The 239099-nt window shown below is 37.5% G+C and overlaps 1 protein-coding gene across 1 annotated transcript; it reads left to right on the forward strand.

The window, feature by feature from the left end:
* The first annotated feature begins 14540 nt into the window (after positions 1–14540).
* Positions 14541–208126, forward strand: CSRNP3 (cysteine and serine rich nuclear protein 3). The gene is made up of 8 exons (XM_027590864.2): positions 14541–14658; positions 31803–31973; positions 62646–62734; positions 136100–136270; positions 186336–186595; positions 200697–200993; positions 203063–203380; positions 203417–208126. The coding sequence occupies exons 3-8, from the start codon at positions 62722–62724 to the stop codon at positions 204134–204136; spliced, it is 1779 nt and encodes a 592-aa protein (XP_027446665.1). The 5' UTR covers positions 14541–14658; positions 31803–31973; positions 62646–62721; the 3' UTR covers positions 204137–208126.
* Positions 208127–239099: the final 30973 nt, after the last annotated feature.

Raw genomic sequence — 239099 nt, forward strand, 5'->3', positions numbered from 1 at the left:
CTTGGGAATTTTGCAAACCTGCTACGCAAATATAAACACGAAGACATATTCGAGATTTCCTCAATTTTTGGCAAGAACATTTCGTTATGTCTTGAGTTTTCTGAGGTCTTCATTTGAAGTTATTTATTACTTTAAAATTTTAATTACTTTTAGCTTATCTTCATTAACTACTTAGTTGGTTATAGAATTTTTGGCTAGCCCCATCCACCTGGAATGTGTATAAATCAATAATATTTTTGGTTTATAATTTTTTTAAAGATTTTATTTCTTTATTTGTGTGTGTGAGAGAGAGAGAGAGGGAGAGCCAACACACAAGCAGGGGAAGTAGCAGGCAGAGGGAGAAGGCTCCATGCTGAGCAGGGAGCCCGATGTGGGGCTCAATCCCAGGACCCTGGGATCATGACCTGAGCCGAAGGCAGATGCTTCACCGACTGAGCCACCCAGGCGCCCCAGGGTTATAATTTTGAAATATTACCTCAAGGCTAAGGAATGTTATAATGTAAATATTGTCTTAGTCCATTTGGACAGCTTATAAAAGAATACTATAGATTGGATGGCTTATAAACAAAATACAATTTTTTTTAACAAAAGAAATTTCTCTCTCACAGAAGACTGAGAACTCTCAGGTAAAGGCACAAGGAGATTCAGAGTCTGGTGAGCATCTGCTTCCTGGTTGATAGAAGACCATCTTCTTACTATGTCCTTACATGATAGACTGCACAGGGGAGCTCCCTGGGGTCTCTATTATAAGGGAAGTAATCCCATTCCTGAGATCTCCAGTCACCTCCCCAAAGCCCCATTTCCCAGTCCCACCACATTGGAAATTAGAAGTTCGACATACAAATTTGGGGGGGGGGCACAAACTTTCAGTCCATAACAAATATGATGATGTCTATCCATATTTCTATAGAAAATGTATGCAAAATTTCACCCTCAAAATTTTATAATAAGGAGGCACTATATTATTATCATTAGGTATTTTTTTCCCCTGCTTTGGAATATGGGCATAAGTAGAGTATGTTTTACCAAAAGTCTTTATTTTCAGTGGGCCAAGTTCAAAACCTATTTGAGCCGTATGTGCCCACATTGCATGAGTCAGTCATGAAACAAACCGTTACCACATAATAATGCTATTTCTGTAGTGGAGAGGGGGACGACAGACAGCCGGGGCAGAGGGCAGCGAGACACCACCACCACCACCACTCCTGCTACCACCCCCGGAAGACTTCCTGAAAGAAATAGGAAGGGCTTCAGACCAAGCAGTGTCTGGTCTGAGGCTCTATGCCTCAGTGGCATTTGCTAGTTTTTTTTAACAGAGGAGAGCAGAGGAAATAAAAATGTATGAGTGCATGGAAATGAGAAAGTATTGCATAATTGCAAAATTATGATGAACTTAGAAGTCCAGGAAGTGAACAAGGCCATGGCAGGTGATAAGGCAGGACAGGTATGCAGTTTGTGAAACATCCAGGGGGAAGTATCGAGTTTGTTGACTTTTGAAAACAAATCTACTTTTCACTGAGGTAGATCTTATGACCCTAAAACAACAGGAGACCTATGACCAATAGAGGAGCGAGAGTCTGCGTTAAACCACGAGACAGTCTCTTGAGAATGGTAAATTATTTGACTTTCATGTGAGAAATCACATAAAAATATTGTGATAGATATTGTTCAAAGGGAATGCACGTTGCTGAGACTCCTTAAGCCTCCTATTTTTTATGGAAATCAGTAGTCAGGAAAAACACAAAAAGGAGATGATCAATATGTATGTACAGAGATTTGGCTCCTGATAAACACCCATATGATAACATCGGGTCTACTCAGCACATTAATGAAATTTGGCAAGATTTATGAATTGTCTTAGCAACCTCCCCAGGAAATGGAATTTGGCTGATGTAATGCCATCTTAAGAAAGGCCAGATCTGCATATCATTAACATTTGTGTTGGTGGGTTCCCAAAAATGGGTGTAGTCTGACCCAAAATGAATGTTATAATAAAAGCCCCCGCTTGCTACAGGAGTGTGAAACCATATGAGGGAAGCAAAAAATTAGACATTTCTTCAAGCACAAGTGGCTGGTGTCAAAACTAGTTGCAACAGTGCTATGTTCAGCAGCTGCACCTGTGTGGTAACTAGGGAGCTATCTGGCTATGAATGTTTGTTTTACACATCAGAATTTAAAGTACAGGATGGAGTACACTGGGCAACATCTCATGAAAATGGAATGGGGTTTTCTTCCTCCCTCCATAATTTGAGCCTCAAGCCTTAAAACAGGAGTGCACCATGACATAATGGTGTTTTCATCTGTGGAAAAATACATATTTTTCTATGCTAGTAATGGCATTTAAAAGGGAAACATGCCTATTTGGTCACTGACCACTCCCATATCATAACTATCTTGGAATTTCCTTTTTAAGCCATCTTTCCTAGAGACCCAGTATTGGCCTGAGACCAATTTACTCTTTGCCAAAAAAAGTTATTTCTCAGGCCCAATTATCTAGAAAGCTCATGAAATGTGTGCCTTGGCAGGCTGAGGAAAAAAGATTTTGTAATCAGGTTTTCCAGAGGAACTCTCAGAATTTCCAATCCAAGATCCTGTTTTGGTTGGAAGAGGGTGCACAGATAGAAACATTAAGAGAGAGAAACGAGAAGTGTTGTCTCTTATATAACTCTAGGCAGATTTGCTGTATCCAGTCCCTCCTAGTGGAAGTGAAGGGAATGGTAAAAGGAAGGGATCTAGAACTAAGAATCTCCTAAAATGCGCATACTCAACATGACCATTTGGGTAACCTTAAAGAAAGGCCTAAACATTAGAAGCAGGATAAAGGTTTCTTTTGCTGCGATTTCAGCCAGGTGAGTATGTCCAAAGCAAAGAGGGTCAAGAGGTTGGTCTGAGATCTATATCAGATAGAGGTCCAAGAGATTGATAACCACCTAGAACTTGGTTTATTTATATCCAGTTGCAACACCAGCCATGTGGCTAAGTCCAAACAGGAGCCACACCTTCAGCTGTTCAGAAACTCCCTTGAATCCCTTTACTTCTGTTCCCTTATTTCTATAGCCTAGTAAAAATTATCTTCCACCCCCAAACCCAAGATCTACTCCCTTCCATTTTTTCTTTCTAAGGAGAAGGATACTCCTTTAAGGAAAAAAGAAAAAAACAAAACAAACCAAGACCGTTTACTTAAAAGGAAATGGATCTTGATATCTAGAGTTTGCTAAGCCTATTTCTTGTCATTTCTTACAATTAGCTTCTTCTAATTTCTGCCTTTGAACAAATCTCCCAAACTCTACCGCAGAAACAAAAGCATCCTTCACCCCGTTCTACTTAAAATCCAGCACGCATCTCACTTTGTTCAGGAAAATACCCAGAATATACTAAATCTAATCATGTACTGTAAATTCTGTATTCAAAAACCTACATTTCATTTATCGCTAATCTGATTGGCAGAAATTCAAAAGCTTTACAAAATACTCTGCTGGCGAGGCTGTGGCAAAACAAACAGTAGCCCTTGGCATGACTCTGACGGTTATACAGAGTGGCAGAACCTCCTTTAAAAAAGGAATCTGTTAAATTCTAGCAAAATTACACATATGTATAATCTTTAACCTATTATATTTCATTATTTTGAAAGATGATAAATGAAGGGGGAAAATAGATTCACTTTGCCCCGTGTATATGAACTCTTAAGGCAGAATAAAAATTGAAGTAAGTTATTCAATGTACAAGGAATGATAGCTTTAGATTGTCACTAATTTTCAGCTTCCAATCAAACAATGGATCTAACTTATAATTATGAATACTTAATATCAAAAACAAACAAAACAAATCCAAGTCATACTTATACTAATAGAAGTACATATACATCCTAGGAAGTAAAAGCCTGAAGGCGATCAAAACTCTAGACGCAAATACAAGAAGGGCATAAAAACACTATGGGGATGCAATCAGCAAAACTGGAAACTAATTGAGTAGTCTCGTTTTCATGACAATATAATTATTTGCAAAAGTTCAGCAAGAATCTGTTTTCCTTACAACAAGACACAATTGGAAAAGTTAGTTATGTTACCAAGATTTTGACAAGAATCCTATTTGAGCGTGATGTGCATAGAATCAGATATGATAGGTTTTAAGAAACCAAGGTCAAGACAATAAAGCCCCCTTTTAAAAAACCTCCTGGTCTCTTGCTGTCAGGGTTTCTGGCACCTTTGACGTGAGTGAGGAAGGTCACTTCCTGGCAGGTTCAGGAACCTCAGGATATTTGGGGACTTTGAGAAGAGAGGAATTCACCCAAATCTATAGGTATTATACGTAAAGTTTTAATGGCAAGTCCTTGGCTTGGCTCTCTCGCTGTGAGAGATTTTTAAAAGTCCAATCTGAGATTTCTTATGAAGAGTGGCAGCAAAGCAGACTTCAGAAGGGCATATTATGGTCGTCACTATTCTTGCTGCACTTGTGTAAACAATCAGACCAAGTTTAATGAGACTGGATTTATTTTGCAAACAAATTAGTCTTACTGTGATTATCTTTGATAGAAACGGGGGTGACTGTAGATAGAAAAATTATGTTCCAATGGAAAACTATCACACACCCTTGAGGATTTCAGATTCTAGTTCTGTGCATTGTCTTTGAAAAGGTTTTGTTATCCCATCTCTAAGCTGGACTGGATCCCGAACTCTTTTAGTTTCCTCAAATATCTGGCTACAACTCTCCGAACCAACATTTCCAATTGTCTCCCACTCTTCTGACCCAGAATAACTAAGAACAAACATCATCCTTTTCCCAAAGCTCTGCGGGCTGAAGTTGGACAACTCACTACAGACGTAGGAGAAATCACCACAACGGTTCATGTATGGACAAGTTTCCTGCCTGTTGCTGTGTGGGCCACTCAGAAAGTTTACCAGAATACCTGATGACATCACCAGAGACATAAAAACTGCACAAGATGCTTCAAGCTTGACATGCAGACATCTCAAAAGACTGCCCTCCAGACCCAAAGTAGGTTTCTGGTCAACTCCAATCCTTGACTTTTGTTTTTCTTTTGCTTCCATGTAAATGCCTCCTATGAAATACCTGATTGCTCCCAACACATAAGCCCAACTTTGGGAGCCCACCCAGCATCACCATTTCCTGAAATGAAACACAACTGTTTAACTGACCTGATCTCTTCTCAGATCTAAGAGACTGGTTTAGTGAAATGTCTACTAACTCAGCTTCTAGACTGTGAAACTTCCTCAAGAAGTTTGAAATGTAGAGAATGAAGGGAAGCAGATGATGCCACCCCAAAATATGACTCTTTGGCACAAGGTTTATCTTGGGGTGGTTATTTTGAGAACCAGAAGACACAGAAGAAACTCTGAAAACAGTAGAGGTTATTCTCTTATAAGGAAATTTAAAGAGGAAATCTCCATGTGTAAAGGTATCTCTCTTTTTATACCAGGAAGAGAGGATGACTAAACCACAAGAAACTCTTGCCTTTGGAGAAGGCATCTACTTAAATGTGTGTAAGAAACTGTACCCTTGTTTACTGTGCTTTTCCTGGGGACCTCCCTATAACTGGCCTTCCCACACCTTTCTTTCATCTTTAGCTGAAGATGGTCTTTAGGCCACCCTGGGTGCTATTCATTTTAACCTAGGTATCTCCCATGTATATATGAGGTGTACATGTTAATAAACTTCTGCTTGTTTTTCTTTCATTAATCTGTCTGTTGTTACAGGGGTCTCAGCCAAGAACGCAGAGGGTAGATGAAAAATTATTTTTCCTCCTCTACAATACAGTATTGTGAAAGGACTGAAATCTAAAATGGAACCAGAGGATGTGAAATGGAGAACCTCATGCATGTGCCCTCAGAAGAAACAAATTTAAAAACTGACAGCCTGATTTCCCACAAACACCTGATTCACAAAAGACCAAGACTGATCTTCTGTCCAATGAACATCCACCAAGAACCCCTCCCAATCTTCAAGCCAATGAACTTCCTGCTTGGATTCCGGCTGGACAGTCCCCCTCTTTGCCCTCCTTGCCCATAAATACAGCCCAGCCCAAACCCTCAACAGCCCTGCTGCCTACAGCTTGCTACTGTAGGTGTTTCCTGCAGAAGTGGATAGGTACATGACCGACACAGTACCAGTCATGAGTTGATTATTGGTGAAGCTGGGTGATGGATACATTGGAGTTATTTCATCTATTCTCCTTAATTTTGTATCTTTTTGAAATTATCTTTAATAAGACTAAAGAAATAAGCTAAAGAATAATGTATATTACCTTGTGAAAATATAGATTTCTTCAGCCAAGGACTCCATGATTTTGATTCTGCAAATCTGAGATGAGAAACAGGGGATTTGTTTTCTAGTTCAGGTCCCAAATGTGTATCATGTAGGTTATCAAAAATATATACTTTTGTGTGTCTGCAGCCCTTGAATTATAAAATAGTACTTGGCATTTGTATCTGCCATGATTTTCAGGTGTGTTTTTATCTTCACAACTAGACAACGGTTAATCTTTATTCCTGTTTTTCCTGCTATTTCTCTAATACAGTTCCTTTATATAATACATATATAATATAATACCTTCAAATATATTAACTTCTTATTCCTCTTGAAGAAAGTGTATATGCCTTAGTCCAGAAGAAATTCTCCTGAAACTCACAAAGCAAAGGTAGGTTGCTGAGACATTTTATTGTATATGCTTCTCATCAGTCAACTGCTATTTACTTCAAACACTTAGGTGAGAAAAAGATCACAAAACATACCCTATTCATTTTTATCCTTTTGTAAGCTTAAGAGTTTATTCTTAATCCCTTGCTTTAAAGAAGTCCATGACCGCAAAGTGATATTAATCAATAATCATCATCATCATCATCATCATCACTTCATAGCATCTGCTTTGGGGCGATCAGAACTTAAAATCTTGATGTCATTTTTTGTTCTTGCAAATGGAGATAGGAAGAAAAACTGGGAGGATGAAACGACTTCAGAATTGTGTGTGTGTGAGAGAGAGGCAAGGGAATGCAGTGATTTACACTGGATTGGTTTAAACTGGATCAAAAAATTTAAACGGGATGCAAAAATTGGCCCTGGCCAATTACCCTCTATGGATTGCTTTAAGAAGTCTGTTTAGGGTCTGCTGGGTGTCAGAGTGGATCAGCTGCTGCTTTCTTTTACTTTGGGAGAGAGGAAAACCAAAAGTTATTCTCTGAAATTTACAGAAACTGAGACCTACCTATGAACACTTTAAAAATTTGTATTAGGATTCTCAGTTTTGAAGGACATTTTGAGAAAAAGGAAATTCACCTGAAAAACTTTTACTGCCCATGTCTAACGGGATACCTGCTGCCATTCCAAAATTTTGAATTCCACAGGAAACTTTGGCCAAACCTCACCTTATAGCCATGGCAAGATGGACTTTGTTCCTTTTGCTGTCTTGCAAATAAAACTCTCTGTTTGCAGTGTGCGGCAGAGGATACCATTTATTTTCTTCCTGTATAAGCAGGACAAAACAAATGGACTTAAATATTTCATTTATCAAACATTATTATGTTGCTACTTGTTTTCTTTTACTTACTGAAAATTCATATTTAAATATTTTTTAGAAATTCCAGGAAGTAATGCGTTTGCCCTCATTTTTATCTTTAACATAAACAGCCCTGAATTGCTACGATGTCTTGCTGTGATCATCTCAGATTTGTAATAAATATCTATTTGCTGATAAGAAAAGAGTGCCTCTGCACAACACTAAGGGAGAAATGCCTCCCTAGGGGTTATGGCTGAGATCAACTTGGAGGTAATAAAATGACAAAGCATCTTTCATTTCTATCATTCCCTCCGAGATGACTACAGAATAGGATGTATAGTCCTGAAGTACCCATCGTAAAGATTTACACAAATTGTTCCTTTCTTTCAGATTGCTGTTACTTTCCTCAGTGTTACATACTGTCATTAAATTCTCCACCCTCACTATTACAGCTTCCATTACCACCCACATGGCACTACGGCTTTATCCATGGGTGGCAGATGTTATCACCATATGTCATCCGATCAATTTTCCATTCAAGGGTAATGTAATGTTTGGGGGAAAGCCAACTCACACTTTAGTAAAGGCTTTCTCTGTAGTCTTCACCAGCCGTAAATGCAAGCTTCCTTTCAACTTCTTGGCTCCGATACCTAACCAAAAATCAGCAGGCATCCTAGAGATGCTTTGCATGTTTCCGTGTTAGTTGGGCTCTCTCTCACTGTCACCTGCCAAATTGTTTCCCATTAAGGAGTTTGGCACTATTTTGCTTCCCTCTCCTTTTATTCATCTCAGAATATTCTGGACAGAGAATCATTAGCTAGATGAATACCCAAGGAGAGTAGCAGTTTCAGTCTGGTTCACAAGGCTGTTACTTCTTGTTTATTTCTAGGATCTATATCTCACCTCCTTGTTCCAGAAGTTGGCATTGCTCAGAGAGTTTGAAATTCTTTTTCTATATAATTCTAAAGGGTAGCCAAAGTTAAGACAAGATCAGTTTATCCATACGGTTCTGATTTGTGCTTGCACGTGCTCTCTCCCTCTCTCTTTCATTCCTTTTTCTTTCTTTCTTTTTTTTTTTTTTCTCTCTACATTTTCTCCCAACTCCACTCTCACTCTTGCTGTGGATTTTTATCTTTCCACACCTATTGAACACTTATTATTTGCCACTCCTTGGGCTATGTGCTGCATATTTAAATATTAAATACAATTCTTCCAAGCTTTAAAAATCTTAAAGATTTACCTTAAGTTGTTTTGAAAGCAGTCCAGTCTAAATCGCTGCATTTCCCATCCATGTTGAGTAATTCAGATGTGGGGTATTTGGGAGTATAGGAAGTGGAAACAATTACTTGTTTTTACTGATCATGAGATGATCTCCCTTCAAAGTGTTCCCACTGCCTATAATTTGGTGAAGAAATTTCTGTGTACATTATCCACACTCATCAATAATTTAAAGACTTGGATTATGTCTTTTTTCCATTTTTGTACCAGTTTCGAGTTATCCAAATCTCATGGCCAAACTCATTTGAAACCCCTTAATTCCAATGATCCCTTGATTTGCCTTTCTCCAGATATTTTCATTATTCTATGTCTTTCTTAAAATGTGATCACTGGTAATTACTATGGTGTTTCAAGTTTAGACGGCAAGAAATAATGTCTTTAGGCACCAAAGTGGTAATCTTTTCCTGAGTTACAAATGATGTTCAAACATCATCATATTTTGAAGTTTAAATTACTTGTCCTTAAGTTATAACTTTACATCTACCTACTACTTTATTGTTCATTCATGCTAACCTGTAAAGTTCTCTATAGCTTATTCTCATTTATTTCTTATGGCACTCTCCAAGAAATACATGTAGAATCGGAACACTTTGTTATTTTGCTGTTCCTCAAGAACATTTTATTAATATTACTTAATTGTTGCAAGATTAACAACACTATTTGCAGCTGTTTTTAATATGAATCCCTGTGGAAACTAGGTTACCAATTTTGTTTTTATCCAGAGCATCTCATCACTAAAAATTCTTTATTTTTGATACAGTTTTCCACAATCCTCTTCTAACTGAAGTGTCATACTTTATGATGGTATTGGAAGCAATTTTTTTAAAAATTACCCTTACCCACATAAAAATTTATACTCTTAAACCTCTTCAACCAAGGGATCATAAGGCACATTTTTTTTCCTTACAAAAATACATTGTAACCTTTGTTCCTATAGCTATTGCAGTTATTGCTGTAGTCCAAAATCCTTTTTGTTATACATTCTGCTGGGATGCATCTTGAGGCTAGGAAACGCATCTGCTGTTTAGTTTGGGCCCGTACACATTGCTTAATTCAGCACTCCACTTCCATAGTATGGATCATATATGTATATGTAAGATATAATTTGTCTCCTTTAGAATGGAAACTCCATAAAATCAGAGGCTTGCTTTTGTTTACTGAAGTATTTTAATACCAAGTACAGTACTTTTCACATAAAATGCTTAATACATATTGTGAATTTATACTTTTGGAAGTACATTGTTAATTTCCTACAAGTCACTAATGAATAGATTCTTATTAAGCTGCATTTAACCCTAAGTGATTTTATTAAATATCATCAAGCAGCTCTTACTGTCTGATGGTTATCATGGTCTTCTCACATGGGTAGAAGCCACACTAATTGATGGTCTACTAGTCTCCTGGCACCCAGGCAACTTAACAGCGACATGCAAAATAGTTTGGCCTGTTGCACCAAATTTTATCCTTGAATCCTTACAAACATTTGGGTGGTTGCCAACAAGTCGTGCTGATCTGTTTACTAAAGAGTCTTAGTACTTTTAGTTTTTTGGGGTTTTTTTGAGCCCTAGTATTCTTTAACACCTTTCGATTTGATAGTTCCGAATCCCCAACTTCAAAAGGCAATTTAAGAATTCTTTAATGACTTCCTCAGTAAAGTTGGAGTAAAACAATAATTCTCTATATGATTTTTAACCCTCAATATGCTTATGAGACCAGAAACATGAAATAGCTCATTGATCCTTCAGCTTGAATTAATATATTTGAAGGTCTTTTAACTTTGACAATTTGGTTCCTTGCAAAGGTCTTCTTGCTTCTGAACTGCATAATTTTGGATGCATCTGGACTACCACTCCTCAAGATGGTCCCAATTCCATTCACTTGGCAAGTCCTTGACTTTCAAAAATATTAGGTTTTATTAAGATAATCTTTTTAGCCAGTTAAGTATGAATAATTTTTATTTAATCATTTGGAGTGCCAAGCCTCATTTGTTTCCTTAGGGGTCATTTGTATTATCCTGAAACCTTACTCTACAGCTCAACTGGAGGAAGCGTCACCCAGTTAATGCATAAAATATTGGCGTCTCTTCCTATGAAAACCAGTTCTAATTCTGAGACTTCCCTAAACCCTGGTAATTGGGTTATCTTTATTTTCCAGTTTTTTAAGAATTCTTAAGTTATGTAATAATGGTATTTAACCTTTAGAGATTTTTCTAATATTGCCTTGTCATGAAGGATTTTTAAAGTCGCTCAGACTACTCTCAGAAGGTTTGTTACCTTTGCTCTTGGCAATATGTGGCTGAGCTCCTGTGGTGATCAAGAGTCCAACTGTCATTATTCCTTAGGAAAGAGTCTCCTCTCTCACTATCAGCCTCTGTTACTCTTATCACTTCTGTGAGAGAAGGGGACAACGCAGAGACCTGCATCAGCAAACTAGGCCACTTTACGCCACTGTTCATATTCAGCTCCTTTGAACTGAGACAGCCTGGTGATCGGTGTGCTAGAAGATCCTTGTTCTGGGTGTATATAAACACTGAACTTGTCTTCATTTCTTTATTTCCCATTCGATCTTACAACCACTTCAATCTGCCTCTTGCTGCAACCACTCCAAAACTGCTTACTTTCAGTTCACCAAGAATTCAATGGGTGGCAACAGTGTTTCTAAAACTCAAGTCAGAGAAAGACAAGTACTGTATGATATCACTTATAGGTAGAAATTTTTTAAAAAGCCAAACTTGTAAAAACAGAGAAAATGTTGGTTACCAGGGGATGCGGGTTGGGGGACAGAACAGATGTCGTTTAAGGGTACAAACTTACAGCAAGTAGTAAATAAGCCCCATATATATATATATGTGTGTGTGTATATATATACATATAGACAACAATATATATTATAATCGTCAAACTTGCTAAGAGACTAGAACTTAATTATTCCAACTACTAAAAAGAAAGGATAATTATGTATCATGATAGAGGTACCAATTATCACAACAATGACAATCATATTACAGTATATAAATATGTCAAATTAACATGTTGTACACCTTAAATTTATTCCATATTATATGTCAAATATATTTCAATGAAAAAAATAAATGAATAAAGAATAAAACTAAATTGTGCATCAAACTCACCTGAAGATCTTATTTAAATGCAGATTGTGACTCAGTTTACTGGGATGGGGCCTGTGATTCTGTATTAAAACGAACTTCAGGGGAGGCCTAAACTGACTTCAGTGAATTGCACTTTGTGTAGAGCAAGGCACTAGACCCTGACAGAGCCTTTGATAGGGCATCTTTCCAAAATCCTCTACTCCTTTGGATTTTGCTAGACCACTCTCTTGGTTCTCCTCCTCCCGGCTAATTGTTCCTCCCACAATCTTTTCTTCCTTCCACTTCTGTTTGTTCTGAAATGTAAATACACCCCAGAGTTTCATTCTCAGTCTGCTTCTCTTTCCAGAGTGATGGTTCTCAAACTTTAGTGTACAAAGAGAGTTGGCTGGGAAATTTAATGGAAATGGAGCATCCTGAACTTCACTCCAGAGATTCTGATTCAGGAGCTTTGGGGTGGAGTCCATTAGTCTGCATTTTTTAAATTCTGTTAAAGGAGTTTCTTGGGCCACACTTTTGAGGAGCACTGACCTAAGAGCACTCATCTACTCTCAGTGCTTTAACCATGCTCTAGATGATTTCCAAATCACACCTACACTCTGGACCTATCCTTCATATCAGCTGACTACTTAATATTTCAATCTGGATATCAAAAAATGAAAACTGTCTAAGCTAAATTTGTTAACCTCCTTCCTCACCAAACCTCTTTTTCTTCCTCTGAAATAATGATGAAATCTGGTTAGAGTTTGTGTCCAAGAAATACTTGTCTACTGGGGATTGCTACCTACAGCACAGTTGGCATAAAAATCACCCCAAGAGAATTTGCTGAAAATGCTGAGTCGCAAACTCCTCAAACGCCGATTCCTTAAATCTGGAGTGAGGCCCACAGATCCTACTTTTAACAAGGCTTCCAGCAATGATTCTGATTTAGATAGCCCCCAGCCCCCGCTTTGAAAAATGCTCTCCTAGGGATTCCTCCAGCAAGTCCTAGCAATAGGACCGTAGAGACTTTGAAAGCATTTTCCACAGTAGGGGGGTTGGGTGGGAATAAAGGATAGTTTAACCTTCCCCTTATCTCTAGTAGAGTCTCCCAAAGCTATTCCAAATAACTGCATACACTAAGTGAAATCAGTGCACTTCTATCTAAAGTCAGTCTCAGGTCAAGTTACTGGCCATTCCCTGCTAACAAGATTGATACCCCTAAACTCTTTCCATATAGTTATTTCTGGACCACCAATGATTTCCTCCATGTTACTCTTGGAGATAAGGAATACTTTCTTGCCACTTCTTTTCTCTCCCTGTGGTCTTATTTCCATGAAGATACATTACTGATTTAAGAAACTGAATACCAAAACCTATAATATCTCAAGTAGACATACCACTAAACGGGAGAAAATATCTATCGTTTAATTTATAACTCCCCAAGGAAACTTTTTCAGACCACCTCCACTAGCAGAAGCTCAATTAATAATACTTTTTATCTTATTTTTTTTAAAGATTTTATTTATTTATTTGACAGAGAGAGACACAGCGAGAGAGGGAACACAAGCAGGGGGAGTGGGAGAGGGAAAAGCAGGCTTCCCCAGCAGAGCAGGGAGCCAGATGTGGGGGCTGGATCCCAGGACCCTGGGATCATGACCTGAGTTGAAGGCAGACACTTAACGACTGAGCCACCCAGGCACCCCAACACTTTTTATCTTAAAGAGCCATGGTTTGTATTGTATTTTTAAAATTAAGAGTGCAATCTGTGTATAGTTTAAATTCTTTGTTAGTCCTAACCTAACCTCCTTAAAGCTGTGGACGAATTTGCTTTGTTGCCTTTAAAGAATTTTAACTGGATGCTTTCCTCAGTTGTCCTTTTATACATGTTACACCCTGAGTTCAAAAGTGAAATGATTTTGCCCAAGGTTATTAGAATAAAATTGGAGTTCAATTAGTCACTTTGAGACATGGCAACTAAGTGGCTGATCCCTTTTTAATCTTTAACAAGCTCCATTATTCACAAAGGCAAATTGATGCCGGCTTTTAAGGAATCTGAAGTAACACAAACCACATAGCTTTGAAATATTTAAATATTCTAATTCTCAGGAAGAAATCTTTTTCGTACTGATTAGACTCTGAAACTGGTTTTAAATGGAAACAGTGCCAAACAGAGGTTGAAATGCAAATACATTACATTTACATCAACGGGAAGGGTCTTGATTCATTTTATCTCTTTGCAAACTGCATATGCATAATGTTATCTTGTTGTTCAGTCTCAACCTCCTCTATCTACGTATCAAAATGTACAACGGAGAGATCTTTTTTGTTTCTTTTCCCCTTAATAAAAATCAGTGGGAGCTGAAAAGACAGGCAATTTACCTCGGTTTTATCATGAGTGTTTGGCTTTAATTTCAGGTGCTTGGACACTGATTAACCCTATTTTCCTAAATCCAAAGCAAGGCATTTTACTTCAGCTGAGTTCACCTGCAGGTATTTCTTTTTTATAGTTTGGAGCTATTCTTTGAAATATCTTTCATCTCTTTATTCCTTTCCTCTTCGTATTCCTGTTCTCCACTCGCTCTCTCCCAGCTGCCAGGATTTGCCCTCTGAGAGAGTGGGGGTGGGAGGAAACAAGGGATGGCCGCAGAGCGGGGAGCGTGAGCCCGAGAACGCCAGGATCTGGCTTTGTTATTGGTTGGCTGCTGCCTGATGGATAGACGAGGGAGGAGTGAACTCTTCAGTCTGTTCTGACGGCGCTGAAGTACAGAAACCATATTTACAGGTAAGAGCAAAAAAGAAAAAAAAAATCTTTTTCTTCAAAACAGAATGCTTCTCAATGCATATGGAGACAATTTCATGATACGAAAATTATTCTGAAGACGTTTCTCGGAAGTGTGTCCCATTCATTGCTGAAGGAAGCTTTGCAATGAGCGGTTTTTTCTCCCTGCCAAACCATTAGCTGATAAAAACACCAGAGGCATGTCTTACCCTGTTTGACTTTCTAGGAAAGTGTTCTTGAAGCAAAATTAATAGATACAATGCGTCACCATGTGTCTTTTTTGTTTCTCTTCAAGTTTGTGTGATTGGGGATGAAAGGAAAGATGAGGAAAGCCCGGTAAATTCCACAGGTTCGGAGAAAATGGAGCTTTCTCTGAATATACAACATAAAATTTCATGTGGTGTCTTTTAATATTTAAAATACAGTAAATGGTCTAGGAAAATAATTTTTGTAGGTTGTAGACTCTAAGTGCTGAATTAGAATGACTGATTCGCGTTTAAGCTCTTTTATTTAACTTACTCTTCTTGATAAATCTCATGCTATTGCATAGTTGTATCATTTTATTTAGTAAATTGTAAGCTTATGCGATCATAAAATAGCAACATGCATAGGGCTTTTTCATTTTAAAAGCTCAGAAACCTGTTTGTGAAGGATTAAACATTGCTGTAAAAAAATAGCATCTTAATAGGCAAATTTCATCGGCAGTTTCATTTATCAATCAAATCTATTTAGATAGAGGATTCTTCGCAGCATTTAAATTGTTGGTAATATCCCTAGGGCAATAATTTTTTTTTTTTTTTAACAGCTCAGAAGTTACGTTTTTACTTCACCAGTTGCTTGTATCTCTTAATACTGTCTTTGATTTTCTCTTAGGAAAAATAGGTGAGAGTTCTAAATATATAGACTAAATGACACACAGTAAAAAGAAGAAAAATAATTTTACTACAAGTCATTTAATTTTCTAGTTATTTTAATTCATAAACATGGGGCAGTTAAGGGAGGGGTGATCTCATTAAAATCAAGCTTCTTTTAAGAAATATTGCTACTGACCTGGCACACTGGCAATCAAGACTTGTTGATTATAATAAAATAAAAGTCTTTTACTGATGTAAATGATGTGTTCAAGTATTTTTAAAATACTTCCTTTGAATGAATCACAAACTAACAGGAATGAATATGTATCATATCTAAGAATTTTTTTTGATCTTGTCTTTGCTTTTTGTTTTTGTTTGAGAAATGGATTTTGTTTTTGAAAGACCAACAAAAGCAAAACAGTTCTTGAGAGATTAAAAAAAAAGAGCAGGGGAGAAAAACTACTGAATATTGGGAAAGGATCATCTAAATGAATGGAGAACTATCTTAAATTTCCTAAACATAGTAAATATAGCTAATAATATGTTTACACGCTTATGTCCTATTGACCCAAGCAAATACACCTGCATGGTTTATTTTGAACTATTTCTGTATTTCAAAAATCATTATACAATACTGCAATGTTGCTATGTTTCTAATTATTGATGGAATCTTCTGAGCTTGTTTTTTAAAACAAAATGATGGTAGAAATTAATCTACCCCTAGATTGGAATTTAAGGTGATATATAAGACCAGATAGTTGTCACCTCCTAAAATGTGTTAGAAAAAAATAAATCAAGGCAATTATGTTTTTTGGAAATTATAAATTCCAAGTAAAGCTACCTCTAGGAATGAAGGGGAATTGATGAAAATTAGAGAGCAGAGTTCCACATGGTTTTAAATTATTCTGTTTCCTTGGAAACCAGCTGCTGCAGATGCATTTTGCTTTCTTTGGCTAAAAATATCATCCTTTTAATAATCGCTAAGGGAAAGGTTCTGAATAAAACCAGAGTACATTGTTGCTGCTTTTTACAATTTCCTTAATGGTTCACATATTTTGGATGAAAAGTAGATAAACCCTTTCTCAATCAGCATTTCCTATCCTCCACTGGCAGACGTCTGCATGAGGCGTCTGCATGAGACATCTCCATGAGATAACTATGGTAGGTTTTACTGCAGAGACTACAGGAAAAAGAGTGTGTGTTGGGGGTGGGAGTGGGTGTGTGTTGAGGGGGGTGAGGTGTGTGTGCGCGCGCGCTGGAGTGGAGGCAAGAGAGGGAAAAAAAAAGCATGAAAGAAAACAGTTAAGAGCTTCCTGTCCAAGTGAAGGATGAAACAAGGCAAATGAAAACCATGTAAGGCTGTTCTGTGAGCGATGGCAAACGCAATACCATTTGTTTTTTTTTCCTTTAGAGCATTTTTAAGATTCAAATATAGGTTTTTATATGTTATGTGTTTATATGTTATGTATGTTCCTTTCGCATAATCCTTTCCTTTTTCTATTTATGTTTGTAGTGGTTAGTATACTGAATGAGACAATAAAATTATGAAACATTTTAATGCATCAGTCATTTAATCATAGAAAGAAAAGCTTGAGATCTATGTTCAGGCTATGGATAGTGAAGAAGATTAAATTCATATTTCAACAGATGAAGACTTATTTAAACTTAATGTCCATACTGTTTCTATAATGGAGTCATTTCTTTACATTTGTAATCTAATATATAAAAAATTACACATCACAACAACCTAAAAACTGTTTTAATATTATTAACATAATGTATTTGAAATTTAAAAGGAATTATTATAAATACACATATATTCTTTTCATTTTATTTGAAGCCTTTTGCTTTACTTGGAAATAAAATTTCATTCTACGTGGCTTTTTTTAAGAAGAAGTAAAAATCACAATTATCATCATATTTTACCCTAGGCAATTTCCTAAATTAAAACATTTTCATTATAAACATTTTTTCTCTCGGCTAATTGTTGAGAAGGAAAGTCATCACAAAGCTGGTATATCTTTCCTATTATTTTATTATAATTCAGGTAAGTTCCTATTTTCTTTTTTACCTCTCACTTCAATGTTTTTGACATATAATACTTTATTTTCATAATAATAGCCTTAGTCTATTAGATTTATTATTGGCAATGCAGCAAATAAAATACCACATGCTTAAACTATATTTTAATATATTTAATATCTAGCCAATACATTACTTAAATTAATTTGGTACATCAGAACATTATTTTTCACAAGGAGTGAGGGTGATGGGAGGTGTTTAGTTTTCATCAATTAACATGAACAAAGCCCTTCAGGGGCAACACGTTCAACATAAAGACAGATGACATTAAAGAGCACACTGACAACAAAGCAGATGGACGAGGAGATGGGTCGTACAACCTGTGCAGATAACCCTTATTGCAGGCACGATCAAAGTTATAAAGTGCATTTCACGTTCCTGAAAATAACGCATTGCATAGGCTCACCTACAGATGATTTTAAAATACAGTTTGTTAATAACGTCTCTTTGCTGCTCCGTAGTTCTTTATTTGCTGCAAGTACCTTGCCAGATTCGTAGGTATGTTTACATGGGTCTCTTAAGTCTCACAAAATGTATTCAGGAAAATGAAATATTAATAGCTGCCCCTATAATGTAGGTAGACAACTTTATATCTGTCATGGAAATATGCTAGTTTGGCAAATAACTCCATGTTGCCGGGAATGGACGGTGGGATTTAAAAGAAATGAAAATTATACCCGGGTAAGAAAGCTTGGGTCTGGTTTCCCAATGTTCAAATCATGCTAGGTACTCAGGTAATTCAAGCAGATGAAAATTTGCCTTAACATTTGTACTATGGTAGGCCACAATTCAAAAATATTATTGATTGGAAGTTAGTTTTGACTTAGTATATATTTAATACCTGATAATTATAAAGATAGGGCTTATCTAGGTATAGAAAGGGGGTTGGTCCAAAGCAGCATCATTACACTTTAATTACCACTTTGTACATCAAAAAGTAAGAACTGGATTTGATTATCAAGCTAATGATCACATTTGGATGTTTCACATACTCTCTGAATCAGTTGGGCAGATCATTTGATTTGTCAGTCAATTATTCAGATCTTAGTTGTTATAATAGACTGAATAGTTTGACCCGAAAATTGCTGAATGTGCATACTCTGAGAATACCGACTCAACATAACTTTTCAAGCATTTAATTCAAGATTATGATGACCTTGATAAATGTCAATGCTAATTCTAAGAATAACACTCTAGCAAGTAAAACCACGTGACAGGAGCTCAACTTTGCCATTCCTTTTAATCTTATGGCTAAGAGGTGAATAGAACCTATGTAATAGGTTCTATCTATGTAATGGAACCTTATTTCCAAAGACTTTCTACTTTAGTTAGATCAAGAGCTTAACACAGGGGCTCCTGGGTGGCTCAGTCAGTTAAGCATCTGCCTTCAGCTCAGTTCATGATCCTGGATCCTGGGATCGAGCCCCACTTAGGGGCCTTGAGGGGAGCCTGCTTCTTCTTCTTTCTCTGCAGCTCCCCATGCTTGTGCCCTCTCTCTCTCTCAAGTAAATAAAATGAAATCTTAAAAAAGAGCTTAACACACTAACTTCCAATAGAACGACAAAAGGTGGTACACACATTTCAATATTTCTCCTGACTTATATTGCACATTTGTACAAAAACCACCAGCCACCAGGCAAAAGTAGTTCTTATGTGAATTTTTGTATCTTTAAAGAATATTGATTATAAAATCCCTCGGCAAGTACTCATTTTATTTTCACGTATTCCCTTTGAATATTTTAGTCTTCTGTTACCCTAGAAACATGGGACTGGCCTGTAGAGATAGTTTCTTCCTAGATTGCTCATTTTACCTATGAAGAAAGAAAGACACAGAGAGGGATTCCCAAGAGATTTTTTAGTAAGAAACTGAGCATTTGCTTATGCAAAATAACAACAGCCAAACACTATGTGTTTGTATTAAATATTGGATATAATGCATTAAATACTGGATGCAAGAAAAGCATCAGTTTAGGAGGACTTTGGAAGAAGGCGAAAAAGCATGGTGTGGCCAGATGGTCCGCAAAGCATAACAGCACAGGAATTTTAAAGTTGCACGGAACTCTCCACTTTAGACCTGCCCCTGGTATCCTTTTACTGATCTCTTTGACTTACTGTCACAATCTCCTTGACTTTTTGTGAGCTTGCTGTCACCGTAAAAAATGCATTTTAGTTTCGTTTTCTAGTAAGTGTTGATAGAGTTAGCTGCTGTCATGTTGTGGATATATCACAATATATTTAATAAATGAAACAAATAGTTTCCCAAACAGGACTCCTGAATGCATTTACAAAGATTTCCTTTTCTCTCCCAGGTTGGGCTAGCCACAGAAAATCAATATCTGTCATCAGTCATTACCCAGGTAATACTGGTTGTGATGCTGTCAGCATATTAAGCCAGAAAGACTCTAGAAAAAGGTTTTCGAACATTATTTTAAAAAGTCTTGTTTTACCTTCTCAAAATTCCTTGCTGGTAGCTCATAAAACTCATCCTTAAAGTTTGAGATTCTTTGCCTACTGTTATACCTAAATCTGTAAGGGTCCCAAGTGGACTCTCCCATGCTACACAATGAAGTCCCCAAGGCTCAGTGTCAGATGAGAAGCTGAGCCTGGGGACTCCCCTTTTCAGCTTTTATATTCAGAGATCTCCACACAACTTCCGTGCAGAGTCAATGAAAACAACCCAGAACCACCTCGGGCTTGTCTTGCGCTTCCTGCTATGGCTTCTTGATGTGGTCATGACGGCCACTTTTTTGACCTCTCCATAAATTTTTATTCAACTATCTTAACTATAATTCTTGGTGGCAGGGGTGTCCTTTGTCTCTGTCAACAACATCTAATATAATGCCTGATACATACTACGTGCCCCCAAATTGTTTTGCTGGCTGACTAAGGGAATAATCATGGCAGGTAGTATCTTACCCTTGTCTTGTACCCTCCCAACGACAGACACCCATTCCGTTCTGAGATAGTACCCTCCTTCCATGGGCTTCTCTGTTAAGGCCTTTCAATGTAACAATGTCCATGTCATGTAAATGTTGTTAAGCCATGCAAAATTACGTATTGCAGACATTTTATTGTGCAACCTCCATTTGAGCTCACCTACTCTAACAGGGGATTTCATCTGCATATGTTCTGCATCTCATGACTCCCTGTTCTGTGCTGTTTCATTACCTATTACTTTGTTTTTGACACACACATCATCATCATCACCATGTATTAAGTGAATAGATTAATTGTATATTAACAGAATTAATTATAATTTTTGTAATAAACATTAAATCATGTTTGCATAAGAAAATGTAGTAATATCTATTTTACCAATCTCTGTTCTCAATCATATACTCTTATTCAATTATTCTTCACTCTCTTGAGTTAAGTTGTTCAGCAACATTTGATTAAAATTAGAATTATTCAGCAGTACTTTTCTTCTGCTCTGGGCCCTTTTTCTGCCATTTATATTGTGTTCTGGTGAACAAGTCTAAGCCATAATGTTTGGCAAGTGACAATGCTGAATTACCTACAAAGAAATCAAGGTTGCATGCTGAGAGTTTATATATCCATTTTACTGGGGTTTAATATGTCTTGAGGTAAAGGCAGGCAGATAATATAAGACCAGTGGAAGTCCCAAAGTCTACCACAGCCAGGTAGAATTGACCAAAAAGAAAAAAAAGGAATGTTATGCCCTGATGTGATGTCTGGGAGTTTAAAGAGAAAGAGTGATTCCTAATATACCATTACTGTGGTCATTTATGTGGGAACTATACTGTGGTATACATATATACCCCTTAAATAAATGATTTAGTCAGCCAGGCAGCATGCCTGCTTCTAGAAAGGCATACTTTGAGCTAACAGGGTATTTTAACTTTGGCTGGCCTGTTAATTTTTTAGGTAGTATAGCGTAATAATTGTTGGGATGCATAACGGACTTTGTCGTCAGGCCGACTGTCCTTCAGCTCTTAGACATGCCGTCTTACTCCCTCTGTAAATTTGAGCAGGTGACTTAAGCTATCTGAGCCTCTTTTTCCCTTTCTGTAAAATCTGGTTATCAACTTGGGTTATACTGTAAAGACTGATAGATATATGTTGAACACTTTTCACCACATAATTTGGAACATAATATGGAATTGTGTGTAATTTTCATTGTTATTCCTAGTCATCCTTTTCTGTTTATAAGCTAAGAATTAGAAACTAGGAATGGAAGAATGGAATCAAACAATACCCAGGGTTTTTTATGGCCTCCTAAGTATTATTCTTCATTAAGGTATTAAAAAGCCCATAAAATTCCTCTTGATTGGCAAGTTTTTCTACTCTTCCACATTAACTGCAGTTAGATCATTGGACATCAGTTAGTTAAGCTAGTATTGTATGAGATGATATTTTTCCATGTTTTCATAATGCTGAAAACAAATCACAGAATCATTAATGGATAACAATGGTAGGACTTTCAAAATATCAAACTGGTAAAGCATTTTTCAAAGTTCTGAGAAATGTTATTGAACATTCCATGAAAAAATATCCTATGCTTAAATAAATTTGCAAGAATCTGGACAAAATTTAAACAATACCAATTTCTGTATAGCTTTATTATGCTAATGCACAGTGAGATGCTCCAAAAGGGATATATAGTATTAAGAATTTTCAAGACTTATTTGAGGGCACCCCGGTGGCTTAGTCGATCAAGCATCTGCCTTCGGCTCAGGTCAGATCCCGGGGTCCTGGGATCAAGTCCTGTATCAGGCACCCCGCTCAGCAGGGTGTCTGCTTCTCCCTCTACCCCTCCCCCCTGCTCATGATCTCTCTCTCTCACTCTCTCTCTCTCAAAAACGAAAGACTTATTTGATCACAGACTCTCTTTCCAACACAAAACTTCATCCATTAAAATTTTGTGGATCAAGTTTGGTATATGCTACATTAGTCATTTTTAAGACAGATGTGTATCTATAATCTCCTGAGGATCTCTAATTCAGAGGTTAAAACATGGTATATGCTTTAATAATTTTTCAATATGAAAATAGTTCTGATGTTTCCAATATAAAAACATTTCCAAAATTACTCCATGAATTGCATAGTCCTCATAAGAGTAATATATTCAAATTTTATATTCTCTTTTTCCCCCTATGGTTTGTTTTTAAATTTCTACAAAGTAGCATGTGCGCTTATGTTTCAAAATATTTGCTGTCACAAAAGAGCCTTATGTCTAAAATACATAAGTAACGTACATTCTAAGCTTCATCTTGCTCAGTGATAACAAGGAAACAATAATACTCATTTCAGAGTCATTATAAGTGCAAATGAGACAGCACATTCACAGAATTTAGTTTCTGACACCAAGTAAGGACTCGGCAACATTATTATGATCTATTTATTTAAAAGAAAATCAACTTATTAGTTAAGAAAAAAATAGAACATAATGGACAGTATGAAGAAATCCCAAGGGATTCTGATTTAAATTCTAAGAACCCACTTCAATGTAAAAAGTGTTGATGACCTATTTCTTCTGTAAAGGTAATGTAAAAATACCCAAAATCACAAACTGGAGTGTGTTCCCTCTAGCTATAATAAAATGTCTCTAAACACAAACTTGATGTATACTTTACTGGGAAAAAGGATGTTAGGTAACTTAGACAAATACATACAACACGAACACACAGAAACCCATTAAGAATGGAAAGAAAACTCATGGGAAAAAATAGTTCTAACTCACAGATATTCAGAGAAAACCAATTTCAAGCAGTAAGATACCATCAAAAGTCAAGAAACAGTATGGTGATTAAAAGTATGATTCCAAGTGCCAAAATGCTTGGGTTCAAATGCTGCCTCTAAGACTAATTAACTCTATGATCTTCGCCTAGTCAGCTCCTTTCTCTATGCTTTGGTTTTTCTTTGGAAAATATTATTAATAATAATGTCTACTTCATATATGTGTAATGAAGATTAAATTAGATGATGTTATACTAGTTTTTTTTATTACTGTGTAACAAATGACCACAAATTTCGCAACCTAAAATAATGCCTGTTTATTACCATATAGGTCAGAAGTCCTGCACTGTGTGGCTAAGTTCTTTGCTCAGGATCTCACAAGGTGGAAACCAGGGTGTCAGTTTGGCTGAGTTCTTGTCTGGTAATTCTGTGGGGTGGAACTCTACCTCCCAGTTCATCCTTTTTGGCAGAATTCAGCTCCTTGTCGGTATAGGACTGGGGTCCGTGTTTGCTGCTTGCTGGGGCTGGAGCTGCTCTTGGAGCTCTTAGAGGCTGTACACGTCCCATGTCACAGGACCCCTTCCATCTTCAAAGTCAGCTACAAAGAATCTCTTACTTTGAATCCTTCTCACCCTTAATTTCTCATCTCTAGATTTAAAGGGTTCATGTGATTAGGTCAGGCCCACCTAGATAATCTCTTATCAGGTCACTGATATGGGACCTTAAGTGCTCAAAATCCCTTTGCCCTGTAATGTGAACATAGTCACAGGAGTGGTATCTCACCATATTTGCAATCCTGGGGGTGTACAAGGCATGCACACTAGGGAATAGGGATGCCACTTTAGAATCCAGTCTAATATATATGTGAGATGCTAGAACAGTGCCTGGCATATAGTAAATACTATATGTGTATAGCTCTTCTTCTTAAGGAGTATCTGAAAAACTCACAGATATTTTATTTTATTTTATTTTATTTTTATTTTTTATTTTCCTGAACATTTATTTATTTATTAGAGAGAGAGAGAGAGGGAGAGTGTGAGCAGGGGAAGGGGCAGAGGGAGAGAATATTCAAGCAGACTCTCACACTGTGCGGAGCCCCACCCGGGGCTGGAGCCTGACGCGGAGCCGAATCCCACGACTCATGAGATCAGGACCTGAGATGAAACCAAGAGTCAGACGCTTAACTGACTGAGCCGCCCAGGTGCCCCAAAACTCATAGATATTTTTAAAAATAGTAATGCCATATTCATGGTAAGGGTGTGGTAAAATGATATCCCAACGCACCATTAAAGAAACAAATCGGTAGAACCTTTCTGCCAGGTAATTTGACGATGTATATCGAAAGCTCAGTATTTCCACTTCTAGGGCTTTATCGTAAAGATATAATCAGAGATATACACAAAGGTATGCAAAGAAAAGTTAATTATACTTGATTTATAATAATAAACACTTAAAGAGAAACGAAACATCTCCCTTTAGAGTTTTAGTTAAATATTATGGCATAGCCATTCAGTGAAATGCTATGTAGCCTTAAGCACAAAAGTAAAATTCAAATAAAATAGTAACACACAGTTTTTGAAAAATATTGAATGAGAAGGATCCTTATGATAGAAGTGGAGAAATTATAGGTTACAAAATTGCATATGCAGTGTTAATCAACTCACACTTTTTCCTAGAATGCTAGGTGGCCTTTTAGCAAAACATGCTCACTTGACAAGGGAGGGAACAGACCCTGACAAGCATCCTCAGATTGCTGCAGGTATGACTAGGTTTCTAGAGACTTCTTCGGGAGCCTCAGCATCCTTCCTAAAGTTTGAGGTAGGTTTTTGGCTAGACAGGGTCACTTGACAAGGAAGGAAACATACTCACATGTCTGTCCATGTCCATCAATCAGAACAACATGGACATCCTCAGAAGAAGACTTTGCATCATCTCGCCTCACTTTTTTTTTTTTTTTTTTTTTTTTTTGGTGCTGTTAATATTCATTCAATGCCTCGAAATGCAAATAGTGTGGTCTGGTCACTCATTCCTAATGTATAGCCCTGCTTTATATTAAAGTGGCTAAATTACGGCCTCAGTCAAGATTTTAGAGAATGGTTTTTGTTTTGTTTCAGCTATAATGCAAGATTCTGCAACACATAATAATACATACCAATGGAGGAGGTAGAAGTGAACAATTCTGAGGAAAGCACTGTAGTGCACATTCTACCACTACACCACAGCTGTTAGCCCCGCTTCACAGGTGAGAAAATGTTGGCTCAAAGAAATTAAGTAACTTGCTGAAAAACTCCTATTTAGAAAATGGTGAAACCAAATTTTTAAGCAACAGGCTTCCCTCTTTTCATCATGACATGATTCCTAGTGGTTCCTGAGACTCTATATTTTTAAAGCTATCCTCTGGAAATGTTAATGATTAACCTAGTTTAAATCCTCTGCAGTATGTATGTTCCTTGTACCTGAAGGCAAATTAGTGGTGACAGTAACAACACAGATTGTTTTTTTCAACACAGATTGGAGCTTTTTCCAGCTCCAGCCTCTCAGATCTTAAATTTCAAAGTAACAGATGTGTTTTTAATTGGGGATCAAGATTATCACCACAAATTCAGATTAAAGAAATTCTTCCCAGTTCCCTCTCAACCAAATGGTTCCAAAATCTTTGGAACTCGCATTTCTCCAGACTCTACAGCCCAGGGTAGTTTCTACTACCTCTTGCTCTCTGCAATTAAATCCTTGATAAAAATCAATGCCCTGATCTCTCAAGTCACTTAATTGTCCATTTGTCCTTTGGGGATTTCCCTCTATCCTTCTCAGACTCTTCTCCTTTGCCCTACTTTCCCTCTGTATTCCCAGGACCATTCATTCATTTTTATTCACCTTTATTCTGCCTCCATCTCTAGCTCCAGCAATCTGTCCCACTCTTGTTCTGGTTTTTGCCAATTAACCTCAGTAATCAATCCAAGGCTACAGTTGTGTTCTAGCTCTAGAGGAAGTGTCCCCTATTGCAGAGGAAATAAAAAGAACATAAAAATACATTTATGTGGTTGTGGATCTTTACTATTTAGATATTTGGGCTCTCTGGTATTAGCGTTATCTAATCAAAAAATCAACCATTGGGTATTTTGTTCTGTAAAACTTGCCTAATAACAACAAATATTTAAGTTCATAGGGGAGATACATATAAGTTCTAAACTGTTATTAAAAAAAAAATTCCATTTGTAGAAAGGTCAATGTACCCAACATTCATAGTAGTTCTGACCTCAAAAATGGCAAATTATATTTTTACCTTTACATTCTTTTAGCAGTCTGTCTCTTGACTCAGTTACTTCTCAGTACATCACAATTGAACATAAAAATTAAGAACTTACAATTTTCTTCTCTTAAATACTAATAATCTCTTGCCTTTTGAGGGTGTCTGGGTTTGTGTTAAAGTATTAAACTATTGTTTCAAATATTTTAATTCAAAATCTGACTGTTCTATTTGACAGATATACAAATTGTAACTATTTTCATATTAGAGAAGTACTAAGAAAATTTTTAAATATATATAAATATTAATTAATTTAATTAAATATAAAATTATATTTTATATTCTTCTCAAAAGGAATTACTAGATATAGAATCAGTAATTATATAGTATTCCCATTAGGTAGAGCAAGAAAACCGAGACAGAGAGAAAGAGAGAGAAAGAAAGAAAAAGCAAGCAAGCAAGCCAAAGAAAACTTTACTTTTTTGGACCTAGGAAATGCAAGACCTTTTTGGGGACTCTGAAGTAGAATTATAAAACTTTTGACTTCTAACAAATAAACAAAAAATAGCACAATCTTTTTGGTGCTTGCAAATTTAAATTAAATTGTACTTCCCTGTTTGCTAACATTTTCTTCCAGCCACATGCTTTCAAAACAGTATTCTGTGTCCTAGGGTGACTTAATATTGTTTAGTAGGACTGTTTCCACTTGACTATGTGGATGGGGAAAACTCATCCAAGGACATTCATAACTTTTCTTTGGTCTTCCTTCCCACTTCTTACTGCAGAAATCTGAATGGGGGAGCATCTTAATCTCACAATTTAGCTTCTCCTGCATGATCTCATGTCTGTTGCCATGGAAATGATTGTAGTATTGCAATTTTAGTCCTACAACCAGAGCACACTCCAGTGGGATCAGATTGGCAGACACAATCTGTAGGATGAAATCTCTGTTTTTCAACAAGTGTCTGCTATACTTTAGGACATTTTTTCCCCCTTACCTTTCTTTTCTTTGTGTTTCCTCTGTGTTGAATTCTACAGTCCCATCTCTCTTCGATGACTTTGTCTAAGGTTCTTCAGGGCCACCACAGCCTAAAAGCATAAGTATGAGAAAATCCACATAAATTACTTATATTGATTTCATATCAGCTAAGGAAAATTTTTCAAATAGTTTCCTATAACTAATAAACTTAAGTTTTACCAACATTTTAAAAAATCTATCAACAGTTTTCAGTCTTTAGGATCTTTTCTATAATTCTTCTAAAATCTCTGTAAGTCTCCTGAAGATTGGAAAGTCACTTCAACCAAATAATGAACGGTTATATTAGGTTACTGCATGACTTTTTAAGCTGGAGACTGTCTAACTTTTAAACAGATCCAGAGTCCTATAATCCCTGCAGTAGCAGGTGGTTGTTGTATATTTGACTTTTTAAAAATCTTGAATAGGGGCACCTGGGTGGCTTAGTCATTAAGCATCTGCCTTCGGCTCAGGTCATGGTCCCAAGGTCTTGGGATCGAGCCCCACATCAGGCTCCCTGCTCAGCGGGAAGCCTGCTTCTCCCTCTCCCACTCCCCCTGCTTGTGTTCCTTCCCTCTCTGTGTCTCTCTCTGTCAAATAAATAAATAAAATCTTTAAAAAAAGTAAAAATAATAAAAATCTTAAGTAACTTTAGAAAGGATGGTGAATAAAATAGTTATTAACTCCTTGCCTCTATTTTCCCATGGATAATGGCCATCATCCATTTATTTTCTTTTCTGCCAAACTAAAAGAAATTATTCCTTTAGAGTGACAAAGGAAAGCTTACTTTTTTACTATTAATTTTATTCGCCAAAGCAACATCACAAAGTGGTATCAATGTATCTGAATTGGTCCTATTTGAAACCTAGCTGGTAAGATGGCCTTCACTGTCATAAAATAATTGTTGAATCTAAAGACAGAGGTGCTTCCAGGTAAAATTAAGTAATCCTATTGCTTTGGGAAGCACTTTGGTTCCCTTCCCCTTCTAAACTCTTTCTAAATTCTTCCTCCCTAAAATAAACTGTGACCTCTCCAGTCCTCTGACTAGTCAGGTTTTCTGATTCTAACTGCTCATCTGAGGCACTAAGTTCTCTCTAGGTATGTTCCTTAATTCCAGACCTTTCCCCTTCCCCATGAAATCTGTCGTCCCTTTACCATTGGCCCTGTGTTTTCTTGTGAAATAAGAGGCTAATAGGTACACCTTTAAAAAATATAAGTCAGATCTTGTCACTCCATGACTTAAGGCCTGTGGTGGCTTCCATCTCATGTAATGGCCAAAGTCTTCCCAGGTGCTACACAATCTAGCCCCCATTCCCGTCTGCCCTAATTGCACACTCTGCCCAGCCCAAGACCTTGGCACACATCATTTTTTTGTCCTGGAATTCTTTTCCCCCAGATATCAAAATTGCTGGCCCCATTACCTTTTCCATATCTTCATGATATCCTTCCTCACTGTGACATTAGCTCTCCAATCAACTAAAAATGGAATAGTCTCTATCAGCCAAACTTGTAGTCACTCTACCACTTAACTGCTTATTTTTCTCCATAACACCGATCTCCATATGACATATTATATATTTAATTTATTTATCTGTTTATTACTTATCTATTTGACTTTTTATTATTGTTTACTTATTTGACTTATCTGTAGCTAGTAAATAAGCACCATTGGAGAAAGGAATTTTTTTCCTGTGCTCTAGTTGATCAATTAATGATAAGATAGTCACTAGTTCCTGATAGAAGCATCTATTGAAATGTTTACTAAATAAATAATAAAGAACCTCTAAACTAAGGGCAAAAAACAAACAAATCTCATTTCTATAGAATGGCATAAATGAGGACCCTCAGATTCACTTTCTCAATAATTTGAACTGAGGTGTACGGAAAGAATGAGTCGACTAGCCATTCAGAATTGAAACTTGCAAGATACAATGAAGTAGAGGCAGATCTGTCCAAAGCCAAAGCCGTGCACCCACTGGGGGTATAAGGAATCAGAAAACAAGGAAACAGAGGGAGTCAGTCAGCAGAAAGACTTAGAACAAGTATATCCCAAGGGAGTATAACTACCGCAACAGGAGACTGTGAGGTCAATGAGAGGCCAAGGAGGGCAGCCAGTCCCAAGGTTGCTACGTTTTTACAAAAGTCACTCTAGTTAGACTTGTTCTGTTACCAAAAGGCATAGACAGGCCTGCCATGCTGAGATATAATGGCTTCAGATGTTCCCTTTCCTTGGTAGCATATATAGTGCAATGGCTTTTGTAAAACCAGTTTGTTCCCCCAGCTGATATTTTCTAGCAAAGGCATTTCGGGTGTTGTGCTGGGTAACTGGAGAAGAGAATGTTTTGATTTCTTAGTCTGTGAGCCCTTCTGCGTCACCTATCTGAACCATTCTTTGTCGTTCTTCTAGAGCCAGTCCAAGTTGGGCTTTAAATTGCAATGTAATCTAAAAATTGCTCCTCTAATTTTATAAATAAGATTAATAAGGGAAAAGAGGATGGGGAATGTAAAACGTAACAGTGCAAAGGACTGCTTCTGAATGTGAAAGGGACACCGGCCAAGTGTTAGAGCAGCTTCAGCGGGGAAAGCATGGGACTGGAACGACCTGGACCTTAGTAGCAGCTCCCCCTTTGGCCTGGCTGTGCATCCCTACTTCACCACAGTTCATGCTACTTACTACCAGCTATCTCCTTGGTTGTAAGACCATTTATTATTGTGCTTATGCTGTCAGAGTGATGCGGGCTGGCGGGGTTTGAGGATCCAGAGGGGTCCCGCAGGACCAGCCAAGAGGGTCTTTGGCTTTGCACAGGACAGAGATCAAACATGCACCGAGAGGAAGAGAGAGCAGAGTTTACAGAGAGAGAGAGTGCACATACAGGCAGAGCTTCCAGGAGACTTGGAAGGGAAAAAAGAGTGAGTCTCATCTTTGCTTGGGGACTGGGGTTTTTATTGAGGTGCACATGTTTTCTCAGGCATCCAGGAACAAAAACAAGTGTTTAGGTGTCCTCCATGAGTCACTTATGCTCTTGGAGGCAGAGGTCCTGGTGAGTCAGTGGTCCTGGAGAACCCTGCCCAGTCACTCCTTAGATGTTATCTACTGTGCTGGAAGACTCCAAAGAAGTCATTAACTCTGATCTTTACAAGGAGTATGTACATTATCTGTTCCATAAGGCATGTGTAATGTGGAGACGTAGGTCCTAATAAGAATAGAAGCAGGAAAAGGAGCAAAAAAAAAAAAAAAAAGCAGTTTTTCATGGTTTCCCTTTAATTTTCCTGTCTCAGTAGGGTAGAGGAGTATTTCCTGATACCTTGTTACAAATAACAGTAGACAAAAAAGAAGACTAAGGTGACTTCATGATTTTGTTACATCTGACCCTCTTTACTCATTGAAGCTACCTGTCACTGGAGGAACCCCTGATCATCTTAACAGTTACTCTGTAGCTGTGAAGAAATTATTATTCTCAGAGGTTTAATGACTCATCTAAATTGACATTAACAAATTTTTTAAATACATCAGGCTGCCTCTGACTGGCTTTCACTGACCATGTTGATGCAGAGAGTGAGGAGTCTCAAATTAATATTTTATCCAGTAAAAGATTTAGGGATTGTGGTTTACCCTGCATAAAATCTATTCAGCCAACCTCCTGGGCATAGGACTCAAGTATTCCCTGCAGCTCTGCTGAATTGACTAGAAACATGATAAGGCATCTAAATTCTGCAGGTATAGCCAGCCATTCCTAGCAACCAATTTGATTTCTGACGGACAAAGAGCCCCAGGAAAGTAGATGCCTTTGTACCCGAGAAAAAAGAAATCCCAAGCAAGACAGACATGCCCTAATCAGTATGCTTTGGATATGACAGCATGCAAGTGAGTGATCTATTTTGTTCTGAACTCCAGCTCTGTCAATGACAGTACACGATTTACTAGAACAAATCAAATAAGTGTAATGGACTCCTGTTTTGACATTTCAACACAGTGAACTGTATTTCCTTATGCAGTGCTCTGATTCCACCTTCTTAATTTGGGCTTTTTCTTATAAAATGCCATTGTCAGAAATGAGAATGCAAATAACAATGAATCAGGGTAGAATTGTTTCCAATGCTCTCAAACATTACGGGGAGAATAATTTCTGCACAGAGATGATAACGTGGTAGATGTGGTTCAAAAAATTACAGCCTCAGAAAACGATTAGGAGACTTGGACTATGCCGTGGTCAAACGTTTCAGGGCTCTGTTGTTCCTGTTCCTGTTACAGGTACATGTGACAGCGCTGCAGCTATGAGTGGAATTTTAAAGGGGAAGTTTGAAGAAATTGACGGCTCCTCACCCTGCTCCTCCGTGAGGGAATCAGATGATGAAGTTTTTAGCTGTGACGGTGCTGGGAGTGTTGATAGTGTCAATCCGTCCACTTGTAATGTTTTCACTGGTGAGTATCTGAAGCTGTATTTCAAGCTGTACTCTAAATTGTGTTGGATGGTCGATTCCCGGAGTTTCTCTCTTTATCCACTGCCTTATATCTGCTCCAAGCTTTTCGTCATATCAGACTTATTTGTAAAATGTGCTATCATTTTGGTTCATTAAATCTAAGTAGCATTCTTCTGTTCATCTCTATGGGGTGAGCCTGAGAGGCAGAAATGAGTCCAGTTGAAGGTAAGCCATTGAAAAGGATTTCCTCTGGGCCTTTAGCCTTCTAAAATCCATCTTTTTGAAATCTGATCAGTTGAGCTTTTTTGAACTTCTAATAATACTGGTCAATGAGCTATGGAATTTGCAGCATTGGCCCAGCACATTTATTTCCTAGGTGAGAAAATGGTGTTTGTTTTTAGAAGGCTGCTGCTCTGAACTCAAAGCCTTGAAGGCCCTCAGCTTCTATCGTTGTTTGAACACTGGCAAACCTCAGACCTGAGGCCAGGTTCATGCCCTATAGAAAGTGCCACTTTCTGCACGTATATATCTTTCCTAAGCAGTTAATATGAACAACATCATTTGCCTTTGTGTGGTATGTTCTAACTTACAATTCTAGCCACTCCAAACTGCCTTCCTTGTAACTGATGTACATGTAACTGATTTTGGAATAGGTGAATCTTTTCCAACATCTCTGTGTTCATTCTATCCCAGTCATTAGGGAAAGAGGGATCTCTAAAATAGCTTTAGAAGTTAATCCTCCAAAACAGAACTAAACAAGGTCACATGAAGTCCCAGAGGATGATGGATATCAACTTCCTTTTAAAGCTCCTTTCCAGAAGTAAAGGTATCAATTTATCCAACACAAAAGAGAGGTTTTGTGGGTTTTTCTTTCCATAATAGTTTTTTCTATATTACTTTTCTGAGGCATTTGTGTTTGGGGATTTTTACCAAACTTACCAAAACAACCTTTTCAAATTCACACTGATGTTCATGCAATGTGGCTCTACAACCCCTGAAATTCCATTTTTAATACTCTTTCCTCCACTCCCAAGAATCTGAAAGTTTGTTTGATATTCATGAATTCTCCCTCATCTCTGTGAGAAGTATTTAGAATAAAAATAGGTATAATTTTATAAGACCATTTAGACTTTGTATCACTTATCTCTTGACTAAAGTTGAACTTACCTTTATGAACTTGTGGGAACTATAAAAAGTAGGGAGGAGATAAAGGAAAACTTACAAGAAGGGAGAAAGCAGCAGCTGTTTTGAGAATGGGATTCTCTAGTTACCTAGGAAGGTTATTGTCAGTCAGTAGTTTTGGGGGGTAGGTTTGTTTAGGATTTATCTGTACCCTTTCACGTCGTCTTCTAAGCGACTGTCGCCCTGTGGAGGGCACACACCTTGCTTTCACCCACAGTGCTGGAGAGTACTGAGCAATGAATAATGCTTAGACTTCTTTATTGAGTGGATTCAATTTAGATAATTCTTTTCTTCTTTTTTATAATAATTATCTTCTTTGACAATAAACATTGTACATATTTAAGATGTACAATATGATGTTGTGATACATGTATGCATTGTGAAATGATCAGCACAATCAAGCTAATTAATATTCCATCACCTGACGTAGTTAGTTTTCATTGTTGATGGTGGTGAGAACACTTGAGATCTACTGTCTTAGCAAATTTCAAGTAGGCAATACATTATTCTTATAATTTCAGACAGTTTTTAAAAGCCAGAGAGAATGAATCTACTGGCTGTCTTTATCCTTAGTGTATATTTAAATACAAGACCCTCAAGGATGCTATCGAATACCTTGCCTGTGTATCTTGGAGAGTTCTCCTTCTCCAAGCCCTAGAATACTGCAGGAGCTGCCTAGAATTTTTTGACTTTTTCCCCTTAGCCACTCCTGAAAAATATCATCAATCTAGACTCTATTTCTTTGAGATACCACCTCACCAGGGCAGCAATTTCCACATGCCTGTGTTTTTTTTTAAAACCTTCAGCATGCTTAAAAAAAAAAAAAAAAAAAAAAAAAAACCTTCAGCATGCTTTCAACCTCCAGTGTCTATGTCTCTCCTAAACTTACAAATTGACTCTCTCCTGGAAAAATCAATTGTAGGACTCTCTATGCAAGATATCTATTGATTTCTATAGATTGTGAGTTCACAAAGTACCTATAATGTTCATTTAAACACCATCGGGTCCTAAATGGTGGCTCAAGATGCTTTCCAGATGAAGATGATGTTTTGGTGACTTCGAGGAGTTTGAAAAATTATAGGTCAGGCACTTGTTACAAGCACCTGAGCACCCTGGAAAGGTAAAAGTTTGAGTGGAGAGTGGTTTTATTTGGATAAAAATAAACAATTGATAACTATTTGGACATCTGTTCACAAGTTTTCTGTTTCATCCCCATCATGAGGGTCTGGAGGAGGAGGCTCCAGGGTACAGAGAGGAGAGTCAGGCTGATAAAGAAAGTTGCTTCAAAGTTTAAGTATCTGTCTTCCAGCACTGTTGCTTATGTACTTTTCTTAATGAATTTCCAAGGGTTTTGAGGGAAACATTTGCTGATGTGACTCTAAGGAAATGGTATGCATAATCGAACAACTCGTGATTGAATGTGTGATCAGAACCATGATTTGAGATAAATAGTGGGGAGGAGGGTAGGAAAGAATGGATGGAAAATGTGACCTATGGATGGTTTCCTGTTATTGTGAGATATTCTTAGCTTAATCACCAATATAAACCTTACTGATTATTTCATAAAGTTGGGCAAATGGAGGAAGAAAACCCATTTTAATTTCTTTTGAGAGCATCCAACACTGTGTAACAGAATAAGACAAAAACACTAGTGAAGAGTTAACCTCATTTTGAATTCAAAGAATGTTAGGACTAGTAGGGCCTTTGAGAACATCTAGACTGTTTCCTATTTTTACAGATGTGGAGACCGAGGCCCCAGCGAGAGTAACTAGAGAAGAATCCAAACGTCAGCTATTGGCAGAGGACTTTGTTGTAGATCCTTAAAGTCTACCTTTCTACTAGACTGCAACTGCTGCCCTCTGATGGGACTGTTATATCACTGACCACTAAGTAGGACCCAAATCATCAAGAGAGAGATATTGACTGTATCTTAAGTGCCAGCTCCTCTTAGAAATGGAATGAGTTTATCTTTTGGTGAAAGGGCAATTGGCATTTCATCTCTTGTCTTTTTTTTTTTTTCAGTTGGTTTCTAGTGAAAGTGCTAGTATCTCTTGGATGTAATATAGTGCCAGTGATGAGTTTATGAATAAATTCAATGAGCTAAAGAAATAGTGGACAGAGAATTCAATTTGAGTGTGAATGAACACTTTCCCTTCCCCTTTCTGTACGTAAGTGACAAGGCAGACTGTTGAGACTTCCCTTGTATGTCACTGACATTGATGGAAATATCTTACAGCAAACATGTTGTTTTACATTTCCGTGAAGGAAATTGGTTTGTCTTGGTGACATAATGCTACTTGTGATAATGTGAAAATGCTACAGTGAAAAGAAGATGAGATGAAGTATGCAGTGTGCATCTTTAACAGCAGCTAACAAATCGGGGGTTATTTCATTTACTTTAAGAGTAAAACCTTTGTACATTCCACTTTTGCCAGAGGGGTGAATGGACATCCTGGACTCTCTAGGAAAAAAAATATATAATGATATCTTTCAATCCCTTGAACTCCAGGACCCTATATTACTTGTTCAATAATTCAAGACTTCAGAAACCCACTTACCTTGCATTTCGATTAGACTCACTTAGTCACAGCTTCTGGCTGAATGCAGTAATTATATTCCATTTTGCTGCCTAGGTACAGAATTGGCTTTTATATTTGCTTGTTTGTTTTAAGCCCTGAAAAACTTAAATTTGGCTTTAAACTTAAAAGCACAATTGGTCTGAATTTAAAATACATTTATATATATATCACTGTCATAGTGAATCTAGAAAAACAACACTTACTGCTTGTGGTTTTAACTCTCAGTTAGCAGTCATAAAAAACTGAATATAAAGGTGTTTCTAAGTGAAGTTAATGGTACTATTTCTCATAGTATGCAAGTGATAAAGCCCTAGTAGGATGGGATCCAAAATATATCATAGCAATTCTTCTGATTTCCCACATCTATTATTTACTCAGGATGTCTATAGGTGGAATTGATAGGGTAGCTGTATTTCATAAGAGCACAAGAATTAGAGTTGCTATTAAATATTAAAGACACCATCTTCACATTAGTGATCAGAATATTTTCATCTGACAATGTAATTTCTTTACAAGTATTTCATAGAGTATTTGCATGTTTTATAAACGTCTTGATAAGAATCACATCCTTATTTTGGGGTCACCTAGGAATAGTTACAGAAATAAATAGATGATTGCCCAACTGCAAAATATGGTGACTTAAAAAATGGATCCAAATGAAATTGAAGTGATTAAAATTCTACTAACCATTTTCAAAGCCCCATGATCTTTTGCCTTTGGTTTGAATACCAAAGGTTGACTGGCTTTATACTTGTTTATGATGGTGACGATGAAATCATAGTGCCTGAAGCAAATGTCCTTGTGTTTCTCAAAAGATTTTAAAATTCATCATGCAGATTAGGCACTCTGATGCTTTCTGACAGCTCGAGGGAAGTATATTTGTGTGCATGTGAATGCAGAAAAGAATTAAATCTGGTCTTGCTTAAAAAAAAAAAGAGAGCCAGTTGGTGCTATTTCTGAATTGGCTGCGATATTTAACCATTTCACTCTGGAGAGTACATGTTTGTACTCTGAAAATGTTCCTTTTTTTTTTTGTCTGAGGAATTTGGGAGTAAACTGGGAATGTTTTAGGGCCACAGAATTGTTGTAGCATATGTCTTATATGTTCAGCTACAGTGATCTGGCATGAACTGGAATTGTTAAATATCTCAAGTTTACTGAATTCATTTGACAGTGGGATTAAGATTAAAAGTATCGTTTTCACATGTAATGAAGAATGAACAATCATAGTAAGTATAATTAAGACAAATATTTGATTTTCAATCAAAGGTCAGCTCATAAAAATTAGACACTTTTAAAAATGATATTTAATGTTCAAGTAGGAAAGTGTAGTGGATTAAAATTGAATGGATGCTCAGTTTGTTGTATTTGGTTTTATCTTATCTCACAAATATAATAATAGAATAATAATAAAGATTGATTTATGTAATTTAGAATTCTAGGACTTTGAATGAATGTTATGAAACTTGATTTACATAATGAACTATTAAATCACTTTAAGATCCTTAATGGATAGCTGCTGTGGTCTTAATTAGCATGACCAAAAAAGCAAACTCTATTAAAACAATTTACAAAGCAACATGAAAGCTAGGGAAGATTGCTAGACAGAGTACTAAAAGCACTAGATATTTCTGGCTGAAATGCAATAGTGAGTCCCATTAGTTGTGATATGGTAAAGACCTGAAATGCATGTAAAACTACATATTTTTATGCCATGATTGGATGATCATGGTAATGGATATATTGTAAGATGTAAAATGTACATATTTAGTATTAAATCATCTTAATAAAATTACTTTTAAATATTCACAATCAAAGAATATTTAGTATATTTCATCCTAAAATTGCTCTGATGCTTACAGCTTACATATTTTTTAAAATGTATATGCTTTAAATCTTAACAATGTCAGGTTTGTGGTATTTAATTCCATCCCTGAGAAACTTGGTTTGGAAGAAATAATGACTATTAATTTTAAACGTGGTTAAGTTTTCTAATATAGCTGTCCTATTTCACAATTTCTTCAAAGATGCTGTCCACTATTTTCTTGTTATGTCAGATCTGACTTTCTGCTGTTTGCGGTTTCTATGACAACCATCATTTTAGCGTGAGAGAGTAGTACCTATTTTAAATATATATACGTTTTCAGATACACACACACACACACACACACACACATTTTAAGAATTTTTTACTTACCAAAATAATTGATCATTAGGCTGGCAATTATGGTCATTAATCAATACTAAAATTAAATGTTATGCTAAGATCATGGCTACATTGGGACATATATATCTTACATTTGTCCTAGATTTTTTTAAAAAAATATGCATAAAGCTAGAGAGGCTGCTAAAGAAAATCTAAGAATTAAACTTGACTTAAGTAATTTATGGGTACTAATAAAGAAACATATATACCTCAATTATGAGGTAAATAAAAGTTTTGATGAAAAATTTATAAATGAGTGGAATCCAAAAAGGATAAATACAGCCTAAATAAATATTGTTATATTTCAAATAACTTTTTGAAGCATCATTAGCTTCGTAGCCAGAATATGGAAAATGGTTGAAATTTATCATTATAATTATTTTAAGCTCCTTGATAGTAAGAGCTGTAACCTATACTCGCCCCACATTGCTTAATGGTAATAATCACAACAAGCTTTATTGAACATTTATAATTTGCCAGGCATTGTACTAGATGCTTTAAACAAATTATTTCATTTCATTCTGATGTTAGGTCTTAAATAAATTTATTTCTGACTGCCATGTTCATGTCTTTTTTGAAAAAGGAAATGTTTAATTGATTAAATAATTTGTTGTTTTAAACATGACATGAGTCAACTGAAATAGGCTAACTAATTGTATAGAAATTAAGATTTTTGGATACAATTGGGGTGACCTTGAACAGGTGAAGACTCATAGGAAAAATGTCTTTATATCAAATTTTCATGAAATTTCCAATTTATGCACACAATATTGCCAGTATAAGTGAAATCCCTCTCCAACCCCTCTACATAGCTTTACCAACCTTTAAGTTTATTCATTAAGTCAGAATATTCTAAGATTAGAACATTGAAATATTTTGAATCAATATGTTTAACATTTACTTATTACTTTCAAAAGCTGAATGTATAAAAATTTTAGCTTTAAGGATGATTTTTGCAATATTTTTTCTTATGGTGAAAAATAGTATAGAACCTATATACCACACAATTAGTTAAATAATCTATGGAAAACCCATACTGTCAATTACTATGTGGTCAATAAAAACAGTTGAACAAATGTATCTATTGACATAAAAATATATTCACATTAATAAAGAAGTTTGCAAAATTACATTATACTTTCATCCCATTTGTAAAATCATATATATATGAGGTAGGTATAAAATAAGATCTAGAAGTAAAAAGAGAAACATGTTTTCTGTAGAAATATAGAAAACCTTAAGAGACATTTTCTCTGGATAATAAAATTATGGATAAGTTTTGTTATTTATATATTTCTCAATTTTTACAATATCTATATATTTTCTCAAATTATTTTCTTATATTTTTAACCTAATAACACTTGTGTTCATTCATTGTCATAGCTTTCTAGATTTTTCACTAATATAATTACTGCTGTTATGACATGCTCATAGATAAATCTTAGAATAAATCCTTAAAAATGCAAATCATAGTTAAAAGGGTATCATTTTAATTGTCCTCCAGAAAGCTTTACCAATTATATGCCTACTTTAAGTAACTGAGTGCCTATTGCCCCACATCTTGACCACATACATCCCTTGGCCAATTTGGTTGGTAAAAACTGATTCCACTGGTGTTTTAACTTGAATTTCTCAGAATACTACAAAGCCAACTACTTATATATTTATTTATTTGCTTTTTTTCCTGTGTATATAAATGGTCTATTTTGGTTCTTTTCTTATTATGCTGATGATTTCTCTTTCATTGCTTTATAATATTAAGGATTATTTGATTAACACATATGCAATAATGTCTTTCCTATTTTGCCACTTGTCTTTTAACTTTGTTTATGTTTGCCATAGAGATATGTTTATGTGGTCAAATATATCATGGATTTGGCTTTTAGGAAATGCTTAGGCAGAACTTCTTTGCTCCCAAGATTAATTGTGCAAAAATAATTTCTTCTAGAACTTTCATAACTTTCTGTTATATATTTAAATCTTTAGACCAGTTTAAAATTACGTTGGCATATTGTGTGAAATAGATAATTTTCCAGTTTTCCAAAAATCATATAGTGAATAATATATTTTCTATTAATATGAAATTGTATTATTTTCTTGAACCAAATTCTTATATACAATAGGGCGAGTGTGGTCTCCTTTCTGTTTCATGATCTGGGTGGTCATTCCAAAACCAACAATAGTGTTATGTTATGACTCTATAGTAAGTTTTACTATCTCACATAAGAGTTCCCAATTTTCCCTAACCAGAACAGAAACACCACACACTACCATACTCTTTAAAGGCTCTATAAGCTATTTCACATGATCATTATTTGAATTTTAAAAGAATACCATCAAGTTGCCAAACAAACCATTGCTATGACATTGGAATTACATTAAATTTGTAGGTTAATTTGATTCACAAGGAAGGTTAGCATCTTTGCCATATTGCTTTTCCGTTTTAGGAATGCCAGATATCCTTTCATATTTAACTGTTATTTTGCCCACAGTAGAGTTTTGTGCTTTTCTTCTTGCCATGCATTTTCCTTGCTGAGTCCCTAAATTTTTAAAATATTTTTGTCCCTATTATGAATGAGACTTTTTTATATATGTTGTAACAGATTATTTTTGGTACTAAAGAGACATTGTTTTTCTTTTTTTAATGGAAATCTCCCCAGGGTTGCATCTTTATTTGGCCATAGGATATTCTTTACCCTACATGAAGGAGGTATCTTTCCATTAAGAGTTTTTAATTAATAATCACTATAAAGTTACATCAAAATCCTCACTAGTACATATCAAAACAATCCCATTTTTTATGACCTGTTAATATTATGAACTGAAAAATATTTTTCCAAATATAAAACTATTATTGCCTTTGACTCTATGACATCATAACGTAATTTAATCTCACATGAGGAAGGGCGCCTGGGTGGCTCAGTCAGTTAAGTGTTTGTCTTCGACTCAGGTCATGATCCCAGGGTTCTGGGATCCAGTCCTGCATTGGGCTCCCTGCTCAGTGGGGAGTCTGCTTCTCCCTCTGGCCCTCTCCCCCGCTCGTGTGCACTCTCTCTCTCACAAAAATAAAAATAAATAAAATCTTTAATCTCACATGAGGATCAAATTTAGTCTGGCAATGTGTGTGCATTAAAGGGCCCTTAGAAATGTTCGAGGTTAATTTAAAATCTATTTTAAAATGTGTTTCATTAAGAAAGAACAAAACTGAAGGCAACACTCTTCCTGATTTCAAACTATAATATAAAACTATAGTAATTAAAGCAATATGGTACTGACATAAAAACAGATACATGGATCAATGAAACAGAATAGAGATCCCCCAAAATAAACTCATGCATATATCGCCAACTAGTGATTCACAAAGGAGCCAAAATGCATTGGAGAAAGGTTAGTCTCTTCAGTAAATGGTGTTTTAAAAACTGGATATTCACATACAAAAGAACAAAACTGGATTCCTATCATACACCATTCACAAAAATTTCATTTTAATTTTGAATGCCTTTGAATCGTTATCTCATTTAATCCTCACAAGACAACCTATGAGATGAGTGAAGGTGGTGATCTTGGTGGGATTATTCCCATGTTACAGATGAGGAAACTGAGAAGAAAATAGCATAAACACGCCTAAATTCCCGCAGTTTGTACATGCTGGTGCTGGAATTAAAACCAGCTCAAATGCCAGAGCCAGCATTATTAACTACTACACTCTGACATTCTTTCCTGCTTTGTCGAAGATTAGTTAACTATAGAGTTGAGGGTCCATTTCTGGGCTCTCTATTCTATTCCATTGATCTATGTGTCTCTTCTTGTGCCAGTACCATACTGTCTTCATGATTACAGCTTTGTAATAGAGCTTGAAGTCCAGAATTGTGATGCCACCAGCTTTGGTTTTCTTTTTCAACATTCCTCTGGCTATTCAGGGTCTTTTCTGGTTCCATATAAATTTTAGTATTATTTGTTCCATTTCTTTGAAAAAAGTTGGTGGTATTTTGATAGGGATTGCATTAAATGTGTAGATTGCTCTAGGTAGCATTGACATCTTCACAGTATTTGTTCTTCCAATCCATGAGCATGGAACGTTTTTCCATTTTTTTGTGTCTTCCTCAATTTCTTTCATGAGTATTTTATAGTTTTCTGAGTACAGATCCTTTGCCTCTTTGGTTAGATTTATTCCTAGATATCTTATGGTTTTGGGTGCAGTTGTAAATGGGATCAACTCCTTAATTTCTCTTTCTTCTGTCTTGTTGGTGTATGTAAATGCAACTGATTTCTGTGCATTGATTCTATATCCTGCCACTTTACTGAATTCCTGTATGAGTTCTAGCAGTTTTGGGGTGGAGTCTTTTGGGTTTTCCACATAAAGTATCATATCATCTGCAAACAGTGAGAATTTGACTTCTTCTTTGCTGATTCGGATGTCTTTTATTTCTTTTTGTTGTCTGATTGCTGTGGCTAGGACTTCTAGTACTATGTTGAATAGCAGGGGTGATAGTGGACATCCCTGCCATGTTCCTGACCTTAGGGGTAAAGCTGCCAGTTTTTCCCCACTGAGAATGATATTCGCTGTGGGTTTTTCATAGGTGGCTTTTATGGTATTGAGGTATGTACCCTCTATCCCTACACTCTGAAGAGTTTTAATCAAGAAAGGATGCTGTATTTTGTCAAATGCTTTTTCTGCATCTATTGAGAGGATCATATATGGTTCTTGTTCTTTCTTTTATTAATGTATCACATTGATTGATTTGCGGATGTTGAACCAAACTTGCAGCCCAGGAATAAATCCCACTTGGTCATGGTGAATAATCCTTTTAATGTACTGTTGGATCCTATTGGCTAGTATTTTGGTGAGAATTTTTGCATCCATGTTCATCACGGATATTGGTCTGTAACTCTCCTTTTTGATGGGGTCTTTGTCTGATTTTGGGATCAAGGTAATGCTGGCCTCATAAAATGAGTTTGGAAGTTTTCCTTCCATTTCTATTTTTTGGAACAGTTTCAGAAGAATAGGTATTAATTCTTCTTCAAATGTTTGGTAGAATTCCCCCTGGGAAGCCATCTGGCCCCGGGCTCTTGTTTGTTGGGAGATTTTTGATGACTGCTTCAATTTCCTTAGTGGTTATAGGTCTGTTCGGGTTTTCTATTTCTTCCTGGTTCAGTTTTGGTAGTTGATACATCTCTAGGAATGCATCCATTTCTTCCAGATTATCTAATTTTCTGGCATATAGTTGCTTGTAATATGTTCTTATAATTGTTTGTATTTCTTTGGTGTTGGTTGTGATCTCTCCTCTTTCATTCATGATTTTTTTTATTTGGGTCTTTTCTCTTTTCTTTTTGATAAGTCTGGCCAGGGGTTTATCAATCTTGTTAATTCTTTCAAAGAACCAGCTCCTAGTTCCGTTGATCTGTTCAAATGTTCTTTTGGTTTCTATTTCATTGATTTCTGCTCTGATCTTTATGATTTCTCTTCTCCTGCTGGGTTTAGGCTTTATTTGCTGTTCTTTCTCCAGCTCCTTTAGGTGTAGGGTTAGGTTGTGTATTTGAGACCTTTCTTGTTTCTTGAGAAAGGCTTGTGTTGCTATATACTTTCCTCTTAGGACCACCTTTGCTGCATCCCAAAGATTTTGAACAGTTGTGTTTTCATCTTCATTTGTTTCCATGAATTTTTTTTAATTCTTCTTTAATTTCCTGGTTGACCCATTCATTCTTTAGTAGGCTGCTCTTTAGTCTCCATGTATTTGAGTTCTTTCTGACTTTCCTCTTGTGATTGAGTTCTAGTTTCAAAGCACTGTGGTCTGAAAATATGCAGGGAATGATCCCAATCTTTTGGCACCAGTTGAGACCTGATTTATGAACTAGGATGTGATCAATTCTGGAGAATGTTCCATGGGCACTAGAGAAGAATGTGTATTCTGTTGCTTTGGTATGGAATGTTCTGAATATATCTGTGAAGTCCATTTGGTCCAGTGTGTCATTTAAAGTCTTTATTTCCTTGTTGATCTTTTGCTTAGATGATCTGCCCATTTCAGTCAGGGGGTGTTAAAGTCCTCTACTATTATTGTATTGTTGTTGACATGTTTCTTTGATTTTGTTATTAATTGGCTTATATAACTGGCTGCTCCCATGTTAGGGGCATAGATACTTACAGTTGTTAAATTCTTGTTGGATAGACCCTTTAAGCATGATATAGTGTCCTTCCTCATCTGTTATTATAGTCTTTGGTTTAAAATATAATTTGTCTGATATAAGGATTGTCACCCCAGCTTTCTTTTGGTGTCCATTAGCATGGTAAATGGCTTTCCACCCCCTCACTTTCAATCTGGAGGTGTCTTTGGGTCTAAAATGAGTCTCTTGCAGACAGCATATCTATGGGTCTTGTTTTTTTATCCAATCTGATAGCCTGTGTCTTTTGACTGGGGCATTTAGCCCATTTACATTCAGGGTAACTATTGAAAGATATGAATTTAGTGCCATTGTATTGCCTGTAAGGTGACTGTGACTGTATATTGTCTGTGTTCCTTTCTGATCTATGCTGCTTTTAGGCTCTCTCTTTGCTTAGAGGACCCCTTTCAATATTTCTTGTAGGCTGGTTTCATGCTTGCAAATTCTTTTAGTTTTTGTTTGTCCTGGAAGCTTTTTATCTCTCCTTCTATTTTCAATGGCAGCCTAGCTGGATATAGTATTTTTTTATTATTATTATGTTATGTTAATCACCATACATTACATCATTAGTTTTTTATGTAGTGTTCCATGATTCATTGTTTGCATATAACACCCAGTGCTCCATGCAGTACGTGTCCTCTTTAATACCCATCACCAGCCTAACCCATCTCCCCACCCCCTTCCCCCTAGAACCCTCAGTTTGTTTCATTCTTGGCTGCATATTTTTCTCGTTTAGTGCTCTAAATATATCATGCCAGTCTTTTCTGGCCTGCCAGGTCTCTGTGGATAGGTCTGTTGCCAATCTAATGTTCCTACCATTGTAGGTTACAGACCTCTTGTCCCAAGCTGCTTTCAGGATTTTCTATTTGTCTCTGAGGCTTGTAAGTTTTGCTATTTGATGTCGGGGCGTTGACCTATTTTTATTGATTTGGTGGGGGGTTCTTTGGCCTCCTGGATTTTGATGCCTGTTTCCTTCCCCAAAATAGGGAAGTTCTCTGCTATAATTTGCTCCAATATACCTTCAGCCCCTCTCTCTCTTTCTTCTTATTCTGGGATCCCAATTATTCTCATATTGTTTCGCCTTATGGTATCACTTATCTCTCGAATTCTGCCCTCATGATCCAGTATTTATTTCTCTTTTTCTCAGCTTCTTTATTCTCCATCATTTGGTCTTCTATATCACTAATTCTCTCTTCTGCCTAATTTATCCTAGCAGTTAGAGCCTCCATTTTTGTTTGCACCTCATTAATAGCCTTTTTGATTTTGACTTGGTTAGATTTTAGTTCTTTTATTTCTCCAGAAAAGGTTTCTCTAGTATCTTCTATGCTTTTCACAAGCCCAGCTAGTATCTTTAAAATCGTCATTCTGAACTCTAGTTCCAACATCTTACTAATGTCCGTATTGATTAGGTCCCTGGCAGTTGGTACTGCCCCTTGTTCTTTTTTTTTGAGGTGAGTTTTTCGTCTTGTCATTTTGTCCAGAGGAGAACAGATGAATGAGAGAACAAAATGCTAACAGGGTAACAACGACCCCAGAAAAATATACACTAAACAAATCAGAAGAGGTCTGAAACCGGGAGAAAAGAAAGGGAAAGAAAGAAAAAAGAAAAAGAAAACAAAAAGAATTTGATCAAATATGATCAGGCTGGTGAATACATCAGTGCCACACACTAGATTTTGGGTGTATTTTCATTTGTTAGAAGAAAATGCCTCCCAAAATTTTAAAGAAAGAACTTATATATGTACAAAACTAAGGGTAAATATGATGAAGGGATAGACTATGACTGTAAAGATGAAAATTATAAAAGATTTTATAAAAGGAATTAATAAGAAGTTAGTTGAACAAAGAAAGAAGAGAAATTAAAAAAAAAAAAAAAGGAGAGAATGTGATCAGGCAGGAAACTAGAACAAAGTCAGGGTATATTTTGGTCTGTTAGAAGAAACTGTATCCCAAAATTTTAAAGAAAGAACAACTTATATATATACCAAAAATAAGGTTAAGTAGAATGAAGGGATAGAATATGACTCTAAAAATGAAAAATAAAAAAGATTTTTAAAAACGGGATTGATAAAATGTTGGTTGAAAAAGGGAAAAAGAAAAATTCAAAAAAAATAGAAAAAGAAAAGAAAATTTAAAAAACTAACTCTGAAAGACTAAATCATCAGGGGGAAAAAAGCCATGAATTCTATGTGCTGTATTTCCCTAGCGCTGGAGTTCTGCCATTCTCATTGCTCGGTAAACTTTGTCTTGGCTGGCTGTTCTTGCTGATCTTCTGTGGGAGGGGCCTGTTGCCGTGGTTCCCAAATGTCTTTGCCGGAGGCGGGATTGCCCCGCCCTTGCCGGTCCGTGCTAAGTAATCTGCTCGGGTTTGCTCTCTGGAGCTTTTGTTCCCTGCAAGATTTCTGTACAGCTTTGAAGGGCGAGAGTGAAAATGGCGGCCTCCCAATCTCCACCTCAGAGGAGCCGAGAACTCGGGGCCCCACTCCTCAGTGAGCCCCCAGAGAAGAGCAGTCAATCACTCCCATCTCCCCAGTCTCCGGTCACACTCCGTGCTCACCCGGCCTGTGACCGAGCGTTTCCATCTCTGGCACACCACCCCATGTGGAGTCTCCAAACCCAGCAGATCCCTGCAGTGTGCTCCCACTCTGCTCCTCCTGGGGAAGGAAGGTGAGTCTCCCCGGATCTGCCGCTTATTGGGTCCCTGCTGGAGGAGCAGTGGCCCAACTGTGCCGTGGATCATGGTTTATGGCAACGCCGAGCTGAGAGCCCGCTCCTCGGCTCCGTCTCTGCAGCCGGCTTCCCCGCTCCGATACCTGGGAGCTCTGCCGCACTCAGGCAGCCCCGGTGTTTCTGTCACCCCGAGGGTCCTGAGACCACACTGTCCCGTGAGGGTTCCAACCCCCGCTTAGCCACTGGAGCAACGTCCCTCAGCGGAGCAGACTTCTAAAAGTTCTGATTTTGTGCTCTGCTGCTCTATCACTTGCCAGTAGTGGCCGACGGAGGCCCCCTCCCCTGCCATCTATCCTCCCAAATATCGCCTCAGATTCACTTCTCCACACATCCTACCTTCCAGAAAGTGGTTGCTTTTCTGTTCAGAAAGTTGCTGCTATTCTTTTCTTCGAACTCCTGTTGAGATCATAGGTGTTCAGAATGGTTTGACCCCTATCTAGCTGAATTCCTGGGACAGACGAAATTTAGATCTCCTACTCCTCTGCCCTCTTGCTCCTCCCCTCAAAATCCTTAATTTTTAAGAACTTTCTACATTAAAGATAAGTGGTTCTTCAGTCCTCCTTTACATGAATACTAGTGAGAATAAAATGAAATGCCACTGGAAGTGATAGAGATTGAGATGCTGGTCAAGTTTAACCCATCTATGCTGATTGCCACTAAAATTAGTTTCATTAAGTGCCAAACCTCTGGTGTTCTTGCCCCTAGTACCTCCATGACTGAAGGGGTATAAATTCTTCCCATATATCAAGAGTCTATTAAGATTCTATCCCTAAGAGAATTAATGGAGAACACTGTGTGTAGGAGACTGTACTGGCGATGTATTACAGAGTACAGGCAGAGTAAAAGCAGGCTCCTGTCCCAGGGAATATTCTCACTAGACGAGTAGTCCAGACTAATAGACATGAAACCATACCAAGAAATATCATTTTTATCTGGCAAATTATGTAGAATGGAGAAAAATCATCTCTGATCTCCAAAGGAAACTTTGACCTAGAAGAAGGTGCATCATTGAATGGAAACAGCCTTGGCGGGTGGGGTGAGGTTTGTAAATTCATTTTTCAAACAAAAATACTTATTGGCAAGTGAGATCTTACTCTTAGTTCTACGTAGTCAAAGCAAACAAACTGCTAACCACCTTTAGGATTCCAAGGATTTCTGTTCTATAAAGCAAAACCTATTAATTTCTATTTTCCACTTAATTGAGGAGTAGTAAAAAGATAAAGTACAGATACTGATTGATATGCAAGATGGAAAAGCTAGAAACAATAGTGTTCAGCACAAGTAAACAGATACGGTAGTTGACTGGGCCTCTTTTACCTTTTCTGCAAATGGGTTAAGGATAAATCATTCACTTACATTATTAAAAAAATTCTCTCTTGAATTGTTGAAGTAGGATAAAAGAGGATGAAACTGCTCTGTTTAGCATCCCACATATTATAGCTGCAGATTAACTTTAAATACATTTTTGTTTCTTTGTGGCCAATTTTTGTTTTGATAGCCTCCATCTGGCATTGATCTGCATTCCTTTTGTAGTCTGATTACCAGGCATGAATCAAAGAAATCAACCCACTCCTCTGTCTTAAGAGGCTGGGGGAAATTACCTTTTTAGATTCCTTTTTTTTTTTTTTTGTATTTAAATTCCTTATTTAAGATAAAAGAGAAAGAGAATTCATTCAATATTATGTCAACCAAGACCTGTCAATATAACCACATTCATTTAATTTCTTTTACTGGTAACACATAATTATATCCATTCTTTAATTTTTTTTTTTTTTTTTTTTACTGGTGATATTTGGCATTTGTCCTCCATCCTCTTTAAAATATTCAGTTAATGGTCATGGTTGTGTTAGTCAAGACTTTTTATTGCAAGGGGAAAAAGCCCTAAATAATCTAGTTTAAACTAAAAAGAGACCTCTTAGTTCATGTAATCAAGAAAGACAGGGGTGAGGTCATATCAGGCAAAATGGTTCTGGGGCTCAAGTGGCAACCTCAGCACTCTCCTTGCCCCCTCTGACTTGGTTCTCTTCTCATTATGAGAAGGCCTCATTTTCTCTGACTGCATATGGGATTATGGGTTTCCCTAATCTGCAGAGGATATCTGCCTGCACGTAGGCATAGACGTCTTCCTAGCACTGTGTTCTTGAAGGCAAGGAACAATCTCTTCTACTCCTGGCTCCAGCAACTTAGATGATGAAATATCTTGTCTTTGTGAGAATTATCTTAGTGTGTCAACTGTGTGCCCATTTGTGTTCAGATCTAGTCTGCCCTTCCTCTGAAAATTGTACCTTGCCCTCTGGTTTCCAGGTGGATTCAACAAATGAGAGGCACTGGTGGGACAATATAGGGCAGGATGAAGGGATAAACCAGAGTATTCCCACACACTCATCCACGCTTCTGCTGATACTTCCAGTGGCCACCGCATCTCCACCATAGTTAAGCCTTTGCTGTAAAGACCCTACTTTTGTGGTCACAGACTCCATGGAGCAGCCTTTCCTCATATCTAGCTCCCATGAGGTAGCACCAGGTTTTGAGTTCTGGTGACATCCATCCTTCCGTTTTGCCTCCAGCTGTAGGAGTGTTAGCTTCTTCTTACTATTACTGTTCTCTGAGTTCCTTCATTTTCTGTTTTGTTTGGCCTCTCAGCTCTTAGAAAATCCTTATAACCAGTTCACCATATGAAATTCCTTCCATTTGGACCATCTAGCATTGCCTCTGTTTTCTGATTTGGACCCTGCCTCATAACTCTAGCCTGGGTCACATGCCCTTCACTGAACCAATCACTGTGGCCAAGGAATGAGGTTCTTTGATTGACTAGATCGTGGTCATTTACCCACTCTTGTGGTAATAAGAAAGGAGATGTGGAGTATGTTACCAGAAAAAAAAAAATAGGAGAAAGAAAAATATGTTGGGCCACCAATAATAATGGCTATCATATTAGTAATTCATTTTGATACCATAGTTAATAGACATGAAAATCTAAATCGATTTTTCAAAAATAGCACTACAGAAATAGATCATGAATAGTGGAAATATCTCATGTCAATTGCTTTTTAAATTTATAAATACTCTTTCAAAATTCTGCCTTTTTGCTTATAAAATAAAGAGAAAATTAGGGGAAAGGAAAGCAAGGTAAAAACAAGATTAAGTCAGGAGTGATGTTAGGTTACCTTTCTTCTGATTAAGAAAGAGAACTAATATATTAAAGATCTGCTATGAGTCACATGTTGTTTTAAGTGCCTTGTTTATCTTTCCTGAAAAATACAAAAATAAGAGTTTATATGCCCATTTAACAGATGAAGAAACGGTGTTTCTTAACCTGATGTTAATTGCCCAAAATCACAAGGTAGGATGAAACCATCAGTAAGATGTTAACGTCTGTGTTTTTGATAATCCAGAGCCTAAGCCCTTTATATTATGTTATTGTGCCACTAATATTTCTCCCTTGAACTGTATTGAATCAACATTTCCCTACTTGTATTTAAAAAAAAAAAATCTTCACTCAGGGTTCATTCATATTCACCTTCTGGCAAAATCACTTTATTATAGAGTCATCTCTCATGAAGTCTATTAACAGACTTCTGTAACAAAATTCCCTCATATAATATGCAGAATGAATCCCTCTTTCCTTTATTCACACTTCATACTCAGCATTGGCACAATGTGTAACAATATGGTGTTACAAGCAGACCGATTTGTGACCAAGTCAATTACATGATTGTATACACCCCACTTCTGCCTGCCACAACATGCAATGTTTCTGAAATATGAAGAAAGTACATAAACATTTATGAAATAGTAGGTGCTGGGCACTTCCTACAGGAGCATATCTGTGAGGCTCCTTACATCTTATTGTGGCAGAGAAGATAAGAACATGTTCTATAAAACGATGTCTCTGATTGGTTCCTCATTATTCTTTAAGGGAATGCAAGTTGTCAGGGCAACCCCAGCAACCATTCAAGACTTTATCTGGGTGTCCCTACCCTGTGGGACAGTAACAGTGTGGTTTCCATGGGGGCAAATGCCCACCATAACAATTAAGGTAGATACCACAGGCTGCTTCGACAACTAAAAGTTGAGTGAACAAATTCTGAAAGTTCTTCCTCTTGTATTCCTGTCCGTGGATATTGCTTTTTCTTTTTTTAGGTTTGATTTCTATTTTCTGCAGTATACTGCAAGTACACCGACTAACATAGGCTGCAATTTAGCTGTGTTCCTAGGACCATCTGTAGGAATTTATGCATTTCCTGGGAATCTGATCAATTCTAGCAGTAATCCTCTATTTTCTCTCTGAGATTAAGGAGGCTGCAATCAATTTTATATTTAAAAGTTGATTTCTGCTTGAAAAAATTGGGGGCCCAATGTCCAGAAACCATTCTGTGCTTCAAAACTGATTTCCTGAATAATTCTCTTTCATGCAGACACACATGCATTTTTATGTGAAATCATAAATATTGTTTCACAAAATCTATTTAAGTTCTTTCTTCCCTCCCTTCCTTCTTTCCTTCCTTCCTTCTTCCTCTCTTTCTCTTTCTTTCTTCATAGTATTCCACAGCACAAGTTTACCCCAATATAGTCATCCATTCTCCTGCCAGTTGTTTTTTAAGTTGTTGTCACTTTCTTGATATTAAAACCTATGCTGCTCTAAATATTCATGTACATAGTGTATGTTCAATTTTATACATTGTTCTATCAATTACTGTTAAATTATTTTGATGATATTTTCTGGTTTCAAGATAATCCACACATAATTTAATTAAAATATAATCTTATTTTGAGCTCCCTCCCTCTCTCTCTTTTTCTTTTTCTTATCCCTACTTCCTTCCCTCCCTCCCTCTTTTTTTTCCTTTCTTTTCATTTTGCTTGGTTTTTCCCTTTTCTTCCCCTGTGTTCATCATCTACATCTCTTGCTCCTGTAGGTAACTCTTATTGTCCTAGTTTATATCCTTTCATGTTTTTTCAATATCAAATAATTATAAATAAACTTATTGTCACAAAAGATTTTTTTGTCAAAAGTGGATCATCATATATACATTTTTCTTCATCTTGATTTTTTCGTTGAACAATACCTTATGAAAATTCCCCAATGTATTTTTCATACCTCTATTTTATTCTTTTTCATGATTGCAAAATATTGGGTATATCCTGTTTTTATCAATCTTTCCCCTATGAGTGTTCATTTGTTTCAGCTTAGTTTTTATGAGCAAGGCTGTAATGCATGTTCTTTTGAAAGTCTTTATAACTGGTGCTTGATTTTTTTCCCTCTTTTTTTAGAGGAGGGAAAGAGAGAGGGAGGGATGGGAGAGAGAATCCCAAGCAGGCTCCACACCCAGTGTGAAGCCATCACAGGGTTCCGTCTCACAACCCTGAAATCATGACCTGAGCTGAAGACAAGAGTCAGAGCCCCAACCAACTGCACCACCCAGGTGCCGCCATTGCTTTACTTTTTTGAGGCTAGATTCTTAATAGTAGGAGCACTGACTTAATAGATATTGGCATGTTGCTTTTTCAAAAGACAGCAAAACACATATTTCTACCAACTTTGCATATGATTATACTTTTCTCCATAAATCCCAAGCAGAAGGTGTTTATTTATTTATTCAAAAAGATGAAGTCCTTCATCTCATGATGTTTATTTACGTTAGTAGTCAAGAAAACTAATAAGTGAATAATATGATGATGACACAAATATACTGTGAAGAAAAATAAAGCTAAGTTTGGCGTGTAGAAATAGGGATGGCTATTTTAAATAAGTTGGTCATAAAAAGCTTCTGCAAGGAGTTGCTATTTTGATATAGGTTTAATGGAATGAGGGAGTGGGCCATGTAATATCTGGAGTAGTAGGAGCCTTCTAGAGGGAATGAAGAACAAATGCAAGACGTCGGCAAAGAACTTGATACCTGTGTGGATGGGCAATGGGGACTCAATGGAGAAGGCACAGACCAGGTGGGAGGCTATTGTCGAGTGATAGAAGTGAAAGATGTGGGACTTGGGGAGAAGTGCTCAGATTTACGATAAATCTTAAAGGTAGAGCTGACGGGAGATGCTGATGTTTAGATGGGAGGTTTAAGAAAAAGAGATAAACATGAATAATTCTTAGGCTTTTTAACTAAACTTTAAATTTTGGAATAATTTTAGATTCACAGAGAAGTTGCAAAAATAGCACAGAATTAGCTAAAACCTTTGCTCAGCTTCCCCCAGTGTTAACATCTTTACATAACCATGATACAGTTGTCCAGACTAAGATATTAACATTGTATCATTTATTATTATATTAACTAAACTACAGACTCTTTTCAGATTTATTCACGGATACCCTTTTTCTATTCTAATAACATCTATTCAAGGATACCATGTCGAATTTAGTCATCACGTCTCCTTATTTTCCTCTGTTTTCTCAGTCTTCCCTTGTTTTTTATGGCCATTACTTTTTGAAGAGCACAGTTAGAATGTTGCTCAATTTTAGTTTTCTCTGGTGTTTTCTCATGATTACATGGGGTGTGGAAGAAGAAAGCCACAGGAAATGAAGTGCTCCTCTTGCCCAAATATATGAAGGACTAGATGATACCAGCATGCTGGTGATATTAATATTAGTCGTTTGGTTAAGATGGTATCTGCCAGGTTTCCCCATTTTATCATTACTTTTTTTCCTTTTCTCGTATTCTATTCTTTGGAAGCAACTTATTTAAATACAGCTCACACTTAAGGTGGAAGGTGGGGATCGAGTTCTACTTCCTGAAGGGGAGAAGTATCTACATTTATTTTTTGGAATACTTGTAAGAAAGATTTGTTCCTTCTCCCCTATTTATTGATTCAGTCATTTATTTACATGAGTATAGACTCCCTGATATTCATTTTATTCTTTGTGTTATAGTCTAATACTGCCATTATTATTATTATTATTATTATTGGCTTAATTATTCCAACTTTGATCACTGAGAGTTCCTTAAGGTTTGCTCTTGTATCCTTTTGACATGCCTGTGCCTGTCTTTTTTTCTTTCTCTTCCTTTCTATTACCATAAGATACTTCAAGTTCATTTTGTGTTTTTCCTGCCCCAATCCTGGAATCAGCCATTTCTTGAGGAGTTACATTTTCATTATGAGTCACTGGGTCAACACTGATGTCATTTACTGAACTGGGAAAGACTGAAGGAGGAGGAGGAAGCCTGGAGTATATTATTTTCTTTCTTTCTTTCCCTCCCTTCCTCCCTTCTTCCTTCCTTCCTTCCTCCTTCCCTTCCTTCCTTCCTCCTCCCTTCCTTCCTTCTTTCCTTCCTTCCTTTGTTTCTTCCTTCTTTCCTTTCTTTCATATTATGATTATTATTATTATTGTATTAACATGTTAACTTTCAAAAGCATATTAGCCATTCAAGCAGAGATCTGGAATAGGCTGTGGATATAAGAATCTACAGCCCAGAGAAGAGGTTCAAGCTAAAGAGCGAAATTGGGAACTCATAAATAAATGGTGGTATTTAAAGACATAGGACTGGATCTGCTTTTGTAAGAAAGAATCAGATAGGGAAGAAATATCAAACCTCAATCTACTAAAGGATTTTGACATCAGGAAGATTAGAAGAAATTAAGCAAAGAGGTTAAGAAAGGGCAGCAGATGAGGTAGGAGATAAGCTTACTTCATGCATGGTATCCTAGAAGCCAAGTTAAAAAAAAAAAAAAAGGAAAGTGATTATCTGATTCAAACTCTCTTGAGAGAAAATTTACCATTTGGTTTGTCAATATCTGAGTTCACTGCTGACCTTGGGAAGTGCTACTTCAGTGGAGTTGTAAAAATGAAGCCTAATTTGGAGGAGTTCAATATAGAATTGCATCTGAGGAATGGAGAATGCCCTCTCTGGGGAACTTGCTATAAAATGGAGTTGAGAAATAAAGTGATGAGATGGGGAACTGATGTAAAGGGATTTTTTAATTACGTTTTTAATTTTAATTCCAGAATAGGTAACATACAGTGTAATATTAGTTTCAGATGTACAATATAGTGATTCAACATATACATTACTCAGTGCTCATCAAGATAAGTGTACTCTTAATCTCCTCCACCTATTTCACTCATCTCCCCCCACCTCCCCTCTGGTAACCATCTGTTCTCTACAGTCAAGAGTCTGTTTCTTAGTTTTCTCTCTCTCTTTTCCTTTGCTCTTTTGTTTTGTTTCTTAAATTCCACATATGAGTGAAACATATGGTATTTGTCTTTCTCTGACTGACTTATTTCACTTAGCATAATACTCTCTAACTCCATCCATGTTGTAAATGGCAAGATTTCATTCCTTTTTATGGTTGAATTATATTCTACTGTGTATATACACCACATCTTCTTTATCCATTCATTTACTGGTGGACACTTGGGCTGCTTCTATAATTTGGTCATTGTAAATAATGCTGCACATATTAGGGTGCATGTATCCCTTCAAATTAGTGTTTTTGTATTTTTTTAGGTAATGCAATTACTGGATTGTAGGATAGTTCTATTTTTAACTTTCTTTTTTTTAAAGCTTTTTTTATTTATTTGCGAGAGAGAGAATGAGAGACAGAGAGCATGAGAGGGAGGAGGGTCAGAGGGAGAAGCAGACTCCCTGCTGAGCAGGGAGCCCGATGCAGGACTCGATCCCGGGACTCCAGGATCATGACCTGAGCCAAAGGCAGTCGCTTAACCAACTGAGCCACCCAGGTGCCTTATTTTTAACTTTCTGAGAAACCTCCATACTGTTTTGCACAGTGGCTATACTACTTTGTGTTCCCACCAACAGTGCATGAGGGTTCCTTTCTCCCTCATCCTCGCCAACACTTGTTTTTTCTTGTGTTTTTGACTTTAGTCATTCTGACAGGTGTGAGGTCATATTTCACTGTGGTTTTCATTTGCATTTCCCTGTTGAATGACATTGAACATCTTTTCATGTGTCTGTTAGCCATCTGTATGTCTTCTTTGGAGAAATGTCTGCTCATGCTTTCTGCCCATTTTTAAATTAGATTGTTCATTTTTTGGGTGTTGATTTTATCAGTTTTTTATTTTATTTTTTTAAAAAGATTTTATTTATTTATTTGACAGAGAAAGAGACAGAGAGAGAGGGAACACAAGCAGGGGGAATGGGAGAGGGAGAAGCAGGCTTCCTGCTGAGCAGGGAGCTCGACGCGGGGCTTGATCACAGGACCCCGTAATCATGACCCAAGCTGAAGGCAGACACTTAATGACTGAGCCACCCAGGCGCCCCCAATTTTTTTAATATATTTTGGATACTAATCCTTTTTTGGATATGTCATTTGCAAATATCTCCTCCCATTTGGTAGGGTGCCTTTTCATTTTATTGTTTCCTTTGCTATACTTCTAGAAGTTTTTATTTTGATATAGTCCCAAAAGTTTATTTTTGCTCTTTATATTCTTTGCCTTGTATCTAGAAAAACAGTGCTACAGCTGATGTCAGAGAAATTACTGCCTGTGCCCTCTTCTAGGATTTTTATGGTTTCAGGTCTCACATTTAGGTGTTTAATCTATTTTGAGTTTATTTTTGTGTATAGTGTAAAAAAGTAGTACTGTTTCCCTCTTTTGTATGTGGCTGTCCAGTTTTCCAAACACATTTGTTGGAGAGACTGTCTTTTTTCCATTGTATATTCCTTTCCTCTTTTGTTGAAAATTAATTGACCATATAACTGTGGGTTTATTTCTGGATTTTCTATTCTATTCCATTGACCTTGTCTGTTTTTGTGCCAGTACTATACTGTTTTGATCACTATAGCTTTGTAACATAATTTAAAGTCTAGAATTGTGATATCTCCAGTTCTGTTTTTCTATTTCAAGATTGCTTTGCCCATTTGGGGTCTTTTGTGGTTCTCTACACATTTAGGATTGTTCCACTTTTGTGAAAAATGCTGTTGGTATTTTGATAGGGATTGCATAAAATGTGTAGATTGCTTTAACAGTATTTGCTCTTCCAACCATGAGCATGGACTGTCTTTCCATTTCTTTGTGTCATCTTCAATTTCTTTCATCAGTGTTTTATAGTTTTCACCTCTTTGGTTAAGTTTATTCCTAGGTATTTTCTTAATATTGGTACAACTGTAAATGGGATTGTTTTCTTAATTTATTTTTCTGCTGCTTCATTCTTAGTGTATAGAAATGGAACAGAATTCTGGAACAGATTTCCTACAACTTTATAGAATTCATTTATCAGTTCTGATAGTTTTTGGTAGAGTCTTTTGGGTTTTCTATACACAGTATCATGTCATCTGCAAATAGTGAAAGTTTTACTTCTTCCTTGCCAATTTGGATACCTTTTATTTCTTTTTGTTGTCTGATTGCTGCAGCTAGGACTTCCAGTACTTTGTTGAATAAAAAGGATTTTTTTAAAGTTGGGACATATTACAACATATTTGCAAACAGATGGGAATAATACAGTAAAATGGGGTTGGGGAATGATGATGCAGGAGCAGGAGGGAATAATTGAAGTAGCAAAGACCTAAAATTGGTGAGAAGAAATAGAATCCAAGAGAAGGAATTGATCTTAGGTGGGAGAGAGAAGTTTCTCCATTATAACAGGATAGAAGGCTGACTATACGGGTATAAATATCAAGAGTATACAGGATATAGATAAGAAGAGGAAATTGAATCGTTCTTCCAGTTTTCTTAGAAGCTGTATAATAAACTGAGAGAGAGAGATGGGCAGAAATGTTGGAGAGTTGCAAAGAAGTAAAGGTGCTTCTGTTAGTAGTGTCATAGGGTTGAAACCTATGACCATATGTCAGTAGTTATGCCCGTAATGCAGTATCCTACATTTTATCTAGTCATAATCATCTGTTTGGCAACTACGGGTAGTTTCATAGTAGAAAGAGATCTGAATTTAACCAAGTGATTTTTTTTCCTCTTTTTTTTTAAATTTTATTATGTTATGTTAATCACCATACATTACATCATTAGTTTTTGGTGTAGTGTTCCATGATTCATTGTTTGCGTATAACACCCAGTGCTCCATTCAATACGGGCCCTCCTTAATACCCATCACCAGGCTAACCCATCCCCCCACCCCCTCCCCTCTAGAACCCTCAGTTTGTTTCTCAGAGTCCATAGTCTTTTTTAATCCTGCTGATCTGAAGAGGAAAGAGAAAACTCCTGGAGGTGAGTCTATATGCAAAGATAGTCTGCCATGTTGAATAACAGACCCTAAATTGGGAAGTGTGAACACCAGTGGGGGGAGTGAAAAATGTGTAAAGGTTGAGAAACATTTTTGGTGGTCAAGTGTATGCTCTAAACAATTGCAACAATTTGTTATAAAGGTTCACTAAGGCTTCCCTGTAACCTGCTTGTGCCCTGTGACCACAGAGCCTGTAACACCTTTTTAATCTCTTTTAATCTGTTTTATCAAGTTTGTACCTCTTCTTGGGTATTTCACTAGTTGGAAATTTCCTAGAAAATTATATAATTCTTTAGGTTTTAAAATTTTTACCTAAATTTTCACCTAGATATTCTTATAATTCTTGCAAATTTCCCATAATTATCGTTATGTTTTCTCCCATGTGTTAAATAGAGATCCATCTGAACAATTCTAGAGAAATGTGTATAAACTTTTGAGCACAGCTGATTGAGTGGAAGAATCCCATGGTGACTACCTGATACATAAATAGCCTAATTAGGACTGATTTAATTTGTCTCAATAACTCTTGTCCACTCTACTGAAATGGAATGACTAAGTGCTATCATTTTAGAAAACTTTTTTGTTCATGTGATACTACTTTATTATAGTTCAACACATGTTAGGAAGACACAGAAATTCATTTTTTGTTGTTTGGTAAATGAGTAGATGCTGTGTGTATTTTGATAACTGCACTTTGACATGTGTGTGAAGTTACAAAATTAGAGTGATCTTGTTACTTAAGAAAGAATTCTAAATAGAATCAATGTGACTGTCAGTGGGGTTTTATTCTTTTAGAAAGATAGCATCAAACTTTACATGGCAGATTGGTCTTTCCTGCTAGATTCTTTTGCCCTAGGCCCTTTGTTTCTGTCAGGAAGCTGTCCTTCAGAGAGAAGGATGCTTTTGCTGGTTGCAGGCATATTAATTATGCAATACTATATTTTAAGATGCAGTTGCAAATGCAATTAAACTACTGTACTGAACTTATAAGTCTTGTTATCACCTTAGAAATAGTGAACAGCAAATTCACATTTCTTCACTTCTGTTCACAAAGTGACATTTCCTTTTGACATACTGAAACTGATACGAAGCAGGCTTCCAGACATGCAGAAATGGTCAGCTTGGGGATCTCAAATGCTGTGATCCTGAGAGGAACAAGTTTATTCTCAAAATCTTGGCATTTGCAAGAGTTTTTTTTTTTTTTAAAGACAGCAACAAGAATGTCTTAAGCAAGTTATATTTCCTTATAGTTAATCAATGAATCATCCATTAAAAATAATACAAGCTGATTTGATAGCTCAGTCAAGGCTACCGCTGAGATGTGCCTTCAGTAACCTCAGTGAAGTCTAGCATGACTATTGATTAAAACCTGCCAACAAGAGCTTTGTGCCTCACTGACCTACTAAAGGTGCCCTTTAGAGAAAACGTTGACAAACACGGGAGAGTGCCTTTACCCTTGCCACTACAAACAGCTGCTGGGATTTGTAGGATGGTTTGCAGTAATGTCCCTGGGCAACTAGGAAGTCAGTCAGTAATGTTCTGACACAAGGAGAGGTGGTATTCACCATTCCCTCTAGCTCTGCAAGACTGCAGAAATTTCTAAAAGTGAAAAACTGGGTCTCAGGGAATTTCTTAATCGAATCCCAGATATTAGAAAAGACCAGATAGGAGCCATGAATGTTAGGTGCACATTCCTAAATGATAACATAGGTTTATGCCAATATTACTTTTCATAGAATTTATAATCCTAAACCAGGATTCTTTACATGAGTACCACAAAAATTTATGAAGACAAATGATGTTACATTTACATTAGTGTGTACATGTATACATTACATACATTCGTGTACATGTTCCTAGTCTTCCATAAATTTCGCTCTCCTTGAATATTTTACTTAGTGCCTAGGATGGTTGTATTTATCCACAAATCAGTCCCGATGTCACTTGTCACTGCTAAGGCCGTCCATAGGACTGAGATCCCACTCAAGTACAACTTTAACAGGCTATGCTAGGGGTATGCACCTTAGGTCGTGATTACTTCATAGACATAGGATTCCAGGAAAATGGCAGTCCCCACCAATCTTGTGTACATCACCACTGTTGTGCCTAGAGGTTTGCAGAGGAAGAATAACAGCCCCTAGATCTTTCTGAGATACATTACCTAGAGATTATTCCTTTACAAAGTTGCCTGGGTCTCAGAGTGAGTTTTACTGATCCATAGATCTTAGCACAACTCTTCAAATTCTCTCTCTCTCAATAAGTGTACACACACTTGCTCACAGTCTCATACAGCCCATGTCCCCAAGTCACATCCAGAGAACCAAGCTGCTGGATTAGAATGGTTTTCAGCAATAACTACTGCACATTGCCCCAGAACTAGCATGATCCTCAGATGCCCAATCCTGGGAATTTGCATTGAAAATTACTTGTTCTTCCAGAATTATTTTTCCTTTGTGATGGACTCCTCCCAGGGGCTCGACTGGCCTCAGTTTGGGTCAACCCTGTCCATCAAATATATGTTTATGTATTTGACTTTCAAACAGGTCAGAGTTTGTGTTCCTTTTTTCCATTACCAAGGGTCCTTTGGCCTCTAAATTACAGGATAATTGCAGGTATGTAAATAGACTACCCTCAATGTCTATAAAAAGTCTTTTATTTATTTGGTTGTAAAATACAATTATGTTTTCAATTCCAATTTTAACAATCAGGAGTCAAAAAATATTTCATCTCTTACTTCAGATTTAGCTACATGTCAAATATATGGCAGTTTTCATATTTATAAAATAGGGAGACTGAACTAGATAGTAGTTTCCCCATTTTTAAAAATAACAGTAAAAACTTTTTATTTTTAGGATAACATCTTAAACAATACCTCACTAGGTAAAAGTGACATTTAAATAATATGGAATTCATTAACAAGAAAATTTGAGTTGAGATTATGAATGACATTTATAGACATATTCAACTCAGCATCTAACTTATTTTTGGTATTTTGTTTTAATTGCAAATAATTTGTAAAATCTTTATTCAGTGGATATATTAAGCAGGTAGAGAGATCTGTTAATATACTTGCTTATTGGTTTTTAATTGCTTGACCTGCAATCTTCGGATATGTATATGTCATTAACAGAGAAGACAGAAAAAGTTATATTCTGAAATATTCCTCAAAATGAGTGCAACAGGTGATACAAGAGATTGTTTCAGTGGTCTTTAGTATGTCATCATTTGAGGGTATAATGTTCTCAACAGAGTTTAAGATATTTAAAATTATATTTAAAACTGAATTTTGGGGCACCTGGGTGGCTCAGGTGGTTGGGCGTCTGCCTTCGGCTCGGGTCGTGATCCCAGGGTCCTGGGATCGAGTCCCGCGTGGGGCTCCCTGCTCGGAGGGGAGTCTGCTTCTGCCTCTCCCTCTGCCTCTCCCCCTGCTTGTTCTCTCTCTGTCTCTCTCACAAATGAATAAATAAAATCTAAAAAAAAAAAAAAACCTGAATTTTGGATCAATCTCTCCAAAATTTCTCAAATTCTTCTGCTGAATCTGGACTTCCTCAGGACCAAACTGGACTCAATAACCTCTAGTTAGCTCTATAATTGCAACTATAATTTGATAACTCTTGTGAGTGAGTACCACAGATATTCTAGTCTGTTCTAAATCCATGTATAATGTAGATGTACATAAAGTTAAAGGAAGAAAGAGGCTCCCAGAGACAGAGTGTTCCCGAGAACTTTTATATTTCCTTAAAGATTTTGGTGTTTTAAGCTTGTCTGAACAACATCAGCCCACATTGTTTGCTCAGGCTATTTCTTCATTCAAGTAACTCATGTATAGTATTTCTACACTACCTATTGTCATTGGCCATGGTCTATGATGGTTCATTTCTGGCTATTGTGAAAATAATAAATGAACCACCCTTCACAAACTTCTCTATCCCATCTTTAAGGAAAACTTTTACATTTGTATATGACGTAATGATTTACTTCAATATTTTAGAAGGGAAAGTTCATTAATTCTTTAGAGAAAGTGATTATATACATTTTAGTTTGATAAAAATATTAGTGTATAATAATTGTGAGGATTTCATCACCTTTTAAAATTATTGCACTAATCATTTTGAATTATGGTGCTGTATAATTTTAAAAATAAGATTTTTCTTAAAGCATGTTTATTTTAAAGAATGATTTGTCTAAATTATTTTCTTAAAGCTAAGGTATCTTAAAACCAGGACATATAAATGTTTGAGTTAATTTTATTATTAAATAGTTTCCTTTAAGCAAATCAAAAAACATAATAAATATTCATTGTGATTGCTACCAACTATATAGCTATGGCATTTTGGATGATTTTCCTGGATTTTTGTGTGTCGTGAAGATAATGAATCCCCTGGAAACCAGAAAGCTATTGAAATCTAGTGTAATGCTGATTAATAAGATGGAATGTCTTGAACATCTTGTGCATAGTAATATTTGTTTATTGATTAGGAATTTGCTGTATTCTTCTAGGATGGATATTCTTTCTGCTAAATTATATACAGTGTAATTATTTAGTTCTATATTTAATGCTTTGTTTATATTCTAGGATTTCTAATTTTCCTGTGTCACATTATATTTATACCATGTAGTTAGCTTTACTTTTTGAAAATATAACCTTATGTGACATATTGAGACATGTTTTCTTTTTTAAGGAAAAAATAAGGAGATATCAACAGACTGAAAAGATGTTTTCAGAAGCATAGAGTCTTCAGAAAGATACTGGAGTTCATGAGATCTCAAGGTTAGCAATTCACACAATATTATTTTCATGCTTTTACAGATCTGAGATATAAACTGCTCCAAGTTGTTCCTGCTAATGTGTAATGGGATGCTAAGGACACATGTTTACCTAAAATACATATTTTAACAAGATCTCTTCAAAATTTTTTTAAAAATTCATTTTTACCAGAAATATAATGTTTAGTTCACTTGGGAATGGTTAAAAGAAAATATTGTTTCAGTAGAAAACCATTGGTTACTAAAATTTGCTTTGCTTTTTATAAAGGGCAGCACTGTTAAAATAAAAATAAATAAATATTAGGCATCTTTATAAAATTTTATTTTTGATTTGTTAGGAAATATACACCTACTTTGCAAATTTTTCATTTATTTTGCATCTTTGGCTGCAACATATAGCATGTACACAAATAGTTTAGAAGGATAGTTGATCATCAATCCTTCTATAATCCTTTGAATCTTACTCCCTGACTTTCCTTAAGTACAATCAAATAAATTATACTTTTGTTGGAAAATGTGGTCTCAATAAAATGACAATTCATATGAATGAGCAGAAGAATATGTAAGGACCTTTTCTGTGTTGTTTAGAGTCCTAAGTCTGGAAAAGCAAAGCAAAATAAAACAGCTTATTAAACAACTTATTATAATAATAACCTACCACAAAATACTCATTTGGAAGTTTGAATTACATTGTAGGTTGAAATAGTTTATTTTCATGGGATAGCTTGAGAAAGTGGATGATTTCTACCTTTCTTTACTTTGTAGGACCCAATATCAAATATTCATAATTTAAAATGAAAAAGTATTGATGATTTTTTATTTTGATTGCCTTGGTCAGGCTTGTCTTCTACATCTTCTACATCTTTTCCTCATTCATCCAAGGGTATATTCATTCAAAATTTATTTAGTACTTACCATATGCACAGCAATGGGTTAAATGCTTTGGTTGTTTCAAAATGAATAAGATATGGTTCCTGTTCTCAAGAATTGCCCAACCAATATGTTACTCAGAAATTAATTTTATTATTAACACAAGCAACAGATAATTAAAAAGACAAGCCAGATTTAAAAGGGCATGTAATGAATTCTAAAATGCAATGAGAATTATATGGGGATTATTTATATTTTCACATTATGGCTTTTATTAACCTAGCATAGTGAAGGTTTATACCAATGGGAGTGTTGTTACTCTATTACAACCCACACTGGATTGACATTTTATGAAGTAGCTCTTCAAGTACAACACAAGTAATATGGAATTTTTAAAAAGAAGCTTCTTTTTTGCCACAACTACAAATTTAATATTGTAGGAAGTCGTTAATGCAAACACCTATGAAAAGAACAAAAGTGAGCATTGCCTACTTGGTGTTCTTTATTTTTATTCCAATACATTTAACTTCTTTATTAAGCTCACCAGAGAATTAAATCATTTCCCCAACGACCTAGAAAGGCATGTATGTAGGTTTGAAAAGGATTGAACGCTATAAACCTCTAAGGGATCCACATGCAAATAGTAGCTGGATGAGTAAAGAATTTGCAGTGGTGTGGGAGTCCAGACTGCTTGAAATGGCACCGCACAGCACTGTGCTTCTCATGAAAAGCTTTTAAGAAGGGGATAACTGAAGAAGTTAAAACAAATCAAGTCATTAAAAATAGTAAAATTGTTTTTTGAAAAGTCAGTGAAGACATCTCTTGCTTAATTGTGCCATTAGACAAGTGGTTAGATTAATTTACATAACAACTACAATTATTCAACAAATATTTATTTATCAAGTGCCTACTATGTGCATGGGAGCAGCAGTGAATAAAATACACCAATATCCTTGCCTCTGTGGAAATTACATTCTAGAGGGTGAAAATATATAAGCAATAAACAAATTAATTATTTATTATTTTAGGTGGTTAGAGTGCTATAAGGGAAAGGGAATAGAGAATGTAGAGGGATGAAATTTTAAAATAAGCCTAATGACTTAGTACTGCATAATTTACACAAAAGAGATAGATACTACCTTTGCCCAAATAGTGCCAACTTTTCTGAAAATGAATGTGATGAAATACAACGCCTACTGGTAAGTTTTCTAAATCATCATTTTTAAAGTAAATGTTATTAATGTATATAAAATAACTAGTGCTTGTCTTCCTTAATTTCAGCAGAAGGAAAAGATGTATTTTTAAAATGATAATACACTTACTACATGTACATAAAATGTGGTCAAAGAAAGGTACAATTGAACATGGAGTAGTCCAATCACTTACTAAAGGGGTAGAGGCTGTAACTATTCATCTGTGTAGGGGAGAAAATTAATCCAGTTTTTTGAACTGAATAAATATTATGAACCTAAAGTAGTTACAGATGTCTATGTCAATACATATAGATGACACATTGTGTTAAAAAGCTCTGTATAATTGTCTTTCTGTTGTTTCATCATCAGTCTTATTATCATTTTAGGAGAGCTCTAAGTACTGGGACTACAGACAGAAGGGAATTATTTAAATACCATCTCATTCCCATAGTACTAATTTTTTAAAGGGCACATGCCTTCCTTTGTACATTTAGTAGAAGATATATGGAGATTTGGATATTAAAATAAATTCATCTATTTGTGATCATCAGCAAATGAGTCATCAACTTTCTTTTGATGGTAATCTGGTTGGAATTTTTCTATGAAATGTTAAGAAACATAAAGTACAGAGCACAGGAATCTGGAGGTGTGTATGGCCCAGATGACCTGTGCATTTTTTGCAACCCATCTAAACTATAGATGAATGTATCACATAAATTGATATTATCCTAAAAGCTATTCAGTATTGACTTTACTGGATAGAATTAAAAGGTTTAGCCAACTTGCTATGCAGAAAAAGAGGTTAAATCAATTCTTTTTCAGTGTTAATAAGAAGTTAATAAGTGAAAAGAATATCTAATCATCCAAATAAACAAAAATTGGATTAGGAGGTCTCAAAACCTAATAAATATTGCAACTCCTTCAGTATTCCAAAAGGCAGGTGTTTTAAACAGCTTATCATGTAAAGTAAATAAATGTCCAGTATTGGAGTATTACAAGAATGATGCAGTGAAGGTCACAATTGTTTGTTTAGAGAGTCTATTTTAATTAAATAAGAGAATACTTATTACATGTAGTGTGAACAGAACAGACAGTCAGCTCTATGAGTTTGACCAAAAGAGGCAACTGGTACTATTTGCTTTGGGAAAACCAAAAGAAAAGAAAACATGAGAGATGCAGAGGACTGGTAGAAGGCTATGGAGAAAATAAGGACATCTTCTTTTTCTTTGTCTAAAATATTTTTTAAAAATTTTTAGTTTTTTGGGCGCCTGGGTGGCTCAGTTGGTTAAGCAACTGCCTTCGGCTCAGGTCATGATCCCGGAGTCCCAGGATCGAGTCCCGCATCGGGCTCCCTGCTCAGCGAGGAGCCTGCTTCTCCCTCTGGCCCTCCCCCCTCTCATGTACTCTCTCTCATTCTCGCTCTCTCAAAATAAATAAATAAATATTTAAAAAAAATAAAAAATTTTTAGTTTTTTTAAATTTTTTATTTAAATTCAACTTAGTTAACATATAGTGTATTGTTAGTTTCAGGGGTAGAATTTAGTGCTTTATCAGTTGCATATAACAAGGACTTACATAATGTCACAGTGTCAGAGATAAATTCTTTCCAAACCAGTATTAATCTTTGTTGCATTCATCTGGAAACTTCAAAGGAAAGAGCTAGAAGCTCTTTTGTTTAAGGGTAACTGAAATGTGACTTTTCAAAAGCAAGTGGGAAATTTAAATTCCCTTACTTTCATCCTCCCTATATTTGCTTTATAATAGTTAAACCCAGGAATCATTTACAAATTTGTACCACAAATCCAGTTCCTCGTGGACTGACTCTTCCATCCTTTCACAAATCACCACCCAAAAATACACATCTGTGAATCCCACATTACCTGGCATGCCTATGCCCTGAGTCAGTCCTTCTCCTCCCCCTTTCTTCAGTGGTTCTCCAGATGATTTCCTACCATTCTCAATATTCTGTCAGTCTTATAAATAGTTTAACTAATCCAGGTTTCTCAACCTCATCAATATTGACATTTTGATCAGATAATTCTTTGTTGTGGGTGCAATTTTGTGCGCTGTGGGATGATCAGTAGCATCCCTGCTGCTCCAGCCCCCATTGGGGGATACCAGGAATACTCCAACCCCCATTGGGAAAACCAAAAAATGTCTCTAGACATTACCTAGTGTTCCCTTGGGACAAAATTACCCCAAGATGAGAACTACTGAACAAACCCTAACCTCCACAACCTCAATAAACATCCACTCCCTATCAACCAGAAAGCCTCCTAAAACACCTTCAGCATCTTGTTTTCAATTAAACCTCAACTGAGACACTTGACAGCTTCTCTTGTCAAAATGAAACTCACCTCTGTCTGACCATCTGTGTGCTTTTAGTTTCCTTTTATTTGCTTTTGCCTGGCCTTGTACCTAAAATGCGTCTTACAAAATAGTGAGTGGATATAAAGCAAGTGAGGAAAATTAGGGAAAGGGAAAAATAAGGTAAAAACAAGATTAAGTCAGAAGTGATGCTAGGTTCAAATGACATAAACCCTTTTCTTGTCACTTCTTTTTCTTTGAATTCAGGGAGACTTGGATCTTTCCATGTTCTCCGAGTCTTGCTTGAATTTTAGCTTGGACACCAGCAGCTTACTGTCTACATTTCTACAGCCTGCCCTTTCTCACACAGTACCTGCAACCTTCAATCCAAAGTAGAGTGGACCTTCTCTTCTCTTACACCCAGGCACAAGAGTCCTCCGGGAGCAAATAATCCACTCTGCAGATTTATGGTTTTCTAATCCGAGTTAGCTCCTCAATAGCATCCACTAATCCTTCACTCTGACCACAGTCAGCCACTATTTCAAAAGTTTATCACCCCACTCCAGCTATACAATCTCCCCCCTTCATTCTCGGTGCACCTGTTATTTTAACAAGAAAATTGAGGTCATTGTGTGGAAACTACTTTTGCCTCCTTGCAATTCCCTCCAGCATCAAACAGCTACATCTATCAACATTCTTACTTTCTTTCCTCCAATCTTAAATGATCAGGAATCCTTTCTATTCAAGGCAAAGCCTGTGTTTGATTGTATTCCCTCTCACTGATGCTGAGGCTTTGGCCATTAGTTATTTCCTTTTTGTCCTTTATCTTCAACTTTTTCTCCCTTGCTCACTCTTTTCCTTCAACCTGTATACATTCTTCAGACTTCTATACAAAAAAGTAAGTCAGCATACAAAAACAAACTGACCTCTCTCTTCACTAGATTTCACAGGCACTACTATCCAATTTCTCTCCTCCCCAACCCATTCAAACTCTCCATACAGCAGTCTACATTCATTATCTCTGGTTTCTAAGATCCAGTCACTCCTCAGCACAGTGCCATCTGATTTCTAACCCCATTTAGCAGAGCACGCCCTCTCTAAAGGCACAGATGACCTGGCAGCCCGTATCTTGACTGGCTCTCTCAGGGGTATTTGACACTGTTTAACTTCATTTTTCTTCTTCCACATCCTGGACTGTTGTGACACCCCACCTCTTGGTTTGCTTTACACCTTGTAGATCCTTTTGTAAAGGCCCCTTTGACAGGTTCTGCATTCTCTCTTCTCTCCCAAAGTCTCGAATCACAAACTCAAATACTGAGAAGTGACCATAGGTAATATAAATGAGTGAAGTCAGCTAATTTAAAACAATAAACAATGTAGAGGCCAAATAACAGGCCCAAAAAAGTTCTTGAAATTTGACTCTTGTTCAAATCACAGTGCTTCCCAGAGATCCACCCTCAACTTATTGTTCATCTATCCTCCCCATTGTCCCTGATCAAGCCAAACCACTCTTACAATTTTGTTAATTACATAGATGATAAAGACTCCAACCTTTTTCTTCGATTAGGTGACAGAATTACATATTACCCACACATGTCTATAGGATATCAATGCCTAACAAGGATACACACACACACACACACACACACAAACAAATCATCAGAGCAATGAAATGGAATAGAAAGTCCAAAAATAGACACTATATACATGCAATAATAAAATGCAACAAAGAAATAATCATAAGTCAATGGAGAGGCCCCTCAATGAATGGCTATTAACACTCCAACTACACGTAATTAATTAGCGTCTGCTAAAGAGGGCGTTTCAAATGGGGGAGGGGGAATGAAGCAGAGAAGGAAAACAGCTTACTGAATAGAAGGTACTAGAACAATTTAACTACTTGGAGAAAAATAAAGTGTGATCTACACATCATATAATATTAAAGTAAAATGTAGGGGCACCTCTGTGGCTCAGTTGGTTAAGTGTCTGCCTTCGGTTCAGGTCATGATCCCAGGGTCCTGGGATCAAGCCCCGTATTGGGCTCCCTGCTCAGGGGGGAACCTGTTTCTCCCACACCCTCTGCCTGCAGCTCCCCCTGCTTGTGCTCTCTCTCCCTCTGTTAAATAAATAAATAAAACCTTTAAACAAAATAAAGTAAAATGTAGATAAAGATTTAAGATATTATTTTAAAATACTTTAAATTTTATATTTTTCAACATTTAAAATATTATTAAACATTAAATAAATTCAATAGCTTTCAGGTCTTTATGTACCTTTGGTTTAGGAAAGCATTTAAATACTGCAAAAAAGCAAAGAAAAATGGAAAGTCATTTATTCAGCTTTATATTTATAAGCAATAAATTTCACTCTTCTTGGTTATAGTTTCATGAGATTTAATAATTGCACAGAGTCTTGTAATCTTTACCACAGTCAAGATACAGAACAGTTCTATCACCCCCAAAATAACCTTGAGTTGCCCCTTGTCAACTCCACCCTCGCCCTGAAATCCCTGGCAACTGATCTGCTCTGTGTCACTATAGTTTTGTCTTTTCCAGAATATCATATCAATAGAAACATACAGGATGTAATCTTTCACATCTGGCCTTTTTCAGTTAGCATAATGCATTTGAGATTCAGTCATGTTGTTATGGGTATCAATAGTTTGTTATCCATTATTGCTAAGTAGTATTCCATTGTCTGTATGTACCGCAGTTTGTTTATCCATTCACCCATTGAAGGACACCTGGGTTGTTTAGCTCTTAATGTTTGGAATAGAGCTGCAATAAGCATCCACGTAGAAATTTTTGTGAGAAACTATGTTTTCACTTATCACGGGTAAATAACCTGGTGAGATTGTGTATCACATGTTAAGTATATGTTTAACTTTCTAAGACACCATAAAACTGTTTTCCAGAATGGCTTCTACCACCTTGCATTTCTGCCAACAATGTATGAACATTCACTTTGCTCCATGCCTTCACCAGCATTTGTTGTTATCAGTTTTTATTTTATTTCAGTCATTCTAACTGTCATGGTGGTTTTTAATTTTCAGGTCCTTAAGGAATAATAATATCGAGCAATTTTCTTTGTGTTTATTCACCACCTGTACCTTTATGAAGTGTGTGTTCAAGTATTTTGAAATATTTTGTCCAACTTTTCAAAAAGACTATTTTTTTAAGATTTTATTTATTTATTTGAGAGAGAGAGAGAATGAGAGATAGAGAGCATGAGAGGGAAGAGGGTCAGAAGGAGAAGCAGACTCCCCGCTGAGCAGGGAGCCCGATGCGGGACTCGATCCCAGGACTCCGGGATCATGACCCGAGCCGAAGGCAGTCGCTTAACCATCTGAGCCACCCAGGCACCTCAAGACTATTTTTTTAGGACAGTTTTATTTAGATTCACAGCAAAATTGAGGAGAAAGTCTAGAAATTTCACATATATTCCCTGCCCCCACATGTGCACAGTCTCCCCCATTATTAACAACCCCTACCAGAGTGAGACATTAGTCATAATTGATGACCCTCCTTTGACACATTATAATCACTCAAAGTTCACAGTTTACATTAGGTTTCATTCTTGGTATTGTATATTCAGTGGGTTTGGACAAGTGTATAATGCCATCATTGTAGTGTCTATAGATTATTTTTACTATCCTAAAAATGTTCCATCTATTTACTTTCCTCCCCACCCCCACAATCCCCTGGCAAACACTAATTTTTTTACTGTCTCCATAGTTTTGCCCTTTTCAGAATGTTATATAGTTGGAATCATATAGTATGTAGACTTCTCAGATTGGCTTTTTTCACTTAGTAATATGCATTTAAGTTTTCTCCATGTCTTTTTTGTGGCTGGGTAATCCATTCCTTTTAAGCACTAAAAAATAATTCCATGGTCTGGGTGTATCAGACTTTTAAATAAAGTAAATAAATCCATTCACCTACCTGAGGACATCTTGGTTGCCTGTAAGTTTTGGCAATTATGAATGAAGCTTCTAGAAACATTCATGTGCAGAACTTTTGCTTGACATAAGTTTTCAGCTCCTTTGGGTAAATACCAAGGAGCACAATTGCTAAGTCATATGATAAGAGTAGGTTTAGTTTTATAAGAACCCACCAAATGAGGGTCCCTGGGTGGCTCAATCAGTTAGCCTTTGACTCTTGATTTTGGCTCAGGTCATGATTTCAGGGTCGTAGGTTTGAGTCCCAAGTGGGGCTCTGTGCTTAGCGGGGAGTCTGCTTGAGGTTATCTTTCCCTCTCCCTCTGCTCCTCTCCCACCCACTCTCTCTAACCAAACAAAACAAAAAAAAGAAGGGAAAGAAAAAGAAAAAGGAACCCATGAAAATGTCATTTGAAGTGTCTATACCATTTTGCATTCCCAACAATGAATGAGAATTCTTCTTGCTCCTCATCCTCTCCAGCATTTGGTATTGTCAGTGTTTTGGTTTTTGTCCATCCAATAGGTGTAAATAGTACCTTGTTTTAATTTGTATTTCCCTGATGACATATGATATGGAACATCTTTTCATATGCTCATTTGTCATCTGTAGATATTTTTTGGTGAGGTATTTGTGCAGGTCTTTGGCCATTTTTTAAATGCTTTGCTTCTTTTTGTTAAGTTTTAAGAATTCTTTGTATATTTTTTAAAAAATATTTATTTATTTTTAAATCAGAGAGAGAGTGAGCACAAGCAGGGGGAGTGGCAGGCAGAAGGAGAAGCAGGCTCCCTGCTGAGCAAGGAGCCCAGTGTGGGACTGGATCCCAGGACCCCGGGATCATGACCTGAGCCAAAGGCAGCCGCTTAACTAGCTGAGCCACCCAGGCAGCCCAAGAATTTTTTGTATATTTTATTTTGCTCTATTTTTTATCGAGTTGCTTTCTATTGTTGAGTTTTGAGAGATCTTTATAAATATTTTGGATAAAAATCTTTTGGGAAATGTGAAATTTGTAAACTTTTCCCTTTCTGTGGCTTGTTTTTTATATTCCTTACTGTTTTTCATAGAGTAGCGGTTTTTGACTTTTATGAAGTCTTATTTATCAAAGTTTTTATTTTATGGGTTATGGTTTTGGTTTTGTATCAGTAAATTCTTTGCCTAACCTAAGGTCACAAGGATTTGCACCTAGTCTAAATATTTTATAATTTCATGTTTTACTTTTACGTATATGATTAATTTTGAGTAAATTTTTGTATATGGTTCAATATTTTGCATCTAGACATCCAACTGTTCTATCACCATTTTTTAAAAAGGCTGTTTTTCCCTATTAAATTGCCTCTGTACCTTTGTCAAAAATCAGTCATATTTGTTCAGGTCTATTTCTGGTCTCTCTATTCTTTCCCACTGATGTATGTATTTATATGTCTTCCCATTATCACATTGTCTTGGTTACTGTAGCTTTGTAGTAAATCTTCAGATCAGATAGTGTGCATCCTCTTCTCTTTCAAAATTGCTTTGGTATTTTAACTCCTTTACCTTGACCTATAAATTTTAGAATCAGCTTGTTGATATCTGCAAAAAATCCTGCTGGGATTTTGATTGGAAAATTCATAGATGTATATTAGAAAATGCTCCAAATACAAGTTACATAAGAAAAGACACTGAAACAATATTCACAGCATATGTAAGTACAAATGGCCAATATTATTAAAATATAGAGTTGTTAGATATCACTGAGAAAATATAAACTTCATTAGGATAATTGGCAAGGCCTTGAGGGAACTTTTTACAAAAGAAATTCTGGTGACCTCTAAACTTGAAAAAGAAAATGTTCAACCTAACTAGTAATCAAAGACACTTGATAAATAACGCTCATATAAACATATAAAGCTTTGGGAAATAGCGTAGCCCACTGACAGAGAGCATCATTTTTAAGGTCAGACAGAACTTTGACTTCATTTTCCACTTCTCTGTGAGGTTTTAGGCAAACTATTTTTTTAAAGATTTTATTTATTTATTTGAGAAAGAGAGAGAGAGAGTGCATGCACAAGCAGAATGAGAGGCAGAGGAAGAGAAGAGAGAAAATCCAAAGCAGACTCCATGCTGAGTGTGGAGCCTGACATAGAGCTCGATCCCACAAGCCTCAGATCATGACCTGAGCTGAAATCAAGAGTCAGAAGCTTAACTGACTGAGCCACCCAGGTGCTCCAGGAGTTAGGCAAACTTTAAACTTTCTGATGTTCAGACACTTTACCAGTAAAGTAGAGATAGAACCTGGCACATGGTAAACACACAAATGTGTACTGTTATCATAAATATATCTAATATTGGTGAAGATGTGGAAGAATGAACCATGTCATACTATAGGAATGGACAGGTAAATTGGTTCAACTTTTCTAAAAAACAATTTGTTATTATGTATAAATGACCTTACTCTCTGTATACTCTTTGACCTAGGGATTCCAAATTTTTAAAAGCCTTAATGAAAAAGTCAATTATGAACACAGAGCTATGTATACAAAGATCTTTACTGAGATAATATTTAAATTAATGAAAATGAGAAACCTCTGCGTGTCTGGAAATAATGAATTAAATAAATTATTAAATATCCACACGAAGCAATATTCTGAGGTGGTTAAAATAAGTTTTTCCACAACATATTTTATTATTGGAGACCTAAATGAAAAAGGAGGCTATAGAACAGCACTCACAGTAAGATGCCATTATGCTTTCAAATGATGTGTAATGCATGGAAAAAAAGATGATTATGTAAAGACATAGGTATATGTGTGTATGCACATGCACACACACATGTAATAAAACTGGTTATATCTGGGTGGTTAAGTGTAGATTTAATTTTTTGTCTTCCTGGTATTTTTCAGTAGTCTCCAAATTTCCTCAAAATACATCTTATTATTATAAGAAAAGATAACTTAAAATATGAAGTATGAAAGGATAGAAAATCATAAACTATTATAAACTATAAAAAGATAAGTAGCCAACTACTTAAAACATTTCATAGGTGACAGTGAAGGGTGATTACCCTTATTATTTAAGGAAATCCACAAATTAATAAGAACATCAATAAGACTCCATAAAAAATGGGGTAAAAGAAATGAAGGAACAACTTGCATTAAAAAAGAAATATAAATAGCTAATTAACATATAGAAAAGTTCATCTTCAAAAGTACTCAAAGAAATGGAAATAAAATGTAATTTTATACCTATCAAATGAGCAAGATTTTTTTATTGCATATCTGTTTCACTGTCTTATCCTCTTAATAGAAATATGTTAGTGGCAAAATATGTCAAGAAACTTTCATATGCTTATGCTTTCTTAACTTAAACAAGCAGTAGATTTCCAGACAAGAGGAAATCTATCATAGCATTATATATAATTGTTTGAAATATTGAAAATAACATACATGTTCTATATTAGGAGAATTGTTTTAAAAACTGTGGTACATCCAGAAGATATCACATTACACAGCTACTAAAATTTCATTTACAGGAAATTTCAATGACGTGAAATGTCACTAAATATGACATTTATTAGAATTTGTTAGATGAGAAAAATACACATAAAGAAGTGGAGATAATATAAATTGTATATACACAAAGGACCATTAAAGTAAATAAAGGATGGGGAGGATAAATGAAATGATTTACCAATATAATAATGTAAATATTATGAATAATGTCTGAAATGCAAAAATTCCCTTTCGGAAGTAGAATGACAAGTGATTTTTCTTTTTTTATTCATTTCTAAATGTTTACAATTTTTATGTAAATCTTAATTTAAAAAAGAATCTGCTTTTCTCCTCCCTGGCCCAAATCTTTTGCTGCTACGATGTTCACCATCTCAGTTATAAGTAGCCAGTCATCTTAACAGGTGGGTGGCTCGGTCGGTTGGTTAAGTGACTGACTTTTGGTTTTGGCTCAGGTCATGATCTCAGGGTCCTGAGATCAAGCCCCATGTCGGGCTCTGTGCTCAGTGCAGAGTCCGCTTCAGATTCTCTTTCCCGCTCCCTCCAGCTTGCATGCTCTCTCTCTTTCTCTTGCTTTCTCTCTCTCAAATAAAAAAGTAAAATCTCAAAAAAGAAAAAGTAGCCAGTCATCTAAGTCAGGAAGTTACAAAGTAACTAAGATTATTACTTCTTACTCACCAGCCACTTCCAGAAAATCATGACTGAATTCTATGGAGTTTCTTCCTCATGCTACTTTTCTTCTCCTCCTGAGAACTGCATTGTCACTGCTTTAATTCTGTTGCTCTTCATCTCTCACCCAGATAATGTGATAGTCTACCGATGAGTATCACAGATTCCATTTGTGTCTCTTCACATTCATTCTCGATACAGCTGCCCAGAAGCTCAATCTGAAACAAATATCTCACCATGACCTTCAGTTACCCTCTTAAATTTCTTTAAAGATTTCTTATACATTGATAGGATCCAAGCTCTACCACTGAGCCAGCCAGGTGCCCCATCACAATCTCCTCTTTACACAGAAAGGCTTAGATCTAGTGACTCTTCCAGGAAGTCTTTCTGTGTTCTAGCACCTTGTGTTTAAGTCTATCAGGTAATTGACCACTTTATTTAAATTACCTATTTACATGTTATCTTCCCCTCAAGACCAGTGAGTTCCGAAGTCTAATGCATATAACCTCCCATGGGGTAAGCAAGTAAGAAGCAAAGTAAAAATATTAGTATCTTTCTAGAATTTAAATAAAAATTTGAAAAAAATTAGTTGCATTTAACCTTGTTATTCCTATTATTTTTATTTTTCACATGAATATTATAATAAAAAATTGTTGAAAACTAATCAACCAAATTGAAAAAATATTAGTATCTATATTTATGATTTTTTATCATTTCTAACTTCCATGTCTAAATATTCATATAATTTAGATAATATAATACATTATATTGCATATAAGTACATATACATACATATACATATATATATATACATTTACTACATATATGCATATATTTTATGTGTGTGTGTGTGTGTGTGTGTGTGTGTGTGTGTGTGTGTGTATGGGTGAAGTACATGCAGAAACTTTCTTTTTTACTGGTGGGGATATGTGATTTAAAATGCATGAAGATAGGGTGCTGGGTGGCTCAGTCAGTTAAGCAACTGCCTTCAGCTTGGGTCAAGATCCCGGAGTCCTGGGATCGAGTCCTGCATCGGGCTCCACTCAGCGGGAAGTCTGCTTCTCCCTCTGCCCCTTACCCAGCTCATGCTCTTTCTCTGTCAAATAAGTAAATAAAGTCTTTAAAAAAATAAATAAAATGCATGAAGACCTTTGCTCTGAACCTTTTCAAGAGCAAAGAACACATTTTATTTATCCTGAGTATATAGCAAAGTTTTGGGCACATACAGACTCTCTGTGAACTTCACTGAAATTTAAATTTTAGTAAACTCTTATCCACATTTATGCAGTTAGTAGTGAAGTTATTAAAAATTTGGATTAAGGTGGAAAATTCTCTCTTTTACTAACCTGATGTGTATGAGAGTTAGAGAGAACTTAAAAGAGAAAAATAGAAAGCAACAGAGGACATGTCCATACTAAAGTAACTTTCATGATTAAAAATGTTTTAAAATTGTGAGGACTATAAAGTTTTAACAGATAAACGTGCCTATAGTATTTCAAAGGAAGCTAAAATTCAACAGTGTTATAGACTAGAAGATCTATGGGGATTTATAAAAGGGAGTATACATTTTTGAAGCAAATGAAATTTTGAAGATAGAGTATGTTTGTTGACCTCAACTCTATAAGCTCAGAACTCGCGAGTCCTTTAAATTTCTTTTCAAGGAGCTGTCCAATTCATACAGTATGTACATATGCATGGAGATATCTGCCAATCAATTCCAAAACTAATCTGATAGAAGAACCAGAAGTCTAAACCACAGAGAATTCCATTCAGATAAGTTTGATTACCTTACCGTGAATGACTCTCTTAATTTTAATAAAATTATGGTTGCAGTTATGTATAATTCCAGGCAACAAGTGTAGGAAAAATGTAAAGAAAAGTCAACTTTTGGTTTGATTAAGAGCAAATGGATACAAATGAATGAATAAAATACTTACAAGCTGTGTTTCAGTGTTGTTTTCAGGGTAAAGTTGAAAGTATATATCTAAGTATAACATCAGATGTTGGAAAGGAATTTTTCTCTCTGATTAGTTTTTAAGAAACATTTTATGAACATGATGAATTTGGAGGCCCTCTTAGATTTTTTCCCTATACAATATTGTAGCTCTATGTTTTCCTGTCCCCCTCCTTTATTTTAAGCAGAGCTGATTCTAATTTAATTGTTTTTAGGTTTTTAACATCAAGCCCAAAATAAGCTTCTAAAACTTTGTGTTACTCTTTGAAAATTCTCTTTTATTCTAAGCATACATTTTCTGAAACAATGCTATTTTTATCCCACTCAAGATTACCTTTAAGAATCAGAAGAAATGAATCCATGGTATGAGATAGTTCTCATATGGTCTCATATATTAGAAAAAAATAAAAGTAACAGATGGAACCTATTTCAGAACACCTAAAAAAATCCCTTAGTATTAAAGTTCTTTTATTTTCCAAAATGACTTTTCAAAACAGGATAATATTTTATATTTTGAGCACAATCAGTTAAGGAATTGTTCTCAACACAGGTTTGATTTCCAGTTGTCAATATCATCTAACTATTTCTTTTACACCCAGCAGAGGTGGTAGCTTTATACCTCTTTCTTAAAGATAAATTGAAAGTGTTGAAAAATGGCTGTAATTTTATGCTTTATTTTATCTCTAGGTATTTTATTTTTCAGGTCTAAAGAAAGAAATATGGCGTAAATAACAGCCCAAAATACAAAAGTACAATTAGAATTACATACTGACTCATTCCCAATCTCTCCTTAATCATCATCACCCTCATCTCGGACTGACTGAGGAACTATTCTGCTTTGAAATCCATTTTTTGATGCAACCTGTAGCAATGGGAATCCTTTACTTGAATCTCTGTGCTTGACAATCTTATAAGGGTCAAGGGCATAACAAAGTGCTAAAAGAGGCCAAGCTGCCTCATGCTCACATTGTGTGCTCTGTGTTGAAACTTCGAGAGGTTTATTGATGCAGTGGGACTAGAAAAATGAGAACAGAACCAATTTTCTCCATGGCCTTCACCCTTTCTCACAGACCACAAGATAACCACTGTTATCAAAAGGAAACTGAAATTTTCCTCTTCTGTTTTTTTGTCAAGCTAAAATAATGGGATTTCTTTTTTCTTCTCAAGGATGTTTTACTAGGTTAAATATCAATCTTAGCAGGATATTACTTATATTCGGGACAAGTAGTGTATTTCCATTTCTTTTTCTCTATTACTGATATGTGAATAATACGAGTATTAAAATGATCTTATATTTAAGTTTAAAGATTTTATACCAACTTGACAAAAGTTAGAAAATTTTGTTTATGCACAAACAAAATATAAGATAATATTTTTATGGTTTTCAACGTATCATAAAAGGTTTGTGTTGATAAAACCAATACAACATATAGTAAATCCTAAGTCTAGGAGAGAATGAATTCTTCTCATATTTGTAAAATTTGAGAAAAAATATAAAGAAAAAATTAGGTTAAAATAAGGTGTATATAATGAAATTAATTTTCTCATCAAAGATTATGCTACTGCCTCTAGTGAAGGAATATCTTGCTTTAAAATTAAAGAATCAAAGTGAGGTGTATTTCACTAAGACAAGGGCTGAAAAAACTGGCAGCCTGAGAACTAAAGATGTATTTTGTTTGGCCATCATAGTCCCCAACCCCCGCCAGTCAAATTTCCACTACTTCCCCTTTTCTTACTCCGTGTTATTTCACATATTTTGTTATCTGTCCAGTCCTGAAGTCATCCGAATTTATAACCTCAGCTTTAAAAAGTTATTGCATGATTTCCAAAACATTGACAAGTGTGTAGAACAGATTCTCTTATATATTATTGGTAGACATGTAAATTCTTTACAACACCTTTGAAGGTATTTGGCAATATTTACCAAAACTTTGATTCCTTCGACTCTTCTCTCTCTCTGAAGTTATTCTACAGAAACACTTATACAGGTGCATAAAGCTTGTTCACTGATACACTGATGAAATTAAAAATCAGAAACCTTCCAAATATCTGTCAATAAGGTATTAATTAGTGTAATAAATTCTAGTAAATCCATATAATCAAATATTATATAGCTCTTTAGTAAAAGAATGAGGTATTTCTAATATACTTTGATGTGAAAAGATATGAAGTAAATATTAAGTAAAAAAAGAAAGTGGCAAAATATTTTCATGTTTCTATGAAAAATTAGGCCATTAAAACAGTAATACATTAGTATATTGCTAATATGTATCAAACTGGTTATAGTGGCTATCTTTGATGGGGTGGGTGGGTTATGACAGATTTCTTATATTCTAAACCCATATCCCTATAATATTTAAATTAGTAGGACAAACATCTGTAACACATAATAAAAATCTAAACTATAGAATCCAAAACACTGAAACTTTCTATAAAAATTTATCAGATAAAAAATCAGTTTCTTATATTTAAACCTGTGTCAGAGCTTGGCTATTGATACAGTAAGAATAATGGTATATAATATAGTTCAAATTGTAAACAATCCTTGGGTTATGTTTACTAGCCTTTTGCTACTTTTTGTCTTCTTATTTAAAAGAATAAAATGCATTTTTAGAGGTATAAGAAAATTGTTAAATTTTAACCCATTCTTAGGAATAAGAAAACACTTAAATATTTAGGGACATATTTTTCATAGACATAAGAAAGAGAAACATGTTTGGAGCTTCGTGAAAAGTGTTATGCTGGGGACCAGGTCTATACCAAATGCTTTAGATATCTCTTTCCTGACTCACATTTTAAAATTCTGTAATAACCTGTTTGGAAATGAAAGAAAAAGTGTAATCCTCCTACTGTTGAGAAGAAAAATTTGTCATCTCTGACTTAATCATGAACTAGGCAGTAAGTTACAAAATAAACTGGGCAAAATTTAGATGCCCTGTCCTTGTAAACCATTTGGTCTACAAATGGACAGATGATATACAATATGACCTTCCTGTCATCAAGGATAGGATCAAGAGTGAGTCAAGCTTGCATGCAGGAGAAGGAATTTGTGTGCTAGCCTTGGAAAATTTTATGTCTGACCTGATCTCAGTGACAGGTTTATGGCCATGATGAGAAAGAATTAAAACCTTGCTGGCCTCAAGAGGAACTTGAAAATAAAGAGGGGATCACAGTCTGGAAAATGAGATCATGGCTTGGACTATTGTCATCATTATCAATAGCAAACATATACCAAGAACCCACCAGATGAAAGGTATTGAATTAAGTGTGGTGAGCCTGATGTGATAAAACCCACATGAGAAGCTGACAGAATGATATATATTCGCATAGTTGACTTAATAGTGTATTTAGTTATTCGAGACATCGTCAGAAGTGGTAACATTTGAACATTTCTGTCTCCCGTGACACCATGTCTCCTCTCTCAGAAAAATGCACACAGAAGTTTGCAGGTGAAATCGGAGGTTCATTCCTCCATAGATCCCTGGTTTTACTTTAAAATGAGTTTCTTATGTTAACACTTGAGACGGAAAAGACAATCTGGATTTGAGCGCCAGGGTATATGTACATTTGTGTGCCAATAATAAGCTTCTAAAATTTATTTTAATTAAATATTAACCAAATATGTCAACACAAACTTTCTGAGCATTTGTCAGTTTAAACAGAAAATGTCATATATTCTAGTCGCTTGTCAAATGGTAGTGTTGTTGTTGTTGCTTTAATGTTGTTAGTTCAGGACAGGCGGCCTCAAAGTTTTAAAATGCAGATTCATTTGGCCTCAAATGACTCTTATCTATTTATTATTAATTATGCTGAAACAGGTTGCTTCAGAGTGCATCTGGGTATGCCTTTTACTCCTTTCCTAAGAGTCGATGACTAAAGTTTCTACGGTGTTGCCATAAATTAAAGCTGAATATACTTTTCACATGGTTCTACCCATCAATGAACATCTCATATCCAATGGCCACTTTTTCATTGAAAGTATTGGTTCTTTCAGGTGACAAATAGATAATAACTGTCTTTAAGACTTGGATATTTTTCTAGGTGTTTATTGACCTCACCTTTATGAAATTACTCTTAGAATTTCTAGAGTATCTTATGTGAAACATGTGTCAAGCCCTTCAAAGCAGTATCATGAACAGAAATGTATACAAGGTTGTTTGAGCTCTGTCTCTGCCACAAAGATGCTGATACAAACACAGATTCTGGAATCTGCTCATCTTTCCCAAAGGGATATTTAATCATGATCCATTATATGTAATTCCTTCACATTTGTTAGCTATTGGACACATTCAATGTTATATCTTAGGAGAACAAGATCTTAAAGTATGTTTTCAACTAAACAGATGAATAAATAATATGCTTTCATATTAGTTAATACGTATTAATTAAGATCTGCTCTAAGACTATATGTCTTTGCACCGGGTACAGTGATTGTTTCCATATTGTATCAGATGTATGGCAGTCCTCAAAGGGATACTGAAAACAGGGTACTTAAAGTGAACAGTTAACCGGAAACTCTGCCTTCCCTTTCCTCTCTGGCTCAGTGGACCCTCCAGAAGAACTCTCCACTGCAGTTCATACATCTATTTTTCACATCACTCTATTGTCTCTGCTGCCCAGGACCAAAGATAAATCAACTTCTTCAAATGTCAGGAAAGAAGGACAGCGGATAACAAACTTGACTGCTACTGACACATTCAACTCCATGCTGCTTTTTCGTATTTGTGGCAAAGGGACAAAGCAAGGGGGAAAGTAACCACTTACTGAGCGCCAGTGGTTTATAGTTTCTGACCTGGTGAATACTGAGCTTTAGGGATCTGTTGTCCACACAGTAGATATATTCAGACACCAAACAACAGGGGACCCAAAGGCCCTTAATGCCAGAAACTTCACCTTGAATTTTCCAAAAGAGAATATTCCTGGATCCTAGGTATAGAACGAATCATATTTATCTGCTCTGTTACATCAGTGTTGTATTATGAGTAGCTGAAAGAAATAGTTTTTACCATTACCAGTTAATATTTTCTGTCAGTATTGTAAGTGTAAATGGGGAAGAGTTATTACTAACTTTAGACTCATTTCTTATGAATTATTAGCAATTATACAGAATGTAACACCTCCTTTCAATGAGCTCGTATTTTTTTTTTTTACATCTCATTCATGGTACCTCAAAGGAGCATCATTATGCTCCCTTTTCTGTGCCCTCTTGGTGTTTCCTCATTTCTTTCTCTTGCTTTCCCTTTCACCACCTTCCCCTTTCCATTTTCTTCTCTTCTTATTGATCTTCAAGTTTCCTTCCCTCTACCTTAATTACATGTATGACCTAGAACTGCGGCTTGCCTTCCCTTTTTCTTTTTGATTTGTTCAATCCAGAAAACATTTATTATCTACCATGTGTACATACCATGCTCAGTGCTTACTGAGCATCATAAGTGAAGAAGAAATAATTTCTGCCTTGAGGAAACTAGGGAGCTTTTTTTTTCCCTTGGGCTCCTAAGGAGGAAGAAAAGCAAAGCTAGAATGCTTGAGGATAAAGGAAGGGGACAGGGTCAGCCTCCATCGTTAGCATTCTTAGCAAGGACCACTACTCCAGCAGTAACCTCAGTAGTTCCGCTGTGGCCACAGTTCCTTAAAGGGACAGAAGCTTCCATTTGATGCTATAGCAGTGCCTATAAATACAAATACCCCTGAGAGAAATCTAGTTAATTAAGCTCTCCTTATTTGGGATTCCCATGGTGCATTGTTTAATTTATTTTATTATTATTATCATTATATACCATTCTGCCTATAATTGTGCCATCTCCCCCAAACCAGTAGGAGAAAAGTGGGGCAGGCCATTTTGAGACTCTGGGATTCTAATTTCCAGTGATGCCTTCATCCCTCTCATTAGTATTCTCACTTCTTTGAAGATCATATTAGCTGCCTCTACTTTCCCATATTCTTCATAAAGTAATTATCCTTGTGTTCTCTATGACTTACCCACTGCCTGCACTTCCATTCTATCTGTTCCTCTATAACTCTTAGGAAGGAGGAGCATGTCCAGTCTTTGATTATTTCCATGTCGCTTTAAGAACCATTTTCTGGAATTGCTTTTGAAATGGATCATTGCCATTTTCAATGGCATTCCTCCTTAGTATCTTGCCTTGACATTTCTATCATGTTTTTCACAATAGTCTCCAGGAATAGAAATGGATATTCTATTCCTTTGCTTCAGTTGAAGTGTCCCCTTCCCCTTAATTAAAGAATAATGAAACGGCTTCTCTTTACGCTGAGTCTTGACATATTTTCTGGAATGTGACAATACATTTGTGAATACTATTTTAGGGACATTCTCCTCATTTATGAAGGATCTAGCATCTGTCACCATTGCTAAGTACCTGCCTTAGCAAATTCTCAAATAGCAAAAACTGCTATGTATAACATTTCGGCCACTTCTTACTTTAAAATCACCCCAAATATATTTGGGGTTTTCCCCACATTTGTTAAAAGAACTTTTCCTAATGATGGACTAGCAAACATGAGCTATCATGGGGTAGAGGTTGAGAAAGTAAAATGTTATTTAAGCAACCATGTCAAGCTTAAGTTTTCTTTGAGTCTTGTCCTTTTTCTTTAAAATTCATGCAACTCTTTGCATTCAACTCCATGGCATATTTACATTGATTATAAAACAATAGGATGTTTTGATTACTTAAAACATTTTCTCCAAAGTGTTTTCAGTAAAACCATCAGATCAATATGCACTGTTTTCACTCTGTGGTTTCATGTTAAGTCCAACTTGCCTCCCCTGATAGGTGGGAAAAGACAAGAATTTGCTTTTTCTTTTACCCTGTTCAACTAAGAATTTTCATAGCTAACCTACTTGATTTTCTTCCTAGTCATGTACATCTCCACTTTTCCCCTCACTCTTAAATAAGCTGACATTTTACCTGACATTATATAAAAGCCTCACCTGTTTGTCCAATATTTAATTATTTTTCCCAATGCTTATATATTTTGAGCATTTTTTACATAGCTCCTCCTAGATATCTTTGATTAAGAACTCCAAGAGGACAAATCCTTTGTTGTTTTCTATAATTTACAGTGTGACTTGCATAGCTAATGTATAACCAGATGTTTAATAAATGCATTTTGATGACGATTTTTATTTTCCAGCTTCCTTTATATAACCTTCTTGCTTGAACTACTGTGGGTTTCTATTGCACTTCAAGTGGTTCCCTGCCAGAGACATGGTTAACAATAAGAGAAAAGTAGGCAATAACAGCAGTAATTGTTGATATCAAAATGGCATAAATTTTATAAATTAATATGTAAGAGAATTTAATTTTGATCTGAGACTAGTTCTTGGCTGAGGATGTCTGTTAGTGACCATGTTGGGAAAAGTTGTAAAAATCCTTCTTGACTTAAAACCAAAGGTGCTAGAAATCAAGATAAATCTGCAGGTAAAGCCTAATCCTTGAACTTGAGAGATATCCAGAGCTGCTGATAATATGCCAATAAACCCAAAGGATGGAATACCAGAAGTAATTGACCTGTAGCCCATCCCTAATAAAACAACATGAAATTACAAGTCTCTCCAGCCCAAACCTCTAACCTATTGCTGTTCCTGGAGAGAAGGGTGCATTGTTTCACCGAGGCAAGGTGTCGGCAGGCAACCGGTGCCCCTCTCTTTTTTGCTCAAAAATGGCATTGAATAGGCTGTTGAACTTGTTTATATTATTTGCTTCAGTGCCTTGCCTTGGCAAATTACTCCCTGTCTTTATTGTTAAATTCAGTGCACTGGTAGTGTTTTAATTTTAGTTTGTAGCCTAGTGTTTAACGTTTCCACCAGTGTAAACAATATTGGATAAGTTGATATTCTCTCTGAGACAGAAGCTTATACATTTTATCTGGTCCTCTATTTGGAAGTCTTTTACTTGCTCCCTAGAAATCTTTATTTTTTGCATTTAAAGGTATCCTAATTTTATGGGAACCATAATTAATACCTATAATCTTGTCCTCTGCTCTGCTGCTAGGCAAGGCATTCTCGTCCTTATCTCCTTTAAATGCTTAATGGCGAAGTCAGTTTCTCCCTACCATTCTTAGCTCACTAAGCTCTGGAGATACACAGACTTGCCCCTCTATTTCACAAGACACCTCATTGATCTTTCCAGTTTTATCACACCAGTTCTTTGTTTTCCACAGGAATCCCTGCTGGCTTGTCCCTACAGGATTCTTGCTGTATTCTGAATTACCTAATTAGTCTAAATCTCTAAACCTGAACTCTGGATTCTGTAACTCAGAGGGAGAACTTAGCTGCCTGGTCTTGCCTGGAAGAGACAATCCATTTTCTGTCCTTGGGTAGTTTGATAGTCCTTCTGTATTTATCTTTAACATAGTTTCTAGATATTAGTGTGATTTGTGCATCTAGAAATAGCATCCCAGGAACATTTTGCATATATTTTAAAAAGCCAAATAATTTTATGTGTCAGGGTTTTCTCTGGAAAGTGTGCCTTTCCAAAGAAAATGTCAAATAATAACATACATACATTGCCTTGACTGCTTGAATTTGGAGTAGTTCATATTCCATCAATCAATCAACCTCTTTTGCTTGAATAGCCATCTGCAGGGTCAGTTGCTGTTCAGAGTTCAAATTCTAGCTCAGTCCCTATCTGGCCTCTCTCTACCTCATTGCCTGGTAGGTAATCACATGCTTTCTACCACATGGAGTTTTTTAGACAGTGAGGAAGGACTGTCAGGTTCTTTTACTTATTGCGTAATTCACATATTGGAGATTATAGTTTATAAAGGAAAAGTCCCTTTGCCTTATTCTCTACCTGATAGCTTTCCACATAGCTTCTAGAATTTGGGCTTTCGGTGACTCATGAGCATTATAGAGATTGTCCTAAGGCCTCTCTCCTTTGTTTTTAGCTACTTCAGGATGACCTTAAAATTGGTGGTCTGCCTATCACATAATGGGTGGTACCTCCCACCAAAGTTTTCTGCCCATTTTATAGCACAGATTCTTCTCACACATCTGGAGCACTGTGGGGCATCCAGGCCAACTAACACACACCGTGAGATACAAAGATGAATTAGGTCGTCTATGCCTACAGAAACCATGGATATTGACATAATAGCTGCTGAGCTCACATGTGGCCATGACAGATGTCACGTCCCTCAGCAGCTCTTTCTACTCTAAGTACATGGGTCATAACCTAAGCCGTTGTTTCCATCCCTGCATTGTGCACTCCATGAAGGCACAAGTCTCCACAAACCCCAGACCTAGGGTAAATGCTCACATTTGCCAAGTTAGTGGGGCAGACAGTCAATTATTGCTTTGCACAGATTTTATTTTTTTTTCAAGATGTTTATACAGTATCAGAAAATGAAGGTCCCATGGGTAGAGGGCAAAACTGCCTTCTTACCACTGAGGAAACTGAGACTTTATGTGGTCAAGTGATTTGTCCACAGTCTTAGCCAGTTCTAGAACTTGGAAATCTACTACTGTCATGTCCTTGCAGGCAGTTTTTGAAATACAGCTATCACAGCCTTGGAGCAGTGATTAAAATTGTCAAAGACTATTTTTTCAAATTGCTCATTCCCTTCCAGAACTTTTGATACTTCACCCTAACACTTCTGACATTCTACTCCCTCTTCTGGAAAAATTAGTTTGCCTATTTCAGAGTATCCCTGATGGGATTGTTCTGTGTGAGTGAATGGCATGAAAAAACTAGAAGTGTTGAAAACCAGGCCTTTGAGAATTAGATGAGCTTTCTGTAAAAAAAGAAAAACAAAACACACATACACACACACAAAAACCCATACCCACAAATTTTTGTGTATAATTTCCTAAGACTCATGAATCTCTTAAAGCTCATGATTACCACTTGGTGTTGATCTTGTTAGCATTAGTGAAAAAAATATATATATGATACATGTTGTGAAATATATATAGTGATGTACAATAGATATGTGTATGTATATAAGATATATGTATATAAACATCTAATACTTAAACCAAAAGACTCAATTCATAATGTTAACATTAGCTGCGTTTTTCGGTTGTCAGTATATTATGAACCTCTTTTCGTATAATCAAATATCCAATGACCTCATAATTTTAATGGCTGAGTAATATCACACTCAGTATGGATATATCATATTATGCTATCTAAAACATATTATACTATGTTCTAAACAGTGAGGTTGTTTATATTTTCCCACTATTCATAATCATCCTTAGAGTTAAATTTTTAAATACATATATGATTGTTCCCTGTGCATAAATCCTAGAAATGAATTTTGAGACATTTGATAAGAAACGCCGAACCAATGGACATTTATCTTACATAATTCTAATTGCAAATGATTGTGGTATTCTCTCTCAGTAAGAGATTGTTATATTGGAATAGACATGATTATTTAGAATAGTCATACCTTTTAAGATCTCTGGTGACAAGTCTTTATGGAGTATTCAGGAGTAAATCTGAATGATAGTTTTCTGGAATTTATCAGGAATCTGTGCTTTAATACATAGCAGTGGATTCTCAAACTCCTCTGAATCAGATCGAACAACCAGTTGGCTCTTATTAGCCATTTAGATATGTTGTATGGCTGTGTCTTCTCCTGAATAGGCTGAGGGTGACTGTTATCTGGCTTCCTGGAATGGCTGAAAACATCAGCTGACTCACATTTAATTTGACGCCTTGGGATTTTCTTCCACTTGAGCTAGACCAGGCTGTCTCGTCCATCTTCCCTAACTATGCCAGACATCTACCTGGACTGCAGAGCTCCAGCTGCTTTTATCCCTAAGGTCTTCTTAGATTCTTATATTTGTTAACCTTTCATTAATGAAATTTTTATCTAATTGGTTAGCTTTTTTAAATTAATAGAATAAAATGCTTGTCGCAAAAGGCATACAACTTAAATTATACTTAGCTAGTAAATAAATAAAAATTAGTTGAAATGATTTACCTAAGATCTTGTGAACATTTAAATTATATTTTAATCAGGATTTGAAACTGAATGTGCAGTTATTTTTTTTTAAGTAAACTACGCTTGAACTCATGACCCTGAGATCAAGAGTCACATGATCTACCAACTGAGCCAGCCAGGCGTCCTTACATGTGCAGTTATTACCACATTTTCAATATCATTTAGTTATAGCTTAAAAAGTTCAAATATATTATTTTCTGTTAAAAAAAAAAAGCTGATTTACCTGGAGGAGGGACAAAGACTTCTCAGTCATTGAATTCAATTATTTTCATTCTAATCAGGATTGTGTTGATTCTTCTAACGATTCTTCTAATGAAGGTAGAAGTTGATCTAAATAGTAGGATTTAGCCTGTTTTAAACTTACCATAACATCAGTAATTTTAAATCATTCATTGAATAAATATTAATGAAGCTTCTACTTACTATGTGCAAGGTACTATTTTGGGCCTTAAACACATCAATGAATAAAAGAGATCCAAATACCGCCTTCCAGGAGCTTATTTTCTAGGAAAGGAGACACACAATTAGTGACTAATGTATTCTATAAAAACATAAAATATATGAGGAAGTGATATGGACAAAAGGAAAATAGAACTGGGGAAATGAGATCTGAAATACAGAGTAGGGAGGAGATTGTAGTATTAAATAAAGTAGATAATTTAGGCTTTAATGAAAGGAAGAAAATGGAAAGAAGTGGAGAAGGTAACCCAGGGTTACCTGGGGCATTAATGTTCCAGGCAGAGGAGCCAGCCAGAATGGAGGCTCTCGGTGGGAGGAAGCTCCCATGACCACAGTACAGCAGGGAGGCTATGCGTGGCTGAGGTGATGAAGAATGACTAAAGGAAGAGTTGTAGGTGGTAGAGTCAGAGCGGTGGAGGGACTTTGTTTATATAGGCCCTTTTGGCTAATGAAAGACTTTATTACTCTGAGTAAATGGAGGAGCCCATGAAGGGTTTTGAGAAGAGGGTGGTGTCATCTGACTTAGAGATTTAAAAGGATCCTCCAGGCTGCTATATTAAAAATTTCCTGTACAAGAGAAGGAAGACAGAACATGGAGAACTTTTAGGTGTTTTAGACTGAGTGATAGCCGTGGAGGTGAAAAAAGGGGTCTAATTTTGGATATGTTTTGAAGGCATTCCAGTGGGACTTATTGACAGTTTGCATGTGCTAGGAAAAGAGAAGAGACCAAGATAATGGAGCAACTGGGAGTAAAATATGATCAGTAGACATAGAGAAGGTCACAGATAGCAAAATTGAGCAGAAAATCAGAAGTTCAGGTGAGGACATAGTAATTTTAAAATATCTGTGAGGGGCGCCTGGGTGGTTCAGTCGGTTAAATGTCAGAATCTTGATTTTGGCTTAGGTCATAATCTCAGGGTCGTGAGATGGAGCTCTGTTCGGATAATCTCAGGGTCGTGAGATGGAGCTCTGTTCGGGCTCTGCGCTGGCTGTGGAGTCTGCTTGGGATTCTCTCTCTCTCCCTCTCTCTCTGCTGCTCCCACTCCTCTCTCTCTCTCTCTCTCTCTCTCTCTTTAAGTAAGTAAGTAAATAAATAACTCTGTTATATATTCAAGTGGAGATATTGAGAGGGGCAGCTAGATATCAGGGCATTGACTTCAGAACAGTCTGGACAGAATATAGGGGTTTGGGAATCTTCAGACTACAGAAGATGTGTAAAACCATGAGGAAGCATGAGATCACAAAGGCAGTAAATAGAAATTAAAACAAGAGCCAAAGTTTGAGATCTGACCCTCTCCAATTTAATTAAGATGTAAGAGAGAAGAGCAGTACCACAAAGAGGAAACTGAGAAAGACCAATCAGTGAAGTAGGATTGAAACCCAAAAGATGTAGCTCCATGTGTCACAAGTGAAGAATGTGCATCAATGAGAAGGAAGTGATTGGTTTTGTTAATTGCTTCTGACAGGTCAAGTAAAAGGCAGATTAAGAATTGGCCATTGCTTTTAACATCATGGAGACCACTAATGGCCTTGATGAGAGCCGTTTTAGTGTGCTGGTGGGATTAAAGCCCAGTTTAGGAGGGTTTAAGAGAGAATAGGTAGAGAAGATATAGTGTGTGCATAGATAATTATTTCAAGGTGTTGAGCCACAAAAGGGAGCAAAGACAGTGACAGTAACTGGAGGGGAGATGGTGTCAGGAGAAAGTTGTTATTTTTTTAAACAAAGAGATAACAGAATATTTACCTGAAAATGATCCAATGGAGAGTGAGAAATTAATGACATTGGAGAAGGAAAGAATTACTGGTTCAACTTCCTTGAGCAAGCAAGATGGGATAAGATCTAGTGCATAGAAAAAAGGAAGATGTTGAAGAGATTTTAATATACTTTGACATCGTGTAATATCAGGGGGTCATTCTAAATAGTTCAAGGAGTCCAAGATTCAGAGTGGAGGTTGGGGGCACGTGGATAGGTATCTGGGGTTGTTATCACTTTTTTTCTAGGTTATTAATTTTTATTTTTTTTTTTTAGCTCTTAAACAGTGGCCATGAGGATAGTGACCAAATCTATTTGATCTGCTGTGTGTGTTTGGTGCCTACCATGGGTCCTGGCACATTAAATAGGTACTTAATAAATATTTCCCAATTGATTAGATGAGGGAGATATTTTCTTTTCTTCTCTTTTACCTGTATTTCTTAAAATTAACCTAACATTTATTACTTTTTTTTTTTTTGAAACTTCAAGCTCTTTTAATGCAAGGCTCTCTGGGCATTTATTACTTTTTAAATGAAAAAATGAGCATCATTAATCTTAAAGAGCTCAATGGATCCAGGAATCTATGATTGATGATTTCAAGCAAGTATAACATTTGAAAAATAGTCTACCTTGGGTGATTTGCTAAATACTGTATAACTGTGAACTAAAATTAAATAATAATAATTTTATATATAATATTTTATATATAACTTTTATTATGTATAATAAATTTATATATAAATTTTATATGAATTTTTATATAATATTTGATATATAATAAAATAATAAATAATTGGCGTGGATGCCAATAATGTGGTAGGGGGTTACATTTATGTAGTAAAATATTATAATCAGCTCCATTTCATAGGTGAGGGAACTGAGACTCACAGATGTTAAGTAACTTGCCTGACATCACAATGTGAATTTAAAACCTGGACTCATTCTGGGTCTGCCTGACTCCCTGCTCCTTTCACTCAATCCCCTACTTCTCAAATCTGTCTATTGCAGTTCTGGTTCCCTGCATAAAAATATTACCCAAATGCCTAATGCGATGTTTTCTTCAAATCAGACTCATTCTAAGCAATTTCTTCACCACAAAAATTCAGAACTGTCTGTTTTATCCTGGCTTAAGGAATATTTTAAATTATTAGTCTTTTAAGAGATGCAGAAGCACATTTGAATGAGTTCAGAGCATTGTCCTCAAATAACATAATGTATAGCCAGATTGTGTTTTATGGTAGGTACCTATCTTTATTACCCAAGGGGAGGTGGGGGAAGAGAAGCAACTTATAGTATTGAAACCCCTCCATAATTTGGGACCCTGGAAAACTACAAAGCAGAAAGTGAATTACTTGTGCTTTTTTCAAAAGTGGAATTCCAATTGACCTAGAGAAAAGTACGGAACTTAAGTCAATTTTAGCTATGTTCTGATTTTTTAAAAATTTGATGTACATTCGTAAGCGTTGTAAAAATTCTTTCAAATAACATTAAATATCTTAAACAAAGAGTGAACGCTTCCTCCGTATCTCCCTCTGATTAGCTCCCCTCGTGATTGGTAAACCCAGTCCATGCTGGTCATGCGTCCTCTTAAAACTTTTACTGTGTATAGTAAAAAAAACCCCACTATCTTAGTGTTCTCTTCTTTGGAACATACTGATGAACCACATTCAAGTTAACGCCTGCAGAGTATATCATATGTGAATGTGTCATTATTCATTTAACTCTTTCTATATAAAAGGACATGTGAGAGTCTTTTCAAAATATCACTATTATGAATAGTGCTACAACAAGCACCTATGTATTTCCAAAGAATATGTTCCTAGTAAAATTACTAGTTGAAAGTTTTGGGCATTTGAAAATTTTGACAAATAATGCCAAATTACTGAACAAAAAAAACCGTGTCCTCAACAATACAATGTAGGCAGAAGCCTGCTTTCATAGCCCTTTGCCAGTACTGGATATTATTAGTCTTAAAATCAGCCAATCTGGGGTGTGTGTGTGTGTGTGTGTGTGTGTGTGTGTGTGTGTGTGTGTGTGTGTGTGTGATTGGTGTCTGAGGTTTGTTGTTTTGGGTGTCTGGGGTTAAATTGCATTTTTCTGATTATTGGAGATATGTGTGTTGGCAGTTGGTATTTCCTTTCTCTATGAAGTACCTGAATAGAATTCAAAATATGCCCAGCTTCTCAATGATCTTTTAGTTTTTACTGAAATATTCCAGAAGGTACCTGAATTTCACCCAGAAAATAATAGTATATATGTCCAGGTCATTATTTTCAAAATAGAAAGTATTTCTTTTTGTGGAATCTTTTCTTGACTACAAAAGTAAATTACAATAATGGTAGAAAAAGAAGATCCAGGTGTGCAGAAAATTTAAAAAATTATTAAGAATGCCATTAAGAAAAATGTTAAAACCACTTACAATAACAACAGGGATAGCCACTAGTAACATTTGGGTTAACATCTATATATGCTTAACATGGTTTTATAGTACACCATTTTACAAAAGTGACAAAAGATTCCACATATAGTTTTGAAACCTGAAAGATTTTAATTTATTTTGTTTTTATTGTGAAAATAATGCACACTCATGGTAAAGCATGCAAATACATAGAAATGATGTGGAACTCAAAAAAGTTTCTGCTGTACCCTGCCCTTGGTGATTTTTTGGTTTGCTAAATTACTTCCTTAAAACCTGCCTTACTATTCTGGCATTCGGACTCATATAGAAAGCCTACTTAAACAAGAGTGAGGTAGAAATTCCCTCAAAATATGCACTGACAATAACTAATCCAGAATTTTGCTTTTCCTGAAGTTTCATGGATGAAACATATCCTTGGGATTTGAAGACATGATTGTAGTCCCATTTCTGCTATTTACAGCATTAAAAACGGTTTCATTCCTCCTCGGTTGCAAAATGAGATTAGTAACACATACCTCTCCAACATACTCTGTGAATTAAATGACAATACTGTGTGACACATGGGGAAGTGCCTAATAAATTTGATTTGACTTTGAATTATCCAAACTACTCTAACTATATTTATCTTATAACTAGACTTATACAGGAAATGATGTTATTATGTTCACCTCATTTATTCATAACCCAAAGTCTGTCTTATCACAAAGATGGCAAAGAAGACTTTTTCTAAGTATTGTATCATAAAACTTAAGAGCTTCACCAGGTCATAACATTTATTATTTTCAAGCAAAGGGAGTCTAAACTGTTTTGAAATCATTTATGTCCTCAAAATTAAGAGATGCATAAATATGAACAAGCACATAAAACCTACAAGTAGCCTCTGGTTTGGTTGTTGTTCTCGTTTTTATTGACATGCAAGTGACATATTTAATTATGATATCTTAATATTTCTGTGAAGCATCTATTGTGGACAGGATAGTCTCTAAATAAAAGGTTTAGCCAGAATGATGTCAACAATTAATATAATCCATTTAAAAAAAACAATATAATCCACATTCATGGCATTTTTCAGAACTACTCCTTTAGGAATTTCTGTTCCAGTCTAAATAAAAGGGGAATTAGCTCTTAAAAATATTTTCCCACTGCTTACTTTCCTATCCTTTTAACTTTTCAAAAGTTGTTTTACTGAGGTAATGTCTATGATTTTTTTTTTTTTTTTAAGTAGTAAAGTAGTAAAGATTTTTATGGCTTACTTAAAGGAAACTACTTTTGCATTCTTGATGTTTTGAATCTGGCTACTTAATCTACCCTTAGTAGATAAAAGGCCTTGAAGGAAGAATTTTGAGCTGGTGTTTCCTATTGTGAAGATGTTTCTATTTATAATCTGTGCTAATAGAGACTGCATTGTTATGAAGTCTCCATCTTGAAACTCTATTAGATCTGGTAAGGACCGGATGATTGTCATTTTTTTCAGTGTGAAAATATGATAGTGTTTCCAAGACTCAAAACTAAAATCTATTCATTTAATTGGGAGGATTGAAAGGCAGGGTAATAAATGTAAATTTAAACTTATGTGACCAATTTGAAAGTTTGCATCTGTAGTCCACTGGTCCACGGTAATAGCTATTGTCTGCTTATGAAACTAGGCTAATAGAAAATTTGGCCTCTCTAACACAGTTAGTGCTGGAGTTCAGTCAATTCTTTTCTTTACTTGAGAAATATATCCTAGTTATTTACTCAACCTTAATTTAAGCTTAAATGTGGTAGCTGTCAGTCACATATAATATTATTGTTCTTAAAGCGCTGTTACATTTTTCTTCTATGTTATTCCATTTAAATCTTTGCAAAATTGCTGAAAGACCCATCTCTTCACTAGCACTCAAATTGGGAAGAATCGAAGGGGTGGGGAATATGACACAATCTAGCATGGGAAAGAGCGAGAGACCATATTTTTCTCTACCCATTAAAACCCCCTACAAGGCCACGCAGGCCCTAGAGTACAATGAAGATTCATTGTTATGGCCGCCTGAAGGAGCTTTCAGTTTTTCTGTAGTCCATAGGGTACAGATGATGTGTCTTTTCACATTTGTATTGACGTCTAGAGACCATCATCAAAATGACCTTGGAAATGTGCAGAGGAAAAAAAAAAAAAAAAAAAAAGAACAGCCCAGCCCATGGTTTTCCTGTAGTCTATGGCTCCTCACTAAAGTATCCTAATATTTTAGAGTGGGAAACATATCAAATCTTTAGCAATAAAATTGTTATTACATGTGTAGAACCATGAGTATTCTAAGATCTGGCTGAATAACCTTAGCCTTAGCAAGGAATTCAACATGTAGTAAAGTGATCAACATTCTTCCCGGACTATGCTGATCATTGTTAATGACTTGAGGGCAAAAAAAAAGGACATTTGAGAGAAAAAAATAATTAAAAAAAAAAACCCACCAAATTTTCAAATGCATGAACAAAAACAGAAAAGAGAAAGAAAGAAATGCAAGCCAACTGAAAGAAGGCAAAATGTTACTCTGATATTGTAGAATGTTATTGAAAATAAGACCTTATTTTAGAGAGCAGTTTAATATGTCTGTGAGCCTATGGCTGAATTCTGATGCGGTCCTGTGGGAGAAAGAAGATCAAGGGGAACAGAGTGGACAATTTATTTTGAGTAGAGTGGGGGTGATATTAACAGCTCAGTTAAGTGCCAACAGTTTAGAATTAGCTAAGAGTCATTGTCTTCCTGGGACAGATAAATTCTAGCCGTTGTAACTTTTTTTATGTTTCACATAAATGTGAACTAAAATGTGCTTACATTGTTCCTGTTGACAACAGAACAAACCAAAAAAGGCTACATTTGCTGAGGAGAAATGAAGATCCATCCATCTTTGTTTTCTAGATCATTGTCGAGGCACAAATTCTTTTACGTTTCTATATTTAGATTAATGTAGCTACATTTCCACTGGAGAAATCTGGCCCAATCTGTTCTGAATCTTCCCCATTCCTACATGTCCTACTTTCTCCCTCTGTCTCCCGCACTTGTCACTGGCTGGCTGTCTTGGGAGGTCACCATCACTCTGTAGGTAAATAATGTTTTTTCATCCGTTCTGTACTGTGTTCAGGACTCTGACAAGAACAGTTGTTTGATAAAACAGCAGAGGTCAGCTTTTCCTCAAACACAGTTTTCCTGCACTTTCCCTTTTATCATGTAATCTTGCTTTTTCCACCTCACCTCCTGAGGACTTGTTTCTCTTTACCTCTAAAGTCACTCCTTCAGATCTACCTTCTCTTACCATTTTCTATCATTTGTTTTCGGAGCTAGACAGCTTTTACGCTTCCATCCTCTGCTACCACTCTCTGTGTCCAGATCTGCCTGGGCTTTAAACATAAGCCCAAGGTCATTCCCGCACGGAGTGGTAAAGCTCTTGTTTCACACTTGCTAGACCAATCCAATACCCCTAGTCAGTTCATCTCCCCTCAGAGCCCGAGGATAGATATACTATTACGTGTTGTTCCCACCCAATACAAACTCCATAAAAGAATATTTAAACAGACATTTTGAAAGATCCTACCAAGAGAAAATGAAGTATCCTTCACACCTTATTTCCATAGTGCCTTGTCTATTTCCCCCCAAATCTTTTAGTCTCCTCCAATACCCAAGAGAGTAGTGCGAGCTCTTGCTGTCTGGCTGTCTGCCCCTCATCTTTCTCTTTCTCTGTTGTCCCTAAGTGCTAAATCACAAGAGGAGATGGAAATTACACATTAAAAACTCTCTTGTGTATCCAGCAATGGCAGAAGTCCGTTTCAAAAGCTCCTGCAGATCTTGATAATAACTATTTCTTTCTAATTCTAGCTGTTCATTGTTCAAATAGAAAGCTGGGAGCAGAACAAAGTTGTTATTTCCAGAGGAATCTAACTGGTAGCACTTCGTAAAAAGTAAAAATTATGCTTACCAAAGTGCTGATTTATAAACTATGACTATGTCATAAAATACTGGGTTACCACTCTGGATCTGGTAGCAAAACAGGAATGTGTGGATAATTCCAAAAAGAATAGCTCAGAACCCCCTACAAGTGTAAGCTATAACATCAACTTGTCTGTAAATGAGCCAGATACATAGAGGGAAATCTTTAAGAGTATTGGAACAGCCACAGAAATTAAATAAATATGAAAAGTGTGAAAAAGCAATCATGTTTATTTCCAATGAAGAGTCTAGCCTATTAATTCTCATGACATGTTGATAAATCAGTAAGAGAGCCTATATCCTTGGTTTCTGAAGACTTTATAAAGAATACTGTCCTTCAAAGTATGGAAAATTCACTTTACTGGGAAAGTCAGTATCTCATATAAAATCTCTGATCACTCCCCTTGCCCCACATCTTTCATTTATAAGCATGTTGGGCAGGGTTGCTCAAGGAAAATTTAATTAAGAGAGGAAAAAGCTATTAGTTTGTCTGTAAATAGGTAAGTCATAATTATGTGGAATTCCTTGTTAATATGAGATTATATACTCAAATATTCTTATCAGAGGATTTGCACCTCTTGGTGCTCTGAAGCCCACCCCTACCACAGACCCCTGCAGCCATCCTGATCAGTAATCTGGGTAGAAAACCAAAGGTCAGTTGCAACACAGAGCTCATCCTGTCAGTCAGTATTAAGGTGAGTCATGCTTTGGTGTTGGCAACATAGTTGTCAGCTATGGACAAGGTAGGATAATAAAAGCTGGTATTTATTGAGTTCACCATGTACTGATTACTCTGTTAATCACTTTATGTTCATATTTCCTTTCATATGCAGCAACCTGAAAGGTACAAATTATCATTATCTTCCTACAGAGTTATTCACCGGCCCCATATCACTCCTTCCTTCCCTGAAGACTGTAGCACTTATCTCACTGTTACTCTCTCTAACATCATGCCTTCATAATTCTTGGATTATATGAAAATCCATGTAGATGATATCCAGTAGTAGCTTTACGACTACCTTCTCCAATAGTGCAATCTTTTACTTTCCTTCTGTGTACAAACCAAACAACTTTTTATAACCAATAACTGCGATCCTTCTATGATCTCAATCTCAAAAAGCCCATTCTTCAACCACTAATTCCTATCTTTCTAGCTCCTTCCCTCTAGTAATCTGATTCTTATAATTCTTCAGCCCCATTAGGACCTACCATGCATTGATCTCACCACTTTTCTTTCTTTTTTTTTTTTTTTTTAAAGATTTATTTATTTGACAGAGAGAGACACAGTGAGAGAGGGAACACAAGCAGGGGGAGTGGGAGAGGGAGAGGCAGGCTTCCCGCGGAGCAGGGAGCCCGATGTGGGACTCGATCCCAGGACCCTGGGATCATGACCTGAGCCGAAGGCAGACGCTTAAACGACTGAGCCACCCAGGCGCCCAATCTCACCACTTTTCAATTCATGCCTTCCTTTCTTCCTGAAATAAACCAGATTCCATGGCCCATCACTGTAATTACTTTCTTAAATTTACCCTCAACTCCCTTTGCCTACCTCTCTTGCTGGCATGACCCCAGCTCAGGTTCACACTCTACCTATTTCATACCTATTTCTAGGCAAACATGGCTGGAAAAAAAAATGTGCAACTATTTATTAAAATATTTAAATTAATAACTACTAATTTCAACTGAGCCTTGTATGTAGTCGCTAATCCTATCTTATTTTCCAGCTCCACCCAGTTCCTTCCTATCTAGATTCTCTCTTCTTACAACAAAACTTTAACACCTTCCCCACCATCTTCAGGATCACCTTATGGTCTTGTTTCCTCTTTTACTGAAAAGATAGAAGCAGAAGAGAACTTTCATAGGTTCTCTCCCCACCTACCCATATCTCTACCTTCTATTTGTCATTATGGATGTTTATGTTTCTATTCAAGACTAGATATCAACTCGTGTACTAGCTCTCATTCCTTGTTGCTTACTCAAAGATATTTCCCCAGTAGATAACCCTCTCTGCTATATATATTACCAATATCTCCCTCTACTATATCATCTCTATCAGCATCTGAGTATACTTTTTCCTTTAAAAGTGAAAAGTATCTTTTCTCCCACATTACCTTCTACTTACTGCCCCATTTCTATCCACTCACTCAGCAAAACTCCTTGAAGGAGCTGTTTACACTCTCTGGTCGGGCACTGCCCCTACCACTTTATCAAAACCTCTTGTCAAGGTCACGTTGCCCTCCATATTTCTAAATCTAATTGCAAATTCTCAGTCTTCCACTTACTTGATCCACCAGTAGCTTTTGAGAGAAGTGATCACTCCTTCCGGCACATTGTCCCCCCCGCCCCAGCTTTTTTTTAGACCTTCTCTACTTTGTTGGCAGGAAACCACACTTTCCTGGTTTCTTCTTACCAGTTTTGCTGCCTCTTCTCAGTTTCCTTTACTGGTTCTTCCTCATTTCCCCGGTCACTACATATTGGAGTGCACAGGCCTCCGTCCTCAGACTGCCTCTCTTCTCTGTTTACAGTCTAGAGGCTTTAAATATTTGTTCAATGGAAAATTTGTATCTTTAGCTTAAAATCCTTCCGTGAACTTCAGCTCAGCTAGCTAGCTAGATAGATATAGATAGAGCTACCTATTTGACTTCTCCACCTCAACGGATAATAGACATCTCAAAGCTAATTTGGCTGAACCTGAACTCCTCTTCTTACCCATCCTTTGGAAAACTTCTGCAGGCTTTCCCAGCGCGAAGTGCTAACACCCTCCTCGAAACTGCACAAACGAGGATCCTTGGAGTCAAGTTGTCTCCTCTCTTTTTTTTTTTGCTCAACATCCAGCAAATCCTTTTGACTCGACTCTAAAATATATTCAGAATAAATCATCTTCACCTGATCCAAGCCACCATCATCCTTCATCCAGATTGCAGTAACAGCCTCCTAACTTGTCCTTCTGTCAACCCTTGCCCTGCTACAGTGTATTTTCAACACTGCAGCCAGAATCATCTTTAACCTTAACCAGATCATTCATTCCTTTGCTCAAGACCTTCCAGTGACTATTTATTTCACATGGAATAAAAATCAAAGTCCTTTGAATGGGCTACAAATGATAGCACTGTCTCTTGCTCTTCTTACTCCCTAACCACCTTGCCCAAATCCCTGATCTTGTCTCCTCTTCCTCCCTCCCTTGCTTACTGTTCTCCAACATTTTGCTCCCATGTTATTCCTGAAACATGCCAGAGTCTTTGCTGTTACTATTTCTTTCTGGAATTTTCTTCACTTTAGCTATTCTCATGGCTCATTTCCTTGTTTCCTTCAGGTCTTTGTTCAAATATCACTGAGTGAGGCCCTCTGTAATCACTGTATTTAAAATTTGCCAACCGCTTCCTATGTTTCACCTTACTCCCCATCCCTTATGTACTTACCACTATCTAACATACAGTGTAATTTATTTAGTTGTTTTCTTTTTACCTACTTATTTTGTCTCTTTTGTCACCTACTTCCACTAGAATGAATGGTTTCTAGAAGGTGAAAAAAAATTTGTGTCTAGAAGAATGCCTGGAACATAGTATATGTTTAGTATTTTTTCAAGAATAAACTTAGTTTCCAGTTTAAAGATGAGGCTTAGACAGTATAAGCTCAAAACCAGAGAGCAAGTATGCTTGGTTTGCCAAGTTCTTCACTTCGGCCTGATTACTAGGTACTGGAGGAGGAGCTGGAGAGGCAATGATGAACCTACCTTGTTTACTCAATAATGATGAAGCTGGGACAGTTACAGAAGAGAGAAGTTGTATCTTCAATACAATTTGGTAAATCAAATGGAAACAATGAAGAAAGGCTCTTACAAATTCAGAGGCGGAATCTTAATAGATAAGTAGGCATTAGCTAGATGAAGAAAAGAAATATTCTAGGTGATAGGAATAGCATGTACAAAGACACGAGGTATATAGTTGCATTTTATGTTCCGTTCTCTATTCCTGGGGGATAATAATAATTCACACACGCTCCCACACACACACACACACACACACACACACACACACACACACACAGAAGATTGGATAGAAGATAAGACAGAGGCAGAAAGCAGAGTCCAAGTGGTGAAGAGACTTGGTGCCATGCTAAGTATCGTGACAGTGAGTCACTCAGGAGTTCATTAGGGGAGTTTCTTGATTACATTTGTTTTAGATTGCCCACCTGGTGGTAGTGTGAAGGGGGGAGACCAGAAACTAGACTAGTGCAATAGTCCAGTTCAGCAAAGAAGTGCTGGCTTAGGACAGCAGCAGTAGGGATGCTGCTGAAGAGGCAGAAGAAAGAAACATTTGGAAGGCAAGCCAGTTATTCTTAGTACCTAATTAAGTAGAACTAGGAGTGACAGCAGGAAAGCACTGAGGATGATTCCAAGTTTCTTGACTTCAGCAGCAGGGGTGGTGTCACTGGACTAAGACCACAGGATGTAAGAGAGAGATGTCTGGTGGTAATAGTACAGGTTCATTGTTGGACACACTGACTTTGAGATGCCTCAGGGAAATCCAAGTGGTGAAATGAGTTTGACTATCTAGTGAGATGTCAAGATCGGAGACATAGACATGAAGGTCACCTGCATAAAAGTGAAAAATCAAACCCTGAGAATAGATTAGGCTGGCAAGGCAAGAACAGGGTAGAGGAAACAGTGGGCTGGGAATGCTGGGGAATACTACTTGGGAAGGGATGCAGGAAAGAGGGGTGGATGGCAGGGAGCTGCCATGGCAGTCAAGAATCAAAAGTCAGAAAGGTGGACGATAACTAGGGGAATTTAATGCAAGTGACAGAATATTTTCAAAAGGGGAAAATATAACGGAAAAGTTGCTTCTGGAAAGGTGAGTTTTAAAGGAATGGTGGGAGCACATACCTTATTAAAGAATGGATTGAGAGATTTTAAATTAGAATAATTTTCAAAAATACTGGCTATAAAGAGGAGAGAAGGGGGACAATATCAAGATGGCAGTGGAAGAAGAGTTTCATTTTGTTCTCTGAATGAGATAAGAAACCTATGATCTGGGCTGATGTTTATACCAAGATTACCCACTAATTTTTTTTCCTTAAAGATTTATTTATTTGAGAGAGAGAGAGAGAGAGAGCACATGGGGAGCAGGGAGGGACAGAGGGAGAGGGAGAGAGAATTCAAGCAGACTCTGCACTGAGCATGGAGCCGGATGTGGGGCTCGATCTCACGAGGCTGAGATCACGACCTGAGCCAAAACCAAGAGTTGGACACTTAACCCACCGCACCACCCAGGCACCTCTACCCACTAGTTTTTATGGCTGGTACCAAATCTGGTTGGCTGGTTTATCTATTCTGAATGGTCAGAACCCAGAGTCGTTAGTCAATGCTCAGAGTCCCTGCTAAATATTTTTAATATTCCCTCAATTATATGCTAAGAGGAAGAAAATAGAAAAGAGGAATGGCAAACTTTTATAGCAGAGGTCAGCAAACTAAGGCTGAGGGTCAAATTCGGCCACTACCTCTTCTTATATGGCCCTCAAAGAAGGGCTCTTAAGTGGTTGAAAAAACAAAAATAAGAACATTTCACAGCACATAACAATTTTATGAAATTCAAGTTTTGGTGTCCATATATAAAGTTTTATTGGAACATGGACACATCCGTGTGTTTACATATTGTCTACAGCTGCTTTCGTATTACAGCAACAGAGTTGAGTAGTTGTGACAGCTGCCATATGTCTTGCAAAAGCCTAGAATATTTACTCTCTGGTCTATTACAGAGAAGACTTGTTGACTACTGATTTATAGTACAATTTCCAAGACAAGAAAGGAAGATGGGATCAAGGCACACAGACTGGTATTGGCCTCAAACAGGAAAAGGGTACCTGATCCTATGAAGTGGGGAAGGGTGAGAGGACTGTGCAAATACAAACAGGTTTGTAGCTAGAGGAGGAAGAGGAGGGAGCCCCGCACAACATCCACTCCACACTCTTAAGTTAAATGTGTTGGCTGCCATCGACCATGACATTTTGGAGGACAAAAACTGTGTCGTGTTCATCTGTCTCTCCCACAACGTTCAGCACAGCACTTTCCTTTCAGCCACTCTCACTAAATATTTAATTGAATCCCAGGTGAAACTCTATTATAAGCGCATTCCTAGAAACCTCCACCCTTAGGGCCTTGCATTTAATTCTCTTACTATCTGGGCCCACATTTATTAAAGTTTGATGTTATGTTTAGAGGTGTGACGAGCATGGAAGCTGGCTTCTTTAGTTAATTTCCAGTTAGCTAAATGGAGGCAATATAGTCAGAGAGTTAATATTCTTATTCAAATTGGCCTGTTTTCCCCTTTTTTTTTTCAGCCTGAATATTTCCATATATCACTAAGGGATTTTGAGACTAAAACTAGTATTTACGGAGCTACTAACAATGTAAAAAAAAAAAAAAAAAAGGAACCATAGGAGACTTGAAAAAGTTAAGGGGGAAAAATTATTACAGAGTACAATATATGGCAACCCTTAGTAATTTTATTTAGCCAGCATGCTGAGTTTTAAGTTTGAATTATAACACCCTTAGCTATACACTACTCATTCACAATTCACAGTCTCACCCCTGCTCATACAAATATATTGTCAGCCTACCTGAGAAGTACTTAAATTTGCTAATGAAGAGTTATCCGAAAACACAAGAACAGTCCAGATGGCCAGCTTGAGTTTAGTTTTATTATGACCTAAATATACGCACACACACACAACATATATGTTCACATGAATATACATATATTCACCCCAATTACCCAAATCACCAGATCGCTCTTGTTTACTTAAAAAGTAACAGCATGACAGTGGTAATCATATTGCAAAAGATAAATGTATCAAACCAACACCATTGTACACCTTAAACTTATACAATGTTACATGTCAATTACAACTTAATAAATTAATAAACATTAAATTAAAAAAATAACAGCATGTATGTGAAAGTCTCAGTGATTTTTCCTATTCATCCATTGAGAATGGAAAGATTAATTTTTCAAGCACTCAGTTACCTAATGTTCTTTAGTCCCTTCAATAAATCTTTGCATCTCCAAAGGGAGTTATACATGTGATGACCTATAATGCTATTCATCTTGCTATGATCATCCTTATCATTAATCTTCTAGTAAGGCATAGATTGCTGAAAGGAATACTCCAAAATGACTGATGATAGCACCGTAGCGCTCAAAGACAGAGAATGTATCTATGCATACAACCCAGTAGTAAAAAGCACATTTTCATACTCCCATACCACAATCTCTGATCTACAGACTAACTTATCTATAGTATAGCAACAACTTACAGGAAAGCAATGTGTCAGAAGCTGTTAAGAGAGAGAATGAAAAAAAAAATGTGTAAAGAAAAAGAAAGCAAAATACATCCCTCATTAATTCATATGGGAATTGGAATATAAGGAGTGTTAGTTTCTTCTTTCCAATTGCATTATTTTCAACATTAGCAAATTTTGTTTCTTTGGCACTTTCTTCAATAAATTACTCTGGTACCAGAGAAAAGCAGTGTTTGGTCTGTGAAGGTGAGAGAAAACAGCAATAAAAATATAGTCTGTCAACTGTTGATTTCTACTGATAGAGGTGTACCACTAAAATAACTTGTTCTAAATGGTATTAAACTCCTCATAAATAAGGGCTAGGAAAAACAGGATACAGTCATCAGTTGTGCATGCTTTTTACTAAATATCTTATTTTAGACTTTCTAACTGAAGAACATTTGAATGCATTAGATCAAGATAAATGTTGGAAAGCTGACTTATAAAAAAAAATGAACTAAACATAATTTATTAGCAGACTATTCTTTGGAAGGTGTCCCAGAGTCATCCATGAGTAAAGAAAAGGGATATAAAATAGAACTAATAGTTGTACTAATGAGAAAAATCAGGTTCTATTGCCACCATTTAGCTTTGACATATTAGAATTTAAGGGAATATAACTAAATTAAGAGATCTGTAAGAACTAATAGGAAAAATATTAAATTTGTGTTTTTAAGTCATCTTTATACTCTCCTATTTGTCCTGTATTATGGAATTACTCTGTATGTCATACTTTTAAAAAAATGAATGGACCATTTTTTATTTATCCTTAATCCAAGGACTAAACGTTATAGTTGGGAAGCTCACAAATCCTTTTATTATTTTAACTGGGAAATATCCCCCTTGTTAAATGGTGGAGGGAATGGAATTTTTTCCTAAAAATATTTTTTGGGAATATCAGATTTAAATAGTTTAGATGTACTCCTTCCAGAGGCAGACGACATTGTTCAGTGACTTCTGTAAAGCCATTTTGAAAATGACCCATGGTCCTGAACTGTGTAGTAGAGTACCAGATAGTTACAACTCTTTGTTAGCACTCCCCTCCGCCACACTTTTCATAATCATCTGCAAACAATGCTTATCTATCTATTTTCCTGTATCCTCTTCTGTCATGTTACTCTAGAGCCAACCCAAGGTGTATGCTATCTTTTCCCTCGGAGTTCTTGAATGATTCTGACTGCTCCACAGCTTTCCCATCTCCTCTGAGCATCCACCAAACCACCAGAAGTCTGACTGCCATATTATAGCATTTGCTACCAAACTGAGCTTGAGTTACTCAAATCATTCTGTTTTTCACAGTAAGAAAAGCAATACAGTAATCAGGTGACAAAGTACTATCTAAAAGCAAAGCTCAAAATATTTATGGATAATTTGGTGAACTACTCGATCAGTTACGAAATGCAGGTCCTAGGGTGAACTGGATTTTGTCCCTTTATGGACTTGGCTTGTAGATCTAGTTTTTGAGTGATCTGTCTTTAATCTCTAAACTATTTGTTTCACTAGTGTTCATGAGGTGGTTTGGTTCACTGAAGCTTAAACATTCAAGAGACCAAAAAATGCTATTATTTTATATTTAGCTGTCCACTTTGGCACAGTGTGTTTAAGTCCAAGAATCATCTCTTTAAACACTATCCATTCATCTAACATGTAAAGGAAATACTTTAATTCTTTATATTAGTTACTGAGGACTACCACTTGTCAAATACATTCCTGCAGTTAAATAATAAAAAGCCAGAGTACTTGAGTGAAAAAAGCATTTCTCTAAGCTAAGAAAATGGCCACTTGAAATATTTATGCCTTACTTTTTCTGTCGGTAAAGCGGATAAAGTTACAAGTGATCTTTCTACTTGCACATGGTGACTTAATGATGACAAAAAACGTTTAAAACATCTCAGGAGAAAATTCAAGTCCTTACAAAGGTTGAACAAATTCAAGTTAGGCAGCACAAACCCCCTAAAAGGCCATATGAAATTGGACTTATAAAGAAAGAATGGTTGAGATCTTTTTTTTTCCTCTCCAAGAATAATTTCTTACTTTTCCAATTCAGTAATAAGTCTTCTGTTTGTTCTGTGTTCTTGATATTCCACAAAAAGTCATTTCAATTTTGGCAATATAGTCACTGAATCCAAAAATGGACTGTTCATTTGGATTTTATTTTCTCTGCAAATATTATAAAATTACATTTACTCTCTCTTCTACACATTTAATGCCAATGTTTATAAAATTGGTGCAGTATAGGCCACATTAAAATCTCTTTTGTCTCTGTGAAATTCTCCATAACTAAATTGAAATCTTACTATTTTCCACAGCACAGTATGTCCTTTGCCTGAAGAGGAAAGAATAGACAGTTGTGATAGACAAAAACTTAGGAAGGAATTTCTACTTCGTAAACCCTTTTTCTTTCTGGTCCATCTGTTGTAGGTTTGATGAGGGAGGGGGCTTCTCATTATCAATCAATGTCTGAACAAGTATTTCTTATGTTAATGACTATTGAGGTCCAGTGAAATTAATGCTGAATGAATACAAATGAAAAGTTCTTCTATATGTAATATTACACATGGACATTTTAGTCTACCTTATATAGCTTTATATAACACATGTCATGAATTGACAGAAGCCTCTGTGGACAGAAATAGTATTCTTAAAATGTCTTACATATTGGCAGAGGTGTTGATCCAAAATATGAAAGTGTTTGCAAAGGCTCATTAGCAAAGCCTTAATACCTCTTGCTGTGCATGCATCTGTATTCTAAAAGAAATCTACCTATGACTTCAAAGAGACTGTGTTGGGTAAATAAGTGTATGCAAAGTAAGTGTGAAGCTCATCTTTTTTTGTATATGAAGGAAAAGAAAGGAAGGGAGAAAAATTATTGGCAAGAGGAATAGTAAGGATGATTGATATTTGAGAAAAAGGCTCAAGAAGTTTTATCAGTAGGAGAAATTTTTAACAAAGCTGAAAATGTGTTACCAGCTATGGAACGGCTATAAGAGGAGTTAAATTGCAAGATATCCTGTCTGATCCAATTTTCCTAACTGTTGTGGGGGGATGGGGGAGGAAGGTTGTGCAAGATCTCCAGCTTCTCTTCGTTTGTTTTTTGTTTGTTTGTTTGTTTGTTTTTAATTTAGACAAGCTCCAAAAACACAAACTGGAAACGAGTGTTAAACAGTAATTCTGTCCTCTGAGTAACAGCCTGCATATTACAAACATTATCAGACATTCTAAAGACAGCTTTCTAAAGGCTTGTATACACTTTATATTCTAAAAACACATTCACAAGAACTTGTTCAACAGCACTGAGCGTCTCTAATGTGAAAGGCTCTAAGGATATAAATATGAATATGACAGAGCCTTGAGATCCCAGTTTATTGGTGTCTTTCTAGAATGCAAACACATTAATACAGTATGATGTTATAAAAATTATAGTAGACTAATAAACATGGAAGAGAGAGAAAGGAATGGCCTCTTTCTCCCCCATGTGCAAAGGATATGGAGATAGGCTTTAGGATGGCACTTTTAAGCTGAGTCTTTAAGAGGGACTCAGAGTTCACCTGATGAAGGGAGGAAGAGAGTGTAAGAAATCAGAGTCCATCTTAAAATGAATACTGTGCTGTGGACTGCGAATGGGCTTCTATTCCACACTCTCTCATTTATAGCCAAAGATTCATTGGTTAATACAGATTAAAAGTTGCCCCTCACATTGTTGCCTGGAAAACACTCTCAGACTCTATTATGGTTGGTTCTTGCCAATACACAATTAATAACTGTACCCAGGGGTGCCTGGGTGGCTCAGTCGTTAAGCGTCTGCCTTTGGTTCAGGTCATGATTCCCAGGGTCCTGGGATAGAGCCCCGCATTGGGCTCCCTGCTCTGTGGGAAGCCTGCTTTTCCCCCTCCCACTCCCCCCGCACTCCCCCTGCTCATGTTCCCTCTCTTGCTGTCTCTCTCCCTGTCAAATAAATAAATAAAATCTTTAAAAAATAATAATAATAGGGGTGCCTGGGTAGCTCAGTCGTTGAGCATCTGCCTTTGGCTCGGGTCATGATCCCAGGGTCCTGGGATCGAGCCCCACATCGGGCTCACTGCTCAGTAGGAAGCCTGCTTCTCCCTCTCCCACTCCCCCTGCTTGTGTTCCCTCTCTCATTGTCTCTCTGTCAAATAAATAAATAAAAATCTTTAAAAAAAAGAATAAGAACCGTACCCAGATTCACTGACAGTGTGTTTAGTTTTAGGTGTCTCAGCATCACGTCTTTCTGGGAGAGCAAGAAAGCAAGAGTTCAGTTGCTGGACTTTTGCATTGCAGGCACTCTCCAAGCCTAAGGAAGACTTAGTAGGAAGACACTAATATTTTCCCAATTCAGCATTTCACTCCAGGCCTTCCACTTTTTCTGTTGTTAAATTTCTACTGGAACAACATAATGCCCAGCTACAGATTTTTTTTTTTTTTAATTCTCAAGCTCTTTCTCCATTTTAAATATGTATCAGGTTCTTCTAGTGCCCTTACTAGTTTTGTCATAATATAATCTCTTTCCTACAGGTAAGTAAAATAATTCACCACAATGTAGAGCTCAGCAGCTGGGTCAGAAGTAAGGTTACCCACTGACACCTCATTGTGCCACCTGCAATCACACCTTTGGGTCCATTGCCACTTAGACAGAGGGTGGGAGTAGATTTGTGAACCTCTTTGCAGTGCCTCACAGTGAATTTAGAAAAAACAACACAGTGTGTGGTTGCTCGAAGAAAGTGTTGGAAAGATATCTGTTCATCAATCAAAAGCAATCATGTCTTAAGGGAGCCTCATAGACAGGATGGCATCAAGCGCCAAATCCGGCCCGAGGGTAAAATATGGAGACAGAGTTCAATTTCCCTGATATCTAAAAGCTTAAACGTACAGCAGCTGAAATCATTTGAACAATATTCTTATTTTGAAATGCTTTTCTTACTATTAAACTAATTCTAGCATAATTACATTCAATATAACAATTCTATTATTAAATTTTACATCGCATTATTAGTAACAGAAAAAAGAACACTCGTGAAATATTTAAAAAGCCAAAATTAAAAATCAAAATCACCTATTACCTAACATCCAAGAGATAACTAGTTTTATGATTTTGATTCTATTTTTCCAATTATTTTATAATTACATATATTTAAAATTGAGATCAAAGTGTATATATTGCTTTATAGTCACACACACTCCCTTAAGACCTTTAGTTCTTCTCCAGTCTTTTTCCATACATCTTAATCATAACAGTATTTGTTAGTATTTCTGGTAAATTTTTTCACTAATTTTGTACACATTTTTATTGTTTTTATATAGGCACAATGATTCTGATTTTAATGGCTGTCTCAAATTCCACCACATTAATAAACCTATATTAAGTATATTTAGATGATATCAAGGTTTAATTATTCTAAGTGTGCTATCTTGAAATGTCTTTGTCTTTAAAAGCCTTATTCTTTCTGTAGTCCATTAAATCATAAATCTATTGCAGCTACCTGGCTCCACAGTGGCCACAGAACATAGTAAATTTGAGTAAGTTGCAAGTGGAATAATGTCCTCATCAGCTTCCCAGGTCAGAGAAACACTATATAAATACAATGTAGCAAACCTATACAGACAAGGTTAAAGTCACCTCACCATGAGTGCCTGGAAAACAGTAGCAATATGATGCTCAATTTTTTTTTTCAGCCATCATAATTGCATGTTCCATAGATAACTATCAGTAATTAAAGAGGCAAAGATCCCAGTCATGCTATGGCCTCCGAAGAGTAGCAGTTGCTGCAGTATCCATGGCTGTCAACTAAAGTTATCACGGATCATAATATTCAAATAAAATATGTCTACACTTCTCTTTATTCTTAATCCTACATGGTTTGCTATTGACCTAAGAAATTCTTAGAATATCTAGAGTTTCTTGAGACTATGATCAAAACTTGTTTTTACTAGTTTGTTTACAGGACAGATGGCTTTTTTTTTTCAATGGCATGTTGATATTCTAAACTAAAACAGGTGTGAAAAGAGTATCTGTCCTTTAGCCTGACCACCCAAATTAAGTAGCACCGTCTTCTAATATGAAGGGACACGTATATACTATGATCACATACATACATAACAATCATATTCCACTATAGTAAGGGTGTATAATTTTCTTCCCTCCACAGATAAAAATTAGAGCCAAACATGCTTGGATCATGGTTTCATGTAATCGTGCTCTTTGATAAAAATAGACATGAATAATGAATACTAAATAGGAAGCTGACTATATGAACAAGAAAGAAAATGCATGCCTCATTTCAAAGAAGCCAGTCACTAGCATTAATAGCAAGCCACAGGATTAAGCTCATTAAAACATTTGCCTAAAGGAGAAATCTAATTTATTTCTTGTATTTCTTCATGTTGTATGATTAATAGAAAGCATGGAGGTGGATTTTGTGATCTGGATCATGATTTTAAACTGCGCAGAGAACGCTTTTATATAGTTATATAGTTTATATATATATATATATATAAAACACCACCAAAATTAAGTTCAATTGATGGTATTCCAGACTTGAAATTTTATTGTGGAAAAGTCACTCTTTGCTCTTTTTTAACCTTTCATCAGGTCACTGAGAGAAATTCTATACTCTCACAGGTTATCTGTGACAGAGAGAACTGTGTATTTGGGTAATAGGTTTTGTCTGTGAGCTCCTCTAGCAGGCATTGAGCAAGCAGGGGCCAAAATGGCATCTTTGTATCCTTAAAACTTTATACTCTTGCCTGGTGCAATGGTAGGACTTCTACTACTGAATGGCTTCACATCTAAGCTTCTTTTGCTATTTCTAACCAAGGCTAGTGGTGTCCTTATCTGTGCTGTCTCCCAGATTAAAATTCCTGGATTCAGGGTTCTCCCTCACTTCCAGCCTAAATATCTGTTGATTTGCTTTCTCAACATGTTTCCTCTCAGTTCCCGGGGGGAGACACTGTCTTCACTCAGAGCTTTGTAACTTTTCTGGGATATTTCAACAGTTCTCATTTGGTCTCCATTCTTCTAGGCCCTCTCTCCAATTCATTCTCCAGAGTTACCTAATAAATCACAAGCAAGCCACTTAAACACCCCCTGTGAGTACAAACTGATGCCAAGGTGAGTTCCAAACATCCCACCATCCCAAATGCACAGTCCCATGAAGATCAAATAACCTTATCATTCTCACAGTGAAATTTTTAGTTTTCTTCATACATATATCAGTCATGCTTCAGAATCTATATATTCCAGCCCTTCTGCATAGAATATACTTCTCCTTTTCCACAAAAGAACTTCTACTCATCCCTTCAGATTTATTTCCCATGTCACCCCTTCTGTGAAGACCACCACGATTGCCTTAGGTTACATGCTGCCAGTAGAGCCGTACTGTACTAAGCCATTCTGCCTGGGTCTGGATACTGATTGTCGCATTGGCAAGTCACTTAACCAGTCTGGGCCCCAATTGTCTCATCCAAGAAGTAGAGATGGTAAAGGTAGTTATTTCATAGGCTTTTGCAATGGTCATATGAGTTAATTAATACATATACAGTAAAGCACTTTGGTCTTAGTAATTGCTTGATAACTTTTAACTATTTTTATATAGTATTATTCACTCGTCTTGATGTTCTTACATATTCTTCAACTATAGAACTTATCCCATTATGCTATAACTTTTTATATCTGTCTCTACCTCTAGATGGAGAGCCACTTAGTTTGTAGACTGACTTATTCATCTCTTTAAACTATCAGAGCACTGAACCAGGTTCTGAGCATATAGTACTCAGTGAATGTGAAATGAAAAAAATGTATGAATGAATGAATGAACAAATGAATGAATGAACTCAGGTAAATAATATGCCAAAGCTGTTTCTGTATGACTCTATTATACAAATCAAAGTAGATTCAGTCTATCAGCCAATTCTATGGATGAAATAAAATATAGGAAACTTTTTTTGTGTGCCTTACCTCAAAAGCAGCCCTTTTAGTTATGGTGCAACCTTCCCATTGACAAGGAAAAGCTGTCGGTCCTATTAAATTATTCTTTTTTCTTTTGTTACCTGTTCAGTTCACATTTGATTTTTGCATATGCTGTTTGACTCCATATTTTTTGTCGCAGGTTAGACATCTAATTCAGCATAAGAAGAAATCGTTGTAATTAACTTTGATGGTTACTAAGAAATAATGTATTCTTTGTGTTCTCAGGGAGGAGGTTTGCTTCATTTACTCTTTTCTCTTGATAAATGCTGTTTTTAATGCCTTTGAGGTGATAAAGAGACTGAAGGATGGGGGGATATCTGGATACTTTCTTCTCTGGGTCACTTTGCATAAAGACTTCTTTACAGCCATGTTCCCTTGATTTATGTACATATTGTATGTGCTGTAGCAGCAATTATAGAGCTATTCCTGCCATTTAACCTGCATCATTCTGAGTGGCCATTCACTGGCCACTTAACATCTATTACTTTGGTAGCCTAATATCCAGATAGAATGAAGATTCAAAAGGATAAAACTCCCAACAGGCTTGTTTACTTTGGTAGGTAATGGTGTGTGTGTGCTGTCTTAACTTGCATTATCCAAAATTACCTGTTTTTTTATCTTAACAGAACTAGGGCATATTTGTCTTTTCCCTACAGTGTTTTCCTAACTTAGGAATCAGACAACAGGAAGAAACAAAAGTGCTGTCCTCTACGTGCTTTTTTTAGGGAAGGTCTCATTGTTTCAGTCTTTTGTAGCCTTCCAAACACAACATTAACCATATTTGATAGGAACAATTTTTCATAATTTCTGAAGGTTGACAAACTGAGGCCAATACAAATGAAAATACCTGTGAAATTACTAAATCTGTCTAACAAAACCAGTTTAATATTCTCCACTTGTCATATGTAATTGATAACTGATTCATAGAACCGTTGACTTTTAAGCTATAAAAGATCAGAGACTGGCTCATCCAACCAATTTTAAGTTCCTTCTTTCTTCATTAGGAGTTCCTTTCTTCTCATTCCTCACTCAGTACCTTTAGTTCAGATGCTCATCATTTCTTCCCATCTCTTCTTCATCAGCCTCCCTGCTGCTGCCTCAGCACCCCATGGTCTAGCCACTCCTCACCTGTCAGAGTTGCTTTCTTTGACACTTTGACCACACCACTTTTCTTATGCCTTGGTGACTTCTCAGCATCAATGTTGCAAAAATCTCCTCATCTCAAGCCTCAGAGCACTCCCAGAAAGATCATTAGACTTCCCTTTTCTCTTTCAACCTCCCATCACTTGCCTGTCATCCAAATTTCCTCAAAGTCCCTCTCATAGTTAGTTAGTTTCTGGGCTTTTCCCCAAGTACCATTTTGCAGATAGGAATTCCTTTTCTCTAGGCTAGTTATGCAGTTTCTTCCCTATTTGTTCAGAAAGCCAGTTACTGCAGTACAATCTTCTCAGATAATCTATCTCGGTCCTTCTTTGCTTTGAACACTCCTTGAACATTTTTGCTTCTCTTTTTTCACCCTCCCAAGTTGTATTTCCTTTTAATACACCCATTTATTTTATTGAATGAAATTCCTTGCTTTCATTGAATATGTGTATCAGATTGTAGTTTCATGTACTTTAGGTTTATTGTATTGTCTCCATCATACATGTCAATATGTTCTAGTTAGTAATTGCCAAGTAACTGCCACAATACTTAGTGGCTTAAAACAGCAACCATTTGATTATATCTTATGAATTCCACATGACAAAAATTTGAGAAAAGCTCAGCTAAGTGATTCTTCTCCACATAGTGACAACTAGGATAATTTTTTTGGTGTCCATTTGGTGGGTGGGTAGGTTTCAAGGGTCCAAGATAGCACTTTATACATGTGTCAGGCATCAGGAATGGCTAAAATGTTGGGCTCAGTTGGAACTGTTGACCAGAAAGCCTATATGCGACTTCACCCTGGCAGTCTTATGGTAGTTAATCCTCTTATGTGGCAGTCAAGGCTTTTGGAGAGAGTGTTCCAAGAGCTTCAAGTAGAAATGGCAACATTTCTTAGCACCTAGCCTTAGAATTTCCAAAACATCCATTCTGCAGCCTCTCTTGGTTAAGCAAATCATTAAGACTAGCTTAGAATAAAGGTGAGTAAAATTAGATTCAACCTCTTGATGGGAAGTATAGCATAGAATTTGTAGTCATCAGATGTGGGGGTGTGTCTGTATTTGATAAATGATTTTTAATTACAATAATGATTTTCTGATTTTAGGAAACAATAATGAAAATGTACAAATTGTATTAATTGTACATAAAATGCATGCTAAGTCTATAAAGTATTCAAACTTTAAAAAAAACATGTCCATACTTTACTACCCTTCCGTAACAGGCTCAGCAATTTATTTCTTCTTATTTATTTATTTATTTGTTTATTTATTAGCTAGAGAGACTACAGTCTTCTTAGGAACAGTGTATATTTCATTTTTTATATCCCTAGCAACTGTTTCAGAGCTTGGTACATGGTAACATCTCAGTAAAGTTTTGTTGAATTGAATTGAATTAGTCTTGGATTTTGAGGCTGACATGGGCAATTATTGACTTCTCTGAATGTGTTGTAAAGGAGGATGAAACGTAGCAAGAAAATCCTGCCTGATCAAGGGTAAATCCAGCAGGAGATGCTGGTATATATGCCAATTAATACAGCTCCAGGAACACAGGTGATGGAATAAGGAACTCTCCTCCATCTTCCTTCATGCAGTAGAATGCTCAAAGGATCATCCATTTAACATGTCTCTGCCCAAATTACTGGATAAGCTGGAGAGCACACATTTTGGGTTACTTCTGATAAGCTTTGGTTATTTTGGTGGGGGGGCAGATGAAATGATTTTATGATGTATCTTTCTCATTGGAGAAAAAACAAGCTAATAAGAGTCAGTAGTAAGAAACAAATATCTTCTTTCAATTCACAGTTTTTAGTGTAACAAAATAAATTAAAACATCGTTTTAATCTTGGATAGAATTTGCTCCTTTAAGTTGTGATCTTGTGTTTCTCCATTAATTTCAAATTTTAAGAATTTTTGGCTGATGAAACTGTTATATAAGCAGAGGCACCATTGTTCATTGTGTAATGTGAGAATCAGATGCTCTGCTGCAATTCTCTTGTCATGTCACTGACAGAGAGTTCCAGAATTTTGATTGGAAAGATGGGTATATTTTGTAATTTGTCTTAATCCTGAGACAATTTTATGAGTGTTGTTTCAAATTAGTTACTAAGTTTATTTCTATTTTTTTCTGCATGTATTAGAAAAAAAAATCACCTCTTGCTTCCAAAAGTCCTGTTTGTCTCTGCTATTAGGATAACATGTTTAAAAATTCTTTTAAACAATCATTAGGATTTTACATCATCTTTTCTAATTTTATTAATATTAGTTGACAATGCTTGGTTAAAGCCAATTTAGACAACTGAACTATAAAAATATGCTATATATTTCCATGACATGCTTTCCAAAGACTTAGCTGTTCCTGTTTTGCAGACTTAAAAACTAAAGCATGAGATGCTAGAGTAATTCACCAAATGACCAAGGTCATTTAAGACAATAGCAGACCTGGAAAGATTATTACTATTTCATGATCATTCTGTCCTTTTCTAGATCTTTCGAGCTCTATTGTCCTTCTTTAAATACCTTTTTTTTTAAATATTCATGGACTTAATAGGCTTTTACATTTACTATATTAAGTTTATATAGTCTTTCCATGGGAGATTCTTTATTTTACTAGTATTTGTTTTAATTGCCAGCTATTTCTATATTCCTTGTATTTATTTATTTATTTTCCTTATTAAAAATTATTTCTTTACGTGCATTCATTCAAACTTCACGTACATGTAGTGTTTATTTCCAATTTCACACCCCTTCCCTCCCTCTCCCAAGAATTTGGAAGTAATTTGATTTTCTGCTGATTCTTTCCTTCCATTTGGCAACCATTTTATTTCACTGTTTTTGAAGTGATGCAGTAAAAGAAAAATGGCTGCCTTTTGTTTATTTCCTTGTACATTAACATGATGACATCATCAAAGATATTAGCTAGAATGTACATATCTTTAAAAACCTAGAGGCACACTATAATACATGAGCACTCTGTTTCCCTTTTTCTTTTAATGCCCCAAGGTTTTGTAGCTTTAGCGTAGCTCTTGTGTGCAGAGGAAAAAAATGAACATGAGCATTTTGGAACAAATGCATTAAAATGGTGGCATTTAAAAGATATCTGAATAGTTTTCAATGTTAAGAAAAGCCCACCAAAAGGCATCTATTTAAGTCATAAAACATTCTAAATCAATGTTAACCCAACAAAAAAATATTGTAAAGAACGATGTTAGGTCATTGTATTTAGGGGACTGGGCTATTTAGCTACACTTGCCTCGTCTGGCTTAAAATTATTTCTAAAAAATTTCAATTGACACCAAAAATTTTAAGTTGTAATTGTTTCCAGAAAATAATTTCTTATTAATGGAAGGCTTAAGCAGGTATATGTTTACTATTTTTAAGATTACTGAATTATTTACAAATACTATTAAAATGTACTGTATGTCTATACAGAAAATTTATTTTCTGGTAGTCATTTATGATGCTTCAGTCTTTTCCTTCTGTGCTCTTTGTTGCACTTTGCATGTATTTGTCATAAAATTTCAACTGAGATTAACAAACAACAAGCTTTCAATTACCAATTCAACGTAGACAGATTATTAAAGAGATAAGAAATCGATTGTTTTTTCATCAAGTTCCGATAACCAAAGAGCTTTTTCATTTGGAAATCCACAATCCATTTTCGAATGTGAAGAAATAATTTTAGGCAATTATTTAATTATTAAAAAACATTTTTAGAATGATAATCTGACAATACATATATGTGCATATGTAGACATGTATGTACATACACACACATGTGTGTGTAGATATTAATTTAATATCTATAGAGCAGAAAATTCTTAAGTCAGCTCTGAAACTACTTGTTAACACTGAAATCAGATAAGGTAAACCATATGCTTTATTGAGGTTAGTTGTCTAGAATAAGTTACTGCAATTTTAAGAATTAATATGAACCACATGTCCTTTAGATCTTTAAATTGAAATCTTCATTGTTCTAAGTCAGCTGTTCTAGGAATGTGTCATCTTTTGAGAAGATAAATTAATCACCTACCTCATTCATATACATCAATAAGAGACTCACCCTCTTATCTACTTTATCAAAAGTAATTAGAATAACTATTTTTATTCATATATAGTATCTACTAGTGATTGAGATTTTTCATTGAGGAGATTTTGAGGGAAACAGCCACTTATCCTTTTAGAAAATAACCTCCTCCAAGAAAAAGAAACCCCAGCAATCTAAAGGTTAAAACATACTGTCAAATCATTCAGTTGAGCAAGGCTCTTTAATAACATTTATACAAAAGTACTTTCAGAAAGCAGAAGGTAGAAAACCGCTTTTTGCTAGTTCCCTTTCCTTAAATTATTATTCAGCCTCTTATTAAAATAAAATCTAGTTAACTTCTTTTGAATGCCTGCTCAAACGTTTTCCATAATAATAATAATAAAAAAAATCTTGTGAAAGGATTTCCATAAGTCGGGCTGCATTAATGACTTAGAGCAGCTTCATAATCTGTTATTCCTTCCTCCTAGCAGACCTCAGCTGATAAAAATATCCATAGACACAGTGAAGTCAGTGGCATGCCTGGCTTTCTCAGACAAAACTCCCATGTGATCACATATAGGCAGCCTCAGTGAGGCTGATGCCGTGCAGCAAGCAGTAGGTAATGAGTCTTTGTGCAGAGTGAAGCTCTTGTCGCTGAACAATAAAGCATACGGTACCAGCAATAAAACACAGGGCTGGCAAATTTAAGAAGATTCCGCTGAACCAGGAAGAACAGTGCCTTCGGTGATGCTGACACATATTATAAAATGATAATCTATTTATTTCGGATTCTAATTGATAAAGAGTACAAGGACTAAGACTACAGCTATTTGAACAGGTCAGTGATTTTATAAATTACTCCAACACTTCCTTGTGTTTGATTGGATTTAAATTAGGATGGGCTAATGTGTGTTTTCCCTTAAACAAAAACTTTGCAAGATATTTGCAGTGTGTAATATGAAGGATGCACTTGAATTGACCCAGTGTGATTAAATTGTTGCTGTAGTCAGATGTGATAGAGAAATGTTTATATGATTATAGTGAACTGAAAAGTTATTTATCCTATTTAAAAATTTATGGGTAAGAAAAAAATGCATCCAATGATTTCTAATCTTTTATATATGCAGAAATAATATAAATCAGCATACTACTAATAAATAACTCAAATAAAAAGCTCCAAATTTATTTTTCCAGGGCTAAAAAATCCTGTATTGCAATAGTTTACATGTCTTATAAATTGATGATATATCATTCAGATTTTATTGATGTCTCTCTGTACACTGCAAGAGTAAGGTTTGGCATATTTAATTATTTAAATGAAAAAAATTTAAATAAGAAAATTTTGAAACGTTAATAATGATAATATTAGAACAATGCATTTTGTATTTAACTATAATAATATATATCTATACTAGTTGGTTGTGTCCCTTTTATTTTTCATTTTATGTATCTTTTGATAGGTGGAAAATACTTCATAAAGCCTTTTATTTTATAGATATTCACTCACTAATGGAGAAAAACAAATTAGCTTAATTTTCAAAGGAAGAATGGTTAATTTTGTGATGATCCATATATCCATTGATTTACCATTTAGAAAAGAATGTGTGCCTTCATGTATATTTATAAAAATATGTACACATATGACCTTCTGTATCTAGAAAATAACCGCTTCTTTGGTTTATGAGCAATAGAGAAGTTTATGTTTTAAATAGAGAGATTGCTGTGTGTAGGAAGACAAGGGAAGAAATAACTAGCAAATAATAGCACAACACTGAACATCTTTGCCAAAGACAGACAAGCATTACTGCTACATGAATCTTTAAATTTCAACACATAGTTTAACTTTGCTCTACATTTTTACTGCTGTATTGTTTGAAAGGCATCTTGGGAGCTAAATTCTTAACAATTAATTTCTTGGACACCATTTAGGATGATCGTCTTTAAGACACTAGGGCACATTTAACATTTTATAGAATTACCATAGTGACTTCATGTATTTGTACAGTAACTAAAAGATACTTATGCTTGTAAAATGCTGTTTAAACCACCACCACCACCACAACACAAAATACCCCATGTCCCTGATTATGCAGGCAATATCTATGCCAATGGGAGAGAAAATAGCTATGTTTCAAAAACAAGAGAAGTTAATGAAATTTTTAAATTGGTTTTCCACATGTATTTAAATGAAGTATTTGACTATTTGGGTTTCCTTGGTTACCATAGTTGCTGCTGACAGCTTCTTTTGGTGGGGAGGGGTGGAAAGCAGGAATCTGTTTAAAACAAAGAGTTAAAAACACTTATCCATTAATAGACACGGGGTCTGTGATGCAGGCAGCCCAGAGAAGTCCATGCCCACTCCCCAACGCCCGTTCCATCCCTCCGGTGATTCAGGTATTCGGGAACAACTGCAGTTCCACACTTCCTTACCCAGCATTCCGTTTCAGCTGCTGGAGGGCTGCCTGAGCCTTATGCAAATGAGACCAGCTCTGAGGCTTTGACTGCAGAAGCGAGGGCGGTGGGGGGGGAGTGGGGGGGGCAGAAAGGAGTTCAAAGGTCACAGGGCCGGTGGAAGGCTGGATCAGTTGCCTGAAAGAAATGCACTGGGCTTCCCTGCAGCAGTGTTTTGCAGCAGTTAAATGAAGTGTGCTTTATTTCTCAGAGTGAAGATTTTACAGCGTGTGTGCCGTAGTCGTTTAAAATGCACGCAGGTACGGTGACAGATTTCATGATGCGCCTAATTTTATTTCTATAAAAGACACTGATGAGGACTGGCTATTTTAATTCATTGTGGAAATTGGCAGGGTGTTCTCAGTTTTCAGCTTCCCTTAACTAGTTTATTAAATCTTCTTAATGTTTTTTTCAATTTGAGAAACATGGGTGTTTTGTTCCAATGGAATAATTTCATGTGAGGAAAACATTGAATTTGGGCTTCTAAATAATTCTATTTTTTTGGAAAGTTTTTGAAGGCAGAGAGATGTCTGGGTTGAGACATCTAGATAAATAAATATCAAGACATAACTTTTACGGGATTTTCACATTTTTAAAAAATGTATTTTTAATTAGACTTGGGTTCATAGCCTAAGATTCTTGTGAGGTATCTGGAATTAAATAATGGAATTCTTTTGTTCATATCCCACAAGACATCATAAAGACAGTTTTAATAAGTTGTATTTTCATTTCATTTTAAGAGAGGGTTTCAATTTTGATGGTGTTCATTCTATATTTTATTGCTAAGCGCTGCATCAAAGAAAGAATTTCTTATTGGGAGTTATATTTTTTAAATGCTTCTTTAATTTTTCTAGTTGTTACTGATTTTCTTTGGGACTTTTTAGACAATGACATTTTGAACTCAACATGTTCAACTTCCTATGACTTTTCCTTTCAGTTAAGTCTGGATTGTAAAGTGATCCTCATAAATGTCACAGGCAGGACAAAAGTCTTCTTTTTCCATGCACTAAATATCACACTTTGGTAAAATGTGTGATGACATCATAGTAAAGTCTGACCTGTACAAACAAATGTGTACTCACGTTTATTGTTCATACTGCTTTTTTATTTCCAAAACGTATTTTTAAATAAACTTAATTAAAGCAGCATGATCAGACTACGTTTATCCATATCATTAAAAATTTTAAATCTATCAATTCAGCAGTAAAAATGTTGATGGGGAAAAAATGTTACCTAATTTGCATCAAGTGTGCATCTGTCTATATTACAGGTTGTATGTGTATGAAAATTTATGTTGGAAAGATGAAGAGACAAAATAATGTTTAGTCATGAAATTACTGCTTTATGCTTTTTTATTTGCATAAGATTTTAAAATGAATTCTACGAAGCTTACATACAAAGAGCTAATACATATTTAGATAAACTTAATTACTTTCTCTGCACTGAAAAGAGTGTTAATTTTATTATAACGATTAAGGCTTAGTAGTTTGGCAACAATATCTTTTCTTTAAAAATGGGGGTGGGGTGGATAGAGGGTGGACCAAAACAGGAGGATAGCTGTTTAAAACAGTGAAGGACAGTTATTTCAAATATTTATGAAATCCCCTTGTGGTAGTTATTTAGGGCCAGATTCTTACCATTTATCACTTTCTGGGGACATTATGACATTTATCCTGGATCCTGAGATTAATTTAGGAAAAGAAATTCATGTTTTGTGTAAGTTTTTTAAAAATGCAAAAACTGCCATTTTTTTCTAAACTCTTTTCTCTTTTGAAACTTTCAGTAATGACTGCAGCTAAAGGGTTATATTTTAAATAATTTTCCTTCTTATGTGGAATGGAATATGCTGTCCTCTGGCCCAAACAACGTATTTGTAGACTTTTGTTTTACATATATATTAATTGTATGTGTGTGTGTGTGTGTGTGTGTGTATAATTATATATCATGAAATAAATATGTATAAGTAATTTTCATATATGTTATATATTATAATATATATTATATATATTATATATATACACAGCCAAATAAAATCTTTCTTACGGTCAACCATATTTAATTGAACAATTTTGAAACACAAAAATTTTTATTTTACTTTTACCTCAGGTCATGCCCATAGTTTGGGTCTTCTAACCTCTGTGTGTGTTCTAGGCAGAGCATAGTGAGGAGGAAAGAGCCCAGCTTAAAATTCATTTAGGCAGTGCAATACTGTTAACTTTTAAATGCACCTAGGACCAGGTAGCACATTCTGAATATTGAAATAAAAACAGTATGGGCCAAAGAGGAAAGCCTGTGATGGTTCTTGGAGAAAACCTGGTAATAGGCAAATATGAAATAAAGAGAATTGTGCTTCCGTAAGCCACAAGAGAGCTATATATGTCCTGCAGCAAATTTATGGCTTTGAATATCCTGGATAATTTATGTCTCTATGCAAATTCAGTCAAAACTTTGAAGTCTTTTTTGCATTAGCTTGAGCACACTACTTCCATACAAATCTCAGCAGCGTGGACATTGTAGGTTCATGGACTGGATATTTAAGTGTATATAGAAAAATGTGCTTGTGTCAATGCAGGTCAAATCAAAATTGTAAAATAGAAGAGTAAATAGAGTAATATAAAAACAAATCATTGAAGGATATGCAGTTAGTGTACTTGAAGAAACGGTGTTATATCAGATTTCAAAGGAATCTTTAATGATTTTTCAAAAATTAATTTCCTGCTTTCTGATTACCAGTCTGTCTTTGTCATCACTCAGAACTAGAGACCATATTGTAAGCTTGGAAAAGATTTTAGGGCAAATATGTTTTACTCAGTCTAGCAGTATGGAACATAGTCTAAAATCTACAAATAACTGTTGTCATCATAAAATCACTTGTGTAAGTTTTAGGTTGTATTATCACTGTATATGTACTTCTCCTGAACTTCTGGTTCCTATAAATAAGAGCAAAATGATGTATAATATATAAAAGGCAAATGCTCAAAATAATTGAGTATTCAAAGCAATCACATTTCTTTCTTTCTTTTAACCTGGCATTTCTTAGGAAACAAGCAAAATAAATGATTGCATTTTTAGTCACCTATTCTCGAATTTAAATAGAATTATATTCATTTTATCAAAAAGTATAATAAGATTGTAAAGTGATTTTAAAGACTTATTCCATATTATTAGACACATGGCAATGCTATAGTAATACTTTGTCTAGAACAGTTGGAAAATAATCTGTACTAAATAAACCAATTTTCCAAATAGGTGAAGTTTATAACCTTAATGGCCAGTTTTTTTAAATATTAATTGCTTTCAGGGAAGCAAAATATAGAACATATCATTCTGCTTTGTTGAGCAAGTAGAAATCAGTTTAGGCTTTTCTTCATGGCATAAGAATCATTATTCCCACCATTACATTGGACTTACTGGAAAAGGTAAAACTGCTCCTCAACTGTTCCCCAACACCAAACAGTGTTGCTATTATATGTGTTTGGTATACAATTGTATATGCTTTTTATATATTTTATATGCTTTTTATAATTTTACTCTTTTCTCATGTTACTACTTGTTATTTTTTAATACAGTTAGTCATTGCTCTTTATCTGAGAATAATTTAAAAATCAAGTTAATGCACTCTGTTTTACATTAAATTCTAAATCTTTTAGGCTTTGGCAGGCAAAGGGAGGGAGATAAACATCCCTCCATACTTTAACTATATACTGAACTTCTGGTACATGCACATACACAGTATTGTAAGCACAGGGACATAAAAAATAAAATTTATCTTAGTTTTTCTTACATTCAGGCTACTGAAAACCATATTTGAAGTCCAGTTTTTGTTATACAATGAGAATCTGGCATATTACGCCATCAATAGGAACTTGAAACTGCTTTGTTTAATAGGGAAATGAGGAATCTCTAACAGGTATACCAAAGAAAACACACAGACCAATTTGTGTGTGTGTGTGTGTGTGTGTGTGTGTGTGTGTGTGGCATTTGACTAAACATTGGTGCCATGTACTTATTCTTACCAACTTTGGAGGTTGTGGTCTATTTCATTCTCAAATCCTGGGGCTCTGAGATTCACTACCTCCTACTACCATGCTAGTTAGGAAGAGCTGTTGCTTGAATAATCTTTTATCTTCATGCAAGTTTATGAATCCACATATTGATGCAGAAATGTATTTAGTCATCTGCGTGTGTGTGGGGGGGTGCATTTTCCCTAATCACATACAAAAAATGTAAGACAGCTGAGCCATCAATCTTCATTTCTTTGAAAATTCACTAATACAAGGTATGTGTTAAGATATACAAGGTAGCTAATGCCATGCTAGCAGGCCCGGGTTCTTAGTTCACAAGTTTATTATAAAAAACACTGCAGCATTCTTATGCAGTAATATCATCCTACAGGAGGGGGAAAACTTCTATTCAAAACAACTCACCAGGTTCTGACAATAACAAAGAACAACATGAGGTTGAGATTTGAGAAGGGAAATAAACTGAGTGCAGAAAAACATCATACGATTAAATTAAATGGTATCCCTGAAAATAAACAATGATTTCAAAATCACAAGTAGAGGGGAGGCCTCGGTACTTATTTTTTTTAATGTTCATTAAGCTCCAGTAATTGTTTACTGCCATCTTTATCTATAGCTAAATGGAAGTTAAAGTGAGTTCATGAGGTGTTAGTGTTTACATCTCATTATCTGCGGGTTCTCAGAGAAAGCAAAGGTAACCACAAATAGCGCTCTGCCAGAAACTGGTTTCTTGACCAACAGTGTCGCTTTAGCACGAAATGCGTTGGTTCATTCTAAAGTGGTCACAGCTGTTGACGACAAGAGGCTTTGTATTTTACATGGTACATCTTTTGGTGCATGTGGGCAAGTTTTTTTTGAATGTTAATTGTTCTCAGACACTTTGGAGTTACTGTCATCCTTCCCATTTCCAGTAGGTCAATAGGTGGTCTCATACACTGTGAAGGGCTTTGAAGATGTGAAGGAATGTTGGTTCCATGAACTTAGTGTCAAAAGATATTCTGTAAGAATGAAAGCTAGTCCAAAGTATTGGAGGCAGGGGGAGCTTCCTATTCTGGTCTTCTTTTGCTTGTTAGCATCTTAAAGAGCCTGAGAACTAGACATCAACAAACCTGGGTAATTTTGTTTAATACAATAGTGCCTTATAAATTTAGGGCAATTCATGAACAACCAAACAACCAGGAAAATATTATGTTGTTTTCTTGATAGGTAAATGCCTTCACTATGTAGTTCCTTGGGTATGTGAGTTCAAAGTATGAAGAAGAGTGTGAAGAAGCTGAATAGGTTAGGAGCTAAGGTTTAAATTCCAACCCTGTGTCACTTCCAAGACATGGTCTGCTGCTTAGAATCCATGTGGGCTTGGACATGATACTTGGATCTGTAAGCCTCATCTTCATCTGCACAGTGGGGTACATCATCTCTATGGTTTTTATGAACATGAAATGGCATATTGCATGCCTGGCACATAATAAGAACCTTAGAAAGGATAGCTAATATTTTTCATAGGAGTTGATTCCTTGGTGCTGATAAGGCAAGTTCAGCTTAAGCCTGTAGTTACAGAGACTTTTGATGAAACATCTTAGATTTCAGCAGATGAGGAAGAGACCTGTTTTCCAAAAATAGAAACTCATGAGCAGTTTATTGGAGGTCATACCTCCCTAGTACCATCTTCTATTCAGATGCGTCAAGTAGAGAAGGCAGTACCACAGTCATCAAAGTTCAAGCTATATGTGGCTTCATAGGTACCTTGAATCTTGCCAAGTGGAAGCACAATCTCCTTAAAAATCCTCACATACATTGTGGCAATATGTACTTTCATGAGCTCTCACTTTATATGTTTTATTGCTTTAAAAATCCTCATCAATGTGCCTTTGCTCTACTTTTTTTCCAGTTCCATGTTGACTACAACTAAGGTGTTAGTCATTCATCTCTCCTCCATCCAGAGTTCCTGTCTCATCCACAGACTATGAACTTCTCAATTATAGAGAGCTCCTGGCACATAGTAGATGCCCAAGAAGTAGTTGCTCATCCAAGCTGTAATGCAGCATAAAGAGTCTGATTCTAACAAATGAGTTAAAAGGGCTAATTTCTCTGAATCATGAAACAATCTTTGTGTCACGGGTTTACTGTTTTAAAGTTCCTCTAGATCAGAAGGATGTTTAGAAATATTGTATCAATTGATGTTATCATAAAGTTTTTCAAAAGAAACTTAGTAGCATTCCTAGAAGGGCTTTTTGATATATGTACATGAATAACAAATGTTGGGTAAATTGGTGGGGAGGAGGATCATGACTCTGCTTTTGTAAAACTTGTTTGAATGGTGGAACTTCTCTAAATAGTGAGTTTCCACCTTCTGAAAAAATTGTATGAGTTTGATGTGACTTCTGTTGTGAACCAGTTTTAATCTGTGCCAGTCAAACCTTCACTGAGACTTCAAAACCCAGGTATTTAATCTTATACTCTATATTATTTTTACTAATTACTCCTTAATGCAATTTTAGCTGCAGGTTGAAAACTTGTTCTGTGCCTTAGGTAGTAAAAATTTAGATCTTGCCTAAGGTGGTGATTCTTTTTTTTTTTTTTTTGTTAGTTCATTTTTCTTTTTTTTTTAATGTTATGTTAATCACCATACATTACATCATTTGTTTTTGATATAGTGTTTTCCATGATTCATTGTTTGAGTATAACACCCAGTGCTCCATGCAGTACGTGCCCTCCTTAATACCCATCACCAGGCTGACCCATCCCCCCACCCCCTCCCCTTTAGAACCCTCAGTTTGTTTCTCAGAGTCCATAGTCTCTCGTGGTTCATCTCCCCCTCCGATTTCCCTCCCTTCATTTTTCCCTTCCTGCTATCTTCTTCTTCTTCTTCTTCTTTTTTTTTTTAACATATAATGTATTATTTGTTTCAGAGGTACAGGTCTGTGATTCAACAGTCTTACACAATTCACAGCGCTCACCATAGCACATACCCTACCCAATGTCTGTCACCCAGCCACCCCATCCCTCCCACCCCCCGGTGGTGATTCATTTTAAAGAATGCCCAAAGTACTTTTTTCTACTTATTCCAATTTTTTAAATCTCCTTTATTTTTTGCACAGTGTCTTTGGCAGGATCACAGTGCTTGGATGGGTATGGTCTTAAAGCGTGGCCGTATATTACCCTGATGTCCACTTTAGAGTACTTTATGAGGAAAATGTTTTCAAGGTTTCTTTCCCTTTGGACTATTCTGATGATTCTTCTGAAGTAAAAGGATATCATATCCCTTAAATACCCTTTGATCTACACTGGCTAGTCTACTTTATTATTTAATCAGAAGCTTTCTAAAAGACTGAAGAGAAACTTCTTAAGTGCTAGGGAGAAAAAAAAATGTTGTCTTTCAGTGTTACTGTAATAATTCTAAATTCTTCTACGTATGTGAGGTCTTTTTTCCCCCCTTAATGCAGTAAGTCTTGCTATTCATCCAAGGAATTAGGCTAAGTACTGTTCTTTAGTCTTAATAGCAAGCACATAAAATAAATTTTTCATTGGCATTTTTCTTAGAGTAGGAAAAATAGGCTTACAATGGACACTTGATCAATTTTCAATAGTTTTAAAAGCCTAATCATGTTCTTGGTTAGTTTTCTCTGCTCTTGCTATGTAAAAGAGTTAACGTGGAAGTTAACTTTAGGGAAGGACTTGGGCTTCTAGTTCACATGTATTCTAGGATGCCATCTTGCCAAATACCAACTAGTGATCAATGTTTAGGGTTAAGAGGCGTTTAAAAAACAAGTTCTGTCTTTCTTATATTGGTACTAATCTTAATGGCAGGTAATGTGGAAAGCTTCTTGGGGTCCCCCCAACCAGAGAGGGTCATAAAGAACACTTTTTCCATTAGTAATGGTGGAGGAGCCTTTCATCAGCAAGGTCTTTATCAGCAAAGTGTAAGTCAATTTAGCCCTTGGCATTTGCATACAGTAAGGGAAGTGGGTATGGACAATTAAGAGGCACCCACCTTTGATAGAGGCCATGGCTATTATCATTTACTGCCAGGTAGTGGGAAATGCATTGCATCAGAGCCTATTTTTACCAGTTATGTCTGCCCCTTATTTTAACAGAAGTGGAAATTGAGACCCAAGGAGGTAATCCTCTTACTTAAAATTAGGCCACTTGTTAGTAGCTGATCCAGGATTAGACTCCAAATTGATGACCATTCATTTACTGAGCAAGCAGTGAAGTACATATTCAGTCCCTGAGGAACCTTACGGTCAAGTGTGAGAAAATGGCAGGTAAGCTAGCAATTACGATACAGTTTGATAAGTACCACGTGCTGTGAATGCAGAGAAGTCACTTAACCTACAGTGTAGTGCTGGTCATGGAATACTTTTCAGAGAAAGTTTGGATCAGATCTCTTGGGAAGGTGATCTAGATTTCTGAAATCTCGGTTTCCTTTGTTAAAATTACCTTGCAGGATTGGGAGAACAATCGAATAGAGAGAATAGGTACAAAGGGGCTAGCCATAGTAGGTGCTCACTAAAAGCTAACTGGTATTATAAATGGAACAAGGCAGTCTACCTTTTAGGAAAGACAGATGATGTTTGGGGGAAATTGTAATGCAACCTAGAACCATTCACCAAGCTGCAAAGTTCCAGAGGAAGTCAGTTTGGAGTAGTTTTAGAGTAGTAGGTGGTAGCCAAGAGAACAGTGAAGAAAAGAACCCCGAAAATTGGTATGGAATGTCCCCTTCAGATTCAGCAGGCCCCTTAGCACAGATGGCAGGAGGAACTGAGAGACCTGGAAGGACCCCTGCCCTCGGAAGTGGATGACCCTGGTGGTAAAAGCGATAGGAGGCAACAGATTCTCAAACTTCTTTGATACCTTGAACTAATGTGTTCACAATGAATCATTTCTCCAGGTTCTGCATAACCACCGAAGCTGGAGAAATGTTATAAATCACCAGAGGAGAGGTCCTTAACCACGGAGTCCATGGGTAGATGGCATGCATTTGTGCTTATGTGCACTTTTTTTCTGGGGAAAGCATTCATTTCTTTCATCAAATTCACAAGCTACAAATCAGCAAGCTGCAAACATTTTGAGATCCAAAGCACATAAAATAACTCAGACCTTTAACTCAAGGTCACAGGCAACTCTGGCACGAGAAATTCATACATAATTGGGGAACCCTGCAATCATTTCTCCAACAAAAATATTCATTAGACAGGAGTGCCCCCAGGGTTCTTGGCTTAAGCCGGCACCTGGGCAAGAGAGGTGTATTTGGCCAACTTGCGCTTCCCAGATTGGCAAGCCACCAGCAGCATTTTTCACATTGGTGGTGCCCCATGGAAACACCTTGCAGGATTTTACCTTGTGAAGTCATTGCCAAATCCCTATCCTCTTGGCGGCAGATATGTTCATTTCTTGCCAAACGGGTTAAAGCAGAAATGGTCCTAGTATTGTGGAAGAAGATATCCCCTCTTTTTTTTTTTTTAATAAGAGAAATGCATAGTTCTGAGAATGTGTGGAGTGATGTGTTCAAGGCATAACATCTGATGCCAACTTTTTAAAATAAGAATTTTCTTATTCAGCAGAAACTTTAGTCCATAATCAGTGTTTGATTAACAGAATAGTGTCAGGGCAGTAGTAATGTCAGTGTTTAGGGCGAACATCACAGATTACAGATTACTTAAACTCATGGCTTAAAAAAATCGGGGATGAGGGACGCCTGGGTGGCTCAGTCGGTTAAGCGTCTGCCTTCGGCTCAAGTCATAATCTCGTCCTGGGATCGAGTCCCACATCGGGCTCCCTGCTCAGCGGGGAGCCTGCTTCTCCCTCTGTCTGCTGCTCCCCCTGCTTGTGCTCTCTCTCTCTCTCTCTCTGACAAATAAATAAATAAAAACCTTTTAAAAAATAAATAAATAAAAATAAAAAAATCAGGGATGAAAAGGATTTGATACAAACTAACTTGATTAAAATCATATCCTGATAGTTAGGAACACATCTAGATAACTAAAGATATCCCACCAAAGAATTCAAAATAACAGAGTATGATTTTTCTTAGCTAATCTCTGCTTTCTTAAATATTGGAATAAAACCTATACACCATTAATTGAGCAACTGTCCTCTTCATCTTCTATCTGGCCCAGCAACAATCTGGCTGATGAAGTGTGACATTGTGAATAATCTTGCTTTTGCCAGCTAGGCTTTTCCCACCTGCTATCACAGATGAGCCACACACCAGTATTTTTGTCAACCTGTTTGCAATGCTGCTCAGCTCATCATTAATTTGGTGAAGCAACTAGAAGAAACATCAAAACTGCTTTCCATTCTGAAAGAAAATAAAAAAAAGTAAGCTTCTTTTTCTATGCAACTTAATCCTCACACTGGTGTTTCCTGGGCCCCAGGCCCATCATTGATTGAAGCCAGCAGCCTCACCTTATCAAAGTCATTGGAGTAGAATTTTATCATAGTTTCTTAGCTTTTTGTGCTTATTGGAAGAATTTGATGAGATCATAAAATAAATGATTTTGTTCTTTGATAAATCATGAAGAAATGTCCTCCCTGTCATGTTGTAATGCAAGGTAACATGCCCCTTGATGTCTGCCACATCACCAAGACAGCAAGTGTCCTTGTGAATGACCCTTGCAGTTAAAGATGAGCCTCACTTGAGGTAACTACAAAACTAGCAAGGAAGCAATGCAGAGGATAAACCCAGGCCCCCAGGAAAAAGTGAACAGAGGGGTTCCAGGTGCATCCTTTTTTCCCTAAGAGAGTACCCTGTAAGGCTTCTGGTCTCAGCAGCCTCCATGGAATAAGGACCTACCAGGTCAGATGAACTGGGAACTCACAGCTCACCACTCTTTTCTTTTTCTTTTTTTTTCACCAGGCCAGGGAAGAGACAGCATCTCACTAAAAAGACCTCCTCATTCTCATAGGAAGAAATTCTTGCCATGCCAAAATTACTTCCTTTTCAATTCATTTCTTCCTGCACCAGTGATAGGCCAGACCTGCTCTTAACCTATTAACCACTACCCACCTCCTCACCTTTTTTTTTCAGTTGCTTGATAAACTCATTATTCACCCTAATGACCTTTCAAGTTTTACTTACTGAGTTTCATCTGATTAGTAAAGGGCAGAAATATTCATGTATGGTAGTTCCAGTTGGTGGGTGGCATTTCTTATTTAGATGTTTTTGTTCATTTCATAGTCATTCTTCTTTCTCCTCAAGAGCTAGGAGCACCCCTTAGGGTTGTCAGCAGAAATGCAGGATGCCCGGTTACATTTGAATTCCAGATAGACAACAAATAATAAGTACAGATATATCTTGAAGGTGATTTATTTTTTTAACTAAAATTCGAATGTAACTAATTGTCCTATATTTTTATTTGCTAAACCTGGCAACCCTGAAGTGGTTCTGCAAATCAGATCACTCACTCCTCAGAATTTGGGGACCAGTGATATTCTTAAGGCATATTTTCTGTGGTCATTTCCTTATGATACATAGCAAAGCATTATGAAATCAGGACAGAATGAAAGGAGAAAACAGGATTAAACAGTAGGTGAATATAAGTGGGATAGTAAGAACTCAATGAGCTACCTATGAAAGCTATGAAATTTTTACGCTGTCAGAAGAGAGTGATATGAACAAGATTCCAACAAATATCCAAAGTTAGCTTCCGTCATTCTTCCAAATGCATTAAAATGTACATTTCTATCCAGCTTCTTGATTTGGCATGCTTAACGAAGCTCTCCCACTTACTTCAGTCTGCATCCTTCTGGCTTCTGATATTTTTTTCCAGAAATACATTAAACAAAAGAATTGCACTTATAACCATAGAACATCTAGTGTAGTTCATCGACATTTTTTTTTTTTTTTGTGGAGAGATTTGAAAACATTTATACTTCTTTACTACTTTTTCATTAAATGTGCCCAGAGGCTTCTGAGCAATGGTTACATCTAATAAAAATTTGAGAGCAGTAGTGTATGTTAGTCAAGAATAGTGGATATCCAAGACCACAAGATGCTTATTAGAGTTTTATAACAAAGTGGTTATTAATTAAACGTGGCAAAAGGAAGCGTATGAGGGTTCAGGGAGAGGGGAAGCTGTCGAAGTGGTGAATTTATAGACTATATTAAAAAATGAAAAAACAAGATAAATCAGTGTTAAACAAGGAGAAAACACTGGCTTTGAAATGCAGTTGAACTTATTGAGGCCTCTGAGTGAGATTCTCTGGAGTAGTACCTAAGAGTGTGGCTCTTTGCCTTCTGGCCATGCAGCTGAGTGATCAAAGGGCTGACCTCTGACCCAAGATGGGCTAAACTGTTACTTACTCCTTGGAACATTAAACTTGAACTGTGAGACATGGAGAGAAGTTCCTGGGCTTAAACCCGGTAACAGTGGTGCTCTAGACGAAAGATCAAGGAATTTCTACAGTCGTAATCCTAGAAGATGTCCTTATTCCTGCATTCCTTTAATTTTGGATTTCAGCTTGATCTTAGATTGCATGAACTAGTTCAGTATTTTTCCAACAGATGTCTGTGTGCTTAAGTTAGCTAGAATTTGCTTTTGGGTTGCTTGCAAGCAAAAAAAAAAAAAAAAAAAAAATTGTATGACGTTTTGAGGTCAATTTCATCTTTCATTTTGATTCTCATTCAATCAAAAATGCCAGATATTTTGTTAGTCAGGAGGGATAGAGTGGTGAATGAGATGAACATGATTGTTTCATGGAGCTTTCAGACTAGCAGAGAAAGCAGACACTGATAAAGTAGATGAAGTATAGAAATGGAAGGGTTTTTTTATTCATTCATCAACAGACATTTATTAAGCACCTATAATCTGTAAGGCGCTATTCTAGACTGTCGGTACATCAGTAAAGAAGACAAAGATCCCTGCCGTTGTATCTCTTAGCAGGGGATGAACACGGTAAGCCATAAACATCGAAGTATATAAATAAATAACATGGACTTAGAAGATGGTAAGTGCTATGGGAAAACAAATTAGAAAGGAGATCGGAAGGAATGGTATATCAAAAGGCCGGGAGGCCAGAGAGAAACGGCCGGTTGGAGAAACTGAAAGATTATTAGAGTTAAAATAGTGACAACAAGGCAGTGGCTCAAAATGAAAATGAAGAGGTTAGCCAAAGTAGATTGTTAAGGACTTTATAAGCCATTGGGAGGATTTTGGACTCATCCTAAGACAATCCAAAGCCACTTAAGAGTTTTAAGCTATAGACTGACATGATCAGATTTGCATTTTAGATTTATCATTCTGCCTGCAACCTGGAAAACACACTGAAAGCAAACAGTAGTGGATGGGAGAGAATAATTGGGAAGCTCTTGTCCTAGTCCAAATGAGAAATGGTGATGCTCTTGACTAGCATATGTTTCATGAATTGGAAAACAGTAGCTGTGTTAAAATGGCTGTTATTGAGGCTTAGACTTTCAGCTTCTCATATTTAGAACAAATTAATGCCTGTCTAGATTTATCTTCTGTTCTTTGGGCTTTGATGCTATATAAAGCCAATCTGAAACGCTGACCACTTTTTCACTGGCTTCATATCCATGAAGTTGAATTATGCCTCATCTTTAGGAACAAAAATATGGCAAGTGGGTATTTAAGGGGCCGTGGCAGCCGTAAGACAGGCATTCATTCTACTCGCTTGCATCTGTACCTAACTAGCCATGTACCGTCATCCTCAGATTCTGAGAGAACCAGGGCAGGGTACAAGCAAACCAGGAATACACAACTCCTTCATCAACAGGGCCTTCCCCTAAATTCTCATATCCTTTTCCTCCCTGGTGAGATAGTGTAGATGACGTAGGAGAAAACCACATGCTCTTTTTACCACCCCACCATTGGGTTTAGACGAGGGGTTACATTCCCGTAAGCAGTGGGTCGTTTCACCCTCCTAATTTGTTGTGACTTCTTGTTACACGCATGTAGTATTTTTTAAAGGCAATGCAACTAAACAAGTGTTACACTTGCTTCCTGCACTTAAAATACTGGTTAAGTTCGGCACTTAACCAGCGTCATGGGTGGCATATGTTAAGGTTATGCCCCTCTGTAATTATTTGAAATTTTAATTTCCGGCTTACATACTAATCCCAAACTAAGCGGTCAGACGTTTCTTCTTGCCTTCGAGCTGTGTCTAGCTCAGGCTCTTTCAGTCTCAAAGATGTAGACAGAAATTGTATCTAACCTTTAACTCCTTTGCTTGCCAGTCCCAAATATAACAGCAAAAAGAAAGAGAGACTTTTCAATGTCCTTATCATCCCTCCAAAACTTTCCCCTCTCATTTCTGAAGAGACGAGTACCTAGTACCACTTTTTACCATATTGGAACATGGTTCCCTGCGGTCCAATTGAGTGTCCTTGGTTCTTGAGACATCTGCCTTTCCTAAGGAAGCTGGGACGAGGAAATGGAGCTTAGGGATATGGTTTTTAACTGTTCCCATTGCAATACCTTATTATAAAAATGTACTTTTTAAACATGGGTTCCCATCTTGTATTACTTTTTGTCTTGGAGTCTCTCCCTCATGCATTACTTTGCATCTTGTTTGAAGTGAACCATTTTAAAATTTATATCCTCTCCTACTTTTATTGCAAGAACTTTATTTAAAATATCTTTTTTTTTCCTCTTGCCCTGCTCAGATATGCATGAACATTTTATGCATTTCACACTCTTTAAGATAGAGAAAATAATATGCTAATTTGAATAGCGGTAAAATCAGAGTCAGAAGAGAGATTTTATTCTCAGAGAGTGGACAGTGCAGCATCTTCTTAGGGCTATCAGTTATCTCCATTGTTAATATAAATCACGCAAAAGACATGGATTGGTAAAACAAGGCAGTAGGAGTACTCTCAGTTGGATGGAGCCAGCACAGTGGATGTGTGCTCCTCGAGGACAGGTAACCTGTTCTACTCCCTTTCCTATCACCTGCTCCACCCAAGGAGTCACGCGTATATACATACCAGTTACTGAACATGTAGTTAGATGAGTAAATTGAAATAATGATAAATACTTATGAGACATCTAATACTATACTTAATTTTACACAAGGGATAGTGAAAGAAGAGATTTTGACTAGGTTTTAAGACTGGGTTATGTCACTCTAGGGCAGGTATGGGGACACCCCCAAGGAAAGAAGTACCTAGGAAGGGAGCTGCTGGAGAGAAGACTAGAAATCAGACAAGTGGTCCTCCAATTTGAATATGCAGAGTGCTAGGCCCTGCCTCCTGGGAGTTTCCGATCCAGTAGACCTGAAGTGGGGCTCGAGAATTTGCGTTTCTCACAATTTCCCTCCCAGGTGATGCTGATGCTGCTAATCCAAGTAGCCCACTTACAAACCAGAGAATTAGACCTTGGAGAGCTGGCTCCGCTGAAGGGACCTGGACAGGCTGCTTGCTGTGTGATCTGCACAGAGAAGGGGTGATTTCAGACATGTCTGAGGGCAGTATCGAGAATAGTTTTAAGTCTTGCCTCCTCTCGATCAACAGGACTGATGGCTACACTCGGGCAAGAAAAGGAGAGGATGGTTTTACAAACTCAAATGAGAGTTAAAATCAGCTGACATAAATAAGATGGAAGATGGGATACATGGAGTCAACTTAGTAATACTTTCAGCGAAGTTAACCTAATTTAGCAATGTAAGACCATGTACGTATATATCTAAGCTAATTTATATATAGATTATTCCCCGAAATATCCTTACACTGCAAGGAAAGTTGATGCTCTTTAGCTGACTGTGCAGACGTCAAGGTAAACGGGAAAGGTGGAGAAGGACAGCCCAAGGAGAGAGAAAAGCCCATTCATCCTAGAGAAAGCATTTAGGAGAAACCACTCCCACCCTTCCCCCTTCCCACTCAGCGCTGTCTCTCAGGTAAATAACCTTAGAAGTTTCTGAAACCGTGGCAAGGGCTTCAATAGCCAGGGGTCCTGGGAACACATCTCATCTTATTGCAGTATTGAAATGGAAACTACCTAAAATTTAGAACTGATTTCATAGGCTTTGTTGTGTTCAGCTAATTAGGTTCTTGCATTTTAAAACTCGACTCTGAGGTTTTTGCATACTTATCTGTGTTTCTTCCACATGAATTTTGTATAAGGCAGGAATCATTTAGGACTCTGGGTGACGTTGGCATCTTTTTCATTATAGAACTTCATGACTCAGGTGGATTTTCTCAATTTACCAACAAAAAAGGAATAGAGATATTACATTAAAATGAACTGTGTCTTTAACAAAATGATACATTTTGGTAACCAAATGGCCAGTTGCTCGTATTTAATTTAATTTTTGTTAATTTGAAAATATTACAAAAAGTAAACGTGCTTAGTGATCCTTCCAAGGAAAGGCTCAGCTCATGTTTAATAAAACCACATAAAATGACTCTGGAGACCTTGGCTACACATCTAGCGGTCAAATATTTCAATGCTTCGTTGCTCTCGTTCCTTTTACAGGTACATGTGACAGCGCTGCAGCTATGAGCGGAATTTTAAAGAGGAAGTTTGAAGAAGTTGACGGCTCCTCACCCTGCTCTTCTGTTCGGGAATCAGATGATGAAGTTTCCAGCAGTGAAAGTGCTGACAGTGGGGACAGTGTCAATCCATCCACCTCGAATCATTTTCCCCGTGAGTACGGAAACCATACCTGAAGCTGCTTGTCCGGTTCTGCAGTGAAAATAATTGTGTTATCTTGGTCATTTTTTAAAACCTTTATTACTAGTTTTGTTTTGTTTTTGTAATTGACTACAAACAAGGCATGATTAAGTAAAAATGAAATCTCTTTGAGGTAGGGGTAGATTCTTCTATTTGGATTGCTTTTGGCAGTGGATTATTTGACAGTGTTAATCAACTGACTCAGTGAAAACAATGATATTTTATTATTATTAATTTTAAGGAAACACCCTACTGAGAGTAGATAGGGAAAGACAAGTCCAGGCACAAAAATGTATCCTCCCATAGCTGAAATGATATTCGGGGGTGGGGGGCGCGGAGAAAATGGATGCATTTGGGAGTGGAAGGTCTAGGTTATGATGAGAAAGAGCTTGCCAGAATGAAGAGATGAGAAAGCTGCAAAACTCTCCCAAGTGGTCAAGTGCATGCAGTTTATACTTCTTTCCGCCCATTCTTTTATCCTTCATCCTCAAGAATAATATGTAAAGCCCACAAAGAAAAAAAGAGTGTATGCCTTCTCAATGATTCCTTTTTCTGCCACACTGTAACGTGAGCCCTTCCTGTCATGAAAAGTATTGTGAAGATTGCAGGACTGATGAGAAAAATTCTTAAAGTAATACAATCTACAGGTTAAAAGAAACTGACTAGTAATAGCTAAAAGATCTTCTTATATTTATGTTTCCAACAGGAAGATTTTACTATATCATGATACCACGGTAGATAACTAGTCTTAGTTTTTCCAGTTTTCAATTAAGTGGCTATATTTTATTAATAGATGATCTATAAAATAGAATTTACTTTGGAAATGGGACAACCCAGAAAACCAAAAGAACTAACAATAGTTTTAAGTGGGTAATAAGAATCTCAATAAAACTGTTGAGTATGAAACAAACACACTAAAATCAAAAGCATTGCCTTAAACAGGCAAAACTAATAGAAAATATAATGAAAGGGCAATTACAATGATCATAGCAGATAAAAAAACCATAAAATATTCAGGGACAAGGTTGTTGTGTAATGTAGGGGATCTGCAAATACACTTACATATGTCATGATGATATGAGGTGAGGTTTTGTTTTTGATTTAAAAGAAGATGCATTGTACCTATTTGGTCTTAATATTAATAGTGATAATAGCAACAACATGATCATCTGATGGAATTTCATGAAGATCAACAGAACAAGTGAGATAAGATACATGAAAGAACTTGGTAAAATGTTAACTACTAAGCACATGTTATATTGGAAATTATGATCATAGCTAACATTTCTTGGGTACATAAATGCTCCAATAGCTTTATATACATTATCCCTACTCTTTGCATCAATTCTGTAAGTACCACTACCTTCAATTTAAGAGGAAATACCTGAGGCTCAGAGGCTAAGCATCTTGCCCAATATCACACACGATTTGAGCCTAGGTACATATGTGTATGTGCGTGTCTCATTCCATAGTCTTCACTTTTTTCATTACCTCATGCTTCCCCTTAATTGTATAATATTGGACATATCTTTAAAATGTTGTTTATTGTGAATTATAAAAGAATTAGGTGAATTAGTAAAGAGATGAGTTATGTTTTTGGATATAAAGATAAAGTTATCAAAGCTTTCCACGTTAATTTATACATATGAGTATAATATCAATAAAATCCTCAAGGGCATTTTCTTAGAAGGTGATAGAATGATAAAAATCTGTTTGGGAAAATAAGCTAATGAGAATAGAGGTATATTTTTAAAAAGAAACTATAAATGTTGAAAAGCCATTCCAGATCTCAAATCATAATAGAAAATTATATAACTTATCTTTTTTGAAACTCTGCTAGATGTAGGAAAGTATAGAAAAATCTCAACATGTTATATGTAAGAGTTTAATGTAAAAGCAAAGAGCATTACAGAGCAATGGCAAAGGGAAGAAGTATTTAATAAAGGGTTGTGGTGTTAGAGTTTGAAAAAGAAGTAATTTAGATACATATCTCACAACATAAGCCAAAATACATTCCATATGGATTAAATAGATAATTTTAAAAAATCAAATTATGGGGATATTGCTTATTTATCAGACATTTGGTAGGATCATTACCTGAGCTTTGAAGTAACAACAACAGAAAAAACTCACATTGCAAAATACTTATAATAAATACATTATTTATTATATTTAACTTAATAAAAAACACATGTAAATTTTTTAGAAAACCCCCAAAGGCATTCCACACAATAGGAAGTATGATTAGCGAACATTTGAAAACATTTAACAATAATAATAACAATTCAGACTAAAACAATCCTAATGATATTCCATTAGTATGAAATCACAGAAATTTCATCTCCATGAAATTAGCACTCCTCTCTCCAATAAAAACTACTGATACCTAAGTGCTGGTGAAAGTCACAGTATAAATCATAGGTACATACTTTGTGACTGATGGCAGGGAAATTTAGAAAGCACTGGGTTAATATAAGAGCCATAATAATATTCACATCTATAAGTCTGTACTTCAGATAATTTACCTGAAGGGGGAAACATCAAAAACAAGGGGAGAACTACATAAGTGAAAATGTTGGTGGTTAGTACCAAAAACGGGGGTTAAAAAAAATGGGGGTTGGAGGTGGAGAAGGGAAAGATAACATGTCTCCGAGAAGGAAAATGCTTTAAGTTATGGTGACTTATACAATTTATTTTCATGATAGTTATGAAGACCTTATGACAATTGTTTAAAATGCTCATGAGGTAATGTTAAGAAAAATCAAACACAAAATCTTAACTTATACTGTCAGGGAAAATCTAGTATGCATAAAGGCAAGGAATGGTATGGCACCCTAAACACTGAAAATGATTTGATTTTTTGAGGTATTAAAAAGATGGATGGCTTTTCATATTTATTAATTTAAAACAAACAAGTTTTAAATTTAAACTAAAATGATAACTGTAGTTCAAATTGTGTTTGTATATGTGGACAGCAGATTGAAATGGCGTGATCAGCTAAATCATTCAATACTGCAGCTAAGTAGTAAAAGCTTTTATGAGTTAAGTCTGACAGAAATGATTTCTCCTATTAAAGAAAATAGACCTATTTTATGATGTCCAACAAGTCATCAAAATGGGGGCACCTGGGGCTGGCTCAGTCGAGCATGCAACGCTTGATCTCGGGGTTGTGAGTTTGAGCCCCACATCGGGTGTAGAGATTACTTAAAAATAAAATCTTAAAAAAATTAAAATACATATTTAAAAAGAGAAGTTATCAAAATATTTCAGCTCGTCATTTATTATCAGTGGTGGTTGGCAATATGTTAGTTTACTAAATTGCTGATTTAACTGTATTAAATGAAATCTGACAGAGATTAATTTTTAAAGATAATTAAATGATTAATTAAAAAGTGCCCTTTTCATTAAATAGTCTGCTCAGGTCACCATATTCATATTATGGAGAGGGGAGGAAAAAGTGGCAGGAAAAAGCACAGAATCAAGAGATAAAAATTCTACCTAGGATATTTATTTTGTGAAAGACCTGAGGATGTTAACTAATGTGAGAAGGGTAGTTGAAAGGCCTTCTTCTTTCTAGAAATGTATTTCAGATCATTCACTTGCCCAAAAATTTATATACAAGTTTTTAGAAAAATTTTTTTTCATCTCGATTAAAGTATGTACTTAGCGGCAGTGGTCTTATCTGCATGTAAATCTATGGATATAAACTTTTAGGAATGTTATCATTGGTGAATCCTGTTATTTAATATATATTCCACTTTCCAAAAAAACCTTAGAGTAAAGAAGGATTTTTGATGACTATCAAATTTGTGTAGCATTAGGAAACCAAATTTAGTTTCACATTGAGAGTTTTTTAAATGTGGTTATTTAAATCTCACCCATCATGAGCTCATCTTTCGAATTAAAAATATCCCATGTACTCAGTGCTTTACAGGCATTTACATATTGTGTAACATAACATTTTGTTGTCATTACAGATAGAGGCATTGATAAGATTGTTTGGTACGTGTCAGCAGCTATAGTAGTAAAAAATTCCATGCTATTCTAAGCTTTCTGTAAAGATACTCAATTTGCAGCACATCACATTATGATAACAAAAGCTTCAAAATATAAATCGATAAGGGAATTATGCCTTTTTCCATGGACTTCTGAGTTTTGCTGGCTACTCGCATGCTCACCTGTGATCAACCAAGGGCATATCTTATACTTCCCTTGAGATAGAAGCATCTGGATTCTGTATTGCTGTTGAACGCTTTGTTTCATCAAATCCCTGTGGCTCTAGAGCCAATCAGCCTGTACTTGAGCGCTGTCAAAAGGAAAGCTGCAAGAAGCTAGAGAGGAAGGATTTTTTTCCTGCCCTCTAAGGTTCTTGGCACTTCACACGAGTAATGAGAAGCTGTGTGATGAAGCATCCTCCCAAAAGGAACACATTATTTTTCCTGAAACAGAGTGTTTCTGCAAATAAATGTACAGTATTTAGGAAGTGAAAATATCAAGAGGTAAAAGGATAGATCTAAACTGCGCATGAAAGTGGGTAGTCGAAGTCTCACATAGGGATACTATTTTCTAATTGATAAAACACTTTCACATGCTTGAGTTCATTTGATATCCCAAAATTGTCGTGTAACCATTTTATAAAAGTAGAAATTACCATTCAGAGATGTATTCCTAATTTACCTAAGGGCTAAGATTATAATGTTTCCCTCCCTCCCTCTTTCTTTTCTTTCTTATTTCCCTCCCTTTTCTCTCTGAACCTGCCCAGGGCATAAGTATGCTACCATGCTCACCCAAAAGGGCTCTTCGTCCAATGTCATTTCCCTCTCATTGACTGCACATTTCTTAATGGGATTAGAGATAAAGAATTCACAGAAAACAGATTTTGCCATGAAACTTTATACTGGAAGTATGACTAAAACATACCTATTCTCTTACCCAAGCAGTTAAAATGCACTGAAGATTTAGATTCAGTTCCAACAAATAGAGTGTATCTTATGTTGCAAGCTCTGAGGTAGGTGCTTTCAGACATGACAAAATGATAGACTACAAGTAGTAAATACAACTTAAAAATACAGGGAGAGACCATGTCTACCCAGCACTGTGGTTTACTTTGAGAACTTACTATGCCAAAGATAAATGTAGCAGTCTGCCTCTGAGCCTTTGATTTTTCAAACAATGAAGGAGTGTTCAGGCAGAAACCCAACACAGGAGTTTTAAGGGAAGTCTTTGATTAAGCAGGAGGCAGGATCCCATGACCCTCAAAATCTCCTTTCCACTCCGCGATGATATGATTCTAAGAACAAGGATCAATATAGCATCTTAAGTTAGAGCTGAGACCAAGTAAGAAAAGGTAAGCAGCATAAGTCAAGAAAAGCTACTATTAAACTAAGAGATCTCCAGACCCTCTGCATCCCTGTATGTTGAAGAAGGTCAATTAGCATAGCCCTTGTCAGATCAGGCCTGGAACCAGTTGCAGATACACTTATACTAGGTCAGTGTCCCTATCTGAACACCAAACATGGACCAGTTGAATAATTAGGTATTTAGTTGGTTGGGAATATGGGGATATGGGATATAATTTGGAGTGGAGGAAGATATGAGTTAGTGGTCCGTTTAGAAAATATTCATTTGAACCTACTGTACAGTCCCAATTCTAATGCAATGGAGTTGTTTTCAGATCATCTCATCTGAGAGATCTGAGAGATCCAGTATGATGAGTTGGAGATGGTGCCTCCATCATGCCTCCTCTGGCCTTACTGAGACCGTCCTTCAGGCTAAAATGTCTTCTCTGCCTCCCAGTCTCTATGAAGTTCAATACCTGCTTTAAGGGTCACATCAGATATTTCTTTCTCCATGAAAGCTTTACCAAGTCTCTCATTTTACTCCGCTCTTTACCTGAATCTTCTGGTATTTTGCCAACATTCAAAAATGTTGACAGTGGTTTTGTGTCTTTTCCATCCCAGGATCTCCCCCTAAACCATGATGTCAGTAGCCCTGTGAGGGCTCATTGAACCATTGGTCTCATATTTCCTTGACAACCTCTGTTCTGAAGTCTTTATTTCTATCCCATTTCTGTCGTTTACCTCCACTCCATTCAGCTGCTTATGTCCACAGCCTCACCCGGAATATTGTTACAAACTAGAACAGCCCTACCCCCCAAAAATCAAATTTCAGTGTTCCAAACTCAGACCACAACCCTTTTCCTCCCATGTCCTTCCTTCCCAACCACTTTTTTTTACCTCATCCTCTTGTTTTCCCCAGTATAACACCCACCTCTTGTTTTTACGTATCTTTCTGCCCTTTACCATTTGCTCCATTATTTCTGTTTTTTGTTTTTTTGTTTTTTGATTTGGAGGCCAGGACTCTTCACCATCTTCCTCCTGTATTCTTCACTCCGTATTCCCTTTTTATTCAAATATCTGAAAACTTGAAGTTTTTGAAGAAAATAGCAAAAACTGTGTTTTCAGACTCAGTGCTCATGGTTGCTGTGCTGCCATCCTGCTGGGCACCCCCGGTCGGCTTTCTCTCCCATCTCACAGCGCGGAGTGTGTCAGACTGGCATCACTCCCCCCTCCCACCTCGTACACAGCAGACCTTTCCTTCTCATCATGGTGGACCCCGCCTTTAATATTTGTCCTTCTCCCTTTAAGCAGGGCACTCAAAATGAGTTTTGAAGGAATGACTGTAAGCTCATTAAAGGCAGGAACTAGGTCTTTGTATGCCCAGCTTCTAGTAAGCCTTTAATGAATATTTGCATAAATGGATGAAGGAATGGCCGCTTATTAAGCACATGCTGTTTGCTATTCACTGCCCAATTAGTAGGAGCTAGAACTATGAAAGTACATGAGACATGATTCAGCTTCTGTAGAAACTCACAGTCTAAAAGCACTGAAGCACATCTCCCAACACCACCCGAATTCTGTTTCCCATTGTAGTTATTGGTGCACCCACCATATCTTTTCTGGAGATTTACAGAGCTCAAGCTTGTGTTCTTCTCAGTGCTTAGACTGGTGCAAGTTCAATTACTGTTAAATTCTTGATAAATAACGCTTAGCTTTGTAAAGAGTGGTCTTTTTTTAGTACAACTAAACCATACAAAGAAAAAAAAAGAATGCATTTATTGTAGGACTTTATAAGGGCATGGACATCAGTGGGAATAAATAACAATTTACAAGCTAACTCTGTAATTTATGATTTTGATGGGTGTCATTGTGATATATCAGGATCCTGATTTAAATTTATTATATCCTAATACATGTAATGGTGAACTGTGTTTTAAATAGGCCCCCGCTGTAATTATGTATTCCTAACATGTACCTTTCTGGTTTCATTTGCTTATATATAGCTTTCCCAGGCAGAAACATCACTGTTTAATTGGATGCTGTGCAGTTCTTTATGCAGTCACTGTATAACACACTTGAGGGAATTGAAGTTGCTTTCACCTTCACCATCCTTTGAATCAGCTCAGGAAAAAAAAAAGGCATTACCAAGTCAGATCACTAACATTATATAAATACAGTTCGTTTAGTTGTTGTTCGATTTGGTTTAAATTTAGCAGCAGGACCTCAGATTTAGCCTTAATAAATGGTAACATTAGATTTAGCTCTTCATTCCAGCTGATCAAAAATTCTGTTATTGTTTTATTTGCTTTTCCTCCCCCAGTCGTGTGTTATATAAATATGTCTCAAATCTGTCCACTTCCCTCCATTCATGTTGCCACCCAAGCACATCTGACTTTCCTCTCTCCTGGACTCCTGCAGGAGCCTTCCTGATGTTTTCTGCTTCCTCTCGTGTGGGAGCCTCAGTCTTATCTCTGTGCGGGAGTCCATAGGCTCTCATCACTTTTCTACTTAAATCCTTAAGGTGCTTTCAGATGTACTCATTGCCTCCAAAACCCTGTACAGCCCCATGACTGAGCCTTTGCTCTCCCCCCACAACCTCCCACCCTCCTTTTCTCTCCATCTCCAAAATTCGGTCACACTGATCTTGACTCAGGCTTTTTTTTTTTTTTATGTTTTTATTTAAATTCCATTTAGCTAACATACAGTGTAATATTACCTTCAAGTGTAACTAACAAACCTTTCCTGCCCTAAGATCCTGCCTGGAACAGTCTTCACATGACTGACTTTATATTTCAGGTTCAGCTTAAATATCAGCTCTTTCCCGGAGCTGTCTCCGATCATTCATCTAAAGTAGGCAGGTCCAAAGTCCTCCTCTCTTAGAGATGTATATGGAAGTTTTACAGGAAAAATGATAGATATCTTGGAGTTACTTTCAAATAACCTGGGGTGGGGGGAGGGAAAGAGCGAGAAAGAGAAAATGAGATTGAAAAAATATATATATTACTCTGTATTTTTATATAATTAACACTTTACATAATTCATTTTAAAAATATGTAGATCCAATTTATCCTAAAATTACTGTGAAAGAGTGAAGGGTTAAAAAATGACCAACTAAAATTTTGAAAAAGAATAAGGAAAAGGGAAAGCATACTGACCCTTACAGATTTCAATATTTCAAATGCTAGAATAGTTAAAACACATAAAATTAGCTCAGACTGCACATGGAATAAATAAAGAGCTTAGAAACAGACCCACATTTAAATGGCAACTTGGTATGTGACAGAGGACACTGCAGATGAGTTGGGAAAGGAGGGACTGCTCTAATAACTGACCTTTTAACAACTGGCCAGTCACATTAAAAAAGATAAAATTAGTGGGGCGCCTGGGTGGCTCAGTGCATCAAGCACCAACTCTTGATTTTGACTCAGGTCATGATCTCAGAGACATGAGATCCGGCCCCTCTTCAGGCTCCGTGCTCAGCCTACTTAAGATTCTCTCTCTCCCTCTCCCTCTCCCTCCGTCCCTTCCCCCCAGCTAGCGTGCACACATGTTCTCTCTCTAAAAAAAAAACAAGATAAAATTAGATCCCTACCTCTTACCATACATGAAAATTAATTCCCAATGGACTAAATACCTAAATGTAAAAAAAAACAAATGAAAACTATAAAACTTGTAGAAAAAAATAGGAAAATATCTTTATGTCAGATATGATGCAAAAAAGACAAAGCATAAGAAAATATGTTTGAATACATTAAACTTGTTTATATGATCAATTATGCCATCAAGAAAGTGAAAAGATGAGCTACAGACTGGAAAATATATTTACAATTCATTAACTGACAAGAAATTAGTATTTGAATATAAAAGGAACCCCTACAAAAATAAAGAGCAAATGCAATAAAAAATAGTTATAGAATATGAACAGATAATACACAGAAAAAAGCTAATACAATCATGAACAAATGTTCAATTCTGTTAATAATTAGGGAAATTAAAATTGAAAGAAGACACCATATCACATGTATTGTAATATCAGATTGGCAAAATTTTAAAGTTTAACAATATCATGTATTGACAAGTGTGTGCTGAAGCATGAACTCTCATAGTGCTAGTGTGAGTGTCAGATGGTTCAATCACCTAGAAAACCCCGTAGTGAAAGTTAAAAGAAAGATTAACTGTGCATCAGTATAGGATTGGATAACTGTAGTTTGTTCATATAATGGATAAATTGGATAACTCTGAACCAAATAGTCAAGTTTACATGTGTGTATTGTTGAGTGACATACACAAGCTGCAAAACTCTATATGATACACTTACATAATGAAAACACACAGCAACACTATATTTTATGGAAGTAAAAATATGCATAGGAAAGAATGATACACAGCAATGTGAGGAATGGTACACGTAAAGATGAAAAGTATAAAAATAGGTGGTAGGTGCTTACCTGTACTTTCTCACTTTTGTCTATATTTTAAAAGTAGCCATCTTGGGGTGCCTGGGTGGCTCAGTCGTTAAGCGTCTGCCTTTGGCTCAGGTCATGATCCCAGGGTGCTGGGATTGAGCCCTATATCGGGCTCCTTGTTCAGTGGGAAGCCTGCTTCTCCCTCTCCCACTCCCCCTGCTTGTGTTCCCTCTCTCGCTGTGTCTCTCTCTGTCAAATAAATAAATCTTTAAAAAAAATAAAATAAATAAAAGTAGCAATCTGAAGTAAATATGGTAAAATATTAACATCCATTAAATATGGTCAGTACATATTATTTCTGGAAGTTTGGAATATTTTATAATTTTTAATAAGTTCTACATACATTTCACTTGAGATTAAAGACTATGGATTACCCCACCATTCTCTTATTCTCTTTTCCATCATTTTCTTTCTCAGCACCCTTTTTTTTTTCATTCACAATTTGCAACTATTTTATAGTATATTTGTTTTGGGTTTTTTTTTGGCCGGGGGGTGCGGAGAGAGAGCATGGGCACACAAGCGTGAGTGGGGGGAAGGGCAGAGGAAGAGAAACAATCCCAAGCAGGCTCCATGCCCAGCATGAAGCTCAATCTTGTGACCCTGAGATCATGACCTGAGCTGAAATCAAGAGTCAAATGCTTAACCAACTGAGAGCCACCCAGGTGGCCCAGTATATTTGTTTATACCTGTGTATTTTTATATTTGTTTATATTTGTGTACCTGTTTTGTTTAGCATTGTATTCCTATTAGGAAAAGGCAGAAGAGCCCTGTAGCACATTAGAAACTTCCAGGCCAAATTAGGCCATTAAGTAGAACTAAATTTAATATATTCATTGAGAGTCTTCATCTAGTGATAGCCAAGTGATATTGCCAAATGTTTCCTTGAAATCCATTTACACAATTCATTGCCTAAGGGAGCCATATCTTCCCCAGGTGTTAGGCTCTAGGAGGCCCAGTGACATTTAGAAAAATTCCCATTGGAAATTGCTTCTTGTGCTTATAAAATACACTATCCACTGTTGCACTGTATATACAGCAAGTCCCACATGACCTTTTCCCCCCTGTGGTGTTAAGGTAGAATATTGTTTCTTTAGTTGATCATCAGTGAAGTAGTTGCTTGTGTTTGGGAGCCACTGTGAGAGAAAAATATTTAGGTTTGCTGTGATTTTTCTTTCCCTAGTGCATCAGTTAAATTTGTGAAAATGGGACTCTTGGAAATTGCTTCGGTTTGTTATAATTGGAAAATCCACAACCAAGGAGCCACGAGATCCTCAATCTAGTTTTAGTTCTGTTGAAAGTAGCTCTGACTGTAGTTAAATCATTTAACCTGTTTCTTCATTTGGAAAATGTGAGAATAGATTGATTTTCAAAGTATGGGAATTTGCATAAGTTTCAGGTAATCCTCCTTCCCTCCGAATATAACATGCTACTGATAATAATTTATGCTTCAGTTATTTATATCATATTTGAGGATATCTTTGTGTTTTCAATGTTTATCCTGTGTACCATTGGAATACCTATATACAAGTCCAATAGAATATTCCATTTGGTGATTTAACTTGTAGTTTCCACATAAAGAAGTGAAAATCATGTGAATTATTTTAATTGATTTGTTTTGGGATGTCTTGACTAAGTAGATAATATACTCAAAGTATAGTGTATTAGATCTATAAAAGACAGTTTAATAATATAGGACTGAGTAAAAAGAAATGATATTTAGAGTAAGGAGTTTTATATGTTGGTCTGCTGGCAGAAAAATATTAGAGAAATAAATAGAATATTCATGTGCTTAATGATTTTTAAAAATTATTTTCAAAGCTGTCCTCAGCTGAAATGTATAAGTGAACACTCTGGAACATCTCATTACCACAAAGGAATATTCTAACTGAAAATTTCTAAAGAAAGTCACAAAAGGATGAAAGATTAGCAGAAATAATTTATCTGGAACATTTTTAAAATGCATAGTCATTTGATATCCTGAGATGTTATTTATAACTGAATATCCACATTTGTCTCATTTATGTGCTAATTGTGTTTTAATATTTGTGAGGTCAACTCTGCTTGTGAACAGATTGTGTAGGCATTTAGACAGTATATTTTAAGAGGCATTTCTGTCCTAAAATATCTTCTACCACATGACTGAAAATTTCATCATGAATGTAATCCCTTTGGGATGACTATATTAAAATCTACATATATGTGGCCTATCTAGTAGTTTAAAATGTGATGTCTGGACTGAAATTTCCTGGATTCTCATCAAAGATTCTCTACTCAGAGGCAAGTAATGTAATTTCTCTGATATTTGGCTTCCTCATCTATAAATACCGATAGAAAACAGTACTACCGGGGCACCTGGGTGGCTCAGTCGTTAAGCATCTGCCTTCAGCTCAGGTCGTGATCCCAGCGTCCTGGGATCGAGCCCTGCATCGGGCTCCCTGCTCGGCAGGAAGCCTGCTTCTCCCTCTCCCACTCCCCTTGCTTGTGTTCCCTCTCTTGCTTTGTCTCTCTCTGTGAAATAAATACATAAAATCTTAAAAAAAAAAAAGAAGAAAACAATACTACCTACATTGTAAGTTTGTTGGTGTCTTAAATGGGTGACTATTGCTTTATACTGTACTTGATATTTAGTAAATACCCAAACAGTATTAGCTATGCTAATGATGATTCCAATGAGGGACAACACAAATTTTATTTTATTTTTTAAAGATTTATTTATTTATTTGAGAGAGAGAGGGAGAGCACAAGCAGGGGGAGTGGGTGAGGGAGAAGCAGGCTCCCCGCAGAGCAGAGAGCCAGATGTGGGGCTCGATCCCAGAACCCTGGGATCATGACCTGAGCCGAGGGCAGACGCTTAACCGACTGAGCCACCCAGGTGCCCCAACACAAATTTTATAAATAGTTATTCTGGAAAACTACATATATAGACAGTAGGTCCCCAGAGAAAAAAATACATATTTCAGTTATGTTTTTGATAGAGTGGGAGAAACATCTGGAAAGATCTAGATTCCAGATGTAAATCCTAGATCTTCAGATCCGGGCAAGTCATGTAAGTGTGAGAAAGCAGCCAGGTAAATGACAAGAGGGCATGGTGGACCTAGAGTATATCTTCCTAAAAGGCTTTATATTTAATAATAATAATAATAATAAACCTGTCTAATCCAGTGAAATTCTTCTTCAAGCTATTTTCAGTTTACCATCTACCTGTTTGCTAATCCTGGTCTAGGTAGTGGGACGTTATTCAGGGGACATCATGAAATTCAATCACAAGCTGCTGCAGAAGGAAGAATTTCCAGCATACACTCACCATTCTTGGCAGCATTAGTCCTAAAAAAAATTGTAAGGATTCGGAATAGTAATCCTAGCAGTAATAACTGGCATTTATTGAACTTTCATTAAACGTTCAGTGCTAGGAACTGCACTCACATCTTATGTGTGTTCTCTTACTTAATTAGCACAACCTATAAAGCATCTGATGCTGATTTTAAGTAGGTGCCCAGAATCACCGAGCTAATAAGTTTGTGATCTTTGCATCATTCTGACTCGGAATCCTGTACTTTATACATTGTTTCCTGTAATTAATGTTGAAAACAGCATTGTCAATCTTTCTCATGCTAGCATCGCTTCTCAGACTTCTGAAAACGTCTCCTGACAGTTGGCATTCAATTCCAGAAAATCTAGTAAAGTCTACTGCTAATGACTCAAATAGCATAAAGATTCCATTTTAAATTAGAGAAGCTCAATAAATAGTGCATGGGTTGAGTTCAAAGAGAATAACCTTGATTTGCTTACTAAGTCTTGCATGCATACTGCTTTTTGCACTGGCATCATAAGCCTTTGTATTCAAATGCCACGGTCGATAGAACTTTGCCCGCTTAGAGTTCTCTGCAGCTGAATCACCTAGTCTCTTTCGGAGTGGTGTTTTCTTTTCCAAGTAAAAGGAGCAGAGAGGAAGGGAAGAGATGCTGACATTGTTATGACTGAGGGGGTAAGACGGCATTGTGGCACCTCTCAGCCAGGCTCACCTCCCTGCAGGAAGTGTCTCAGAGCTGCGGGGAAGGGGGCATCTTGGCAGCTGCCTCCTCTTTGATTGACCACATCAGGCTTTAAAAGCATCTATGGGTTCATTAGCATCAGCCATTTGCAGGGCTCTTCTGTAGACCATCTTAATGGGAACGTGTGAGAGCTTTTATGAGTGTACTCCAAGATAGGATTTGTGGGAAATAGTCACAGCAAGTGTTTGATGTCTTTTGGACTTATTCTCCTAAACTCTAGGCACCATCAGAACATCAATAAAGCATGACTTTTGTGTAAATATCAGGACAGAGAAGTAAGTGTTGGCACAAGTATTTCTGGGAATGTTTCTGTAACAGTTATCAAGGACAATTTACTAGAAGAAATGGAGAGTAACGTGGGACTTAAAAGTCAAGCAGAGGGAAGAAAGGAGGGAGAGAGAAGATAATGCAGTCGATTGGACTGAAGATGTATACTTGTATACTCAGAATATGGGATTAGGGAAAGGAAGAGGTAGTGAACAGGAAAACCATTGCAGAATGGAGGGCTGTACTTGCTCAAGCACATGGCACAGATAGCAAGCACGTAGCTGGTAAATAAACATAAGCAGTATGATACCAGTCGTTACTGTTCCAGTTAGCGTCTCTCAAAGTTTCCAGATAAGAGACAAAAATCTATTGCTACCTCCTAAGAAGGGTGGGCTTCTTTTGAAATGGTAAAAGAAATGTGAGGTTTTAAAAAATATTTACTACTACACTTTACATGCATTAACGCATGCCAGGGTTACAGCAATCCTAGGAAATGAGTATTACTTTTAATCCTAATTATACAGATAATAAAACGGGAGTTCAGAGGTTAGTGACTTTTCCAGAGTCCTAAGGGGGTAAAACCAGATTCCAACCCTGGCCAGCCTCACGCAGGTGTTTGACCCCTTAACCATATGCCTTCTTATGGAAACCTCAAAGGACCAGCTCAGTGAAAACTTCATTTCTTAATCCAGGCTTAATCTAAGCTTTGTAGAAATCTATGGGGATGTGATTTAATTTTCTAAGTAGAAAATAAAATCATTGTCAAATGATTTCATTTTAAAAGTCTGTTGTACAAAGCTTTGATTTGTATTGCCTAAAAAGTAAAAACATCTATAATTTAACATATTTGCTCTTGCCTTTAACTCCTCTTTATAACGATCACGTTCATGTTGTCTAGGAAATATTTATAAAACAAGATTTTTTTCCGAAAAGATTGTTTTTTTTCCAAAAGATTGTTTTCCAAAGTGTTAAATGCTATTTGCACTCCTTAAAAACATTATTTTTGTTGTTTTTCTTGGTAATCAGCTTGTTCTCCAACTTTCAAAAGTGGTATTTTGTATAGAGTAGCAAAATTAATTACCTTAGAATTGCTGAATAATAGAACTATACCTATGTAAAGGAAAGTGAGAGTACTATATGACTTGCATTCATTTTTTTCAAAGGTTTAATGATATATGGGTGAAAACATCCGTTGTAACCATCAAAACAGTGAAATTCCAAAAAGGTTGTCTTACATATATCAAACAACTCTTTTTCTTTTGTTTTCATGCTTATTTTGTACTTTTAATCATTCCCATAAAAATTATATTAACATGAAAATTTATATTAACTTAATTTTTCAGCCATGGTGTGGGTATTTGCACCAGGGAAACTGGCAAACACCATACATCAAAATGACCAAGTTATTGTTTTATAGATTGTGTAGACTTAAGAAAGCAATGAGATAAAATGTGAATACAAATTAAAATTATGTCATTTTTGTAGCTTTTGCATGGTACATAGCATAAAAAGATGAAAAAAAATATTCTTCTAATAGTCCAAAATTATCTTACCTAGCAAAGAAGTCATTCGTGTCATGGATGAATGAGCTGTCTCAATATGCCTTCAATGCTTCATTTTCCTTTTACTCCTTTACTTAAATGAAAATGTCAACCAATATTTATATCTAAACCACACTTATCTGTCAATTGCAACCAGAGGTTGGTGATGGATACATAATTAAGCAAAAATCAATTGACAGTTGATTCGTGAGAACCAATTAATTAAATGGAATTACAATAAAGAGTATATTTTATTATTATTTGCAAATCATGGGCTATGCATTTTTTATATAAGTAAAATTTATAATAAATATATGCATTTTTGTGGGGAGCCAGTTGTTAAATATACTCCAGAACACCACTGGGTTTGCTCTGTGATTATATTTAAACTCACCAGTTTTTTGTGTTTTTAAATTTTTCTGCACCTTTCTTTTATTCCTTTGAATGCCCTGGGTATAAAATTTTAATGTTTTTTAACTGACAAAATATTTTGTCAACTTTTGTAAATATGAACTCATTACAAATTCTTAAAACTATAAGAATTTGGGGGGAAAAAGAATTACATGCATTCATTACAATGAAATGAAAAAATAATTCGAGTGATAACTCGTAGATACTTGCATTTAAGTATTTAATTAAAAAATCTAGCTTTGCTTTTATGTTTCTCAACTGTTTACAGTCCTCTTTTGCAGCAAGGTTTTGTCTGATTTGTGGTCAGTTAACTCAGTTAGAATTTGAATGTTATTATCAAGCTCAATTCCAGACTGACTGCTAGACAGCTTTATTCTCATCCACTGTTACGGGTTAACCCTAATTCTGATTAGATAGCTACAGTATCTGTTCTTCAATACTAAAGAAACTAGAAGATAGGGGCGCCTGGGTGGCTCAGTCGTTAAGCGTCTGCCTTCGGCTCAGGTCATGATCCCAGGGTCCTGGGATCGAGCCCTGCATCGGGCTCGCTCCCTGCTCGGCGGTAAGCCTGCTTCTCCCTCTCCCACTCCCCCTGCTTGTGTTCCCTCTCTCTCGCTGTGTCTTTCTCTGTCAAATAAATTTTAAAAAAAACTTAAAAAAAAAAGAAACTAGAAGATAAATAAGTAAATGAAAACCTATCACAGTAACAGAAAAACACAATTCAAAATGTGTGTGCTGGATAATTTCTGTATACAGACCATAGTCACAAAGGATCAACAAAAATATTCCATCTGTGACTTTTCAACACAGTTGTGGCAGGTCTTTTTGCTGTGCTGTCTTCAAGCAGTTGCTTGAAAAGCTATGAGTGTCTTTTTTTCCCTCTCTCTTGGAAATTGAAGTGTATTATCTTATTAACATAGCTGTCATTGTCATCAACATTAGCTAACATTAACACCCAAATGGTACTGTCATTTAATTGAACTCTATGAAATTCACAAAGTTAGGCACCCTTGCTACTTAGGAGAAATTGTAGCAGGAAGACAGTATGAACAAGAACTAAACAAATTGCCATTTACACATATTATACCATTTATATAATTGTGTAGCTGGCATGAGGAAATCTTTGCTATTCATTCACCTCTTCCCCCTGTCCACAGCACATACAGTGCAAATTATATATGTGGAAGGATTAGAGAGTGCTAGAATAACAGCCATCACAGGGCCGGGAAATCCTCTGGGTGTGTTTTTTTTTTATAAAGGGTTTATTAGGAGAACCAAATTTTGAGTTGGATTTAAAAAATGATGTGGTAATGTATTAGAAATTAGAAAAAGAAGTGTATAGTGAGATTAAGCTAGATTATCCTTATGAAAGTTATTATTTATATGGTGTGAGTTTGGAAAGCTATTCAAAAATGCTATAACATGTTAGGAACACGTTCCTTTTTATTTAGATGGACTTTTTTCATTCTCTCTTTTGGGGTGGTTAATATTAGCACTTTACAGTCACAAAACTATCAGGCACACCCAAGGTAGTATGAGTGACTTTGTTTCTAATAAAATGTGTATGGGGTCCCAGTAGTGTTCTGTGTATCTGAATAACAGAAGAACTACAATAAAATCAAGAAAAGGAACAAGAAAAGAGAACTAAAGCCAAATCTCTTCTAATTTATAATTTTACCTGAAATTGTTCCTAGGAGAATACAGAGTAGATGAGAGATTTATTATAGGAAAATTCCCTCTTCTATATCCTAATTTTCTATTTGTTGAGTTGTGAAATTAAAAATCACACGGTATTTTTTTTCTTCCTGTCTAAACTTTTTTTGACTCAAACTGTAATCTGCAGATTACAAGTATGGAATCACATTGACTCCTTTTGCTAACATAATAATTTCATTACATTAGTACTGAGCCTAGGGAGCAAACAGTGCTTTGTGGTGAGTTGGGTTGTTGGCAGCCATGTGCGATTGCCCCACCCATACACCCATATTGTATGTCATAGCTGCTGGCAAAGTCAAGAAAGTGACAGAAATATCAAGAGAGAACATGTCAGAGAGAGAGAGAGAGAGAACGTGTCTTTTTAAATCAATTATAAATTTCTGCACACACAATGTGTAAAGCATTATCAAAAAGAAAAAGAGTTGGAGGCTCAGAAATGCTTGCCTTGTATCCTAGAATTTATTTGCTGGCAGATCCTACTATAGGTCATTTTGACCTAGGGTATTTCCCTACTAGCTCAGTCTGATAAAGATACTGAATTGCTATATAACCACCGAAGTCAAGAGTTAGAAAGTCTTGAAGTCAAGTTAGAAATTCCAAGGATAAGGAGTTTAAAGAGTTCTTTAAAACTTAATAGGGAAGTCATTCATTTAATTATTAAGCTAAACTTACTACTCTGGTTGGAAGAATAGCCTCTTCCTAAGGATTGGAAATCAAAGAAAAATTCTCAAATGAAGGACATATATATGAAGTGGGCACCCAAAGGAAATGCACCCTTTTTTTTTCTCTTATTTCTTGGGATTATACAGTGGACCCTCTGTCAGCTGAAACTCTGTATATAACTGTTGACTCCCCCAAAACTTAATTACTAATAGCCTACTGTTGTCCAGAAGGTTTACTGATAACATACAGTTGATTAGCACATATTTTTTATGTCATATGTATTATATACTGTATTATTACGAGAAAATAAACGAGAGAAAAGAAGTTATTAAAATCATAAGGAAGAGGAAATACATTTGTAGAACTGTACTGTATTTATAAGAAAAACCCATGTATAAGTAGATGTGTGCAGTTCAAAACTGTGTTGTTTAAAGGTCAACTGTAAATCACATAAGCAAAAATATTTTATTGCAAAAATTTTAAAAAGTTGAATTAAAAGCAGGTTTGGAGTTAATAATTTTTTTAAAGATTTTTTTTAAATTTTATTTATTTGAGGGGGGGGAGGGCAAGAGGGGGTAGGGTCAGAGGGAGAAGCAGACTTCCTGATGATGGCTCCCAGGGAGCCAGATGCGGGACTTGATCCCGGGACTCCGGGATCATGACCTGAGCCGAAGGCAGTCGCTTAACCAACTGAGCCACCCAGGCGCCCCTGGAGTTAATAATTACTGGTAATATGGTTTTCTATAAATGTTACAGGATAAACCATCTAAACAATTTAAAGGTTTACAGTTTTTCTTTTTGATCAATTTGATCCAGCCAGAGTTTATGCCTGTATAAACCTTCCAAAAATTATCTAAGGTATCTGATCATCTACTGTTCAAAAAAAAAAATGAAACATTATCTACAAAGTGAATACATATTTTTAATGTTCTAATTTTTTTTGGAAATCTATACAGATGCTGTTATATATAGTTAAATAAAACATATTCAGTTAAAATAATTAACAAGTCCAAAGTGGCTTTTCTTTTCATGTATTTCTCAATTAAAAGATAACGTGGGGGACACCTGGGTGGCTCAGTCGGTTAAGCATCTGCCTTCAGCTCAGGTCATGATCCCAGGGTCCTGGGATCAAGTCCTGCCTCAGGCTCTCTGCCCACTGGGGAACACGCTTCTCCCTCTGCCTGCCACACCGCTGCTTGTGTTCTCTCTCTCTCTGACAAATAAATGAAATCTTTAAAAAAAATAAAAATAAAAGATAAGGTGGGGGAATGGTAATTTTGATAGTATAAGGGAGCCTCAGTCTTGAAAACATTGAAAAACCATTGCTCTAGATATTAAAATATGATTTAATCAGAAATAAGGATATGTCCGATGGTGCTCATAAGGTAGGCCATTCAGCACTTACTAGTTTCTCATAGATGTCTCTGTCACTTCCTAGAAGATTACTTTGGACAAATTAACACTACATAAATGTCTATTTTAAGAATTGTGTAGGTTAATAAAGCAGAAAGCTTTTTAAATATTACCATAGAATTTGTGAAATATTGTAAGCATGCCCTTGATAATTTGTGACTGTTTTCCTATTATCTTCTGTAATGTTAGCCCATAGTGGGTACTGTTACTATTGGTATCCCATAATTGCAGTGGCTGAAATCTTACATTTGGTTTTTACAAGGTACCTCCTCAGTCAATGGATGCTCACATATATTCATAGAAGGAACTTATCTGAAGGATATTACATTATAATTCCTTTCTACAACTGAAATATCAATGTTGCCTATGGATTAAATGGCCTCAAATTTTGTTTACCATCCCCCAATTTCATCCTTTCATGTGTGTGTATGTGAGATATGATTACATGTAATAATAAATGCATATTATTTATTATGATAAATATGCATCATATAATAAACATCTTATTATATATATGTGTATATGTATATAATGATCAGTTCTTTAACTGACCTCTTTCTACTCCGTTTTTCTTCATATTTACACTTTCTAAGAGAAATGACCACCACATAGTAACCTCACTTTCTTACCTTATTTTAATTTCTTTCCTCTTTGTAAAAGAGCGTAAAGGTACAGTCGCAGTATGATACACTTGATGCTGGAAACCAGAAGGCAAACTAAAGAAATAGCAGTTCTTGGTAAGCAGTCTTGGATCATTGTAGTCCTGGGTGTTAGGTGGAGTCTTGTCGGACCACATCTGTTCTTGGCAGCTTTGACTGCCGGCACCCTACCAAAATATTATTATTTGTGTTCTGCTCGCCTCCTTCGGTCTTTTTTTTGAAATACCATTGACACCAACTCCAGCTTTCTTTTCTGGCTTTTCATCTCACTTTTCTTCCAGCAGGCACAATTTTCCTCAAGTATTCTTCCATTTGATATGCTAAGAATGGAAGACACAAAGAAAAGAAACATGGCCAGGCCCTTACGGAACTCCCAGTTTCGCTGATGGGAGAAGAAGATGCAGTTTTCAGCAGAGCAGAAAATGAGTCGGTAAAAACAAGGGAAAATCTGTGAAACAGCACAGAAACAGAGTGTGTTATACTGTTTAAGAGGGATACAGACCGAGAAAGTCTTACAGATGAGGGGATGTTGGAACTCTGGTGTTCTTTCATGGCAAATCACATCGTTTCTGTGTTAAAGTGAATTTAGAGTGAAGGTCTCATCATTGCCCCTCTCTGTCTTTTCTTGGTCTTAATACAGTTTATATCCCTGAAAAAAAATCTTATCTGTTTTAAACAGTCTCTCCACATTTTGCCTTCTTGCCTGTGTGTGCGTAACCTCACGCGCACTCTGTCTTGCGTCCCCTATTCTGGCCCCATTTGTTCCTTGCCTTCCCACTTGATATTTCTACCTATGTGTGATATTGAATGTTTCTACAGATGAGAATGCTTAGTTTGTCCTTCAGAGCCTTTGGCTTTCTTACTTAGAGAATTTTCTTCGGCTCATTTAACATGTCCCCCTACTCTTACAACTCTCAAAGGCAGGCAGGACTTCCCTTCTTGTGCTGGTCTTTTGATTCTACTTTGAAATGTCTCCTTTCTAATTCAACTCTTGCTATATTTCTGCTATATTTTTCACAGTAAAAAATGGTTTCTGAAGTTATGGTGGCAGTCAGAAACGAGAAGTTCTCGAATTGAATTTAAAAAATTCTTCCTTGCAAATAAATATTTTAAATTCTAGCAGCCCATTTCCTTTCTTTCATATGGTATTTTTCCACCAAGTAACTATCCAGCAAATCCTCCCTAATTCTCATTTGGCTTTATAGATCTCTTGTTGGATTAGTTCTGGGTCTGTAGTTTTCTGTAAGAGTCAAAATATGTACTTTGAAAAAATAATGTATTAAAGAGAGGCATATATTTAAATCACTTTTTCTTTGGTATCTACGTATTAGTTTGGCTGCTGTAACAAAATAATAGTAGTTTTAGCTACGTTGTAGAATATAGCTGATGCTCAAGCTTATTATGTAGCTTAAACAAAATGGAGGTTTTACTTCTCCCTCAACATAAGGGTCTACTCATAAACAGCCCACTGCCATATGGCGGCTCCCTGATTTTAGGAACTCAGGTTACTTCTATCCTCTTGATCTATCATGCTTAGTGAAGTTTCCATGTTATGTTTAAGATTGCTATTTGGTCCCCCACCGCTGTTGTTCGCATTCCGGCCAGTGAGGAGAGAGTAAGAAAAAAATGGGGGGAAAGACACTTCCTTTAAAAACAGGATCGAGAAGTCGCACACACTATTTTTTACTCATACATATTGGTCAAGTCTAGTCACTTCATGACCCCACTTAAGTGCCAGCGAAGCCAGGTGACTAGTTTAAAATGGTATGACTAGAGAAGAAGTCAGGATGTTGGGGAAGGAACTACCAGTCTCTATGCCAATGTACACACGTACATTCTACTTTCCTGTCCAACTCAAACCTCTGGTCTTTAAATCTATCGGTACTCCGCCTTTCTGAAGAGTCTCTGCGCCTTTTGATACAATAGGCTCTTGTGCTACATTTATTGTTTCTTTGATGTCCCTATGCAGCAGAGTCTTCAGCCCTCCAATATTTTGAGGATGTGCAGTCACAAATGGGCTCTTTCCCTTCCTCCTGGATTCCCACTCCTGAGACTCGGATTCTACTTCTCGGTGGCTGTTGTCTAAGCTTTTTGTCCCCTGTCTTTACTTTTTCTAATGCTCTTCTCTTCCCTTTTCGAGCAGCCGTCGAGTGGGATGACTCCTGCATGTCTCCTTCTCCCCCCAAAGGCAGCTGTCTCCTTGTCTGGCTTCTTCTGGCTCCTCTGGTCCCAGCAGCACGGGAGGTCTGTCACTTTCATTTTTCCATTCTTCTCTGGATTTTCCTCTTGCCACCCCCAATCCCTACGTACAGTAACAAGAGTCCCAGATACCCTGTTCTGCCAGTCCTGCTCAGTTACCTTGTTGTCTTCTTTCATCCTGGGCCATAAAGAAGATTCAGGAAAACTCTCCTGGAATTTTGGGGGGGAGGGAGGAAATTAGCCCTTAATTTACATAATTTTGATTTTTCAATACAGGAATTTTATTATTTGTATTTGTTTTAAGCTTTTCCATATATATTTGGAAGCTAAAGGGTAAAATAATCTTTATCAAAACACAGGCCCAGGTTTGGATTCTGAATATGTGCCTCCTACCCTGGTTCCATGGGGCCTCCTGGGGGAAGGAACAAAGGTTCCGGTGCCTGCTCTATAGAATTGCCACAGAGAGCTTCCATCAGGCTGGCCCTTTTTTCTTCCTAAAACCTTCTCCAAAGTCAGTCTTTTTTTTTTTTCCTTTGATGTAAGCTTACAATTTCCTCACTTTCGGGGATTTAAATTACTGCAAATGTTCTGTGGTTTCAACCATTTTTTTCTCCTTGATTTTTTTTTCCTTTGAGGTTAAATTCACATAAAATCAACATTTTGAAACTGTACAATTCTCTCTCTCTCTCTATATATATATATATATATATTCCAAAAAATATATTTTTTAAAATTAACCTTGATTTTCTTAATTTACCATGAAGGATCAAGATACCTGTTTCATTATTATTTTTAACAAAAATGTATGCATTTAAGGTATATAATGATTACTACAGTCAAGCTAATTCACACCTATCTCCACATCGTTATCGTGTGTGTGTGTGTGTGTGTGTGTGTGTGTGTGTGTGTGTGTTGTGTGGGGGGGGTGAGAGCACCTGAAATCTACTCTCTTAGTAAATTTCCAGTTTACGGTACAGTATTATTAGTAGTATTACAGTGTTATTAGAGTCATCATGCTGTACATTAGCTCCCTGGACTTATTCATCCTACATAACTACAACTTTTAAGGGTTCATCCCTTTTGATGAACCTGCAGAGTTCCTTGCTGGCCAGCCGCTCTCATCCATTGTTAAACTGGCACCTCATAAATTTCCCCTTAGAGCTCCTTTCTCTTCACAAAAGCTGCCTGGCTTTTCTTCCCTTAACTAAGAAGGCTTCTGTTCGTCCCACAGCCCTTGAGGAAAGCCAAATATACTTGGGAAGGCCAAAGTTCTCACCTTTCCTTCCCCTGCCTCTCCATATTTCCTCCTTTTTCCTAACACCTCATTCCTTTATTTATTTGTACACTCCAGTGGTGTCAGCTACCATTCACTAGGATTCTCTTAGGTGCCAGATGTTATACTTGTTAATCTCCACAACCCGGTGGGGGAGATATTCTCATTTTACAAAGAGGAAACAGGCATAGAGAGGTTACGAAGTCTCAAGCAGGTGGGAAACTAAATAGTGGCTGAGCCAGGACGGAAATCCCATTGTGACCCTGGAGCCAACACTATGTCACGCTGCCCTTTGAGCACATCTGTCACGTCATGTTTTCAGAGAGGTCATGCAGAATAATTGAAACAGTGCGACCGTCCAAAAGATCCAATTTCAAATCCTGATTCCATCATTTTGGTTGTCTCCTAGGCAAATCACTACACTTCTGAGTTCATTTCCTCACCTGCAAAATGGAGCCAGGGATCCATTCTTTCATTCAAACAATATTTACCGAGCACTTCTTTTGTGCCAGCCACTGTTCTGGGCATTTAGAGGATGGCAGTGAATAAGACTGACGCTACTCTGTTCTCAAAGAACCAAGGTGTTAGTGGGAACACATAGAGTAAGCATACATATCGCCTAGTTGTAAGGGCTCTAAAGAAAAACAAGACAAGGAAAGAAGGGGTAAGGAAAGGCTTTTCCAAGAAGGTGAAACTTAGGCAAAGTAAGTAAGTGGGGAGCCACATGGACATCGGGGATAAGAATATTCTAGGCAAAAGGAAAAGTGCAAAAACCTAAAGGCTGAATTTAATGGTAACTAACTCAAAAGCTTGTAATGATTAAGTTGATCTTTACAGTATATATAAATTGGTATATTTCAGGCGCCTTAATGTCTTCTTTCTCCCTTCAAAGTTTCCATGTATTGCTAATGCTTAATATTTCCTTGTCCAAAGCATATTTGAGCGCTGAACACATTTAAAAACCTACTGTTTCGCCTCATTGCTCTGACACGCAGGGACGGTGACCAGCCTCCAAACAGGTCAGCCCAGAGGGCCTGCAGCTACTGCTCGCGTTCTGCCACCTTCCATCCTGCTGCTCTGTCCTCTTTGTACCGAGTGACCAAGTGGCTTCACCACAGTGTGAACCAATCTCTTCCCGCAGGTGGAAGCGCTTCCTCCTTCCATGCTTTTTAACATAGAGTTACTTATATTGTCTCATGCCAGAGAAAATGTCCACTCCATGCCCTCAATTACATCCCATTTCCCCACGAACACAATGAACAGATTCTTTTTCCCCTTCTCTAGCCACTCTGCCTTCACCATCATGCAGGCCTGTCGCCGGCTTCCTTCTTCCCCATGTGATACATGGGTGTTTTTGTGGCTTCATGCTTGCGTGCACTTTAGAGAAGGTTATTTCTTCAGGGCTTCCTTTGAACCCCTTCGCCTCCTATCTCACTATTCTCTTTCAGCCCCTGCTGGTTACCCCGGCTCTTCTATTAATGGGTCTTCTTCCCACCCAGTATTTGACCACCCTGAGATCTTGTGGAAACCATTGAACTTGGGCTTGATGTTCCCCCTCGATATTCTCCTTCCACTCCAGGGCTGAGACCTTTACCTCTGATGCAAGCCCACCAATCGCCTCTGTAATAATTTTCCTTTCATTTTCTTGATTTCCCCATTGTCTACTGAACTAGTTTGTTTGGCTTCCCACCACCTGGAATCCTTTGCCATTTCCCCTGCAAGCCCTTTTGCACTAGCTGCCTTTTCCATTTTAGCCACAAGTAGCTCTCCTGAGTTCTGTTCTTTTTCACTCTGGACCCTTGAAGTAGGCATAGCTTTACTGAGAAGTGATTTGTGCTGGTCTGTTTGAAATAGCTTTCTCTATCTCTTTTAAAAAAGAATGCACTCATAGTCTCTCGCCTTTGAAACCCCACTTTTCCCTTCACATTGCAATGATTACTTGAGCCACCCACAAACTATGTTTTTGGTGCCCTCCTTTATTAGTTAGAAGCACTATCTACCTAAAAGAAAACGTTCCAGTAACACTTTCTTCCTCTTGTCATACGACCTTACTTAGTTTTTACAAATATTGCCCCACCCATGAGTAAATACAATTGAATAAATACCTTTATTTTATCCTCACCACCCAGGGACTAGGTCAGTGTATGACACTTATTCTTCCATGGATGAAAAACTAAGATCTGAGAGGTTGTGCAATTCCACAGCCCCTCCCCTCCAAGCACACAGTCAATAAACAGCTGGCCAGTTGGACCCTGTCTTCTGTAGACCCTCCCTCTCCAGTGCCCTCTTATGCATGCCCCAGCAAGTGGCACTGGGGTTGTCGATGCCTTACAATGCTTGCTGAAACCAACTAAGGAACTAACAGATTCTCTTGGAGTCGTTGTTGACTACCTAAAGAGCATGAGTAGTTCTTAGCCTCAGCCTATTCCATGGAATTGCCTCAAAATGTTCCCCGCTACTCGACTCTGGTATCATTTTATTAGTAAGCCTTACCCTTAGATTTCCAGGGCGGGGGCGGGGGGGTGGGTTACTCCTAGTCTGGTTTAGTAGACTCATATTACCATTCAGCCCTGGGGCATGTGGTCCAGATATGTCCCTACCCCCAACCACAAACATACTCTTCTTTCTGGTCTGCTTTATTCTTGCGACACCATTTTATGCCCTTTACCCCCTATTCTACCTCTCTTGTCCTCTTGGTTTACCAATGTGCCACCACTTATCAATTACTTTCTGTACTTACTAGCTCCTGGTTCATGCACCTCATTCACACAAGTAACGAAAGCTCCCAGAACTTTTCTTCAAAATGCTATGAATTCCGGAGGGCACGTATGCTCTCCCTATCTCTGTGAAGCTGCTGGAGCCCCGTAGATAGGTGACTTGTCCAAGGTCATTCAGTTACTCGTCAAGTCAGGAGAGGGGGCAGAATCCAAGGCAGAGCGTCATCTTGTCCCTTCAGCATCGCTCATGAAATATTCAACCAAGGGACAAATGAAGATATCTCTAGACATATTCATCTCCCATTAGTAAACATTAAGCTCCAGGACCATCAAATTACTGTTTGAGAAAATCTGAAGCAGTGGCCAAGCATTAATCCTATTCGATCACCCTTTTCTTCCCTTTAAAAGTTTTCATCTTTATGTATCTTCATTTTGCATTCTATCTTTCATTGATTTCTTCTTTTATCCCAGGATGCCCTGCCTGCAGCATTCAGGAGACCATTCCTTCTCTCAGATCTAGAGCACCGCAAGCTGATTTCCTGTGGTTCAGTTCTCAACCACTTTAAAGAAAGGTTGCAGCTTTTCCTTTTGTAGTCAGGTGAATTTGATTGTTTAAAACAAGCTTGCTTTCAAAGAACCTCAACAGACCCTACAAAAGCTTAATCATCGTTTCTGTATGTAAACTAAAATAAGACCTAGGGCACACCACCCAAGGGTGCCTGTTCTTTGATTCTTGAAGAAATAAAAAAGCCCCTTTTTGTCTCCGCTTGTGCCTGAAAAATTAAATTCTAGTATTCTTAGTAAACAATGTATTAATCCTAAAAGCATGGATATGTATTTTGAGTCGGTCTTTTCATTTTTCTAAGACAGCATTTATAATTGCAACTCTTATTTCTTCTACACCTAAATCTGACTCCCTTCCTCCAACTGTTTATTCACCCTGCTTTACTGACTTTCCTGCCTTCTCCTTAATCACTTTGAAGTCCACCATATTTTCTCCTGTCTGTTCCCCGCCCCTCTGTCCTCCGCAGGGCATGAACTCCAGTGAGGGTGGTGACGTTTTGGGTACCCATGGCTGCCTGTCCTGGAGCTTTGCCCCTTTAGCTGGACACCAACAGCTCTCCGGCCTGGGGCTCCAGGGTCTCTCATTGCATCTCCTTCTCTCCCAGATATAAAATAGACACTTTATGTTTACTCTGTACATGATATATATCTCTCACCGTCATAAACTTTAACACCACTTGAGGAAATACTGACCTTGTATAGCTCTCCTCGTGGGAATTTTATCAGAAATTCTTTTATTTCTCATATCATAAAATTGCTTATATTTCACATGTTCCAAATCAGCCCTTCAGTTCTTCAGAGCTGGTGGAGCCAAGGCCCATTGCCCTCATTCACTCAACAAACACTTATTATAACCCTACCCAGGGACATACCAGGACATGTGAATGCCCCAGGGAGGCTAATTATTTGTTCAACGTTTTCTTATTAGGGCCAGGGTTTTCAATTATTTGTGTACCTTTTTCATTATGTTCAAAATGAGAGATTTATTACCTGCCCTAAACATTATGTAACATTATAACTTAATTGTAATTGCCGTGCTATTGCAGTTTGCTGAACCAGATAACTTCTGAGGAGGCATAGAAGAGGGTTTTAAATTTAAATGATAAAATAAATCACACGTTCCCCGTAAACAGCAGTTACAGCATGCGTCGTGCACCGTGAGAATTTCAGCTCTCAGTGACTGCGACTTGAGGCAGAGGACTCGGGCCAGGGACAGCATCTATGCGGGAATGCAGTGGTTCTGCCTGTCGCTGCAAGGAGCGGCGTGCTGTGCCCGCCATGTATATCTGCAACAGAGATGAGTGATGCCAGTGAAGTCTTTTTATATTCTCACTCCTGGGAGCTGTTAACTTCGGTGGGAACAAGACCAATGTATATGTTGCCAGTTTTCTGGGGAAATCCAGGTTTACTGGCACATATCTTTTATTTATTCCAGTGATATTTCTGTAACCCATGATGGATGCCCCTATAGAATAGAATATAGAGTAGAGGCATCCATCATGGGTTACAGAAATATCACTGGAATAAAAGCAAGATGCACTCCATGCCCCAAAAGACCTCAGGCTAGCAGATGAGGAAACAGATAAATTACACAAATCAGTAATTAGACAACCAGAATATGTCACGGTGTTTAGATTCTATTTTTATAGCAATCATCTATTTTATAGCTTTCAGCAAAACGACAACCCTCTCAGGCCAAACCCATCCTGTCATCCTGTTTTGTAAGTTAAGTTTTATTAGGAGGCAACTACTCTCATTCGTTTGCATATTGCACATATGGTCCGTGGCGGCTCTTTCACTAGAATGGCAGAGCCGAATAGTTGCAAGAGACCGAATGGCCCACAAAACCAAAATGCTTACCATCTGGCCCTTTATAGACAAAGTTTGTTGACCCCTGCAATAAAATATGTATGAACCTGTTTCAAAGGGCTGGGTTCAAATACTATTGGCATTTAAAGCATCACCTCAAGACTTGCTTGTAGTACTTTAACAGTTTCTGTGCTGCATGGCCAGGCCTAGAGACAAAATGAAATATGACCCTCATACACTAATGATAATAGAAAACCATTAAACATCTCATGAGTGCTTAGAATACAACCTAGGTATTAATTCCGAATTTACTGAGGAAATGTTCTTTTTTATTTTCTTATCAATGTCACAAAGCTGTCATCCTTTTAAGGAAAAGAAAGTGAAATAAACCAAATGTTGTTGTCTCTCTCTTCATTAATAGTCTTATCCCTACAATGGGAACTTAGAGCCTTACATCTACACTTTTTAAATCTATATCTAAAGATCAATACATCTAATTCTTTTATATTTTAATAAGTTCTTCATCAGAATATCTCATTTTGATGCATGAAGAAAAACCTTGGATTAAAGGAATATTCTTTCATGGGATACTTCCAACAAGTATAATTATGACCTACCCCATGGTTCAGCCACATCTTTATTTTGCTCCTGTTTTTATCAGAACTTTGCACTCTCAAGATTGGTTGAACAACAACTAAACTAAGCAACTTACCAGCTGTCAATTTCCACTTTCTGCAAAATAGAAATCCTTTATCTCATTTGTAGGGCTGTGCCAAGAATTAATGAAACAAAACTTGAAAAATGCTTTGCACCGTGGTAGACATGTGAAACATGTTAGTTTCCTTCCCTTTTTTGATATATTCTGTAATATTTGAACAATTTTATGTCATATTTAACGCAAATGTTCCTGTCCCCTTATACTTAGGAAAAGGACCCCCTGAGTGAGCCAGACATTGATTACGGGGGTTAAGCTTGTTTAATGTCTCCTAAGGCATTCATCCCAGTCGTTACCAGATTATACCAGCAAGTGATTTAAACTTAGGGATGCCCTACTCCAGAGGACTGATAATGCAATAATATTGTGTAAAGGGAGGCAGTCAGAACTGTCCTTTATTGTTTCTTCCTATCATTTAAATCACCCATAACTGTTGAAATAGGAGCATTAACCTCCTACAGCCAGCAGGTTTTTGAGTCTCTATCTTTAAGAAAGAACATACCGGCCTCTCACGAAGCCTCAAACTCTGCCATTAATACATTTTGATCTTGTCATTTTTCCAGGATTTCCTATGAACCTGCATGGGAAATGTTCAGATATTGTTTTCGTTAAAAAAAGAAAACAATCCCTTTGGAGATTTGCAGCTTCCTCTGGTCTTGCTTTATTCAACATTCTAATGCCTTTCTTTGTTTTCCACGCAATAGCTCCAATCCCCCAGCTCACTATCTTCCCAAGACTCCCCACTGAGTACAGAATAAAATCCAGTCTCCTAAAAAAAAAAAAAAAAAAATCCAGTCTCCTGATTGCAAGATTTAAACTTAAAGCCGAGGGCACTTGGATGGCTCAGTTGGTTAAGCGACTGCCTTCGGCTCAGGTCATGATCCTGGAGTCCCAGGATCAAGTCCCGCATCGGGCTCCCTGCTCAGCAGGGAGTCTGCTTCTCCCTCTGACCCTCCCCCCTCTCATGTACTCTCTCTCAAATAAATAAATAAATAAATCTTTAAACTTAAAGCCAAACTAGTCTGTCCACCTATTTCCTGTTGGATACCAGGTCTTTTGTCTTAGGTCTTTGTTCATTTCCTCAGTGCTGAGAATAGTGCCTGACACATAGTAGGGGCTCAGTAAATATGTTAATTGAACTAGTAAGTGAAGTATAAACAGACCCTCCTCTGCAAGCACCCACCAAAGATACAGTGGTGAGTAAGATTGACAAGGGCCCCGTTCTTACAAAGCATATATATTGATGGTCAAGATGGATAATAGACTGACACATAATATCAGGCAGCGCTATGGACTCTGACAAAAAAATAGAAGAGGGCAAAGAATGGGTGGGTGGAAAGAATGGAGGAAAGGATGGGCAGGTGGCTTTCCCCCCCCCCGCCCCCACAGGGAGGTTAGCGACTGCCTCTGTGAGTAAAAACATTTATTTCACCAGGAAGTAACTGGGTCTTGTGCTAGGTGCCAAGAATATAGAGACCAGTGAAGCATGTTCCTTGCTCATAACATCGTCAAGAGACCTACCTGCCAACCTGTGGAGGAAAGCCATTCTAACACTGTTATGGTAGCCTTGCTGTTTTATGTGCTTCTATGTGCTTTACTGTAATCTCGTCCAGAGCTATGTGCTGCTGCTCATCTTGGTATGCCCCAGAGCCTTGGTATGCCCTGGAATGCTTACAGTCCCCAGGTGTGCTAGGCCCAGCAGGCTTTTGGATTCAGCTCCTGCATCCTGAGGAGAGCTGGCCCAGCGCTTAAGCAAGAGCTGGGGGAGGAGCCACCTGGACCTCCTGTCTTGGTGTTCTCAGCAGAGGGAGCTGAATACTCTCCCCCTGTGACTTACTGTGCACACTGAGAAGCCCGGTGGCAGTGGGGAGAGCTGCCAAAACAGTGCAGCCGGGCGGAGCCCCTGGGGTGCCCGTGAGGTCATCCTCTAAAGCTTGAAAAGCTTACTGTGATCATAGCAGAGATGAGTGGGCAGAACCTGGAGAAACTCATTCTTTTCTCTCCATATATATAAAAAATGTACCCCAACACCACACAGGACATTTTAATTCATCTTGGTTGACAAAAGCCTGCCTCTATTTTCCTCCCAGGAAAAGAGGGAATTTTAAGTGGAAATTTTAAATTCCAAAGTCTTCAGAAACTCATTCTCAAAGGCACATTTGAGACTTGACTCTTGGGGATAATCAGCCACTTTAATAAGAGAGCTGGTATTTGGTGAGGCAGAAAGAAAAAGAGCAAGTGAGAAAAGGCAAGTGAGTAATTTGTGCTCAGGTAAGAATATGGCATCATAGCATGTTCGTACTCACAGGACAAATGCCTATTTTAAATCCCTAATCTTATTCATGTATTATTTACGTATGAGACAATACTGTCTTGTTTACACACAGTCTCTTACCTAATGGTATGACTAGTCTAGGCTGGTCTAGATTTTGTATAGATGATATTAGTCATCTAGAGGTTGTGGTCATGGCCCAGTGCAGCTCACCAGGATTGCGAACCAGAATTACGTGATTCTGTAGAGTTGAAAATTGATTTCAGAGTCATGGGTAATCATTGCATGATAAAACATGCAACCTTCCTCCATCTCCGTGACTCTGCTTTTCCTCGCTCCATAGCCATTCTCTTTTCCCTTCCGAATTGCTGCCCTGAGAGCTGCAAGTCACTTCCTTCCATTATGCAAAGCCCTTTTGCTCCCTCCAGCTTCTGCTCCCAAACTTACATATCCAAACAACATGGGAAGAAGCAGACTTGGGGTAAAAAAAAAAACAAACAAACCTGGTTTTCGTTGTAACTCTGTTTCCTGAATCGATGTAAATACATGACATTGTTTTAATAGAATTCCTATTAACATTAAGAGCAACAATGTCTTCTGTTGGGTCAAATGAACTTACTTGTTCTTATCAGCTATGGCCAGTGACAGACTTATATGTAAGCAGATTGACAATTTATGCAGAAGCCACTTAGAAACTGCTTGGGTTATAGGTGCTTAATAGATATTTATTCAGTGAATGAATACACATGAATGCATGCATTCATAATCGGATGCATAAATTAGGAGTGTGTAGGTGAAGAGCTCTTTGAAAGAGTGAATAACATAGGAAGATAATCTGTGTGTTTTTAGAGATCTGTGTATGAGGACAATTTTTCTAATTCCATCGATAAGATGTGTCTTGTGATGTTTTCCCAGTAACACTGATGTTTTTGTGTTATTCAAATACCTTCTCCCATGTTAAGTTCTCATAACTAAGAGCATCGATGTGCAAGACAGGCAGGTGATCACTATCACCATGTATAACCTTGGCTTCACAAGAACCAAATTAGCAAATCAACCAGATATACTTATCATAAATGGGTTATGACTGTAAAACATAAATACGTGATATCTGTATATATAAGTCACATGCATATTTAAATTTTAGAAAACTTACAGTTTATGGATATTTTCCCGCCCATTCCAAAATTCCATCATGCTAATACTGTTAAATTTTATTTTTAGTTTTTTAAAGATTATAGTTTTAAGCATTAGCTACTCATTAGCCTAAAATGCTTTGGGGTTTTTATCCATGCTGGAACAGAGCACACAGAGATTTGGGTGGATTGGGACTGAGGGCAGTCACTGGGCAGTAGGGTTTACCCCCATGGAAGACAACCAGCAGTCCTATTCACAATGCTGCAGGCATTATGGTATACTCAGTTCTGATCTAAGCCAATTTTCTAAGTTTTTAAATTTTTTTTTTATTTTTAGGTAAAATGTCTGATATGGTGGAGCGAAGTATGGCAGGAAGTATGGCAGAAAATATGGCTAAATGAAAGAAATAGGTTACAAAGCTGTGATTTTAGGATGACTTGACAGATCTATAGCAGGAACTCATAAAATAGCTTGGAATTAAAGGAACAAGACCAAGTCCTGAGTAGGACGAAAGGGGTAAAAGAGACTAACGCTCTTACCCTCTTTGAACTGTCTGGGTCTTTATATACAGATTTAGCAAAAATGCTGCTATCCAGTGGATGTGAGTACGCCCTGAGAAAAAGAACGGGCTAATTGTGTACCTGGCATGGTAATGGAGATGGAGCTATTAATATATCTCCAGGCTCATTCTCATTGACTCAGAATTAGTACTTACAGTTGGTCATGATAGGACAGGCAAGGAACGATACATTCACAGCCATTATGGAGTTGGTTTAGGCTCTTGAACATACTTCTATATATCAGTGCTTGTACCCATGTTTAATGGAACTTTGAAAATGGGAAACGTGGTCATAAGTGCTAGGGTATAAGATGACTCATTTATAGTAATGCCACTTCATGAATGTATTAAACAATTTTATTGTCTTATGTTCAGAAAGCTATAGAAGTGTTTCTTAAAATATAAAATGGAGGAGCTTAAAGTCGGAAAAGTTTTGACTCTTTGTGATGTTAATTGTGTAAAAGTTGGAAAATTCAAAACAGTGTAAAGAAGCAGATTTAAAAATACTTATATAATCCTATCACTCTGAAACAACCAATATTCGCTTTTTAGTGTACTGTCCTATTATTTACTTGGTTATTAGGTAGTTGCTACATATTGTTCGGCAATTTTTTTCTAATCTGCTATTTTTTTTCCACTGGACACTATAGCAAGCATTATCTAGTATTGTTAAAAAAAACTGCAAAATCTTATTAATTTTATTGGCTCTAAAAATATCTCTTCATATAGATAGAACTTCATCTTACTCAACCATTTCTACAGTCTCGAGCATTTAAGTGGTTTTCGATTTGTCATTATTATGCATAGCTTAACGATGGACATGCTTGGATACAAATAATTTTCTAAAGCTCTGATTATATCCTTAAGGCTTATTCCTAGATTCAGAATTGTTTTTATTCAAAAAAGGTGAAGATTTTCTAAGGTTCTTGGCATATATTGGAGAAATTGCTTTCTGAAAATGTTGTATAATGGTATAGAAAAGTACTCATTTCTTTGCACTATTGCCACAATTTAAGATTATTATAATTCTGTATTATTTACTAAGTAGATGAGAGAAGTTTGAATTTAATTATTGTCTTGATTTTTATTTATTAGTGAAGTTGAACACTTTATATGTTTTAAACCTTTAAATATCATTTTATGTCACTTTTCTACTTATTAACTTCACTTGTCAATCAATTGTTAGAAGAATGGCCCACAAAGAGGAAGAGTACATATAGCTGGTTATCATTATCATGGTGGTTATGTTCTATAAGGTTACAGTGAACATTAAATTAGCAAATACTGAACCACTGCTATCCTAGGGGAAATACAGTTAGGTTTCTGGGAGCTTCTGGTCATAATGTTTTCATCCACTAATCAATACATACCTTGTTGAGTGCATTCCTGTCTTGAAGACACCTTATTTAATATATATTATTGATTGATTAACATTATACTCGTGGCCAACAGCGCTGTGACTCGCGCTTGAACGAAGCTTATCTAACACATCCATTTTCTCAAGAAGACACATCACCGCCTTCTCACGCTCGGGAACACAAGGCAGCACTTCAACGCTACGCTGTGGGGCCATTTTAAACAGCAAAATGACCAATAAAAAGCCCAAAAGTGCAAATAATGTGGCACTAAACATACTACCTGCAGGATGCTTTTTACACGAGGAGAGCTAAAACAAGGAGTGCCGTCACCTTGTTCTGCCTCAGCTGGGATTGTGAGGCTAGTTCAGTTTTTCACCGCTCTGGGCCTGTCCATGAATGACCATGAAAGCGCTGCGAATATTGATTTGGGGGTTACAAATAAGTTTTAGCGAGTAGGCAAATTTACAAACACAGAATCTGGGAATAATGAGGATTGACTCTATCTTCCTATCTTAGCAATCTGGCCACAGGTGAATGGTGAGAACTATGGGTGAGTAAAGAAATGAATGAATGGACAGATGCATGCAAATCAATTCATTTTAAAGGGAATGAGTAAAAATAGGTGTCCTTTAAGTCCTATAATTTTGAAACATAGGCAGGAATTGCCATACCCACAGCAAGGAAAGTGCAAAACTGAGGCTGGCAAAGTCAATATGCTGACACCTGGGGAGAAACAGCCCATGGGGCAATGCAAAGGGATCCCACGTGAAGGCAGACAGAGACGAATGTGAACCTCATTTCCCAGCTTGTGACCTTGGTGAGAGCCACTCAGAGCCTCCATTTTCTTCTCCACAAAATCAATATTAACATATCCTCCTTAGATTAAAAGTCTCTTAAGGGTACATTTTATCCCTTTTTCACAGTTACAACGCTAGGATTTTGCAAAATTCCATATATATATATATATATATATATATATATATATGCAGTATATGTATTGCAGTATATATTTGCAGTACACACACATCTCAATTATCTGTCAGACCTATCTGTCAGATACTCGATGCCAAAATGTACCAAAATGAATGCAAAAGCCTCCCTAAAAAAGTTTTTAAAGCACAGAATGTTGCACATTTAAAATACAGAATAAAACATTTTAACTGTAAAGCCCTAGGCATGTGGGACCAGTCCCTGCCAATAAATAGTTTACACATATTGATCATTCTATTCCGGACACTCTACTGCTTTCTATAAATGATTTATGTGAATCCAAAATACATGAATGATTTATTGATTTCTTTATTTTCATTTAACAAACACTTATATAGCACTATGCACTAAGCATTATTTAACACTTTATAAGTATTAATTTATAATCCTTGTACCAACACTATGCAGTAGGTATTATCATTAAAACTGTTTTATAACAGGAGGCGGAGAAAGAATAGGTAACTTGCCCAAGGTCACACAGCAAGTAAATGGCAGACCCAGGATTTGAGCTAAGTGCTTTGGCTGCAGAGTTCATGTTTATAACCTCTACTTTTTCACGATAGCCCTAGGAGATTCCAGACGAGGAAACAGGGGTTAAGCAACTGACCCAAGGTGGCAATGAACCTACTGGTGTGTCTGATTCCAAAGCCTGTGTGTTTAGGATTGATGTCTCCAGGCCACTAGCGGTCTGGTAATAAAACAACAGAGGTTTGCGGCAGTTTACTACTAATCTGCTTCTAACTGCTTCTAAGGGCCAGGCAACTTGCTCTCTTGCTTTCTGTTCTCTTAATAACGCAGTTAGATTATCATTGCCATAATTCTGGATTTTGTGGGTCCTGGGAGCAGGTGTTCAAGGAATATAAGAAAGAGTATTAGTCCATTCTAGAACTAAGAAAGGGAGGTATTGTCAAGATGAACAGCTTGAGCTATGGACTGACAGTGTTTGCATTCAAATCAGCCTGCTCTGCTACCAGCTGTGAAGTTTTGGTCAATTGCTTCACCTCTCTGGACCTCACCTTCATTTATGAAATTGGTACAGTTCTACCCATTCAAACCATGATTGCATTGATTTGGGGATTCAATGAATTAATACCTATAAAGCAACGAGAAAGATCTTTGGCACATGGTAAACATACAAATAAAATTTCACGGATAGGGGTGCCTGGGTGGCTCAGTCGTTAAGCGTCTGCCTTCGGCTCAGGTCATGATCCCAGGGTCCCGGGATCGAGCCCCACATCTGGCTCCCTGCTCAGCGGAGAGCCCGCTTCTCCCTCTCCCTCTGCCTGCCACTTTGCCTACTTGTGCTCTCTCTCTATCTCTCTGTCAAATAAATAAATAAAATCTTTAAAAAAAAAATTTCACGGGTAGATGCAATACCTTCAAAGTATCCAAGTTTGTCTTTTAGACAATTTAGTGTCTTGTGTACTAGTAGTTTTCCAAATTTTTGTGGTCACACACCTCTGTCAGCGCACTTGGTACGTATACCAATATCCTTATTTTATGTATAAATTATGGAAATTATATTGCTGTAGTAATGGATTTCATGCAATTTTAAACTAGACCACAGGTTCACCAAGTCCTCTTTTATCTTTCCCCAGTACGCCCAAGCTGCCCTGGGGCACCCCTGGATTGTTGCCCCTCCTTCCCCCAAGAATTCTTTGTTCAAAGCTACCTCTGGCCTCCTCCAGTCTTTCTCAATTCCAAGACTTGCTAAAGAAAAAGGGGTAGCTGTTAAAGGAAAGTAATTATATCCATTACCATCTGGGAATAATAGTAGTCCCTCAACTCTCCCAAGATTATTCACACACTCAAAAAACATCCCCTGTTATCTTTACTGAATCCTTCACCAAAGGCCAGAAGTCTTGGGGGCCAAGGCAGGGTCGGCCTTAAATTGATTCTGCTTCTCACTTTTTCCTTCTCTAACTCAAAACTCCAAGAGCCCCTTTGGTGAGTGCCATGGTCTCTGGCAAGGTCAATGATGAATATTTTGCTGGTGTAAGTCACTTAAAAATTGGACTCAGAGACACTGAAGACCTTATGTATGTGAGAACAAAGTCAGAGGAACTGGTCAGTGGAGAATGCTGAGAACCAGATTTTGGAATTTGAATTTGCTCCAGGTGACAAAACAGAAGTTCTTGAGAAGTGATGCTCTTTAAAAGTAGAAGAGGTCGAATCCTGCTTTTATAAAATACAGTATACTTATTACTCTGCTCAGTTTTTATTTCCATCCCAAGAAATAGAAACTCTTAAAAGGTAGAAGGAAAAGAAACCTCTTTATTCTTTCCCTCCTTCCTTATACAGTCCAGACCTGAAATTACATTTGGCTTTGGAAAAACAAAATATATTTACTGTAACAAATAACCCACATGTCATAAGAGTAGCATAGAAAAGGGCAAACATCAAACATGGAACCTTTGTGATTGCTATGCATGCAGGAGATACCAGAGATACCTAAGAATGAATATATATATATATCCTGTGTGTGTATATATATGTATATGTATATGTATATCCCTACAGGCCACATAGATGTGATAGTAATGCTGTAGCTGATACCACTCCTGGGAGCTGCCAAAATTGTTCTAAAGATCTTTGGACTGATTCTTTCCTTTGGCAAGCTATGAAGAGACCTAGGGAAAAAATGCTCTACTTCATGGGAATAAAATACCTCACTAAGCATTCTTCAAAAAACTCTTTAGTTCATAGACACTTTGCAGGAAAGATTGTTTCTCCGTGTGTTATGAATATTGCTTTTGCATAATAAGTGGTAGTTACAGTATACATGCCTGTGAAATGATCATTTCACAAGAATTACAGTGTTTAATAAGAGTAGAAGCCTACCAATAAATCCCACTCGTTCATTAAACAGCTATGTACTGAATATCTACTGTATGCCAGACCCTGTTCCAAGTGCTTGGGATATATGAATGAACAAATAAAATTAAACAAATTAAACAAATAAAAATTCTGTTGGGAAACACTCCTCCATAGGGTTTTGTGTTCCTATGTGTCTTTCTGAGGATGTCAAGAATGCACTGCCCTTACCCCCCTTCCCCAGGGCCATTTCTCAGCGTTGGGTTTGTCGGAAGCAACCTTGAGGGATGAGGTTATGTCTCCTCCTGGGACAAAGAATAGGATTGCTAATTGCAGCTAAAAACCAGTGGGTTCTCAAGCTTGTTAGGCCTTTGGTACAGTGCAGACCTACTATGTGTAGCATTTCTCTGGTCCCTCCATATTGCCTCTGTGGACAATTTGGGGGATAAGGAATACCAAGAGAAACATGATGCTCGTGCTGTTTGCTGTGCTACGAATGGGAAAGTTTCTTTTGGACCCAGAAGTCTCGTGTCTTTTGCCCCCATCCATGAAACATCAACAAGATAACTTTTTAGCTTTAAGGTAAAATCAGTCCCACACATGACAGATTTCTGCCCTCATTCTGCTTCTATTCTAGCCCATATTGTTTCGGTTCTGTCTTGCTTTTACATTTTAATAAAAGTTTAGAATTCTCCTTGCTTATTTCTGCTCCTTGTCTCAAGAAGTCATCTGGGCCTTTTACTTATGTCTCGCCACTCCCACCAAAAAGAGAAAAATTATCTGTCTTACAACCTGACTATATATTATAAAACTTCATAGGAAATTAATAAATCTTGAGCAATATGATTTTATTTTTACAGGACGGTCACTGCTCTGAGGCAAAGATGATAATTTAAATACTAAGAGAGAATCATTTTGTAGATCTATCACTAAGGAACTGCTAAAGGCAGGACGTTCAGTCATGTTTTTGCTGGAGGTCAATAGTAATTAGTGATATTTTATCAGCAGGATTTCTCTTTTAAAATCATTTTATAATACTCAGGTAACTCTTTCCCCTACCAACCACTTGCTTTTTAGAGTTGGATTTACAAGCTCATTATTGATGGATTGTTTAGAGGTTTATTATGATGCCAGAGTTGGTTTGTTATGTTAGATCTTCTGATATGTAAAATATAGTGTATTTCAAATGGCTTCTAATACAAAAGTTATGTGTACCCTCAAGCCATGAGGGCAAAGTATCCTCTCTCCAAAACACATTTTTGTACTGAAAAGTACCCCGGGAAAATAAAGTGACTAGAAGGAAGGAAGGAAGGAAAACATGTTGACCCTGGAGCTCCAGGGGAAAGCTGTTAAATGTCACTTTACCATTTAAAATTAAGGAAAACATATTTAGGAAATGTAAATATGTCCTTAACCCAGAGTTCAGTTATTCATTCATCTAATTTAGTTAAACAAACACTAATCAAGGAAGTCCTAGGTGCCCAGTGGTGTGTTGGCGTGTTGTATGCTGAGAGTTCCCCAGGGAGTGAGATACGGCCTTCTACCCTACATCCAAAGCTGGTAGTAGAATAGAAACACACACTCATATTATCAGTACCAAAGCAGGGATGATCTGGAAATGTGTAGAAAGAGCACTCACCTCATTCTTAGGGGGGGGGGTCTGTGAAAGGCTTTCTGGAGTTGACATTGGAGATGAGTCTTAATTGTGTTTTTCTAGTAGATATTGGGTGATAATTCTATGCCAGAAATTGTGCCGAAGCAATTCATAGTTTTAAAAAATATTAAAACAGACAACAAGGGCAATATTAAAAACCTGAAGTATATGCTCAATCAAAAAATATGTACATTTGTAGAAGAAAATCGTAGTTAAAATTTCTCTTTTGTTTTTGATGTTTACAATCCTCCCAAATCACTCATTGACAACCAGGAAACAGACAGCACCTCGGTAACCCCAGCTGCCCGCCCCCCGCCTGCATTCCCAACCTCATCTTTCATCCCAATTTCGCAACCCTGCGTCTCTTTTTTAAACTTAGATTTCTGACATAGGGAGCCAGTAATATAGCATTGATGAATTTCTTCCTTTTATGTTTCTCAATGATTTGGATTTCTATTTGGGATAAATATAGTAAAGACTTTTTTATCTAACATATTAAAAAAAAAGATGCTTCCAGATTTCATCCTTCCTGGCAAAGGTTGAAGTTCAGTGTATAATCTTTGACTCAGTGTTGCTCTCCTGAATGACTGGATCTTAGAAAAGTTTTGTTGCTCTTGTTTTTGGAGGTTTGATTTTGTTTTGTTTTCGTTATTGTTAGGTAATGTGCTGACCTGGATTACCATGATATATTAGGCTTGATGGGGCTGTATTGTTAGACCAGATGAGATACCGTGTGGGAAAGTCATTGAGCAGGTGGAAAGTGCTGTTTAATTCTTCTAACAGGAGAGGCTCATGGTGGTATTGAGAAAATGTAAAATGCAGCAAACAGGTTACTAGAGCCGAAGAACAGCAAATGTCTCCTCTGTCATTGTGTGCAAATTTTAATCAAATGGCCTGCGTCATGCAGCTTTATTTTGCATTGTGATATTCCATGTCCCCCAAATATTTCTCCGATGGTGGTAATGAATTGCATTGCCCTCTCGGTTGTAAGAGTACGGGTATTCTGCTGCGGAGCCATATGGTTCCCATTTATTTTAATGTGTCTTTGACATCAGGAGAATTGCTGAGACAGCAGAGGAAAGTGCTTACATCTTGGACTGCAGCCAGAGCTACGATTATTTATGTGTAGTAACGACTACCTTTTTCCCCAATAAGAAAGAATATGGTCTTAAGATGGTATCCATGTTGAGATTTTAATAAAATGAAAGTATAAGTTTATATATTTTGGGAATGGCTGTCACTTTAGTAGTAGTGAAATGTGTTTCTTAAGCATGAAGTTTTAGGGTTTAATTGCACATATTAGAAATTAAGGAAACAAGCTGGGAAGTAGGGTGGTCCTTATTTGCTCACTGATAATAAAGGAATGCTCTTTTTATTTGGTTTAACGGCATCACCAAGATAGTACTTCGCATATGTAATGTTTTCCGTCTGTGATTCTTAAGGCTTTTTACAAAGGTAATTATTCCTGGTAATATTCCTCGGAGGTAGATAAACATAATTCTGAAGATATTAATGGAGGAACTGAGAAATGCAGATGCTCGTGGATGTAATCTGTACAATGGATCTTAGCAATTATTAGAATTCAGATTTTTTTTAATTGATTACATTACTTAACAATTCATTATTTTCCACATCCCAGGACAGGATGATGTTTTCTCTAATTCATTAGTAATATGACATGCTTACAATCAAGAAATATCCTTTAAAAATGTGAAGACAAATAAATACCTGCACAACAATGTATGTTCCATATGTTTGACGTGTAAATGCTAACACTGACTCTGTAGAGATCTTCAAGTTTCCTCGAAAAATGTTAATATTATCTAAAGAAATGTATATAGTGTGAAAAGAGAAAAGAATTCATCTGGTCAAAATTCTATAAAAACAGCTCTTACCGGTAACAATGTCAGATGGCTAGATGAGTATGTGGACCAGGGGAGAAAACGTCCCCTTTTCCAGTCTGCTCTGGGCAAAAGGGAGCCGAACACAGGGCCTAGATTTAGCAAAACTGTATCCTATTACATTGTGTTTCAAATATTTTACACAAAGAATTGAACATATAAATTTTTATTTAAGTGATGTCTTACATAAAGACAAAATGGAACCAGAAGGAAGACTGCACATCAAACAACAAAATTCATGATACTAGTCACTGTACATTTATGGGTGAATTGATAAAAAAGGAAAATTAGAATGAAAATCAGTAGATCATTCAGTTAGTGGTATTATTTCATCTGTCGTTTGATCTAAATTTGTTTTAGTTTGGCAATTCACCATCCCCAATATCAGTCACATTTTCTGGTGATGGCTAGAGCACTCTGTGGTCATAGCACATTTGCAGTAGAACGTCAAATTAATGCAAAGGGGACAAGGGTCAATGTTAAGTCAATTATATATTAAGATTTTCTACATAAAAGAGAGCGTGATTTCTTTTTAAAATTTTTGACCTTTCAATTTTCAATTTCAATTTTATAACTTTAAAATTCAGTATTTATTCCTTCTATCCCAGTACATATGAGAACAAATGATTCCTTCCCCCCCCCTTTTTTTTATTCCCAAAAATTGTGGGAAAGTACAGGGGACATCTTTAATAAAATAGAAATGGGTGCACGAAAAATAGCTAGTTATGAAAAATGATCATTCTTTGTGAGTTAATCATTTTAATTATTTATGACATCAAAGCTGGGGGGTCAAAATTTATACTTAGACTTAATTTTTGTATGCAGCTTTCTGAATTCACATCAAGATCTTGGGTGATTTTGAAAAACCAAAAAAAAATTTTGAAAAAATAAGAAAAAAATCTTATTTTTTTTCCTAATTTGAGAATTGCAAATAGATGGTTATGCTATTAAAGCACCCCTAAATGTCGAATCCAGCTTACGGCGTCTGAGGAGCTTGGGCTGGAACTGTCTGGAGAGGCTCAGGAGAGAGCTCATCCCCTCTGTGCATTTCTCTCGCTTGCTTGTGTGGATATAGCCGACAGACTGAATGGATGGCGACGTGATGTGCATGTTCATGATCCAAAACAAAGCTTTAGTCATCCAGCCTCAAGGGTCATCTTTTTATATTATTTCTATTTTTGCTGATTTTTTTTTTTGTTTAATTGCATGTGCAGTATTTGGATGTATCTTGATAGAATACTTACTGCACACAGTCTTAGATGAGGTTTTTGTTTTGTTTTGTTTTGTTTTGCAAACTGATGACTTAAACAAAAGAGTGTCATCTTGAATTTTTTCACTTAGAAGCTGCAATTCACAAAAGACATGATGAATCTTGAGGGCAATCCTTTGTGAATATTTTCAGCTTAATATTAGAATGGAAAATATATGTAGCTAAATGATTAAACAACCTAATCTTGCCTAAGAATTATAAAACTATTCCTCCTCTACAGAAGGACTGAAATCGGAATGATGACTGGTTCTTATATATGTTCATCATATTTTATATGGTGCAAGTCTGTTTGCCCCTTTACCAGCACACGAGTTATTTGGTTGGTTTGAGATGGAGAAGAGTGACATTTAGAGCCTCGGGAGAGAGATGTGCTACAATTTTAAAAGCATTTGGAGCTATCATTCACACTGTAGGGAGCCAAATACAAACTTGGATTTGACATCACGAGCATCCTTGTAAGTGGGAGCTATTTTTCCTTGATTTTTGTTTTTGAATGCTATTTCAGAGTAAAAGGGCAATAAAACAAGGGGGGGGGAACCCTGATTTGCCGTCCATTTGGAGGATTCTGACATTTTCTTACATTTGTCAATTCGTCTCAGTTCTGATTACTTTTTTGGAAATGCAAAGCACTTCGATTGTAAAATATTGGGTAGACCCAAGTATTGCCTGTCCAGTTGTTTGGGAGATTCTCTTTCTTTTGTTTGTGACTGTGTGTATGCATTTTATACCCTTCATAACTGAGTATAAAATAACATACTGAGTACACAATAATGTAACATTGATTTAGCCATAGATAATAAATCGCTTTACATTCCATACTTAAGGTAATTTGGATTTTATTTGTGGTTGGTAAGAAAATATCCCCAATTAGTCTTTACTTTTGTCTTGCCTCTCATTCACTCATGCCCCAAGATATTACCTTATTATCATATCAATCTTGTGGAGTTTCTCCCGCTTGGATGATTTACGACTGCCCTAAATACCTTACTTGAGCAAAATAATGAAAGACGCAACTGGGGCAAGTATGTTCAGGAAACTTGAGGATGTAACTTAAAAGAATAAAAGGGGAGAATTAGAACAAGGAAGGATTGCTTTTAATAGCAAACTAGGCTTCATTTTCAAAGAAACTACTCCTGCATTTCTTGGTTGCTGAATCCATTTTCACTCTTGTGGTTAGGATTTGAGACCATGTGGTTGACACCTAATCAAGAGGGGTCAACCTGGACACTCATGTCAAGCTGGAGAGAATATGAGAATATGATCACAGGCCGTTTGCAGAAGTCACTTGTAAAGATTAGGGACATATTTTGTTTTAATCTTAATAATTTTAACCATTGGAAATTGATGTAATATCTGAGTTATGAGGCTAATTTTTATACAAAATATTTTCTGGTGAAACTGGATTTTCTGTTTGTAAGCTAAGCTTCATGACTTCATAACTGATTTGATCTTGATTTGTTCTTCAAAAGGTAAGAAGCAGCATACACACTTGCAGAACCCCTGATTAATTTGGTGTGTATGTTTTAAAAATCAAGAGTTTTTATTGCCCAGGATTTACCAGATAAACAAGTTAATTTCAGTAATCTCATTTTGCTTAGACTAAATTTCCCCCAAATAAATGAAAAATAAACTCAAAATATAGACTTACCAGTCATCTGGCATTTTCCTTTTAAGCATAGTGCATAGGAGAGAGAAATATATTATTGACTTTAGACCCACATGGTAGAATTAATATTTTCCATAATTTGCCCCTTGTTCAACATCAGACTGGACCACTAACTCTCAACCTCTGTGTACCAAATTTAGTGCCAAAACACATAGCTCAGTTTATTGCTTTCTGCCTTTCAGGCTATGCCAGTGCTTTGCTGATGGTTGTTGGCACTAAAAAGAACAAGTGCTTTGAGAGGGTCACTGGCTTGCTGCTCAAGCATTATTAGCTCCAGAGTGCTGCACTACAGTGGGATCAATGGTCTAAGATGTGGTCTTCAATCATACAGGCCCAGACACAGGATGGTCTCTTGAATGCAGAGAAGGCAATCTCAGATGGAACGACACATACTACCCACATTCAGAAATGACTGACTTGCACATCTGAAACAAATTTGATTATTTTCAGCAAGAGATAAAATTAATGAGTCAACTGGGTAGTCTTGTTGATCTGAAGATGTGTTCCAATTTGTACGAACAGGTTGGTTTATGAGTGTGGAAGTGGAGCAAAGTCAGATGAATTTTCTTAGAGCTTAATTTGATTCAACAATGATACCTTGATCTATTCATCTCCTCTATGGGGTCAGAATATTCAGAATATTTGTCTCATCAAAGCATTGACTTCCCTGGATGGTCTTGCAAACACGTGTCCAACTTGTAGTTTTGGCTTCCATTTCAAATCCATTCTGTTCACAAACTCTTTATATAATTTATGGCACAGATTATTTTATTTTGTCACTTACATTCTTGTCCTGGCATTGTGAATTAGGCAATTGCTCAATTCTCTTCTCCATTCACTTCTAAAGCAGTATTTTAGGAAGGCTATATTCTTCAGATAACTAACATCAGTAACTCTGTGCTCTTTATTCCTTTAGTTGACCAAGATCAATATTATCTCCATAATATGTGATCATTTTATAGTAACACCAGTATGCCCTGATGGGAACCATAATGGTGTTCTCAGGAGCTGTGTCCTGGGCAGTATACATAGTACTGTTGCGTTTAGACACTTCCATTTCAGGGTGGTGACTGTGAATGGGATAAAAGAAATTGGGATGAAAGACACAACAAACTTAGTATCATGTATGAAAACAGACTAATTATTTTTCAAAGAAGTAGTGAAAGACACCTTCACCCTTTTTCTACTTGCTCTTGACGTCACAGTGGTAAAGTGAATTTTGAACTCTGTAGAGACACAAAGTAGAGTTCAATCCCTCTGCAAATGGCACAAATTACTAGGTAGGCATATGAGGGAGGTTTCAGATTCCCTAAGGCAGATGTGCTGAGTGAATTTGGCCTGTTTTTCCCAGGCTTGAAGAACACAGACTCTTTTTTATGACTTCATTTTGTGATGTTAGTCAAATTGGGGCCTGGAGGCAGGAGATAGCCCATAAAGGCCCATTCTAGTGCTCCAATTCAATCATCAGAAGAGAGACGTGGGTGGCTCCTATATTCAGGAAAGCCACATTTAAAGTATCTCCCACAAGGCTGATCTTATAGTATTTCAAAGCTTTCCTTTTAAATATATTCCATAGGCATTTCGGTCATTGTTTTTACAGTGCTATTTATAATATGCAAATTCTAGGACAAGGATCAGCACACGTTTGAATTATAAACCCTCGTGGATAGGAACTGACACCAATCCAATCCTAACACGCTTTGACCATATTAGCAATGCCAAGAGCCCAGGGGAAGGGACTCGACAGTCTGCCACTATCGTTATCCTCAAAGCTTTGGAAAATTGTCTCTAAACTCTGTCTTTTTGGGAAAAGGTAATCTGGCTTTTTAGGAAGTGGTAGATTCATATCACAATAGATTCATCCAGAAGATTGAAGAATTCTTATAATCTAAAATTACCGGTACAAATCTAAATAGATATTAAGAAGAAAAATTTGTCTAGACTACCATGAATTGTCTAAAAAATAAGTAATAAAATCATGAGAGATGTTTATACTGATTATTTTAAATGAGTTCATTAAAATCTTTTTTTTTTTAATCTGGTAAGTCATGGCCTTGAAAGGTAATGTCTTAAGGGCATAATTCTATGATATCAAGAGTGCAAAAAGTTGAAGGTTATCACCCCCAAACCCAGAGGCTCTCGCCTGCTGTAAGGTGGTGACGATGAGGCTGTCAGATAGGGTGGCAGATTACTAGGCAGGTTGTTGCATTTTTCTTTTGACGGTAATCTTTTACATTTTGACAAATTCTTCCCTGTTTTGAGATGATTTAAATATACCATTATGAAGCAGATCAGAGTTTTTAAATCAAAGTTGAAAATTGTCTCTGCTGCCAGGAGTACAAGTATGTGCAGTGAACATATACATAAATAAAATGGGGAAATTGTGTACATGTTTGAAAGCCTTTGCTTTCTGGCAATCTCCTCTGGAGAAGTAAAACAGTAGAGAAGAGAAGAAGTTGGGAAAATGAAATTCTTGCCCAAATGTCATATTTCTCTTAACTCTCTAAACTTCTGAGTCTGTTCATTCTGTCTGAGTTTCTCATCCCTGGAAATGAAAGCTCCATGTGGGCAGGACTCACCATCTGGCTTTTTCACCAATATATCCAATCATCTGGAACGTGCCTGGCACATAGTGGGCCCTTAGTTTATAGTTATTAAATAAACCAGTTCATGAAATGAGATGAATCATAACAGCCTCCCCGTATTTCGTTGGAATACTTTGTGAGGTGGGGGGGGGGCGGATATGAGACGAAGGAATTGAACCCCTTTGGAAGAAAGTGATACTGTAGTCCATTTTCTCTCATTGCTTATACAGCCTTCTAAATCAAAATCCTCTTTGAAGACAGCGGCAGCTGACATCTACCAGAAGTAGTATGACACCAAGTCTCAGCCTTGTTCACCTCCCTTAGGGTGGCTTCAGCTCTCTCTGTGATAGGGTGGTTAAGAGCCTGGACCCTGGAATAATGAATCCCAGCTTCACTACTGGTTACATGACTTTGACAATGTTATTTAACCTTTAGTGACTTGGTTTCCTCAAATGGAGACATGGGTAATACCAACCCAAGGAGATGTAAGGATAAAATGAGATCATTCATGTAAAATTCTTTGCACAGTATAGCACTTGGGAAGCCCTCCATAAATGTCAGCTTGTATTACTTGTTGCTATCCAAGGATTTTTGCTCGATTTATTGTTTCTGTCTATTTTTCTACTTGAACATGCATATCAGTTTAGAAACAAAGTACCACTAACTCAGTGGCTTAGCACGACAGATATTTCTGTCCCACAGTTCTGGAGACTAGATTGAAATCAAGGTGTTAGCAGAACACCTTTCCAGAACAAGGAAAGCTGTAGCTTTCCTTGCATTTCCAGCTTCTGGTAGTCCTAGGCATCACTTAGCTTTCTGCAGCACACTCTCAACCTCTGTATCCATCTTCACATGGACTTCTCCCTTTGTCTCTTTACATCATCCCCCTGTGTGTGTGTGTGTTTAAATTTTCCCTTTTTATATGGACACCAGTTGTACTGGATTAGCACCCACCCCAGTGACCTCATCTCAACCGGTCATCTGTATAAAGACCTCGTTCCCTAATAAGGTTACAACCTGGGGTCTTTAGGGTTAGAACTTCAACATACTGGTGGCGCTGGTGGGGAAATGACCCATAAGAGCATGATTCTGTATTTTTCTTCTCAATTCAGTGTACTTTTCCTTCTCCAATGGAGAAGCGTCATATAATATGGCACGGGATTGGAGGCACTTAAGTTTTAAGTTTAGCTTTGCCACTACCTGCACTGAAAAAACTCACTCAAATTCTGCAAGTCTGGGCTACTTTATAAAATAGAAGGACTGGGTTAGATGATGTCTAGCACGTCTTCCAACTCCAGAAAGGTCATGTTTATAATGTGTGGTTCTCTTTTCCTCAACTACAGTGTGTATCTCAAACTTACATGATGTTCAATGCATCTTGGTGTCCCTGTAACTAATAAAGGTTCTGATGTATTTCATGACCATCTTCAACTGTCTCAGTGTATACTTGTATTAAAATCCCACTGTCTGTAATGCTATTTAAGTGTGGTTCTTATCAAATGAAAGCTTTGTTAGATTTAGGTTGTAAAAATGTCTAAATAGTGCCACTGAGCCTTTTTTGTGACTTTTTATTGCTTTTTCAAATTTTCTAAAATTCGTAAATAGACATTTTTCTATGCCAAGTGCCCTCAATATCAAAATAAGATCCAGAATATAAGAGTTTGTAGTGTGTCTTTTCTGATTAGAGTATGATGCAACTCATGTGAAAACCATAAAACCAAAACTTAAGATGTTAGGGGAAATAAAATTAAATTCTGCCACTGACTCAGAGACTACTGGCAACTTTCCTGAAAGTATGCTTAGACTGCCATTATAGAGGACTTAAAAGTCTACTCCACTACAGCTAGAAGAAAACTTAAGAAAGGAAATAGAAATCTGCGCCTGCTCTCAGATATAATATTTTTAGTGTTTCCTAGCCAAAAAGAGGTGACTGTAGATTTGATATCATCAAATAACACTTTCTAATTCTTCACCTCATCTGAAAACCACTGCCCTGGGTGTTCACTGAATTGTTCCTTTCTCTTTCAGCTTCCTCCATCCTCAAAAGAGAGAAACGACTAAGGACAAAGAATGTGCATTTTAGTTGTGTCACCGTGTACTACTTCACCAGGAGGCAAGGCTTCACGAGCGTGCCCAGTCAAGGGGGCAGCACCTTGGGCATGTCCAGCCGCCATAACAGCGTGCGCCAGTACACTCTTGGTGAATTTGCAAGAGAACAAGAGAGGCTCCACCGGGAGATGTTGAGAGAACACCTCAGGGAGGAAAAGCTGAACTCTTTAAAACTAAAGGTAAAAAAGCATTAGGAACTCACTTTTTGCAAAACCTCATATCCTTACCTTGATTTGGTTGAATTAACCATTTTCATATTTGTATTCATAGACCATACTGGACATTTTACACAACAGATGGCCTGGCTAAGTCTTTTTTTTTTTTCTTTTAAGCAAAAACAGTAAAGTGTCTTCCCTGAAAGCAATGTGGAAAGCTTAGCTGACATCATTTATTTATTCATTCAATAAATATTTGTTATGGAGTACCACCAGGTCATAGACCCTATGCTTGGACTGCGCCAACTGGTATCAAAAACAGATGTGGTCCCTTCTCTCCTGGAACTTAATTAGTAATAGGAAAGAAAAATATCAATCATGTAGACAAAATCAAATCATAGGTTCATTAAGTGCTATAAAAGGAGAGTTGCAAGGGGCTATGAAAGTATGAAACAGGGAATTGGTATAGTCCATCAAGGCAGGTTTCCTTAAGGAAGTGACGACTGAACTGAAATCTGAACAGATAACTAGGCCAAAGGGTTGGCAAGAGTGAGTTCAGGCAGCAGGAAGAGCCATAACTGCCTTGTGCTGGAGGAAGCACAGTGAGCACACAAGGGCTAGTGTAGCTGGAGCAGAGACAAAAAGAATAGGTTACTCATGAAGTAGATTATACATGAAGGAGGAAGGACGGGGCTTTGTAAATCATGTTAAGGCATTTTTTCTTTTCTCTTCTTCCTAAGTCAAAAGTCATCCAAGAATTTTGAGCATGGGGTCGGGGTGGTAGAATAATATGATCGGGTTCGTGCTATGATGCGAGAATAGTTTTGGGGTAAGGGCTGCCATGCTGGTGGGGGAGCATGCAAGGTTAGACCAGTTAAGAAGCTATCACAGTAGTCCAGGAGAGAGATGATGGGAAGTTAGATAGACCGATGGTAGGGGAGATGAGGAGAAATAGACAGAGGGAGGAGGTTAGGAAGTAAAATTAACAGTTCCTGATGACGAGCTGGATTTGAAAGGAAAGGAGGGGTATGGTCAAGAATGACTCCTAAACTTCTGGCTTACAAAACTGAACAGTTTGTGGGTAATAGTACTTTTCTCTATGAGGAGGATACGGCAAGGGATCCAGGAAGAGGAGCAGGTTAGAGCTAGGATTGGAAGGGAAGGGATAGATAATGAGATTATTTTTGGACATAACTGATGTTGGGGAGGTTTTGACTTACTAAAGAGATGTCAAGGAGGTGTCCAGGCCACATTAGAGATTAAGTGGAGGGAAACATAGCTCAGAAAATGTCTTTCATCAACCAGAGACAATCTTTAAATATGTACTGATCCATCAGCCTCTCAATATATAGGAAACGCTTTCCCACTCTCCCGTCATTATCTAATGAAAAAGGAAATGTTTTTTAGGTAATCCAGGATACTTAACATAAAGAGCCTCTTATTAAATAGCTGAAACACCAACAAATACATCTGTGTTACCTGTTACTTCAGTTCCCAGCATAAAGTCAAGCAGCAGAGGTGTGCCGTGTGTTTTAAAATACCTTGTTTTTATGTATCTTGCAATTTATGTATCTGCCTTGTTCCCAACTGTATAAGAAGGCAGTTGCTTAAATTAAGCTAGGCACGACCTAGCCTAGAGCAGGTCTCATATTTCCTTTGTTGGCATTTTTGACAAATTTCACCAGAAGTCTTCTAAGATTTTTTTGGTAGCTATCCACTATTATTGTTGTTTTTCATGATTGCTTTGCATATAGCTTAGCTTAATAATAATTCTTAGATTTGCTTCTGAAATCCACCCTCTGCCTTTCCAACCCACTGTAAACCAACTCTATGCCCTATTCTAAGAACAAAGTCATTCTCCAAACTCAAATATTGGCAGAACAATAGTAATGGCTGCCATTCATTAAGGGATTTTTATTTGCTAGGCATTCTGTAAACTTTATTCAATTTAATCTTAACAAAGACCCAGTGGGATAGGTAAATTATGAGACCATGTGTGCTGAAGAAAAAGAAGCACAATGATGTTAAACACTGACTCACTCAGTAGAAAACTGGTTATATTATCCTGTTACTTCCTATTCTAAAATTAATTGATTATCCCCCCTAGGCATTGGGAAAGACAATCTCTGTACCTATAGGGAGTCATACCTTTCTGGGGTTTGGTACTGTGTGCAGTGGTCTTTAACAGCTGGGAGACTATAATTCTATCTGAGAACCAAAAGATTTATTGTGGCGAACTCTGAGGTACATTATACGTGTGATGAATGTTAGGAAGAGTCACACACCTACAGGAACCTTCCATATCAGGCAGTCATATATTCTGATACTATAATTTGTATTCAGCTACTTTTATGCTTTTTCTTTAATAAGCTGAAGAAGAAAAGAAGAGGCAAAAAAAAATTCTATTGATTCATCTTTTTTTTTTTTTTATTGTGCTTAGTGTTGGAAGTTGGAGAGGCAGTCATTCGAGTGGGTGTCATGGCTTGGTTTGTCATTGATAAGTGAAAACATGCAACTTTCCCTTTTGGTGAAGATATAAACAGAAGATATTTGGATATCATTCCTCCTTTCAAATGAATACCAAGCAAAAAGATAATGGGATTCTAAGGTGATCTGATCTTAGCGTTGCTGTACTAAAAATATTTAGAAACTCAGAAACATACTACACGAACCTAATTAAAGATCATAGCAATGTGGACCAGTTTGCTAAAAAAAATCTGAGAAGACCGAATGAAGAAACAGTTGTATGTTTTAATTATAATTCCTCTAGTATATTAGCTTTTATGATTTTTAAAATATCATTGACTATACTCGTCTAAGGTTTAGCTATCCAAAATCTAAAATCAGCTATCCAAAAACATTAGCTATCCAAAAATAATCACTCGGATACGTGAAATTTCACTTTTCATGTAACATTTGTCTTGAAATATTAATATCTCCAGAGTAAGGAATAAAATAAATGTAGCTAAATTGATTCCATTATTTTGACTGGGGCAGCAGTAGGGTCGCTGGCACAGAGGGGGTCAAAAGAGGAAAGCAAGGAGTGTTATAAACTTCTGCACTTTGTCTTTGACTGGAGGTGGTCCTCTGTGAGTGGCTGTGAACTATCTATTGAGTAAGGAGAGAGAAGGTAGCGTCTGGCAAGACACTTTCTAAAGCCCTCCCCATGGAGACCAGATACAACACCACAGGAAACTCACTGGACGTGGAACTGAGTAGTTTCCCTTTTCCTTATTTGAGAACCAACAGCCTAGAAGTTTCTCTTTCCACTGTGCCTCCAAGTCTTCCCAGGCTGTTTCTCTAGGTTCCAAATAGAGAACCCACTTATGCAATGTCACTCCTTCTGATGGGGCCTTCCTAGTGAAAGATGAGTAAACAGAAACATACACTACCCTCTTCTTGATGTTCCCTTACAATAAATAGTTTGGAAACAAAATAAGAATAGAAATTTAGTTTCTCACTATAACATTGCTTCTTATTGAGTAATCCATCTCTTAATCAAATGATGAGTTAGATACATTGGGCAATAATCTATACAATTAGATGTGTAGAACAAGTCCAATTCCACTTGGGGGTTCAAGTGTCTTTTTTGTTAGTGGTGTTGGTGTTTGAAACATTGTCAAAAAACAATCAATAGAGAAAGCTAAATGAATAAAATGCTTGTTCCTAGAAGAAATAGCTGGCTTTAGATTTCTGAATTATAGAGAATAGTCCATTTTCCCTGTCAAGCCCATTCAAACATGTCATACTCTTCACAGTAATCAAGGCAGTCATCTTAATACTATACTCTTTTCCAAATTAAGTGCTTAGATTTCATCATCTGCACCACATTGTTGAACAATTACATTAGCCTTTATTCCCATTTCACATGTATCTGTAAAATACATTAGGCAGCCATTCATGTTCCAAAGAGCGTTGGCATTCCAATTGCCTCTGGGTTGTATCTTACTGGATTCTACTGCCTTGTTCTAGGAAATTTAATTTAGCTTTCACAGCCTTGACTGGCTCTCCTTCTCAATGTTTTTTCAACTTTGATTGTTCTCTTTCTCCTTTCTGAGATCAAGGGTCTGGCTCCACTCTGGTACCATTTCCAACTACTTCCCAGAGTTATATAGTTTTCCCAATTTTTCAGTCATGCATGTGTTCCTTGAGTGATGCTTCGTTGTTTGCTCTCTTTCTTTATAAAACAAGAGTTGCCAGGTGGTAACTCTTCCTTTAATGATCAACCTTTTAAAAATTTCTATCTAAATTTTCTTCGCTTGAAATCTTACATTTATGGTCGTGCTTTATTCACTTAGTGACTCACCCATGCGACAGAATTCTCCACCTTCACCTCCAGCCCTGTTCGTTATATCCCTTCAACAGTCTTGTGATTTACCAACCTCTAGGCGAATACCCCAAATGCTCTAGAAGATATAAAGGATTGGGGGTTTGTGGGAGATGGTTGACACAGGCTGTTATCTCAAATCTAGTTTCCAAATTTTTGTATGTGTCTTTAACTATTTCATCATACTATAGTTCTTTATTAGATGGGTCAAAGTCCGGTCATGGTATTTTTTTTAACTGCATTTATCCCTACAGAACTTCTCTCTTAGCCTCTGGAGAGATTGCTCAAGAGCATAGTTAGTGCCAGTGTTTCCAGAATGTGTTCCTAAACGGAGGCCTGCTCCAACACCAAATGAAAAACTTTGATATTTGCCAAATACCTGTCTTGTCATCTGTACAACCTATTTTGACAAGTACGGAAAAAATACACCTAACCATAGTGATGGAGACTGAGAGACCAGGCTTCAGCCCTGGGCAAATGCAATATATTTAAGAATATGTTCTTTCAAAATATTGCTGGTATTTTAGTTTTAATGGAACAATCAAACATATGTCATCAAATCTTTACATTCTTCCTATGCAATACATGTTGATCCTCTGGTTCAGGAGAAGTCAACTGAACTGATTCTCCTGATTAAACTATGGAATGCATCCAGTGCTGTGCTAGAGCCAGCTCACGAAAGTAGCCCACTAAAGTGTATTGTGCATATATCTTCCCAGTGGTAGCTGGAAATCAGCTATAATGAGGACTGTTTACACCATGGAACTTGACAAACACAACATATTAGAACTTCTTTTTTTTTTTTTTTCCCCCGAGACACCATTGTTAAATATTTACCTGCACAATGTTGGCTTCATTTGGCTTAGTAGCTACCACTAAAAGAAGCAATGTTGGTCTAAACCAGAAGGAGGATAACGGAACATATGAAAGTTTACATGTCTTCTATGTTGATGTTATCGTCCTTTCTGGTGACTTTGGTGGTGGTATGTAAGCCACAGACACATTGTAAATTCAGGTTGCTGAAATTCTTACAGGCTGGCAAAACAAGCCAGTCTTCCTGGCTCTTTGAGGGTATAATTAAATTGGTTCCAATTTGCCACCAGCAGTTAACAACTAATGAACAGAAGAGTTATACAATAAGATTTGACTGAATATCAAAAGAATATGAGTATTTTTCCTTAGTTTGCCAGAGAATTAGTGACTAGATTGTCTATCCAACTCATAGCACAAAACTATGTCCAGTACAAAGCCACTGACTGCACGTCTTTGATGACCCGGAGCACATTGCTTTTTGTGAGAGCTGATTCTACTTATCCAGTTGGAATTGTTAGAAAGTTCTTCTTTACCTTGACCAGAATGCCGCCATCTAATTCTATCTTTTGACCCTAATTCTGCCCTCTAGGCACACGGAATAAATCCTGCCCCTGTTCTCCAAACTCCAAGTGTTTGAAAGCAATGGTGATGGATATGCCAATATTTGACAAGTGGGTTATGTGGGCTCCATGTGTTTCTTTCTATAGGTTTAGACATCCTTAGTTCTTCCCATTAATCCTCCTAAGACACTTTTCACTCTGGTTACATTCCCCTGGATATAATGCTGTTTGTCAATGTCTACCACAAAATATGGTATTTGATCTGGACCTGGTACTGCAGAGAAGATCTATCCGGTATAAAGGAATGTGTTATATTATCCCCTCCCAAGTTGTGAATGCTCTATCCCTGAGTATACACTAAAGGTACAGTAGCTTTTCGGACCTTGATCATTTTGTTTGTTCATATTAAATGTAAATGTAAGTAAAAGAGCAACAACAAAAAGCAAGCAAACAAACAAAGCCCAGGTAAATCAGGTCAGCATCATCATATAAATTAAAACTTTATACATCCCCAGGCAAGAATCCTCTTTAGTGCTGGACGTGACATACGTGAGCGCGATCAATAAAGTTTGTTCTTTAATTTGAATAAGCCTGATGTTGTCATCCTCAAATGTGATAAGCCCACCCCTTAGCCTTCATCCAACATATGATTTGAAAATTATATTTAACAAGACAGGGTCAAGTTCATGATATCCTCTCAGAGTAGTGATCCTCAAGGGGAAAGGGGAACTTTCCCTTTCACCATCCCACCATGACCTCCACTGAGACTTATTGGTGTATGTGGCACACCTCTCTTCCCAGCCTCACCGATCATGTGAGAGTACTGAGTGTCCCTGTTATTAGAGACATTTTCAACTATACAAATAACTAAAAATTCATGTATCCAACCATACTCTTATTAATGAGTTCGCATTTTGCCCTTCTATGTAAAGAACATGAAAAATTTTGTCCGAGAATCACAGGACTAGATCCGTGGTTTTCTAGTTATGTTCCATGAGGTCAGGGCTCTATACCTTACTCCTGCTTTTATCTATTTTATATAGCTTGAGGTTCTGCACGGAGTCTAATTTGACAAATGGACATTCTCGCTTTAGTGACCTCAGTGATAACTCCAGTAGTCACTGCTCTCTTTCTTCAAATATTCAGAGACCATCTGTTTAAATAATCCTTTCTAGAGTATTACCTAGAATTCGTTTTTCTTCTAAACAATTCACTCCCATTTTGATTATCTTTTGATATCTTTCCCCATAGCGCCTCACACATATTAGACTGAGCAACCATAGCTTCAAGCTTTTTTATTGCTCGAGAGCGTGAACGGCCTGGACCTGGGGTTTCTTACATAAAACAGCTGAGTACTATCTCACTGTCTCCCCACCTCTTTGTTTATATGTTAAATCCTTACTAACACATCTGTTCTGGTTTGAAGGTTTTCTCCTTGATAGAGACTGTGGGATCAGAATAGGAGCTAAATAATTCTTTGTGTCTTTGTCTCTACCCTTCCATTTCACTTGTCTATCATTTCCTCCTCCCCGTGGCTTCTATAACTCGCACTATATTTTGTTGCCCTTACTGCACTATATCACATTTATTGCATGGTCATCTCTCCACCAGGTTGGAAGCTCTTTAGATGGCAGAACTGTCATACATCTGTAAATCCTGTCACTTGTACAATGGCTGGCAGGATAGTGATTAAGCATGCATTCATTCATTCACTCATTCATTTATTCAAAAATATTTATTAATCAATTACTGTTGGACTGCAATTAACAAAGTTCTGGGGATACAGTGGTGAAAAAGACAGACTTGGTCTCTGTTCTCAATGGGTGCACATTATGTTGGAAGAAATATACATGAAGCTACTCACCAAAAATAATATATTATTACAAAATTAGGCAGCATACTATGCTAATTAAATCCAGGCCAGGGTAAATGAGTTGAAAGTCGGCTGGGAAAGTTCAACAGTGAACTTAGACCAGTTTCCTCTGCTGACATCTCCATTAGAAAGTCTGCCACCACATGCTCACAGAATAGGTGCCCAGAGAAATGTCATTTGTCTTCAGCTTGCTTCCAGTTCTCTTCTGTTCTGAACTCTTGTTCTCTGTGTCTGAATCATATTTTTCATTTCTGAATGAGCTAAGTCTAAGGAAGCTTGTACTGCTCTTTTGTCTGCTACCCCATAGCACTGGGATCAGCTCTTGGAATGTGGCTGCAACCATACCCTGTTTTCCCCTTCTGTGTAGGGTTCTGCTATTGCCCTAAGAATTCTTACTCTAACCTGCTCTTAAGAGCCTGGCTTTAGCTTTGAGGTCAAATAGACCTGAGTTTGATTCTCAGTGCAATCGCTAGCTGGACTTTGGCAAATTATCTTCTCAAGGCTCCAATTTTCTCAACTATTAAAAAAATATTTCATAAGATTGTTGTACAAATTAGATGAGATAATTTATATAAAGTTAGAGCCCAGTGACTGGTTTTCAGTATATGGTGGCTTGGGTCATTCTCAACATCATTATCATCACTATAATAAGCAGTAATCAGTGTTTGTGGAATTGAATTATTTTCATATTCTGATTTCTTTCCACTGTCATTTTTACATGTGCCAATAACTCTGTAATAACCAGGAGACTTTATTACTAAGAATACCTTTTAACTGCTGAAAGGGGGTGTTTTTATTTTTGTTGGTTTTGGTCTTGTTTTTAACATTTTAGTAAATCCACATTTATGGTGGAATTCATCCCCACATGACATGGCAAAAAAAAAAAAAAAAGGCAGGGGGTTGAATGCTGACTTTCATTTGAGCCCCCGTTGCCCTGTGCTTGACCTAACACAGTCTGAGACTCATTCCACTGATTCTGACAGTAATGTATCCCATCCTTCAAGTGTATTTAGATGGGCAAAGGTTTTACTCTATTGGGCTCATGAACTATTTGTTCATACTTATCAGTACAAATCAGACAGATTTGCAAAATTAAGATGTTTACATTCTATTTATAGAAAGTTATAGTCCTTTCAATTGTAGAATGAGTCTGGACAAGTTTACACAGTGACTCAAGAACTAAGTCTCATCTTAATTATCATTCCTGGAACAAAGCAAGCAATGGTACGTACACACACACACACACACGAGTCTTTGACCTTGATGTTCTTCCAATATAATATAAATAAATACACACACATAGGATAAATCTAAAGATAAAGATCATTTAATCAAATCCTGATTTAGGTCATTACTTATCACCTCTAAGGTGACTAAGGCAGGGGAACAGAGGAGCTACTCTCTAGAGGCCTACAATTTATTTACTTTTTGTTCTTTGCTTATGGACCAAGACAGGAAGTGATCCTGCACAAGTCCAGTGTTCTGAATAATTTGTAGGCCAATAAAACACCATGCTCTGTTCCATCTTAGACCTTTGAAACTATATTGTTGCTGAGTGTGGAACGCCTTCTGCCCCCACTTGATCATCTCACTGCTACTCCATCTTCAGAGTTTAGCTTAGATGTGGTAGTCTTCCTTCCTCACCCCACCACCAGCACCCCCAGGTGCCCTGTGTTCACTCTCAGCTAGAAAATCCCTATGAACTGGATAAAAATTACTAGATTCCTCATCTCTTTACTCCAATCCGTTGAGATCAACACCTGTATCTTGTGCTCTGACATACCTAATGCTTAAATGCAAAGTAAGCACAAAGACTATTCAATATACTTTAATATATAAAAGCAGTGTATATACGTAATATCATGGTAATTAAGAGCACAAGCCATGGAGTCAAATATCTAAGATTGTGACTTGGTGCCCACCGTTACTGCTTGTGATCTTGGACAAGTTATTTAGCACCCTGTGCCTCAGTTTCCTGTTAAATGAGTATAATGATAGTATCTACCTAATGAGATTTTTGTGACGCTAAATGAGTTCATGCAGGTAAAGTGCTTAGAGCAGCGCCAGGCACGCAGAGTAAAAACTGCTCTTATTAATATTGTTATAGTTTTTTTTAAGTTTTTATTTATTTATTTGACAGAGAGAGACACAGCGAGAGAGGGAACACAAGCAGAGGGAGGGGGAGAGGGAGAAGGAGGCTTCCCACGGAGCAGGGAGCCTGATGCGGGGCTCGATCCCAGAACCCTGGGATCATGACCTGAGCCGAAGGCGGAAGCTTAATGACTGAGCCACCCAGGCGCCCCTCTTATTAATATTGTTAATCTCATCTCATATCTCCCCCACCTCCCTTTCATCCTCACCTCCAAGCTCTCTCTCTTTTTACACACAGGTACACAGAAACAAAAGCATGTTTGAGGGCCAGCATTATTTGGTAGTTAACCACAGTGTAATTAAACCACATTTTGGCAAGTTTTTTTTTAGCTCTTGGGAAGTCAATGTTACTTTGGGGAAAGAGCACTGAACTAGAAATGGTCCACGTCCCAGACCGTCTTCTAAGGTATCTATCTCAAAAAGGAACATTCCTTTGAATGTGCTCATTACTCTGTATGCCTTTTTTTTAATAGAACAGATTTTTAGATACATTGTGTTTAATTCCATGTAAGAGTTCCAGCACTGCATTGTCTACCATCAGAAACTTGGAACCTTAAGGTACAGGGAAAAGCATATTAAATAGGGGTCAGGGAATTAGGTACCCTAAGCGTGCATTGGAGAGGTCACAATTAATCTGGGCCTCATTACTGCATCTGATGAACTAAAGCCTGAAAATTCAATGAATCTATTTTGAGATAGAGAAAAGACATTTAAAGGTAACACTCATGTTGACAGAGAGAAATGTTATATATATGCAACGGAGTCTTATCCAGCCATGAGAAATCCTGCCATTTGCGACAAATGGATGGACCTTGAGGGCATTATGCTAAGTGGAGTAACTCAAAGAAAGACAAATGTGGTATAAGTTCTATAAGATAGAACACGGAGAGTAAGTAGGAAAGAAATACTAAAATGAATCATGTGGAACCTAAAAAAGCAGAACTCATATAAATAGAGAGTAGAATAGTGGTTGCCAGGAGCTGGAAAGTAAGGGAAATGGGGAGATGTTGGTCAAAGGCTATAAACTTCTAGTTATAAGATGAATACGTTCTGGAGATCTCATGTCCAGCATGGTGATTGTGGCTCACAATACTGTGTTACATACTTGAAAGTTGCCAAGAGAGTACATCTGAAATGGTCCCATCACAAAAAAGAAGTGGTAATTATGTAATACGATGGCAATATCAGCTAATGCTACAGTGGTATTCATTATTCAATATACAAGTGTATTAAATTGACACACACACCTTCAGCTTACACAATGTTCCAGGTCAATTATGTTTCAATAAAGTAGGGCAGGGGGTGAGAAAGAAATGTACAGAATGACTATTCTTGTGAAAATGGGTGGTAAACAAGTCAGGAAATGTAGGTGAGGCAATCTTGAAGACTCTGGTTTCTTTGCTCCAGATCTTGAGAGCATGGTGGACATGAGTTGTGCCCCGAAATAGGGAGCTCACTGACTTTTTTCCCTATTGCTCTAATATGAGAAGATGCTTTTGAAAATAATCTATATAATGCGCCAATTTTAAAGAGCATTTAAACTTGGTAGGTTTGGCCTGGGTTTTAAAGGAGCAAATGGGCACAGACCACAGGAGCAGCTAGGGAGGTAGAGAGTATCTCTCAATGGCTACCACACCAGAAACTATGAGGAAGGGGAGAAAAGGCAACTGACTAGGATGAACTCAAATATTTCCAATCTTCATTAGAAATGGCAGAGATGAGGGGTGCCTCGCTGGCTCAGTCAGTTAAGCATCTGACTCTTGATTTCGGCTCAGGTCATGATCTCAGCGTCGTGCGATCTAGCCCCCCATGGTGCTCTGTGCTCAGCAGGGAGTATGCTTGGGATTCTCTCTCTCCCTTTGCCCCTCCCCCTGCTTTCACACTCTCTCTCTCTCTCTCTCAAATAAAATAAATAAATAAAACTTAAAAAAAAAAGAAGAAATGACAAAGGTGATAGTGGGGAGGTGAGGAGAAAACCTTGCCAGATCACCCCAATGTTAACACGAGATTTTGAAATCTAGATTAGGGCCCCTGTGGGTTCCTAAATGAGATCGAAAACAGTATGTAGCTCTGTGTGAAGAGTTTTTAGATTCTTAATTGGATTTTTATCTTGAAATGAAATTGTTTATTGTAATTTAAATACGTGGGAATAAGAGGCACAGATTGTATTTCTAAGAGCACTTATATTTGGAATAACCATCATCTCTATTCGAGATAGCTTTTTTTTAATTTTTAGATGCCAATTGCTAATTCATATCCCCCTAACAATTTTCACTGATATATTAGCAACCGTTTATTTTTTAAAAAATCAGGACCTGTTGATATAAAATGGAGGGTTTTTCATTGTTTTGTGATGTTACCGGTTGCACGAGGGAGCATAAAGATAGAACACGGAGAGTAAGTAGGAAAGAAATACTAAAATGAATCATGCTCACCAGGTCCTGGGTGTTCTACGTGAGCTATGGAGTCAGACCTTGACACGGCTCACATAGACAGGCCAAGAATTAATGAAAACAAATCTAAATGCCACAAAGTGACAAGATGGGAAAGGTAATGCTTCCTATTTGTTAATGCAGCATTACCTATCACAGAGGGTTGAATATGTGCTAGCTAATTGCACACTTGAATTTCCTAGGAAATCAGATCTTCATAGATAGAAAGATGCTTATACTTCTATTAGCAAATAAGAATTAACAAAAATGATAACAGCTATCAATCAAAGTAACATCCTAGTAGTGGACATCACAGAAACGTGGAAACAGCGTAGCCAATATGGCATAAAGAAATGCCAACAAAGGAAATGCATTTGCAGATCCCACTGAGAAGCAAAACCCCATAAAGGGGAAGGCCCATTGTTGCAAGAACACAGACTTAGGCTCTTAATTATTCAAAAAATATAATTTAGTGGCATTTGAAAATGCAGTTCAGAGGCCCTCTGTAATATATATTAATATACACTTGCTACTGTATTATTTCCTCTTCTTGAGGGTAAAGACCAGTCTTCTACTTGTTTTCCAATGTATTCAGAGTTTTCCAGTTTGTGGTTTTTGGTCAATAATAAATATTTTTATCTGAATGTTGGATTTTCTCCTATGAAGATCAAAGGATGATGTCTGATGTCTGAGTATTTTAACTGTGGAATAACTGAACTGTTGTTAAGATTAAAAAAAAAAATAGCATGGGGGCGCCTGGGTGGCTCAGTCAGTTAAGTGTCTGCCTTCGACTCAGGTCATGATCTCGGGGTCCTGGGACCAAGCCCCACGTGGGGCTCCCGGCTCAGTGGGGAGTCTGCTTCTAGCTCTGCCTCTGCCTCTGTCCACCCCCATCAAATAAATAAATTTTTAAAAGTGGCATGGTAATAATTACAAGTAATGAAGTTTATGAAGTAAAAAATTTAAAAATTAAAGAATCAAAATAGCTTCTATATTTAGAGTAAGCCCTTATGGCGTTTCTACATTTATTCCTGTGCCACTTCTCAGGATATGTTTCTCGCTCATATTCAGAGAAAATGTCTCTTTCTAAGTGCTTTTTTATGAAGGAAACATAATATGTGCTGGCCTAACAGTAAGAAGTGAAACACTGATTCAGGGTTTCCTGATGGATGAAATTAATTTAGAAAAGAAATATAAATAGAAGCAGACAGAATAGTTATGAGTAGATGAGCCAGAGCTGTCCACATGAGCTATGACGCAGAAGCTATTGCTTTGGGCACAGGTTCCCGGGAAGTCCTTTGAGGGCTGAGTTTATTGTTTCGGGTGCCCGTTGGTGAGAGCCTGCCGGCACTGCTCTTTGCTCCGTGTCTTTCTGATAGCACACTGACCTGACTGATTACTTCATATCCAGCCCTCATTCTTGGGATGTCCTGTAGGGTAACCGTGTTTGTAATCCCAATAGCACAGTGCAGCACGATGTTATTTCCTCGTTCACGGTTTTGCTGGCGCCCCAAAAGACAGAGTGGTTATTTCAAGGACATGTTTGCTGATTTAGGTGGCAGTGGCTTCCACTGAGATGCTATCACCTCTGAACAAGGACACATTTATTCCACCAGCAGGGCTGCCCATCGCGAACTGAGTCTAAAGATAGCTTTCCCTAATGGTCATCTGTAACCTTTGGCCTTTTTCACATCGCACTGGCTAAAAACTCTAACTCCTTACATTAGGAGGTTCAGAGTTCCAATTAAGTCTTCTGTTACCAGTGCATTTAAAAGCCTATCATTTTGACGCCTTCCTTTTTCTTTCCTGTGACTTCTCCAAAGAGAAAAATAAAAGGAAATAAGATGACCCACAAACACTCTGGATTATGGGGACATGATGTTTTATAATAGTTTTATTCTACCACGGGTAAAAGTAGGGATCTGAGACCCTGCCGATGCTAAGTGTATTTGCTGCTTCGTGTTTCCAGATGACCAAGAATGGCACAGTGGAATCTGAAGAAGCTAGCACTCTTACCGTGGATGACATTTCTGATGATGATATTGATTTAGACAACACAGAGGTAGACGAGTACTTCTTTCTACAACCCCTGCCGACGAAAAAAAGGAGAGCACTGCTGCGGGCCTCGGGGGTGAAAAAGATTGATGTGGAAGAAAAGCACGAACTGCGTGCCATCCGCCTGTCGAGAGAGGACTGTGGCTGCGACTGCCGAGTATTCTGTGATCCAGAAACTTGTACCTGCAGCCTGGCAGGCATTAAGTGTCAGGTAAGGATCTAGATTTCACGGACTCCCAAGAGGAGACCTCATACCCCCACCCCCCACCCCCCCCCCACGTGACAGAGAAAGAAGTTGCTCCCGTATAGGAAGAAATTTTGCAGCAAGGCATGACCTACGGCTCAAGAAGAGAGAAATACCAAGTCAGGGACATTTCTGGGTGTACATAATACGCTGATACAAATAAGATACGATGTGAGAGGCAACCCAAGCTGTAGCTTAGTCCATCAGAATTATTTCCTCTTGGATTCATTTATTGTAACAGCGTATTGTGGGTTTTTACAAGCACTCAGAGAGATCGCGACATCTCTGACATAGGAGTTTGTGTTCCCGGATCCATCGACCGGGTACGAAGCGACGATAGGTGAGTGATGGCACACACTGGTGGGAAAATGACAAGACTGGGACTTAAGAAAATGGAGTTCTACTCCTGGCTCTGCTTTCCACCAGCTGTGTGAAATTGGCAAGTCAGGTAAGCTTTCTGGGCTCAGTTTCCTTATCTCAAAAATGAGAGGGCTGTCCTGAACGGGCAGTTGGCAAACTGTGGTTCACGGGACAAATCTGGCTGCCACCCGTTTCTGTAAATAACATCTGAGCGAAGCCCAGCCATTTTGCGTCTCTTTGTTTGTCTGTTTTGGTGTCGTCTGTGACCACTGTCAGTGCTTTTACAGCGGCAGTGGGTAGTTGCCAGGGACACTGTAGGGCCCACAAAACCTAAAATATTTCTTCTCTGGCCCTTTACCAAAAAAAAAAAAAAAAAAAAAAGGAAGAGTTTACCAACCCAGGGACCAGACGATCCTCAAGTCCCCGTACGTCTGTATGATTTATGCTCCATGATTGGCTAGGTGTCATTATTTTATGAGGAAACTTGCCTTTTTTGATAAGGACAGCCACTCAGGCAGGCAAAAAAAAAGAGGCTAGTTCTCATCCGCTAAACAGTTGCTTAAAGTGGATTAACAGAAAAGGGATTCATGAGTAAGAAAACAGTTATAGACTCTGGCTCTGCCCCCTGCCATTACTTTTTACTGAAACCAGGATGACTGTGCTGAGTGTGCCTTCTCCTCTGTGACAGAGGACATTCCCTGCGCCTGGATAAGGTGGCAGGCGGGGCTGGTTCTTTCTGGGGGCCCGTGCTCTGGTCTGCATACAGCTTAATTTGTAGCAATTTAGCAAAGGTCTTGGGAGGGCCCTTGGATTGCCGAGAATTCCACCTATGATCACCTGAGCAACGAGTTCAGTCCCGCCACGCTAGGTGAACCCAAACACCAAACACTCTGCCAACAGAGCCCAGTCGCTCTAATTCTGGGATGTCAGTGACATGAGCCTCCCTTTCCCTCAAGAAGCTTATAGCCTCCTGGAGTGGGGAGGGGCAGCCGAGAGCCAGGACCTAAATGCATGGGTCCACCAGCCAGAGTCATAAGTGGGCACAGCGGTCCCAGCCCTGCAGGACACCGTGGACCAGGGATCCAAACAAATGGAAGGAAAACCAAGGAGAACGAACTATCAGGCTACATGAGACTAAGTGGTGTCAATCTGGCCATGTTGGGCAGAAAAGTTCATTTTATAATAAGCCAAGAAGAGGGGGATGGCTAGTATGGAAAATGTCCTCTAGATTAAAAATAGCAGGTAGGGATGGGGGCAGTAAATTTGTGTCGTTTAACATTGGGCATGTGAGGCCGCGTGCTGCGGAAGTGAAGGGAGCCTGGGGAAAGGAGAGACTTTGAAAATACAGGAGCAAAAGTAATAGGCTGGGGAGAAAGGGGGGGGAGGGGAGAACGGGGAGAGAAGAAAGCACGGGGGGGGGAGGGTCCGTGAACTAAAACGCCACACTTACAGCCATGACTCATTTTTATTTTGAATACAGGTTTTAAGCCCAGGCTGACGCTTAAGACATTTGCAGTCTTCACTTGCCCTCTTCGTTTCTTTGCAGTGTGATTATCACTGGTTCTGGCGCGAGTGGGATTAAGTGATGCCAGATTCAAAGGGGTTGCGGAGAGGTGCTGGAGTTGTCTTGGGTCTGTAAGAGTTCCGCGGCGCTAATCTGTGTTCTTCCTTCCAAGGTGGATCGAATGTCTTTCCCATGCGGCTGCACTAAAGAAGGATGTAGTAACACAGCAGGTAGAATTGAATTTAATCCGATCCGTGTCCGGACTCACTTTTTGCACACGATCATGAAACTTGAACTGGAGAAAACCCGGGAGCAGCAGATCCCCACGCTGAACGGCTGCCACGGCGACATAAGCGCTCACAGTAGCTCCATGGGCCCCGTGGCGCACTCGGTGGAATATTCCATCGCGGACAACTTCGAGATTGAGACGGAGCCCCAGGCCGCCGTGCTGCACCTGCAGTCGGCCGAGGAGTTAGACTGCCAAGGGGAGGCGGAGGAGGAGGAGGAGGAGGAGGAGGAAGAGGAGGAGGAGGAGGAGGAGGAGGACGGCAGCAGCTTCTGCAGCGGGGTCACCGATTCCAGCACGCAGAGCCTGGCGCCTAGTGAGTCGGAGGAGGAGGAGGAGGAGGAGGACGACGACGACGACGACGAGAAGGGGGACAGCTTCGTGGAAGGTTTGGGCACCCATGCGGAAGTCGTCCCGCTCCCTTCCGTCCTCTGTTACTCCGATGGCTCGGCCGTCCACGAAGGGCACGCGAAAAATGCTTCTTTTTATGCCAACTCTTCAACTCTGTATTACCAAATCGATAGCCACCTTCCAGGAACGCCTCACCAGATCTCCGAGAGCTATTCGGAAAGAGACCCTGTGAAAACCGGTACCCTGTCGCTGGTGCCTTACACCATGACCCCGGAGCAGTTTGTGGACTATGCCCGGCACGCCGAAGAGGCCTACGGCGCCCCCCACTACCCGGCCGCCAACCCCTCTGTCATCGTTTGCTGCTCCTCCGCAGAAAGTGACAGCGGTGTGCCCTGCAATAGCTTATATTCCGAACCCAGGTCCAGTCATCCTCAAGTGGAATTTCACTCATACTTGAAAGGCCCCTCCCAGGAAGGGTTTGTCTCCGCGTTGAATGGCGACAGTCACATTTCAGAGCACCCTGCGGAGAATTCTTTGAGCCTGGCAGAAAAGAGCAGATTGCACGAAGAGTGCATCAAATCACCCGTGGTTGAGACCGTCCCCGTTTAGTAGCTCAGATCCTCCTAGGACCACCCCTTCTCTTACCGAAAGCCCTGTATTTCATTCGATTTCCTGGGCCCGTGGTTTTTTTAAACTGAGGACCAAGAACACCCGGACTTCGGCGAATTTTCCAGACTGCATTTCGTTTTCTCCTTTCTAGCTACGTGAACTGTGGCGTTGCACAAATACGGTCTCTATGAGGATTTTAAAAGATTTCAGACTGTTTTGATAGAAAAATGCTAATTTTAAAAAAGCATAGCTCACAGTTGCCTACCTGTCAAACTGTGTGAAACCTGCCAAGCTGTGTAGATCAGAGCTCCAAGTTTTGGATTATCGGGCCTGTGCAAGATTGTTAACTGAGACTGGGAAGTAATAAGATTTAGAGTCCTAATTTTCGATAAATCTGAAGATGATGGTGACTTTTTAATGTAAAAGTAATTATTGTAAGAAAAAGATTTAATCGTTCCATGTGTATTTTATTCATGGTAGTTAGAAGTCACGTTTTGATGAAAATGAACAGCCGCATGTTCTTTTAAGCTGAAGACGCATAGTTAGTACCACCGCGCATGCCCACATGGATTGCGTCTGGAATCCATTCACGTTTTTATGATCATGACTGATCAGATTTGCAAATACTTTCTTAAGGGTGAAATAGGCCTATTTTTGCTATTTTGGACAAATAAATGAGTCTATATGTGCAGGTCCTTACACAGTTTTCTCTAAAGTTAAGAGTTAGGACAATCCTCTGGTGAGGGTCTAGTCATTGCCCTCCCTCAGCTGACTCCAGAGTTGGAGGTAGAAGGAATTGCCTTTCTTTTTTAAACAGCATCATCTTGGTTCTTAGCTTGGACAGCACCTTTAAACTCTACTCCCCTACATCCAAATGCACTTTAGTGCCCCTTCATGGTACCTTGTGAGGGGTGGGGACTGAGAACTCTTTGAGATGAAAAATTAAAAAAGAAATTTTTTTAATTTGTAACTATTATAAAGTTCATATAATTAATATAGAGGAATCATCCAATGATACTTTATGAAGGAAAAATGACCTATTTTCCTTCGCCACTCTGAAGACCTAACTCGGTAAAAGCAGAGGAGGCAGAAGAAACCTGGAAGAGACACATCCTCAGCAACCAGCCTTTTCTACTGCGTGATCAATCCATCTCTACAAAATGAGTATATAAGGAGATTTCCTTTTAGTGACTAGCTGATTGAAGGGGGCCTCTACCCAAATACTCAACTAGGCCTTACTTTTCTGAAGCGTTTTGATTTCTCTTGCCTGGGACAATTAGCAAAACAGTCCAGAATGCGTTGAATACTTTCTAATTACCTCATGTTCTCTTATTAAAGGGGACAGATAGAAATTAAAACATGCACTCCCCACCTTTAGATTATCTGCACTTGGTTCGTCGGAGGACTTCTAAGATCCCGTTTTCCTGTACATTAATTTAGGTACCTAACTAGTGTGTTCTACCTTCCCCTCCCAATGCAATATGACTATGCTAAGTCTGTTTCATATTTTCAACCTTCTGTTGTTACAGCATTTCACATTTTATGCCTCTTTGAAATGTGGACATGCCTTGCTCTTCAGTGACTGCATCGCTAATTTTTATGTCTTCTAGACTTAGGTGTTTAGAAATATGGATATAAATATATGGTAGCTCTCAATTCTTTAAAAAATACTATTTTATTTCATTGAACTTAAAAATGTTTGATCTCAAGAAAGTCCTCCAGTGGAAAAGTTTCTGCTAAAACTTGGTTTGGGGAAAACATGTCTCCCGGGGCAGCTCCTTCCTCTTTGCGGTCGGTCCCGCCCTCTCTCCCCTCTCCAGGGGGCCAGATTTATAACCATTAATGTTAACATTAAAGGAGCTTTGGGTGTGTCCTTATGGAAGTAGCAGTGAGGAGGGCAGGCATGTGACTCTTGAATGATAAGCCCTTTGGGTTAATCAGATTGGGGTTTTTGTTCAAATCTCAATAGTATGTCTCACGTTGTCTACAAAGTTACACTTTTTAGTGCTTGGTTTACAAAACTGTTTCCCTTACCAATACAATCTAAAGAGCACAGGCCCAAAGAAAAATGACAAGAGGCTACTGTTCCTTCATTTAGGCATGTGAAAAAACCACATGGGCCCTATTTGCTGGACCATTACAAGCCCTTGAAATACTTACTTGTGAAGCAGTCAGCATATTCTTAGAACACAGACGGTGGCGAGGGGAGAAGAGACTGGCTGGGGCCAAGTTGAAGGGTAGAATGTCAGTCCAGTTTCTGCAAGGATAGATACTTAATTTGGTTCAGCTTTGTATTTGCAAGAAGGTTGACGCCTACTTGTTTGTTTGGCTAGGTCTCTGTTTTGTAGCTTCATTTCCAAAAGGATGCTTAACCTAGAAACATGTAAACAAAAAAAAAAAAATCAGAGGTTTTTCCCCTGTCCAATTGGAGTTGAAAGTCACTGGGCACAGAAGGATTAACTTTCCAAGCATGAATTCCATTACAAATTTTCATACACATAACCTAACCCCTAAACATCTCCCACAAACTACATACACAGATTACCTATTAAAACACACACACACACACACACACACACACACACACACACACACACGCAAGCACGCACGCACATGATGTATACTACACACGGGAGAATGACAGATTTTAGGCTATGGCCAATAATAAACACTGTATTTTTTCCCTGCCTTAGGACTGGATGCCGTTTTATGATCAAAAAAGGTCTAGAAAAGAGGATAATTTGTAAAGCTATAGTTTGAAAATGTCGGGTCAAAGTTGCCAATAATATTAATGATGGATTCATTTCATTGTTACTTCCTTTCCCAGAAATGCTGAGAGAGCACTGTGTTCCATCTGACTTTTTTTTTCCGTTAATAGCCCTTCTATTCAACAAAAACTGCCCACATGCCAGGAGAGCGCTACAGTTTTTCTAAGCTTTTTAAAATGGGGATCAAGCTAGATGCAGCCAGTTGGGATACTTAAGATCTTTACACTGAGACACAATGACACCTGACCTGCAGCTGTTGTATTGCCCCCATAGTATATCTCACCAAATTTCTGTCTTTTTCTGACATGCGGCTTTTTAGTCATTGACTGCCAATGGCAAAGCTTCGTGCTTTGGTCCCTGTTGTTTTAGCACCAGCCCTGTGCTTTTTATTGGGACTTAATTCCCAGTTATAATCCAGACCAGATTGATTTGCAAATCAAGTGGCTGGAGCAGCTTGCATTTCCTTTGTCATTCTAGGTTTCCTTTGGGAGAAAGAAGTCAACGAAAGAGATTTACTTAAGTTCCCCACCGCCCATCGTTTAATCATTGATTATTAAGACATAAGTAAAACGTGTTCGACTCATGTCTTTTGTTAGCTGAATAATATAGTTACTTTTTTAAAAGTCATTCTTTTCTTTGTGATAAAACTATATTTTTCCCAGTGTACCAGCCACATATAAAATGTGAAGTGAATATTATTCGAGTCATAAAATCTTCACAATCATTTATGGCCCAGCAATAACCCCCCGCAAAAAAAAAAAAAAAAAACCTCTATGAATTACAGAAACACTCGCCACAAAATAATCAAGAAGCTAAGAGATTATAAGTGATTATGTTCTTTATACTTTTTACATTCTAACAGATGATATCCCAGCAAAATTCTGCTTTGGTTATCATTAAACAGGGAAATAGATCATGATTTATTTCCTATACATTGATATATCATTGGTTCTCTAATTAAACTTCGATATTGTACAAGTTTATAATTCTTTGGTCTTGATATTTAGAATTTACTAAGTATCAACTCTATCAACAAATACTTATAGAACACCTACTCTGCTAGAGGAAGTGTTCTAAGTGGGTAAAAAGAGGAGTGGCATGAAATAATCAAGCCTCACTGTAATTCTTTTTGTTGTTGTTCTTTTTTTTTATTATGTTATGTTAGTCACCACAAAGTACCTCATTAGTACTTGATGTAGTGCTCCATGATTCATTGTTTGCGTATAACACCCAGTGCTCCATGCAGAACGTGCCCTCCCCAATACCCACCACCAGGCTAACCCATCCCCCCACCCCCCTCCCCTCCAGAACCCTCAGTTTGTTTGTCAGAGTCCATCGTCTCTCATGGTTCGTCTCCCCCTCCGATTTCCCCCCCTTCATTCTTCCCCTCCTGCTATCCTCTTCTTTTTTTTTTTTTTTTTAACATATAATGTATTATTTGTTTCAGAAGTACAGGTCTGTGATTCAACAGCCTTGCACAATTCACAGCGCTCACCATAGCGCATACCCTCCCCAATGTCTATCAGCCAGCCACCCCATCCCTCCCACCTCCCACCACTCCAGCAACCCTCAGTTTGTTTCCTGAGATTAAGAATTCCTCACTGTAATTCTTTTAACTGGTGATTTTATATCACGAATTAGAAAAAGTGACATCAATTCTTGTCTAATTATATTCAAATTGTAACTAAAAGGATACTTCTTTTCCCTAAATTAATGAAATTCACTGGATGCTCTTCTTTTCCTCTCCCCCTGTCCAAAATTTCTGAATTAAATCTAGACTCAGCTAGAGCAACTGAATCGAATGAAAAAGAGATTTTCAGCTAATTGCTTCTTCAGTGTTAGGTCTATATAAGCGATGCTAAATTTATACTAGCAAACTCCTACCGGATAGTTTCCAAAGCTGGTTGACTCATATATAAACCAGGAAACATTCCGGGAAAACTTTGAAACAATGATGTGGAAAATAATCACCTTTACTTCTATTTATAAACAAACAACCTAAAAAATTAGCAAAACCATAGTTCCAAGTTCCAAAGGCATTGCCTTGTAGCCTGTAGAAAACTGAGGTCATTCGGGCCACCTCAGTTTTCGCTGGGGTTACGAAACCATCAAATGAGCAGGTGGAAAATGGACATTCTCAGAAGTCAGATAGAGACTGCTTTTTTAAAAGGTGCCACGAAGCCTTCCATTTCTCCAAATATGACTTCACCTTCCTGTTTAAAAATGGCATCTGTCCTTATTCTCTCACAGAAAGTTTAGAGTGTTATTACTGTAGCCAGTGTATAAAAGACCAGCCTTGAGTGGGAAGTACCTTCTTATTTTCAAAGGCAAGACTCAAGTGTAATTTGAAACCAGAACTCTCTGTGTATCCTTTACCACAACCAACATGGAAAGTTTAAAGCCTTAATCGCTCTCCATTCTAACACAAATTTGCAACTTCTGATTATATTATTCTGAGATCTGCTAACTTGTGCTCAAGCAACTTAAATACCTAAGCCACATGCCACAGCTTCGCACAAATAGCACAGTTCAACAGATGTTTACTGGCGCATTAAAGAATTCAATTGACTTAATTTAACTGAGTATCAGCAATCGAAAAGCCCATTAAAATTATGGCGGTGTCAGGGTGGGGTGAGGACGGAATCTAAGCAAAATAAGTGGTGGTGTCTCCCGGGAACCGTAATGTTTCCGCAGAGCTGAACTAGAATTTTCACCAGAAAAACTAGATTCACAAATGGCAGCCTGAAACCTAGAAGGGGCAGTGACAATCTCGAAACTCAGAGCCCAGTTGGTGTTAAACATCTGCTGCCCACCATCCACATCGGTTACGTCTTACTCTCTAAAGATCATTTGATGCTTGCTTTAAAAAATAAAAAAGTCGAGCTCCAACATGCTAAAGAAACTATTTTTAAGATTTAGACACATTTTATATTAAAGTGACTGACAGACTATTGTCAAAAGTGATGAATATGGAAATAAAAGAGCTCTTTAATATTTTACCTGTCAAATCTGCATATTTAATGTGACTTTTTAAAATAGTCACTTCTAAGTTTTACTTCAACTCCTCTCAGCTTTCAAATTAAACCATGAGACCCCCCCTTCCAACCAACCAATGAAGGTGGGGTTTTTTGTTTATTTTCTTTCTTATCAGAAATTCAAACTCAAAAGCTTGACATGACCTGGGTTTTACCTGGCGAGTGGTCCCATGGTTAGTCTTAACTTTGGGCTGTCGGGAGAGTAAATGGACTGCCTTGGGTTTTGATCTCTGACAGTAGTAATTCAGACAGAATAATTGGAAGCAGGAAGGTGATTACAACCAGATTCAAAGCCTAAACCAGTTCATTCTTTATATGCAATTATTGTAATCTAATTAACATATAACCTAGAATTTTAGTAAATACAGGTACATGTTACATTCATGGAAAATGAAGTAATTTCAAAGATTTAAGTCATGTTGTTGACTACTTTCACTTGTGGTAAATATATCACTATACAGGGTAATTGTTTCTTAGTTGCTACTTTACACTTGCTTGTAATTCAAGAAAAGTCAGCGCTAGTGTGTCATTTTATTTCATCTCATAAATTGCTGGCAGAACTCAAGTTTCAAGAGATTATGATAGAAATTATTTTGGACAATATTTGCATTTAATGTGCTAATGATGACATTCCTTTCTTCGCATTACTCATTACCACGGTGATAATCAAATCAGTTCAGTAACTCTCATTTTTGTGACATGTATGAGGCCATTTCAATATTTTAAGATGATGTATATTGACTCGAAGTATTTAGGAAAAGACAAATTGATGGTAGAAGTTAGCCTTGCCTTTGTCTACGTGAATTTATGTGGCCTGGTTGTATGGTTTTAGTGGCAATTTTGGAATAACTGTTTTGTTAGGTATGCCTTTCCTCCTACTTTGGCTTTCTCCTAATATTTTTATCTGGCTTGGGGGTGTCTTAAAAGTTTTTTATTGATGAGTATTTGGAAGGACATTGATTTAGAAAACATCTCTTTAAAAATTATCGAGGCGCTTCTAGCACCAGAGAACTTTATCAAGTCTTACTGCCCACTATGTAAGACCAGAAACCCCTCTGTCAGGGATGTGTCCTCCGAATATGGTTTTGCTGTTGTCTCTACATAGGAAGCCTATTCAAAATTAGATAAGAATTTTAAACTTTGTAACATAATATATCCAATTTTGTTTTGCTTCTCCTTTTATGTTGGTCAGCAAGCTTTTCCCCTTAGCCGTAAAGAAAGCTACCCATCTTTAAAACAAATTCAAAGGAATTTGAAATTTTACTTATTTATTTTTGGAGATTTTATTTAAATATAAAAGAAAGGAAGGAAGGAAATAAAATCGAAATCTGAATTCTCCTAAAGAGGAAAAACGTAAATATCTAAGCCTAAGAAATAAGTTGCCTGAGGTTATTCTTTTTTTAATTAAGTGTTGTTCCTTGGATGCTTTAATGATACCCAAATGATATCTGAACTTGATAGACTTTAAATTTTAGTCATTGGCACAGTCATTTCCTTTGTACCATAATTAAATAGGATCCCCTGCCAAAGGTTACGCTCTGAATCTTGATTCATTAGGCGCTAGTCATGCCAAACGGGTGTCTTAGACTAGTTTAATTTTTTCATGGATACTCACAATGGCCAACTGTGTGTGAAAAATGAAAAGTTTGAGATTCTTGTGTATTCTTCAAATTTTATAGTCCTGAGTCTAGAAGAGATCTCCAAAGGTCATCTGCCTCATCCATCTATCTCTGGGGAGGACTGTCATTCAAGCATGCCCAACAGGATAGATACCCATCTATTCTTAACATTGCTAGGGAAAGCGGTTTCCTTGGCAACACAATCCAGTTCTCCTAGGTTTTTCTCACAATAAGAAAATATCTTGGCCAGTCTTTGTGGGCTAGGCACCTGGCAACGGTTGTGGTGATTTGGGCCATTGTCCTGGCAGACTCAAAGGACATTGGGTTTCCCCTTACTTAGATGATTATTGTAGTTGATGACTCCGCAAGTCCCCTAAGAAATCAGATTCTTAAAAAACAAAGATGTGAGTATTGAGACCATGTTCAATACCATAACCTGCTTTCAACAAATATGACGGTAGTTTTTTTTTTTAATTATTTTTATTTTTTCATTTGTGTTCACCACTGCTGTAATGTCAGGAGGTAATGTTAAGAAAGGTGACTGTTTCAGATCCCCAGTGACAGACATCAGAGTTAGGATCAAGTGACTTGACTCGCTCAATTTTCTGAGAAGTTACAATGACATCAAGTGAGCATTTTCTACCTTCTTGCTTCTAAATAAGTACCTTCTCATTAATCTTTCTTTACCCTAAAATGACAAATGAGAATCTCAAGCTTTTCCACTCCTTCTGGGGAAGATGTGACTAGTTTTGGAGAGTCTGCTATAGAATAAAATGACCCTGAAGAATTACTCAGCCACCATTTGATCCCAGCCTTTGTCCCCATGTTATTTTAAACAATGGCTGCCTGCCTTCTCAGGGATCAGCAGAATGATTTAAAAATTTGTCATCTTGACAAGGCCTGAAATCGAAGGGAGGAGTCTGGGAAGATGGTGATTTTTTTTTTTTTTCTGATTACATCACTTGACCCAAGCACCCCCTGCAGCTTTCAGAGCATTTTCTGTTTGCTCGGAGTCATTTCCAACTCAGAGTCAGAGCTAACTGGAAGATGAGGAGCACTCCGGAAATCAATGTTTCCTTTCTCCATGGGATTTTTTTTCAATCTAGATACAGCTGCTTCTCTCCCCAACTCGGATGCTCTTGGTGAAATGACAGCCACATCGGTGTGGTTGTTCCCCACAAATAACACTAGGGGAAATAACCCTTTTGCTTTAAAAAAACAAACAAACAACAACAACAAAAAAAACTATAGAATATTTATGTAAAGAATGTTGAATAATTTGGCCCATGTTTTAATTGACTCTAGACACCTCTATGGAAGTAAGTCTGAGGCGTAGTTTGTGAAACATGTTTCAAAAGTGTTTGATGTAAAATAAATGCTAGACATTTACAGTACAGACATAGTTAAAAAATTTTAAAAACCTGTAGATTACAACTCTGTTCCTAAGAACCTCAGCCTTTATTGTGTCTTAGTAAAGTTGATCTGCTTTCATTTTAGTTTATTGCATTTCTGGTGTAATAGCCTCTTAAGATAGAACTATTAATACATATGTACTGGTTAATGCCTGTTAATGCAGAAAATGGCACTTTGTTATTTCAATGTGTTTCCCTCAGTGTCACAGGGTATATCAATTTGATAGGAAAAGGTCATTTGACATTGGTCAAAATGCATTTTCCCCATTTAAAATATATATGTATAATTGGTTGCATAGACAAATGGCACCTTTTGCAGTATCTTTATCTTGATCATAGTCTTAGATGTCAACTGTGTCTCCACTTTCCAGATGCCATAGCAATTTGGAACATTTGCAAATTCTGGTGAAATTGAGTGAGCTGAATGTAATGGTAGATCAAAGAATCCAAAGGACTTGAGTGTTATCCTTCAGTCTATGTTGAACCATTCAGACATTGGAAATGGTCTTTACACAAGGGAAGTCTTTTGAGAGTGCTTTTTTGTTTTGTTTTGGTTTGGGTTTTTTTGTTTGTTTTTTGCTGACAAAAACAGTAATTTAAAAACTCAGTGAGATAAACTCACTGTAACATTTTGTTGACATTGTGATTGGTTTCATCTTCGTTGATTTCTGTTATCGCTTTTACTCAATTTCAACAGTATTTCAATAGACATTTTCTTACTGTTATGTTCAATTTAATCACTCAGAAAAGTTGAAAGGGAAGAAAATCAAACAACAATTCATACATACAATCGCTTTACACTAAAACGTCATATTGTGTGTCACACAGTTTCTAGATTGATTTCTCTTGTGTATAAGTTATAACATCAAAGATGCCAAAGGGTATATAAAATAAGCTACAATAATATTCAACAGAACTTAACCTGGATCTTATGTTGTAATAATTTATTCATATTAGATGTAGTCTTCTGTATTTATATTTTCAGTATTTATTATGAATGACATGGAAATTCGTGTATTTATTGTGGCTTTTTATTGCAGTGTGTATATATATAAATCACAAATAAGCATTTTTAAGTCTTATCCTTAAGTTTCTTTTATTAGTGGCACTTGTATTATGCTGTACTTTTTATTATATATTGTACAATATCTTGTCCCTTTGTTTGCAGCAGAGTAAAACCGGTTTCTAAGTTGTATCTACTGTTGCATTCTTTCGTATTTTGTGTAAATCCTTTGTTCTTACATACTGAGCTGTCACAAAACACGCAGGAATACCTCCCTCCCTCTGGGTAACAGAGTCTTTAAACGGTGTGTGAAACCAGCTCCTGTGAATGGCTTATTACATTATCATCTCAAAGAAGTGTTAACTTTATTATGATTGATCCTGCTAACATTTTTCTTCCTCAACTATTCAACTCCTTCATCAAGTAATGATGTGTGAACAAATACGAGGGCCAGAGAGGAACTCCCTATTCAAATGAAATTTGGAAGGATATTTTGACAAAGATCCAATTTCTTGTAAATAGTATCCTGTAATACACCTGATTAGTAGTATTTTTGTTTTGCTTTGCTTAAAGCAGACTCTGTGTGATTTGGTGTTTAAAATATTTGTGTACACAGAGCGCATATAAATACCTGTTTCATAATTCTGAATTAAGGTAACCTTTTATTGACAATAGAACAAAGAGAAAATGGATCCTTCTTCATCTCCTATTCTATACAAGTCACTGTCCTCAAACAACTTGTTTTCTTACTCTTGGACACTAGATTTATATTTTTGAAAGTGCAGTCATAATACACGATTGTAAGAACATCCTACAACTCAAATTTGATCATGTTGCTCGCTTACTTAAAATATCTCCTCTGATAGTCCTTCCTCACTGCCAACAAGATAAAATCCAAACTCTTTGGGATGCCCCACGAGATCACCCAAGATCTGGGCACAACAAACACTTCCAACATTTTTGCTCATCGAGCTCTGTCTTCACTTCGCATGTCCTCCTTTGCCCACCAGACAGACTGCTTAGACCGTGTGCACTACTCTATTTTTCACTGCCTTTGTTCAGCATGCCCCTTTTGTCCAGAACACACACCCCACAACCCTGTCCTAATAGCACAATTCCAATGACCGTCTGCTTGTTCTTCTGCTTGTTTTTCAAGGGAAAACTCAAATGTCTCTTCCTTTATGTTGCCTTTCTGATTCTCCTGAAACTGGATTACCTGCTATTTTATACCCAGTGCAGACATTTCCCTTCACGGTCCACTGCACTCACTTATTTATGTACCTACTCCCTCTACAGGACTCCCTGAGAACAGAAAATGTGTCTCTACTCTCCATGTCCTTGGCATCCAGCTTAGTGCCTGGAACATAGTAGACACATAAAATGTTTGCTGATACATTTGTGGTACAGTAATGAAGGGTGCATTTGCAGAATTTCAGATGAGGGAAAGACGACTGGCTGCAAGGGAGGCGAAGAAGTCAGATTCAAGGGGAGGGAGAATTTCAGCTGGTAGGGGACATTCCATATTCCACTTTATGATCAGCTCGAGGAGAGTCTGAGTCAGGACCAAGTCACACCCTTCCGTGCAGAGCAGAGGGACTTTGCTAAGAGCAGATGATTTACCTTTGGAACAAATGAACAATCAGATGAGAATCAATTCAGATCAATTCGGTTACTGAAAAGCTCTGAGAACCAGACCAAAGAATCTGACTTACCTCCTTAGGGAAATAGGGAAATCCCAAAGACATCACAAATCAGAGTAGTTGCAGTACACAGATGGTTTGGGAAGATGAGAATGCCAGAGTAAAAATCTTCTCGGGAAGAAAATAATAATAATTGCTGAGGGCCTACTCTGTTTAGAGCACTATGCTAGAAAATGAGGGGGCAGTGGTGCACAAGATAGGCAGGGTCCCTCCAGACCAGCAAGGATAGGGGTCTGGGTGACTGTGGCCAAGAAAAGTTCAGTTATTTGAAGCCCTACTGAGGTGTGAAAGATTACGAGTAACGGCAAGATTATGAGTTTGAAATACTGTAAATGGAGTATGGGAAAGGATTTAAGAGAACAGATACATCATTACTAGACGTTAGGAGGTTACAAGAAGGAAGATGCGTTCTTTTTGGACATTGAATTGATTCTGGAATACTTAATGAAAATAACAAATGATGGAGGGAAACAGGAGTCTAGAACTTAAATAAAGATGTAAGACTGGGGCAAAGGAGTGTTTTGTTCGAGAATACAGGTTTCCCCTGCTATCCGGAAGTAGAGCGTTCCCACAAAAACTTTCATAAGCTGGAATGGTGTATTACCATTTCGTAAAATCGAATATCCTCTTCAGGGTTCTTTTGGTTATCAAAAGCAGATACACTAGGGCTTTCACAGAAACCGAGTGGCCTAAAGTTAAGGAACTTTCAGAGAGCAGGAAAAGCCTGGATGGAGAGAGAAAAAGAGGAGGAGAATGGAGAGGACTGAACATTTGCGAAGCTGGTGGTGCGGGGTTGTGTTCTCCAGGAGCAGATGCTGAGATGGAGTTGAGCAAGTTTTTTTTTTTTTTAGGGCTCAATACTTGTGGAAGCCAACGGGAAGAAGCAGATCAGGAAGGAGAAATCAAGCTCTGATGCAGACCCAACGAAGCCCCAACCAGGCTACCCCCACTGGGGTGCTCTGGAGCATAAACGGCTCCTCTGCCCTTGGTGGGCTGAAGACGGCTGGGCCTTTATAACTAGCCACGACCAGTCTTTGGGTGTAGTCCACCCTGGGAAAGGGGTGCTCTGGGGAAACATGGCACTCTATAGTAGAGGAGCACTCTCAGAAGCTGGGAAAATCCGTCCTTGAAGAGAAGCCCTCGAAGGTAGCATAGCTACGTGTGTTCCACATTCCACCCCTCAGAAGCACTTCTTCATTTAAATTTCAGGGAGCAGGCCTTCTAGGATTCTGGAAAACGTAGAAGGGTTTGATGAGTGATAGGTTTGTATGAGTGAACTACAGCCCCTGCCACTCTAGCTGGTCGTGAACCACAACTGATACTCATTATCTCCCTCTTTCACAATAAATTCTACATTGGCTTCTGCTTCAGCAACCACCTCTGCTAGTCTTGGTGGCTTACTTGGTGGTATGAGCCAGACCCAAGAGGCATCTAAGCGGTTATTCCTTCATGCTCCCAGGGTGTTACATCAGCCCAATCTCTTCCTGATGATCAAGGTCGTCAATTACCTCTACAAGGATGGGGACCCTTCTCCCTGCCCCAAAATGCCCAGGTAGCAGCAGGAGCATAGGTTCTATGGGAATCTTTAGCTCCTTGATACAAGTGTGCCCTGAGAATTAGGACCTTTAATCTGGTGGAGCCTACAGAGTTGCAGGGTAGGAAGCACAGATTTCCCCAGCGAGTCATGTGAAATGGGTCCACTTCTGCTTTCACCCCATGGAAGAAAGCTATGCCTTGGTATAAACTGAAAAGTACCCAAAGAGATCTACTTTGTCTCTAGATGTATCAGTTTCTACTAACTGTTTCCATAACGCTCTGTAGGTCAGGGTTCCCTGGCTGCCACTTTAACTTTGCTGCTCATTATGATTGTATCCTCCTTGTTTTCGTGTTTATGGGTCATCACCTGTCATCTATTGTCTTAGAGTTCTGCCATCCCCACTGGCCTAGTACTTTAGGCCGGGAAATGTCCACGCTCCATATACCATCAGTAAGGAAATCCACATCAGTAGCCAAGTGGTAAGTGCAGCTCCCAAACTTCTTATTAACTGATTTTCTGGAGCATTCCCAGTACCAAATGTCAGATGGGGTTTTCTAGAAGCTGATTCTAAAACGAAGATGGACATGTAGGGTATTTATTAGGTATCAACAGCTGTGGAAGCAAAGCGAAAAAGCAATGGGACAGAGGGATAAGTTGAACTATGATGCAGGTCTGACAAGGCCTCTGGCCAACTCACAGGGAGCCCCAGAGCCGATATGGCTCACTGGAGTTGTCCCCTAGTGAGCCAAAGATGTCAGATCTTTCTGTCCCCACCATGACCAGTCATTGGATGTGAGTACCCCAGGTAGGTCATGCTTTTGAGCAAGACACCTCTCTCTGCAGCTGAGGTCATCCTCCAAAGAGAGAGAGGTTTGCCCCGTTACGAATTTGGGTGGTACATCTCCACGTCCATCACATCAAAAGAAGAAATAAAGACATGTAACAGTTAAGAGACCGACATAAAGTTTTGAACTTAGATTGAAAAAAAAACCGAACACATATATTTACCAGTACTACGGTTAGGAGCTCTCTTTGTTGGAATCTCTCAACAAAGTCTCCTCTTATGTACTTTCTCATAGATGTTTTCCACGCACAAGTTCCCTATGCTTTCTACCACCCTGTCGGTATGGAACAGCTTCTGCTTCTTTGTCAAGTTTTCACTGGTAAAGCGAAGCAGCAAGCCAATTACCGAGATCATTCAGATGAAAATTTTACTTTTGCCTGAATTAGCCAGAGAATTGAAGCATAAATAGACCTTTTCACTTGACTGATTGAGATAATTGCCTCACTTTTCTAAAGGAGACCTATAGCTGGGAGGCTGTGTTTGGTCACCAAAACATGTTTGTAATATGCATTATTGACTTTTCTTGAAACAACTATGCTTGGCCAGGTGCCACACCCAAACGCTTGCCCTCCTGAAACAATACGCAGTAATACCATACCTGGAAAAACTCAGTGCTTGAAGTCTTTCATTTTGGGCAAGCCGCAAAACACCCCAGCTCAGATCTCCGGAAGAGGTAAAATGGCATCTGGGGGGTGGGGGTGGGGTGTGGGAGGAGGCGGCAGGGCAGGAGGTTGGCTCAGTGGATGCGATGCAGGAAGTGAGAATTAGCTCCAGGGGCATGGGGACAAATGGCCTTTCCTGAAAGGAGTGGGTCGGTGGACTTGAAAGAAACATGTAATTTCCATTTATTATTGGAGGGGTGAGAGGAGTTAATAGAGAGACCTGAGTAGGGGCAGACATTAGAGCCTCAGCGGGACTCCGAGCACAGCCCTTGGCCTGGCTCCTATGTAATAGAAGCGTTTTCTAACAGCGGGGGACACGGGGAAAGAGAGAGTCCAAAGAAACAGCACAGCATCTGAGTTTTTCTGCAGCATTACTATCTGGTGGCCTGCGGTTTCCACCGCACGGTCAGCAACGACCTAGAAAATTCACTGAAGAACAAGACACACATTAGAAAAACCCCTCATAGACTTGAATTCCAGGAGAAATGGTTGGCATGTGCCTGTAATCACTTTGTGATGGCTCCCCTCCCTGGCTAACTGGCAGAACGTCTTAGATCCTGAACGGGAGTGGGAGGGCACACCCCTGAGGCATCCTACTTAACTTCTACGTTGCCTGCACTTCAAAAAGAAAAAAAAAAAAAGTTGCTAAAGTAGATTTTATATTCTGAGTATCAAGGTAAACGAAGGGAAATCTCAGCGACAGAATTTATAAAATCCAGCAGAATTATTTTCTGATTTCTCTATTTATTTATCTTCGGTGGATGCTTAAAATGTTCGGTGTTAGGATTTGTGATTATAAAATAATATGACTGCTTTAAACCTTTTACTTTTTAAAACTTTTATAGCACATCTAAGTGTTAAAACTATTTGAGATGATAGATGAGCTACAACAGCAAGCACACACACACGCATCAGGATGGATATATCTAAATAAGCTGCCTTTTCTGAGGAGACACAGTAGGGAGGCTGCCATTGTTCAAAGCTATCTTGAATTTCATTTAAAAAAATTGGGATATAGCTTTAATTGTGACAAATCTTAATACTTTAGAAAATCTATTTGGCTTTTTTTAAAATATCCACGTCATTCAAATCAATTATGTTGAAACACCGCTGAACTAGTAAAGTTAAACCATTTATCTAAAATAATAAAAATAGGGGCGCCTGGGTGGCTCAGCCGGTTAAGTGTCTGACTCTTGATTTCAGCTCATGTCTTGATCTTAGGGTTGTGAGTTCAAGCCCAGCAATGGGCTCCATGCTGAGTGTGAAACCTACTTAAATAAAATAAAATAATAAGAGTAAAATATGTCTTCCAAATTGTTCCCCAGGATTCCCCACAAAATAATATTAAAAATATCAGATAACAGTACTAAGGACATATCAGCTACCTTTCCCATAGTTTTCGTATATGGCTATTTATTCGAATATAAGAACTGGTATATTTTATCAAAAATTTTAAAAACAATTTTACATATAGGTATCATCAAATGTTTTTATGTACATTTTGTCATCAAGAAGTCTAAGAAGACTAATTCAGTTAGTACAGGGCTAATTTTTCGCTCTGATCTGAGCCAAGACTAACAAATCTTGCTTGCAAGACAAAAGATACTGGCATGGGGAAAAACAAAACAAAACAAAAAACCTTTAAACTGATTATTTTATTTAAGCTGATCCTACAATAGATAGGATATTCTTGAAATTAACACATTCCCACTCTTTCGGTTTTATTTTTATTTACATTTATTTTAGCATAGCCACTGTATTAGTTAAAAGATTCTAAAGTATGCTATGTTTAGAGGCAAACAAGCCTCTAAATCTCAGTGGTTGAAAACCCAGTCTCACTTCAGGTCCATCTCAAATGGGTGAGGCACTCCGCTCTAAGCTGACCTCCCGGGCTATTGAGACTGGGGAAGGCTCCACACTCTGAATCAGTGCCGCCTCCGGGAGGGCACGTGGCTAATCACGCACTGCTTCGTTAGGGTTTCTAACTAGGAGTAACACATATCACGTCCCCTGCCATTGCATTGCTCAAAATAAATCATACCAGAAAGAGAATTGCATTCTACTTCCTATCGTCTTACCTGATTCCCAACAAAGGTACTTGAATTATTAAAAAGGGGGAGGGGCTGGGTAATGCCACCTACTAGGTGCCAGGAAGAACAGAAACTGGTGACTATCAGTAGCATTCGCCAAACGAGGAGCTTCATCTCAGTGCAGAGAAAGGGGACAGTGCTTCTTAGTCGAGAATCAAATGCAGCAACAGGATATAGTAAAATTTGAACTGTGTACTTTGATTTTCTTTTTTGTGAACAGCAAGAGGCCTACCACTGTATTTGCTGATTAGGTTTAACATCTGAATTTCTTTCCGAGTCCCACTTTTTACTGCAATAAATTGCTCTTAAATAGGGCTCTCAGGGATTTCCCCTGATTAATGAGACGGTGGGTAGGGCCACTTAGGATTGCTGGGAGGAGTGGGCAACGGCCTGCTGTCAGGGCTCCCACCTTCAGCTTGACCGTTGCCATGGTGACGGCTGCAGCGGAAGTCCACTGGGAGCCCACTAAGGCACCCAGGCGGCCAGACCTTTGTATCGGACAGTGTGCTATCCCCAGGCTTTCAGATTCAGCACGATGAACTCTTTAGCCAGGGTGTTTCTGCTTACTAACCTAGGGGACACTTTATTTTTGCTTGGACTGTCACTAGCCAGACGTCAATTTAGAAAGAAACTATTTTCTCTTTTTCCCTGCCCTCTTCCTCTTAGCTTATTTTCATCACACCCCATCATTTTTTTCCTCATGTTGTTGTTATGTAAATAAGAGTTATTAACAGAGCAATTCACAAATTTAGATACACTGGAAAAGCCAAAGAAACAAATAGGGCCTCTCACACAGCACAACTCATCGATAGAATCTTCTGTGATGATAGAAATGTTCCAAATCCGTGCTGTTCAATGAAGCAGCCACTGGTCACATATGGCTCCTCAGCACCTAAAGCGTAGACAGTACGACTGAGTCAACTTTCAAAGCTCCTTAATTTAATTCCTTTTAATTTTAATTGAAATAGCTACATGTTGGGTAAGTTCGGACTATTGTACTGAACAACACGGTTCTAGAATCATATTTAAGCCCGGTAAGTTGTGCCACCTGTGGCCGGTTGAAGTAGCGGGCTTATTATCTGCTCTAAAGCATATTATTGTTATTGCCGCATACAGTATGCCTTGGCCTGCACCGACCACCTCTTGTAAATTTAATTATGCCGCTCAACAAAGAGGAGAGGAAGGAGACGTGATGATTTGAGCCATTACAGGTAATAATCATCTGGAAGCAACCCTTAAGGGGGAAAGATGCTACGGTTTCTAAATAATATATTGGCCACATTACTGTGATTCTGCAAAAGAACCAGATCCTAACTAGAAGTCATCAGTTTTAGTCCCAGATTTTATGCTAGTTAACTGTGTTACTTAGAAAAGACACACAGCAGAGGGGTTTTTTGGGCCTAAAAATCCTTATCTGTATGAAAGGGGAGACAATAGTATTCACCATGTGTTTACTAATATAACAGAGGCTTTATTTGTCTCATTTATTCCTTTTAACAAATTCATAAAGTAGGGATTATTCTGTACATTCCACAGAGGAGGAAATTGAAGCTTAGGAGGGGTAAGGGGTCAACACTTCCTACTAGTAATTGGAAGAACCAAAAGTCATTCAACCCTGAGTCTGTCTCCAAAGCCCAAGCTCTGCCTACAGATTCTCATTAGAATAGGTCTAACATGCCTCCTAATTCTTATCACTGAAGTGAGTGCCATGTATTTAACATATTGAATGAACTTTGCATACAACTAAATGTAGAATTCTTGACTGTACTCCATTTTTAAAAACATAATAATGACTGTAACTATTAGCAGCTTCCTAACCTGGACCCATCTATGGTGCCCTAATTCGGTGGTGTTGAACCCTGGCTTCACATTAGAATTATTTGGAGAATTTTTAAAAATACTAATGCCAGGGATCCTTCTCAAATCAATAAAATCTCCAGGAGGAATATGTCCGAAGGATAATTTGTTTTAAGATCCTCAAGTGAGGGGCGCCTGGGTGGCTCAGTCGGTTAAGCATCTGCTTCTGGCTCAGGTCATGATTCCAGGGTCCTGGGATGGAGCCCCACGTTGGACTCCCTGCTCACTGGGAAGCCTGCTTCTCCCCCTGCCTCTGCCTCCCCCCCCCACCCTGCTCATGCTTGCACTCATGCTCTCTCTCTCCCTCTGAAATAAATAAAATCTTAAAAAAAAAAAAAAAGACCCTCAAGTGATTCCAATGTACAGGTGCAGCTGAGAACTAATGTATCAGATGGGAAGTGGTGGAAACCCAGCTCTCCTGAGCCACCTGATAGATCTTCATGGACCTGCCTCCAGGAGAAAGTCCTTTGGTATCTTTTTTTTTTTTTTTAAGGGAACAAATCTGTGGTTTATTTTTTAAAATATTTTATTTATTTATGTGAGAGAGAAAGAGATAGCAAGAGAGAGCTCGAGTAGGAAGGAGTGGGAGAAGCAGACACCCCACCGAGCAGGGAGCCCGACATGGGGCTCCATCCCAGGACTCCAGGATCATGACCTGAGCCGAAGGCAGATGCTTAACCGGCTGAGGCCCCCAGGCGCCCCAGCCCTTTGGTATCTTGGTCAGTATGTTTCATTCTGTGGACTCATGCTGGAGGAAACTATCCAGTTAAGATGGGAGAGCCATCTCGCACAAACTTCTGACCACTGACTAACCATGAAGCAAGAGGAATTTTTCATTCAAAGCCTCAAGGCTCCAAAGCCTCTGTCACATGCAAAACTGGAAGCAAAGTAGTACAAAGAGAGTACTCATCTGACGGGAGAAGGAAGGATATGGCAGCTTCGTTCTGGGGTCCTTTTCACGTGCAGCAGTGCTGTGGCGATGGATGTCTAGGTTCAGGCTGCCCCAGGGTTGAAAAGGCTCCCAGCTGGCAGGTAATGGCATAGGGATGCGGGTATTCTGAAGCAGGATTCTCCCACAGAGCAAAGGGATTTAATAACTAAGGTAGTCCGTAGACTAGAAAAGCAGGATTGCCCATACTCTCACACCTAAGCCAACTGCCTTTTGTTTTAATTTGATCCAAGTTCTAAGCAGACTTTTCTCTTACCAAAAAAAAAAAAAAAAAAAAAAAAGCAATTGTACACCAAACATTCAGTAGCCCTCAGCACAGCTTAACTCTCACATGATTTTCAAGAGCTCAAAGTTTTTGTTAAAATCGTGTCTTACGGGTGCCTGGGTGGCTCAGTTGGTTAAGCGACTGCATTCGGCTCAGGTCATGATCCTGGAGTCCCTGGATCGAGTCCCGCATCGGGCTCCCTGCTTGGCAGGGAGTCTGCTTCTGCCTCTGACCCTCCCCCCATGTGCTTTTCTCTCTCTCTCATTCTCTCTCTCTCAAATAAATAAAATCTTTTAAAAAAAAAATCGTGTTTTACTAATTTCACTCCTCTACTCATCCTCAAAAATCTTAAGTGACATGCCTTTCTCAACAGCAGCGATTCACAGACTTGCAGAGGCTTGTTTAAAATGCATATTCCTGGACCCCGCTCCCGGAGGTCTAGAAAGGGACTCATTAGAAATCTGTGTATTTTAGGGATTCCGGTAAACTGTGATAGGTGCTCGTGGTAGGCTCAATAATGGTCCTCTAAAGATGTCCCTATTGTAACCTTCAGAACCTGTGAATAAATTGGCTTAAATGGCAAAAGGATCGTTGCAGACATCCTGAAGTAAAGGATCTTGAGGTGGGAAGATCACCCTGGTTATCTCTGTGGGCCCAGTGTCATCCCAAGGGCCCTAATCAGAGGGAAGCAGAAGGGCCAAAGTCAAAAAAAGGTGATGTCCCGTCGGGACAAGTGGTTGCAGCGATGTGCTTTGACAATGGAGGAAGGAGTCACGAGCCAAAGAATATAGACAGTCTCTAGAACCTGAAAAAGGCAAGGGATCAGATTCTCAGATTGTCTCCTGTGAAGCCTCGAGAAGAAATTCTGCTCTGCCAGCATTTCTTGACTTTAGACTTCTGATCTCTAGAACTGTAAAATAATAAATTTATATCGCGTTAAGCTGTTAACTTTGTGGCCATTTGTTATAGCAGGTAATAGGAAACTAATACAGTGATCCATGAAATACAACATTAACCCAAATAACACACTTGCTATAGAAATCAGCTTCAAGGGCGCCTGGGTGGCTCAGTTGGTTAAGCGACTGCCTTCGGCTCAGGTCATGATCCTGGAGTCCCGGGATCGAGTCCCACATCGGGCTCCCTGCTCGGCAGGGAGTCTGCTTCCCCCTCTGACCCTCCTCCCTCTCATGTGCTCTCTCTCATTCTCTCTCTCTCTCTCAAAATAAATAAATAAAATCTTAAAAAAAAAGAAATCAGCTTCAATGCCTCTTTTTCTATAATGAACAGGAACCTAGAACAGGAAGGGTGAAGTAAATTATCCAACTTCACTCAGACTCGGGGAAAGTCCAGAATAAAAGTGGCTCTTAGTTTGGTTCTACTCTATCTTAGCATTCAAGGTGTCCTTCTCAATCTAGCCCAGCCTCTCCGGCACGTTCCTCTTCTTCCTCCATCCTTACTCCTATGGACAAAGCAAACTAGTAGACACATTTTCCTCCCTGAATAAGCCACATAATTTGCGTTGCCCAACCTTGGTATATATACTTCCCTCCTCAAGTCCTTGCATTCTTGAATGATGAGGTTCCTTCAGGGTCAGTCCTGCCTCTCCCTGAGCTGTCCTGCATCAAGAGGAGCACTGACCTCTGACCTCTTTGATGTTGGTACAACTGCTCTTTAGAGATCAGGATGAAGAACCCTCAGTGAATCTATTTATTCTTCAGTGTGATGATCTGATTGGCTCTGGGCTTGCTGATACTCCCTAAAGTAACAGTGAGGCAGGAATGGATGACTAAAGAACTTTAATCCAAGTCAAGTGCCTCGATTTTTAAGTTGTATGTCTTTATGAATTATCTTTAACTTATTTTAACAACTTTTAAATAATAAATTGGAACTACTTGTGTTGTTAGTGTAAATAGATACCTTCCTTGTTCAACAATTAAATTCTTGGGGTGCCTGGGGGGCTCAGTTGGTTAAGAATCTGACTCTTGGGCACCCGGGTGGCTCAGCCGTTAAGCGTCTGCCTTCGGCTCAGGTCGTGGTCCCAGGGTCCTGGGATCGAGCCCCGCATCGGGCTCCCTGCTCGGCAGGAAGCCTGCTTCTCCCTCTCCCACTCCCCCTGCTTGTGTTCCTGCTCTCGCTATCTCTCTTTCTGTTAAATAAATAAATAAAGTCTTTAAAAAAGAATCTGACTCTTGGTTTCAGCTCAGGTCATGATCTCGGGGACATAAGATCGAGCCCTGCGTCCAGCTTTGCCCCGGGTGCAGACCCTGCTTGGGATTCTCTCTCTTCTCCCTCTGTCCCTCCACACTCTCTCTTCCACTCTCTAAAACAAACAAACAAACAAAAAAACAAACCTGCACAGTTACTTGATTTATAGATGGCAACCTTGATATTTACATCTCAGTGGAGTAACACAGACTTTTTAAAACATATTCCTTATTGAGACGTAATTCACAGACTATAAAATTCACCATTTTAAAGTTGTTTTTAATATATTTGCAGACTTGTGAAACCATCACCACTCGTTCCAGGACATTTTCACTACCCCACAAAAAAAAAATTCCTGGAACCATTAATAGACACTCCCTACTCTCCCTGCTTCCCAGCCCTGCCCCAGCCCCTGACAACCACTAATCAATTTTATCTCTCTATGGACTTGTCTGTTCCATGTAAATTAAATCATTCAATAAGAGGTCTTTGTGGCTGGCTTGTTTTACTAAGTTTAATGTTTTTAAAGTTCATCCATAAATGTATCAGAATCTCATTTCTTGTTATGATTGAATAACATACTCCTGTATGGATTTAACCACATTTTTTTATCCATTCATCAGTTGACAGATATTTGGGTAATTTCCACTTACTAGGTAATATGAATAATATTGCTATAAACATTTGTGCACCAGGTGTTTTTGGTGTGTGAAAATATGTTTTCAATTCCACTTGGTATGTAGCTGGGAGTAGGATTGTTGGAGCGTATGAAAACCTAGACAGAACTTTTTGAGGTATTATCCAACTGTTTCCCATTGTTTTGGTGACTATGCCTATTTCACATTCCCACCAGCAATATATAAGGATTCCAATTTCTCCACATCTTTGGCAACACTTGTTATTTTCCTTTTTTATTTTAATTAGAGCCTTTCTAGTGGGTATGCAGTGGTATCTCATTATGGTTGCATTTCCCTAATAGATCATGATGCTGAAAACCTCTTTTTTTGTACTTTATTGACCATTTGTATATTTTTAAAGAAATGTCTCTTTAAATTTTTGCCCATTTTTCGTTGGGTCATTTGTCTTTTTTATTATAGAGAACATAGTCTCTTAGATTACTCGAAGAGTCCAGAATTTGGAGTACACCTTCCAGGCATTAGCCAGCATCTTTCTCCTTTTCATAGATTCATTTGTGTATTTCAGGTCACCAGTCCAGTTACAGCATCCCCTTCCTCACAACAATCAAAGTTAGGACCAAGAAATGAGTGGAGAAGCCACTGTCCCAGCTCCAAAGAAGTTTGGAGGGATGGTTGAATGGCTGCCTCCTTCTTGCCACTCAGATCTCAGAGAGTCTTTGTTCGACCATCCGATCCACGGCACTCACTTTCTTGTGTCATTATTTTGTTTCATACTTTCTGTGAAATGTGAAAAGAACTACCTAGAGGGATTCTTAGGTCGTCCAGTATCAGAGCCCCTAGATAGCCTCTTTAATTCTGTTTTCTGTTTTTAAGAAAATCTGGCAAACTACAAGTGTACTCATATTCAATAGTAATTATCAGGAGTAATTCCACATTCTAGAAGCTAATTTAACTCAGTGAATGTGGTAAACTAGTTTAAGGTTAATCAGGAAAAAAAAAAAAATGTCAGATGCTTTCATTCTTCCTGCCCTGGTAAATGAAGCACAGTGAATATTTCATGTTCAGTTCTTGCATAATTTCAAGTTTGTCATATAGGTTTATTTTATTGCTACCACAGAGAGAAAAGAGGGTCTGAATGTACATCACTCCCCAGAAAACAGTATTGTGGCAGCACTTATCAGTAGTCATATACAGCCCTGCGAGTCACCATCAGTAGAACTTCGGCAAAATGATGAACTTACCTGAGTCCCTCTCCCATTTTGGGGAAAATGGGGATAATAATACTATCTTACAGAAGAGTTTTGAGGATTGAAAACAATATTGTATCTAGCATTGCATTTCTTACAAGAGGTGATCAGTAATATTAGCTGCTTTCCTCTCTTTAAATGTCTGTTTCATCTACAACTTAGTTATGGTGGGTAGAAGGGAGAAAAATTAGGTCAAATATTACCAAAAGAAAAAAATAATAGGGAAAGCAAAATAAGACTCACCATGTATTTGGATACCAGCTAATGAAGGTCCACTCCAGACCTTCAGGTGCGAACCTGATGATTTGTGTCTTAACAAGCTCCTCAAGGATCCTAGTGATTGGCTAAGATAAGAGATTGGGGGCGCCTGGGTGGTGCAGTTGGGGTGCCTGGGTGGTGTAGTTGGTTAAGGTAGTCCAACTCTTGGTTTCAGCTCAGGTCATGATCTGAGGGTCCTGAGATCCAACCCCAACTCGGGCTCCGTGCTCAGTGGGGAGTCTGCTTGAGATTCTCTTCCTCTTCCTCTGCCCCCACCCCCGTGCTCTCTCTCTCTCTCTCTCAAATAATAAATAAACGTTTAAAAACAATAGAAAATTGATGCTGTATCTTTTATTTTTCTCCCCAGAAAAACTAATAAAGTTCAAAGTTGAACATTAAAGATAGGCAGAATGCAGTTGGCTTAACTACTGGGATAGAAATGATGCTAAAAAATTTAATAGAAACTTTTGTCAGGACTGTAAGAATGGGCTGCTAAAGACCTATTGTATCAAGCACAAGGAAGGCAAAGATTTGCTGGGGACACAGTCAAATGCTGTTGCTATGGGACATGAAACTCAAGACTCCCCATTCCCAGCCAAGATCAGTTTTCCTCTGCTATAGCTGTACCTAATTGAGCATGTGCAAAACTGAAAGTTGTTTTAATTCAAAAGTAAAAATGCATAACACATTTCTTAGTTTACAGTCTTTGTTCCCCAAGTTAGCTCTAAACTAGTTGCTTAGAACCACATAAATGTCTTTTAAAAGAGATAGTAATTGGTGCAAATGGTTAATGTACTTTTAGATTTTTGCAGCATATTAAACATCTATTTGAAATAACATAGCAGAAGAACAGTTCAAATAGACCTATCTTAAGTTCTGGAAATAGAAGGCCATGGAGAGAATGTAGCAAACACGAAGAGGTGAGAAAAGAGGAAACAAAGGGAACGTGTGTTTCCTCTTCTTGTCTGAATGTGGGGTTTACCATAACGACAAGGTTTTTCCCCTTCCCTTGACGCTTGTGCCCCCTCCCCCGCTGCACTGGTCTGCAGCGCCCTCAGTTACTCCACAGGAAGGCCACCTGTAACCCAGTCGAGGTTGTCCTCTACTTAGCAAACACATCTCGTAGCTCCAGTACGTGCCAAAGTCCCAGCTCCGTTCCTCAGGTCAAGGAAAATCTTGATCTCGTACAAAATCCTTTTATGATCTCCATGGAACCTACAGTGTCTTATGGAGGCTGTCATCCAAGAAAGATATAATATGTAAAACTCTGGAATATTAGGCAATGCAAAACAGTGAAGTTAGGCTATCAGCAGGAATGCAAGGGCCTCTAGTTTTAACGCAGTTTTCAAAAAAACTCAAGGGGTACCACTGCTTGTAGTATTTATGCTGTTCGAAATGTGAAATTGTCCGTGGAGTCTCAAAACACTCAAATTTCTTTCATTTACGGATAGTCCCAATTCTCTTAAATAGGAGGCACTTAAAATAATTTAAGTTACCAAAATCTCAGTAACACTCAGCTTTTCTTTACATATATACACACACACATAAAATATTTATTTATTTATTTATTTATTTATTTATTTATTTATTTATTTATTTATTTATTTATTTATTTTAGCGAGAGAGAGAGAGAGAGAGAGAGAGAGAGGGCACGGATGAGAAGGGCAAGGGCAGAGGGAGAGAATCTCAAGCAGACTCACCTTGAGCGTGGAGCCCATGTGGGACTCCACGCCAGGACCCCAAGATTACAACCCAGAGATCACGACCTGAGCGGTAACCAAAAGTCAGACGCTTAACCCTTAACCAACTGCGCCACCCAGGTGCCCCACCCAGCTGTTCATAATACACCAGGTGGAGACATGGAGATAATCTTTTACTTAAATTCTTCATGTCACAATGTTTTCATCATGCTAAGAAGAAAAGTAGAGTCAAAATGGGGATTCACTTTTCCTTTTTCTTTTTTCTTTTTTAAGGTTTTATTTATTTTTCAACAGAGAGAGACACAGCAAGAGACGGAACACAAGCAGGGGGAGTGGGAGAGGGAGAAGCAAGCTTCCCGCTGAGCAGGGAGCCCGATGCGGGGCTCGATCCCAGGACCCCGGGATCACGACCTGAGCCGAAGGCAGACACCCAACGACTGAGCCACCCAGGCGCCCCTCACTTTTATTTTTTTATTGTGTTCTCTTTTTAGGACGTTGTAGTAGTTTTCTTTTAACTTTTAATTGTTACATAATTTCACATGTATAGAAAAGTTTCAAGAGTGTTACAAAAAATTTCCATATTCCTTTTACCCAGATCCCCCAAATGTTAAATTTTACTATCTTTGCTATATCTCTGAAACATTCCCCACCCCGTGCCCTGCAAAAGTTTGGCTGTAAGTTGCAGAAATGATGTCCCTTCACCACTAAATCCTTCAATGTTTTACCCGCTCTGCTTGCTGGGTGAGTCTCCAAACCCTCTGAGGCACACGGGCTGGAGGGTTATAATGCCTCTCTCCCAAGACTTCCAGCTCAACATTAGACCCAAGCTTCTATTGACGGCAACATCTCCTCAGGAAATTTGGAGGAGCTTCTGGAGTCTCTCGAGAAGAAGAGGGCAGTAACTACTGTCTTTCCTGTCAGGGCTTTTGCTTTCTAACGCTTTTTGACATCCAAAGCTGCGTGAGTATTAAAAAAAAAAAAAAAAAAAGTTTCCCTCCCACCTTAGCTGCTGACCTAATTCAGCTGAACACACCTGATTAAATATTTACTAAACATCAGTTCGTGGAAGCACTATATCAAATGGGTACACAAGGGCAATGCCCACTGGGCGGGTTTCCAGTAAATCAAGAAGCGCAATTCTGAATTAGGAAAGTGGCTGACGCTCTGAGAAGAGTAAGTGTAACATGCACTTGACTATTTGGGAAAATGGTTCTACACAATGGCAGGAAGTAGAAAAAGATACGTCATAAAGCAGAACCAGAAACATCAGAAGTACAGCATCAGAGAAGCTATATATCTTCCTGTGTTGAGATGGAAATAATCTTCCTTCATTGATTGTTCATCTTTTGCATTTGCAATTGCTCATTTCCTTGAGCACCAAGGGCAGATCTAAGTGTTGTGGATGCTGACGCTTTTACAATGCAGGGGTTTCTTGTTATGAAAATAAACATAAAATTATGAACATAGAGTCCCAAGGTAAATATATCTATAAAGAGAATTTAAACCTCAACAAATAAGCAAATTTTGAGGGGCTGACAAATAGCATAAATATCACAAAATCAATAATAACATACTAGATTTGTTAACTAACATGCCTTTACAATACTTTTCCTGCATTTTTTTCCTGCATGCTCTCTTCATATGACTTTTGTTATGTCATTTTCTACACGGAGAATATAAAAATAATTCCCTCTTGGGGCACCTGGGTGGCTCAGTTGGTTAGGTGACTGACTCTTGGTTTTGGCTCAGGTCATGATCTCAGGGTTGGGAGGTGAAGTCCTGCATTGGGCTCCAAGCTCAGTGGGGAGTCTGCTTGAGATTCTTTCCCCCTCCCTCTGCCCTTCCCCCGCTTCTGCTCCTCCTCCCCTACCCGTACTCTCTCTCTCAAATAAATAAATAAGTTCTTAAAAAAAAAAAAAAATTCCCTCTTACCTCTACCATGACTGGATAAAATTTCTATAAAAAATAAATAAGTTGAGCCACGCATCTACCTTCGGCTCAGGTCATGATCCTGGGGTCCTGGGATCCAGTTCCGAATCGGGCTCCCTGCTCCATGGGGAGCCTGCTTCTCCCTCTGCCTGTCACTCCCCCTGTTTGTGCTCTCTCGCCCTCTCTCTCTCTCTGACAAATTAAATAAATAAACTCTTTAAAAAAATAAAAAGAAATAAGTTGACTCCTTTATGGCGGCCAGTTTTAAACAATGGTTTAACTTCTCTTTATAATTAGGTCCTTCATCCTGTGGACGGTGCAGGCAAAATTGTTCTGTAATAAGTAACAGGGTGGGAGCGAAGAACTTATCAGAGTCTTTCAAAATGGGGAAGCTTTTGCTAGAGTGAGGGAGGAAGAACAAGAGGAGCCTGGGACGTGGGGGAGGAGGAAGGACAATGAAAAGAGACAAGAGCAGAGAAGAGGAAGTAGAAAGCAGAGCTGGGGAGATGATACTGAAATCATGCTTCCCGGACCTTGACTCATAAGGCCGTCCCTAACTTTTCTTCTTCTATCACAAAGTGAATCGGAGTGCCGAAGGGCAGGCGGGCTTCCATTGTTGAGAGAAACGGATCCTAAAAATAAGTAACAAGCAGACACGAATGGGTGACAAACATGATGAGCACTGCGGTGTCCACCTTTCAGTGAACCATAAAAAGATGTAAGCACAGATGGAGGAGGGCAGCTGATCTTTGCTGCGAGGCTTGAAAAATAAAGACCAGAAATATAAATGCCGTCAAAATGTTGACTCTTTTCAAACCAGAAATTTTGGTTTCATATTCAAAGCCATGCCCATTTAGAAGAAACACACATTCATTTGTGTTTTGTGGTTTGGGAAAAGGACTGCTAGAGAGGAGGCGGCGGCCACAGCGGAGCATTCCTGGACAATCCGCCGCGGGCCCGGGGTGATCACCATGCTGGGGACTCCTGCTCCCTAATAGTCAAAATAGCAACAGGACCACAAATAATTCAAAGCCTGAAACATTCTCTTCCCTCCAGTTCAAACTCTCCTGCTTCTATCAGATGGCTCCAGCCATCCTGCCCCCTCCACAAAACCCTTCCTCACTGACCCGGTGACAACTCCCTTTGAACTCCATATAAACACACAATTCCCATGGCCCCCTTGTAACTCCAGTAAATGCACTTGCTCTTTGCTGGCAACGTAAAGCAAATCCTTTTATGCGGCATTTGTTCAATGCTCGCTGCTTTGGCTTCTCAGCCGTTACATTCGGCAGGCTCTTCTAAAGTATTGTGAGTTCCACATCTAATTCATCAAGCATTTTACTTAGCAAAACCTCTTCTACAGATAAACAAATATTTATAATTCATGCTCGGTGATAAATTAGAGATGAGGCCATTTTAGAGAAAATAAGGATAAAATAATGGTCAGCAAAGCAAACCGTCCTTGTGAGTGATGTGTATGCCTCCCTCCACACCCCCCCTTACCTCCTCACCATCTTCCAGTTCCTGCTTTTTTCACCCAACCTTTTTTCTTTTAATTACGAAATGCTTCATACACACCTAAGAACATATAAAATATAAATCTTCAGGAGCGCCTGGGGGGCTCAGTTGGTTGAGTGGCTGCCTTCGGCTCAGGTCATGATCCCAGGATTCTGGGATCGAGTCCCGCGTTGCACTCCCTGCTCAGTGGGGAGTCTGCTTCTCCCTCTGCCTGTCGCTCTTCCTGCTTGTGCTCTTTCTCTCTCTCTCTCTCTCTGACAAGTGAATGAACAAAATCTTTTAAAAAATATATAAATCTTCATTTTCAAGAATAATAGTACCCGTCTTTTGCTATTCTTTCTCTCTAATGATACCTCATTTAGTGTTAAAACACTCAGTAGCAATCACAAGCCCATCTGTGTAAGAAAAAAAAACAAACCAATATTGCCACTGATAGAAGACCTCTCCTAGAAGAAAGTAAGCTGACAAAGGGCTCTCCATCCTAGTGTGGCTTCAGTTTCCCTGGGAGTTTACAAAAGTCATTAACAGGGAAGCAGAGGGAACTAGACCAGGAAAGTGAGCCTGCCAAGGTTAGGGCATCTGGGGGGGTGAGTCTGGAGTTGGAGGTCTGGCAGTGATGGGCCAGGACAGAGGGCAACTCTGTTTTCTCTGCTTCTACGTTCACGGAGGCCCACTCCCTGCTCTCAAGAGGAGGTGAAAGATCACCCTCTTTTACCTTATCCAAAGAATAAACTCCAGATTACTGGTGTAATGTCTAAGTTGTCCTTCCAATGACAGCTCACTTCATGTCTTCCACTAAAGCTTCCCTGACGTCCCCGGTGTGAATCCTCCTCGCTTTCTCCCGGCTTTGGGCATGTCACGTCTCAGGCAGATACTTCCGTGACTATGTCATTTGCACCGGCAATGAGCCCTTTCCACAGTGATGCATGTGAAATAGAGATGTTAAAAAATATTTCCCACCTTCATTTATCCCTAAAACCAAACACATGTGTAATTGATTTTCTCATTTCCTTCTACTTTTTATAGCACAGCTGGAAGTTGTTTTACTCTCATAATTAAGAGGTAAACAGTAGGTGAACAAAATATTAAGAATGCCACTACCTTTTAAATAATCTTTTCTAACTATAGCTTTCTATGATGGTAAGTACCTTTACCGTATTAACTAATCTATAAAAAATAGTAAAAGAATTTTCCAGATTATCAGATATTGCTATCAACCAGAATTAACCCTGTTACACTGCTATTTATCCTTCCAGATTTAATATATCTTTTTTTTCACAAAAAACTTAGATCATCCTGAATATGCTGTTTCTCAACTTGATTTTTTTTTTATTCAGTATACACTGGGTTTCTTCCCATCTCAATAAATGTACTTCTAAAGCAGTAATGTTTAATGTCTGTATATGACTCCATACATGTGTAATAAAATCATAATAAAAGACAAGGGGGAATAAACACAAAATTCAGAAAAGTGGGTGTTTTTATTGAAAGGGAATTGGCTTTGAGAAGATTCTAGCCATGATTTTAGAAATATTAATATTTCATTATTTTTATACCATATATATTGTTTATAAAACTTATACACAAATAGATGATTTTATAATATAGATACATCAAAATTCATTCAAGTAAACTCCTTCCAGTAAACATTTATATTTTTCCAATCTTTCACTAAATAAAACTGATGAGTATTTTTACACTAAAACATATTACAGATACCTTTACAGTTATCCTAGGACAAATCTCTAGAAATAAAATTGCTGAGTCAAATGGTTTGCATAATTTTGAGGTCATTAATATATGTTGCTGAACTCCCATCTAGAAGTTTTACTAATTTGAATCCTCACCAGCAATGCTTGAGTGTCCTCTCTCTGTCCTCACTGACACTGACCATAAAACCATAAAAAACAAAAACAAAATCTCTGCCAATTTGATTAGTGAAAATTTGTCTTCTGTATTTTCTCTAATTTGAATTTCTTTAATTACAGTGTAATCAAACACTTGATAAGTTTTGAGTCATTTCTACTTTTTCCTTGATTAATTACTTATAAATATATTTTGCTATTTTTTGATAAAACATTATTATTTTTATCGGTTTCTAAGAATTACTTATATAAAGATGCAAATCTTTTGTCCATCTTATATCGTGGTAGGCGGAATAATAGCCTCCCCAAAATGTTCACCTCGTAACATCCGAGAACCTCTGAATATGTTGTGTTTTGTGTCAAAAAAGGAGTTAAGGTTGCGGGTGGAACTAAGTTTGCTAATCAACTGACCCTAAAACAGGGAGATTATCCTGGATTATCCAGTGGACTCATAATGTAATCATAAGGGATCATAAAAGTAGAAAGGAGAGACAAAGGCAGGATCCGAGTCAGAGAGAGATTTAAAGATGCTACATTGCTGCCTTTGATGATGGAGGAATGGAGCCAGAAGCAAAGAATGTGGGTGTCCTCTAGAGGCTGGAAAAGGCAAGGAAATAGATCCTTTCCCAGAGCTTCCAGAAGGAACACAGCCCTGCCAACAGCTTGATTTTGGCCCAGGGAGACCCATTTCAGATTTCTGATCTCTTGAACTGTAAGGTAATAAATCTGTGTTGTTTTAAACCACCAAGTGTGTGGTAATTTGTTACAGCAGCAATAGGAAACGGATACACACGTTGCAAATGTTTTCTCAATGTTTTATACACAGAGTCTTTAAAAGCTATCAAACTGTGCTTTTTAAAATGTATTCACTATATTTCTTCTATTCTCAACTTCAGTGAAACAGAAAAAATTTGATCCAAAACGCAAGTGGTCTAGTTTGGCTTCAAATATATTTTTTTTTCTGTTTTGAGAAGTGTTTATAAAAAACAAGAGATTGTTTCCTCTTGTTTTCCCCCTCTCTTTTTCCTTTCCTTTCTCGTGGAGGTGGCTGGGGGCTGAGGAGGTTAGAAGGACAAGGAGGAAATGGCATTGCTAGGGGCTGAGGAACTGCTGGTGAGAAGGGCGATGGCATAGTCAGGAGGCTGCTCACCTGCAGGGAGATTGAACTAATAAGTAAATACATTGAAGATAATGGGAGCCGGGTTTCGCATGGTCGGCGAAGGGATTTATAAAAATAGAAATGGGGAAGGCTAAGGTATTGGACTGCAACTGAGAGAGAGCTATATAGTAATAAATAAAGATATGTGTACAGATATATAATTCAATAACATGGATATAATAAACATACCTGTGTCTGCCCAAGAGGGTAAGAAGTAATAATACCCTATCAGTAATGAGCACACTGAGCACCCAGATATTGATTTCTACATGCCTCTGCAAAAAGGAACCATGTTACATGGAGAAATGGTCGATTCCAAGGCTGGGACAGAGAAAGTACAAAATGAGTCAGAAAGCATAGAAATGCTGAGAGAATGATGGGAACATGCTAAAAAACATCACAGGAGTTAGCTTGAAGAGGCTTCAATGGTCAAATTTGGGACAATCAGAGCATCAGAATAAATAATGATAGTAATCAGATTATAACCCATTGAATGAAGCAAAAATCCATTAGGCCAGGATGAAGGAATGAATAAGAAAGGAAAGCTTTGGGGCGCCTGGGTGGCTCAGTCATTAAGCGTCTGCCTTTGGCTCAGGTCATGATCCCAGGGTGCTGGGATCCAGCCCCGCATCAGGCTCCCTGCTCAGCGGGAAGCCTGCTTCTCCCTCTCCCACTCCCCCTGCTTGTGTTCCCTCTCTCGCTGTCTCTCTGTCAAATAAATAAATAAAAATCTTTAAAAAAAAAAAAAAAGAAAGAAAAGTTTTTTCTTTCAGTAGAATGCCAACAAATGCATGGAGCAGGAATGATGACACATGTCACAGCAGAGTCATCGGTGGATGCTAAAGCCAGTGGGTAGTAGCTTCATGAAGAATTATATGTTTGCATAGCCTTGGAGTATCTCTTAACAAAGCCCACCCACAAAGGGGAAAATGATGACCTTATGGTTTAGGAATCTGGCAGTTACCAACTTGAATGTGTTATCAAGGTTAACATCTCCAGTGGTAGGAAGGATCAACACTGAAGGACTCTTGATGTAATACTGTAAGGACAACCTCATCTCTGTGCTATTCCTGATAAGAATTAACAGCCTGAGTCTGGCCATTTGGAAATACCACAAGGCCTTAGGTTGATTGACATTCTTTATAACTCTAAAACTGTGAGCTACATGAACGTCAGGGAAAGACCGTGGAGCTGCTCCAGTCTGAAGGAGACTAAAGAAATATGAGAACTAAATGCAATGGACGATCCTGAATTGGGTCCTTAATATGTCTTTCACAAAGTAAAGGAGGAGAAAACAACTTCCCAGTTTCATGGGACTAGCACGAAATAATGCCAGATAACGAAACCTGACAAAGTCATTACACGAAAATTCCAAACCAATATCTTTCCTGAACACAGATACAGAATCCCTAACAAAATACTGGCCAATTAAGTCTTTCAAAATAGAACTAATAAACAAGTCCAGCAAGTGTGCAGGATACAAGGTAAATGCAAACGCAAATGCAAATACAGGATACAAGATCAAATGCAAAGAACCTAGAATAGTCAAAACAATCTTGGAAAAGAATAATAAAGTTGAGCAACTTATTCACAGGATTTCAAAACCTGCTATTGAACTACAATAATCAAGACAGTTTGTATTGCCTAGAAAGACATGTAGAACAATAAAATAGAGTCTAGAAAGAGACACATACAGAGCGCGTCCATTCATTTTCAACAAGGACACCAGTGCAATTCTTTTGGGAAAGAAAGATCACAAATGGTATTGGAACAACTAGATATTTTTATGGAAAATTAAATAAACCTCAACCACCATGTCACTCCAAAAACTATTTCAAGATCAGAATTATTTCAAGATTCACCCAAAATAAAATCTAGAAGAGTAAAGTGTTTAAAAGAAATATAGAAATATAGCTTCACAGCCTTGGAGCAGGCAAAGATTTCTCAGTATATAAAAAGGACCAAACATAAAATAAAACGTGATAAATTACAATTCATCAAAAATAAGGAGTTCTATACATTAAAACACATCATTAAGGAAATAAAGAGTCAAACTTCAGACTGGAAGAAAATAGTTACATATGTCTAACAAAGGGCTTGTATTCATAATATATATTCATATATTTATATAATATATAAAAAGATCTTCTATAAATCAGTAATAAAGAAATCTACCCAATAAAATACACAGAAAGTTAAAACACTTTACAAAAAAGATATATGACTGTCCAATATGGACATGAAAAGATGTTCATTATTCATCAGAGAAATAAGAATAAAAACCACCATAAGATACCATTCTACACTCACCAGAATGCCTAAAATCAGAGACTGAAAATATCAAATGTTGGTGAGGATGCAGAGCCACTGGGAACTCTCATGTGCTGCTGGTGGAAATATAAAATATTACAACGATTTAAAAAAAAACACACATTGGGCAGTATCTTTCACTCATCAATTCTATAAACCCATTCCTAGGTGTCTATTTAAGAGAAGTAAAACCATACCTTTACAGAAAGACTTATACTTGAATGTTCATAGTACTCTTGTTCAAAGGAGCCTCAAACTTGGAACTCAAAGGCCATCAGTGAAAGATGAATAAACAAATTGTGGTGTATCCATACATGGAATATTACTCAGCAATGAATCGACACACAAAACTTCATGGATGGATCTCAAAAATAGTATGATGAACGAGAAACA

Source organism: Zalophus californianus, chromosome 3 (assembly GCF_009762305.2).
Source record: "Zalophus californianus isolate mZalCal1 chromosome 3, mZalCal1.pri.v2, whole genome shotgun sequence".
Classification (NCBI taxonomy): domain Eukaryota; kingdom Metazoa; phylum Chordata; class Mammalia; order Carnivora; family Otariidae; genus Zalophus; species Zalophus californianus.

Excerpts from the sequence above, each read along its gene's own strand:
- CSRNP3 (XM_027590864.2), top strand. Across the intron at positions 186,596-200,696 it reads TGAACTCTTTAAAACTAAAG|ATGACCAAGAATGGCACAGT; the intron begins GTAAAAAAGCAT and ends TCGTGTTTCCAG. Across the intron at positions 200,994-203,062 it reads TGGCAGGCATTAAGTGTCAG|GTGGATCGAATGTCTTTCCC; the intron begins GTAAGGATCTAG and ends CTTCCTTCCAAG.